The sequence below is a fragment of the Corvus moneduloides genome, chromosome Z, assembly GCF_009650955.1.
Source record: "Corvus moneduloides isolate bCorMon1 chromosome Z, bCorMon1.pri, whole genome shotgun sequence".
In the NCBI taxonomy this organism is placed as follows: domain Eukaryota; kingdom Metazoa; phylum Chordata; class Aves; order Passeriformes; family Corvidae; genus Corvus; species Corvus moneduloides.
In genome coordinates this window covers 64,403,099-64,669,838 of record NC_045511.1, presented here as the reverse complement: position 1 = coordinate 64,669,838, position 266,740 = coordinate 64,403,099, and the positions used below count along the sequence as shown (strand labels likewise).

Here is a 266,740-nt window from a genome sequence, read left to right as displayed (position 1 = left end):
CCAGTGAACTAAAAGGTGGTTGGACAGAAGTTGCTCATGTACCTTGAAAATTACCACTTTTTGTTGCCAGATTCAAAATTTAAACACTTCTGAAAAAAGAACTGGTGTCATATGCAGGAATTTCTACTGTAATTTTTTATGTTGAGAATGGTAATGGAAGAAAGACTATTCCAATGAATTACTTTTTTTTTTTTAATACTAGATTTATAATGCTTTAAGTTTTTTATTTTCAACAGAGCTACATTGCCATCCCTCAGAACTTTTCCAAAATACGGAATCTTATGGTTTGAATATTTCTTATAAAGTCCTAATTAGCCTGTCTAGTAATTTCATACATTGCCCATTTTTTCTTTAAGTCCATTTCAGAAGTTGTTTGCATTTCCAAATGGTTTTCAGATACATTCTGCCATTTGTAGCATATCTGAAGGGTACCATAAGGCATTCCTGTCAGCCATGTTGTGCAGAACACAATAGCTATGGATCTTATGAAACAGTACGAAGACAATCCAAAATACTAAATAACACGTGTGAGAGTAATCAAACTGATTCAGACTGTGGGTACCTCTAATCCAGTATACTTACTGGTCCAGACAGTATAAGTTAATGCCTAGACAAGTGCAATAAGAAGCATAAATGCATTCTACTTGTTTAACTTTGCCACCTTTTGGCCATTTTCAGCTGAGTGATTTTCTGAATCCTACATGATTAATTTTTTTTATATACATCAGAGGATCTTTTCCAAGAGCTTCTGTAGTCACCCCTTAAACTCATGTATAAGCTTTGCATTTGCAAAATCTTTTGTCAAGAAATTCCAACTGTGTGGCAGCTGTTATATGATGAAACAAGCCCTTTTGCTTTCTCAGAAGTCTAGTCCCATTGATTTCTATGGTTTTAATTGTCAAGAATGCTCATGATGTGGGGGAAAAAGGTGAAGGAGATATGTATAGATGCTGATGTTAAAGGATAGGCAATTTAGGCGGATCTAGAGACTGCAGTGTCCAATTGCTTGCCAGGCATGGTTCTTTTGGATACTGTAGTAAATATACAGAAGACTAAACAATTCTACTTAACTAAGTTAGTTAGTTATTACTTACCTTTTGGGTAAATAGTAGGACATATATCAATGTTACTCTTCCGTTATCTTATAGCCATAGCAAGTCATTCACTTGTCTCTTGAGTATTTCTACTTAGCTCCCTTATGAAGTGAATGTCTCCTCTTACTTGGTGATCTGCATACCTGTACTCCAGCTATATGTGGTACATGTTCTCCAAAGGCCTACTAGTATTCTGGGGTTTGTATAGGGTTAGGTGAAGTTGTCTTGGTCCATAGATTCAGTCCCTTGGAGTTTGCATGAACAGTATATGGGGTTTTTTATGTTGATTTCTCTTCTTCAGTTAGCATCCTGGAATGTCATAGAATCACAGTCCTAAAATAGTTTGGGTTGGAAGGGACCTTTAAAGGTCATCCAGTGCAACCCCCCTGCAATGAGCAGGGACATCTCCAATTATATCGGGTTGCTCAGATCCCTGTCCAATCTGACCTTGAATGGTTCCAGGGGCATCCACCACCTCTCTGGGAAACCTGTCAGTGTTTTAACACCCTCATTGTAAAATACTTCTTCCAAATACCTAGTCTGTATCTACCCTTTTTAAGCTTAAAACCATTACCCCATCCTATTGCTACAGGCCCTACTAAAAGGTCTGTGTTAATCTTTCTTTTAAGTCCCCTTTATAAGTACTGGAAGCACACAGTAAGATTTCCTGAGAGCCTTTTCTTCTCCAGTATGTTCAACCCCAAATCTCTCAGCCTCTCCTTATGGCAGAGGTGCTCCAGCCCTAAGCCTTGTGGCCCTCCTGTGGACCTGCTCCAACAGGTCCATGTCTTTCCTGTACCAAGGGTTTCAGAGCTGGATGCAGTACTTCACATGGAGTCTCACTAGAGCAGAGTAAAGGGGACAGCTACCTCCCTTGTTATTCATTCAGGTACATCAGCATTTGTCTATCAATCTGTAGCAGACAGTTGAGGAACTGAGACTCCTTTTCCTCTGCCAACTCAACTACCTGTGCAGTCTGTGTGTTTGACCTTGGGGATCGGAACAGATGGCCTCACTGCTTTGCTGGGCAGGAGGCTCAGGTGTGCGCACACTCCAGGGTTGCCTAGGCCCTCTGTTATACTGCTATGCTGCTCTGCAAGTCCTGGGTTCTGATGAGGATAAGTTGGTATCTTTTCCACATAGAGAATACTTAATTTTCTTAAATTATATTTTATCCTCGCTGCTGGTCCTCTCATCAGTGGCTGATGAGACATCACTGGTAGACCAGCAATTTGGTGTCTTCCTTGCAGTATGAGCTCCCTGTCCACTTTTACAAGAAGTGCACTTTCCTGGATTCCCTGTAGGTTCCCATGTGGTACCCTGTTGATAATTCCGAGACGCAAGTCACGGGTGTCGCTGTTGTCCCCAGGGATGGAAAGAATCACCACACAGAATTCAAGTCCAGGATAGAATGGAATTATTTAATTAATTACCACCTCGTTTATGTAACTTGATTCGCAATAGAGAAATGACATTATTGGCTGCTTGACCATACACCTCCCAGAGTGATTGGCTGAATGCTACGATGCCTATTTCAAAATATTTTCTTCAGTGAACCAAAACAAGACCATGCAGGTGCAAGATAGAGAGTTAGTTTACCAAACCGTCTTTCACTGTTTCTCAGCTAAAGCATGAGAAAGGAAAACTTCACAAAATGCTTCAGCAGCTGGAAAATTCCTCTGCTCCCGCTTTTTAGCATCCACACATGGGCAGTACTATCATTTGCAGGAATGAAGAAGGGGCAAGATTGCAAGAACTGATCATAAAGGCTGATCATAAAGAGCATGTGTAAAACTGATGACACCTGGCCTTTTATGTGCGTGAAAAGCACTGCAGGGTGTGCTGTACGTACTGAGCTTTCTCCTCCTACCTCTGTGCTTGCCATACACTGGTGGACTTAAGTGGGTGCAGCCTGATCACTGAGTTGACGCTCTTGCGTCTGCATTAGCAAATGAAACATGTTATGTGCACTCATGGAATGCACCTTCCATTGGTTACATTGGAAAGTGTTTTGAAAAGCTGTATGTAGTTTGTATGTACCAAGATGGCATCACGAAGGGAATCAAAGCACAGTGACTGAGAACAATGGTTTTGCCTTGACAGTGTATGAGCTTTGGTATGAACTGAAGCACGGTAGTAGCACGTCCATGGATAATTCAGAAGCTTGACATGTTAATCAGTATTTTCAGTATAATTAGGAATTATAAAAAGGGAGGGTGTTATGACCTTTTTATGAAGAAGGAGTAGGGAAGTACAAGAGTACAAGAATGTGATTAGCACAAGTAGAGAGAAAATTAGAAAGGCAAAAGCTCATCTAGAACTCAATCTGGCCACTGCTGTGAAGGATAAAAAACTTTGTAAATACATCAACAAATAGAAGACCAAGGAAAATCTCCATCCTTTATTGGGCATGGAGCAGAACATTGTCACCAAGGATGAAGAAAAGGCTGAGATCGTAATGTCTTCTTTGCCTCAGTCTTTAACAGTAAGACTGTTATCTTCAGGGCAACCAGCCCCCTGAGCTGGGATACAGGGAGCAGAATAGATCTCCTGCAATACACAGTGAAGTACTAAGCCATTGAGACACTCAGAAGTCTATGAGATTGGATGGGATTCATTCAAGGGTACTGAGGGAGCTGTTGGAAGAATTCACCAAGAAAAGCTCCACCAGTCCTGGCTAACTGGGAGGGTTCCAGACCTGGAGGCTGGCCAATTGATGCTCATCCATAAAAAGGGTCGGAAGGAGGATCTGAGGAACTACAGGCTGGTCAGTCTGACCTCAGTGCTGGGGAGGGTCATGGAACAGATTATATTGATTGTGATCACTCAGCATGTACAGGACAACCAGGGGATCAGGCCCAGTCAGCAGGGATTTAGGAAAGGTGGGTCCTACTTGGTCAACTCAATCTCCTTTTATGACCAGGTGACTTGCCTAATGGATGAGGGAAGAGCTGTGGATATTGTCTACCTGAACTTCAGCAAAGCCTTTGATATTGTCTCCCATGGCATTTTTCTGGAAAAGCCGGCAGCCCTTGTCTTGGACTGGTACACTGTTCACTGGGTTAAGATCTGTCTGTATGGCCAGGCCTAGAGAGTGGTGGTGGATGGAGTTACGTCCAGCTGGTGGCCGGTCACCAGCAGTGTTCCCCAGGGCTCAGTACTGGGGCCAGTTCTGTTTAGTATCTTCATCAATGACCTGTACAAGGGTGTCAAGTGTATCCTTGCTAAGTTTTTGAACAACACAAAGTTGGGTGGGACTGTTGATCTGCTGGAGAGTAGGAAGGTTTTGCAGAGGGATCTGGACAGGCTGGATCAATGGGCCAAGGTTTCCAGGTCCTGCCCTTGGGTCACAACAACCCCAGGCAGTACCACAGGCTGGGGTAGAGTGGCTGCAAAGCTGCCCACAGGAAAAGGACCTGGGGGTGCTGGTGCCAGCAGCTGAACATGAGCCAGGGTGTGCCCAGGTGGCCAAGAAGGCCAATGGCATCCTGGCCTGTACCAGCAACAGTGTGGCCAGCAGGACCAGGGGAGGGATTGTCCCCCTGCACTCAGCCAGTTCTGGGCCCATCGCTGCAAGAAGGACATGGAGGTGCTGGAGGGTGTCCAGAGAAGGGCAGTGGAGCTGATGAAGGGTCTGTAACACCAGTCCTATGAGGAGCAGCTGATGGAGTTGAGGTTGTTTAAGCTGGAGAAAAGGAGGCTCAGGGGAACCTTATCACTCTCTACAGCTGTCTGAAAGGAAGGTGTAGCCAGGTGGGGGTTGGCCTCTTCTCCCAGGCAACAGGTGACAGGACAAGAGGAAATGGCCTCATGCTGTGCCAGGGGAGGTTCAGGTTGGACATCAGGAGGTCTTTCTTCTCTGAAGGGGTTGTTAAGCACTGGAAACGGGCTGTCCAGAGAGGTGGTAGAATTACCATTCCTTCAGGGTTTCACGAAATTACTGGATGTGGCACTAAGTGCTATGGTTGAGTTGACAGGTAGTGATAGGTCAAAGGTTGGACCTTATGATCCTAGAAATCTTTTCTAACCTAATGGTTCTGTGCTCATTTGATTTAAAGTTGCCTAGAGTTTGGCTACACTGTGTTTTTAATAAACAAGAATCATATACAGAAGTGTAATTATTTTTAAAATTATATTGAGATATGTTCCTAGAGCACCTTTACCTGTATAATGAGTAAAAATAAGACATTTATTGTTCTTCAGTATCTGATACTACAAGTAAAAGACATTTACTAGGCATATATTATGCCACATTGTATCTGAAATAGAGAAATACAGATTTGTTTGGTTGCCAAGCAAAATCTGAGATTATAGAAGCCACTGAGAATCCGTATTTCTTTTCAGAAAATTACAAAAATTTTTAGCCCTAATCCTGAAAGAAATTCGTTTGATTATAGAATTCAGGGGTTTTAGTTCTTTAACCAGAGTTGGGATAGTCTGTGGTGATGCGATACCTTTATAGTACTTTTATATAAGTTTTCTGTACCCCAATGGTTCATCCCTACCTTCCCCACTCCTATTCCCAGTTGGCTTCCCCCAGACCCAAGCCTCTCCCCCGGTGCTCCCTACATGGTTGTTCTCCTCCCCTTGTTCTAGCTCTTTCCCTATCAATCACCCAAACCCCTCCTGTTGTTCTCGAAGGTCCAGTGTCCATCATCTGAAACCTCCCAATTTACCCTTATGTGGTCCCATCAATCCCCCGAGACCCTACCCCTCTAGATACCTCCCCCCTTGGAAATCCCCTAAACCTCGATGCCCCATTGGGGCATGTGATCCCTTTCCCTCCTCCGCTTGAGGCTATTGGCCCAAGGAAATGTCTATCCTCGTCCATATCCCTCCCTTAGAGATTTCTATTGGTCCCCAGTTAAGCCATCCCCATTGTACCACCTCCCTTTATAAGGGGTTCCCTGGAGCTGCTCGAGGCTTGTCTCCTGGGGGTTGCCTCCAATGGGTTTGGATTTTCCCGTGTGGCAAGCCTCCTTGCTACTTTTTATCCTCTCCCTTGTCGGGACTGCTGACAGCCACTGTGCCTGCAGCTTCAGCTCCCCTGGGCAGAGCTGAACTCCCGAGGAGCAGCTTTAAAGCCGAGAGCCTCCAGCTGCTCCCCACTCCTGTCGCACACCGCAGGGGCTAACCTGCGCAGTGGTCAGTGGCAGTCATTGCGACAATAGTCATTTAAACAATTGCTACGGAAGTAATTTTGCTCCAGCTTTTTAATGTCAGGGACTGGTGCCAAATCGATGACTTTTGTAGGCATGACAGTATCAGACATTTCTGAGTCTAAGCAGTTTTTACAGGCAACAGAGAAGTGAAGTGTTCAGCTGTCTGGCTGGCCACAGATGAGGCTTCAAAATTTCTTCTATGTACTCAAAGACAATGGCAGAAAAGTCTTTGGATGGATGGATGGATGGATGGATAGATCCTCAAGATCCTCTTGATCTGTTCTGATTAAATCAATCCACTTCAGACAATGACAAAGGATAAAGTAATTAATTGTCACTTTCCGTACTCTGGTGTCCGGCAGAGTTAGTACAAGTCCTTGCCTTCATCCCGTAACTGCTGTAAAGATCAAGTGAGCATTGTCCTTTCCAGAAAAACAACTTTCAGATACCTGAAGTAGTAAATGAATGCAACACACAGTACTGCTTGTGGGAACTCTACTGCCTATTCCATGAGTAGGTGATATTGCAGATGAAATTTAAGAATTCAGTAGAGACTTTCTCTAATACAAATACCCACCTGCAAGAACATATGCCTAGTAGATCTTAATTTAAATTCAGCATCCAATTATAAACCAAATCATTCACTTATTTACATAGATTTGGCTTCTTTGCTGAAGTCAAACTGGGATACTTCATCACTGGCTGGGCTAGAGTAGACCAATCTAGGGTCTTGTAGTAGGCTTGGCATTTGTAAGCAACAGCCTTTGTTTGTGATATAAGGCTTTGTATGTTGAGTCAGTGAGCCAAACACGTAGAATGTTATGAAAAACAAATTAGCAGTGGGGGTTGTGGAATACAGTCAAGGGCACTGTAGCCTTACAGTTCTGCACTACACTTTTTTACCCATTGCAGTGAGCCTAGGGAAAACATTTATTCAAGCCTCTTACGTACATTTTCATTTCTTTCCTAATTTGTACAATCAAATCTGTCAGATTCAAAACCTGTTACATACTAAAGCTTAAAATCTGTTGCTATTTTGGGATTTACTTTTTTTCTTTTTGGTAGCATCTAAAATTAAAATCATGTAAAAAGACTCAAAATGTGTACATCCCATTCCACATAGGCAAGAGTCCCATTTACTTGACTGTGGCTCTGTGAGGTTCTCCAGCTCATTTTCACAGTCTGTGATACCTCTCCTGGAGGCTGATCCTATAATGAAACTGCTGTCTGTGCGCATGGGTGGTGGCTGCAGGGCTGTGAAATGGAGGCAGACATGTCTGTCCCAGCAATAGTGGTCAAGCAAGTGCCCAAAAGGCCTGCCCCAGGAGGCTGATGGGGGGACCTGGGCTGCGCAACAAGCCTCCTGCTTGTTTAAAGCAGCAGGAGGCATGAAGAGCAGAGGTACTATTTGCAAGAGCTTCATAATCAGGGCAGGTGCAACTGCTGCCAGCAAGCCTGCTTCGTAACCTTGGTGCATCACTCAAGGGGTGAAAGAAGCTCCAGTTCTTTGAAAACCATGGGTGTGAAATCGTTCCTTGCTAAGAGCATCACATGAGCTTCCTCAGCAAGCTACATCGGGCTGCGCAGGACCATCTTATGGGTAACTGTGAGCCAGGGTAAACAGGGGCATCCTGTGAGTGCAGAGCTTCCTCACCAGGCTGCTGGTCACAGGATTGCCATGCAGGAGCATGGCATGGCAGCACAACAGGTAAGTCAACACAGGATACCATGTCCCCTGCAACAGCAACTAGGAAAGGCAAAGGCCAAGACTCAAGGCAAAACGTGAATGGTCAAAAACAGTGGCACAGGCTGCCATTAAAAGATAGGGGCAGAAACAAATTTTGGTTTTCATCCCTGTTCAGGCTAAACCCTCTTTTTTTTTCTTCAGGTGCTGTCGAGTTTTCTTAAGGCATGTGATATACAGAATGAAAGACTACAGATCTACTCCACATGCCCTTGTACTTTTTAAATACAGATTCAGATCCTGTTCTTTCTTGTTGAGAGAATATTGACAGTAGCACAGTGTGTCCAGTCTTTATTCCTGTGACTGTACTATGCTACCACTGGGTCTAACTGTGGTTCTAGCTCCAGAATTGTAGAAGCATCAAAGCTAGTTGGCACCTCTGGAGCACACACAGTCCCACTGCTGCCCAGTACAGGTCAGCCACAGCAGGTTGCTTAGGGCCATGTGTTCGATTAAGTTCAAGTATTTCTAGGGATGGAGACTTCACAGCTTCTCGGAGCAGCCTATTCACAACCACCCTCATTCAGCCTTCAATCAGTCACTCTCACAGTAAAAAACTTTCTTCTTATTTTTAAATGGAATTTCGCATATTTTGATTTTTGCTGTTTCTTCTGTCACTGAGAGAAGCCTGGCTCTGTCTTTACTCTGCTCACTGGATATTTATATACAGTAATAAGATCTCCCTGAGATTTCTCCAGACTAAAGGTGCACACAGCTCTCTCAGCCTTTCCTTCAGTGAGAGATGCTTCAAACTCTTTATCATTGTGACCCCTTGCTGGACTCACTCCAGTATGTTCATGTCTCACTTGTGCTGGAGAACTCAGGACTGCGCACAGCACTCCAGATGTCTCTCATCAGGGCTGAGCAGAGAGTGAGGATGAAATCTCCCTGGCAACACTCTTCCTAATGCAGACAAGGAGGCTGTTGACCTCTGCTGTAAATGCATGTTGCTGGCTCATGGTCTACTTGCCCTCCAGGACCTCCAGATGTTTTTTGGTCAAAGCTGCTTTCCAGCTGGTCAGTCCTCAGCCTGTGGTGGTGTGGAGAGTTATTTCCCTCCAAGTAGAGGACTTGGCATTTTCCCCTGATGTTTCTGTTCACTGATTTCTCCAGCCTGTTCAGATCTATCTGAATAGCAACACTCATTTCAGTTTTGTATCATATGCAAATTTTATAAGGTTGCACTCTTGTCCCACCACTCCTAGGCCCTTAATAAAGTTGTTAAACAATAGTTGGCTCAGTCTCAATCCCTGTAGCATACCAGTAGTGACCATCCCACACCAGCTGGTGTTTGTGCAAGTCACTATAGCCCTTTGAGTCTGGGATTGAGGTGAGGATGGTAAGTCTGTAGGTTTCTGAATCCTCCTTTGTGCCCTTCTTGAAGATGGGGATGGCATTTGCTTTTTTCCAGTCTTCGGGAATGTCATCCATTTGTAGTGACCTTTTGTACTAGCTTGAAAACAAACCAGTGGGAGGCACCAAGTCAGAATAACAATTTAATGGGGAAATTAAAGAAAAGGAAAAAAAATAAAACACTGGTTCAAACTGACAGAGTCAGGATACAACCTGACTCCCTGTTAGGCAGGGTGGTGGTAACAGTCCGATAAGATGGTGGCTGCAGTCCTCCTGAAGTGGTGGATGTGGTTCTGTTGAAGCGGTGATCCTGTAGAAAGGGTCTGCTCTTCCTCAGAAGGTCCAGTGGTGGCTGTGTAGCTCTTGTCCTCTGGGAATCCAGTGGAAAGGGTGTCTGTGGTGTTCAGAATCTCAGATTATATCCAGGATGGAATGCTTGGTTCCTCCTTCTGGGTGGAGCATCTCACAATGGGATGATGAGTCATGAGGCCATGTGTTGCTGGGCCCATTAAGCAGAAAATAGTGCGGAGGGAGTTATCCCCTAGTCATGCGGCGGGGCATTGATGGGCCATTAACAGAAAGATAGTCTGGAGGGAGGAGGCAAGGTGTTGGGGAAGATGAAACAGGAAAACCTTGTAAATATGATTGCCTGACAAAAGATTTTGGGAATATGAAAACTACAGGCAACATCGAAATGAAAGCCACTTTTGAAATACCAGGTCTTAGTTACTGAACAACTAGAAAACAATGGTATGGCCACTGAAGTAATCCCCTCTTGATGGAACAATACCCTCTGCTTGCAGGCAGGTCCAAGGGTCAGAGCAGACCCTACTAGCTCAGCAGAAGGGGTCCAAAGAGTAGTTTTTAGAAGTTAAGATGTAACACTTTATGGTAATATAAGAACTCTTATAGGCTGTATGTAAATGCTGTAGGATTTGTATCTTGTATTAGATTGGTTAGTGACAATTAGAATATTCAGTACAGAAGATGATTTATTGTATTGTAACCAGGACTTCAGACACTTCTTTTCTCTCTTCTATTCACTCCTTTCCTCTCTTCCACTTCCACTCTTGCTCTTACACCCTCTCTCTCTCTCTCACCTGCTTACTCTCTTGGGCCTGCTCAGAGCTGAGTCTGGCAGCTCTGAGCAGTGCCCCAATACCCACGCCTTTACAATAAACCGACTGTGTCCCAAGACCTGCCTATAGAGATCTCTCCGTCTCCGTCCCGACCGAACCCGTCCGAAACCTACACAAGGAAACACTGCCCCACTTGGTTTCAACAGCTCATGAGGATGGTAGTAGAATACACTGCAACCCAGGACACCTTCCAAAGATGCTTGAAAGTGGCCTCACAATGACAAGGGCCAGTTCTCTCAGCACTCATGTGTGCAAACTGTCAGGTCCTGTGGATGCATGAATATCCAGTCTATTTAAATGTTCTCTAACCTGCTCTTCCTCCACCAAGGATAAGTATTCCTTGCCCTGGCCTTGCTCCCTGGTCTTAGTGAACTGGGACTATTTTTATCTCTAAAGACTGAGGTGACAAAGGTATTGACTACTTCAGCCTTTCCCATGTCCCTTACTTCTAGATCCCTGACCATTCAGCAGTGAGCCCACATTTTCCCTTGTCTTCCTTTCCCCAACAGTATACCTGTAGAAAGCTTTCTTTTTCTCCCCACATCCCTCATCAGAGTCAACTTTCCTAACCCTTCATAAACCTCTCCCAACATTAGGATTTGCTTAGTAATCCTTAGCCATCAGGACCCAGCCATCTCATCACCCCTCCCAAGGCAGAGACCCACGCATCCCGACTGCTCGCTCACATAAAAGATGATGTCCCCTCCTCACCTTCCCAGCCTGTTCTTCCTGCAGACCCTGCATCTGCCCATTGCAGTTCTCCAGTTCTGTGACCTGTCCCAACATTCTCTCTGATCACCAAATTTTGTTTCAGGCCTTATAGTTATTGCATATTTGTGCTTTTAAGCACCAAGTAACTGTCGCTCTCATGATGACTAATGTATTTTCATAATCTTCGTGAATCACAGAAATCCTATTGCACTTGAGTATTTGGACCATATTTCACAAGAATCTAAATACAATATATGTGATAAAAGTGCACTCTTACTTTACATCACTCTTAAGAAAAGTCAAGAGTATATTTTCTGAATTTAGACATCCCTGATACAGAATTTCATGTAAGGTTTTAGATGAAATGCGTTTTAAAATGACCGTGATTAAGTGGATGTATCACAAATTAGAAGTTATTTCAAGTAACTGTAGCATGTTTTATCTTTTATTTTTGGCAAGGTGTAGGGGGAACAGTAAGATCTAGATTGTGCAAGTTGCTTACTGCCAAATTCAGTATCTATTCAAATACAATGTTATCATCCAAAGGAGTACAAAGACAGTTTTTGAAGACAGGAGAACAGAAACATGAAGAAGTGTGAAGATTTTTCCATGATCACACACTGAAGCAACAGAAAATCAAAAAATTTGGATCCTCATATTCTGCATCTTGGTAAGAATATTTTACTTCACCGGTACCTATACAATTATTACACAAGTTCATAAGGCACAACTTAAACCCAGGAATTTCATGACACTGTTATTATCTCTATGTCCATTCAGAGAGTACAATCTGTAAGTTGTGTTTGTTGGCTGCAGAGACACAAGAAACAATTTTAGCATGCAGTCCAAATAGTATGCATTCATAGTCTAGCTATGGACAGAGTGGAAGGAATTCGGCTAAAATGAGTGCTGGTCTTTGTCCAGGCAGTGGAAAGGGAGCTGTGGTGGAAGGGTAGGTATTTTTCAGTTCAATACCCACAAACATATTTGTTGCAAAAGTGAGTTTACAGTATCTACCAAAAGCAGAAGCTAGGGTCCTGGCTGCCCATGAAGCTCACAGGAAGATTTAGTTGCCGTAGGAGTGGTTCACTGTCTCTTATGAAGGCCAAAACCATCTAGCTTTCAGACTACCCACTGTTGACAGTGTTGTGCTCCTAAGCCTTTCATTCTGGTAGAGCAACAAGATAGAAACAACACAGAATCACAGAATCATCTAGTTTGGACAAGACTTCTAAGAGCATAAAGTCCAACCATTAAACTCCACTGTAAAGTTCACCATTAAACTTGTCCCTAAGTGCCACATCTATGCACCTTCTAAATCCCTCCAAAGCTGGTAAATCTACCATTCCCCTGGGCAACATGTTCCAATGCTTGGCCACTCTTTCTGTGAAGAAATTTTTCCTAATATCCAACCAAAACCTCCATTAGCACCCTTGAAGCCATTTCCTTTTGTCCTGTCACTTGTTACCTGGGAGAGGAGGGCCAACTCCCACTTTGCCACAAACTCCTTTCAGGCAGTTGTAAAGCGTGATAACATTTCCTCTGAGCCTCCTTTTCTCCAGGCTAAACAATCCCAGCTCCCTCAGCTGCTCCTCACAGGACTTGTGCTCCAGACCCTTCCCCAGATCCATTGTCCTTCCCTGGACATGCTCCAGCACCTCCGTGTCCTTCTTGCAGTGAGGGGCCCAGAACTGGACTTGAGGTGCAGGCTCACCAGCACCAAGTACAGGGGGACAATCCCTGTCATGGTCCTGCTGGCCATCCTGTGGGCAGCTTTGTGGCCACTCTGCCCCAGCCTGTGCTGCTGCCTGGGGTTGTTGTGACCCAAGGGCAGGACCTGGCACTGGGCCTTGTTGAACCTCACACCACTGGCCTTGGCCCATCGATCCAGCCTGTCCAGATCCCTCTGCAAAGCCTTCCTACTCTCCAGCAGATGAACACTCCCACCCAGTTTGGTGTCATTCATACAGTGCCAGAGAGTGCACTCGATTCCCCATCCAGATCATTAATAACAATATTAAGCAGAACTGGCCCCAGTACTGAGCCCTGGGGAACACCACTGGTCACTGGCCACCAGCTGGATGTAACTCCATCCACCACCACTCTCTGGGCCCAGCCATACAGCCAGTTTGCTTTCACAGTGTACAGTCTACCAATTCAAGCCAATTTCTCCAAGAGAATGCTGTTGGAAATGGTGGCAAAAGGTTTACTAAGTCCAGTTAGGTAGCACCCATATCCTTTCTCTCATCCAGCAAGCATGTCACTCCATCATATAAGGAGATTGGGTTGGCGTCATGATCCGCTAATGCAAGTGGGGGTCGTGATGGGTCGTTTATTGATCTCAGAGTGCAAAAGGACACAAGAGATTTCAGTTTTAATCAAAACAGTGCACCTTTATTAAGTGTCCACAACACAGTAATGCAATAGAGGAGAGAAAGAGAGAGAGAGAAAGAAAAACAAAGTAGAGAAGAAGAAAAAGAGGGGGGCAATAGCTACCAACGGATGAGACGAAGTCCTCGTGGTCTTCCGCCAATAGATTCGTCTTCTTTCCGTGGGGAGATCTCGATCTCAGTTATTTCAGAAAGTCCCTTTATAGTCCTTTTCAGAAGCAAAGAGCAACTGGCCAAGATGTGGGGAAATCTACAGCTGTTGTTATGGGGCCCGTTGCTTTGGGAAACAGGTACAGAACAGACGTACAGGACAGACGTACAGGACAGGTGTACAGGACAGGTCATTCCTTTCCGCTTCAGCGCAGTCCTTCCCGCCTGGGCAGCAAGAACAGCACAGTCCATTGCGACCTGCACTAATTTTCCTCAGGAATGCGTACCAGTTCCCAGTGGGCACACCCATAGGCAACACTTGGCAGACATCCCACCTCAGCCAGGCCAGGACTCCTGTGTTTAGCCTCTGTCCTCGGCAATGATCGTGAGGCAGATGAGGGATCTTCAGACCATCTCTTACAGTTGGTTAAGCAGCACCTGACTTTCACAAACTCCTACTTACTGGCTCTGATCCCCCTGGTTGCTCTGCAGCTGCCACATGATGAGACTCGGGATGATCTATTCCACAACCTTCCGTGGCACCAAGGTCAGGGTGACAGGCCTGTAGTTCCCTAGGTCTTCTTTCCAGCTCTTCTTATATATAGAAGTCACATTTGTCAAATTCCAGTCAGCTAGGACCTTCCTGGGTAGCCAGTACTGCCAATAAGTCACGGAAAACGGCTCAGCAAGCACTTCCACCAGCTCCCTTAGTACATCTGGTTGCATCCCATCTGGCCTCATAGACCTGCGTGTCTAAGTGGTGCAGCAAATCAGTGACTGTTTCCCCTCGGATTGTGTGAGCTTCATTCTGCTCCCCATCCCTGTCTTCCAGCTCAGGGGGCTGGGTACCCTCTGAACAACTTGTTCTGCCATTAAAGACTGAGGCAAAGGTGCCACCAAGTACCTCTGCCTTTTTCTCATCCTTTGTCACTATGTTTCCCATGGCATCCAATAAGGGATGGAGATTGTCCTAGCTTGCCTTTGTTGGGAATATATTTAGAGAAAATTTTTCCTTTGTCTTTTATGACAGTAGTCAGATCAAGTTCTAGTTGGGCTTTGGCCCTTCTAATTTTCTCCCTGTATAATTTCACGACATATTTGTAGTCCTCCTGAGTTGCACGCCCCTTCTTTCAAAAGGCTTAAACTCCTCTTTTTTTCTTGAGTTCCAGCTAAAGCTCCTTGTTCAGCCAGGCTGGTCTTCTTTCCTGGGACCTTGTCTTTTGGCACATGGGGACAGCCTGCTCCTATGCCTTTAAGATTTCCTTCTTGAAGAATGTCCAGCCTTCCTGGGTATCTCTGCCTTTCAGGACTGCCTCCCAAGGGTTTCTCTCAAGCACTGTCCTAAACAGGCTGAAGTCTGCCCTCTGGAATTCCAAGGTAGTTTTGCTGACCCCCCTTCTTTTCTCTCTGAGAACTGAAAACTGTCACTTTGTGATTGATGTGCTCAAGACAGCGAACCACCACATCACTCACCAGTCCTTCTCTGTTTACAAAAAACAGTTCCAGCAAATTCCTTCCCCAGATGGCTCACTCACCAGCTGTGTCAGGGTATTATTTGCCACATGTCCTGGGCTGTTGTATTTCCAGCAGACATTTGGTAAGTTGAAGTCCCTCACAAGAACAAGATCTAATGGTTGTGAGACTTTTCCCAGCTGCTTATAGAATATTTCATCAGGCTCTTCATCTTGGTTGTGTGGTCGGTAACAGAATCCCACCAGGATATCTGCTCTGTTGGCCTTTCCCCTGATTCTTACCCCAAACCTTCAACCCTATCATCATGATTATTAAGCTCTAGATAATCAAAACACTCCCTAGCACACAGGGTTACCTCACCTCCACCCTCGCTTATCCCTTCTGAAGAGTTCATAGCCTTCCATTGCAGCATTCCAGTCACAGGAATCATCCCACCATGATTCTGTGATGTTGACTATGTCATAGTATTCCTGCTGCACAGTGTCTTCCAGCTCCTCTCGTTTCTTGCCCATGCTGTGCGCATTGGTGTAGAAGCAGTTAATTTGGGATATTGATCCTGCCACCTTTTCAGGGGGAGAAGCTCTAATGCTTATGTCACCATTCTCAGGCACATCTGTGGTTTCTAACACATCAACAGCCCTCACATCTTTGCTGTTCCATGGTCTTCATCCGCTACCTCTACTGAGATGGCTGCGCAAGTGACCTCACTAGCACACCACCCCTCAGTGTCATGCTGCTCCCAGGCTTATCTCTAGCAGGCCCTTTCCTCTAGACTTTATCAATGAGTCCTGTTGGCTCCTGTGCAAGTTCCTTTTCCTCCTTTGAGACAGGTGTACCCCATCTGTTGCCAACAGGCCTGGTCTCATGTAAACCAACCCATGATCAAAGAACCTACAATTTTGCCAGTGACACCAAACTCAGAGCCAGATATTGGTCTGTGATCTTCCTGTTTCTTCTCTTATCCTTCCCTGCAAGTGGCAGGAGAGAGGACGACAAACACTACCTGTGCTCCCTGCAAGTGGCAGGAGAGAGGACGACAAACACTACCTGTGCTCCTGATCCCTTAACCTTAATCTCTCGTTTGCCCATGAACAGAGACCAGCAGAGCCATGAGGCTCCGATTCCCCCTACTCGCTGTTACACATTGTGTATTTGTGAGCAAAATCCTGGGAAGGGGAGAAAAAGCAACATGAAGGTACTTCTGCAAATCAGAATGAAGAGGCCTGTAGGAGGAGGGAGAGAATATGTCCTCAAACAACGCCAAAAAGCAGACAGGGAGAAGTAGTATTAGCAGCAGGTGAAGATTTTGACAGTAGGTGTTAAGTTCAAGAATAGTAAAAGAAGAAAATAAAACACCAAAATTTGTTATGTTCCAGGTTTTTTTGCCTACTGCAGATTGTTATCCTTCACCTCTTTTGATACATGGTGTCATTTTGCTGTGTTACCCCTAGTTGTAGGATACAGGCATTGCATGTTCCTTTTGATGCAGACAGGAAAGATGCTATGGTGATTGTAAATGATGGGGTGTTGGGTGTCCCTTTTGTATGTAAAGATTATAGCATAATAGGTGAACTACTGAGGCAGCTCCAATTTTAAAATTAAAGTTTGATTCTGGCATTTCTTGAATTCCAAGCATAACTTCACACAATTAATATTCTTTCAACCTGTTTTTTCTGTAGAGAATGTTAAAAGAATCAGCAGTAGAGACAATTCTGTCATGTATATGCACAGACAATTAGACTAAGTTTTAGAATACTCACAAGTGATTCTATGTAATTCTCTGTCTGCAAACTCAAAGAGCCAAGAGGATGCCTTCAAAAAAAGGTTTACTTGTTTATGCACTTTCAATAGTTGAAGGAATGGGATTCTAGAACAAAAGTATTGTAAAACTATATATTAATTTTAAGATGTACTTTCTTATAAATATAAGGTATTATGTTTTTAATACTAAAATGTTTTCTTGTTACAAGTTCTCACACAATAATGTTTCCTTTATAATTACTTTGGGTGTTTTATTTTGTTTTGGGGTTGGGGGCTTTTTGTTGTTGTTTTTATTTTTATTTCAGGGGTTTTTTTTGTGGGTTTGTTTTGGTTTTTTTAGTGGTTTCTGGTTTTTTTGTTGGGTTTTTTTTTTTTTGGTGAATTCCTAGGAGATCTCAGGATTATTGCAGTTCTATTCTTATTGCATATTTTTTATTTTTTTAATATAATATATGATGCAAAATCAATGGTATTCTATTGCATTCTTCCCTCAGTATATATTGCACTTTTCTTGTCTGGGTTCAAATAGACTTAATCAAAACATGAAAAGCAATTTCTCTGGTGCTGGCCCTTTTGATAAAGTCTCTAGGCTCCATGCTTATGAAATATATATAGTTATTAGTTTACTTAGCATGCTAGTTAATTTCAAAGTGTGATCTTTTCACTTTTTACCCCAAAAAAATCTTGTTTATGCTAATAATTAAAGTACAACCCTATCTGAAAAGTGACTACATAATATGGCACCTTTTTTATTAGACAAGGACTCTGTATATACAGTCAAGACAGATGAGATGTGAACCCTGAAGATCTCATAAGCAGTGTGAGAGACAGGAGAAGAACTAAATAAGAGAGGAGGAAAAACTAACTTCACAGGTGCATGTTAGCACTGTAGGACTTCCTGTCCTTCTACTGAGAGAAGAGCCCAGTTGGCCCAAAAGAAAAAAGGATTAAAGGAAGAGCCTGGGGTTTTGCAGTGTTTGCTTGTTTTTATGGTTCAATAGGAAACAAATAGCTTGGGAGCCAGCTTGGGATGCATTTAACTACTGCGGAAGATAGCCTGCCAGGCATTGACTTAATCCACTACTTTTTGACTTTCTGTTTGTATACGGGAATGTGTTTATGCCTTACCAGGAGACATTTTGACAATAGTAACCCAAATATAAGGTACTGCAGTGATAGGAAGGGCGAGGCTGAGTGGCATTCAAGAGCTAATTAGAAATAATTAAAAGCAGAAGAGGAAACTATCTGTGTGATACTGGGGGGCTAACAAGACGCACTGTGGATGGTAGCTTGCTGCTACCATTCTGGCTGCTAGTTTAGGGAAAGTGTCATTCTATTACTCCCCCCCTCCTTCATTGCCCCAGTAAGTCTTCCTGGCAGTGCCTGAAAGTTAAAAAGTTGCACTAAAATTTTGAATGCATAATGCAGCAAGTAGTGTCAATATTCTTTCTTTTCTATAAAATGGGTTTTTCTGAGCATACACATCCTTTTCTAATAAGTCATTGTTGGAAGGAAGCTAGCTCAGCACTTTTAGGAAGCCTCCCCAGGAGACTCTCTCTAAAGTCATTCTGAAATCTGAGAGTAGATTTTCAAATATAAGAAAATTTGAGTTCTTAGAGCAGTCCAAAGCAACCTAAGCATAAAACTGTCAAGCTTTCTGCACCAAGCTTCCATTGCATATGAAAATTTAAGAAAGGAAAACTGCCCTTCAGGACACAGGTGGTTTCTGTCAGTCCTGCCTCTGCTGTTTCTAAAACATTGAAAAGCTCACCCCTCTCCGCCCCAACTCGGATTGTAACTTCTCTGTGCACGTTAGGAAGGAAATACTGAATCTCGTTTTCTGGTTTTTTTAAATATTTGTATGGCTATAACCAGCACATATCAGTACTAGAAAAACACCAAGGAAGTGGTAAAGCTGAACACCAGTTAAAGCCATGCAAGCATTTTGAGCTATCATAGTTCAATTTTGGCAAGATGTCAGTTTCCCAAAAGAGCTGGACAAAGGAATACTGCCACAGTATCTGGGACCAGCACCATCAAAAAAGAGAGTAGGGAACAAATCAAAACAAGTAGGTTGCTAATGGCTCTTTCAGCCTCCAAAAATGGCTGTATAGATTCTACTGTGTCCCCTGCTGAGAGAAATTATAGGAAACTCCATCCTGACCTTTCCCATTTGTCAGGGCCAGAAGCTATGACACACTCACTGCCTGGTAGGTCAGTGTTTATACAGACCATCAGCCCACTCTTTGTCCCTATAGCCACATTTATAGGACCTAGATTCAAAAAATTATATGTCAGTCCTATGAGGTAAAAATAAGTGGCAGAATACTAAAAGACTTCCTAGCAAAACTATGTAGGAAGTACATAAACTTAAGTAGTCCTTATGCTGCTAGAACAATTTTATCTGGTTTTACCTTTGGAAAGCTAATGTAGGAACCAGTTAGAAGATTTCTACTACAGAAGAACATTAATATAGTAGTCATATTTCCACTTTCACAGGAGAAACAGCATGTCTCAAACAGCAGAGGAAAAAATGAAAGAAACAAATGGTAAGGGATTATTATTTCAGCCTTATCCCTATAGTGGCATTCATGGGTATTGGTTTAAAAAACTAATACTGCCAAACTAACCAACTGAAAATAACTAGTCACTACTTCCAGAGGAGACTGGGTTTGAAATTTTTAAGATTTTTAAAGAGACTATACTGGCTCAGCCTCTATTTACCTTGGCAAGTATTCTTCTTGAGTCCCATGTTCCCCAAAATGAAGTCGTGTTTAAAAGTCAAAATACAGCCTTAAATTCATGTGAGATATTTCCTATAGCTGCTGAAGGACAACTCCTTTAATCCCCAGCCATTACAAGACAAAGAACCTGCCTTTTCATCCTTCTAAACATGATTAGTCTCTTGCAACATTTTACACAGTCTTGCCTCTAATTACTTTGTAGTTTATTCTTTGTACTCCTGCATCTCATTTACTTACCTTCTCTTTACACTTTAGGGTTCCAGTGTACATTTTCCAACATCTCTTTTGCTTCTCATACTTTCTAAGCAGCATTTCACAGTGCCCTGTTCAAATCAACTATCCTCCCCATACACAGAATGAGAGCAAGTAGTCCTGGTAACCCTGGTCTTCATTAAAAAAAAAAAAAAAGCAAGCCATACAGAAAGCATTTTAGCATCAACTTAACTTCTAAGAATGCCTGTTTACTGAAAATTCAACTCTGCACTAACCTAGCACACCTAAGTGTGTGCTAAAATTCTCTGACTTGGGGCAAGCAATGCTTTGCTTTTAAGCTAGCAGAGCAATATCAGGGTATCAAAGCTCAAAGGCTGCTGCTGTAATGTATCAACTAAACTTGGAATAGTTTTTGTTAATTAATATATGTAACCTGCATGCAGGTTTTTTGCAGCCTGAATTTTCCATAACTGTACTAGCTTACATGACTTAATCAGAAAACAAACACTAATTTTAAAGAAAAAGTATTTATCCTGTTGACTTCAGCCCTGCTGAAAGTAATGGAAATGCATAGACTTTTGGGTGGGAAAAGTGGACTGCTGAGTATTACCACTTACATGCCAAAATATACAAGGTTTGGCACGACTGCTAACATAAATAAATTAACAAATAGAGATAATGTAGTCATTTCCTACAATGCGCTGGAAAAAGTTGGAACCTGTCCAGGTGAAAGCCATGTTCATTACAACAATAAAGATAAAGATATAGTTAATAATGATGATGATGATCATCATCATCATAGTAGCAATAATAATAGAATTTTAAGTTCAAGTCAAGATGGAACAAAGAAGCATTTAACCATTTCTCTTCAAAAATGATTACGTAAACTGCAGGATGACATAAATTATAGCATTTATATAGGCCAAAGGACAGCACTAAAACAGTTAAAATAGTTCAGAACAGAAAAGATTTACAAAATGCTTTCTACATACTAAAAGACTGTATAAATTTACATTGGCAGAAGCCCTGCTAGGGGTCACTAAAGTTTAAATGGTTACCTTAGCACTTGACCTGTGTAATCCATAACCAGCTGTTATGTGTAAAGGGAATGGCTCCCTCAGCTGAGCCTGACTTGGGGACCAACAGGCTGCTTTGGAGCCTGTTGTTCACTCACAGCTAGTTTAAATGCCATTAGCTTCCAAAAAATGAATTTTTGGAGTCACTGGAACAAAACTCTCTACTACAATTTGTACAGTTACTGCATTAATACTCAACCACAGTCCTTTCATAGCAGTCAAAAGAGTCCCTTTGACACAAAGACCTAAAAAAAGCCAAATCATGAGCAAGAGATGAGAGGTAGACAAAGCAAAATCAGCTAAAAGTGGGAACACTCTGATTTCAATACTCTACCAATACACAAATTTAATTAGATTTTTTTCCTTTCAATTTTAAATTATGGATGTTTACTCTTCTGTTCCTGTGGCAATAGAGGAGATGATATTAAATGACTGAAGGGTAAAGATGGGTAGAGACAGGTAGGAGAGATTTTAATACAACCAACAAAGCTTAGCACATCAGAGTTAAGCTTTCAATGAGGTTTCTCTCAGGTATTTCCATTTTTCTATAGTAGGGGCTTTGGTGCAGGCCTGAGAGAACAGTGATGAGAGGGATCAGATGAAGCTATAATTTACAGCCTTCATAATCTGTCTGCATTGGCCTCAAATGCACAGAAGGAGCTGAGAAACTTCCACTAGGCAGGCAAAACTCCTCCTTCAAGCAACTCCTACTGTTTCCCACTGGTGCTTGGAAACAGGAGGCCTTGAGCCCTGGTGCTCTTTGCCAGTCTCTGCAGCCTGTGTCTGATCTTTTCCAATTATTTCTGTGTTACAGTTAGTATTGAGTTTGTTGTGCTAGGAAACTGTTTGGCCACAGATGTGAAATCAGTAATGAAATAATTAGGAGAGACGTTATTTCATTTCCTTCAAAGTATTAAAATGAATTAGTTTAGTATTTGAGAGGAAAGGCCATGATTTGATATTAAAATGGAAAGTGGCAAATTAAGCTCTAGTTGTTACCAGCTAGCACTAGCTGACCTGTGCAGTCTTAGGTAGAGACCTGTGAGCTAGCTGGCATTTCATCCAGTGAGCTCACATTGCAGAACAGCTTCATGACAATACCGTCATTAATCCTGCAAGAATTCAGGCATGCGTATTGTAAAGAACGAGAATGGTCCCAAAACCCCAACTGTCTCAGCATTTCTTCATAGGGGATTTGCTCCAGCCCTCTGGTCACTTTTGTGGCCCTCTGGACTTATTCCAGTAGAAGTCCTATAGCTGGATGCAGCACTGTGGGTGGGGTCTCATGAGATCAGAGCAGAGGGGCAGAATCCCCTCCCTTGCCCTGCTGGGCATGCTGCTTTGGATGCAGCCTAGCACGTGGTTGACTCCCCGGGATGCAAGTGCACATTGCTCACTCATGCTGAACTTCTCATATACCAACACGCTCAAGTCCATCTCTACAGGGCTGCTCTCAGTCCATTATCATCCAGATTGTACCCATGTTTGGGATTGACCCAATGTAGGTGCAGGATTTTGCACTTGGCCTTACTGAGCTTCATACAACTCACACTGGCCCATTTCTTAAGCTTTTAAAAGTCCCTCTGGATGGCATTCCTTCTTTCTGGAGTATCAACTGCACCTAGAGTATCAACTAAGCTTGGCATTGTCTGCAAACTTGCAAAGGGTGCACTCAATCCCACATGCCAACAAAGATGTTAAATAATACTCAGTACGGATCGCTGAGGGACCTAAATGTAAAATGAGAGTTTCTTGTGCATTTAATATATTAAGACAGGTATCGTTTCTAAAAAATACTCTATAGAATAAGGAATAGGTAAATCTGGCTCTACTGTTGAAATCTGTTTGTTTAGCTGAAATCTGCTGTTGTACCTGTTTATCATGGTTTTTTTCTCACTTCTTCAAAAATCAGTGATCAAGATATTGAAATTTATTTTACACTTTTCTAATGGTTAAATCACCAAAGATACTGTGCAGTATATATAGAAGAAGTGATCTCAGAAAGAAGTGATCTTAGAACATACTTGTAGGTAATAGGATTTTAAAGAATTTCTGTGGCATTTTGGAGGATGTATATAAACAGAAGTACGATCTAAAACTGTTTTGAGAAGTTAACTAGTAGTTTTTTCATTAGTGTTAATTATTCCTAACTACATAAAAGGACTAGATGAAATCTGCTTAGGTGTTCATTAAACACATACCAACTGAAATGACCGAAACCTTTCAAAGATCATGCTCACAGTAAGTGAAGAAAACGCACATTATTATCTATCTTCTGCATAGGACATGAAGACTTAGAAAATCAAGGTAAAATACATTAGGAAAAACTTAATTCCTGACAAAAGTTAATAAATTAATTGCAGGTAAGGGGGAGAAGTATGGCTAAGGTTGGAATACACTATGCTTTTTATCGTGTGTAACTTCAAGCTAAAGAATGTTTCATTAAGAGTAAACGTTTTTTTTCCTCTCTGCCAAATATCTTTCTCTTTTTTTTTCAGTTTATGTCATGATCTCCACTCATGGTGATGCTGAAGAAAAGGTAAGAAGCCCCAGTGGATAGGAGATTCCATCTCTTTACCTTAAGTGACAGTATAGTAGTAAAATGTTTACTATAAAGTGGGATATAAGCAGATAAATATAGGGTAAGAAATTAGGCTTTTATATTAATGCATTAAAGCTAGACAATTAAAATGGAAATCTCATGGGACTGTTCCTTCTGCCCGTCCTTGCTGCTACCATGTGAGATTAGAATAAAATTTATCTGAAGTTTTTCAGCATGATGGTCTTGATCCCACATTACAGCATGATTTTGATATTACAATCCTACCATATTGAAAACTCTCACAGAAGGAAGGCAAATAAATCTGGTATTAAGGAGTATCACCCTTGTTTAACATATTTCTTGTTATAAAACTGAAACATTTCATTTACACATTTAAAATTGACTTTTGGCAAGGCAGCAGTTCTATAGAGGAGTCTTGGCTATTGAACAATAGTGAATAAAGGGCTCCACACTTTTCCCCATCTGCTTTTCCAAGTGTTAAAATAAAAATAACAACTCTGAATGGGAATGAAGTATTATTTTATACAACATTGCCTTGCAAAAACATTTTTGGTGTTGTTAATTTAAAATTTCTTGATCTGAAATCTCCTCAGTACTGATTACATCCTGCAAATTTTATTCTCTTGACATCAGTCTTTAGTAATAGAGATGTTAACTGACAGAAGCTTAAACACGTCCTGTGCCTTTGTATTATCACAGTGTAACAGAGGTGATTGGGCCATGTGCTCAAAAGATCTTGTTATCAACTGATGAGCAATGGTGCCAGGTCCAACCTCTTCCTGGCAGAAGAAACAGAGATACAGAAAAACACCCACCGTGTTCTTCTTCTAAATTGCTGCCAGTGTTTAGATTAGTAGTTGCAAGGCCATTACTTCAGGACTCTCCATTCACAGGGATACACACTTAACCAACAGACAAGCAATAAATTAAAATAAGTGTTACTTACAGATTATCCATATAAATTTAAGACTCAAAACTTGTTCCTGGTCAAGACAACACTTCGAGGCACTGACTTACCACCTTCAGTTTATTTAGTTGGTACTTTTCTGGTAACTAGCAGAGGGACCAAGATTAAATGAGGAAAATAAGTTACTTCTCAAAATTGTGCAACTCTTGGTGCATGTATGGAAACAAAAGCTTTTATCTCATGGGCTGGAAGGATTCATCAGCCATGTAACTACTGATCTTGATATTCAATTAAATCAGTGATGGCTAGAGACTCTTCACTGAAAGAGGCAAGGGCCCTGGCTCTGAGGCATTCATAAGAGAAGCTAAAACATAACATGATTAAAAAGACCTGTTAAGATTAGGACAATATAAAAACAATGCTCAGTAGTTGTGACAATGTACACGGAACTGTAGCTCAGGAGCATTTTTTTCTTTTCACCGAGGCAAGCTATAGGAAAAATTAAACAAAGCTATACAGTTTTCATTGTTGTTCCCACCTTCCGATCTTAACAAGGCCAGACAGAAATTTGGGATGGGGCATGTATTACTTCAAGACCTAACAGTCAGATGAATGGTTAAATGTCACTCTGAAGATAAATATATTAACCATGTACCTCTGCTGTCTATTGAATACTGAAGTGCCTTACTGTTCAGAGCTGCTTCCAAGCACCTCCTATTGTCACCTGGATGTGTATGTTAGGCCCTCATTAGAAGTGTCTTTCTTGGTTATTTTAGAAGTTATAAAATTAGAAAGGTATCAAGAGACTTGAGCCCAAAGGTACTGCACCTGTTACCAGTACAGGGAAATCAAATACCATTCTGTGCATATTTTGCTCACCCTAACCACAAAATAAACATCTCCTTGCATTTTGCCCTTTCCAAAAAACAAGAAAAAATCTTCAAGGATTTTGACAGACTATCTTTGTGCAGCATATCACCTGGATATATATGTGCTATCAGCCTCCCTGAGTTTATTCAGGCATATTGGAAAAAAGATTGGAAATTAGGATTGATGAAAAAGGCCATATGGAGATGCATAAAATCAGAAGATGACGTACGTTCTGTGTGCTTCGTAAATATCCAGAGGAGCTGATTTTACTGTGATATCTATGACTATCAGGGCAGCATGAACTCTTCATTCACAGCCAAAATTACTCATTTCAATATTAGTGTCTTGGTTTGTGGCCTGCCATGTGAAAAAAAATGAACCATAGTTACTCAGCAAAGTCAAATTTGAAGATGGTGGTCAGAGAACGTTCCTTGCCATACTTACTCAAGGCCTCAGAAATAAAGCAGACATTAAATTCTTCATATGAAATAAGCCAATGTTCATACATGTATCATAAATTCATATCCTGGTTATTCTTCACCTTATATAAGTGATTATCAGAATTTTTTATACTACATTCATTCTTTCAGTTAATCAGACTCATGAATCTCCCTTTTAAAATAAAGACAATGGATTGATCACAGCCCTCATATACACTGTACAACTTCAAGTTGAGAGATGAAGTAGAAATACTCTTTAGTAATAAATAGATGATCTGCATATTTATTTCACTGGAACAATAATGGAAGAAAAAACTGTCAGCCTGATTATCATCTGCAAGACTTACTTCATGTACCTCAGTGCTGAAGATGATGAAAATAGACATATTTACATTAGCATTACCATCAGCCAAAGTACGAATTGTAGGGTGTTTTACTGGAGTGAACAAGATGCTCTGGAGCAAAAGCATATCACTTTAAAATAATACCATTCATCATGACTGGGGAAGGTAAAAAAAAAAAAAATAAAAGAAGAAGAAATAAACAGCTTGTGCTGACAAACATTGTCAGTTCTGTGTTCTGTCTTCTACCGACTTGTGCACTTTGGTAACATGATGTAAAAGCTGCATTCTTGCATGTTCATGTTTTGTTCAAGTACCATCTGCCAGGGACTGGGAAAAGCTAACTGGGTGCCTGCAAATGCAATTTCTGCAGAGAAACTTCACTGTTGACTGCAGGAAAGGCAGCTCCACCTACTGACATTTCTGTCTGTCTGCTTTTTAAAGGGTGGAGGGATTACTTAGAAGTGGCCTCTACTGTCATTTCCCAGAGGAAATGCAGCTCCCAAAACACTGGGAACTAAGTTCTAACCTCTAAAGATAGAAGTCAACATTAGGGTCTATTTTCTCTCTTAGGATATCTCAATCATTCTGTAGATGCCGTTAGTTAAAACATGACTTTCTGAGAGTATGACATCTTACAAGGGCAGTACCTTAGCACATTTAAAATGAGATACCAATTTGACTTTACCCGTGATATGTCCTGAAATAGCTTAAGTCTATCTCTTCACTTTTGATCTCCTCATATTTTTATGTATTCCAGGTGCTCAAATATTTTTCTTTATAACCTGGAATATATTAGTTCTCAAAGGTCTTTCAAAGGATTTTTCAAGAAACTTGAAACTTTTGTCAGGTTTGTTTCTGATACAACATTGGTACATACTTGGTACATACCTACTTGGTACATCACGGGGTTTTTTTGAGAAAATACCAAATGCATGCTCAATGCCACTGAGGCAAATAACACTTGACTTGGATGGTATCAGGATTTGGAAGTGGATGACTCGCAAAACTTGCTCCATGACCTCACAAAGACTGCTTCTGACTGCTTTAGTACAAGTCAGAGAAACTGAAAGCACACCTTTCAAGTGGCCAGATGTGAAAAAGATGAAAATATCTGTTGTGCCCTGAACAGCCTAGACTGACTGCTGTAATGAGATGTTTGGGTGGAAATGTGAGTGAAGTGAGCTTGATCTGAATGCTAATGTAACCGTAAGTAGAGCTGACCTGATTTCTACTGACTGAGTGGATGGGAAATGAACTTACACAACCTTTATTCTGCTTTTTCTGGGGAGGGCAGATGTCAAATACACATGCATCCCAGATTCTTACAAAAATAAATTATTTTTAAAAATTCTAAATGGCACAATTTTGCCTCCAGATTTTGCAGAATTTTGAATAGTTTGACTTAATTCACTCACTTAGAAAAAGTAAACTTCTAAGTCAAAACAAGCTTGCCTTGCTGACTTTGTTGCCTGTGTACTCCCTTTCACTAATCCAGACTTTTTTTCCCAGTTTGATTCACATTTATGAAAGTGAAAATTAGGTAATCATAAACACTGGTCAGTCTCCTAACATATCCAGTAGATGGCTACTCACCTAAAAGCAACTTGTAGTGGTATATTGATCACAACTTGCAAGAGAACCTTGCTTGCTGCAGTGAAGACATGCAAAGGCAGAAACAACAGAGTACCTTAGTGGCAGATATGGTGGTGTAAGTATTAGCAGGAAAAAAAGTAGTGCCCAACTGTAAAAACTAATATGAGGTGTTTATCACTAGACTAGTGCCCAGTTCCATGCAGAAAAACACTGGTTTTCAGATTGAATCTATATTTAAATATCAAAATTGCAAACTGCTCTATAGCTTGAGGACAGGTGCCTGAGAGCTTCACTAGCAGCAGAAGATATTACTGAGTGATCAACTTCAGCCAATACCTGAGAAATGATGGCGTTATGACAGAGAAACTGACATTTCTCAGCTATGACAGAAAGCTACTTTGCCTGCATTTAGTGTTTCACTGGCAGTTAAGGAGCGCTAATTTTAACAGTGAAGAGGTAAATGTGCCAGCACTTCTACCAGAGAGGTAATCACAACCATTGTCAGGTTAGCATGCAAATGGTTCACCTAGGCTGCTGTTGAAAACAGAGTTTTGAAGAGAACTGTTTCTGAGCCTCAGAGACATAAGTTGTTTCCTCTCCAGAGGCACACAGCTCAAGCTGAAATAAACCAATTCTGCCTCAAAACCTGGAGTCCTAACTATTCTTTAACACAGGACTCCCATTTATCATGTCTGATATTTCTTGGCTGAGTAACTTTATGTGCATTATTTCATTATTATGCTGGAATACAACTTACTAAGTGCTCAGCAGAAGAGGAAATCATTATGGCCCAAGGTCAGAAGTATTTCAACAATATAAAATTAACCCTTAAAATTTCTTTGTTACCACTGCAGATGTGGTTCCATCTCTTTTCAAAGACACACATGTTGTAAATGTAAAGCTTAGGGAGCTATATATGACAGCTCTCAGAGGCAAAACAATTTGTTCCATTGTTTGTCAGGTGATTAAACACAAGCATGTTGAAACTCCTCTGTAATGAAGTTGTGCCACTTTGCAATAAATACATTCAATTAACTGAGTTAAGGTCTTCATTTTCAGAGGAGTAAGACAGCATTGGCTTTTTTCAACTTTTTAAAGCAGTTTCACAGGTGCAAAGCTGATATTCAGAATAATTTCAGAAAGGATCCAAGTCAAGAAACAAGGGAATAAATGAGGGTGCTAGAAAGGAAGACTGATGCCAGATAGGCAGATTACCAAAATGATGTAAAAACCACAGAGCTAGACATAAAATAAAAAAATTTTACTCCTTCCCAGAGAAGTTGTCTATGTAGAGTCTGCTAACACTACTGCTCAACAATATAGGGGTTTTGTATGTTTTATTAATATTTTTCACCAAGGCTTACCAAATTGTGTCACTAGTTTTTGATCAACATAGAAAAGCCTTCTGCAGATCTCTAAAAATCCCCTTCTATGGGAATAAAGGATATGGATATTAGCACATTTTCCAAGACACACTAATTTGTGAAAAATGAATACCCTCGTGTTTCTTTCTCATTTGGTTTCTGCCTCATATCTCTTCCAGTTCTTTATCCCTATCCTCTCTTGTGCAATCCTACTGTTCTATTTCCTCTTCTGTTTTGACAACTTGAATTTTGCTGTTGGCTTATGTTCTGTTATTATGAAGTCACAGTATGAGATAAGTTACTGTAGGTCCACTGAGCTCCAGAAGATTCTGCTCCAGTAGAAAATGCAGACCCCTTGCTAGGGACTGTAATGAAAATGAGGACAGTAGTCTATTGTCCACAGCAGTTTGATTTAACAACTTCAAAAAGGCTCAGGGTAGTACCTCATCACATCATTGACTGCTGAGAAATTCCTGAAACTGGTGGAAATTTAGGACGGGGAAAGAATGAAGACTACAAGACTCTTAGGTTTACCTTCTGTGAGCTATTTTATGGCATGTCAAGAAAGTGAGAGTATAAAAATTATTTCTGCATAGTTTTATAAAAATCCATTTTCTTCTGTTTTCTCCTCCCCTCTCCCCCCCATAAAAGATGTAAGATTTTATGGTTTTATTGTTTATATCTACTTTTCCAGGCCTCAGTTTCTTGAGGATCTTTACCAACAGCATGAAAATAATTTGTTCAATCTGAAATAATATTTGAAATACATTATAAAAAATCACACTCTAAAGTGTGTAACTTATCCTTGCTTAAATTCTTAATTGATTTTCTGTTTTGTTTCCCTGTTTTATTTTCCCATTTTGGCATGTAAGATTGTTGGTTGTTGCCATGGTAATTCTAATTTTTTTTTACTGTTATTGAAGCTTTTCAGAAGAGAAGCCCTTCTTTATGCACATTTTATTTCCTGTAGAACAAATGATCACACTGACTGCTATTCAAGTGTATAACGCAGCATCATCTTCAGCAGAGTGTTAGGCCTAGATGCCCAAATTCTTACCATAACGATCTCTTGTATACACTTCCTGAATGAAATCTGAGGTATGGCCTTTCTAATCTATCCACACAAATAAGAAATGTCTTTCAGGTCTCAGCTGCCATCCTAATTTTCAAATGTAATTATGTCAACTCTCTTTTATCTCTGAGCAAAGCAAAATGTTTTCACTTGCAGCTCTTTAGCATGCTAATACAAACATATTTTCACCAAACTGTGATTTTCATTACCTACCTGGGCCCTGCCACACTCTGGAAATTTCTCTCTCTTTCACCAACCATAAAATATTGATTTTCATTTTTATGTCTCCTTTTAGTCTTACCTCCCATGTTTTACTTCCTCATCCTCACGAATCCATCTCCTTCCTCTAATCTGTCCAGAGTATTAGTAGTCTTTGTTGCCTGTTATTTATACACACAAATAAACATTTTCACATACTTCCTCATGATCAGAAATAACTTTCACTATCTAAGGCTAAATAATCTCTATTGCAAGTGTAATGATAAAGCCAAGAACATCTTCAAAAACCTCTGTAGAATTGTTCTTTGTCAATCATAGTTTTAAAAATGCAATTAAATGTGTTTATTTATATTTTGGTGTCATTTCAGGCATCTAGTAACAGAAGGGAAACAGAACATCTAATGTGTTGTGATGGTGTCCACATTTTGCAATCTATAGTGCTTAGTCAAGCACAAGTATTATAGTTTTGAGTAATAAACATACACATATATGTAATTATATCTACAAATAACTGTATATATGGGTATGTATCTAAAATATATGTACCTCTCCACATATTTTTTTTAAAGCTATAATTTAAGTATAAATTTAATTTTTTTTACCTGAGGAGATGAAAAATATGGGAGGAAAGTGATCACTTTCTTAAACTTTTCTGTAGAAATACAGAGAACAGAGCAGGATTCCTAAACAGAAGAGTCTAGAAATTTCTTGAAAGGATGTGATAATTGCAGAAGTATAATAGCACCAGAAGGCATGCAGATGGCTTTGACAATACGCAACATTTTTTCCTTTATTCATTGTCTCAGAAAGGTGGAACAAAACCAGGGGAGTCTCAAGAAAGCTCCACGGGCTCAAGACCAAAGCAATACAGAAACCAGTTCTCTGTTTCTCTGCGAAGCTACACATTTGCTTGCCTGCAAACCTATGAGCACAGATTTATGTTTGCTCTTCTTCTTATCCCTATCAGACTAGTGCAGCTCCATTTCAGGGAACTGTCTACTTGGCTTTCACAGCCTCAGCTCTCACCTTGAATTAGCATTACCTCTGTGGTGCCACAGAAGCAAAATGGTGCTTGAGATCAGCCTGTGAGGGGAAGTGTGCTCAACTTCCCAGTGCGTGGTAGCTCAGCAAGAAAATTCAGGACTCGTCACTTCCCACTCTGAGAGCACAGAGCACAACAAATCTCTTTTTGTGGCATATTGAGGTTTTGCTGCACTATGACTCCTCTGATCTTGTTATCTTCTATTTGCGCTGTGGAAACACTCCATGGCCAGTTACTATATGGGCTGCTTTGGAATAGGAAATGATGAAGCTTTAACACCATTAGTCCCATTATTGTTCAACATGTTAGGATAATTCTTTTTAGATTCACAAAAGTTAACAAAGGGCTTTTCTAAATAGAGCTTGAATGTCTTAAAAATAAATTTGAGTCTTTAATGCTCTGTAATTATCTTGTCTATTATCTCATCTGCCACTTAATCTTTCATGCTTTCTCCTGATCCTTTAACTACATGGAGGGGTTGCCATTTAAAAAAAAAACAACATATCTCTTCAAACAAATTCTGGGCATTTTTTATTTTTTTTTCTCTTCCGAAGCTTCATAAAATTCACTTAAAGGAAATTAGTTTTGGGTCCTCATACAGAGATCACTGGCTTTTTAAACTTAAAAATAGTATCTAATTATGTGATTGCGTAAGAGTTGCTGAATTTAAAGCAAAAATATTTTTTTACTTGCCTAAAGCACAAAATGGTAATTCTATTTCTTTCCTGTGTTAAGTTGTATACAAAGTTTTTCTGCCCAGACATAGTAGCATTAAGGTGACTTTGGAAGGGGCCAATTTCTAGATTTTTCTGTGAAGTAAAGAACTTGTGCTGAGTCCCACACAGGATTAGATACATAGGCTCAACAACATTGACTCAGAGCCAACACACCATCCAAGAAATGTAACTTGGCTTCATGCTATGTTTTAATGCATTTTTCATCCATACTTTATAGAAGATAATCTGTAATCAGTGATAACTTCATCACAGCTGTTGTTAGGAGTGTAAGAGACCCAGTAATTGGTTCCTGCCTTATTTTGACAGGTTAATTTTGCAGAACAGAGTACCTAGGGAGGTGGTAGAGGGAAGAAGATTACCTTCTCGTTCCAGGGTACTGATGGCCAGAGATAGTGATTAAATGTATAGACAACTTATTCAACAATATCACAGTCTATGACCAGCACCACAGTAAAAAGTTTCATCTCTTGTTTGCCTGGAATTTATGCATTTCTTCAGGCAGAGGAGAGGGTGGGATCTCTCCCTGTCCCGCTGGCAGCACACCCAGTGCCCCCCAGGAGGCTCTTGGCCTTTTGGCCACAGGACACACCACCAGTGCCATTCGCAGGTTGATGTCCCCAGGCCCTTCCCTGCCAAGCTGAGATGGCTCCCACAGGAATGCAGCTCCGGGGCCTCACTGGCTGTGGGGACTCTCTGCCAGCAGGGCTGGGGACTCATGTGGGATGTGGGACAAGAGTCTGTGGGGCTGCCCCAACACTGCAAGAGGGGACTGTTGCAGAGCTTGTGGAAATGTTCAAGCCTGGTGCTGGTGTATCTGGGGAAAGGATTCAAAGTGGGGGACTGGGATGGGCCCAGTAAGACTGGGAGGTGGAGAGGGGTGAGAAGCCCATGTTTTGGCCCACGGCAGAGATATGCTTGGCTTGCATGGCAGTTTGCTTCCTGGGTGGCTTCCGAAGCCCCGGGATGCTTGGAGTTTAGAGCTTTGCTCTCCAAAAAACGCCAAGCTGAGGTGTGCAGGTCAGCAGATGGTCCCCAGCAGTATCTTTTGTGAAGCCTGAATCCAGCCCTCTCCTGCCTTCCAGCCATGGCCGTGGGGTTTGGGGCTGGAGGAGTTGGGCTGCTGCTGTACAGACGTGCAGAGGAAGGCTCAGAGGGCTCTGACAGGGGGATGACCGAATTCATTTGGGTGTGGAGGCACCAGGAGGGAGAGGGTTGTCAGCATGGCCTGTATCTGTGGACCTGGCTTTGCTTCAGGTCAGGCATCCTGGCTGATGGCCACAGGGCTTGGACAGCCATGCTCTGGTGCTTGGAGAGGGAAGGCTTGGGGAGTAAGAGTGAAAGGGGCTCTGTCGCAGCATTTATATAAAGTTCACAGCACATTCCAGACATTCTGCCCTGTTGTTTTCCTACATTGATGAGACAATGCTGGAAAGCATTGCCTGCAGTGGCTTTCTTTGATTTTGAGATAATCATGCTCTGAAAAGCTTCTGGATCTTTGTTCAGTGTCCACAAAGCCAATGATTTTCCAGCACCAGCACAACGAAGTGGAGAACCCCAGCCAGCAACTAAGTTCCGTGCAGCCACTTGCCGCCCCCTGTAGCATCAAAATTTTGTAGCATCAAAATTGGAAAGACAAGATTAAACCTTGGGTTTAAGAACACTTTAATAATTTAAAAAATAACAATACTATTATGACTAATAATAATAGTATTGAAAAAGAGAGACAAAGTAACACCTCCCCCTAATTAGTGTGTTCACATGCAATATACCAAGTGGTTTTGAGAGACGCGCACTCTGGAAAGCTGCTGGATATTCATTCCAAGTGCGTGAAGGCCGCAGGCCGCGCTCCCACAGGATGGCAGGTCCCCCGGCAGGGCCGGTCGAGCGCAGCCGATCAGGCAGAGGTGTCAGAGGTCCTCGGATCTCTCCCTCGGCCCTCCGCCGGCGGCCCCCTTCTCCCGGCAGCGGGATCGCTGCGGGGCCGGGGGCGCAGCTGGTAGCGCCAGTGCGGGGATGTGCCGCGCACCCTGGGCGCGGCCGCGGCGCTCTGCCGGCAGCCGGCCGGGCCGAGCACGTACTCCTGGTAGTCGTCGTCCGCCCGGACCGCGTGCAGGACGCGGCCGAAGCGCTGGCGGCAGAGCGGGCAGGCGGCGCGCACGGCAGCCCACTGCCGGATGCAGCCGAAGCAGAAGGTGTGCAGGCAGCTGTCCACGTGGGCCGCGTCGTCCACGTCGTCCAGGCAGATGGGGCACAGCCCGGCCGCCGCGGCGGAGCCGCTGTCCTGCAGAGCCTCCTCGGCACCGGGCGCCATGTGCTGCCGAGAGACGGGCGGAGTGCCGGAGCTTCTCTGGCGCCAGGAACCGGGCAGCAGAGGGGGCCCCAGGGCACGGAGGGGAGACAGGGGCCTCCCGAAGGGTCTCAATGCAGGGCAGAGAGGGGAGAGGAGACAGGGGTCTCCCGAAGGTCTCCCTGTGGGGCAGGGAGGGGAGACAGGGGCCTCCCGAAGGTCTCCCTGTGGGGCAGGGAGAGGAGACAGGGGCCTGCCGAAGGTCTCCCTGTGGGGCAGGGAGGGGAGACAGGGGCCTCCCGAAGGTCTCCCTGTGGGGCAGGGAGGGGAGACAGGGGCCTCCCGAAGGGTGTCCTTGTGGGGCAGGGAGGGGAGACAGGGGCCTCCCGAAGGTCTCTTTGTGGGGCAGGGAGGGGAGACAGGGGCCTCCCGAAGGTCTCCCTGTGGGGCAGGGAGGGGAGACAGGGGCCTCCCGAAGGTCTCCCTGTGGGGCAGGGAGGGCAGACAGGGGCCTCCCGAAGGTCTCCGTGCAGGTGACTGGAAAGTGGCCGACCGGCCCCTCAGCTGCCTCCAACAGGTGCCTCCCCACCTCCGCTCCCCCCAGGCACGCTGCCCCCCATTGCAGGAGAAACCCCCCTTCCACAGTGCTCCCGCCCGGGCAGTGGGACTCAGCTGGCACAGGGTACCTGCAGGAGGCGGTCGGGGAAGGAGGAAGTGGCTGGGAGCCCTCAGTGGTGCCGTGGGGCACTGCCAGTGCAGGGCCAGGGTGCTGCTGAAGCCCTCACACTGGGCCAAGCGTGCAGGTTCAGGAGCCTGTGGCACCCGGCCTGGTGAGCGCGACAAACATCCCAGAGGGGGAAAGCCCCCGCTCCACAGCTGTCAGACGTCTTTTGGTGGCCTTAAACCCCCCAGTTTGTCCTGTGGTGTGTCTGGTGCTGCTGTGCCTTCTCCAGGGAGAACTGTCCGAGCTCTCTCAGCTTTCCCTCATAGGACAGACACTCCAGTTCCTTCACCGTGTTTGTGGCCCTTCCCTGGGCTCTCGCCAGTAGCTCCTCATGTCTCCTGGGCTGGAGAGCCCAGAGTTGGGCACAGCACTCCAGGTGTGGCCTCACCAGGCAGGGGAGAGGGCGGGATCCCTCCCTGTCCGCCTGGCAGCGCTCCCAGTGACCCTGGCGGGGCACTGGGGCAGTCCTGCTGGCCCATGTTCTTCCTGGGCCTTTCTGGCCAAGCCACTGCTGGTTCATGGGGTTATTCCTGCCCAGGTGCAGTGTTTGGAGTCTCCTTTGTTACTGCGTGAGGTTCCTGTTGGCCCCTTTCTCCAGCCATTTAAATAAAATCGTTAAAAGAAAATTAGTTTTGAAAATTAAGTTTTGAAAAACACAAGTGATAAGGCAAAAGTAAGAATGTCTAGGTTAAAAGGTACAATCTCTTCCTACAGGGAGACCAGAGGAAAGAGGAACAAGAATGAAGAATTAAATTTTCACTCTTCTCGAAGAAAAAATAGTGAAGGGGTTTGGGATCCAGTTGTATTCTCTGCAAGGTGAAATGAAGCAATTGTACTAGTATGTCATTGCTCCTGACTCTGAGAGGCTTTCTCCACCTCACCTTTGGCCTTCAGAAAACACAGATATCTCTAAATTTGTTGTCTTGGTTTGCTCTGCTTTTTTTCTTAAAATCTAGGACATTACTTTTTCATTGATAAAAATTTTTAAAGTGAGGTTCAAACAAGAGATTGAGCCCCACCCATGAGATGTACCTTCAGTCTTCATATCCTCTTTTATCCTTTTGCAGGTCCAATTTATACAAATTAGTACTGATAAATGCAATGTACATCAGTGATGCTATAGCATCTGAGTCTTCTGTAGTCTATAGCCTGTAGTGAATTCTCAAACTAGTCTTACAGTCTCCCATATGTTTGTAGGTTTAAACTTCATGAAAACAAACCTGAATGATAGCAACTGACATTTAAAAGCATTGCTATATGTACTGAATGATTTATGCAGGCCTAAAGTTGAATCCAGATCTTTTTCTAAATCACAGAATCATAGAATCATAGAATGTTAAGGGTTGGAAGGGACCTTAAAGACCCTCTGGTCCCAACATCACTGCCATGGGCAGGGGCTCCTTCTGTTAGACCAGGTTGCTCAAGGCCTTATCCAACCTAAAAAATAAACATCTACCTGGAATATTGCTCTGCATCTCTGGAATAGTCTTTCTTCAGAAAAAAGTACCAAATTTCAAAGTTGATTTCTGAAAAGCGTTTAGATAATGTGTAGAAGTCACTGACTTAAAATTTGGCATGCATCACATGAAAACACATGCTCGATGATCTCTCACTGGTGGCTATAATAATGATGTCATAGAGGTACAAGACCATTTATTACCTGTATTCCAAGAATGTTGCATGTGGGTATTAAGGTGCCTTCTGCATGAGCAGTAAGCTCATCATAGGAAACTGTATCACTTGGCATATGCAAATTTACTGTATCTTTTTGGAATGACTTGCAACTGACTTTTGATTTTGTCCTGGAGCTGCAAGTAGAATGTTGCAGCTGACAATAAGGAAAAAAAAAAAATCATCATCGTCTTATCATGGTATCTCAAAATTCATTTATTTGCATTGCTTGTCTGTCTTGTCAGAACCTTGCTGTCATTTAGGTAGTATGTAAAAAAATTCCAGATACTTTAAGAAAGATATGAGAGGGAGCAAGCTTTAAAAAGAAGGAGAAGATGGGAAAACTCATGAAGTAATTTTGGGTACTAAAAGCAGCTACTGAAGCAAACTGCTAATTATTTTTTCAATAACATTTTCTTATCCTTTTTAAGTACTCTGTACAAGTTTTATACAGTCAATAGGGGAAACTGATATCAATAATAAGGGGCATTAGGGTAATAAATTAGGATGAAATATATCACAATAGTGAAAAGGAATCTTTCTTTGTTAGTTTAAAGGATAATCAATTACACTTGTAGCAAAAGTGGGGATTAATTATAAGTTGTATTTAATGTTTTAAAATGTTTGTAAACATTTTTTACAGTAGAGTGCATTGAAAGTAAGCATATTCCTGCAGGGGATTTCAACTCAATGCCGCAATATCGTATTACCACATGAGACAGCATGTTAAAATGAATGCACTCAAAAAATGAGTCTGCATGGTCTGCTTTTATTGTTCTAATTGAAAAAAAAATAAAAAGAGCCATAAAAATGGTTCCAATAAAAGGGATTTTTTTTCATGGAAGTTTTTTACAAAAGATTTTTTAAAAGACAGATTTTAGTCTGACAGTGTCCCTTTCAGTTTGTGAGATCAGGCAAAAAAACTTCTTACACCTACTCATCCTTCACACTGCCCTGAAGGCTGGCAATTGGTAAGATAAGTAGATCTCCATTTGCAAAAATAATGTTTTTCCCACTTTTGATTCTCCAGAAGTTTCAGAGAAAGCAATCATCTGTATGATTGAAATACTACATTCTACTTTTCTTCAAGAAGAGCACACTATAAAAGAAATTCAGGGAATGCTATTATTCTTTTCACAGTAGGCTACAAAGAAAAAAACTAAAACTGATCTACACAAGTCATATGAAGTAATACAAATAGCTTGTATCTTAGGCACATTTAATTCAATGAACCTACTGTCAAGTTACAATAAAAAACCTCTTTCTAGCTGTAAGAGAGGCCTAGCATCTATTCAGGGTAATGGCTGCCTTAGCAAGCAAAATGATTATATTAAATCCTCTTGCTAGAAGCATCAAGTAGTTTCTCAGAGAAACTCAACATAGCTTTTGGTTTGTGTAACAGTCTGTATAAAAGTCAGATCACAGTGTACTTGGTGCATGAAGAAAAGTTTTATGTGTGGACATAATACAGATACAAATCTAAACATATGTGTTTATTGTCAAGGATTACCCAGTCTTTAAGGTCTTATTTCATGGCATTGGGCTGCAATGCTTATCTAATGTAAATGTGGTGAAATATTTTGATGAGGACAGGAATGAGAACTGGTTGGATCCCTCTGTTTTTTCCTATGTCTGTATCTGGAAGCATGTTACATTTTTCCTACTGGTAGAGAAAAACTGCAAAGATCTGTATTTTCACGGATTTCATGGGATTCCTCAGGTGACCCAATACCTAACAATGTAAATTAATTATGCAGATTGCATATTCTCTGTGGTGTATCTGTATCCTAAACCACTGACCAGATAATAACACAGTTTTGTGTTTTGACTGAAATGTTACTTTCCTGAGGTCCTTATTTTCCCCTTTCATTATGTTAGTACCACAGCTAGCTATTAGGTCAGTGCTTTCAGTTACATAATGTACTGATTCAGGTTGAAAAAATGTGACAAGAGGTTTCTTCATCACCCGTATTTTGTTATTGATTTGTTCATCAGAATAGTGGCAGGGTTTTCTTGTAACACTTTGACACATAGTGTTGGATCACGTACTATACTCTAAAATGTCAAGTGACAGCCCAAGATATAAATATAGTATGACAGGCTGTCTTCGAATAGTCCCTCACAGCTGAAGGACACATGATGGTTAATCAAAGGTGGCAGATTAGCCTGTTAGAGAAACGTTTCTTTTATATTTGTAGCTGGATTCAGTGTTAATTTTTGATGCCATGGTTTTCTGAATCTGAAAATATTTTTGTCTAGAATAGAGACCAAAATGCTGTATTTTAATAAGTTTTGAAGAAATGCAAGATTTTTGTGTTCTCTAGAGCTTCCCTCCTTTAATTGGTGAACACCTAGAAGAAGGGTGCAAGGCAAGTCTAACTTTCTAAAAAAGGTGGGAAACTCATTGTCCTGACACTCCTTTCTGTGGTTCAGCAGAGTTAGAAGAGAATATGCTTTTGTCCTGCCATTTCGGGGATGGTCACTTTCCCAGCTCTGCCTGCATTCGTTCTCCTGAAAAGAGCTGCTGGGTAAGAGAAAACAGCATCTTCCAGGCTTTTTGCAGCATCTCTTAGAGCTGCAAGTGACCCTTCAACTTACCCAGATCCTGCTTTTCTAAACAAATTGATTAATCCCATGATTTTCCAAGAAATACTTTGTTTTCTGTAACATTTCTGAAATTCCTGGTGAGAAATAAATTTGTCTGGCTTTGTTAGACTGAAGTCTAAGATGATGGAGAAGAGAGAGATGGGGAATTTAAACCGTGTGTGAAACTCAGAATTGCCTGCAAAAATGTTACACCACACTAAGAAATTCTTCAGTCCATTTCATAGTTTGAATGTTATTGATAAATTTTATAATTGGTAAATAGAAGTGTTATGTCTAAACTCAGTGATTTAGTGCTTCCCCTTTCATTGGGTTGTAAAAATGTCCTTCCCTTCAGCTCTAAGTTTGCAGTTACCTTGTGTCTCCCACACATGTACTAGATTTCACTGCCAAAAGACCAGGAATGGTGGAGAAATGTCTACAGCTGGTCTGTATTGTACATATGTTGCTTACCTGTAATAAATTATTTATCTTAGCTATAAAACAGACATAACTTTTATGGATACATCTAGGTTAGACACTTTCTACTTTATATGCATTTCCATGATGAAATAACAGTTGTATGCAATTAAATAACAAATTTCAGCTTCTTTCTTTAAAACAATATTAAAAAATTAATGTTTCAGACATAGTGTAAAAAATTCCAAATGTTTTCTATGGCTGTTGTGAGGCAATGGCCTACATCACACTGTCCTTTTAAAGAGGAGTTTATATTGTATGTTATCTTAGTCATTGTAGGAATCAGTGTATTTAAAGAAGAAGAGATACAGTTCTATAACTCTACATCTCCCTTAACTATTCTCCAGAGGAATGTAGAGTCACTGAGTTTGTTTGATGAAGGACTTCCCATCATTAATACATGACTCCAAAAGGAAGAACTTAACACAGGCTTAGCACAGAGTGTTTGCAGAAAGAGCTGTTGTGGAAAGGAATGGTAGGAACCTTCTCAGTGCCCTAAGCAATGTGAGACACTGCAGAAAGTGTCTGGATTCTCCTTGTGATTGCTGTACCATTTAAAGATTCCTCTTCTGTAGGTCATAAAAGAAATACAGCATTTGTACAGTAAAATAATTTTCATCTGATAGTTTGACCCTTTTGTATTTTTGGTTTTTTTTTTTTTAAACGGATGCAGGAATATAATTCATTAGATTAAACCTGTTTAAGGTATTACACTGTCTTGTACATCTTTCAGGTCTGCTGCTAGCCCGGCTGCAGAAGAGCTATTTTCTTAGGCATGTCATAAAAGAATGTCCTTTTCATATCGCTTTTCTTTGTTTTTTTGATGACAGTGAGCACTGAACTATTCTTCCAAGTACATCTTGATTTATAATTTAAATGCAGTGCTTAGTTTATTCACCAGGGGTCATCAAAGGTCTGGATTTTCTTTGTCTACTGAGGTGAACTGATGACATTTCACAGCTTTCTTCAGGATTTTGCATTTGGAAATGTTCATGTACCCTCTTACAGCTCTATTGCTCAGTCTGTTGTAACTATAGAATGCGTTCTGAAGACTTATTTCAAGTATCTAAGACCACAGTGTTTGCTTTGGCATACAGTTTAGTTCAAGAGTCTTTTTTATGCAGCATTATTTTAGAAAATACATGACATAACATAACGTAACAGTTCTTGTCCCTTGCAAATATTTGCAAAAGCAAATACGGAATAAAGTGGCAAAACTTGCATTAGGTACAAATTTGGTCTTGCTCTGAATTCTGGACTGTTTTGACAGCAGACAAATCACTTTTCAGGTCTGACAGCATTATAATGTCTCACAAAAGCAGCAACAAGGAAGAAAGCAGATACACATTTGTCTAACGAAACACTTCTAGTAACTACTTTTCCAGCACTGGGTGAAACGTGTACTGCTGGAGATAAACAATGCAATGTAACGTCAGTATGACTCGTTATCTGTAGGCTTTTGTCACTAAAACACTACAGAAGAAGTACTTATTGTCCTGAATCAAACTTGTTGATGCTGAATTATCAGATCAAGTATGTTCTCTATCAGCTTCAGAGACTTTTGGACATAAACTGGAAACAGTTTAACTCACTTTACCCAGCACTTTAGGATCTACTTCCTAATCCAAGCCTGACAACAGAATCAGTGAGAGATAAGTTCTGGGTGGCAACAGCAAAACCAGCAGCTTCAGGTGCTCAGACTGAGTCTGAGGTGCTCTTCTTACTGTTTCTGCTAGTGAATAACGGCAGTTCCCTAACCCAAGATTTTGTTGCACAGAAAATTATTTCTAAGAGGCTGAGATAGTCAGGTAGTGTAATTAAAGCATGTGTATTAGAATGTTGCGTAGATAAACAATTCTGACAGACCAGCATTCAGACAGTAATAAATGTCCTGGCATTACTCTGTCATGCCTAAAAGTTCATTGTAACCTACTGTCTTCTCTAAACTTCATTATTGTTTGCTGCGGTAGGTGTATTTAGTGATCACCTCACTTCCATTAGACTAAATACCAGACCTGTGACACATGGATTTGTCTCTTTTCAGAGAACCTCTAAGTTCTCTGTAAAGTGTACCTTCCACCCAAGACATTAGCCACACTTCTAAAACATCCAGCTCTATGAGCAGTAAATCACTATTTCCTATAGTTTCTGTTTCGTGTTTGCGTTATTCTGTATCTTGGAATAGATGCACTCATATTAAAATTTGTCCTATAATGAGAAATTTTCTCTGTATGTTTTCAGTTTCTAAAGGCCAACTGCATTCACCCTGCATCCTGTCAGTAAGTCACTGGAGCACTGATTAATTTTCTCTTCTTTGCTCTATTTTATGTGCATCTGCAAGAGCTGTTATCATTGACACCTGTGTCATATTTGTCTAAAACTGACCAAAGGCATTCAAAAATGCTTAGGGGAGACTTGACTGACAAAAACATTTAGAGATAGCTAAGTTATAAAACATACTGTTGCCTTTACTCCCAGAAAAATACCCTAGGAAAGAGACATCTAACAGCCACACCATTGCCTTGAGAGAGATTTTTTTGTTCATCTTTTTTGCACTTGTGTGCTGTCATTTGTAACACTTTCATGACAATTACTATATAAATGTTTTCCACTTCAGGTTTTTTAAGTCCTTATCTGGGTCTTTATATATACTTTTGTCTACATATATGGCTAAAATCTTCACACGCTTTTATGATAAGAAGCTTGATAGGCAAAAAGAAATTATTGAAACAGTAAGAGAGTCATGTCTAATGGAATACTTAAAATATGGAAAAAAAACAACAAAAATATTCTTTCTTAGCACACTTTCCATATATTCTGTATATTCTGTAAGTTGCTTTATGACCTTTTTTGAAATCTCAAAAAGATTACATACTCTGACATACTCTGTTTTACCAGGAATACATATCTGATTTACCATCATGATGGTCATAATGGGCTGAAGGTAACCAGACAGAAAATGTACATATTTTGTCTGAGATTAATGCAGCAGTATTGATTTAGACCAGCTAATTAACCATTCTTAACTCAATAAGGGATTTGTAGGTCTGTACAATTAATATTAACTGGTTTTTTTCTGAAAAGCATCTATTTAATAGTCTAGGCCAGGAATAAGGAAGCTGAAGGAGAAAACAGCAGTGAGTGAATTGCCAACACTGATATACTTCTTTTTTGAGATGAATTTCAATGAAATTTTCCAACATATAATCCCTTTGTTGGAAGGACAATGAAAGATAATTTAAATTAAAAATTACAGATTGCCTGATTATAATTTAATCTGTTTTAGTATAAAATGTGTGTCATCAGAGGTATAAGCAAGAAAGTGTTCAGCAAATAGAGTCTCGGTGACTGAGTAGCATATAATGAAATACATTCAGTGTGTGTAAGGGCACCCTAAGAATTTCCAGTTTTCCCTGTCTGCTCTGACCTTTACCCGCGCTGAATTTCCCTCTTAGGCTTTATATATACATACACATATATGCATATCTCTATATGTATGTATACATGGCAACTATATATATGGTAGTAATACAGTCTTTTGCTCCCAAACAGGAAAGCACTAATTAATGTACATTTAATGCCTTTAATTGTCTAGAGTTTGTGGTCACCTTCTTTGATGCTGTTGACAGACAATTGCATCTTTATAAGCTTAAGTGTTTTCAACAGTAACACTGAGAGAAGACTAGTGAACTCTGCCAAAACCACACCCAGGAAAAAATGTTTTGCCAGCATTCTTTTACCTGGTTTTATCTCACAGATCTCAGGATTGTTACTGGTAACATTGAGAAAAGTGCTCAAGTGGTGTCAATACTCCTTATACACTTGTCAAGCAATTCTTCCTCTTGAGGGAAAAGAATAGCAAATAGATATCTGAAGCCTCTGATAGTTAACTTTTTGTAAGCAGGCCTTGCTCAGCTCACCTAGAAAAAGTAATCAGTTTACTTTTTTTGCAACTTTCACTTGTGGCAGTTGGGATAGGCAGAAGGCCATGAGCTGTTGGTGCATCTGCACTCATCTCAGATCTTTGCCTGTCTCATTTTATACTCTAAGAACTTCTACAGATAAGGAGCAGATAACGCACACATGCCAGGCTGCAGCATTAGACTCACCAAATTTACCATAGTGTCAGTCTTGAGCGAAACCAAAGCTGTATTTCATTGTTTAACAGGTATGTCTGTCCAACTTGGGCTGTGCTGACTCCTGTTGAACCTAAGAAAGCTTAAACTAACTTCTTTCACATACAGGCTGTGGAAAAACATTCTCAGAATCAGAAATATAATGGATGATACTCTTTCTCTGAGCCTAGTTGCACAATTTTCTTGACAGTCATTTTCAATTAACTATTCCCTTCTCACCTGTTTTTATGTTCAATTTAGTGAAGAATGGCAACTACTAGAAATAAATTTCTTTTAGCAAAGACAGAACATCATATTACTCTTTGGAACCATCTTTGAGATAAATAACTTGGAAAAACAAATTCGATTTCTGTCTGCGCCTCATAATTGTCTTAAACACTGTTAAGATCACCAAAGGGTTTCGCCCACTGTGGCAAAGTGTATAAAAGCTGTGATCACTGAAGCCCAAATATATATTCACAGGGAATATGCTTGGGTGTTCCCACATATACCTGAACATGTATGAACCCATTGAACTCTATGTTTTGTGGGACAACCCCACTACTAAGAAGACAAGAAGAAGAGGACCAACAGGACACCACTAGATCCACAGGGGTGGTGATTATCTTTCTGCTTAATCATAACACTGTCCAAGGAGGGAGGCAACAAGTCGAGGCAACACATCATTAACATAAGTATAGACATTGACAAAACGTTCCTAATTTACAAACACACATGTAATCTGGGTTTTAGCTGTGGAGGTAGGAGTGTGTGCTTGCTTTTTTGTTGCTGTGGGGTGTTTTGTTTCCTCACAGACAGCAGTTTATCTTTACTTGTCTTTCATTTATGAAACTGTAAAAGAGTCAAAAGTAGCACACTGGTTTGCTATCAGTGTTACCTATGAAATTGCAGCAATGGGATATGTTGCAGACTCCATTAAATATAGAGTGCAATAATGCTGAAGTTGACAATTTGAAGTATGAGAATGCACTTTACCATCCTTTGCCATCTTTGGAATAGATGTAATTGATTCAGTATTCACTTCTTTCTTCAATCTATTTGGAAGACTTCTTACAAGTTGAGTAACATTTATGTCCTCTCATAAATGTGTGTACTAGTATGTAATTCCCTGTGCACTCCCCAGAGTAAAAAATGTTTCTGTGCTGGAGACAGGAAGAAAAGTGAAAAGAAAAGTGTGATAGTAACAGTCAATAATACTTGCTATGATTCTATGACTCCTCCTGATTAAACAACTGTTACACCATACCTTCCCATGCCTTGCAGAAGCACAATACAACAATTGAAACTGCTCTGCAGAAAGCATAATGCTATTGTTTATATGCTTTTGCTTATTTTTTGTTTCATAAAGTTGTTATAACTTTCTTAGTTGAAGCTCCATTTAGACAGCAAATTTTATATTGATTTTAAGACTGTTATTGTCCTTGACTACCATTAAAAATGGCTTTAAATAATTTAGCTTTACTTTTCATAGAAGTGTGTTTTTCTGGTTTTTTGTTATTGTTGTTGTTTTGATTGGGGGGGGGGGCTGTTTTGGATGGTTTTGTTTTGTTTTTAACCTGGGGGAAACAACATAAGTGTAAGGACACAGCATAAAAACAGTCTCTAAATTAATTGCTGGAATTCTATGCAAATGTGTAGAAAAAATATGTGAGGGGGTTTCTTTGGACAAGCGTGGCAACCAGGTTAAGCAAAAGAGTAAGTTTACTTTTTAAAAGTAATTAACTTTATAGACTATTATCCCTGTAAATGGATGGATTATATGAGGAAAAGTTAAATTTGAAATTTATAGGAGGACAAACCAGATAAAATTAATTATCAGATGCAAGCAATAGCACTAGGAAGTGTGATAGCACAAAACAGTGAATAGTCGTTGTACTAATTCCCATTCACATTTTTTGCTGACTCTTACAAGAAAATCATCTTGGTTTTGTTTCGTTTTGGCTTTGTTTCCTCCTGTGTTATTTGTAGAAAAAATTGTAACATCCTCTGAAATACTTGTGAAATCTGTTCATTTTCCCCATTAAAAATCTATAACTTTGGCTTGAAAATTTCTTCTTAGGTTTTAAAGAAAGAGGAAGGCTGAGAAGATTTTTAGTGCTCCAACTTTGAATTTTGCTTTTGCTATCTATTTTCTGCATGACCTTTACTTGAAGTGCCATATAGTTGCCATCATTAAATGCTATACACTACTGAAATTCTATCAGCTGACACTAATAACCTGGCAAACATGCAGCAGCACATTTTCACATGAATTATATATCCTTACCATCTTTTCCAGATTACTTTTAAAATAAGGTGTTGAACTCTGACAAATCAAAAGGTTTCAAAATATGTTTAGAAGCAATTTTCTGAGGTATTTTCTATCAAAAGCATTTAGACATCTATCTGTTTCTTGAGTTAGCTTCTAGGCAGTAATGCACTTAGAATTGAAGATCAGTAGCTTATTCATAAAGTTGTAATTTAAGGTAATCATTGCAGTTGGTACATTTCCAACTTGTGCTGGTTTTTCCTCCCAAACGACTTCTTTGACTGATAGTTTACTGTTAAGGTATGGTAATTATGTTTCTTTGCTTTTAAGTAGCACTTCAATTAGAATCTCCTAGAGTTTCCACTGGATTTGCTTTTTTTTTAATAAACCATTATTTGTTCTGCTGTTTGCAGAACTTCAGAGTGCTTTGTTACTTGTTTAATAGCTATTGGAGTTTGCATTTTAAAACTCTATTAATCAGGGAACTCAAAATGTCTTTCCTAATTTGTTGTTTGTTACTACACCAAACTCTGTCTCAGCAAATTTTTCATTACAAATCAAATGTGAAAACTGAGAAGTGAGAGACTGGAATTTTTGTACCAAATGCTGCATTGAAGCTGATTGTGTTTCCTTTAAAAGTCCTTGCTATACCTGTATGTAAAGCCTTGACATTTTTAATTGGTTTTGACAGTATGTAGTAATATTCCAAGTTGTTCCAGGGATATGAAAAATTCAGAAGTTTGATAAAGGCTCTCACATGCTTTCTTCAAACCCAAGTATCTATGGTGAGAGACTTTTGCTGTTGAATGCTGTTATTGCTGAGTTGAAGGTGTTCTAGGTCAAAAGTCTAGCCTGCACTTCACCACAGCCACTTCCATTACTCAGTCTTAAAAAGTTTTCGTGGCACTACACTTATTAGAATTGAGTGATTTTCCTGTTCTTCTTCTTGTCAAAAGCTTTCACTTCCCTAATCTTGATCTTGAGCTTCCCCTTCAGCTTCCCCAGATCTTAACTTTCTAATTTTTCTTCCTTGTGACTGGAAATACTGCACTGGTTTGCTCTGCATATTTAAATTCTTTTACAAAAGGATCACAGGGTGCTTTGGGTTTTGTGGTTTTGGTTTGTTGTTGTTGGGGTTTTTGGTTTTGTGATTTGGGTTTTTTTTTGGGTTGGGTTGGTTTGGTTGGTTGGGGTTTTTTTACATTGAGCATTTACTATTACTTGAAAAATCTGTTTGTTGCTTTTTTGCAGGTCTTTCCACACTTCCCTGTTGCGGTGAATAGCACAAGCTTGTCCATTAAAAACTTGCTAAGCAAGATTTTACAACTTCACAGCCAAAACTTTCTGTAATGTCTCCAACACTAGGAATACGATTCACTGGTCTCCAATACACAAATATGCCTCCTGGAAACGTTTGATTCAGCAAACAAAGAGAAGACAAAAGAAAAGTTAGGAAAAAATTAAAAGTTATACAGTTGAAACAATGGAAAAAAATATGGTGAACTTCTGGACTATGAGATTAAAGATGAACACTTTCTATCTGGATTACTCACAACCAGGAGTCAAGCTTAAAGTTGTTCAGTGGGAGGATGCTGCTTGTTTGTCTGAAAACTGTCGCCCAGTTTTATTTCATGGAAGGGGAAGGAGCATCATACCATCCAGAGCTATAATTCACATAACCTGCCCCCCCCTCCAAGTCTTGGCATTTTTATCAGAGTGTGCTAGTGACATTGTTTGCATCTCCATGCAGAAGTTTGTACCTGTGTTTTCTGCCACCACTGCTTGCTTTTAGCTTACCCAACTAGAAAAGTCCCCACTTGGACATCCATTTCAGATTGCACTGGATCTATCCTGCCTTCTTTTGTACCATATGAGCCGATGGTTTGTTTTATTTTTTAAAGGAAAAAACTAGACGTTTTCCACTTACACCAAAAGGTAGAAGCACCTTCAGCCTCCACAGTTTTCAGGCAATTTGTATTCTGTCTGAAGTGCTTCACACATTAAATTGTGACATGCACTGCTGTATTTTGGCATCCTCACTGTAGATCAAACCACAGGGTGTGCAAGACATAAAATCATACCAGGAAAACCCTTTGAAAAAACTATCAATAAATACATCTTACATAAAAGTTGAAATTTTATTTCTTTCTCGTGTTTTTCTTCATATAAAGTCAACCACCACCAGAAAACGGCAGTATGTGGATCAGTAAAGGGCCTCTTGATTAATCATTGATGTACTATAACCTTCTGGCATCAGGTAAAAGATTCTGCATATCAAAGACGGGAGAAAATTTTATTTCATAGTTAGATGTATTCCAGTACTAAGTTATTTAGGAATTTTAAATCTTAGCATTAATCATACCTCTTTTTATTTTTCATTTGTGACGTTTCCTCAAAAATGGGGAAGTTTGTTGCTTTTAAAATCTCTTTCTCTTCTTTCCCAAATAAAAATATTGTCCTCTTCCCACAAGGAAATTGAGTAGTCTGGTATAATAACAAATTGCAAAGAGCAGGTATTAAAAGGTTTGAGAGAAGAGTGAAAGAGCAAAATATAAAAGTTTAATTTGAACATCCATTATTACACAAATTGTCTGTGATTTCAACAGTCTTGTTCTTTTGTTGGAAATTTTAAGTATGGGAAGGAGTTAAGATTTGGCTTTTGCACCAAAACAAAATCAGGAAGAATCACTTGTGGAAAATAGAGAACTGATACAATTACACTCAAGTGCTTTAAATTACTACACATTAAAGCATTGTAGATAGTATAGGAAATGAGTAGACAGAAACTAGCATTAGTGAAAAGCAATTGCAGTTAAACTAGACTGAGTTTAGGGCAGGATGTTGTCTTGGGGCTTCATCAGCTTAAGTTATGTTTATAGACAAATGGTAGTAAAGTACCTCAGAAGTTTCTGTGAGGATTTTGCCAGTGAAAAATTAATTTTTTCTCATTACAATTTTAATGATATCCTTCATGGTTGAGAAAAATATATGAAATATTCTTGGTCAACATTTGCAAAAATGTGCTCATAAATAGTTATAACTGTTCAAAAGCTACTACAGGGAAGAAAAATAATAGGCATTATTGTTTTGAGAGAATAGGATAAAATAAAAATCCGTAATTTCTTAGAAGTTTTTGAGTGGAGTCAGAATGCATAATGAGAAACTGAAATCTGGAGCCAGGTTTAGTACAGTTGATTCTGACTCAAAACAGACATAAATTTCAAGATAAAAAATATAATTTACTCATCAATTGTCATATTGGAGATTTCTATCTTTGCATTCTCTTCCGATTGCAGCCATCCTACAAACACATACAGCCAGTTTGCATTACTTTACAGTACAAACTGTACAAGAATACGGAACTAAATCTAAACAGCTCTTAGAAAAATCAGTAAATACTGCTTCAAGATGCATGACTCAAATATTCATCAGCATCTATGGCTCTTTTTAAATCACTCTTACAGAGATTTTGGCACAATCAGAACTCATCAGATTTGACTTTCGCATTTTGAAATACTTTAGTTGACAGTTTACAGTTAATGGATGGTAGACAAAGATGAAAGGTATGCAGTGCAAATAGTTTCTCTCAGCACTACCAAGAGAATTACTTAGACATGGCATTGTTATCATACACTGATCACAAACATGAGATTAATGGTTAACCATGGAGTGTATGAGTCATGAAGCTTTCTTCTGGTGCTTACTTCAGAAGGTATTTTCCATTGTGTACCATGTGAGAAGAAATATAAGGTAAGGGATTTCTAGCTAAGGATCTAATTTAAAAAACCAACAAACCAAACACAAAAAAGGACCGTCAAGGAATGTCTTTGCTTATGAGAATAAATTGTCTCAGCTGAATTTAAGAAGACATAATCACATCAGTCCAGACTTCACTGTAGTTTGACTGTGGAAATGAGACCATTTTATCCACACTCCAGCTCACTTTTAAAGACTGCTAAGCAATAAATTTCTCACTTCATTCACTTTTAGGTCACCTTATGCTGCCACATCTGTGGCAGATTTGCTTTGGGAAAGTAAAGAATGTGACATTGATGACAAATTTCTATGCATCTGCTTGCAAATAGTTTGTAGTTTCTTTATAGCCTGTCTTGCCACCCAGAATATCATAGAGAAGATCCTCAGAGCAAAATGTAACTGCTACCAGCTGTCTTAAAAACCAAAATTCATCTAAATATTTTTACAGTAGAGTGTTCTTTTGAGTTCCTTACAGTCAGGGCTCCAAGGGAATGGATCTGTACACAGTTCCCAGCACAGTCACTTTCTAAGGCTGAATGCCTGATTTTGACTCTGCCAGTACTGATTTATGTCAAGCTAGTTCCAGGAACTTCAGAGAAACTGCTGCGGAATTATAAGTGCCATCATTACACAAGTATATATCTGATCAGTAACAGCTTCCTACATAAAGGAAAAAAATCCTGTGAGCTCATTTTAAGATATCTCCTGAAGTTTGACTGTACTTTCCCTTGTACAGAAAACTGCTCTTTCAGTCTATCAGTACAAATAGGCACCATATTAATTTCCCAAATATTTTTATCAGTGCAACCTTTCAAATATGTGTAAAGCACACAGCACATTTCTGCTAAACATAAGCATTCTGTGTCTTCCCAATGTAAGCATAAAATTAATTCCATGGAAACAGAGTGATACTGCTTCAAAATCAGAGTAGCTTAGCTCAAAACCAGAACTATCAAACATAAAGAAAGGAAGCAAACAAAATTAGCATTGTCAAGCAGTAGGGCTGACGACTGAGACAATCAACAAATTTAGAAATATCACATACCAACTGAATGAGGTACATCAACAGTTGCAGGAGTGAGGGCACAGTTTCTTAGAATTCTATGACTCAGCAAGGTTATTTGAGTTGGCATTAAGATTGGATTTTTAAAACAATTTGTTTATTTTCACTTGTCTTGTGCAACTGCCACATGTGTTACCAGGGCTGTTGCTTTGAAACAGAAACCTTATCCTCTGTTTCGTTGATTTTTTTTTGTGCACATAATTTTTCTTGGTTTTATGTAAATTTAAAAATCCCCTGAATAGTAGAAGAAACACATGCTTGCAGTTGATCTGCTGCGTGAAACATGAGTCTTGCTAATTTCACGTTTTCCTTTTTGGTATTGAAATAACTCAGTGGCCAGTACCAGCTTTTGTTCTTTGTTGTGCATGCTTCTAAGTTGTTTTACGCAACAAAGAATCCCTTGAGCTCAAAAAGGCATTTTCCCTGACATTCTCAAGAATATTCTAGATACCCGTGATCCCAAGGGAACAGGCAGGTGTGGGGCCTAGATCTCTCAGCAAATGCAGAGCCTGGGCAGAACCTGCTGTTATTTTTATCAGCACTTTCCTCTTGCTGCAGACAGAGGGAGAGAAAAGGGATAAAGCCTCAAGGTTGTTTCACTCAACTCCTGCATTTTAGATAGCAGGTCTTATTGTCTCAACATGTTATTCCATAACAGAACTTACTTACCTTTGCTGAAAAGAAGTTATGCTCACCCACACCCCTGAGTTTTCCTCAGCTGCTAACCTTGTAGTACCATGACCAGCACTGAAAATGGCTTTGTTACTTTCAGATATGCTTGATGGTGATGACCTTGTAGAAAGACAGCAAGTCCAGGAGATAATCTGGGCAATGCATCTTTCCAATGTATCCTCACTTAGAAAATGCACACTCAGAAAGGAGAGGCTGGGGGGCAGGGGTGGTGGGGTGTTATCTTTGCTGAATTTGGTCTGGGGCATAGCTTGATTCTGCTTTTCAATTTTTTTTCAAGATATGCCATGCATTTATTTTAGGGGCCTATCACAATTATGTTATTCAAATAATTCATTAAGAATGTGACCCCTTGGAGAAGTGTGGTCAGGCAGCTTTTTTCACCATGTTGTTTCTGGAGTGCCCTTGCACCCCATTAGATTTTGTTATGTGCAAAGACGCATGTTTGAAATTTCCACGTATATTTTCCAGGATTAATTAACTGGAGGCTGTAAGGAGACTCAGAGAAGCAAAGAACCTCTCAATTCTTGCCTGTATGTTCTTGCAGCAACAAGCCTTTACACACTTACGCAGGTTAAATGATGCACAAACAGGTGACATACTTGTTAGCTGCCATTTTTCATCAAGTGCTCCATCTTCTTTGCTGAGAAGAGTGGGCCTATTTCTGGAGTGCATGAAATGTTGTTGTACTGAAAGCATATGTTATCCTAGACATCTCAGTAAATTATTAACATGCCATCATGTCAGGTGCTCTTTGTCCCCTTTTTCTCTCACTCAGTTCTGATAATTATTTGAAACTCAGCATTTAAGAATACTGTCTTTGTTAAATGCCTGTGGGATGAGGTAAGGCCATGAGATTAATTCCAACATTTTGCAGACCCACACATAGTTTAGCAAGTAGCAGCTTTGAGAGGGAAAAGAAGTAGATTACTCACTTTTTCTCTCTTCTTCACCAAACCCCAAGTGTATGAAATTTAGATGAGCTTTTAGTGTGGCACTCACTAGGCTTGATTTGGTATTCATGTTCATTACAGGCTTTCACACTACAGACTGTAGGAGAATCACTCCTGTTCAGTTCAAATGGGGCCTGAATTAAAGTTAACATTTCTGTGTCACTCTTTTATAGACTTTTCTATTATCTCCCACTTCAACAAAAAACTGGATGAGAAGATCACAGAGGTTCTTCCTGACTTTGGGGTGAGATTTTCTGTACTTCCCATGTAGGCACACTCGTCTTACAAATGAGTCTCAGGGTATTCAGTAAGTGCTACAGAAAGACCAAGGAAGACTGCATACCTGCTATCAGTTCTCTCTCAAAAAATGCGAGACAAAAAACAGAGGAATGAAAGAACAGGAACCAGTGAATGCAAAATTCTCCTCTGTGGTATAGTTTAGGCAGTTGGTTATGTCAGGGAAGACTGGATGTACAACTCTGCCATGCCAAAATGATAGTACTTGTGAACATGGCAAGTTGCTGCTAATAGGTACATATAGCAAAGTGCCATTGAGAATCTGCTCAAGGGTTTACATGGAATTGGAATAAGACTCTCAAGTGCAGTGCACATAAAATCAAGGTAAGACAACATTGGAAGGCAAAACCCCATGATTGTGAGGTTTTCCAGGTTATAAGCAACCTATGTCTTCCAGTAACTACTGATTTCTGTTTCTGATGATGCTCGCAATGGCTTTACCTAGACTGAAAATATGTAATTGATAGTCTTATAAATGCTACTGGCAACTACAACCCCAAATTTAGGTTAATGATGCATTCTCCTCCTGTTTTAGGAAACAACCTTGAGACCTTTGAGAAGAAAAAGCTTTTGTCAGCTCCTGTATGTCCTTTCTCTGTCTCTGTACATATATAGAGGTATATTGTACTATGCTGTACTGTTTTTATTTTTTCCTTCACATATCACATTTCCTTTAGTAATGTGTTTCCTGAACTTATCTCTGACTTATTTTTGCTTTTGAATCCAAACTTCAGTTCAAATTTAGACTTCTGTATGATTCTCAAGCAAGACATACAACATCAGTTTTCCTACTTACCTTTTTCTGCAAAGAGAAAGGGATAAATTTACCCTCATTCACATTTGTGAAGCCCCAAAATGACTTAAATGTTTTGTGTGATTTGTCAGGAAGACTTTCAACAAAAAAACAACAAAAGAGAAAAGATATCATAGAAAAGAGAACAACACATGGGAAAACATACTTTTTCCCTCTCCCTTCTTAGTACTGATTTTAGCATAAAAATATGCTAAAGCCACTAAACAGAAAGACGCAGCAGTAATGACAGGAAATACTAGACTGTATTAATTTGATGCAATATGTTGCATTAATTGGGAACCCTGCAATACTAGGTTTCTGCTCCAGTTTTTCTCTAGTACAGGCAGCCAGAACTACATCCAGTGCCTTTCGTGTTGTTCAATAACCATGCTCATCCCAAGTCCAGTGTAAAATGCAGCTGGCCAGCTTTCTGAGGATCCTTCCCATGGTGGGATTCTCAGGCAGCAGAGAGTCACCAAAACTACTGACCTTTGCAGAAAGCATATTTGGAATAGGTGCAGGCTGCGGTCAGATGTGGGCCACACTGGTCTCCAGTTGCTTCAGTGAACCTTTTGCCATCAGAGTGCTCCAGTTTGCATTACCAGGCTCAGCAGTGGTGATCCCTTTGTCTAAAGCAGCATGAAGATGTCTTTAAGCTATCACGTCCCCTAACGTCCTTGTTTATCTGCTAACAGCCTTCATTGTGTGTGATGACTTGTGAAAGGCCGTAATTCATACAGTGAAAGTAACAACTTCATCCATAAGGCATGAAAAACTGATCAGACAAGCATTCTGGCTTCTGCTTGTTCCTGTAAGGTAAATGTCCTATTAGAAGTCACATAGTGATGTGAAAGTAAAATGAAGGACAATGGGATTGGCATGATCAATTCTTTTTGTCCTTTGAGCTATTAAGCATAGCCTCATTTGACTGTCGTGTTAGGTTAAGGATCAAAGAAGAAAGTTTAAAGTAAATGCAATGAAGCTACTAGAAGTCCCTTTCAGCTAGATACAAACTTGCCCCGCCTTTACTCAAAGTAGGTTTGCTCAGCAGTGGTATAGCATGCAGTTTCTATGAAAAAGGCCCACCAAGATAAAAAGCCCAACTGCCAGCACAAACTCTGTACCTAACAGTGAAATAGGCTCCTGAGTACCTGAAACACACAGCTGCAAGTAGGGAAAAAATGTAGCAACAAGAGTACCACAGTGGATATGAGTGCCATTCTTTCCAGTTCAACCTTTAAGCAGCATTTCCGTTAGTTGGGTGAAGTCACCTTTTTGTAAATGTTAGTTCAGCTTTGGTTTGAGTACTTCTGATTGAGTAAATCTCCACAGTTCTGCTTTGTGCAGGTTCTATTTTAGCAGGTTTCCTAAAATTAGTTTAATAATTTTAATACAGTTTCCCTTCTGTACATATCTAGATGACAAAGCTGCTACTGTATTCAATGCTTTTTTGGACTGTCTTAACAAAGCCACAAAAGAGAAAATTGACACTGGAACTAGAAAATTTTACCAAGTATTTTTTGGCTTTTACAGAAGGGTTGGAAAAAAAAAAAAAGTATGATAGGAATGCAGCCTTCACTGATTTTAAACTTCCAGGGTAAAAACTTCCAATTTCTTTTAAGAACTGTTTTAACTCCTCATTGCATAAAAGTCAAATTGATCATGAATAAAAGTTTAGTGCAATAATGGTGCCATGTAACACTACTCCTCCTTCTCCCATGGATAAGCCAGCCCAGTATTACTGCTTTATTTTTTTCTCTAGGAACTTCCCTCATATACTACTAATTTAACTTCCATTAAAATAAAGTATCCTTCCTCTTCCTCCAGTCAAAGATAACTACAGCTTAATTACAACTGTGTGCTATGCAAAGTGGTGGGTGTAATCACAGTGCTGCCAGTCTAGTTATTAGGATTGTAAATATGGCAGCCACAGTTGCAGAGCCACTTTGGTTTTTATTTTTCCAACAGATTTTAGCCAGAATTTTCAGGGAATAAGGCCAGCTCACCCTTTCATGAGCTTAATCAACCTCACTCTGTCCATTCCTGGACTAGCTGAAGCTAGATGATTTACATGCAGCCAAGCTTGGAGTCTGCCCACTGATACATTTTTGATCAAAAGGGAAAAAAGTATAATATTGAGGAAATTGTTATATTTTCTTCTATCTGCCTAGATATATTTGTAATGTTTTATCCTGTGTACCTAGCTGCAACCATGCATAACGTTTGCATTTTTTAGTTATAACAAAGGCATGTTGGAACGTTTAACTAGACACATAGAAAGGTGCTCTTTGTTACAGTTCACTGAACTAACCCATCTCATTTGTGAATCATTAATGATACTGACTGCTGGGTAAATTTACTTTGGTTGTAAATCTATAAATGGCATGGGAAGATGTGGTAGAATGATTTTTCATACTTAACTTTTAAATGAGAACATTATAGTTTCAAGGAAGGTAAAGGAGAATATAAATTAACATATTGGAAGGAGACATAGCAACCCTAAAAGAGCTAACATTTTTCATTCTGTAAGATTAATTTTACCATTATGTTTCTTGTAGTTTATTACAGTAAGTGAGTATACACAGTCATGCACAAGTTGTCCACTTTAAGACTGTCCATTATGGGACAAAATTATTAAAACTGCTTCTCAAGGAGTAACAGTGGGTAACAGAAAGAGTCTGAAAATCAGGGAATTCAAAACACATGTGATGTTACTTGGAGTTATAAAGTGATCCGAGGTAGGAAACAGCAAGTTTGAATGTGAAACATTTTCTTGAGGATCATGGCAAGAATTTTACTGAGGATCATGGTCTAGGAAAATGGTCAGTTTTGTTTTCATATATATGTTTTCACTCTTATCTTCAAATATAAGGTATTGTGTAATTAGATGCAGTAAATACAAGTAGATACATATTCAGAGTGGAAGAATTATGTTTCTTTTTTTCCCTCTTATTGAAGGCGATTGGTGCACATAAAGCTTTATTGAAGTGTTTTCCATTAGGGCAGAGCTGGTATAAATTCACAAATACAGTGGGCTTTGGCACAGCTACATGGGAGATTTCATAGCTATAAGTACATACAAGCAATGAATTAACACTATCTCTCCCACTCCCCAAATTTTCATCTTGGGAGAATTTCTGATGTTTCAAAATGGGATTTTGTTCTGAAAACCCTGAACACCAACACTTTATCAAATAAAAAGTTTAGACAACTTTCATTCAGAAATTATGTTCTTTGGAGGAATATATTTGTCACATAATTTCTTTACTATTTCTTTACACTTGACTATTTTGCTGTAGGAGAGTTTGCAGGACATCATGTAACACTGGTCCAGCTCAAGCACACAGGAAAAGGCACATGGCTTTGAGGTATTTTGAGCCATGTTACTCTCCACTGCATATGGAACTTGAATACTTCTTTCATACTTCTCATTTTAAAAGCTCTTTGTTAAAAAAGAAAATTGAATTTTGAAACACTTGAATTCAGCAACTCTCAGTTCTTCATGGAAGCTTATAGAATTCACTAACAGTATTTCCTAAACCATGGAGCCAGTTTCCTACATTAAATTAAAATGCAGTGTAAATAAGATTGCACCAGGCAAAGTTTATTTTTAGCAAAACTCTACAAGATCATATATGTAAGTGTCAGTGACTGTAGGCTTAGTAGTTTTTTTCTGCTCATGGTTGACACAGAGCCAACCATGTTAATAATTTCATAGTAAGATCAGCTAGGACCATTATTTCCAAAGGTCTCTTTGCAACCCTGCAGCAGGATTTTTCTGCACTTAATTATTTTATTAGATTGTATTGTGTCCTTTGATTTCTAGTCCAATATGTGGGTGTGGTATCTCCTGTTGGATTCTTAGGATGTGTTTTGGATGTGAGCATGCATCAACTTCTGCCTCTATCTTTTGTTTTTATTTTGACTAATGCAGAGTTTAAAAAAATGCTCTCTTCCTTACATTAAGTGCTCTGAAATAGCTTAATTGCTTGAGTATGTTAGAAACAATAACCAGACAAAAAAGCAAAACGCCTTGATATGTTGTACTGTCAAATCACATGACCAAAGAAACCCATAAAAATTAAAAATTATCACAGCACAAAAATGTAATTAAATAATCTTCTTTTATTTATGTCTCCACCCAAGGTGTAAACACACACCGCAGCATTCATTTATCTCTACAAATCTCTAGCTTCACCATAATAATAATAATAATTAAATCCAGACTTAAAACTCTGAGCCAAGTGGGTTTGAGAAATCTCTGAGGGGTTTTTTTCCTAGTTCTGTTTCTAATTATATGAATCCATAAAAATACAAGTAGTTTTATGGTGAAGGACAAGAGCTGGAGCAGTTTAACGGCATCTGACAATAATATGTTCTACAGGTAACGTAATGGAGTTATAATTTTCCAGTTTTATTTTGTACCATGCAAATACACCTTTCATTTTTACCTGTTACATAAAATAGAATGTTATGAAACAGAACAAAAATAACTTATGATTGTATGAAAAACAACTGTAACAAATCACAAAATTACACATACTAGTAGAGCAAAAGATGTAACTAATTCTTTTTAATTTTTTTTCGTGACATGCAACAGACATTTCTTTAGAGCAAGATATATCAGCCAGATATACAGTATGGCAAATTAAGATCATATGTATATATGTAAGCATGTATAAATATGTAGATTAATCTGTAAGGTTTAGGAAAAACATAATCCCACTTTCTCTCCTCACCAAAGTGCGTTGTGTAAAAAATATTACACAAGATGCTGCTTTCTGTACAGATGCTGCTTTCTGTACAGAACAAAAGGATTTCTTTTTCTTAAATAAAAACTCACTCAGCTAATTTTAAATTGTGGTCTTTTGCTTTACCTGCTTCAAGGAAATATATATATATATATATATATAAAGCCCCAAACCAAGAACAAGATTTCATACAAACAATAAAAAAGTGCTGTTTTAAAAAATCTGCTATAAAATTACACAGGGAAAACAGGGAATAAACAGTTAAAATGTAATCTTCATACTCATTCACACCTTTTCAAGAAAAGCTGAAAACAAAATACAGTGTGACAGATGGCCTCAGCACTGCAACGCTTCAGCATCTGGTAGTAGTAAGCCACAATGCCTATATGGTTTTGTGTACACATATATAGAAAGGGAGATCCAGATACACACGTGCACCCTCATACACTTCCACTTGTACACATGCACTTTGAAATTGTATTTTAAACTCCAGTGTAGAACCATTTCTAATGCAGATATAAATAGACAACTGAGTTGGGAAACAGATGAATTGTATAAAAGAATCATTGTAAATAATTTCTTTTGAATATTGTTTAATGTCCACAGTCTAAAATAACTTAATCTCTTATATATGAATCCCTTTAGAAAGTTAAAAATACAGCAAGTAGAATAACAACACAAAAATCACTGAGGCACAAGTATTTGCAAATAACTTGGTTACACAGATAACCCACAAAACTGTATTTTCTCAAGCACCATTTTTCATTGTGACAAGCAGAATTCCCTATTTAAATATCCAATACATATGAGATACAATGGGGCTTTTTATGCAATTGCCCTCAGTGATTAAATTTATGCCCCGAAGTCAGTCCAACTCCAAAGAGAATAATGAAATAATAGTGAAGAATCCTTTTTGTCTCTGAATGAGAAGTAAACAAAGGCATGCCTTTTTACAGACTGGTAGCCTACATGCATATGCTTGATTTGACTGTACTCTAGGTCCTTCTTTTTAGGATTAAGGCTCATGGAAAGCTGTAAATATATATATATATATATATTATATTTATGTGAAAGAATTAATTAATGACTTGCAAAACTTTCCTTTTTAAATGTAACTGATGAACCCCCAAATTAAAAATGCCCTTTTTGAATTCAGTACTCCCATTTTCCCTTTGGTCAGCATGTTTCAGAATGTATAATCCCCCAACTCTATGGAATAACTTTCAGATACTAGAAAAAAATATTTCAAAAGGTTTAAAAGTCAAGGTGTTACAAATCTGAAGACAGCAACAATATTTCAATTTTGTAAACAGCAGTGGACAAATTCTGGACAATCATGTGGTTAAAAGAATTTTGAAGGATTTCTATATAAAAAAGTGTATAGGTGCATGCGTATGTACATGCATATGTCCACACATAGTCTGATCCTGGCCTTGCTGACTTTGGTGGAACAAAACACAATTCCACACATTTGAAACTGAAGTGTTCAGTGTGACTAATTATTCCTACTGAACCAAGTTACGCTTGTGCAGTGACCACTGAATGGGCTTTAAGATAGCACAAAATAAAACTTTATTAAAAGGTAAAACTTGCAGTCAATGCACATTAATGCAAAAGGACTGTCTTTCTGATTGCACATGTGAGGGATGCCTGGTGTCATTTAACCCAATGCAAATCACATACTGTAACATCTAGGCCTCTCAGTGCAAGCTGGAGCAGAGGGACACATGCACTTGCGATGTGAGAAGCAGAATAAAAGGGGGAAGAACTTAGCACAGAATTAGTTGTATTTTAGTCACATTACTTCTCATTGTACTTCATTTATGTGCATGGTTTATCCATATATTCTATGTATCGGATGAAAATGTCTCCATTAAATATTTAAGCACGTGACTGCATGTGAGAATATACCTCATGAATACAAACCTTGAAAGATTGCCAGTGTTCACAAACATCTGGACATAAATTCATCTATTCCACATAAGGGCAGATTAAATTATGAATTTGAGCCAAATTGGACTGAACAACTCTAAAAAGTTTGCCAGGGGAAAAAAAAAAAAGCTTGTATAAACATTTTTTTTAAAGTTTATCTTTTTAGAAGAGTGATTCCAGAAGCATAGTTATAGTCCAGCCTGCAAGAATGAACTTCAAATTTCTGTCCTTACTCTATCAGGTCATGAGAATATTAAGATGCACACTACACAGTAAGAAGTCCACAAAATGGATGAACAGGAATTAAAACCTAAAAGCTGAGTCTTACTAATGTAAGAGTTGTTCTCAAGGTATACAGGATCACGTGATGACATCTCCACTGCAGAATACTGGTTTTAACTCATAACCTTGTATGTTTCATGAAGGACAACCTCATTTGCTTGCATCCTGGACTAAATTTGAGGACCTCGAGCCTGACATTTAGCAGAAAAATCAAAACCACCAAACCAGTCCAGTTTTACCTCTCTAAGTAACCAGAGGAAACATAGTACCCTTAAGAGTAGTTCTTCTTTCTGAAAATGTGTTACGGAAAAAGGTCAGGACAACCAAAATTTATTGCATCAGTACAGATAGCTTTTAAAAAAAAGTGTGGAATTTAAGGAAGAATCTTTCCTACAAAATATTTTAAACCTTCCTGCAGAATCCTATAGCACATACAGCAACAATGCTCTACAATCTAATTAAAAAGCAACTGAAAGTTAAAATGCATTTATTCTCTGGCAGGTGTGCTAAATAGAGACAAAATCTACATAACTTTTTGTGTATTTAACCTTTCTTATTCATGCTTATAGCATTGGGTCAGATGAATATTGGCAAAATAGTAATAGCCATATTGAATGGGTTAAAATGCAGAGGAAAGGAAAGGACACCTAACCTGAGGCCTGTAAAAAATCCGGTACCAACAACCTTTGATCCAAAAAGAATCCACACCAATGCCTCCAACAGGTAGTGCCAACATGTATGTCTAATTTCTCTCCCTTTTGGATACTGCTGTGTGGTTAACTTTGGAACTGTCACATGCAAACAGATTGTACAAAAGCTGTATGCCTTTGAAATGTTTGTAGTATACTCTGGTTTTACTTATTTTTCTTTTTTGAAAAAGGAACTTTCTAAAGCTGTTCTTCTGTAAGTACACCCATTCAGCTTGAAAGGATTACAGCCAACAACCAGTTTTCTTATTTGGCCTCTGAATTCCCTTTGAGAAATTAAAAAGAAGAAATAATAAAAAAGTATAGTTGCTGTACCACAGATGAGAAGAAAAGAAACAATTGCTAAGGTTTTGGCAAAGCTTGCTTTCTCCAAACAGTCTCTTTTCTCAGTTGTCTGCTTGATTAAATGAAGAATGCTTGGTAATTGCTATTTTCCTCTCCATTACGTATGTATATCTAGTCATATCCCCATACATACATGGCAGTTCCATGGAGAGAAAAAAATTTGTAGGGAAATACCAGAAGGGCAAGATGAAACAGAATCAAGTTCTTGTAACTAGATACATTACTTTAGCCTTCAGTGTATACAGAAGAAAGCTGGCTGGAACAACGATCCACTGCATTTACTTGTAGGAAACTGCTGTCCTCTGGCATGCTGCAAGCTGAATCACCAAAGATACCTACAGACCCTGCTGGAAAGTCATACACTAGGAAAAAAAACAAAATAAAACAAAACAAAAAAACCCCAGTTAACAAGTAGGATAACTATATAATGAAGTATGTCCTAATACTTCTGCATAGAACTGGAAATGGTTTTAAATGAAATACACAAATAAAATAAATAAGCCAACATATGTATGAAATTAATTACATAAGTTACTGCTTACCAAGGGAGGAATTTTCAGTTCTGTCAGAATCAAGTCTGAAGCAGAGCAGATTTCATTGCAACTAACACCTCCCCATTTAATGGGTGTTAAAATCGTGATAATTTTAAAAACAAACCTCACGATTCTTTAACAAATTTCATCATATTGAACACAGGATGGAAGACAACAAAATATTGTAGAATGTATTTGTTGTAAAATAGACCCTGGCACAGAAATTACTACCTTTTAGAAGTGGCAGTAGTAAGCACAAAGAGTAACTGTTTTCGGACACACTCCCATCTCTTGGATAACACGTTTACATACTGTGAGATGCCTCTTTGAAATAACAGGTGCACTGGCTTTGCAATACACTACTGAAGGAGCAAGACATAAAAGGGACTTCAAAGCACAATAAGTGGATTCATCCTGTGTGGAAGGACAGTAAAAGACCTGCGCATTACTTGTGCCCTAAGATTAGGCTCACTGTCTTGTGCTGATCCTTTGCACAGAGATAACTTTCACCCTTCCAGAGCAGCATGCAAGCCCCTTCAGTACTGTTCATCTAGGCACAGACTAAGTTAAGTGCACACAGATGAGTTTGCAGTTTTTGTCATGGAAACATGAAAAAATGAAATTCAAGACTGATAGAAACCAAACACGCACAAAGCAAAACCAGTGGTTTGAATCATCTCAGGTCCCTGCCACAATATGTGCAGTGGAGTGGAGTGGCTGCACAAACATCACAGAGGGCTCAATGGACTGTATTTCAAAGCAAATACATGAGCCAGAGATTGTCTGAGCCCCACAGGCTAGAACCTTAAGAAGCCTTCACCAGTGTGAAGACTGCACACAGGCCAGTTGTTACTGTCACCTGTGGTGACTGCCTGCCTCCCAACACCAACCTCTCCACGAAGGTCTGAAAGCTATCTCCTCTTTGTGAAGAGTCAAATCTGTCATGACATGTCCCACTGTCTTGGGGTGACCTTATGATGTGTATCCCATATCGCTGCCTATGCCCAGAAATTAATTTTTGTGCCTTTCTATGCCTCTAAACTGAGCCTGAAAGGGGGAAGGAAAAAACTGAGCAAAACTTTCTCAAAGCAGTTTGCAGCTCGTTCAAGGTTACAAAAAGATAGCAGGTTTTTTTTTTTCCCTAGCTGGGGCAGGGGAGGGAGGAAGCACCCGGCTTGTTTTTTTTCCAGTCAGTTTTTGGCCAGTTTTTTTCTTCTTGTTCTCTGGAGAGAGACTGAGAGTTGGACTTTGGATTTCCTTCTCTGGAATTCCGGATTTTTCCCCTTTTCTACTGGACTGCCTGATTGCTGTAACATCAGAGCACATCGGGAGGACTTTCCACCGGGCACAGAGGGCCTGGCCCCGGCCCAAGCCCCAGCTCCGAGGAGACCAAAGGGAGGACTCGAACACTTTCCCAGGTTTTTTCCTCTACCGCGAAAGATTTTACCATCTAACATTGTTTTCCTTCCCATGTGTTTGTTAAATAAATAGTTTTATCTTCTTCACTTTCCTTCGAGGAAAATTTATTTTTTCCCGAACCTGGTGGGGGAGGGGTGGTTGTGCCTTCTCTCAGAGGATATATTTCTAAATTTGCCCAAACTGGAACAAATTTAGTGGCGCCCAACTGTGTGGCTCGAAGGAAAGTGAAAAAACTTGTGCTAATTACATTTTGGGTTGAATTTACTTATTCTGTGTTGGAGTAAAGTAGTCACCATGCTGGTTGAGTTCATAATGTCTCTCTGGCTCGATGTACTCATGTCTTTCTGGTCCTTAGGCTTCATTGAGGTACTAGTGCTTTTTTGGTCCCTAGGGTTGTTTACCTATCCACAACTTGCTCCAATCTTGTCCCTGGTATGTAAATTTTACAGAGAAGGGAGACGAACCAGGATTTCTATTTTGCTGTGCTCGGTGATAATGATTTATAAGAAGTTGATAGAGGTACAAGCAGCTGTTCGAGGTGTGTATGATAAGTGGTTTCTCCGTCCTAACCCCAGTCCTAGCTTCAGTAGCCTGTTTTGGGAATTTATTAGTAATTGTACCCAGATTGTTAGAGGAGGAGGAGATGGGGTTTCCCTTCCCTTTAAATTTGATAGGTTATCTTTTGAGAATGTTCAGTATCCCCTTGATGTTAAAGAGACCACCCTCCTGGTATTTAATCTGGTAATCTTCCTCCATGTAATTCATAGCTTGTCTAGAATGAGAGCTCAGATTTCCAGGGTGACTGCTGAGACACCTGACCCAGAGGTGGAACATCTTGAGTGGTGTGGGGAATGGGAGGACATCGGCCAAACCCTAAAGAAATTCTCTGACCCGATAGTTTGGGATTTCCCATCTGAACAAATTCAGAAACCAGCTGAGGTGGGAAAATATCTGAAAGAGAAATACAATGACAATTCTAATGAGAACAAGCTCCTTGCAATATGTTGGGCTTTGGCATATGCCTATCGCACACTGCAGCAGCAAGTAAAGGTAGAGAGGCAGGAAGATAAATCAGCAAAGCCTGCAGATACCCCAGTCACTCAGGCTGCAGATAAACCAGACAGCAAGCCCAAACCAGATGGAAAGTCTAAGCCATTGACAGTGGCTCCTGTCACGAGGAAAAAGCACACAACCAAAACTGATCGCCCAGTGAAAGATGATGATGATGCAGGGGAAGGAACCTCAAAACCACCAACGGACTCAGGCACAGAAACCATTACTGAGTCCATGTCCATAAAGGACCTTCACAGCCTAAGAAAGGATTACACCCGACGGTCCGATGAATCCATAATAAGTTGGATGGTCCGTATTTGGGATGCTGCAGGTGATGATGTGATGCTGGACGGTGCTGAAGCGAGGCATTTGGGATCCCTGTCACATGATCCAGTGATCGACCAAGAGATGAAAAGGGAGGCTAACTCTACCAGTCTCTGGAGGCGAGTTTTGACAGGCGTGATGGAAAGATATATGTGCGGAGATGATCTCTACATGCAGCAAACCCAGTGGAAGACCATAGAACAAGGGATCCAGCGCCTGAGAGAACTAGGGGTGGTAGAGGTTGTCTTCACAAATGACCCAGGATTGAGAAGTCCAGACCGGGCCAGAGTTATTCCATACATGTGGCGAAAACTCATACATCTTGGGCCACCAGAATATGCTTCTGCTTTAGCAATAATGAAACCGGACTACGGTGCGAATGAGACCGTGCGGGATATGGCAGTGAAGCTCAGAGCATATGCAGACTCTGTGCATGGCCCAACACATGCAAGAATTGCAGCTGTGGAAACACGTATGCAGAAAATTGAAGATGAAATGAAGAAGAATCACCAGGAGATTAAAGAGTGCCTTCTCCGCGGACGTTCCCCAGAGAGAAGGTACATCCCACGAAGTGAGCTGTGGAATTTCCTGTGTGACAGTGGGGAAAACATGAGGAAGTGGGGTGGACAACCCACGTCTGCTCTGGCAGCACGAGTGAGTGAATTGAAGGAGCGCAAGTCTCAGAAAGGAGGATCTACCAAAAAGGAAGTAGCTCCAGTTGCCTGTAGCCAAACTGCTGGAAATGATGGAAAAGACGATGGCATGTCCAATTCCCATGAAGGAACCTCTAAGGTGCAGGCCCAGGGAAAGAAGGATAACCAGGCATAGAGGGGCCCTGCCTCTAGCCAGGTAGAGGCCAGGGAAAACCGTGTTTTTTGGACTGTGTGGATTCGTTGGCCTGGTACATCAGAACCACAAAAATATGATGCCTTGGTTGACACTGGTGCGCAGTGTACAATAATTCCATCGCAGCATGTGGGGGTAGAATCTGTTTCTATCTCTGGTGTAACAGGTGGATCACAAGATTTGACCTTGGTGGAAGCCGAGGTGAGCCTGACTGGAAATGAGTGGAAGAGACATCTCATTGTGACTGGCCCAGAGGCCCCGTGCATTTTGGGCATAGACTTCCTCCGGAACGGGTATTTTAGAGACCCAAAGGGACTCAGGTGGGCTTTTGGAATAGCTGCTGTGGAGACAGAGGGCATTAAGCAATTGAATGCTTTGCCTGGGCTATCAGAGAACCCGTCTGCAGTCGGCCTTCTGAAGGTGGAAGAACAAAGAGTACCAATTGCTACCTCGACAGTGCATCGCCGACAGTACCGGACAACTCGAGATGCTGTGATTCCCATCCACAAGATGATCCGTGAGCTGGAGAGTCAAGGGGTGGTCAGCAAGACCCACTCACCCTTCAACAGCCCCATTTGGCCTGTGCGCAAGTCTGACGGGGAATGGAGATTGACTGTGGACTATCGTGCCCTGAATGAAGTGACTCCACCGCTGAGCGCTGCTGTGCCAGACATGTTGGAGCTCCAGTACGAGCTGGAGTCCAAAGCAGCGAAGTGGTACGCCACTATTGACATTGCCAATGCATTCTTCTCCATTCCTCTGGCAGCAGAATGCAGGCCTCAGTTTGCCTTCACCTGGAGGGGCGTGCAGTACACCTGGAACCGACTGCCCCAGGGGTGGAAGCATAGCCCCACCATCTGCCATGGACTGATCCAGACTGCACTAGAAAAAGGTGAGGCTCCAGAACATTTGCAGTACATTGATGACATCATTGTGTGGGGGAACACCGCAACAGAAGTGTTTGAGAAAGGAGAGAAAGTTATCCGGATTCTCCTGGAAGCTGGTTTCGCCATCAAGAAGAGCAAAGTCAAGGGACCTGCCCGAGAGATCCAGTTCCTGGGAGTGAAATGGCAAGATGGACGGCGTCAGATTCCCACTGAGGTCATCAATAAGATCACAGCAATGTCTCCACCAACCAACAAGAAGGAAACACAAGCTTTCCTAGGCGCTATAGGTTTCTGGAGGATGCACATTCCTGAGTACAGCCAGATTGTGAGTCCTCTTTACCTGGTTACCCGCAAGAAGAACGATTTCCATTGGGGCCCTGAACAGCAACAAGCTTTTGCCCAGATCAAGCAGGAAATCGCTCATGCGGTAGCCCTTGGCCCAGTCAGGACAGGACCCGAAGTGAAGAACGTGCTCTACTCTGCAGCCGGGAGCCATGGCCTGTCCTGGAGCCTTTGGCAGAAGGTGTCCGGTGAGACTCGAGGTCGACCACTGGGATTTTGGAGCCGAAGCTACAGAGGGTCTGAGGCCAACTACACCCCAACAGAGAAGGAAATCTTGGCAGCCTATGAAGGAATCCAAGCCGTCTCAGAGGTAATTGGCACTGAGGCACAACTCCTCCTGGCACCCCGACTACCAGTGCTAGGGTGGATGTTCAAAGCAGAGGTTCCCTCTACCCACCATGCCACCAATGCCACATGGAGCAAATGGATTGCTCTCATCACACAGCGCGCCCGTATCGGAAAACTGAATCGCCCTGGGATTTTGGAAATAATTACAAACTGGCCTGAAGGTGAAAACTTTGGTCTCACTGATGAAGAAGAACAAGTGACACACGCTGAAGAAGCTCCACCGTACAACCAACTGCCATCAGAAGACACACGCTACGCTCTTTTCACCGACGGTTCTTGTCGCATCGTAGGGATGAAACGAAAGTGGAAAGCAGCCGTATGGAGTCCCACACGACGGGTTGCAGAAGCTACTGAAGGAGAAGGGGGATCAAGCCAACTCGCTGAACTCAAAGCTGTTCAACTAGCCCTGGACATTGCTGAAAGGGAGAAGTGGCCAAAGCTCTACCTCTACACTGATTCATGGATGGTAGCCAATGCTCTGTGGGGATGGTTAGAAAAGTGGGAAAAAGCTAATTGGCAGCGTAGGGGAAAACCAATCTGGGCTGCTGAAGAGTGGAAAGACATCGCTGCCCGAGTAAGAAAGCTGGTTGTGAAAGTCCGCCACGTAGATGCCCATGTCCCCAAGAGTAGGGCTAATGAAGAACACCAAAACAACAAGCAGGTAGATCAGGCTGCAAAGATAGAAGTGTCACAGGTAGACTTGGACTGGAAACACAAGGGAGAGTTGTTTCTAGCTCGATGGGCCCATGATGCCTCAGGCCATCAGGGCAGAGATGCCACCTATAAGTGGGCACGAGACCGAGGGGTGGATCTAACCATGGACAGTATCTCCCAGGTTATCCATGATTGTGAGACATGCGCTGCGATCAAGCAGGCCAAGCGGGTGAAGCCTCTGTGGTATGGTGGGCGATGGTCCAAATACAAGTACGGGGAGGCCTGGCAGATTGATTACATCACACTGCCTCAAACCCGCCAAGGCAAGCGCTATGTGCTCACAATGGTAGAAGCCACCACTGGATGGCTGGAGGCCTACCCTGTGCCTCATGCTACTGCCCGGAACACCATCCTGGGCCTGGAAAAGCAAGTCCTTTGGAGGCATGGCACCCCTGAGAGAATTGAATCTGACAATGGGACTCATTTTAAGAATAGCCTTATTAACACCTGGGCTAGAGAACATGGCATAGAGTGGGTGTACCACATCCCTTACCATGCACCAGCAGCAGGCAAAGTGGAACGGTGCAATGGATTGTTGAAAACCACTTTGAAGGCACTAGGTGGGGGAACTTTCAAAAACTGGGAACAGCATCTAGCAAAAGCCACCTGGTTAGTTAACACCCGAGGTTCCACCAATAGAGCTGGTCCAGCCCAATCTGAATCCCTGCATACAACAGATGGAGATAAGGTCCCAGTAGTGCATGTCAGAGGTCTATTAGGAAAGACTGTGTGGATAAATTCTGCCTCGAGTACAGACAAACCCATCCGTGGGGTTGTCTTTGCTCAGGGACCTGGTTGCACATGGTGGGTAATGCAGAAAGATGGAACAACACGTTGTGTACCACAGGGAGATCTGATTGTTGTGTGACAACCACCTGTAGTGTGAAATGCCAGTATACCCCTGCTTGCTGATTATCACTGTCACTGTTCATATATAGCTGTGTATATATATATATATATATATATATATGTATTAATGTGTGTGTAAAATTGGAATATCTTAGTTTGGGCATTGAGCCAACAATATGGGATAAGGGGTGGAATGTCTTGGGGTGACCTTATGATGTGTATCCCATATCGCTGCCTATGCCCAGAAATTAATTTTTGTGCCTTTCTATGCCTCTAAACTGAGCCTGAAAGGGGGAAGGAAAAAACTGAGCAAAACTTTCTCAAAGCAGTTTGCAGCTCGTTCAAGGTTACAAAAAGATAGCAGGTTTTTTTTTTTCCCTAGCTGGGGCAGGGGAGGGAGGAAGCACCCGGCTTGTTTTTTTTCCAGTCAGTTTTTGGCCAGTTTTTTTCTTCTTGTTCTCTGGAGAGAGACTGAGAGTTGGACTTTGGATTTCCTTCTCTGGAATTCCGGATTTTTCCCCTTTTCTACTGGACTGCCTGATTACTGTAACATCAGAGCACATCGGGAGGACTTTCCACCGGGCACAGAGGGCCTGGCCCCGGCCCAAGCCCCAGCTCCGAGGAGACCAAAGGGAGGACTCGAACACTTTCCCAGGTTTTTTCCTCTACCGCGAAAGATTTTACCATCTAACATTGTTTTCCTTCCCATGTGTTTGTTAAATAAATAGTTTTATCTTCTTCACTTTCCTTCGAGGAAAATTTATTTTTTCCCGAACCTGGTGGGGGAGGGGTGGTTGTGCCTTCTCTCAGAGGATATATTTCTAAATTTGCCCAAACTGGAACACCCACCCAAATACACAGCTCAAGAACATCTGCCAAAGTTCACAAACTGTACACAGTTATCCACGGAATCACCAGCTGTTATTTACCTTTGATACCAGAATGACCTGAAAAACTTCGATGGAAAATGCCAAGCCCTGCCTGGCCCACTGATGTGGGAGCTAAGCAGTCTTCAACAGGAGGAACCATACTGCAAGAAACACTGTCTTGTATGTTCTTCTGAGTGTCAGCATAATGTGGAGGGCAGAAAGTCTGAAGCTGCCCATAAAAACCTAGAATGAGAAGAAGGCAGTAAGTAAGAGCTGGACAGAGATACAAAGGATAGTATGTACAACCATGGCCATGAGAATGATAAAAACTTCAACTGCCCTACCACCAGGTCTTCAATAATTTTAAACAAATAAAGCAGTATTGATATGATACTCCCTAAAACTTCCTCATGTTGCTACTAATTTCAAACACAATCTGCTACATGGACGTCCTGATTCCACCATGACCTGTGAGAGGCCCTGACTGGCTAGAACCTGAAAGTTTTCAGGAAATTCCTCCCTCTACTGTGTAATCCTTTGTTTGAACTGGTACTCTTCAGAGTCACACTGTGCATCTGCCTGAAAAATCTAAGAAAATGCTAAGTTCAAAATAAAATAAGATTACCCAAATAAAGTCTGAATAAAATCCACAGGTCTATCACTGATGCCAAGACAGCTGGCTGATAGCATGGTCATGCAGAGAGACGCTGAGCAAAAATTTTTTATGATGGAAAAAGAGCACAGAAAAGTAATGTAACTTTCCTTGATACAAGTCCTTTGCACAATTCAGTGTAAGTTACCCATCTTTTAAAATAGAGAGCTGTAACAAGAAATAAGCATATGTAGTTCTCTTCCCCTCAGTTATTTAGCACTATTCTAAATGTCTTGTGTGTATCTGCAGTGTGTCAAGCCAAGGTGTAGAGGTCTTAGAACTGGAGCTCAACATCACACAGCAAAATCTCCTAACTTGGTGTCTTTGTTCACATGTGCCATGGCCAAGATAATCTGCAATAGAGCTGAATGTAGGATAACAAGAAACCATATCCAATACAGGCAGTAGATCCTGACCATACTTGAGGTATCTGTTAGGGAACTAACTGTAGCATCAGTTGTCTGTGTTTTCACGCAGCTAATAAAGTTCCAGCAACTGAATGTTTCAGCTGCAACTCTGATTAAACTGTTTAAAACACACACATGCACAAGACTACATCCGTTGTGTTTCTTTGAATCAGTACACTACAGCCAAGATTCATGATGTCAAGGCAAAGAACAAACAGCTACTTTGATGACATGACAGCATTACTTCCTTAGGAAAGTGAAATATTTTTGAATATGATAAAACAGCTGTAAGCTGTAAAAATTGCTTCTAAAAGCAAAAAGTTCTTGTTTTTAATCACATAAGGAGCCTTGTCCTGAGAGATGATAGGCATCTAAAAAAGCCATAGCAGTTGTGGTCCAGGTACATTTGTAATAGCATCCTTATCCTACTGAACTGTTGTGGACAAAGATTTCATTACAGATATGTAATGAATGACTACCACAATTATAATTTCCATAGGGTGGGAAGTTTCTGACGGATATCTATTTCCTACTCAGTCATCTCTCTGCCTGTCACAAGAAATAGAGAGTATTTTCTCAAGAAAATCATTGTAATTGCCATTCAGAAATATATGCCATGCATGAGTAGCCTTTGCTGCTATGGCATGAAAAAATTCCAGCTGACTTCAGTCTGAAATCCTTCAAGATAGTGTTTCTTTGTGGTATATTTCTGCTTGTCCATTAGGCAAATTACACAAACACCAAGTAATCATGTAGTGCCATCTGACTGTGAAGAAAAAAAGGAAAAGAAAAAGTAAGAGAGAGTTCTAAGTCCCATACTATACTAAGAGACTGATTTGCAAATGTGAAAAGAATATAAGTGTTTCTGTTTATTAAAATCTTATTATTCATAATTTAAAGATAGCTGTTACTAGTAGAGCTGTCTGTATAGCGGCATAATATAACTAATTCATATCAGCTAACAATTTTTTTAAAGAAATGACAATTTTTCTTTTTTTTTAAATGAATACTTTGGATGATTTTTTACATTTCTTTCATTACTCAGACAACTCTAGTCATCAGCTAACTCACAAACACATGTGACCAGAGCTACAGACACAATTTTAAAGGACAACCAGATTGTTAGTGCAAAAATGTTCACAGTATCAGACACATACAAAGCAAGTCAGCTATGCCCATGCCCAAAAAAGTTTTGCTTTATACTACAAGCACAATAAATTTTCTCACTGTGAAGAGGGAACTTCTGTTGCTGTTCTTTTCTTTCATACCTTGCACATCTTTTCTGGCTTGTCTCAGAGCAAGCAGTACCTTATTCTTGCAGGTGCCTGTGTACTGTAGATGCCTGTCTCTTCAGACACCTCTCCTGAGAGTAGTTTTTCATGGTTGAAAAGAATCACCAGTACAATGCAGGTGCTGGGCCAATTTTTGCAGACTGCCAGCACCTGTACTTGTCTTCTGTCTACAAACATGTGTTGATATACAACAGCATCTAGCGGGGAAGTTGTCATTCCAGTCTCCAGGTCAGGGTAGTTTCAGATTTGCTGAATGATAATCCAATAAAAGATACTACAATCTAATAAAAGGAAAAGATGAGCTTCACTTCTACAGCTCAGTGAGGCGTCTAACATCATCACTGCCAAACATTCCATGCAGCAAAGGATGTGGTGAATTTCACAAGAGCAAGAAAAGGGAATATTTAGTCGATTATGTAATATTAACTGAGGCAATAGAAAGCTCTCTCTGACATTACTGTGTAGTTGAAAATCACTCAGAACAAATAATGAAACTTGAACTGTAGACAATGTTGTTCCAAGAAAAAGACGTTTCACAGTAAAAGTAACTATGAGATACAAGAAGGCTGTCAGTCTTGGATCTCATACATCATTTCTCTCTAAAGGATAGTACTCCAAGATCACTATGATCTTTTAGGATGCTCAGGCTTTCAGAAACTGAGTCTTTTTAGAACTTGTTTTCTTCAAAAAGCTTTTGGGCAATGAAACTCTTTCTTCCTTGATAGAGCCAATTTAAATGGAACTGACAAGTTTAAGACGACATACAGAGGTAAATTGTCACCACTGTCTGGTAGCAGAATGAGCTGGGGTGGTTATAGTTACAGCACTTTAAACCTTGAAAAGGCAGGTTATGAACTGCAGGAGATAGAAATTAACAGAACCTCCCACAGCCCTTTCTTTTATACAAAGTAGTATAGTCTGGAGATAACTCCATGGTGTTTTTCTGCATTGTGATGGTGTGACAAAGGAAGACGGCAATCTTTGTATTGCTACTGGGAAAACATGAACTCTTGAAACATCTGCTGTCGAGAGAGAAAGTTTAGGTAAGCCTTTAAGGCACACAGGACAACACTTCCAGTGTAGCATACAGGATGAGACAGCTGTGCTTAAGGTGGAGGGAGTGCATTCCGACAAAATACCTTGTACAATAGGTTACATGATCTTTGAAAAAATATTTAATGCCCACATTGTGGGTATTGAATTGCACTGTATTATATCTTTCAATACTAAAAAAATAAATAAATAATTAAAGTTCAGTCTACATTGTCTTCATACGGGTTTTAAGTGCCAAGATCTTTAGAATTTGAACTTTGAGTTATCTATGTGCATGTAATTCCTGTCAGCAGTGTCTATTTCAACACAGGCTTTCCTACGAGAGTGAGGCAGACACAGTAATGCTAACGTGGGACTAAGTATGGTACGGGTTTAAGGTCCAAGCTCTTGAAGTCAGCCATTTTTTGATCTCAGAAGATAGTATTAAACTGCATCTTAAATTTGGATGTGTAGTAGGGCTTCAATTCGAATACGGCATTCACTCAAATGACAGTCTCTACTGGGTCTTGTTCTTATAAAGAATGATTACCCACATCTTCTGTCCTTTTAAATCCTCTGTGGACCGTAGGAGAAGGAGATGGGAATGTAGTGGCATTGTTGTGGCCTGCCCTAAACGGAAGATGCCCAAGGAGACATGAAAGTTGCTGCACAGCCCGGTGCAAGTCCTGTGTGGAGGACAGTTAATCCAGGGTGATTTGTGAGCCCCTGGGAGGCAGGATTCTTTAGAAAGTGTTCTACTTTGAAGCAAGTGGTTGTGATCCCAGCTTCTAAGATTCCTAAAACTCTTACCACCATGAGAAGAAGAAGGTGTTAAAGCCATTTGTGTAACTGAAAGACAATTTTTGTTCCAGGAAGGAAGACATGTCTCAATGCCTTTCCATCCAGAAGATGAGTTCTTGCCTTTCCAGAAGATGAGTTCTTTCCAAATGTTCAGCAAAATATGGAACAGAGTAAAATGTTTTGTACTGTGGAAACAGAAGGGCTAACCTGATCCCTTCACGCCCTGCACTAGGAATTTACTGGACCTGTTCTGCCATCTTTTCGACTATGTCATATGACAGTGAACTGTACATTAATAAATTTCACCTTGTACTCCATTGGCCATACATTATTAGTGAAACTTCTATCAGAGAATATAGAAAACCAATAAAAACTGCTTACATCCATTGGTAAATTTCATGTTCTTCTAGTACTAATCAGTGCTGTAAGGAATTACTACTTTCTGGAAGAAAACCATCAGACTCAGATCCTGCTCCTGTGTGGTCTAGCATGATATGAAGAATGTAACAGGATTGGCACTTTCCTTGCTCTCCTTCACATTTATGAACTCAGGGAGATGCCCGTTTCCTCTCTTTGCCTAGAGAGACTGCTTTCATCAGTGGAAGAAAAGAAAAGAAGCCTTGCTTTTCCCAAGGTGTTTCCTATGATATCTAAAATGATAATTCTCAGGAAGCCTGATCAATAAGCAGAATCCTAAGACCTTTAAAAAGAAGTCCAGTCTGCTATGTACCTTGTGTCTATAAATACGGCAAACCATATATTTAAACAGTTGAGAGGAAACAGCAATACTGCTGTCAACACACTCCTGAAATGTTAAGGTAATTAGCATTCAGTCTCCATACCAGCTAGGAAAAACAAACAAACAGAACAACCCACAAGCTGTTAATTTTCTTCTTGGCTACAGAAGAAATATACTGGATTGAAGAGAGAGGTCTTGTAGAAGCTGATTACACTGTACAAATGGGAACACAGCTGCAAGAGTCTTCCATGCTTACAGAAGAGTTCTCCATCTCCCCACAAGCACAAGGGAGAAAAATACCCTACCTCTTGAAAACCTGGTTAACACTTACGTGCTACATCAGAAGGGATTAGGAGTGTAACATTAGAAAATTAAAAGCCATCATAAAATTTTTTTGCCATTCTGTTTCAAGAACAGCACTGAAAATCAGTCTGAAGAGAAACCTTCAACTCCATACCGGGATGAATAACAACTAGCTAAGGTAAAGAATTTTAAGGAAGTCTGAAGGCAGAGTTCTGGAGGCTACTTCCCAGGGTCTTTCAAATGGAAAAGTGCCTTAAAAATATCAGTGCCAGTCCCTGAAGCACTTAGTTTGAAGACAAGCAATAGCAACAAACAACTAACACCAGTGATGAAGATTCTTCCTTCTTACCCTGGATGTGAAGGGCATTTGGCTGAAAAGAAGGGCTTTCTGCAGGCTGGTATGTCTTCAGAGGCATTCCTGCAGGCTGTGGAAGCTGAGGAGGTTGTGGAGTCTGTCTCTGCATCACGGGGTGTTGAATGGACATCCTCTGGGGGCTAATGTGATGAGGAGAAGGAGCTGGAGCAACAAACCTAAAAGTTCAAAGCCACAAAACAGAAAAAACTCTAAGAAATAGGAGCTAAAGATTGTTTTTACTTTATTTAGATCACGTTAGTTGTTTGCATAGATACAGACTTCCAAAACAGCAGTGTGCAGCCCAAACAGAGATAACACTTTTTTAAATGGTGACTATCATTAGGTTTGACAACTGGGAAATTAGCAGGCTGATTTGCCCCTTATCATGGAAAACTACTTTTAACCCATTCCTTCTGTGGGTGTGTCTAAGTCTTAATTGGAGGAGATACCTGATTTTGGAGGCACTGCCAGCTGTTCATTGTAAGGCTTTGTATCGGCTTTATCTATCAATAAATAGCTGTACATCACTGACAGTAAGGGGTCAGTTCAGGTCATTGGTCACTGAGGGGTTAGATATGAGGTTCAGGTCCAGGTTTCAGGCTTTATAAATCTTTGCATGTTACACAGAGCTATTTGAAAATAAACAATCTGATGTCAATATAATGCAGGTAAGGGCAAGTGTTAAATTGCTTCCAGAATCTGACCACATCAAAATGTTAATCTGGACTCAAAGTATAAACTTACAAGCCTGGCAGAGGAGAGAATGCTTGAGAACAAGCCTGGTGGTGCAGCTGCCACAGAGGTTCATCACTTCAGTGGTATGTTTTGCACAGCTCTGTCACTACTGGCACTACAAGGATACACACTACTTTTGAAGATTTTACATGTAGTTTTATGGGATTTTTTACTTTTTTTTTTCTGTATTTCCTTAAAACTGCATACCTCAAAGTACATTACAGATAGGTCATGTGATCTTTTTTGTGGACAGACAGCTAAGGTTGTAAGAGCTCCTGTTTGTGCCCCAAACTGCCGACTAGACTGATGGGATCTGGTTAATTACTGAAAGCTCAGGAATGGCTCTCGGCCACTTTTTCATCAATGAGAGGAGAGCTGGAACCATTCTCAAACACCAAAAAAGAACATGATATTTTTGCAAGAGGAGGAGCCTAAAGTGATGTGGTATTCCTGTTGCAGATCAGCCTATGTCTCCACCACTAAAAATAAGCTGCAAGTCTGCTGAGAAGGAATATCTTTCTCTGTGTGCTCAGTGGCTACTGCTAGGAGGGGTCAGTGCCTGCTGTTAACACAGTCTACCGGTGTTCTAAAGTGTGGATCTGGTCCCTGTTGTCTTGAGACTGGACCTCAATATACTAGATGACTTTTTTTTAACGTAATAAAAAGCATGTTTTTCCTGAAGAAGTGTAATGAAGTTTTTATCACACCCTGAATACAACAGAAGGTGCAACTGCAGTAGCAGCTCTATGGAACACCTCTGGGCAGGGTCATCATGCAGGTTATAACTGTATTTAAATCCAAGTCATTTGAGATCTTTTATGCTGCAGCTAAAAATCTGTACGTGCCACACGTTACCTATGTGTTTTTGACTTAATTTGAAAAGTATTTACTACATTGCTGGTGACCATAATCTACATTTGGAGTGCAACAAGTGTCAAGATGAACTCTGGATGATGTACTGCCTATTCAGTTTTCTGTGAGAAGCACATTTTTAAGCATATTAGGTAGGGTTTGGATTGGTCCTGGTGCTGATGTGATATTAAATTCATAAACATATATTACTTCAGAAATGCTATATGGATGGAGGAAATAAAGATGTCACTACTGAGCCATTGAGTCTTTAATGTGTCAAATATTTCATTTTTCCAGACTACTGATGCAGAGTAGACTGAAAGACATACCAGGGTGGAAGAGAAGAAAGCATTCATGTATTTCACAATAACACTAGAGAACAAATTTTTTTAGAAAGAGAAATCAGTAGTTATATTGTGATAAAAATATCAGAGATTTTTAAAAAGTGCTATAACTACCTGGTTAATATGTCTCCTGAGCAATAACTGGAGTTAGTTTTTTGTACAGAAATCACATAGACTGTTATCTTGTGCCAGAGATTGAGAGCCATGCACAGACAGCCTTTAAATACTGTCATTATTTTAAAAATCATGAGATATCATCCTTTGTGTTTTCAAGATTAATTTGTGAAAATTAATTGCTGAAAAATTATCTTAACCAGTAGCTACTAAAAGGGAAAAAATCCTTTTCAAAACTCAAGTTGGAAAGCAGAGTTGTACAGATTTTACATTTGATTTACCATCTAAACAACTTCCCCGGAGTAATAATGCACTATATTGTGCAGCCAAACAGGACTCTTTTATAGTAGACATAAGTGGTCTTTATGATGATTTATAAATCAGTTTATGAAACCCTGGCTCACCCATATCCATGACTGTAGTTATCTACTTTTTCTTTCCTTCTGCTCAACGAAAGAGAAACTTGTGCTTGCCCCAGCCTAGTTTGGTCTCTGAACAAATCTCATTATGTTCCTGGGAGAACAGCTAATATAATCTTATTCTTGAAACACTTGGGACCAGCTTGTGACCACTTGGAAACTGCAATCAAGAGCTGTGGTCAAGCCCAGGTGTCAATTCAATCAGGAACTAGCCAGATTTGCAGAAAGTTGCCCTTTTCTATGCCTGATGGGTGTAAAATCTGAGCAGGAATCTTTCTGGAGCCGTTAAGAAACTACTTTCTCTTCCAACAATAGCTGTGAAAAAATGTCCTGCTGGGAAATGATTAGATTTGGTAGTAAGCAAGATAGATGACGAAGTTACCAAAGCTTACCTGTTTTGATGAGATTAGTTAAAACGCCACATACAAAGTGGGTTTGTTAATAACCAGGACTGGTCATGACTACATGGAAAAAGAGATTTTATTCTAGCATTTCTTTACTGGAGCTGGCCCAGTCAACATTCACTACAACTACATGCACAACCTAAGCAATATGTGGAAAAGGAAGGGAAGAGGAAATCTAAGAGTAATAATATGCAGTATAAATAGTGCATTTATATAGTACTAATAACCACTAATTTAGTTTATTTTATCATGGTTGGCCACCTGCAAATAGGTTCTGGGTGCAGTGGGGAAACAAACTCTTATGTCTCTGTAGCAAGGACATACATAAGATGTTTCTTCACCAAGTGCTTTGCAACTCCTCAATTCATTTCACTGCAACCAAGTATGTTTTAAAAATATATTGAAAGAAAGGGAACTGTACCTGCATATAAAAGACATAATTTACCTACCATTAATCCATGCAACACTATGGCACTAAATGCTACTAAAATTAAATATTTGAGACAGGAACTATGTAACTATGTTGCATGTAGTTCCATCTTCATTCTTACTCTTTTTTCTCAACTTTGCACTGTAAATTAAAGCCTATGTCACCATTTAAACAAAATTAATCCTTATGGTTGCTATAGATACATTTCTGAAGTGGAAATTGAACATTAAAGCTGAGAACTTTGGTATTTTTTTTTCTTCTGAGGCCACAGTTTTCTTTGAACAACTTGTAAACACAATTTATTGGGTTGTTGCTCTCTGAGTCCTTTTTACTGGGCTGCATTAGTTTGGGAACATAGACAGATGTTATGCAGCTCACACGGCAAGGTGATCAGGCTTTCAGCTTGCTGAGCTGAAGGTTTGGCTGGACAAAGGACTGAACTACAAGCTCCCTGTAACAGGTTGCTGTCTCCAACAGTGTCCTGTACAGTGCTGCACTTTCTGACAATGATAAATGAGGAACAATCTACGATCATTCCTTCTTGAATGCCTTTCTATTTCTAGGCAAATCCACAACATCTGGGATGATGTCTCCATTCTCTGTTGTGTCATTTTTCTGTGAACTCACATTCTGGGTAGCTCCACACTTTATGCTGTGCGTCAGTGACTTTACAGATGCTCAATCCCCTGTCAGTGAGGGAAATGTTCTGTTGTAACACAGCATTCTGAAGCCCAGCATATTGCACTGTAAGTTAGTCTGGCTAGCTATCAGTGACAATCAAATAATCACGCTTTAAAAACACATTTAAGGAAAGCACATCTTTTGCCAAGAACAAATTTCAAAAAATCCTGTGTTTTCCCCAAAGTTACAAATATATGCATTTGACCAAAATAACAAAAGACTAATTTTTTACCTCTCCAATGATTTCTCTGCTGCAAGTTTTTTTTGTTTTAAGGGAATGCAATCTTCTTGCAATAACAGAAATATTTTGGGCAACAAAACCAAAATCTAGCCAAAAGAAGGGATGAAGGAAGAAAGAATGGGCCCTCTGACCAGCACCTCATCTTCTCTTTGATGAGAAGATGAAAGGAAAATTTGAAGTGGAATTTAAAGTGGAATTTAAGGAAGAAACCTGTGAGTAGGAACCTCAAGATACAGACTCCCTGGAAGCAGACTATGTAACTTTTTATAAAATCTCTCAGCATTTTCTGCACCTATATTGTATTAGAGAATTAAGTTTCTTGCAAATGTGTAGAAGAGGAAAAAAATGCCTTTGGAAAAAAAAAGAAGAAGTGTGAGAAAAATTCCAAACTTTGCTAGGTTTGCTCTGAAAGGAGGTTGTAGCCAGGAGGGATTCAGTCTCTACTCCCAAGTAACAAGCAATAGGACATCCTCAAGTTGTGCCAGAAAAGGGTTAAATTGAATAATAGGAAAAATTTCTTCACAGAAGGGGTGGGCAGGCATTGGACCAGACTACCCAGGGAAGTGGTGGAGTCACCATCCCTGAAGGTATTTAAAAGACGTGTAGATGAGGTGCTTGGGTACATGGCTTAGTGGTGGCCTTGGCACTATTAGATTAACAGTTGGACTTGATGATCTTAAGGGTCTTTTCCAGCCTAAACTATTCTGTCATTCTGCAACTTTGTAGCTCAGGTTCAGGGTTAGCATGACTGACACCTCCAACTCAAGCATTTGTCATTTATATGTGTTGTTTGCTCACTAAAAAGACCACATGATTAGCAGTCAATCCTCTGAAGTGTCCCATGCCTGGATAGAAGTTAATGTACCTATTTCAAAACCACACTGTAAACCAAAGACCTTCTTTGAGGCAGCCCTTTGTATGCTACATACGAGGGGCTTTATAACTTGTGAGGGTTGGGTGTCTTGGCTTCTTGGTTACAACTACTCAGAGGCTTTTGCTTCTCGAAGTCTGGCTTGAAGTTACTCATTATTTTTCAGTGAAATCATAAAGGGAATATAACCACACACTCAAGCAAAAAGAAGCACTGTTGCAGAACTTATCATAGCATAATGATGCTGCTAAACTGAACAGTTTGGCTCTAAGTTCTTCTTGTCAGCCATACACAGTCTCTAGAAATTCCTGTGAAGCAGGGATGCATCATGCTTCAGGGACATACTGCTAGCTCTGGTTCACAGGAGAGTAAAAAACCCCCTGGAACACCAAGTCCATGAAAAATTTTGTTCTGGTCTCACATTAACAAGCTAGTTCTTGCTCAAAAGCAAGATGTATATTTGGATAATTCATTAAATAAAGAATTTAAAAATATTAATTTCAAGAATTTAGCACCATCAATTTTGGGCCACTGAGCTGCATATGTTAACTATGCCATATAAACCCATAATTTTTGATCTGAGTTTTAATTAGATTGTTCTTTCAGCTTATCTGTATGCTCATGCCTTCTTGTATTACAGAAGTGCGTGAAAAGGAAGTGAAGTACGTATTCTCTTTTATAGATATGCTTTCAGGTACACATTTGGTACCTTCATTGAATAGCTGCAGTATTTCATATTAGTGGAGCACTCAAAGTTAGTATCAAAGAGCTGGCACAAACAACATGTAGATCTGCACTTTTATTATTTATGTTCTCTCCTTTGATAAATGAAGTTGTTTCTTAGATCCAAATTCTCTAACTGATTTGCACTATGTGTTCACAGAGTTTTGTACACATAATGAATGCAGTGTAAGATGTGTTCTGTGTTTGGCTCAGTTTCTCACATTAATAAGGCTTAATCAAGTCCACACTTTCCCTCACACGACCTAAAGGAGAAAGACACAGAAGAAATCCTCCCATTATTTCTCTATCCCATGGTATCTGGAGGTGTAGAGAAAGTGCTTATTTCCTTCTGCTTCTGTCTCTCATAAACCTGAGTCTGCTGTCCAAAAAGTGGCACAGGTTTGGCCCCCAGGGTCATCAAAGCAGCCAGGCCAGTTTGGATCAGCTTTGGTCCAACAAACACAGACTTCTGCTGGAGCAAGTGGTGGTCAGCCCATCCTAGCTCTGAAATGACCCCAGGCATGCACAGTGTGTCAGGAACCACACAGCACAGAACCACACAACCACAGAACCATAGAATAGTTTTGGTTGGAAGGGACCTTCAAAAGTCATCTAGTCCAACCCTTACTAGCATGGGGGGGGTGGGGGTGGGGCGGGGAGGGGAACAAATCCTCTACTTGCACCCTTAAATCCTGCAGTCCTCTCAACAATGACGCTGGAATAAACAGGATGACTCACATCTTTCAAAGACACTATCTCTGCCATTTTCTCTACTGAAGGTTTGTTCAGTTCACATTTTCACAGCTATCATCACACCCATGAAGTGGCATGGACAGCCTACTCACAGGGCCCCATGGCGAGTGTACTGTATTAGATTCTGCCTTAGTTCTTCTTCTAAAAATTTCCCTTAATTTTTACTCTATGTGTAGTAGTGAAACCAACACTGCTCTTCCTTTTCTGAATTTAAATTGCCATTTGTCACACTACCTAAATGAAGACACTGAAACTTTTTTTTTTAATCCAAAGCAGCTCCATGTATGTGAATTAGCACTTAAAGCCTTTTTAGAGAGAGTGTATACACTTAACACATGAGAAAGGAGTATACCATGTTAGCTTTTTACTATTCTGTAGAGTACTCTATTATCTGGACATCTGAAATGCCTTCCATGAACTGAATTAAGTCTCACTCTAAGCACATCTGCTATGGTTCTACAGCAGTAGAACCTCAGAAATGGGCTAATAAGAAGATCATTGTCTTTTATAATGACATTTATACCTGTAACAACTATTAATGTATCCCTGCCTGTCACCTCATGCTCTGGCAATTGCTGGCTATGGATGTTAGATAGAACATTGCACGAAGAGAAAGCTGTACAGGGACAGAAAAGCCTCTGTGTCAGGCAAGAGAGCATGGACAGTCCCAGAGGGAGTGCACAGAGGGCCAGAGCCAGCACAAGGGAAAAGACCAGGATCGTGGGGGCAGGAGTGGGGAGGAAGTACTGAACAAGTAAGTGAGCTCCAGTGATCATGAGGCAGTCAGCTCCATCTCAGACTGATGTACAAAAAGCTCAGCAACTTCCAGTGGCTCCAGAACTGGCTGAATTCACATGTGAAGTCTGAAATAAAATTGTACTTTCACCTGTAGTTAATTTCCTGAGACATCATGTTCTTCTATCTTCCTGATACAAGGCAGAGTGAATATTGCTTTCATCCAAAGAAATTATGCTCATTTAACAGTAATTGAAATCTAGTGAATGTTGTTTTCAAGTTTATAATTGGAGATTTTGTACTCTTCAAATTACTGCCATATCTGTCACTCAAGGAAATGAAATACTTTGAAACACATTAGTGAAACACAGCAATTTATCATTTAGAGAGCACTGAAAAAGAATTTTACAAGATCATGTGTAAGTATCCATGAGCATATAGTAAGAGTTTAGTATTTTGTGTAATGACTTCTTGACTTTTCCACTAGAAACCTATTTACTTAGGCCTCTTCAGACTTGTGATTTGGTAGACACGGGGTTCAATGAGCTATAGATTTGCACATCTGTAGTACCATACACTACCTAAGTCATTGGAAAGATTGCTGAAAATAATTTAGGGAATGTCTAAAGATGAAAATCAAGACATGTCTAAGCAATCGGTTTTTATGTCACTGAAATATCTAAAATAATAGAATTTACAATACTTAACCAGCATATAATAAAATATACATAACTGTCATAAAATAAATCCTGACTAGAAATCAAACTAAAACTAGTGAAATAAAAATTTGCTTATTATCTATTGGTCTTAATAAAATAGCAATTAAAAAAAAAAAAAAAAGGCATGTTCCTGCAGAAATATTTCGTATTGAGAGAATACTGACAGAGTATGACTCTTCTCTCACAAGTAAACAAAAACATGAATCTCAGGGCCCCCATTCTGTAAGGGATGGCTGTGGTCATCTGAAGTTGAGTGTGGCGGCTAGTACCACTTTCCTCGCTTGGGCCATTTGTGGGGATCAAGAAGGGACTGGAGGAAGTCTCTGAAATGGAGATGGATGGAAAGTCTCCCTCCCAGGCTGCAATAACGTTGTCCCTTTTACCTCTCCTTCCCCTGATAAACCCCTACCCAGAGCAGTTGCTTGGCCAGTCCTGCCACCAGTGCCTTTCTGAACACCAACAATTGTATTTCCCCTGTCCTGGCAGGTCTGAAGGCAGTCCTGCCTCATGCTCAAGCTGGGAAACACAGGGTCTTACCTCTCTGAGTCTGCAGCTGCGAGAAGAGGTATCTGGGGAGGATGCAGAGGACTACCCTGTATGTTATGTCCTGGGGAGGAGTGGCTGCCAGGGTGGGACAAGGACACTGTTCCACTTCGATTTATCTGTGTGCTGGGGATCACAGCTGCTGAAAGTAAAAGAGAGAAGTAATGCTCATCAGGCAGGAAACAACACTGATAACTGACCAAACAACAACAATATTGGTAACTGACCAAACACTACCATGCACCTGTCAAGCTGTACTGCCAACTCTTAGCAACTAAGAAAATGAAGGGGTTTCTGAAGTGTTGTTTTCCATACAAAGGGAAAAAGAAAACACACATGAAAATAAGTAAGTATTCTTTGCTGCTTCCAAATGACACTTCTGTAAAACCAGGCACAAATGATCACAGCCATACTCCATGTCTTGGAATTTTTTGTCTGAATAAGGCTGAAAATCTGCCATACATTTCTATTGTAGAAGAGGTGTCAAATACTTCCTAAGATATGTATTTTTAGAACTAGTGAACAGAAAGAATGCTTTCTACATTTTTGCCTCAGCTGTAAAAATCACAAATTTCTTGAAGAACATTGCTATCATTGGCCCAGATTCCTCAGTAATACATACAAAAATTTCAAACCATCTTTAACAGCTTAATAATTTTCTCAGAGTTTTCTCATGTATTCTTTCCAATAAGGAAAGGTTCCAGATGACTAAACAAAAAGCAATACAGGACTTTGTCCAAATGTCCTATTTAGCTGATTCCAAATCCTGTAACCTTGTTTTCTTGTAACCCTTTTTTTTAAAAAAAAGTTTAATCAGACAAATTAAAATGTTTGTATCTCTGAAAATCCAGTTTCCCACCTATTTCTACTGACATCTGTGTCAAGTAGCTTATGTTGATGTTGATTGGCAGACAAATACATGCTCTTTAATATGTTATGAACCCAGAGAATTAGATGAGTTAGATAGGCTGTCTAAAAGATAAAAATGATGCCTCCTGTTTGTCTGGCATATCTTCCAGTCTCTTTTAAAAAAAGTATTGTTCAGGCCTAGTTTACAGAATAGAATTCTACCTATAAAAATTACATTATGCTAGTGAATATGTTGGAGCTAATGATTTGAGTTTCTTGATAAAATCCTAGAATTTAAACCAGTTCCCCAGGGGGCACTGTCACCAGTAAAACATCTTTCTAGGCTAAAACATGTGCATGGATGCAGCAATCCTAGCAGAAGAAAGACTGCATTAGAGGTAGCCTCACCACAGATCAGTCTTCAAGAAAATGATTTCACAGGTCATCATTTTCTCATTCACAGGTGTGACTGTTGCTACAGAAGATCAAAAAGGTGAAAACTCATCTCATCTCCCAACTCCTCATCTTATTTCTGGAAAGACTCTATTAATCCTTACAAGTCCACCTTTGTGACACACTGGATATTCACTAAGGTAAAGCAGATTGAAGAAAAGGCTCAGGACTCTAATTATGCTGTAGCCTCATTAATGAGCAGTCCTGGACATGTTTCAGCTGGTGGAAATGATAGTGCAAGATGACAGACAGGAAACCACTTTGTGAGTAAAAACATCCAATATAGATGCTGTAGAGGTAACGTCAAAGTTTAGGGGAAGTTGACACTGGTGGTCAAAGCTGGAGGAGTGGAGGCTGAACTTGGTTCCAGGCTCTGCTGTTTGCTACTTTGTGTATGGACAAGAGCCTCCTAATCATAACCCAAGTGACGACAGGCATCTGACAGTAGAAGACATCCCAGACCTTAAAGAGGAACAGAGGAGGCAGATCCCACAGAAAGATGAGGCATCACTTAAGGTAGCAGAGTAACTCACAAAGAAAGGGCTGAGGGGCATTTCCCTACTAAGACAAGGGAATTGGTTTTTTCCACTCTGCTTATGCACTTCAAAAGTTATTTTTTCCACATCTGTCTCTCAGGGTAGCATCAAGACAAGTGCAGAAGGAAAAACCAAAGGAATGAACTTTTGAAATTCTTATTTTATCTTACATGCAGCACAGAACAAAATACTGGAAAAAAATCAACTACACATTCTGACAGAAAAAGCAGAGAGACTATTTAATAAATTACTGCAAAGGAAAACCCCGATTGTCTAAATAAAAAGAGACTATTTAAATTATTCCTTGGCAAAATAGGGTAACTTGCATTTTACCATGACAAAAACTAATAAAACTATGTAAAAACATACAATGGCTTAGTTTACCAGTACTGTGATCTTTGCATTTAAAATTAACCTCTTCAGGATCAGGAGTAAAAAGGCTGGATTATGATGGGTCTTCAGCACAAGGTAGCACGAGTTATTCTTCCTGACATAGCTGTTGTCTGCCACAACCATGATTAGTATTCCAGGCAAGTATTTTCTAAATCATGCTTGCACATTTTCTAGCTGGTTCAGGCTGTGGTAGCACAGGTTCCCACAGCACTGACTAAGACCTGGGGATTCTGTCTCTGGGAAAAGGTTATCTGTAGCCAAGCACAGGCAGCCACTGACAACATTCTGGCTAGGTTTCCCAACAGTACTTTATTTTTCTGTTTCTGATGAAGAGACCATACACAGTGTAAAGTAAGAGCTAACTATGACAGGGACTAGAGGACCAGCTAGGATATTTAAGGATAAAAGTGCATATGTATTAGCTGCAAAAATGTATTCCTTTACTCAGGGTGTGTTAAATGCTCACAGCATGCCAGAAGAGTGCATCTGGGCTCCCGTTATGCTTTGTAATGAAGTCTCCAAATGCAGCACTACAAATGACAATGTGGGAGACCAGGGAACATCTACTGGCAGTGCAACACAACTTTTGTCAGTGAAGCTTCTTTCAAGGCACTGTGTTAATAAAGGCACCTCCATGGGCACCCAGTGACATGAAATCACAATACTAGCAGCTTCTGCCTGGCAAAAATGCAATTACTAAAACTTTCCAGCGTAGACACGGCACTGGTCCAGCCTACTACCTGAATGTTGTAAATAACACCTGAAGGGCAACATTGTCAGGCATTAGCAGTGTACAGATGTATGGCAGTCAAAAAATATTGTCAGTGACAGGTTACTTCACTGGCAAAGACTAATAGAAAACTTTGGACACTATTTTAGAAACTGCTAGAAAACTTGACCACTTATTCTTGGGAGCTCTGTGTTTGGCAAGTTTTCCTAGTGGGTTGGCTGTTACATGTGATTTACTCGATCAAAGTGTTGGTGGTAAATATCTTCACAAGGTAATGTCTTTTCAGTCCTGATCCCCTTAAATACCTGATTCAAGGGGCATGAAACTGAACAAATGTTCATGACAACCAGCATGCAATATAGCACTCCATGTATGTCCACACACAAAGATGTAGAATTAAGCATTAGTTTTAAGTGGGTTTTAAAGAAAAAAAAAAAAAAAAGAGGTTTAGATTAGATGTTAGGAAGAAATTCTTTACTGTGAGGGTGGTGAGGCACTGGAACAGGTTGCCCAGAGAAGTTGTGGATGCCCCATCCCTGGAAGCGCTCAAGGCTAGTCTGGGTGGGGCCCTTAGCAACCCGGTCCAGTGGAAGGTGTCCCTGCTCATGGCAGAGGAGTTGGAACCAGATGATCCTTAAGAATTCTTCCAATACAAACCATTCTATGATTCTATCATTCTATGATTACTTAACAAAAAGGTTACTACAAAGAAGGTTTTTCTCTCTATCAATACAAAATAAACTAACACCTTTAAAGAAGTTTTAAACAGATTCAGATATTCTGAAAAAAAAACAAAAAAACAAAAAAACTTCAATCTAATAAAAACCAAGGAATTGTGAATGGTGTTCCTCTGCATCCCTTAAAAAGTACAAGCTATGACATTATTTACAAGATGGATACAGCTAATTAGTCCTGACTGCGAACCTCAGATTGGGGGACAGGCACAAAATTTCAGCCAAAGAGGAGAAGGAGTCATGTTTTCTTTTCTGGAGTTTCATCTTATATCCATTTATCAGCATGTAAGAATTTTCCATGAGAATATTTCTGAAAACAATTCTCTATGAGAAGTTAAATTCACATGTATCCTCACAATGCATAGGAATAAATTAGGTGGTTGCAAGAGAAGAAGATGATTCTGAATAAGGTTTCTTTAAAAAAAAAAAAAAAAGCCAAAAAGTAGCATTTAAAATGTTACAGAATCTAAGGCCTAAAAAAAGTTATTTTTCAAACAAGTCAGAAACCTGTAATTTCATGGAACCTATTTAAATGCATAAGAATAACACCCTCTCCTTTGCAAATTACCAACAATGCTCTAATTGGAGAGCAACTTGGACTTATTGCCATCAAATCAGCCCTCTTAAAAACAATTTCTGCCACCAAAATACTTGTCTGATTATTGACAGTATGAGTTTGGAGTAGGGCTGAGAGTTCTTACCATGTGGAGTAAGAGAGTGAAGGTTTAATTTTGTAGGTCAGTTAGTTACAACATACATACAGTTGCAAGGTTGTGGTTTTTTAATTATTAAATATAGCCTTCTATTTCTGCAAGGAATATTTATGAGGTGCTTGACAACAACTGATATACTACTGCACAGAAGGAAAATAATGAAATGCTTTTTGCAGTTGGGAGCATCACTTGTATATTTTCTCCTCTTTCACTTCCCCTAGGAAGCTCACACTTCCCTACAGGATTTTGTAGCCAGGTATATGTGGATATATGGTGTGCTGAGTTGTACGTGGTAAGCCCAGCAAGTGAAAACCCTATTGTGTGTTTTACCTTTATCCTCAGCTCATCTGTAAATCTGAAGTCTCCAGAGTGCATGAAACTCAAGAAGCCATCATGCATTAAGAAGTACAGTAGAAGGCAAAATTGCATTTTAAAGAAAACAAATCTGTCTCCAAAGCTGGTCTGTCACATGGACCATCTGCGCTGACGGCCTCTCTATCTCTTTTCAGGTATTTTGCAAGCAGATCAGAGATACTGGAAAACATTAAAGTACTGAAGCAATAAAGCAGTGTCTAGACTAGTATTTTAAGCCATTCCTGAAATGGCATCTTTAGATCACATCCCTGCCTTCCACTTTCTTCTCTTTTAGTGGATTGCAGTTTCTGAAGTTCAGTCTCATCACGATGAATGGAACTATAAATGGTGCAAGTGGCCGTATTGCCTACAATGTTGTAGCAATCCATAGGTAAATGTTCCTAAAAGAGTGAACCCAAAAATTACATCAATTTTTGGAAAACCATTAAGTTGTCTCAAAATAGAAATTATAAACTCGTAAAACTGGTAAATTAAAGGGCAAGTCTGAGGGGAAGTAAACTATCCTCCTTAAACTAAGATAGTGTTATTAACACATTTTGCCCCCTGTAATGCATGTATGGTCCTACCCGGGACTACAGCACATTTAGCAGGAGTTCTAGATGTGTATGCAATACTTAAATTCAGCCCGAAAGGTGACAACAGACATCCTCTTTGTTATTGGTAGTCCTACATTACTGCTCCTTTTGCATCCATTCCCTATGCAGCAAATACAATTCTGTTTTTCACAGCAAGGGCCATTCATGTGTCAGTTTTTCCTTCTCATTCTTCTATTTTTCTTACAGGAATGAGCTGTAACTATTTTCCAAGGCTGTCACCCTTAACAAACTACTTTTTTAAAAAAAAAAAAACCAGACCACTTTTTTTGAAAAATACAGACTGCTTTTTTCTCAGACATCTCTTAGGGAGTTTTACTCACTAGGACAATTGCTTTAATAAAATTCTTTCATTATTCCTGAATGTGTCCTTCTCCTCTACCTGCCTGTTGTACCTACCTACTTTCTTAACATTACCTTAGATACAAACTCCTGGGGGATTGGATTTTTTTCTTATTGTGTGCACAGAGCACCCAGCTTGGTACTATTTCAGTGGGGAAAAAAACCAAAGAAAGGTGTTACTTAAGCAAAGCACAGCCAGTCATACACATAGAAGTAGTTAGATTGAAGTTTCACAATACAGCATAAGACATTATTTTAAAAATACTTAGAATTCAAAGAAGTTCTGTAACTTTCCTGATACAATTTTAAAATTTCAACTTACAAAGAAAATCATGCAGTTGACAAGCTTTAGAAAGATCTTCTTGCTCTGGAGCAGAGCTGAGTGTGATATTCAGTACCTGCTTATAAATGAATTACACATTCTGGCTTATCGTTAAATATGAAATGGTCAAGTTTTATCCAATCAGCACAGTAAAAAGATGGGGTTTTTTCCTGCTGCATTATTTATGATTCTTCCAGTTTTAGTGACTCTAGATTGCTCTGTACAAAGTAAGTTCATACTATTTCACAGTAGAAAAAACATAATCCCCATGTTCTTATTATGAATGCATCACTCACATCTTCATTATGTGAACTGAATAAACCCAAAAGCCTAGGTATAGTTCAAAATTAAAACCTAGATGCTATCACAATGCTTAGCCCTTAGTCTGTCCGCTTGCTTTAGACCCGTAAGTGTAATTTTGTGTCATTTTTAAGCAAACGATCTGTCATGCTCCTTCACTGTATTAGTAAGATTATACTCAGTTTGGATTTCTTCTATGAAGTCATAAAGACTACAAGATAAGAAAAAACATTTTTGGAGACTTAACTTCAAGTAATAGATAAATAATAAAAAAGATTGTTGTATTTCGTTTAAATGTGTCTGTGTTTATAGATTCTGTATTTTAACAGTACTGAGAAACTGTACAGTGGTCACTACAGGTGTTCCACTATGTAAGTGAAAATGGAATTTTGCATCTAAACATATACTTTTGACATTTCTTACTTATTTCTAATACTTTGCTTTCAAATATTTATTCTGTAGATTTCTTCTACAGGAAATAAAACCTATCTTTGCTTGAAATGTGCATCAACATAAGCCAAGTCACTTTCAAGTAGGAAAAGTTTGATTTGACATCACTGGAAGAATGAAGATCTACTCTGCCTTCTACTTTAAAAGTAGCACAGAGACATTTCAGCTAATATGCTGTCTCAAACAGTACCCAGTAAAAATAATTTATTTAATTTTTCAGAAGTCTCCAAGCTGTTAATTATATTTACAAAAAAAAAAATTGTTTCCAGAGAATTTTGTAGGGCAGCTTCTCTGAGGCAGGACACTTATGCTTTTGTGTATTTTACTTTTCTGTCTGTGGGACATGAATAATTTTCATGTTGCCCTTTCAGTAAAATAATTCCCTGCCTGTTGGAGGGAATGTATTCACATAGTATATTATTGTGTAGCAGCCCTGTGAGTAGTTAATGAAACAATTAATTTCAGATGGGTTTGGTGGTTGTCAAAATGGAGTGACACGGATTGATCTATACCTGACATAGTACCCTCAGTTAACTGGTATGAAACAACACAAGTGAATAAAACTACAAGAAATTTGCCAAGTTACAGACAGCTGGGAACACATGTAAGAGAAAACAGATTATTCCTTACACAGAAATTAATGCTGATAAGAGTACGTTGATTAATTACCATAAAAATCAATTTACCATAAAAAAATGTCATACAACAGGAAGCAATGCCAGGAAAGAAACTACCAAAATAAATTATTATACCAAAGAATGTTCATAGTTAGCAGTGCTGCAAACATCAGGTACTGAAAGACAAGGCATGAATGAGACTACAGAAAGTAATGTCTCAGTCTCAGAAGTTGTCTGTGAGACATCATGACTGCAGACAATTGCCAGCTAAGGGCTGGCTGGAAGAAACAGCTTTACCCAGCTTGTCCTGGGCAGCAGGTTGTTCAAGCCACTGTCAGCCTGTGTTTGACTGACCCAGCAGACAGATCTGGACACTTAATCACAGCCTGGAAGCTAGAGAGGAGTGCTTAAAAAATTGCTGTGGAAATCTCCTGTGAGAATATCCTCAGTTTCTGAAAATCTGGTCACAGCTCATCTGGCACACTGTCCCATCCCAGCTTCCATTCTGTCTAGGAACTTGAAAAAAAGTGAAAAGCTGAGTCTTTATTATCTCTCAGTTTTGCATGTTACACTTGGTAAAACCATTAAATAATTTTTTTAAAATCCCAACATTCCTCCCTATCCAACTCCCTCTCAATGAACAACGTAAAATAAGCAACTATAACCAGTGACATGTTCCTAGAGGTTCTCTGGCCAAAATCATATCTCTAAGATATGAAATTTCCCTTTTCTTTCACATAGCAAATGTCACACTCACTCTGTACTCAGACTAAGGCATTTAAAAGTTAACAGCATACAAGTAATAGCAACTACTTAATAAACTAGAATACAATCAGTCACAGCTTTAAATGTCCTGATTTTTGTCATATAAACCTACATCATCACCAACTATTGTACAACTCAGCCTTGACAAACATATGAAATAGAATTGATAGCTCTACAAGCCTCTCAGTAAAATAAAACCACTTATTGAAGTGGCTACTTCATATAATGTAATTTTCGTTACTGCAGATAACATCAATGAAGCCAATTCATTCACTTCCTACATGTGGTTCTCACTTAAAAGTTGAAGTGATAAAAGATGTAATGCGTTCTGCCTGAAAGTTAAAAACAGATGTCCTCACAACTATTAAAATACTGCATTAAAAATGTTAACATCCTGCCCATTGTGAATATCCTACCCATCTCCCTCTTGAGCTTTGAGATTTATTATCATTCATAACTTACCAATTGTTTCAAATTTATTTGAAATGTGAACAACAATTGTACAATTGTAGGCAGGTATGACAAAGGTATTTTAGTAGGAAAATCTCAGATATTTAACTGAAACAATACAATAGGATTATTACATTTATAGTATAAATGTGTTTATTGTATATTTATAGTCAAAATATGTGAGCTCATAATGAAGCATTTCAGTTCCTTAATGTAGATCAATTGAAAACCTGATATGTGATCCACAAATAAGGCAGAGGAAAAACAGTGTGATTTTAAATGAAGCTTAATGTGTTCAAGATGTCTACAAGGAATGGTAGAAGTGAATTGGTAGCAGAATCAAATGCCTATAGAGCAAAAACATCCCTCTATGTTGCATTAGGTCTTTTCATGGATATGTATGATTTGTCCAAAAAACTTATAAAAACATGTTTAAAATCTTTTTTTATATTACTTTTCATATTCTAGCCTTCTTACGAGATAGATACGGATTTAAGAGTACATTCTACTCTGCAAAATTATTCCTAATATTAAGCAAGCAATAATACAGCAGTTTTTTATCTGTCTTATTCTATACCTGGGTAAATATCACAAGCAGGCCCTGGGGAATGTCCCATGGTATTATCTACAGCATCATGTGGTGACAGGGCTGGCTGGAGGGGCTGGATTGCAAGGCAGTCATTCAGGATGTCCTGGCCAAGCTCCGAGCTTGATCGCAACTGAAAAACAAGAGAGAAAAAAAGGGAAATTATAACAAAAGATGGACATAGACAAAAGAAAGGGAAAGTAAGGGAAAATCCTTAAGACAGTGAAAAATTATAATGAAGAAACGTTGAGGTTAGAGAAAAAATGGAGCACAATCAGAAATCTTCTCTTTTAAATCCTGATTAATACCATCCTTTCATTCCAGCAGGCATTTTTTGAATCAGGGCAATAAAACACTTCCAGATGCTTAACAAGACTGTACTGAGGAAAAGGACTACTTGTACAGGTAGGATCCTGGACAGACGGACTTCAGTTTGCTCTCTTGTCACACACTGCAAAAGAGAAGAGTGTCCTAGTTAATGGGCTTGGAGATTTATCAGATGTCTGACATTGCTTATGTCAGAAGAGGGGTACTATAATTGTATTTTCATGCTGGTTTAGTGTCCTGAGCTGCCCCACTGCAGGACCAGAAGAGCAAAGGTGCCCGTAACACTGAAAAGGAGGGACTGGGAACAAGCAGCCAGGAGTGGTAATATACAGGCAAGTCACAACGGAAATGGGACCACTTCCTACGGACCAAAGTTGTCTTGAGACCCCATTCTTAAACAGACTAGGACTACATCTGCTTCACATTACAGCAGAACTGTGAGTGCTCTGTAACTGCCAGTAATCCTAGCTGCATGCATGGCCACCTGCCTGGTACCTGATCCATCAACAGCAAGTCTGTTAATCTGGCTCATCACCAGAAAATTCTCTCTACAAACAATTAATAAACAAATTCATAACAAGAATTTTCCTTTGGATGAAACTGGATGGAGAGTCTCAATGTGAGGCTGCAATAAAACACAGTAAAAAAATACAATTAAAAAAAAATCCCAACACCAAAATAAGGAAAAGGGATAAAGTCTGCTGCAGTACCCTAACAAGGATGACATAGTTGTAATGCCAAACTGCACCCTGAGGTTTAGGACAGGTTATGGATGCTGCTGCAGGCTGCTGGGACTGATGCCTATCCTGATTTGCTGCCTGATGTTAATGTTATATATAACAAAAATTTGCCTGTTCCTTAAAGCCATTTTGGTGTATTCATTTAAAAGCCTGAAAAAGGAAGGTCTGTGTTTACAAGCACATGGGCCACTGCAGTGGCTGAGATGCCCATAAATACCCTGTCCTATCATCCAGGTTCATGCAGCATGATGGAAAGAACCCTGACCTAGTGCACTTGGGTGTGCTGCACTTTCCCAAGAAGCAAATCTCACAGAGGCAGCTGAGCCTTCTCCTCTCTTGTTTGGTGCCATGGGGGGTGAGCAGGTAACAGTTAACTAGAACATAACCTCTAAAAAACTCTTAAGGGGAGGAAGAGGAACAACAAAACTAATTTCTGCACATCCTATACTCAGAAATGAGTCACAGAATGGTTTGAATTTGAAGGAACCAAGTTCCAACACCCCTGCCACAGGCAGAGACACCTTCTACTAGATCAGGCTGCTCAGAGCCCCATCCACCCTGGCCTAGAACTCCCCAGGGATGGGACAAATGAAGAAAGAAGAGTAAGAGGAAATTATTTGAGATGCAACCATAAAAAGACCCTTAGCCACAAGATGATCCTTGTGCCAGAAAATACTGATAAACATTCAAATTACTTTTGATAATACGCACTGGTGTAAAACCATGGCAACTGAGTGGAGAGTTGGTCTTACACATCATAAGCACCTGACCCTGTAGCTGGAGATACTACATAGCTTGTGACACCTATGCACACACTGTGCATGCTGCAGGTGATTCCTTCTCTTAAAAACTTGGACAGTCATTACTAAGCCCCAAGGTACACTACTTCTCCGGGGCATGCTTGTTATTCTAGAATTGTAGGGAGAGATAGAATGGATAGGGAAAAGGGAGAAGGGGAGAAATACCCTGACAGATGGTTTTGTTATCCATATTTGCAATCTGTTATAAGTACAAATGTTTCTTCCAGTTTGGCACATGTCATTGTCTGCTATTACCCAGTAATTGTGCTAGGTTTGCTGCTATCACTAGTAACATGGCTTTTTCATGAAACTAAGTGCTTGTGAAATTAAATGTCAAATATATCCTCATTCAAATTCTTACAGTTACGTTATTATTAAGCATTATGTGAATTTAAATTTCTATGGAATCTAAAATGAATATAATATGAAAAATCTGACTTCTATAGAAGAATCAGGATTCTATCACACAGAATACACAATCACAGAAGTTGCCCGTGTAAAGTTGACTGTGTGGTTTTTTTTAAGAAATGGACCAATTTTCTGTATCAGATGGCACCCATGGATAAAATGGTGAGAAAAACAAGAAAAGGAGAGCTAAGTATTTATGCATTAGTTACAAGAATTAAATAAATCTTGTAAAATAAAATAGGCAACCATCTATTTTACAGATTTTTCTATTTTGCACTGTTCAGGAATCTTGCATTCATAAATCCTTTGCTATTTAGAACAAACCTATCCTGACAATCTGTGCTGGCATAAATTTTCTGGCTTTTCAATGCTTATAAAAATGAAGAAAACCTAGGATCATCAACAAAAAACCAAAAACAGAGCAAGAAACACTGTGAGACAGCTGTGATGTGATTTCTGAGGGTAGTTCTTATTTCATGCATTGGCTGTTGTCAATTAGGATTTACAACCACAAGGGCTAGAAACAGATATGTTGTAAACTTACAAATGCATACATACATGCAAATGTATGTATTACAATATGCATTATTATATGTATATAATGTGTAATTTTAGAATGACAAGATATGTATTTAATGTACATATGATGAAATATCCTGAGCAAGAGGTGGGTATTCCACTGACTTGTGCAACAGCAGATGCACCCTGCTAATTCAAATTGCCACTGAAAATACTAGCACAGGCCTTCCATATTAACTCTCCCCAGATAACAGATGCTGGGAAAAATTTTATCATTCCCTGCTGCAGGGTATGCATGTGATTTGCTCTTTTAAGAGTAATTACTGTGGTACCACTGGCAAGAGGAGAGCAAGGGCTAGAGGAGCCTTCCCTACCCTACTCCTTGAACAGCAGGACCAGAAATGGGTAAATTTCCTGTAGCAGAGCCAGCCATTAAATGACAGCTGCTTCCCAAACTACACACTACTGGAAAACTCCATTTCCAACCATTACTGTTTTCTCTTGACAGAGGCAGTAGCAACGATTTCTTTGGTTATTGGTCCTCCTTCCTCTGCCATTTAAAGCTCATCTTCCCTCCAGTGTTTTCCCAGCTCTTTTCTCCATAAGGAGGCACAAACTGTGGCATTTTTGGAACAAAATAGAGGGCAAAACACAGATTCTGGTTCAAATACTGTTGATCAAGGCATTTCTTTTTCCTGTAAAGGCATTGAGAGTAAAACCCCACTCTATCTCAGTCAAGTATTTTTACATATTTCACAAAAACTTGTAATTAAAAGTTTTCACTGAAACCAACTTGCATTTTGACAAATGCAGGGAAATCAGAGCTATGACTTTTCTTTAGTATGTCAGGAAACACAGAACAGACAATGAAAAGACAGTTGATCTTAAAACCAAGCAAAAACCATGAACCGTTCTCTGCAACCCTAGGATTTTATCTTCAGTTAAAAAAGCCATAAAAGAGAAATAATAATTGACCAGATATAACTGCTGCTGTCTATTTCTTGCTCTGTTCTAACAATACCACTTTTCTTTTCCAGCCTGGACTGTAGCCTTATCATTCAACTGCAAAAGAAAGTTGACGCTCTTTGACATCTACATGAATCCTATCCCAGCACAGATCTCCCAGCACTGTGACTGAAATGTGTCACTTCCCCATGATCATCTTGCTTCTCTCATGATCACTCAGCTGAGCACCAGTACAATCATGCTGGGACTGAAAACTTGGCAATCTGTTTTTAAGAAATGTATGGTAATGAAGTTACCTCACTGAATGGTGAAATGAATAACTGACAATTCTACCATGCTGAGCACAGCCATTTTCTGTGTGCTGTAATATAAACTAAATTTATGGCTGACCAAAGTTCAAATTAACAAGCAATTGCTCTGCTCACTTAAAACTTTTCTGTATTTGATATTTGTTCCAAATAATAGTTTTTGAATTTATTAACTCAATTTTATGGTAATACTTGTGAAGTTTCGTATTTGGAAAAACAGAACCATTTCCACTGGTGGAATGTGGCAGTTTTTTCTAATATACAAAACAATCTGTCAGTCATGATTTACAACTGTTTTACTTCTGTGACTTTCAGAACAATGGATGGAAATTCTACTCCTGTACATTTTGCATATGAATAAATAATTACCCAAGATTAAATGAAACAAGCAGAAGTAATTAGAAGGGAGTAAGATTCTTATTCCTCAGTTTTCAATTTCATTATACTTGAGTTCAAAAGCAGAGGCATGCTGTTGATTTGATGAGTGACATAATTCCGGAGAAAATGTCTCCTTACAAGAAAAGATCCTTTTTTTCATGTTTCTCTCACCCGTGTGTGTTTTATCTGAGATCTGCATGTTTTTGTACCACCTGGCTAGTTTCTTCAGCATTGCTGCTGTATAACAGAAGTCAGACACCATCAAGGAAAACTTACAATAGTTGTGTTTATGAATACACTTCATAAGAAAAGAAGCAGTATAGTTTGAGAAATCCTAAGCCACACAGAATAGTTCAGTAACTTCAAAACCTGCCTATACGTATTCAGATTAACTTGATTAATTCTTCACCAAAGTCCAGAACTCCTTCAGTCATTCAAACATGCCAGTTATCAAATCATAGTATTTTAAATCTTGCTTACATAAACATGCGCTTAATGGATTATATATGCATGCTGTGCACCTAGTAGAGTATTTACATATGTGAGACATTAGTGATAGTCTATTTATTTTATGCAAGTTAGATATGTGTCTGCCATGTCTAAAACCAGCAAAAAACCCCTAAATACTGCTATGTTTCATTGACAGGAATTGTTTTACACTAACTGTGATAGCTCTATAGATGTGGTTTTGTTTTGCATATAAAGACAAGGAGGAATTTCTGCTATTCACATGGTCTTTGAATTAAGCTTACTAAGAAATACTTGTCAAATACAAAGTCAGTAGTTTTTACTCATTTTTATTGTCTGTAATTTAAGCTGGCATTGGGAGAGTGAAGCACACCCTGTCTACACAGAGCCACATATTGTACTAGCTTTTCTGAAGGAGTAGCCAGAATTTAATATTTACTCATACAGTTAGAGTAAAATTATGTCCTGTGAGTATCATGACATTGAGAGTACATAGATGTCCCCACTAGAAAATTACAAGTTCACTGTGAAGTGATGCTGTAAGACAGTATTTACTCATATTACAGTTTTGCTTGCTAGATACAGTTCACCCTTTAACTCACAAAGATCAGCTTCAAGGTCCAGTGCTTTCTTGCACAGTACGAAACCTTTCTCTCAACAGAAAATGACACAGAATCAATAAAAATTGTCCTAATTCTTGCTTCCAAAGGCTTCAGACTTCTTGGGGCAAAGAAGCAATGCAGACAGAAGGGATCCCTCTACCTTTTGTTTTCAGTGAGTCATCTGTGCAGGACTTCTAGAAAGAAATGTTCTGCTAATTGTCTACCACAGCTTTCACATATGTGTGCGTGCATGTGTGTGTGTGAGTGTGCTACTTTTCCTTGCTTTTACATTCTATTTCAATTAAACCCTTGGCCAGAAAAACAATAAAAATCAAGTTAAACTAGCCTATCTGCACAGTAGTAATGTTAGGTTTTATGCAGGAAATAGTTACTTTTGTTACTCTCAAAGTTTTGCTATATTGAACATTTAAGTTCAATACAAAAATGGTTTCCATCTTAATGTTCTAGCACAAATCAGGAAAACATACTAAAAAGCATCTTGCATTAAAAATCAAAAGGACTTGGAACCTACACGATTAGATAACTTTGGCAAATTTCAAGTTGAGAAGAAATTCTGATTTTAAAGCAATACTACAAGAGGAAAACATGGTTGAATTAAGACTGACAACACTAAAATTAATTCTACTCTTATTATATATAGAAAAGAGAGTTTTCTTTTGATTGGTATTATTCTAATTTGAGGAATATTTTGGATTATATCATCACTAAAATGATACAGACACCAAGAACACCACTTTAAGGGGAAAAATTGCAGCTGGGCCAGATCTGAAAGGAAACTTTGAATACCAAAATCCAACTGAGAATCTTAATTTAAAGAAGGGAAGTACAGTTTGAGAGAGTGCAGTGGCCTTTTTCTAAAATAAACAAAAAAGCCACAGTTCTGCTGAAAATTGATTATTATTTTGCTTCACACAACTAAAAAGCACCCATACAGATGTTTGCACACACACACACATATTACTTCTCTGACAGGTCCCATATCAGATTGTATCAAATCTGAAATGTTATATAAATTATACCTATGACCCTTTCTATTTCATCCTCTTTTTCAGGCAGTTCCAAGAGGCTTGTAGCTGATTGTTGTGTGAACATCAGTCTAACAGCTGACCTGTTCATATTCAAAAAGCAGGAAAAAACCTACTGTTTCATGCCAGAGGGATTTGGGGATATAGCTATTATATGATACTGCTAAGCATCAGTTTTTCCAAGTAAGTGCAGAATTATTTGCTTTCTCTTTCCAAAAATACATCTGTTTGGCAAATTTTCACTTCATGAGAGGAAAATTGTGTAAAATAAACATATACTTATCCACCAGGTGCTTCATTTAACACAAACATATTTTTCTCCCCATCACAAATCACCAAAAATTGCCATGAAAATCTGTAGATAATGTCAGCAATTGTTAGTATACAGAAAGAAAGGTTCTCATATTTTTTTTTCTTTTTTTTTTAAACTGAAGCATCCTTTATATAACATTGGCCTGCACTTTAAATATTTGATTTTGTATTTATCTCCACCAGAACCTAAGTGCATGCATGTACCAGGTCATACATGGAAATACTCTGTTCAAAATAATATCTTGATTAGAGCCTAGGACTAGAACTGAAAAAACTCTACCATTCAACTATCATGAGATCAAAAGGATTAGCCTTCATGCATATGATTTTTACTTTTGTAAAGATTCCTCTGGAAATCCCTGTACATTTTCATTCACTGTCTGTGAGTTGTCCGTTTAGTGTGCTACATGGCATGATACTGACATCAGCCAGATAGGAACTTTCTAACACAGTTTTGAGTATTAGAGAGCAGGCATTCTTTAGTGCAGCGTGCTGGTCACTCAGGGGATCCTTCCTCCAATTGTGTGTCCTGAGCATTGGGTGAACAGTGTTTATCATACACACTGATCACACATTCATTAGCTATCCCCCCTTACTAGCTGTTTATATATTAATTTAGTTGACATAGCTGCACCCCTGATTAGAACTCCTTATAGGTTCTTTGGTGGTTTTCAATGTCCCGTGTCCTTTTTATGTGGCTTGATCCCTGCTTTTGAGTAAGTGCAATATTGTTGTTTTGCATAACTTCTGCTTTGTCAGCAGAGCTGAGCTGGCATCCTGCTTGTGTTTTGCATGGCTTCTGTTTGCCTGAACTGCATCCTTCATCTATTTCTCCAAGGCTGTGCTGTTCTGTTCTACTCTCCTTATCAGAGTAAAATGCTGTTCTGCTCTACTGTCCTTATCAGGTGAGATGATAATGTGAAGTGCTGGCTAGGTTGGCACTGCTGACTTTCCAAGTTTCTACTGCCTCTGATTTACTGTTGAGCATTACTGTGTCAGGTTGGGGTTTCTGTTGTTCTTAAAGCCATAATTCAGCTTACAGAGCAGTCTCATAAGCAGCTGTGCCAGAGAAAGGGCAGAGTTCTGCATCACAGGGAGGAAAGAAATGGGCAGATGAAGGTCCTCCTCAAATGGGCACTGCCAGTGAGGCCAGTATATCACTGCTTCAGGAGCACTGCTGAGGACTCCAAAATCAGTACTTGCCAGTGCAGCTGCCCACACCCATATCCAACAATGTGAAATTGCAGAGGACGTCTCAGTCTGGAACAGGAACATTCATTGAGGACAGTACTAAAGACTCGAAGGGTATTTATGCTGGTGTCAGGGTGCTGAATTGCAACCTCTTTGGCATCCTGTGCACAGTTTATAACTTGCTTGCTCAGACCCTGGTGATGCTTAAGGGGCATAATGAACTGGACAGTGCATTTAAAGCCCAGGCTGAAGAGTGACAGGCTAATGAGAATCACAGAATTATAAAAACATAGAATAATTTAGGTTGAAAAACACCAGTATGGTCACCAAGTCCAAGTATACACCTACCACTGCCAAGTCCACCCACAGATTCTCTCAACCAGGCCGTCAAAAGAAAGACTCCTTCTCTATCAAGACCATGTTCATGCATATGCTGTGGCACAGAAGTGAAGACAAAGAAATAGAGAAAAGGGTATTGTTTGATATCAAAACTGGACCCAAAAAACATGATATGCTATGAGCATGCACTGACAGCTGTTTACAGAATTTTGAGACAATCTGGACTTATTTTTTTGCCATGGGTGTAAATATAACGAGGGTGACAGCACTTGTTCTTTCTTTCTTGCACATTTTTCAGCACATCACACTGCCAGAGTACAAGCTCAGGACAGAAACCAAGTGCAGGAAGGAATCATCATATGGAATAACAATGTTAACGAGTAAGTAAAATGAATCAACAATCTTCTGGTTATAAAAACTGCCACAGCAGTCAGAATACTATGAAAATCACTGGGGTATTTCAACTTTTCCTTCTCCCTGGTGAGCAAAGTACTAAATGTAGCGCTGGCAAAGCATAACCCCCACAATGGAGCTTCCATGAGAGGCATGTGCATCCCACCACAGCACACATCACTGCTGCTGCAGCAGCTGGCGCAGGGACAGGGCAGTCAGCCACACCAAAGCTACACTGCTTTCAGAGTCTGCTTTCCTGTTTCTCACTGGCAACACTCAAAAGAACTCATCATTCCTAGTCTCAAAAGTTTTCCAACAAATTGTATGATTAAATTCCTTAAACACTGCTGCCCATTCCTAATCCGTTTTTGCAAACTTCCCTTTCACGAAAAATTGCTGAACACCATGGTGTCTGATTTATATTTCATTCTGAAGACAGGAAGTACAGGGATTAAAGTTGAGGATTAAAACACTTACTCTTTACTGCATTTTCTTCTGCAGAATAGTTTCTTAGTTGCCATGGGCACTGCTCACTGACCCCTCGCCCCTGAATGCACTTCTTTTTGCATCGGTGACATTTTTAAAGTGGATTCCATAGAGAACAAATGAGGGAAAATATCCTTATTTTCAACTACTCTCAAAGCAAGAAAATAGATTGGCTTCTCTTTCAACCCATTCTCTCCCTTTTGCAATTTAAACAGTGAAATCTGAACCAAGAGTCTGGATAAGGTCAAGCAAAAACTGAAAGATGCAGAAGCAGCTTATCTCATATGGTAGTATGTTCGCTCCCCGTGTGGAAGGTATTCTCAAACAGAGCAGTTGCTCCAGATTAATATAGTCACATAATGGAGACTGTCACTGGTAATTAGCTTAGTGCCTGAATGACCTTCTGAAACACCAATGGTGTAATGCTCTAACCCTCCTTGGCTCCCTCCTTTCTCATCAGTTGAACCTTCTGAGCAGGAAAAAAAAATTAATTTCTTTCATGTAAGAAACACAACAAGCACTGTGTTTCTTGAGTTGCAAAGAAAGCTTAGTTCAAATACTGAAAAAGAAAGGAAATGAAAGAAAAAACTGGAAACCCATCATGACATTAACACATAAAAGATACCAGCTAAAAAAATCCCCAGACACTATTTTCTTCTCATGTTATTCACAAAATCTAAAGGCGGGTATAAAACTTTGGTTTTTCTAGAATTTTTAAACAAACTGGTAGCTTCATCAGTTGTGTGATAAAATCAATATGTAGTCACAATAAAAAGCCTGTTTCTACTGTACTGTAAAGCAATTAAAAAATGAACGATCAAGAAGTGTAAAGCTGTGTAAGAGGCAAGAGGTCTGTATTATTTTGCTGAGGGAATAATATATTTGCTGACATAACCCACAAAATAGACATCCAGACAATTTCTCAAAACTTTATAGAAATTTCCATGTTCACCTTTTGAAAATACCTGTATGCCTTAGTTCCAGAGAAATTTTGTTCAATAGGTTAATATTACGACTTTAAGCAATAGGGTTTTTTCGTATTTCTTGTTTTCATTGTAAGGTGGAAAGGTTTATATATCATAACTTCAGGTTGGGCTGAGAAGTGTTTGAAATCATCCCTATGGGGGCGATGATTGACAAAAAACTCCGCATGAGCTGGTAATGTGCACTCACAGCCCAGAAAGCCAAACGTGTCCTGGGCTGCATCCAAAGCAGCATGGGCAGCAGGGCCAGGGAGGGGATTCTGCCCCTCTGCTCTGCTCTGCTGAGACCCCACCTGCAGTGCTGCATCCAGCTCTGGGGTCCCAGCACAGGAAGGAGGTGTATTGGATTGAGTCCAGAGGAGGCCACAAAGTTCATCAGAGGACTGGAGCCCCTCCCCTACAAGAACAGACTGAGGAAGCTGGGACTGTTCAGCCTGCAGAAGAGAAGGTTGCATGGAGACCTCACAGCAACCTTCCAGTATCTGAAGGAGGCCTGCAGGGAAGCTGGAGAGGGACCCTTTTTCAGGAACTGTATTGACAGGACAAGGGTGACTGGCTTAAAACTGAAAGAGAGTAGGTTTAAATTAAATGTCAGGAAGAAATTCTTTACTGTGAGGGTGGTGAAACACTAGAACAGGCTGCCCAGAGAAGTTGTGGATGCCCCATCCCTGGAAGTGTTCAAGGCTGGATGGGGCTTTGAGCAACCTGGTCTAGAGGGAGGGGTCCCTACCCCTTGCACGGGCATTGAAATTAGGTCTTCTTTAAGGCTCCTTCCAAGCCAAATCATTATATATTCTATATACCTTATAGATTACAGGGCTCTAAGAGAGAAAAGGTGAACTGTTATAAAATGAATTTAAAAACACTAGGCTTCAGAAGAATTCAGTTATTAAGATCTGCCTCTAAAGGTGAGGATTTTGTACCTCCTTTTTGCTAAAATGGGGGTTGCACAGTGGGAGAAGAGGAATACCTGCAGGACCTTTATAAGCAAGGTTGCTTCTGTAAAGCCCCCTCAGTTCAGACGGGAATCCTCATCAAGTTCAGCAGAGGCCACTCTGCAAGGCAATGCCAGTAATTGCTTTGGCCAGACAATTTATAGCCTTATCCCATCGTTTTCAATGTGCTCCACACCTAGTGTGGACTGTCTGCTCTACTACTAGCCTCTACTACAGTCTGAAGAGTGGATATGGCTGAGGTGTCATACTGCTTGCTTCATCTCAGCAGTGCAGTCTATCACCATTTTTCTCATCATGATCAGGAAAAGCATTATGAAAACCTACCATTGTTAGCTGATCAGTTTTGGAAGAGCAATAAATGCAATGGGGAAGGGATCATGCATTAATAGGAGCAAGATCAGAGAAATTCTGATTGCCTTCTGTCCTTTATTCCTGCACAGCAAAATAAAAGCTGAAAAAACCTCCTTCCAGTCAGATGTCACAGGAAGAAATGATAGAAGCATCCATTGTCATTGGGATAACATTTTGCTAACTTCCCAAAAGTGACTGTTCAGCCATCATTTTACAGCTGACCAATCTGTGTGAAAAAGGAAGATTACTGGACAGAAATAAATCAATCTAGAAGCCATGCACATACCCCTTATCTCTTTTGGTCTCATCACTCCATCTATTCCTTAGTGATTTGGTACATGCACCATACAAACTACAATTTAAAAAAATCTCCATAATGTCTAGATAATTTTTAGAAATATCCTTTGGGCTGCCTTTTCTAAAGCTATGCCTCTATGATATTTGATTTCTGGCAGAGACAGTACAAAAATTTTTGTCTCAGAAAAAAACCAGAAGAATAAACATAATTCCTGTGTTAAGCTAAGACTAAATAGTAACCTAGGAGTGTCACTGATGCATCTGCTGAGGTGTTAACCTATCTGATCAGCTGAATCCTTGTATGGGTTCCTCAAGACCCATTTGAATGGTCTAAGACGGTGCAGGTTTACAGAACAGACAGCTTTTAGAGGCAATTGTCAGGTAAGCATTCAATATCTCAAAGCTTGTCTAAATAATATATCTGACGTATAAATAATTTAAATGAAAAGAACAAAGATGTGATCTGGTCACTGTTAGAACTGCCAAGGAATCAAAGGCTGGTGAGATGAAAGAGGAAATTATTTGGTATAAATCATCCTCCAATTCAAAGTCCAGACTTGGACTTTTGCATTCCCTTTAGCTGATCTTGTTTATGTCAACTGTTCAAATTTTCTCTTCCTTTTTTTCATAAAGATGGAGCTATCTTCATCTATTTCACTTTCTTTTAATTAACTAGAAACAATCTTTCAAATCTTCGTGGGGTTTGGGTTTTTTTGGCAGGACACATTGGCTTAAAGAACTATTATATATGACAACAGCTATTCACTGGTATAGATAAAATTAAAACTATCTAAAAGCATAGCCACTGCATTGTTCCAATGATAAGGTCAATGTTACTGAACTGATCTTGTCTTTGCCAAACAGCTGCACAAAATTAGAGCAATCTTTTGTCCTTTTTAAATTGTCTCTCATCTATTTGAAAATGCACTTTTTTAAAAGAGAAAACCTTTAAGAAAGGCAATGCACATTGCAGATATTCATGACAACATCTACACAAAGCCAGTGGAGAGTCCATTCCATTCCGTTCACAGTGGGAACTGCACTGCAGTATTTGAAAGTGAATTAAATATTTTCTTTAGATTCACAAATACAGATTTCTTCAGCATGACTGCTACAGAAATAGCAAATTACTTTTCATGGTATACTTACATGGAAAAGACAATGATCTCATACTTGTACAAGGCTGAGTGCTAGGTTACACAACAAATGGATCTTCATGAAGAGCATAATGGTGGTATTGACCTTCTATACAAGTTTCAAACTGGGTCTCTCTTACGAAGAATGCTGAGAGTTGGGCCTGTTCGCCTTGAGAAGAGATGACACAGGGGACCCCATCAATACCTGTAAGTGTCTGAAGGGAGGGTGTCAGAGAATGGACCAGGCTCTACTCAGTGGTGCCAGGCAACAGGACAAGAGGCAATGGGCAGAAACTGACACACAGGAAATTCCACCTGAATATGAGCAAGAACTTCTTTACTGTGTGGGTGACCAGGCACTGGAACAGATTGACCCGAGAGGCTGTGGAGTCTCCCTCACTGGGGATGTTCAAGAACTGTCTGACACAGTCCTGTGCCGTGTGCCCTGGGATGACCCAGACCAGGGAGGCTGAACCAGATGACCCACTGTGATCCCTTCCAACCTGACCCATTCCTGTGGTTATGTGTTCTAATAGCACAGGATCTGGATTGTGTTAGTGATATGATATGGACATGATAATGAGTAGAATGATGCGAATGGAACAGAACAACATTTCACTCTTATCAAGGGCAGTAGAACAGAACAGCACAGCCTTGGAGAAATAGATAAAGGATGTAACTTAGGCAAACAGAAGCCAAGCAAAACACAAGCAGGATGCCAGCTCAGCTCTGCAAGGCTGACAAAGCAGAAGTTATGCAAAACAATGATATTGCACTTACTCAAAAGTGGGGGTCAAGGAACAGCCACCTAAAAATGACAAGGGACATTGAAGACAAACCCCAAGGAACCTATAAGGATATCTGATAAGGGGTGAGACCATGTAAAAGAAAGTAAAACATATACACCAAGTAAGGGTCAATAGCTAATGAACATGTGATTATTTTTGTATGATAAAGACTCTGTTTACCTGATGCTTGGATTCGATTGGAGACAGGATCCTCTGAGTGACCAGCACGCTGCAGTAAGGAATCCCTGCTCTCTAATACCCAAAACTATGTTAGAATGTTTCTATCTGGCTGAGATGTTCCACAATTGCATTTTCATTTTCAACTTCAATAAAAAGAATTATGAACTAAAAGAGCTATGGATTCTTGATTTTGAATACAGTACCATCAGTTCACAGATGAAAGACATTTGTGGTTTACTGAAATCAAAAAAGTGTAGCCAACTGAAAATAAGCTTACTTGTCTAGCCAACTTACAGAAAAAATCTTTTAAGTTTTCCTGTCAAAGCTGAAATGAGAACAAGATTAAAAAGAGAATACATTTCAAAAGTAATTGTAGTTGAGGGGCATGTTGTACATTAACATTCCTCTCAGCATCACTATAATCTCTCATTTTGGGTACTGTCTAGTTCTCTTTCACTGACTTCCTGGCTTAGAAGAAACTCCATCTATCTTCCCAATGGGAAGATGAAATCCTGGCAGAGTCAGCAATTTTTCTTTTTTAAAATAAGATAATAAACACTGCTTTTTATTCCACCAAAATAATTTAAGATTATGGACTTCTACCTAAAGTATTTTACTAAAGATTTTCAGCATCTGTTCACAGATATTTACATGGTCTTTGTGTACTTGTTTGCCCTCATTTTTATCAAGAATTTTTCAAATTACACAAAGATGATGGAAGTAGGCATGACTATCTTTACTCTCTCATGGCTCTGCTTTCCTTCGAAGAGTAAATGAAATTTTATTGTACTATCCATTAAATTGCTTTCATTAAATGCATTTGTGCTGGAATCTTCTTGGTATACAGGATTTCATCTCATTACCTGGAGAGATTCCCAGTTAAATGTATTTAGTGAATAACTACGGAAGGGGAACAGTGACTGCATTATGGATTTGCAGGAAAAGCATTTTTGCCTTACATGGTAAGTCATAGACCTATATCAACAGAAGTTGCTTAAAATAATTGAGAGATGGAAATTTACCTATATCCCATTGCATAATCTGGCCCTATCTTAGAGATCCAAGGAAAGAGTCAAATACTTTGAAGAAACATCTACAGAATCCGGGCTGAAGACTCAATGTCAACATCAGCACAGCAAGTAGCTGATTCTACTCCTATGAATACACTTCATCCTGCTATTTAAGTCTGTGCAACATCAAAGACACATTTGCAGGTACAGTCTTGGAGAGCTAGCAACCTAAGACGCCACAACAATGTCACTTGGTATGCAGGGGGAGGTGAAAAGGAGGATTAAAACCAGTCAGGCACGATATATTAAAGGAATCCATGACTAACGGGGTGTGACAGCAAAGGGTTTCATTCTCTGTAACAGAATAGATCCCTACGGCTGGAAGTTATTAGTCCACTGTGTCTTTATCACCTTGGAATTTTTATGGTTATTTTTGATGAATTCACATTTTCGTAATTACCTTTTTGACATTAAGCCAATTTTCACTTTTAATTAAATCCATAAATAACCTTAATTCTTCAATAAAAGGGTTTTTGTTCTTATTTTTTGTTATTATTACTGTCAGAAAATATTTCAAATACCAAAGCATAATATTAGTTAGTAATTATAACTTCTCAAAGGTCCAGCAACAAACTATGTTGTACCTTGTAAACATTATGCAAACTTTATCTGTGTTTTAAGTATCTGGCTTGATAGAAGCCACAATTTTTCTTTTGTTTTTGTAGAAGTTTGGCATATTTCTCCTTATATATATTAATATATCCCAAGTGACCAGTGAGCATAAATAAATCCTTATCAAAGAGGGATGAAAAAAATGGATAATTTTAAGTCTAGAGTGTGCTCAGAGAGAGTGAAGTGAGGAGTAAAAAGGGCCAAGTTTAAACTGTTTGGCACAAAGAGGAAATTAAAAATGAGCAAAATCAAAGAGTGATTGAAATGCAAGAAGGAAAATCTGACATAGTAGTGCAACATGAGAAAACAACAGAAGCAGTAACATGTTATTTCACCTTCAATGACAGTAACTCTACAGCAGAACTTTAATTACTATATTAAGGTCCATTATGCCAATTTTAATTGAGACATCACACAACTTCTCAGAACGCAATGTGCTGACCATGCTTGTAGGAGATGGTGTCTGGACGGCCAAGTTGCACTTCTGGGACAGGCAGGACAAGGCTCACAGACCTCATTTGGCAGTCCTGCCTCTGGGCAGCATTCATAGGAACAAGGGAGCCAAAGAACTACTTACTAAGGTGAAAATGAATGCTCACTTACTTAATCTCTGATACAGGAGTGGACACACCTAAGTTTAATGGAAATCCCTCATGAACACTGTAGGTCAGTTCCTACTGCCATGTCCTGCTTCAACAAACCACTGAATAAAAACTTACTCTTCCAGTTTTTATACTGCAGCTTTAAATACTGCCACTCAATGCTTCCAGTGCTGCACAAGTGATTTTCTTGCTACTTTCTGTGAATGGCTGTGCATTTAATTTTAAAACTTCTAAACTATGACTTGTTCAACATGGGGTTGACATCTCAAAGGTTTATCTGTCCCTCCCTTCATGCATGTTTCCATTTTATCAGAACCAGTTTCCTTTAAAATGAAAGCTTAGACTTTCAAACTCAATAATCTAAATAATCTAATGAAATAGTGCCAGTGATTAATATGAGCTATGATGAAAAACGCTCCCCCCCCAAAAAAATCATTCCCTTAGGTCACAACTCAGCTCTTTAGAGATGCACTTATAAACAGTTGATGACTCATGGACTTGATATCCACAGGGAATCAGCATTGTGAAATATCTTGGTGTTGGAAGTATCTGGAATATGGAAATATAATTCAGAGCTTAATCTCACATACTGCCCTCATCCTTCCATCTGAGACTGGCCAGTGTTTTGTAATATTGTGTATTTACCAAGTGGCAGAATTTGAAACCAAGCACTTCTGTTGGCAAAAATTATTTTTATTTGCCTTGTTATGTACACTTAGTGATTAACAATCACATCAAAAAACATAAATCTTTAAATCAGGTAGCCTCATTAAGTCAAAGTTGAAATTATCTATATATGAACCACATTTAAATATAATTTGCTGGTTTTTCTAATTCACAGTCTGAAATCAACCCAAGTACTTGAAGATGCATTGAAACATCTAATACTATAACACTGATTTCTTCTCATAAGATTTACACCAGTCAAGACAGTAGAAAAATTACCTTTTTCCTGACTTGTTGATCTTTGGGAGAATGGGCTTTCACATGCTTTCGTAGGGAACTTGGATCTGTGTACCGCTTAGTACATCCTGGAATCTGACATGCATAAGGTTTCTAAATCAAAAAGAAAAAGGATAAAGATGCTGTTTTATCACAAATTATTTTAACTCAGGAGAATCCTTTTTGAGCCTTGGGATGCTGCAAACCACACTAGTACAGAACAAAAATGTACATTATTACAAGCAGAGTGCTGGCAATTTGTTAGAGGGGGAAAGGATGAAGTAAAGCTTTTAAGGAAGACAAACAAAAGGAAAGCTTTCATTACAGCACCTTTCATTGTTACCTTTTTTTTCTAATCAGTACAATGAATATTGCTGGATATACTTACAATTCTTCCACCCTCAGAGCAATCTTTGACTTAATCAGAAATTACAGTCTTTAGTGAATCAGGTAAAGAAACTGCAGTAAAGGCCCAGAAAGACTGTTTAGGATTATAGAAGGATCTGCTTCAGAAAAAGAGAACAAGAATAAGTGTTAGTTTACTATATTACAAAGAAGGCAAGCAAAAACCAAACCAAGTATTGAATATTAAAGTTTCAAAAGTATAACATTAAAAAAAAAAAAAAAAGGCATTTTAATGTGAAGTACCAACCAACTGCTTCAGCTCACATTTTCTAATAATACTTCATTTTAGAAAAATACCAGTCTTGTCATATCTTTATAGTTTTCTTAAAGGAAAGCCCAATAAATCTAACTCATATAAATACCTCATCTTGAGTGTTCTAATCTGTCTGTCTTCCCTGAAGATTTGTAGGTTCACAATACAAAGTATTAAATGAACATTAGGTCAAACTGTTTCCTGAAATTAGCTATTTTGCAATTTATCCACTTATGTTTCACACAGCATTTCTGAAAACACCTTGTACAAATAATTAACTTGCCAGCTGTAGTATCAGCTATTCAAAATCGATAATTTATTTTTTAAACATCCATTTAACTCAAATGGCATTGTTTTAATTGTATTTCTGAACTCCTGCCCTTTGGAAACCGTCTCTGTGAAAACATGATCTTTTGTTCTGAAACAGTTTTTCAAACAAATCTCAGCTGTGACTCAAATTTAAAGCAACAATCTGTTAGCATGAAAATTTTTAGATTAACAAAATTATTCTACCTCTCTTGACTTTCTGGTACATGTCCTAGCCTTAAGTTTTTGTCAAAGAAAAGGACTTATTATCGCAGATGGCTTCAGTTTCCCTAAATATCAACTAAGTGGAAGAAAGCTACTGCCTCTACCTGCAGCAAAGACCATGGAACTGTGGTCTTCTCATCAACTAGTTTGGTCCATCTTCTTGCATGCTTAGATTACTGGGTCACTTTTGAAGCAGCTTCAACAGCCTCATCAGACCTATCTCTTATGGGCTACCTGCTGTCACCAAGCTGGAGGAAAGGATCAGATGGTCTATTGTACAGGGGACTGCAATGGGACTTCTGTGTCCTTACAGTGTCCAGGTGTGTCCTCTGGTGCTTGGCGCGGTCACTGGAGTTGCTGAAAGATTTCTGGCAGCCAGGGTGCTGGCAAAGGTACGGCTTTTCACCCGTATGGCTCCTTAAGTGAATCTTGAGATTTTCTAGTCTGGAAAAGGCTTTCTTGCAACCCTCAAACTAGAAAAGAGAAAGAAATTATTTGAAAGGAAAGCACACACAGTAAACTGCAACAGCAAACACCGAACAGGAGAGTAAAAGGGCATGCAGAGATCTCCAGCCTGCTATGGCTGGGTAGCTCCGCAGGGCCTGGCTTGGGTGTTGCTGCAGGGTTCAAACTATTTAGAGTGTAAAAATGTACCTATCCTCCCTGCACATGGCTGAATTAGGAGAGCATGTCCTAGATTTTGCAGATGGCACACTGAGACCCAAAGGGACCAACCAGGTGAGAATGCAGCACCTGTCTGGTTAACACAGCACCAGCTGATTCTCCCCCCTGTAGCATGCCAAGAGCAAAACACTCACTGTGAGGTTCCCGAGACCTCTGCTAACCATCCCTATATCAGCTCCAGGCTTCTCTGGATAATGGCAACTGACCCTAACTGAGGCATCTCTTAGTACCAGCCCAACCTACAGAGCAATAGCAAAGGCATGCATGGAAGTATCAGTCTGCTCTGCCTGGCTAATGGTGATGCAAAAAGTAAAATGACTTCTGAAATATATTTTTACCTTTCTACCATGAGTAAATGTATGAAGCACTAAAAATACTGTAAGCCTGTCAAAATAGGATGTAATTCCTATGGGAAACCAATAACCATGTGGCACAGTACTTCTGTACTTAATCAAGTACTGCATCTGTGGAGAAATCTATGTTTATAGGAACAGAAAACAAGATTTTCATCATCGTGTTCTCATAGTATACTGTAACCTAAGGGAAAGTAAAAGGTCCATTCTATTTGACACCAGCATTTTTATATGCACTTGATTTCAATTAGACTTAAATACTTATGACTATCAGAAGGGCAGGCTTTTTAAAATTCTATCAGTCAGGATCAATTAATCTCATTAGTTTCAGCTGCTGCATATCCCACTATGCAAAGCCACTATCTAAAGCTTCTGATGCATAACATGCTAGTTTGCAGTTCTTGCATACTTGCAAAAGTAATTATTCTGTAGCGGAGATATCAAACATTTCTAAAGCTAACACAAAAATTTCCATCATTTTGCTACCTATTAATTACCTGTTAATTTTATTCACTTGAGAAGAAACAGGCCATTTTTCACCAGTGTCAGAATAACACAACTAAATTTTATTATATATTATGCAGCAATATGTTTACAAAAGCACAGATAGGAAAAACTGACATAATTCTGATCATAATTGGCATGCCTTTCTTATAAATCAGTAACTTCCTCAAAAAAAGAGAAAAAATATACAAAATTTGTATCACTTAATTTTAAGACCATCTGTCTTTTGGATTACTGCAAAAAAGAATTACAAGTTCAAAGAATAAAGTATAAATCACACTACCTATAAACCATCAATATTAAAATTAAGATTAAGAAACTAAAGTTTGATAAAGAGGATGAACCACCCCGCTATACCATAACTGTGATTTATCTTTCCCACATATTCATTTCAGAAAATGTCTCAACCCAGGAAACTTTTTATTTCTATTCCATCCCTTTATACAAAGTGAACCAGTGCTTTTCAGATGATCTCCTTTGATTTCAGATTATCCAGATTGACCACTGAACATTAATTTGTGCTTGTATAAATAGTGTTGCCTTTATGTTTACAGACCTTTAGCATGCATACAAAACATTGTTGCAAGTGTAAAAATATTTATACTCTTAAGGATATATTTTTAGAAAATATTACAGAAAAAAAAAAAATACACCAATACACCTTACAAGTGTCTTGATAAAAATATCACATTTCTCTAGGAAAAAGTAAAGAGTGGAGAAAGCATAAAAACATGGAAGCTAAAAACTGATACAAGAAATTAATCACAAAAATGATAGAATTATAGAATGGTTTGGGTTGGAAGGGATCTTAAAGATCATTTTGTTCCAACCCCCCTGCTATGGTAGGGACAACCGCTAGAACAAGTTGCTCAGTGCTCCATCCAGCCTTGGCTCGAACACTTCCAGGGATGAGGGATCTACAACTTTTCTGGCCAACCTGTTCCTGTGCCTCACCATCCTCACAATAATGAATTTCTTCCTAACATCTAATATAAATGTACTCTTTCAGTTTTAAGCTTTCAAAAAAATGACCTTCAAAAAGCAAAATAATTCAAGAGCACCTATGTTAAAATTAGAAAGAAGTCTACTGATAGCCCATCTTATACAAACAAGTTATTCTTTTGTAACAACTTCATAAAAGAAAAACCATTTTTTCTAATGACTATGACTATGCTGTACATAAGTATAATTGTAGTACCTCAAGAAGCCATTGATTTTATAGGGTAAAACTCAGATCAATGAACAAGCTGTAGAAGCATGGCTCTGTTTTGTTTATTTTTCAGGTTATTAAACTTTGAATCTTCAAGCATGCAAATGAACTTAAACATGTAAATGACTTTTTTTATGGTTGTAAAATTACTATTAATTTTAAATGGGCAAAAATGCTTAAGTAAGCAGAACTGGGGAGTGTAAACATAAAAATTTAAGAATTGTTATTTCTGAAGACTTCTGCATTGCTGAGTATAAATTGGAAGAAAAGATAGTTCTCTCTTCCCTCCACAGCCTTAAATTACTGTCTGGTATTTTCACAAGGCAATATATAGTTGTGTATTGCTGAAAAGGTCATTCTAGCAAAACAGAGTCTACAAGCCTGTATTATTAAAAAGACCACCTTTACTCAACAGTTAATGAACGTTTCCTCTATAAATCAAATTTCTTGAAGCCTTGGAAATCTCTGATTCTTAAGATAAAAGGAATGAAAAGATACTCTTTTCAACAACACAGCATACATTCTATCCTCATAAACAGCTTTCAGTGGAAGTATCGCAGACAAGACAGGATTACTTCTGGGGGGGAAAAGTCAGGGAGTTGATAGCTGCATTTTGAAATGGAACTCAAGTTTTCTAAGATATTAACTGTTGTAGTCACTTTAAGTATATGGCATACATTTAGCATTCTGAATCTGTTTAACAGCCCTAAACATATGCCTGATTAAACAGGGTTTTTTGCAAGTATTATGTGGAATTAATTGTGCAATGTTTTCCTAAACTGCAATACAGAAATCACATTACTGAGCTTTTATTTTTACTACTGCATGCAAATTGAAACCATTAAGTAGCTCATACAGAAAATTTCCCCTCTGTACTTCCCAAAGTTATTTTTAAAACACATTCATGTTTACTTTCTCCTTTTATAAGGCCAGTTATGAAAAGCAAGAAACAATATATTTACAGGGAAAGGTAAAGCACGTCAACAGAAAGAAAAAGCAGTGTTTTGACTTTAAAATATTAATGTTCTCATGAATGCACTGTTCATCCTTACTTATGCAGCAATGACGTTCAGTATACCAGCAACCCTCCTGTAAAATGACAATATAATCTCATAGGTTATGTAAAATAATCTGTTCAACATCCAAAGCCCTGCTGGATGCACCATGCATTTCTGAGCCCTGACTGGAATTCAACGGCCACCTTCACTATAAAATACATTTAGACTCTTAAACAATAGAACAGCATGGTAATATCTGTGTGAATACTTCAGTATCAGTAGCAGATAATCAGTGGCCAAGTGACTAAGAAATTAGTCAGTTTTCTCTGCAAAAGGAACTGCTCTGATTATCTCAGTTGATCACCAGTATAGCAAGGACTGAAGAACTTGTTCTGGCAGACATCTGTCTGAGCTCTGCCCATTCACTGAAAAGTATGTAGTCTTCATTTTAAAAGTCAGTCAGCCCAACTTCTTCTTTATCCCCTATCTAATATAATCTGGTATTAAATATATTCACATTTTCCTGTCTGAATTTGTTTTCCTTTTGCACCCAGTGTCATTTTTTTCTTTTGTCATTTTTCTGCTGTATTAACATTATAAGCAATGTAAAAGGTAACTTTTGATTCTAGGTATTTTCTGTTATCAAGTCATGCAACCTTCTCCCAAATTATTTATACATATCAAAATTATTTGCTTTTTCACTATATACAATGCTTTCTCAGACTTACTTTGACATTGATTCCAAATCCCCCCAAAATGAAATTAAATACTTTTAGAAATACTGACACCTGAACAGTATTTGATTTTACAGAAATGTTCAATTGAGTATACAACACACTGTTACTATCTTCAAGTTTGGGATTTTAGTATCTTTTTTCATCTGAACCAATTATACAGCGATCCACAAATATTTTTAAGCATCACTGTATGTGGCAAAGGATCTTCTTTTATTTTTTGAAGTGTGAAGGATAAGCATTTCCCTTCTCCATTGTCATGTGTGAGGAAATATTTATGTGATATTATAACAAATACGTTTCATTACATGTTCCTCATCTGGCCTATCTCTAAGTTTACTGGGAGAGGTGTGGTTTTCCTTTTTAAATTTGACTTTGCTAAACATTAGCCTGCCTATAACCATTAAATTGAAGCATCTGACTTTCTGTGTACAAGAGCTAGCTATTGTCCACACAAAATCTCCATAACAAACCTAGATATTTTACTGACAGAATACATTCATTCTTCAATAAAACTGAATACATGTCTCAGGCAAGAAACAGACTGAGAGCCCCTCAAAAGGCTCTGATATAGGGAGACACATGAGCTGCATCCAAATGACCTCAGAAAGTTAGATATGGCATGTGCTTGATGGAAAGGTGAAGAACTCTTCAAATCTCTGCCAATCTGACTTGGGGGAAATCAACCCAACCCTAAGCACACACAGAGGACATATTAACCAGGTGGTTCAAATGCATACCCAGAGTTTCAAAATACCAGCTTGTTTGGCTTAGTAACCTATTCACTCATGGGGAACCTCTGATGATGCAAAATGAGAAGAAAAATGTGCACCCAGAAGCTAAGATACGTATCAGAGGGGAGAAATTCCTCACTGATTTTAAAAGGTCAACAAGATAAGAAACTTTACCCTAGCAAAAATACTTTCCATGAAAAACAATAAGAAAATAACCAACATCTCTACCTTCCATGCCTTTTCTTCATTAAGCACAGTGGATGCCAGAGTGGTCCAAGGATACATGGCATCATGACTGTGGGACTGGGCTTTCCCCACTGCATCCACACAGGTAAGACAACCAGCAGTTTCACAGATATACAGTTCAAATCAGACCTGGCTCTTTTTTTTGCCAGCCAATGCATGGCAAACCCACATTAATCTATGACTGATTGCACATGACCACATAGACACATGTACTAAAAACTCCTCACACAATGTAATTTGGTCCCCTTCTGACTGCTTCTGTATTCACCTGGGATACAAAATACATGATCAGTGTTTCAGTGGTAGTCTTATCAATGTTAGGTATTCAGGTAATATGAATCAAACTCCCTTTTTCACTTATTTCAGGATCATCCTAGCCTTCTTTAAGTCATAGCATTTTACTGAGGGTTTTGATTACAGTTGGTACTACTAAATTCCCACTCAGACTTTTTTCTAGGCATAATTTCTCATATTGTAATCATAAGCTGTATGTCTTCCTTCCTGCTTACATTTCTTTGCATTTGGCTGATTTACTATGTACCTTTTCATAATTTAATAATCCAGCAAAACTAATGAGATCATCTCTGTCAGTGGGATACTCTCGGTATTTGTAGCTCTTCTAGTCCCTGTTAAATGTATGAAGTTTAACTACTTAGGACCACTATTCTGGGAACAAGTGAAGCACTCTTCATCTACTATGTACTCTTCAAATGGAATTTAATACAAAAAACTTAAAATCATTTTAGGTTGGAAAAGACTCTTCAGATCACTGACTCCAACCATTACCCCAGCACTGCCAAGTCCACCACTAAACCATCTCACCAAGCACCACATCTACAGGTCTTTTTAATGCCTCCAGGGATGGTGATTCTGCCACTTATGTGAGCAGCTTCTCCCAGTGCTTGACAACTCTTTCAGTGAAGAATTTTTTGCTAATATCCAAACCAATCCTTCCCTGGCACAACTTGGAAGTTATTTCCTTCCATCCTAACACCTGTTACATGGAAGAAGAGAAGAATACCTGCCCCCCCAGAGCACTGTACCAACTCATGTAATGTATTGTTCCACACCCATTTACAACAGCGAATTACTGTTGGAGATTGGCATGACAAGCTGCTTGACTTGCCTACTTTCATAATATTCATAAACTGACCATAAGTATGACAAGTAAAAGTTTTAAATCTTTAACTTTTAAGGAATATATCTGAATAAAAACATAAACCATTCCTAGACCTTAGAAAATGCTGTAATTCATTAATATGTATGTGCAAATGGAAGAAACGGTATCCCTAAGAACAGGAAAAAATAAATGTAGAGTAACATATACATAAGGTCCCAAACCAAATCTTTGAATTATTCAATAGCCATGCAGCATTTTCTAAGATTTATTAGCAGATAAAAGGAACATTAATTATTTAACACTGTCCATCTGTCAATTAATTTTGAATGCTTTGAGATGCTGACCAGGTAGGTTCTTCTGTGTCAGCACCTAGGCAGGTGGTATGACAAGGACAAGGTATCTCTCCACAGCTTTGTATTTACCACACAAACAGAAGTAAAAGCTGCTTCTTTTATGGCTTTCAAACAAGAACAATGCATTTCAAGCATTAATTAATAGTCTTTTAACCATTTTCCTTCCTCAACAGTATTACCAGGGTGCTTCTCTGCAAAAGAAGTGTTTTCAAAAAATTGAGAGTAAGACCTCATATGAAAACCTTTTAAATAGCTTTTTATACCCCCAGACTCTCCAGCCTGGCAATCTTGTGAATGACACATAATTAGTGTCAGACATCATTCAAACTGCTGACATCAGGTGCTCACTGACAAGGAGGCTGCAGCCACAGCTGAGATTTAAAGGCCCAGGTTCATCTAGTGCAAAGTAAGTGCTGTGCTTTTAACCCTTGAAGTGTTTAAATGGGGGAAAATGTAGCATTCAGAGCAGCACTTTACTTTAGTGCCTATCTGAACAGAACATATTTTCTAATGTGGTGGCTGAATGCTTTGGTGAATGCACTGAGCTTATGTAAGGCCATATATTTTCCTCAAAACTGTGCAATGGCTGGCATTTATTTTTGCTTTTATAGTTAGGCTTATGAAATTATACAATGTCTGGGAATTTATTGTTCCAGTAAATAATGACAGATTATGTTTATATGTGTTACATTGATTATAGCAGATACTTGTTTGCCCAGTTTTTCAATGACAAACTGGCCCAGAGGTAATTAGCCTCTTTTGCTTTCCTCTTAAAAAAAAGAAGGTTCCCTTCACTGCAATATCCTCACTTTGTGTTTTTCTGGTAGATTCCTTAAAATTTTATGATCCAGCATGCATAAATGTAAATGCAAACAAAAGATAATTACAGACCATGGCAAAATCTAAAGTAAATTATTATTTAGCCTCTTTGTACTTCCTAGTTTATGTTAAAAGGCTTATTATACTCAATAGATAGAGAGTAAAGTTCATATTATTAGTCAGATGTAAGACTTAATAGGACTAGTCAGTGCTTATAGCTATAAGGTTCACATTTTAAGAGCTTTTGATTAAGCAGCACATAATGCTTTTTTTGTTTGCGTGTAGGGATTGAACAAGACTAATAGACTATATCCTAACCTGATTTCAGTTTTCCGATACATCCATCTCTTTGGGTATTTTTAAGTAAGAAGAGATACATGCTGCTATACAGGCAATGAAATCAATGGAAAAGAGGGTATATTAATACAGACCAAAAATCTACACATTGGTTCACATGGGAAACTGAATCAGGCTACTTTTTCAGACAGATGCACATGAGAGGCTAGTTTCTTGCATTCTCTTTGAATAATTGTCACTTTTTTGGTCACACTGTACACACTTGACCGTTCCTGTATATAGACAGATTACTTGAGTGTCTCAGTAAGATTTATTTTTAATCTCCTTTCCAGGGAGGTCAGTATTCTGATGTCAGTTCTGATAAGACAGTGGACTAAGGATGGCATGTAATCGCAGTAAAAGTAGGAGACTTAAGTAACTGTCCTCACCTACCACAGTATTTCATTGTGAAAACTCTCTTTACAGATGGCTTTTATTCCTGTGTTTTTGATAAATGTAGCATGCTCTTTTTTTCCTTTTCATATCAGATCTCCAGAATTCTTCATACTTTTCATGTTCTAGAGATCTGCAGCACAATGTAACCTTATTTTCTAGGTAGCACCATGCCTAAGGACACAAATATCTCAGTTGAAACTAAGCACAGTGCAATGAATGTTACTCGTCCCTGAAATAATGGTGTCAAGAGATTCATTCACCATGGAAATGTCTCTTGTTTTCATCAGTCTTAGTAAGCATGGCCATTTCAGCCTCACAAGCTATTTCTGTTGCTGTAGAGAAGGTAAATATTATGACAACTCCCTTCAAAAGGAGCTATTACCGAATACATCAGCTGCTACTGATTCAAAAACCATATGGTATGGAAACTATTAGGGGGAAAATGAACATTTTGGGAATTCTTTCTTTGCTTCCTTTTGGAAGATGGTGCTTGCAAATTCTTTTTTTCTTCTGATTTTACTCCTTTCTTTCTCTTCCTCTTTGGCTTTTCTAAAAGGTTGTCTTTGATCCTCATGTAACTGAGGCCATAATCTGTAATCATGCAGCTTTTTTCTCCTAGAAATTGTTCACTGTTAAGGCAGCTACTATTATTGTAAGCCCCAGAGAAGTCCTATGCATTTGAATATGTTTTCCTTCTTGTAGACATGCAAGAACTAAACAACCTTTTGTCAAGTAAAAAACCAGTTGTTTCCTTGCAGGTATTTAAAAAAATACATGCAGGAATACCATCTTCAAAAAAATGAAAACATGTAACTACATCTCACTTATGTAGTTCTGTTTTCTACAGGATTTCGTGCCAGACATGCACTATAAATTGAGGTAATAGTCTTTCAAATATGGAAATGATATAGTGTAAATCACATTCTCACTGGGAAGATTCTGTTGTTTTAGATTTTGCTCTTTCTGAATTTCACAAAGGTCTAAAATCTGATATCTATTACACTAGGTAAAAACGGAATAAATAACCAGGAAAGCTCTGAACCCATAGCTGAGCTGCAAAAGAAACTTCCTCACCATACTCCATGTCAACATTATCATTCATGATTCATTGTATTTTCTATAAATAGTAACTTTGTACAAATATCTATTTCTATCATAGAAATAAGAGTATTCCATTCCATCCTGTCCTATCCTATTTATAAACATGGAAATTGGGACTGAAAAAGTGGAAGAAACATGCATGCTGCTCTACAAACACTAACAAAGTATTTATTCTTACAGTTATTTGAAAATATTAACACTTGATTGCCATTTTTCACAGATACAAGGATATTACAGACAGGAAAGCACTAAGACAGTTCTCAGTAAACTCTTACTTATGGTGCATAGCTCACAGTTGATACTGTAAAACTTTCAGCATGGTGTTTTACAAATCTGGATATGAGGTTCTTTTTATTCCCAGTAAATGTACACAAGGCCAGCTGCTATCTGGCACAGGACCTCTTGGTAAACCCCATTTCTTATTTAAAAAGTCAAACTTCAATTTTCTTAGAGTTTTTTTGTTGGTTTTTTTTTTTGTTTATTTTGGGGTTTTTTAATTAAAAAAGCTGTTAGATAACTGTCAAGAGCAAAATGGGCAGTAAGAGATCCATTTGATAGTTCCCGAGTGCAGCATTTGGACTCAAATGCAAACATGCCAAGATACAGTACATTTCTACAAATACTAACTTTGTGTCCAAAGAAATGATGTACTTATGTTATCCTGGAAAAAAAAAAGTTTGACTGGCTCCGAATTTGACAGACTGACACTGATGTTACTTAAAGGGCCCGGTTAAAGTAGTTTTATTAAAGCAAAAGTGTAAGGCATAATTTAATGGGTTACTTGTTTACAATAGGCAGTGGTCAGCTTGAAGTGCCTGAGACAAAAAGCACAATGCATACCGAAAGAGGCATCATTAGTGGACAGTATTATGCTTGGTCAAACCTGGACTTGAATTTAGAAGTTTAAATTGCACTTGGAAAATGCAAGAACAATATACTGAAAAGGCAATTCTCTTAATTTTAATACAATATTTACATACCTGTTGCACTATTTTCTTCTGCCAAATTGGCTCAATCATATGTAACCTCTAACATAAACACATTTTTTACACATATAAGTAGAATACCTTGAAAATAGCAAGATTAAACTGTGCCAGTATGTATTGGTTTGAGAAGTACCTTTTTCAAAGTATGCTCTTTCATAGGGATACACAGAAACATACTGTTTGATTTCAAGGACCAAAAAGTCTGATATTCTCCATTATGCAACAACAGCCTCATTCTCCATTATGGAACAACAACCTCATCAGGGGACAGAATTTTTTGCAAATTTCATATGACAGAATTGATTTGACTCTTTTCCCTCAGAGAGGTAATGTTTCTAGAATGTTTCTTATGGAATTAATAAGTTCAGGCTATTCAATCCATGGGGTGTATTCATGGTCCACTCAGTTCATAATGGAGAAAAGACTGTTTCTATTACACTCTGGCAGAATCTCTGCCAGTAATAATGATTTATAACAAATGTGGAGTGGTGACCAAAACTTTGTAGGTATTATTTCAAAAAAATTTTTGCACTGCTTTTTAGTAGCTTTTTTCTTAAAATACAACACGTGCATCTCTATAGTTATGGCCGCCTAGTATACTTCTATACATAGCTATAAAAATTACTTGGCTACTCTCTAACTATATTACTAACTTCAGATTTCCATCTTTTTGGAAAATAGATATGATGCATACTGATTTTTTCCTATCTCTGTTTCATAATACTTACTCTCTACCATGATAATGCCATCTCACTGATATTCATGAGAAATTTAATCCTGATAATTGTATGTAAGAAGCAAACAAGAGTATACTACCTTGCGATACTTTTAACTATGTGGATGCAAGTAAAGCATACAGAAGTTACATTCAAGGCTATATACAGCAGTAAATATTCAACATTTTCTAATACTTGAAGTGGCTAATTTGGGGTTACAGTTGTAACACACTCACTTGAACAGTCTGAAGCATATTTAATCAAAATATGCTCTGTAATACCTAAAAGCCACCCCACAGACCCCAAAGCTAAGTAACTAGAAATTAAAGAAAATTAATATCTTAATGTTTATTTTCTGAATTCCAGAACTTCTTAAAACAACTCAATTACTTTTGAATCATTGGTGCTTTATTGAAAAGTATTCAGATTAGTATCTATGGCTACTGAAAAAATCTGGACCAGAAAATTCCCCAAAATCTACTATTCAGCAAAAACTTAAGCAAATTAAAATGGGGCAAAGGTGAATTCTTAAACAACCTTAGCATGGCTGCATTACTGCCAGTCCATACTATAACCGTTCTGTCATAATAACCAGGTCCCAGTTCTGCATTACTTCAATATGCCCCACTTTCACTTGAGAATTTGGAATATGTTAGAAATGTAGAATTACAAGTAGTTTCCTAATCCTTAGGTCATAAGCCAAGATAATTACAATGCCTCAACTCATAATGTTGCTGGCTGAACTGCAGCTCTGCAGCACATTTTAGGGCATGAGCAGCAGGATTCTGCTGAATTAGTCTAAAAATCATACCAGGAACTTGCTTCTGCACTCTAATTTGTAATAGGTAATTTAAGATAAGCAACCAAAAGATTAGAGTGAAATGTATTTGAGCTGTTTAGCAATGTAGCCTTACTTCTTATTCTCTCTTTGTCCCGTTAAAGGGAAATCAATAATACAATTCAGCATTTAAAATCCCCACTTTCTCCTGTTCTGAGCCGAGCTACTTACACAGCTGTCTTTTCATGGCAAAACACAGAACACTCACTTCACAATTTGATAGAGACAGATTGCAAAAAAGAACAGTTGTGGAAAACAAGGCAAAAGTGCTTGCATTTTAATCAGTGGGAGTCCATCACAATAGCAAACAGCCAAGGAGGTTTATTTCTTACCCCACAAGTAAACCACAGAAAAATTTCCAGCAACATTCAAAATGCACTTCCCAGCCCAGTAACTGTTTTCTATTCTTGACTGCTTAACACTCTCAGCCTTTTTTTCAATTAGAGCCTGTTTGTTTAATTAGTTAAAAATAAAACCCAAAAATCAAAAAAACCAGGCAAGAAAGAAAGAAAGAAAGAAAAAAAGCTTTAAGAAAAGGATTAAGCCCTGTATTTTATGGAGAAAGAACATAAATTAGAAATTCTTTTCGAATCTGGGGTATGCATTATTTAATCTTCTGCCCTGCTGGGAAGTGTAATAAGAATAAAGGCAGAAAGAAGCTTTCTTGCTTCATTGAATTTGTTCAGTGGAAGATATGCTTTTGACTATCTGCAACTAAATCTCAAAATTCATGATGACTAAGACAATACTCCCACATGTTATAAGCCTGTGGATTAAAAAGAGAGCAAGGAGATCTTACAGAAACCCATCTGGTGAGCAAGCTCTCCAGATTCAATAGGGCAAGACAGAAGGTCATGTGAAGCAAACAAGCCATCACTGTGAGAAGATGGTGACAAGACTTCATGTACTGGAAATGCAGTTCTTCAGTGTCATGTGGCTTCTTAAGCAAAATAATTTTCAAAATAATCTACAGATCTGACTGATGGGTGTGAGTTGGAGATAAGAAAACCAATGGAAGCGGCTAAAGATTGGAAAGGTAGAAGTGTTGGTTACTGTTTCTTTGCAGTAGCATTTACTAAAATCTAAATATTATGCTTTGAATTTAAAATTAAAACAAAGATAATTTGACGAAAAAGATAGAAGTCAAAAGGAATGCTAAAAGTAGATATAGGCACCATCTTCCTTTCAGGATAGCAAATCCTCTTGCCTGTACGTGCCTTGTCAAATTGAGAAAGATTTTTGCTGAGATCCCATGACAGTAAAAACAGCCGAAAAAAGAAAAGAGAAACCCTTAGAAGTTATTTCCCTCCTTTTGGTGCAGTGTATCCAAGTGCAAAGAATCAGTGTGTACATCCAACAGGAAAGCAAACAAAGCTGCTGTTCCTCCTCTCCCTCCTCCCTCTCAACACCAGAAAAAAACATAGTAAGGAAGCAGCATGAACTCCAGGTAATGGCTAGGATTTAGCCTTCTGACACCCCATTTAATGCCAGCTAAGGTCATCCCTTGGTTCCAACAACTTGAGTACACACTGCATCACCTGCAATTCAATTTACATGCACCAGAACATCTTGCCTCTTGCAGACATGCCTCACACCAGATAGAAGAACACATATGGTGTTAGCAGAAATCACAGTATGAAGGCAGTCGGGGATGTATTGCAGGCAAGGCCTGGCTGGAGTAGGACCATGAGCCTTGGCTGGGCCACGGCTGCAGTCAGGACAAATGGCAGTCACTTCACGCAGACTGCCCCCAGTGAGTTAAGGCTGATGCCTGAGATAACAATGTGATGTGCAATCTGGGAGCACAAATATTTGGGTTAGACCTTGGCTTGGAAGGAGGCAGGGCCTTATCTAAATTGACAGATGTGTCTGGTTACCAGGGATGGGACTCAGGGTTCAAAGCAAGGCTGAGCACACAGAACACAATCAGAAGGACCAGGCAAGGCTTGGAGTTGGACTGTGCCCTGTAGAGCTGCTGGCACACACTTGCTGCTTGTAAAACTGTGGTTAGGGCACAATATGTTTTTTTCTAAAGAGCTCAGCAGCCAAGAGCTCCTGGCTCAGGAAAATGCCAATGCCACTATTTTCTGACTCACTACAGGGTCGTTATTTCTTCTGCCACACAGATGATACAAAAAGGTTCAAGATTCAAAAAACAGAAGATAAGGTAGTGCAAAACCTATGTGGATCCCTGCACTCGTTTAAGTCACACACGTAACAGAGGATTTTGTCCTGTCTACTGAGATGCTGCCTTATGCAAACAAAAACCTTATAACAAAAGGCCTGCAGTGAAGGGACTGTGAGAGATAAATGCAAAACAGTTCCCTCGGGTGAGCTTCTCAACAATGAAAAATTTAATACAGGAAAAGTTGAGGAATAAGCTAATAAAGACACTGTGGTGTTGAATATTTTTTTATTTTCCATTTTTGAATAAAGTTAAATCATTCATACAATATTACATCAAACAACCAACCTTTAAAACACTGAAGACCTCCTAACTAGTAATGCAAGCATGTTGGTATTTCATATCACGCATATCTTAAATCTGCGTTGAACCTTTTAACCTTTTTCTTTCCCTGGGGCTCCTGAGAAAAGTAGCATGGCAGTGACTCACAAAAAGAATTCCTGTCTAATTTAGGATTAAATCAGGTTCTCTGCTATGCTCATCATCCAATGTATCTAGGAATGCATTTCTTCCCCTCACTTATAAGTAGATGAGCCTCTTATACACCTTACACAGAAGTGGTTCTCACCATGCAACTGAGGTTTCAGTTACGATAAAGCTTAGGTGATCATTAGAGAACAAGAGCAAGAAAGAGTAAATACAGGCATCAGTAATAAATGTAGGGTGTCAGCGGAATAATAACAAGCCTTGATAAATGTAATGATTTTGTTCCTCTCCTGTAATGATTTTGTTCCTATCATTAAATAGATCATTTTCTAGGGAAGCCTTGACGGGTTTACAGACTCTACAGAAGCAAAACACTTTGGGAATAAATCCAAAGCTAGGATGAGAGAAGCTAGTCTAAAACACACAGGGCCAGGCAGAAAAATGAGATGCACAAAATAGGGACAGGCAGAAAAATAAGATCAGTACCCATGGCATATTACTAAGATAAATACATACATCCTTTCTCAAGTGATGTGTTCAATGAGTGAGTTACCAGACTTAATTTATTTAAGTGGTATATCTGGCACCACAACTGGTTATGGAATACCTAGAGGATATATTAGATAATAGCAAGTTAGTGACTGTGCCTAATTTTTATTGCTTGTCAGTACAGCCAAAGAGAACAAAAAACCCAAATACCTGCAGATTCAGAGGCACAGGGCATGAGCTGTGCAATTTTCTGAGAGCAAGGATAAAAAAGCTTTGAATTTCATCAAAGGAAAATAAAAGGATGACTCAGTAAATAACTATGCTTGTGAAGTTAAGGATTTTTTTTTCTCCTCTCTTTGGTGGACATTGCATTCTTCTTAGTATATATTTCGCCAGGGCAACTTAACATTTACCTCATTCTCTGTGAATCATTACAGCATTCAGTAGTCTTTGAAATTAATCTTTTCCCACTGTGAAAGCCTGTCTTAGAGAAGCTACAACAGATATCTGAGCTATTTTTGCTCTGTTGGACAAAGTCATTGTTCTTGGTTTTTCCTAATTGACAACACAAACTTTATTTTCTATTTTAATTGTTTGTACCGTTAACACAAAGCCAGATGATAAAAATACAGATAAAAGCACAACACAAGCACTAATTGAGAATGAATAGCATCAGAAGTTTACATGGAAAGAGAAGACTAACTCTGAGCCCAGATTATGCTCATTTCCTAATCAAGTGCAATGCTAAAAGTGCATGTTGATGTATGCCACAAAATCAGTTGAAAACACGGCAGAAGTGCTTTATTGCACTTCACCTATTTGGAGTTTCTGTTTCAAAATAACTTTATGTTTATACTGCTATGGAAAAGGTTACCATCTGCTAGACAGATGTCCAAAGGCAGGGTAAAAAAATCTGGTATCTATATTACAAAAATATTAAGTGGATTAATGAATCTGATAGGCATTTGTAATTAATACCTTCATTAATAGAGAGGCTAGATTATTTTCAGGTCACAACCACACAAGTAGAGTGTGTGGGAAGGAGGGAATGATGAGTGAGGGGAAAACTAGCATGGTTTTAGAGTTCTGGAAGAGTCAAGAAACTGAAGTGAACGGGCAGGCTCAGGACGGATCATGCTGGACTAAGCGCTTACTGACTCCAGTCACACCAGCAGTACTGTGAAAAACATCTCTGATGTCTCTATTCTGTTCTTCCCTTTCTATCTTATATACTAATAAAGCATTAAAACCAGAATGGTTTATCTTTGAAGATCAATTGAGTTTCAGACCTTGGAAGTAACTCAAAGAGGGTGTACTGCACTGGCAACTTGTATGGCCCCTAGAAAATTGACCATTTGCAGAAAAAGTGAGGGTTTAATTAATTTGCTTTCAACATTGTTACTCACGGGGAGAACTAGACCCCAGCAATGAAGAAGAGGGTTGGTGATGATGATATTGCTGGCAAGAAGATGGCAATATGGATTTTTTTTTTTTCTGAATTAGTGTTTACTTATAAGAAGGCTGCAGATCTGATCTGCTAGCAGTGACATTTTGATGCTTATTAACAGCATACACTGTAATTACAAAAACAACACACACTATGAGATGCTGATGTTGAGGCTACATCCCTATAATGGTTGTATTCTCTTTAGAAAAAGATATGTATAGATCAAACACTTCACACTTTCCATTAACTGCATGCCAGCTGTTACTTTGTTACTTACACTACTTTATTACTTCACTTCGGTTGCTTTGTCCTACAGTCTGAAGACCCAGGGAAAGTCTGAATAAATCTTTTGCATTTAGCTACATCAACATACATATACACATACTTACCTGAAACATTGCAAGACACTATTGTCCATAAAAGTCTAAAGGCTCTTATGAAGATTTCTCTTTGATTTCTACAATGTACAGCATGAAAACTGTTTGAAAGGCTGTTGTTTCCTTCACTTTCCTGATATCCCACCAAAGCAAACTGAATTGATTGAAACACAGCCCACTGATGCTTTTGTATCACATTAGAAGCTAATGGCAACCTTCCACCTCTTTTGTTGAATGGTGTAATTGGCCCCAGAGAGGATCTGGGATTTGAACATGTTTCTTGTTTGGCTGAGGTAACCAATTATTCTGCAGTTGCTATCAAGGCTGCAGACTTTTCTTCATTGGGGTCATTAAGCTTGTCAAAACTAATTTGTCACCACAACTGCTGACCCTCATTGCCTCTGACAGCAGCACAAGTGTCAAACTAAAGAGGCCTTTGCATTACAAGAAAGCAAATGACTGATCAGAGCCCACCAAGCATCCTGACCATATGCCACAGCATGCCCTTCTGACACCAGGAGAGGTGGAAACAGTACCAACTAAATTACATGAGGTCACAAACAACATCACTAATCATTCTGTACAATAAGTAAACAAAGCCTCAAACAGCTAAAGGGAAAGAACACTTGAAGGCAGTGTATGACCTACACGGATGATAGTGAATCATTGGGTTGCTTTCTTTCTAGTTAAGAAGATGATGCAAGTCACTTAGTCTGAAACAAAACTCTGTGAATGAAGTTACCAGCTGACTCAGGCCATATTTTTGGAAAGTTGATAAGAAACAGCAGCTGGCAGTAGCGCACTTTGAGCCGAATCCAGCAGATCATTACTGGATAATCCTCTCTATATCCTTGGCCACCCAAGTGACATCTGAATCAGGCCAGTGGCAGATTCCTTATCTGATGTAATACTAGCCACTAAGTGCTTAATATCACACCACATTTACTACAGTGGGGTAAAATTTGTCTTAAAACCATCTGCATATACCTAGAATTTGCTTCACTGAAAGTACAAGATGTAAGAGCCTTATAATGGAGTTAATCCCTTCTAATTATCCATATCGCTTTATTTTGGTGGCAAATAATTCATAACCCTCTCCTTCACTCTTGTGATTATATTGAGTTTAACAAGGTAACTTGGAATTAGCACCATGCCCTCAGTTGCTTTAGGGCATTTGACAGGAGAAGAGAAATAAATGAGAAGTTTCAGAGGAACATTTTCTCTCAGCACATTCCTAAATATTCAAGGCATCAGTTCACGAAGGGCCTTCATCCCCAATACCATAAGAGCTCCTTCTTGGTTCAGTTGAGATGACTTGTACTGCCACAAGCTCATCCCATAAATAAATCTTTGCAGTATCAGGACCTTCACCTGTATGCTGCCCTATAGTACAAGAAAAGTTCTGTAAATACAGTAACAGCAAGATGTGTTCAGTTTTCCCCCTAGAAGCCTTCAAATTCTGTCACCTTTTCTCCATACTTTTTGTAAAGCAGTTATTTTTCTAAGTCTTTGGGAAGATATCTTTTTAATGAAAGTAGGCATATGCAATGATGCTCAGCAAACAGGATCCAGTCTTAAGAGACAATGACTGTTGTTGGATGTCTATGTGAAATACACTTATTTAAACAAGGCTCAGTGACTTAATGGTTCATCAGCAATGTAATGACTTTGAACATCGCTGTTCCCATTTAAGAAAGGAAAACAAAAGAAGAGGAGGAAAAGGGACAAAGAAGAAAAAAAAAAGAGTAGAGCTGCATAGGATCCCAGGATCTTGTTGAGTTCTAATGATGTCATTCAGCATTTAATCTCTGGTGACAAGAAGACTTTTTTTTCTCCTTTCAGCAAGAAAGCAAATTCAACATTAACAAAGACCTGTATCTGAAGCCAAGATTGGATGTGAATCTTAAGCTGTTCCTAGCCTTCTCTATTTGTTCCCCCCAGACATAAAGAGTAGCCACAATCAAAAAGTTATACTTAAAAAAGCCACATAATTATTTTGAGCTTACTTTTAATTTATATTTGAGATAGGGTTGTACAAAAGGACTATTACATCCACTGGCAAAAAAAAAAAAATTACAATGGTCATTGTGGTATGAAGAGTTGGGGAAATGACAAATATTGCAACTTGCCAAGCATCACAGATGGAAGTTTTTAAAATATGCACATTCCTTGATTGGCATGTTTTATTGTTAAAATCAGGCAGGGGTGAATCAATCTGAATAGGGGGGAGGGAAAATAAGACTAGGGAAAGAAATGTGACACTCTTCATATATCCTAACTGCTGATCACTTCTGGAGTGAGGTACTCCTCATGGAAAACAAATTACATTATTTCTTGATGTTTTTATTTCATGGAACAGCGTTGATGTTAAGAGTTAGTATATGCAGAGAAAGGGGAAAAAATTGTTTTTTCCTTTCATTTACCTTAATGGTTAGCATTCACACAAAGCCAGATGAACTCTTGCTCTCATGTGTTGTACATCAAAATTTTACAGGGTCAGAGTGTTGAATGGGCCAAGTAAATATGCAAACCCAGTACTCCTAGTTTACATCAGGAAAGTTTAATTTAGAATTTTTTACGGTTTTCCACTAGCAGCCTGAAGCAGTAAAAGTTCAAGGCAAAAATAACAGCTAAATGCATATGACCAGTTCCACAAAGGTTCTAAGTTGTGAAAGCAGCTCCTTAAGTTGGAAAGTGGCTTCTTTTTTTTTTTTTTAAGGATTTCCACCAAAAGGAATAGGAAAATAAACCCATTATATATAGTTTTTATTCTCTGAAAAACAAAGAAGTATACCCACCAAATGCAGATTATTACCATACTAAGTGCAGTGTACCTCATGTCACCAACAGGTGTCAGGGAACAACCATAGGTGTCAGAAAGAAAAGGAAGAGATGGTACCATGCAAAAGTACACAATAAGCCACTCACATATCAATAATCCTCTGTCATCTTCTCATAATTCCCTTAATGTGCCTAGAACACGTAACTGTTCCAGGAACCAACAAGAAGGAATTAGCATTGTTCAGATCACTGTTACAATTTCAACCAGAAATCTGTGACCCTTGACTCCTGAAGGTACACTGAGAAAAGTACAGCAGCAATGAAAAACTGCATTTTGATAGTAGCTCTTCAGACCAGTCATTCATCCCAGAACTAGATTTATCAGGTTAAAATTCAAGGTCAGGTCGCTATACCTAACTTCTGCAGTATAGAAACACTATGTCTATTCATGGGAATAAAGCACATTTTTCAGTGTAAAAGTTAGAGACTCCAACAAAACTATCCCCTTAACTGCTATATGGATCTGGCTTCTATCAGAAATCATGCTTTATAAACCTTAGAATAGACAGAAGCTGACTAAAACTGTGAAGTTGTGAAAGACAGCACGGTACAGCTACATGTAAAGACTGGGAGTTAGGTTCCCAAGTATTGTTTCTAGTCAAGTTTAAAACACATCTCTATTCAGTCTGAGCATTCTGCAAATCTACATATTTTAGCACAGTTTTATAAATAACTGATTTCAAACTGACATGCATTACTCTCCAGGGAAAACACACTTTAGTGTATTCCTAAATATTTGTGCTGTTCATACAAGAACATGAATAATTTTAAGTAATAAAACACAGCTTGTGTACCCAACCAGAATACAAAAAAGATTTTGAGTAAAGAGCTCAAGGAAAAACGTTAGGATCAGTATGTGAACATAAGTTAAGAGTTGTGAGACACTACTGGTCTCTTTTAAGCTGAGAATTTCAGAAGTGAGAAACTAATATGAATAAGATTTAAAAGTACTTGTAGAAGAAGTGGCATTTTGCATCCATTTTAATTACATATAAATATGTACATAAGTGCAGCAACATCAAGAATCAAACCTAAGGAAAATTATCTAATATTCGTTATTACAAAATACATCTAAGACTGAAATGTGCTATAGGAATGAGCTGTTCCATGAATATGAAAAAACAGATGCACTTACAAGCCATTCTATATTTAGCTATATTATATATAACTAAACCTGCATTTTTCAGATTATCAGTAATTTAGTAGTTACCTGCATTGGAAAATGATTAAAGATCTTGGTGAAAAATTTGTCATTAAAGAGATGCTGTTTACAACTCCAGGGCATGTTGTGGTAGGACAAGCGGGAATGGCTAGGGTAGGTTTAGATTAGGTATTAGGAGAAATACTTTGCTGTGAGGGTGGTGAGACACTGGAACAGGGTTGTCCAGAGAAGGTGTGTTTGCACTTTCCCTGGCAATGTTCAAGGCCAGGTTGGATACAGTTTTGAGCAACCTGGTCCAGTGAAAGATGTTCCTGTTTATGGCAGGGGGACTGAAACTAGATGGTCGTCAAGATCCCTTCCAACACAAAGCATTCTATGACTATGAAACCAACTGCCCAGAACTTTGAATCAAAAATATACTTTGCTAGTTAATTTAACACAGTAATTTTAACATTGTTCTCACTTGATTGATATATATGGACCAAGTCAGCAAGATAAGATAGCTTATCTGTATTGGTGCCAGCCAAAGCTGACTCCAACTTTAACTGTTCAGTGCTCCCAAATGGTTTCCTAATTGCTCCACCAACACTTCTGATGGAAGTGATGATGTTGCAGTGCTCCTTCATCCAAAAAGTCAAGTAGGTTAGTTTCTATCATTAGTATTTTAGCAAGAAGCCTTAATAAATATGTACATGACCAGGGAAAACTTATTCTATTATGCAACTTTCAAAGCCAGCAAAACACAGGAAGAATAAATGCCAGCAGAAACCAGCTACTGGGAGAAGCTTTGTATTGTGTCATTACACTGTCCACAAAACACAGTTTTTATGGTTGTGCCTGAGTAGTCTGGATTTTTTTTCAGTGGTATTCATTTTTTCTAATTGTTAATACTCATATTACAAAGGAATACAAATTTGTTCCTCAGTACCTTGGAGTCACATGTTTTACAATAATCTGTCTGCTCATAAAAACCTCCATGGAGCCTTCTGAAGCAAATGACAAGGTCAGAAGAGCTCTTCATCAACTTTTTGGTGGGTGTGAATTTATGGCTTCATACACAGGCATCTTAGAATGTCAGGTATCTTTCTACAGATGATAACAAAGAAAAGGAGCAAAAGTGAGGGAGGATGAGAAATCTGTAAATTTTCCTTCCAGGGAAACTCTAAGATTCCTCCTCAGATTTCAGTGTAAATTGTTACATTTTCACTCATCCAAATACAAAGTAGAATTTCTCAAAAATAATTTAAAAAAAAAGTCAGCAGAGAAATTCCAACTCACTCAAAACTGGACTCTGGCATGAGCAATGCAGTGAAATGTTTACAAGGATCCTCTTCTCTAGACCTCCTAGTCTACCTAGTCACAGACAGTGACAGTTCTAGGTTTTTGTGTTGTTTCTGCTGGTTAAGCAGTGATAGTTCACCTGCATACTAGTTTGCATGACTTAACAATGTTTTGTGTCAAAGCTCAGTTAAATTTTTGACTTGGTTGTGTCCTGTGCTTTGATATAAAAAAAAAAATACTCCACCATGAGTTATACAGGTAGTGTATGCAGACAGATCAGTTGGTACTTGCCAGCTGTAAATCTTGAGCTCTTGACAAATGACACATGCATGATAGAGTTTTGAAAAGCAGGTCTTCAGCATTTAAAGCTGAGCAAAAACAAGAGTGATGAAGTCCAATTTAGGAGTTCTTTGAATATTTCTTCTTACTGGACATCCCAGTTTCACAACATAATTCCTCCAGCAGCAGCAGAAGTGACAATTTCAATATCTAGGCCCCGGTGCAGGAGCACTGCCTGTTGCTCCTGTAGGATTAGGATTCAACCCCAGTCTCCATGTTCAGTCCAACAGCCACAGTGCCCACTGATCTCTGCTGTTCCAGTACCCCTCCCTTCCAGTGAAGGAGGTAGACTAATAAACTTCTAACCTGTGTAAATAGAAATTAATGTACTAATATGAACTGGGTTTCCAGTTGTGTCTCACAGTATCCACATCTCATTACTATTTTCAACTTTAATTGTATTAATTTCCACTTTAAATTTAAAATGGTTTTGGTGATCAACATGATTAAGATTCATCAAACTGGCACTACATGTTGAAATTCAATGCTTTTACCACAGGTTTTCATGTTTGATAATCAGCATTTCCCTCTCTTGCTTTCTTTAACAGCCAGCAAGCCAACTTTTATTTTGATTTTCTTCTACTTTAAATGCAAAGAGAATGCTGTTAAGGTAACTTGAAAATATTCATAATTTTGTCCTCCAGTAAAATATTAAACACAACCAATGCTCTGGCACTAAAGAGCAGAAAAAAACAATTAAGCAAGATCCCAAAGGAGGATCCTTTGGAAGAAGTGTAGAAAGAGAAACAAATAAATTTCAATCAGAGTTTGCACTTCCTGGCATGTATTTTATCTACCTGTGATAGAAAACAAAATCTAAAACAATTCGCAGAGAATTTAGGACAAGATTTTTATAAGACTGCAAGAAACCAGACTTTTTTTTTCATATATGGAAAGCTGGAGTGCTGACTGCAGGTGAATGAGTTCTTGGAAGCTCAGTTTATGGGACTTTAATATGTCTGACATTAATAAAGCCCAAGGGCATAAATAACCAAATAATCTAATTTACTGAAACAATTTCACCTTGCCTAGAGTAAATTAATTGCAGTCTCTTTACTTGAAAAATTAAGTGTATATTTGTCCAGTCTTTTCAATGGCAAAAGACAACTGGAAAATCATGACTAAAACAAGCTACATAAACTTTTCAAAAACAGAATTATAATAACTTACACGTCTTATTTTCCTCAAATTACATTGTGTTACAAACAAGAGAACAAAGACTCATAAGAATTTTCTAATTACAGCTATCTAGACCACAGAGCTGGATTACAAATCACTGTTTTCTCCCTCTAATGAGAAAGCAATGGGGTATTTAATTGAAGCAAGGTCCCACTAACAGGAAAGGATTATGCACTCTTGATCAGCTATATTTCAACTATTAAAGTCACTACCTTAAAGATGATTCTAAATGGGAAAAGATACAGCATTGTGCAGACAAAACTCAGCTAAAACTCAACAAGTTAGTGCTGCTGATGGCAGACATGTAGTCTTGTCCCTCCAAATAATACTCTTAGTTTTTCTTGTCCACCACTATCTTTATGATCCCCTACAGATGCACAGAGTTTGTTTCTGAAAACAGCTTCTTCCAAGGTCTACAGCTGTGCATACTCAGATCATTAACAGATGGATGAGTTTTGTAAAATCTCTCTCACTTTTCAGCCTGATTTGGCTGGGCAGTTTCTAGAAAAGCACAATTTCTTTAAAAACGAACTGTGAAATCTCTCATTACAGTTATGCGGCACTGCTGGAAAAAAACAGCAAATGGCATTCCTGTTAGTTGCTGCAAAATACTCCATGTGAAGTAAGTTATTTAGACATGAAATATGGGTACAATAATTTATGGCCAATACTTAGAGTGACAGGTACAGCCAGCCAGAGTCGAGCAGACCTTACAATGTCTCACTCTCCTTTTAGACTCAATGCAGCAGCACCAAGTGCAACACCTAGCACAGAAGAAGGTCGCTTCTCCAGTTTTCTCTTGAAAATCCCACAAAATGTGGACAGTAACAGGTTTATAACAACACAGAATGTATTCCTCTTTTCAAACTATTTTGGAGGCAACATTTCATTTCTTTTCCTTCCCTCCCCCTCCCTCCCATGCTGGAATAGCCTACCATAGGATTTCACCTGGTTTATTTAAATATACTTGGTTGCCTTTTTTCTCCAAGTGGTGATCAATTACTACCAAAATTCCCAGCTGTGGAGAGTGTTGGTGTATTTTTTGGAAAAGTAAAGCAAAGACTAAGGAAACTTCTCTTAAAACCAATACAAAGACACTGTCAAAACCCATTATATGCTTATTTCCAGGGCCACTGGTTCAGCTTGAACCAAAACCTGTAAATTTTAATCTTGATTCTAAAAATTCTTTGGGCTGATTTCAAGAAAAGCATGAATGTGTTTAATTTTTTGCTAAAGATGCAATAAATGTTATTTTTAATCTGGACTATTGTGAAAGCAACAATTCAAAAAATGTATTTTTTGCTACTAAAACATATTTTAAATTGTTTTATCTTACTTCATACAGAAAGTTTTAAAACTTCTTATTTTACATTTAATTCTTGGAGTGTTTGGAATTTTTTTAATTACCTCACCATCTCATTTCTCATGACAGAAGAAATTGAGCTGAACCCTCTCAGTCTTCAAAGGACAAAGAGCAGACAGATGCCCAAGAATAAGAGGGGACAACGAACTCATGAGCTGATAAAGAGGAATACCATGATAATGAACCAGAATGGAAGGAGGCTGAAAACATCACCATTCTCCCACCTGTTGCAGAAAAAGCTGACCATGGAGGTAAGAAACCTCCTCCAAGGCTAGACAGGGTGCTTGCAGCCATGTGAACAATATTTTTTTTAGGAATAAGCATCTTCCTTATCTGTATGCATTGTATTTTCTACATAAGTGGAAATGCCTGCCATTGCTGAGAACTTCACACATTGTGCATACATCTCAAGAAAGTTTGCAGCACTTGTGGAAGCAGACCTAGGAAATAAAAAAGCCCCACAGCTTTCTGTGGACTTTTAGACTTCTTTTTTGCAGCGACGGAAATCAGGAGTTGAAACAGCTTACCAGAACTACCACACCTTTGGCAGGGAAAAATTGTGCACAACATCAGGATACCTTTGACTCACCTCTGTCTGCTTCAATCTGGTTCAATATTGTGATGTGGCTGTCTGGGTACTGGCAGTAAAGGATGCTTTTCTGAACAGTTCAGCTTTTGGAGAGTAACAAAAAAGAACAGCCTTGATAATAACCCTGCTCTTTGCTGTGAGCACTATGTTCAGTTATTTCACTGTTTCACTGCCCAGAGAAATTTTCGTTCCTTTCTCAGAAATCATGGCCTACTGCTGAGTTTCATTCAAACCCTGTAAAATCCAAGGACACAGAAATCTTGGTAAATGCATACTAACAGCTGACATCTTTCAAATTATCAAAATTACTCTCACAATGAAGTTCTCCTGTGTCTTGGGCACAATATCTGAACAATAAACACACACAGAAAATCAGAGTTGAAGATGCAAGTTCTTAGGTAATTATCATTAGTCAAAAGTAAACAAAATGTGAATAATTGGAAGTTCAAAATTATAAACAATGTTAGTTCACAAAACATGCACTAAAACCTAAAAAATTCAGAGTTGAGGTGACAACCAGCAAAGTAATTTGAAATAGATACAAGTAAGAGTAAAATTTACTGAATGTGAACTCACACAACTAAACACCCAAGAAATCTATAGAACACAGATATGTGCTGAGAGGTACATTGTTGTATTTAAGCGAAAAAGAAATATTTCGAGAATACATAAGATGTCACAGATTTCTCTGAGGAGCAACTCTCTAGACCCTTCCCCAGCTCCACTGCCCTTCTCTGGTCTTGCTCCAGCACCTCAGTGTCTTTCTTGGAGTAAAAGGCCAGAACTGAACACAGGATTCAAGGTGCAGCCTCACCAGTGCCAAGTACAGGGGGACAATCCCTGCCCTGGTCCTGCTGGCCACACTGTTGCTGGTACAGGCCAGGATGCCATTGGCCTTCTTGGCCACCTGGGCACACCCTGGCTCATGTTCAGCTGCTGGCACCAGCACGCCCAGGTCCTTTTCCTGTGGGCAGCTTTGCAGCCCCTCTGCCCCAGCCTGTGGCACTGCCTGGGGTTGTTGTGGACCGCCAGGACCCGGCACTGGGCCTTGTTGAACCTCACACAATTGGCCTCAGCCCATGATCCAGCCAGCCCAGATCCCTCTGCAGAGCCTTCCTGCCCTCCAGGAGATCAAAAATCCCATTCAACTTACTGTCATCTGTGAGCATACTGAAGATACTCTCAATACCCCCATCCAGATCATCAAGAAACACATTAAACAGAACTGGCCACAATACTGAGCCCTGGGGAGCCCTGCTATTGACTGGCTGCCAACTGGATACAGCACATTCACCCCCACTCTCCTGCCCCAGCCACCCAGCCAGTTTTAATCTCAGACTGCACCTTGTCCAAGGCATAGGCTGCCTGGTTTTCCAGGAGAATGCCATGGGAGATGGTGTCAAAGGCTTTGCTGAAGTCGAAGTAGACAATATCTACAGCCTTTCCCTCACCCATTAGGCGGGTCTTGTGGGGTATTCAGGGTCTTGTAGGAGCTTCATGGATACAAAGAATCTAGGATGAAGCTAAACTGAAATCAGTTTAGCCTATTCAACATCACAACACAAATTTTCTTCAAGTTATCAGTTATATAAAAGAACATAATCTTGCTAAATGTTTAAATTTTATAGTAAGATGCTTCCATAACAATGTATTTTTGACTTCTGGCATATATTATGCATGTAAGCTTAGGGAAATTAATGAGGACATCTTATTTAATAGCAGTTTAATTCTCACCTCAGCTCTCAGTGAAAAATGAGGGTCACTGCTTTAACAGGATAGAATAACAGTATTATTTAGACCCATAATCATAACATAATTTGTACTTGATATGAATAAATAGAAGGGCTCTGTAAAAGACTGTGGTGTGTGTGTGCCCCAACCCCACCAGTTCAGTAAAAAATATTTCTTAATTCATGTTCTATAATCAAGGCTATTGAAAATGGGCTCATGGAAAAAGTACTATTGACTCTATCTTCTGTCTGAATCAGTACAGACCGTCTGGCTCTTTTGTTCTCTTTTTTCTTGCTTGCTTTCTTTCAGAATGTTATTCTCACTTCCCTGTAGCTGGTTTCCAACAACTCAGCTAATTAAATACCACAATGGTGACAGTGAATTTCAATAAGTACTACATGATTACCCCATGGACTCTTGCCAGCTTCCTAGCTCAGCCTTCAGAGAAGTTCTCGCTGTACAGCAAGTTCATCATGTTTCTGCATATACTGCCCATTGGCTCAGTAAAACATGAGTTGGCATTGTACTTCATGCTGTTAAGAGGAGAGTAACTAATTGCCCCTGTAAGTACTTGCCATAAAGAAAATAAACAATAAAGGGGGCGGCATACCTAACAAAAAATACCACTGTTGCAAAGATATCAATGTTATGATTTTCAGTTAATGGAAAAGCTTCAGTGTGGGGACAAGCTAAAGATAAAATCAAAGAATGTAAAGGAGAAACAATGTAGGTAAAGATGGGAAGAATGGAGGAAGCTTTTGATTTATGGGCAGGGCAGACAAAACCCAGGGAAAATGCTCTATGAAAAAGGATCTTTTAGTGGTTCCAGCAGATGCTTCTATCAGGTTGAGTATTTGCAAGCAACAGTTTTCTGAACTAGATTTGTTTAAATTGTTTTCTAAACTGAATTTGAAGAAAAGCTGTTACCCAGCTTTGTGTCCCCAAGTGATGACATATGTCTACTGCAGAGATGGGTTTAGATGACAAAACTGAGGCAAAGACAACCCTGTCTGAGCCATGGTTTATTCCCAGTGGTCAACACTGAGGTGGAAAACCTAGGGAATACTTACCTCAAGACCCTGCAGCCCCCTGATATCACACTTCTAAGTTTGAAGCTCAGGGAAGTGTTCACATCCAAGACTTTGAATACTTCACAGATACACCCAATGGATATGCTGCCTAAAGTTTTTGAGTGGGATCTGGTGTTCAACAGTACTACTTGGGAACACATCCACAAATCTTTTAAATATCAGAAAAACAGGAATTTAAGAAGATAGAATAATCATGAAAACAGAAACATCCCACTTCCAATTTCTTGGTCAGATTTCTGGGCATATTTATGAAGCTTAAACCCACAAAACCTACTAAAAACAAAACCTACTACAATTAAGGATAAATTATCCTCAAGTTTTTATAAACTGATATAGGCTCTTATGCCATCAGCAGAATCATATGTATGAGTAAGGAATAGCCACAACTTTAAAATCCATAAACTAGATTCTCAGGAAAGTAAGCATTCCTGCGGGGATCTGTTAATCCATTGCTTTTCCTATTTCACATGTTCCCCCTGTTCCCTGCCCTAGCCCTGGACACTCCCTCGGTTTCTCCCTATTTGCTCCCGTACCCCAACCCCGCCCAGGGACCGCCCCTGGCAAAAGCACCCCTCACCCAGACCTCCTTGTGTCTCTACCTCTGATCAGCGGGGGGGAAAGGTGGGATTAAAGCCATCTCAAACGCTCAGGAGAGACTCTTCTCTACCTTCTTTACCACCACTGCCTTGTAACACTGCTGGCTGCCAGAGCCAGATCGTGGGGCTGTCTGAAATGGACTCTGGGATGAGACTGCTCGCATGCCCTAGGAAACCCTCGCTGAGCTCTCAGGCAGCAGCAGCCTGCTGGGCAGAGTCCAGCGGTTACAACACATTGCGATTTCCAGGACTAAAAGGATCTGACTAAGGTCTAGATTTTAAAGTAATTTTAAAGCTGAACAAATGAGATTTTAATCCTTAAAATTCTTTCTTCTTTGCACTGCAACTAAACAATGTTCCTCTGAGTTGTTTCTTGGAATGGAAATAGAACTCTGAACAGCTTCTCTAAATAAATACCTGAGGAGTTACAGGATGAATTCTTTTATATGCTCTGCTCATGAGCATCTTGTTACACAGATTCTGTATAATCCTTTAAATTACTATTCAGAGAGAGCTCCCATGCTCCTCATCAGACTAAATTAGTTCTTTTAGTGGCACCCCTGCCATGAAACATTCACTCATGTTCCTTGTTGTGATTGTCATACTTTTAAAAGCAGCTTGCTAAGTTGCAGCTTTTCTTTCTAACATACTGGACATGAAAGCAACAGGTTTATTTACAGCGTGCTGTCCAAAATACACAATAGATACCGGAAGTAATGTGTCATGCAGACCTTATCAAATCAGAGTAATGTTCTCACTGTATATTCTTCCAAATAACTTCTCAGGATGTTTTGGATAAACTTGATATAAAGATACATCTTACTGTTATATGTTAGTGTTTTATGTTAATACCAAGTTCTTGGGGGAAAAAGAGCATTTTTACCCTTTGGTCAGGATATATAGACTCCAGGAGAGGATAAATACAACCAGCTTCTGCAGTCATGCTCAGTAGAAAAAGCTTCATAGGCTTCCAGTGTATTTCCTGGGTCATTAGGAGGATAGGATACATCATGAATGAGTTTTCATTTTAATATAATTCTGACTATAACTGAGACAGAGTGAAAGAGAAACACTATGGTTTTGGTTTTTGGCATATTTTTGAAGCACTCGTGGAAAAAGAGGGTCAGTATAAACCCAGCTTAGGGTGAAAACAGTCCACATGAATGGAGTACTGTCCTCATGGATGGAAAAAGTCAGTGATACAGGTCTAACTTTGGTACAAACATCCTACACTTGGACACTGTGATTAGCAGAATCAGCCCTGGAATAAGAACAGAGTCCACATTTAGTCATTCTCAAAATACCATGTGTGAGAACAGCTTTCCATTTGGTATCCATGAAGAATCAGCATTTAAACAATTCTGTTTTGTTCAGTACCCTGCTTTCTAAATTAGTAATACTAGGCTCATGTAAAAAAGTTAATCTTTATTTCAACTGCAATATAACTGGTTTGGTTTATTTGGGTTTTTTTTTAAGTTACTCTGAATTTTCCTCTGTGAGTTCATTAGTACTTTACAGAATAGCACACTTTAATTCGTTTGTTTTGTTGAAGAATTATTGTATTTACTTACAGAAAAGAACATGACATTCCAAAATGCACTCTTTCCCATAATTTGTTCTGCCTCTAGCAGCATGTGTAAGACTACTCTGAATTTTGATACAGCTGCATATATAACAAAGTAAGAATGTTTACTAGACAATTAAAAAAAAGGCTAACATAATTATTACAGACCACTTCCAGAAGCATCTCAATTTTCCATTTGTTCTTGCAGTGAAATGTTTAAATGTTTGTAAGATGACATGTTCTTTCACACTAATAGGTTAATTGCATTCTTCTTTTTCAGTGTCCATTTATACAAAATAAAGACAATCTTTGCATTTGCCTTGGTGGGCCTCTCCTTCTACTCATGGTATAAAACCCATTCAGGAAATAATAATAATTAAAGAAAAAAACAAAAACTTTCTCCAAGCAACTGAGGAATTTCTTTTCTGGAAGGACTTTGTTGATGGCACATTATATGTGTAAGTGGGAAGTACTGTAAGCATCAGATTTGGATTCACATCACCATTAGCATCCCAAGAATCTTTCCAGTAGCCATCTAAAGCTAAGAATACTTTAGTCCAAACACTAACCTGCTTCAGTGCCAAAAGCTGAAATATGTAGCTTTTCCTTTCAACTCCTATGCTGAGGGTGCCCTTGTGTATCATATCTTTAATGTGTATAAAATTTTAAAACAGCAACTGCATTCTTCAGCTGAATTTTATTCATTCAACAAACACAGAAATCAACACTTTATTCATCATAAAGAAAGAGAAAAACTAAAGATTATATTTATGGAATGACATTGAGAGGTCTAATGTCTTTGGTTCAAGTGTGTAATTGGTTTGCAACTGCCAGACTTACAAATGTGTAACTCTGTGCTTAAAAGGAAAAAGTATTTCAATTACAAGCATAATATGTAAACTGAAGTGAATAATGCAATTAATTTCCATAGTTAAGGTTATTGCTAAAATATCTTTGATCATATCTCAGGCTAGAATAAAAATTTTATACAATTTTATCATCAATCCGTAGATTTTATTTAGCTCATAAAATTGAGGAAAATTACTTCATGGGAAAAAGAAGTAATTCTTCAAGGCCTTGTAATAATTTAAGCAGGAGACATTAGAATAGCTATTGTGCTAAAGACAAGTGTTCAGTGTGAGCACAGGAGTATGGGTTGTGGAGTGAACAGCACAGCAGAAAAAATTTATTGCCCATACACGCAGAACAGTAGAGTGTAAGTTGCCAAGATGTTCCATCCAGGTTTTATTTTTTTTCCCCCTCACCTTCTCTCAGTACCTCAGATAATACTTCATGTGTCTGTGATCACTACAGCTTCCCCTCTTATCTACTTACTCTGCCTCACCTCTTCAGCCCTTCCTAAACTCCAGCTCTCTCCTGGGACCTGCCCCGTGCCCCTGGTGGGAAAAACAGCAGCCTATGACATAGCAAGGTTGGAATAAAGGGCACTGATTGGACAGGGTGTCTCCACCAATCTGAACGAATGCATTATAACTGCATTTCCCTTAACAGAAGTAATAATTTAGGCTCCTCCTGGAGCCCAAATCAATTTTCACACAAGCTACAGGAACTTCAGATGTGCTTCAGGACAGACCCTCTGTTTCCTCTCTGTTTCTCTTTATGAACAGAAACTGCAATAGTGAAGCTTTTCCTCTATCAAAGAGGAGAGAGCAGGAAACCAAAAAAAAAAGAAAAGATGAGAGAGCAAGGATTAAAAGTTTAGTCTACTGTTAGATTCATGAAAGTTTACTTCATATATGTATCAGAAATTTCACTTTTTATCAGATTTCCTATATTTGTGCTGCATACATCTCAAAACCACTTGGGTTATCTGCAGTCTACAGATCTTTATCCCGTGTATCAAGACCAGAAAATTATAAACTGAAACAGGCATATCTTTCATAAAGCTATCCAATTGTGGTTTAAAAACTCTGTGTTTCTTGGAAGATAGAATGGTCATTGACTAAGTATTTCATCACACCTTTATCCTCACAGTCACATTAACAAGTCATTTAGGATTAGCTTCCGTAAGTCCAGCTAACCCAGATGACATTTTTACTTTGTCAGCTAGATTTTGCTTGCTGAGTTATCCCAAATATCCATTCATATGGATAACTCCAGGATGTGATCTTGCAACATTTTAATGTTCTTTCCAGCTGCGGCCTTTCAATCTCTTTTTCTCTCTGTGAAAAAGTCATATTCTTTGCCTCATTCTCTCCACCACAAGGATTGTTTTCAGAAATGTGTATTTCACAAGCATTTTCTTCCAGGCTCTGTTGAAGTTCTCTGTCATTATAATGAGTGGCGTATTAGATTTTTTTCTGTCAGGGTTGGCCTGGAAAAGCTGCTCTATATAGTTCTTCATAATCTCTATATGAAGAACTCTTCTTCAATACTTCATTCCTTAGCTAAAGCTAACACAGACCTTGCATATTGTCTAGGTTGTGCTGATCATTCACTGGTCTTTCTGGACTCTAGGAGTGAGGCTTTTCAAATGGTTCATGTCTACTTGAACTGCAGTGTTTGACTGAAGAGATTATCACTAGACCAAGAATAAGTTAACGATAGTATCCCCATTTTATACAGACAGTACTACCACCTACAAATCCCTGTCCCGAAAGTCTCATTTCCAGCAGAACAAAATTACTTAATGATATTCAGCTTGAGGAGCAATATTGTATTCTTTCTTTTTCCCTGACAAATCTGTTACTCGGACAAGGTCATTAGGCTCCTACATGGTTCATTATTACTGCCTAATTACAGTCCCTTATTTTAGTTCTTAATCAAAACCAAAACCAAACCAACCAACCAACCAAAAAAAAAAAAAAGATAGCTTTGTATTCTGATCTTGATTACTCAAGTTCTGAATCACCAAAAGCTTTCAGAAAGAACAATCACAACATCTATACACTCATAAGTGTCCTCTCATAAGGGATACTGGGGTCAGATATAAACTAAAACCAGCACGAGCAATTGCTCTTTAGAATGAAGCTGAGCCTTTAATAATAGAGCAGATATTTGAGAACAAGGATGATGTCATGAACACATCTTTGCTCAGTTGAAAGAATCCAAATTATTTCTTCAGTTGTCTGGCTGTAGTCCTTATTTACACAGACTGACTCACCGATGAAGGAATTTGGGGAGGGAGGAAGCACTTGAGTCACGCAGCCTCATCCATAGAGCTACTCACTGTATTTTCCTGAAATCTCAGCTCAACTGTATTTACATATTTCTGGTGATAACCTCTACTGCCTCCTTGTCTGTCTAGTCTGCTAGCACATTATTCATGCCATAAGGATGTTTCCTACCTCAACATCTAATGTCTGACTAAATCCAGAGTTGACCAAGTACATGAGTCAAGTTCTCTATTTTCACTTAGTGTCAAAGCATACCCATACAGTGTCAATTACTAGCCTGTTTTAGGACACCATACATTTTCAGTGAATTTTTCTTTTGCTTTTAAGAAAGAGTTTTTGAAATTAAAAACTCAGATGCTTTGGTAGGGACATTAAAGATCATACATTAAAGATTATCTACTTCCAATCCCCCCCCTTCCACTGGATCCGGTTGCTCAGAGCCCCATCCAACCCGGACTTGAACGCTTCCAGGGATGGGGCATCTACAGCTTCTCTGGGCACCCAGTTGCAGTGCCTAACCACCCTCACAGTAAAGAATTTCTTCTTAACATCTAATTAAACTTACTCTCAGTTTGAAGCTATTCATCCTTGTCCTGTCACTACATGCCACTGTAGAAAGTCTGTCTCCACGTTTCCTGTAGGCTCCCTTATGGTACTGGAAGTCCACAGTTAGGTCACCCCAAAGCCTTCTCTTTTTCAGACTGAACAGTCTGAACTCCTTCAGCCTTTCCTCATAGGAGAGGTGCTCCAATCCCTCCAGTATTCTGGGTGTCCCTCCTCTGGACTCTCTCTAACAGTTCCATGTCCTTCCTGTGCTGGGACCCCAGAGCTGGATGTAGCCCTTCAGGTGGGGTCTCAGCAGAGCAGAGCAGAGGGGTGGAATCCCCTCCCTGGCCCTGCTGCCCACGCTGCTTTGGATGCAGCCCAGGACACGTTTGGCTTTCTGGGCTGTGAGTGCCCATGGCTGGGTCATGTCCAGCCTCTCACCCACCAGCATCTCCAAGTCCTTCTGGGCAGGGCTGCTCTGATCTGTTCATCCCCAGCCTGTGCTGATACTGGGGACTGCCCTGACCCAAGTGCAGCATCTTGCACTTGGCCTTGTTAAAACACATGAAATTTCCACAGATTCACTTCATGAGCTTGTCCAGGTCCTTCTGGATGGCATCCCATCCTTCAGGTGTGTCAACTGCGCCACTCAGCTTGGTGTCATCTGCAAATTTGCTGAGGGTGCACTCAATCCCTCTATGTCATTAATGAAGACATCAAATACCTCTGGTCCAAGTATGGACCCTTGAGGGACACCACTTATCCCTGATATCCATCAGGAGTCTGTGCCTTTGACCACTACGCTCTGGATGCCATCATCCAACCGATTTCTTATCCATCTAACAGTCTGCTTATCAAATCCCAGTCTCTCCAGTTTAAGGGAGAAGGATGTTGTGGGGGACCATGTCAAAGGCTTTACAGAAGTCCAGATAAATGACAGCTGTAGCCCTTCCCTTGTCCACTGATGTGGTCAGTCCATCACAGAAGGGCACTGAATTGGTCAGGTAGGACCTGCCCTTGGTGCAGCTGTGCTGCCTTGTCCTGAATCACCTCCTTGTGCCTTAGCACAGCTTCTGGGAGGGTCTGTTCCATGATCTTCCCAGGCACAGAGTGAAGACTGACAGGGCAGTAGTTCCCTTAGACAAAGAAAACCTTCTTTAGACAACAAAATGGCATTTGATTGGCAAACTATTTTTTCTGTATAAATATGTCCATGTCTGTTCCTTCTGACATGACTACAAGGATATGTGAGACTGGAGTGGATGTCCCTTGTTGTGTTTCAGCATAAGGGAATGTGATGATGCATAGTTTTAAATCTTCAGAAATTTAGGAATAGGGGCGTTTTGTTTGGCGTGTGTTTGTAGGTTAGTTTTATGTTGTTTTGGATTTTTTGGGATTTTTTGGTTGGTTGGTTGGTTTGGTTTGGGGTTTTTGGTTTTGTTTATTTTGTTGGTTTTTTCTTTTTTTAATTTTACCTAAGCATACAATCTGAAAGTGTATAAAACCCCATTTTTTCATCTTTCTTAGCCTTGGTTCTCCCTGATCAAACACAGGTGCCACCTGCAAGCCCTGAAAAAATGAAAAGTGACTGCAGCTGAAGTCCAGCACTGAGACTGTATAGAATTGACTGCAAGATTTAAAGTCTCATTTTCTACCCTGCAGTCCTCATATACAGTAATATTTTGTTCCTGACTGCATTATGAGTGTGGCTAAAATTGTGCTATTGGAGGCTTGATCCAGGTACTTTTCATGTGTTACAATAATACACCATGAGAAGAAAAGAGATATTGAACCTGCAGCGGACTGCTGCTGAGTAGCACCTATCCTTTATGGCAAACAGCTCACAGCTGAAATCAGTACATCATGATTCAGTGAAGTAAGGGTCCGTACTCAGCACCCCTAAACACAATTCTCTATAATCCATGGGTACACTTAGCTCAGGAGACAACTCATCTCCTCTATAACAGCTGGAAAACTCTACCTGTGAGATTCAAATAAACTGCAATTTTTATGTATTCAAAGATCAAAAGGCCATATATTAAACATTAGAACCTCAAATATATTACAACAGTAATTTGAAGATCAAGAAGTTAAGATGTAAATTTGCAGAGAATTAAATAATTACTTGCTCCAATATCAATTCCAAAGAGAGCTCAAGCTCAGATACAGGAATTTTTAAAGGTTAAAGAAAAATGACAGTGGAAATTGAAGTCATAGCAGATCATAGATTAAAGAATAGCAACTGCAGGGAACTGCAGATCTTCAAGATGACCTCATTAGATTAGTCCAGACCTAAAGGCATACATAGAAAAGAGGTTATAGCAAATGCTAACAAAGTTAGTTTAGAAAAATCGTAGGGCTGGGAAGAATTTTATTAAAAAAAAAAAAAAAACAGAAAGAAAGAAAGAAAGAAAAAGCATGACTGAAGCAGTCATTGAGCTGTAATTCAAAAATCTTGAGTGGGCAATAATGCCTAGCAAAGGCATCAGATCCAGAATATCACACAGGCTACTTGCTATAATGTCTATAAACTCTGAGCGTTTAGAGCAGTTCAAGGAAAGTATTGTTATCCCACAAACAGTACTACACATACGCAGGCTTGCTAACTGCGCTTTTCCTATCTTAAATGTTTTCCAGTTTGCGTTATCCAAGCTCTGTAAGTTCTTCATAAAGCTTAGAAAAACCACTTTTTAGGGATTTGGCTGAAATCTGCACTGTATCTTTGTCTCACCTGTGTCTCATTTATGCCAATAATTTTGAGAAACTTAATATATATACGCACACACACCCCCGCCATGCACACTGCCTTGTTCCTTACATTAATATGCAAGGTGTAAGGTTAGACAGCCACAAATAAAAATAAAGTGCGTTACCTCATAGTCAGCCCTGAAAAATTTTGCCCTTAGAATGCACAGGTTTTAACATAATAGACAAATACAACAGATATGCAGCAAGATGGAGGTTTTCATGCAAGTGCCATATACCCCAGTAACTGACCCTGTGCAGCATCTGGGAAGCCTGGCTGCACCCCAAGGACACCTCAGCAGTTCCCAGAGCCACCACCCAGGCATGGGGATGTGGTGACAGGGTCATGGGAGGGGGCACAGCCTCCCCTGTGCTGCCTCAGCCTGTGATTACAGGCTTGATGTCCCTCTTCAGCAGCCTTGCCAGCAACACAGAGCAGCACTGGCGTCCCTGAAGTGAATCACACACTCAAAACACCCAACTTCTATTTTCTGCTGCTTGGATAGTTTTGCCTTTTCCAAAAAAATCAAATCTCAAATGAGACCTGCATCCTCTAAAACAACAAGAAGCCCCAGGGCACCCCAGAACAGCACAGCTTGCCCAGGCTTTGGCGGGGAGGCTGCACGATGCTGCCTCTCTCGGCCTCCTCTCTGAACCATGCTTCCCAGCAGGAACCTGAATATAGCTTTCAGGTACAGGCTGGGCAAAATTTCTGCTGTGTGGGTGGGTAAATGGGTGACCTCTTCACAAAGCAAACTCTAAAATGCGGGCTAACTATAGTCAGGTACATTTTGGTTTAAAACAACCATTGATAGGAAAATAGAAAAGGCTAGTTCAGAAAGGATGTTCTCTTTTTCATGTTTCAGTCTTGTATGCTGAACATGTTTTGAACATTGCTGCTGTATCTCCTGCTTCAATCAGGCTGGTCAGGATAACTGCAAAAAAAAACAATCAGGCAAGGACAGCTAACCCAAACAAATTTTTCACAAGAATAAGCAGGTCTGACTAAATATGCACATGGAAACTCCTATTTTTCCAGTTGTATATACACTGTTTCCATATCCTCATGCAGTATTTTCTTATTTTTAGTTTAAAACTATCATCTATAAAATTATTATACATGTAAATAAGAATACTAAGAGAAATGTTTAAAACTTTAAAAACAATTCAATTTACTGAATTTCAAATCTTTCAGCTAAGCTTTAGGTGCAGCTGTTCAGCAAAAACATAATCTTTTTTGTGTAAGGAGTATGTACTCTTGGCTTCTGAGTTATATTTCCACGTCATACCTAAAAACTTTGGCTAAACTGTATAAGCTCTGTCACCTCAGCCACAAATTGTGAGCAGGCTAATCATACCTACTGTGCTGCTGTAGGTTATGTCTGGCAGAGACCATGACTAAGAAGACAGTTCTGGTCTGGAAAGTCAACAGGAGGGATCAAAGAGCAGACAGACAGCCCCCCTTCCTGACTTAAGTACAGGCCCGTACCCTGACAGAGGTGTGGACTGGAACACCAGTTTAACTACTGACTATATCTGGCGAAGACGGGGATGTGAGAAGCATACCCTGAGCCAGATCTCCCTGCCCAAATCTAGTTTCCAGGAGGAGTGCTCTAAAGCCGTGGCTTTGTTGTGCCCAGACTCCCAGCACTTTTTTCCATGTGTGCAAACTCTCCTAAGGAAAAACAAATGTCAGGATCCCTGAGCTTGGCAAGATTGCGGTCACTTAAGGATTGCAAAACAGGTAAAATAGTAGGTGCTACAGAAATCAGAATCAGGGACTGAAAAAGTAAGTATTCACTAGAACACCACCAAAAACCTTTGAGAAAAACCTTAAGAATGTTCTGTCCTGATGAGAAAACAAATTTCACATAAAAAAAGGAAAGCAATGCTGCGTGTCACTCTTACATAACACCTCTCTTCAATTCTGGAACTTAAGTCTGAACCGGCAAATTTTATTTCTCTGTTTACTTGTGGGACAGAGCTCATGAAGCATGAAGACTTGTTAGACTTTTGATAGACATAAGGAAATACTCAACCTCTAGAACCTATGGATCTAATACAAAGCTCAGAGTGATTTTCCAGAATCCTAGAGAAGGTGCAAAAGATAAAATTAATGCACTGCAGGTCCAGGACAAGACAAGTTTGGAGTTAGATGTAAATTTCTACATCATCCTGTAAGTCATACTTTGTAACTAGTCTCCGTCCATTTATCTTAGTTTTAATGAACATCTCATCAAATATCTACTGTTCAGCTCCATGCAAGTAGGTAGTAAATTACTGGTTTGTACTTTTTGCTTTAGTATCTTATGTAAGATATATATAAGATACTAAATTAAGTCAAACTAAATGTATTTGTAAAGCTAACCAGAATACAAAAGTAAACTGTTACCCCATAAACAGCTGAATACAGGCCTCAGTTCAAGAGTTATGGCCATCTAGGTCTTGCTTTCAGCCACCCCTTGAATTATGGGAAAATTCAAGGTGCAGTTGGGACAAAAGTCTGGGATCATACTGTTTTCACAGGGAACAAGGAGAATCTCCCATTTAACCTAAAGGGCACAGCTGTGCAGCCATCAAACTGCAAACTGCTATTTTGCTCAGCCAAGGGTGCGCCAGCATCTGTGCTCGCCACTGGGCTTAAAAAGGGACTGACCTCAGCCTGTGCTATGGCACCCCTGTGCATAGCAGGAGGCTGCCAGACACAATCACTCTAGTATCTCCTTCCTGTGTCTTCTTAGGAAGGACTCCCTTCCTCCTTCTCGTCTGGTACTCTCACCTGGCCCCTTGTTACCTGTCGCTCCAGCACAGCCTCTCTCCAATTGCACTGGCCAGAATATGGCTAAGACAAAAGCATGGGCCTGTGCTTTGCTGCTGTTCACAGGTTACATCCTCAGAAACCAGTTCCCTGTTACCAGACCTGTAACTGTTCACCCTGAAATTCAGGAAAAAAAGCTTTTAATTAGCATGTCATTTTACCCCTTGATACAAAACATATTAAATAAAGACTGCTTTTTGCAGCTTGTTTTTTCAGTGCTCAAAGGATTAAACACAGGGAAGGTGGATGACCAAATTAAGCCTTCCTAAATAAATCTGTGCTTATGTATTCTTCAAAGAGACAGCTAAATGCAGACAGAAGATGATAATATGGGCTTGCAGCACTCCTCCCTTATACTGCAGCCCCCAATTTAAGCATGGACCATCCTTCCTGAGAATTATGTGCTTCTGTGCATACTTTAAAACTCCCACACAAGGCTGTTCTATATCATTCTTTTCTTACTAAGTGAAACACTGAAGAATACTGCCACTCGTTATTTGTCATATTCTTTGAGGTTTTAGATGACTACAACTTTGTTCAAAGCCATTACAATCTCATCACCAGATGGCAGATGGTCACATAACACAGCCACCACACAAACACTTACACTGGAAGGATTGATTAAGTCTCTGTGGTGAACAATGAAGCTCGGGAAATTTTCTGATGGATCATCTGCAGCTACAGTTCTCAACAAGCAACATTTCTATTGTTGAAGAAAAAGCACACACAAGCTTGCTCTTACAATCATGTTATCTAGTCTTGAGTGCTGAGGAGGATACAGACAAGAGCTTTTTCTCACTCTTCAGGAAATACTGCGCCATTCAAAAATCTTTCTCTGAGTGTTTCAAAGTCCCATACTCTCTTAGTAGAACTTTGTGTGCCTGAGAGAAATACATTAGCCTAGGCAATAAAAAAAATCATACTATCTTTGAATGATTACTATTTGTCATGCATTTTACTTGCAATAATATGACCATCTGCCATAAAGACTGTAAATCATACAGAGTAGTGCATTTAATCAATTAAAAATAATAAGATCTCCATGTTTTTCCTTCACAGAAAGAGTCATTAGCTGAGTCTGTCTGAGACAACATAATTGGATATTGAAAGCACAGGTCAAAAGTCAGAATCTTATCAACCCTAGCCTTGCAAACAAAATATTATTGGATATTGAGGAAGTCACTTAGTATTAAATTCAACCAGGGACATAAATACCTTAACAATTACAATGCTAAGTTTTGGACTTCTTGTGTTGCATGCAGGGCACAGGGAAAAAAAGTGAGCCAAAGGAAGCCACTATCATCATATTTTCCATCAGACTCATACACAAATATGATTGGTATTTCCCAAAAATGCCTGCTTGGTTGAGTCCTCAAGGAACAGACAGAAGGACAACTATTTTATGACCTGACTGGGAATCAAGAATGAAAACTGTGCTGAGTCACTCAGCTCTGTGAACACCAAATATTTGCACACATTGTCACCCAGAACTGCAGGTGCCCGTGGGACTTCAAGGTCAAGAAATTGCATGTTTATGGACTTGCCCAAAGCCAGTAGTTTACTAAGGAATTTCAGGACTGTGGTGTCGGCACAGACACAGGGTTTCTTCTTCTGGGTCTGACCCTGTCTCTGTAACAAATGAAGACCTGCTCTCTAACAATGGTCTCTGCCTCTGAGTAAATGCTTCATAGCTGCACTGGAAGGTTACACAGCATTTCCAATCCATAAAAGAGAAGCACCTTCCACCCTACCTTTTCCTGCATTACAGTACTTAAATTTGACATTTCAGGAGTCAGGCTTAGGAGTTAACTCTCTGGTTATTGAATTACACAATGACAGACAAAAGATAAACCCAGTCCTGTGAATGAGGTATTAATTATTCTTATATTAAAATTGAAGAAGTTATGTATAAATTAAACTGCACATACTTTCCACACAGAGAAATGGTGAGAGGCATACAAAACCCCAAAACTTTCAGATGCTGACCAGTTTGCATAGACAAACAGCAAAAGATTAAAATATGCTTAGACAAAGTAATACAAGAATAGCTTAACTGCACTGTTTCCCCAATTACAAGCAACTACCCAGCTGTTTCTACCTAAAGTAAAAATTCCTATTTCTACAACAAATTTTCTTCCAGATGTGTTCTTCCATGCCTGTATGTCCTTTCACTGGAGCTAAAAATGTCAGTAGACACAAAAAGTATACAAAGATACAAGACTACAGAAGTTGTTCAAATTAATGAACATCTCCTGCAATTTAGAAGGATGCAGCACTTGCAGAGAATAGTTTGCACATAGCTTTTAACAGAGGTTTCTGTGTTTACATGTAGAGAGAAAACCTTTTACATCTGAATAAATTACAGTAATTAAAAACTCTGTTACAGTCAACTTATAAAAGACGACTCTGAAAAAATCCTAAACTAAACCTTTGGGAACCTATAACCATCCCCCCTGCCGCCCCCCCCCCCCCCCCCCCACATACACACTTGCAAAAGTCATATATATTAAAGAATTAAAAAAGAATTAAATTATATGTGAAAAATGGCAATTTACAACCAACCTATCAGAAATTTTTCAAGAGAGGAAAATTACTTATAAATTAGTATTTTTTCTAAATTAGTTAATGTTCTAAAAAACCTATTTGGTTTCTGCATTTATTTTATTATAGAATATCTGTCTTGGGTAAAAATCTTAATTTTCTTTATTTGAAGATTTCAATCTCAACGTTTTAACTTTTAGCTTCATTACTGTAGGCTAATTTTCCTTTCAAATGAATATTTTATCTCCTCTCACTTCCTTTTCACATTTTTACTTTACTTTTTCTTCTTTCACATTTCTAAGACAGGAAATACACGTTAAGTCAGAAATGTTCTTGTAGAACAAGCCAAAATAAGTATCTTGTGATTCACTGCAGCTATTGGTCCCTTTTCCACACTAGAAAGGAAATGGACCATCAGGCCCTGACTCTGAGAAGCTGCATATTTACCCAGTTCTGCAGGAGCTCATGCCTTTTAAGGAGGCAAGCCCCCATTCAGTTGCCACTAGTAAGTATCAAACCAACTGGTCAGTGCGGGTTGCATGTTCCCTTTGTGACCCCCTCTGCAGACTGAGTCAGAATCCAAGAATGAGCTTTATGATGAGCTGTTAAGACTCACATTATGCCTCATCTTTCCCCAGATTAGCCCTTGTTGCAAGTGATGGCAGCCCTCAGAAAAGCATAAATGCTGTTCTGAGACTTCCAGCACTCTAAATCTGATGTTCCAATTAGTAAGAAACAAGTTTTAAAAGCTGGCAGCAGCCGCAATTTAATAATCGCACCATCAGCTAACAAGGACCAAGAAAAGATAGGAGACAAAATCCATGCCTGACTATTTTCATCCCATCTTGAATGGGAATTCTGTTAGAAGAGCAAGGGTCTAGAATAGAAAAATCACATGTTAAGGACTCTTTTCCCCTTAGCTGTTCCTTTGCTAAAAGGCTGAAGCATCAGCAGCGAGAAATTACAAGAGTCTGAGTAGTGTGTGGACAGTGCAAGAGCAGTGTCCAGTGAATAGGTACTTTTTATCATGCTCACAGAAAACTATAGCAACAAGTGACCTCAAAAAGATAATGATTTATGGCAGCCAGCATCTCCTCTACCCATCTTTTTCTGGAAAAAGTTAGCAGAGACACTGTAGATGAGATATCCCATCCAGTGACTGTTTTAGGATCAGATGAACCGCCCCTTTAGAAATGTTTGTCTGCCTGTGTGTCTCCCTGCACAGAATCTGAAGAGCCTAGACAGCTTCCTGAAGAGAGTCAAATCCCACCAACGGAGTGCAGGTATCAGGGCAAGAACAACTATCAATAGCTTATATGACAGATCCCACAACCTCATGGCACTTTTTATCCATATCTCTGTAATAAAAGATCTCTGTTTGCTAACAACTGCACAGAAAAAGTTACACAGGCAAATAAATATGATAAACAGGTTTGAAAACATACTCCTAGTCAGGCTGTTTCTAGGAAAGATTCATCTGCTAACAGTGATCCAAAAGGACCTTCCAAGATCACTCACTGTACTTTTTTTAGTTGCTTTGGAGAAAGGCCAAAGTGTACATATTTCTATAGCCTAGGAAAACTATCAGTATTGTTTCTACACATGATGTTGCTATTCACAATATATTTTGATATATTTTAAGTTTATTTGAAATTTGCCTGATACATTACAAATATATTCAAACTTGAGACAGTGTCTGAAACCTAAATAAACTAGTAAGAAAAATCAACATGGTAGAAGGCCCTGTGGATTACTTTCAACTCACACAGGGAAAAAAATGTATAGTCCCTTAATGCCTACTACCTTCTGGTAGTAGTTCTGGTACTACCTCTGGTAATACAGAATTCAGCGAACATTAGAAAAAAATACTCTGTTTACTTTGTGATTCATGGTTTCAAATATATTTCAGGCAAGCACAAAGACATATAGACAAATGTTACTTTTATAACATCTGAGCAGTCCTGCTGAGACAGACTTTTGTGAAGATATCCCTCACTTACTCCTGAGGAAATGAAAGAGAAATCGGACTTAGGCACTTTTACAAGCCACAGAATTGATTTTACAAACTTGATTATACTTTCCATTGCTGCTGACAGGCTGTACATTCCTGTGTGCACTTGAAAACAGAACAAGTTCCGCTTCACTTTAAACAGAAATACACAATGTTAATATACCAGGAGCCTGGCAGGCACAGCACTCACTCTGACTGGTTACCACACAATTAAGCCCAACAGCTAACTGGCTTCTTGCTAAATCCAGCCTGCTTTCCAGCAACACTAACCACGTTTTATGGAATCTGGGGAAGTGGAAGCCTGTAACTACTGGTGCTCAGATCCCTGGCTAAAAACAGTAGCAGCTGGAACATCACTCTACTTATAGGACTGTGGGACTAGAGAAGAGCCTTTAGAAGTATTCTTGGCTTCCCAAATCTGAAAGTGAGACTCAAAGTGAGATTTAATAAATCATGTAGATAAAGAGATGTTTCATAATCTAATTATACATAAGAGTATATTCTGTTGAAGTGATTAATATGGTATCTTCCATTTTTGACATTCCGTAAATATTATTCCTTCCGTGATTGTTTCTCTTGAAGTTCGAAAGAGAGTTACACAGCTTGTTACCAAGCAATAAAGATTACTTTTGTCAACACTCACAGAAACCTCTAATTACATGAGTCAATGAAGGTTTACAACTAAATAAACTGTTAGGAGAACTGGAAAAAGTTGTTATGGAACAGATAATGTCTGACGAAAAGTGTGATGCCCAGCCATTTACTCATGTCTTACATGAAGCATCTATTTACAAAGGAAATAATGATGGAACATAAAAGTGATGAGATCCTAACAGAATTAATTTCTTTGGGTACATTCATCAAAGTAATAACATTGTATTGAACAGACTTTAAAAAATCTTTTTTGAAAAAGGCATCCCTTGAGTTTTCACAAAACAAAAGGCATATTCTGATCAGAAAGAAATGCCCTTTTGCGCACACAAATAAATTCTTTTCTGCTCCATAAACTGTTCATTCTACTGTTATGTTTTTACTGCTCTTGTGAGACCCTGCCTGGAGTACCGTGTCCAGTTCTGGGGCCCTCAGCACAAGAAAGATGTTGACCTGTTGGAGTGAGTCCAGAAGAGGCAACAAAGCTGACAGAAGTATGGAACACCTCTCCTGTAAGGACAGGTCGAGACAGCTGGAACTCTTTAGCCTGGAGAAGAGAAGGCTTTAAGGAGACCTTTTAGCATCTTCCAGTACTCAAAGGGAGCCTACAGGAAAGCTGGGCAGGGACTTTTTACAAGGCACATAGTGACAGGACAAGGGGCAATGACGTCAAATTGAAAGAGAGTAGTTTTAGAGTAGATACTGGGAAGAAATTCTGTAAATGAGGGTGGTGAAGCACTGGAACGGGTTGCCCAGAGAGGCTGCGGGTTCCCCATTCCTGGGAGTGTTCAAGATCAGGCTGGATGGGGCTCTGAGCAGTCTGGTCTAGTTAGAAGTTCCTTGTCCATGGCAGAGGGTTTGAAACCAGATGGTCTTTAAGGTCCCTTCCAACCCAAATCATTCTAGGATTCCATGCTTAACCAGTGTGTTTTAGTATCATTAGTTTGGACCTTGAGAACCAGATATGGCATTTAGCTTCAACAAAAAAGATTTACTTTAATGGCAGAAATAACTTAAGAAGTATTTCCTGACAACTGGTACTATGTTTTGAAATACCAGGACCTTTGTCCTCATTCAGGGGACATAATAACCATTTCTTTTAAAAAAACCAACAAACCATCCTTAGAGAAAACAGAAATTCCATCATGGAAAATCAGAAACAGAGACTCTAAAAGACTATTTTTCACAATACTAGATATATTCCAACCACTGATGAATTTTATCATATTTACTTTACTGCCTTCTCATGCTTGAACTAGCTTCCATTAGAAGGAATGAGGGTCATTCCTTCTCTGGCACATTCATTATTCATTTCTATGAGATGTGATTGTAAAACCATTTCATCTGATCAATCCAAAGACTACACTGGTTTCCTCAAGGGCTTTAAGCTGGGAAAGTTCGGTTAGCTTCAGAAAAACTTATCTTTTTATTAATTCATGTTCATTCTTCCTTTTCCACTCCTTCTGCTTCTATTTTTCTCTTTTCAGCAAAGAAAAGGACTAAATTTCTTTCAGATACAGTAGAGAGTTATAAAATTCTCAATTAAAAGAAGTCCAAAACGTATTTAAGGGCTGAATGTTGCTGGGATATATTATCTACAAATGTGCAAGGGGAAGCAGTCTGACCTGCTGCTGGGTTCTTTAGCTGCTGGAGAGTACTACGCGTCACACCTAGTCTGAGCTAGCAAAGAATGAGGTGGGAAGTAGGAAAACTGAACTAACTACAGTTGAGATATGCTTCACTGTAAGCCAGGGGCATACAAAAAACAAGTTTAGATGGGCTACACAGTATACTAGATGCCACATTAACACAGTGATTGCTCCTAGCACTACCAGAATAAAGGTATTTCCATGCAGAAAATCATGCAATATTACCCAGAGTCACTGTTGATTTCTGGCACTCAGCTTCACTAATCTCAAATTACCCCCACTTCCAGGGGGCAAGGGAATGATCCAATGATTCAAAAATGCTTCTTAGAAGATGTTTTAGTTAGGTACTGAAAACCCAGGGCAGACCAAGCCATACGTATTTCTTGTCCTTCCTACAATGCCAGCAAAAGGGTAAAACATGACAATAGGCTTTGCCAAGGGAAGATCAGCACTCTGCAGCATCCTGATCTCTTATCCAAGAGAGAAACCCTGGTTCCTGTCTTAGAAATCAGAATGTGCCCCAGATGCATCCTAGACTGAAATCACAGGAAATCGAAGTGCTGCAGAGTTGGGGCAGGACTGGCTGATGCAGATGGGATAACTACAGTTTTTTGGTTTTAAGAGCGGCACTAGCATGTCAAACCATAAATCCTCATGCTATTGTATTGTGATTAATTTATCCTCAAAAATTTTCAAGCAGAAATGTTGCTACTCAAAAGGTTATTGTATTCATGCCACTGAAACAATTTTCAGAATAATTAGTATTTTCTGATTTTTCAGAATGTCTTTTGTGAATATCTTTAAAATTTATAGTAGAAATAGTTAATTAATCTTCAAAGAAAACAGTCAATTTCTACTATATAAGTCCTATTTATTTAGAGGATTATCCATGGATGCAACAAACACTTTACTATATGCTTTACTCACATGCCTCAATGTCCTGAGTAGAGCTGCTTCTCTGAATCTGAACCATGGAAAAATACTTATCTATTTGCACACGAACAAGCACATAATTATTTCTGCTTCTATCTTTTTGACTCATTGCAGAAGGCCCACAAAAAGCCAACAGTGGAACAGAAACCTCCCCTTATGCAAAGGTTATATTTTTCTCCCTGGTATTGATAAAAAGAAGACACCCTCTAAGATACAAAAAGCAAAATACAGGACATATATGTAGTAACTGAATAGAAGAGAGTAATAGGATGCATATCTATGTTGGTATGTTTAATTACATAGAAAGTTGAAAAAGAGTAATAAGTACACAATCAAACAGACAAAAAGAACAACTAGTTTTTTTGATAAAAATTTTGCAATGCTTCAGCTAATAAGACTCATCAATGGAAATTATCATGTTCTTTTATAAAATCACAGAATGGTTGATTTGGAAGGGACCTTTGAAGATCATCTAGTTCATCCCACTTCCATGAGCATAGACATATTCCACTACATCAGGTTGCTCAAAAGCCCCATCCAAGCCAGCACTGAACACTTCCAGGGATGAGAAAGACAATCCTTCTAGGTAAGGAAGATCTTTTGGGAAAAGAAAGTAACCTTCTTTCAAGGTCTGACTCCACTCTGACCCCTTTTAATACTCACAGTATTTTCTCCCTTGTATATTACCTATTCCTCTGTATCTTTCTAGGTGGGTTTGGGTTTCTGTTTGGTTGGTTGGTTTTTGTTCGGGGGGGGGGGGTTGGGGGTGGTGGTGTTTGTTTTGGTTTGCTTTGGTTTTTTTTTGGTTGGTTGGTTGGCTTGGTTGAGTTGTTTTGGTTTTTTTTGAAGATGAGGCAGCTGTACATAACAGCCAGTACCTCTGCTTGCAGTATTGAATATTAAAGAAGCTAACTACACACGTTGACTTGACCTTTATTTGAAATTCCTTGGTTAAATATGAAATAAATTTTAATGTCTGTCTTCTCATAGTTTTAATGTCTCTCTAGCATTTTCAAGCACCAAACATAGTTTTGTTCTACCTCTTCAAACATATACTAAGACTTAAATGTTTACAGAAAGCATTCAGTATTGATGTTAGAAAGCAAAGGGGAAATAAATCTAAATAATCCTGGAAATATAGATTTCCCCCCCGATTTCCAAGTTCACTTTAGAAGTTAAAGCATAAATTCTACTTTTTAAAGGGTAGAACTCCACATGGCATACTTTTTATTCTTTATTTGCTACTAAATATTGACTTACAACAGTGGAAATATGCCAGAACAAAGATGTGGAAGTGTCAGAGCTCACTTTCCCACAGCAGGATTTGTTGATGTTACTTCTGCCATTGTTGCAGGTTAGCACTGAAAATGCCCCTGCTTTGCTGATGGTACACAAAGAAGGTGGCTGTGAGTTCTCCTTTCACAGTCCAAGAGGATATAAAAAGGGACAGAAAAATTTACCTACATTCTGCTTCATGATACCAGTTGTACAGAAAGAGTTTGAAATGTGTAAGCATCAGTCGCATTACTGGATCAAATACATCTGTGGTGCTTATGGATGCAAATATCATGGAAGCCACAGATAAAGCAGTTGGCAAGTGAAATGGTAGTGGAGGAGAACACAAGTAGAGAACTACAATATATGCTCAATGGATACAGCTAACATCTTCAGAAACAGAAGGGGACTGATACAGGGAACATTACCAAGAAACCATAGCGCTAATTAGGCTCCATGCTGATCCAGCCAACTCACGGGCAGGCTGTGAGTACAGCCTGTACAGGAACCAAAAACCACTTACAGGATGCTAAGGCAAAGCTGAAAAAGACCCTGTCCTTCAGAAAGATCCCATCTCCTGTCGTGGTGCAGATCAACCTTCTACAAGAACAATGAACATCACATTAGAGTTTTGACCCTATGTCATAGGTTAGCAAGCATAGTCCCGGAAGGGATGTCCTTGCTAAGGGGTGCTTACAGTTTCCTCTGGGAACTGATAGAACCTATCAGCTGGCCAGTTTGAATATGGACAATTCTCTAAGCCACTTAAAATTGTGACCACCTCTGTGATCCACATTTAAGAATAGGCAAACTCCCCCTCCAAGCTCTCTCTCGTTTCCGGCACTGGCACAGGTGGCTGCGGGCCCCGTGTGGGGGCCAGCGGGCCCGGCCAGGCCCTGCTTGGGCCAGGCCGGGCCGGGCCACGGCCATCCTGGAGCCGATGGACCTGTTCCAGCCGTGGAACCCCCCCCACTGCCTTGCCGTGGGCAGCCGGAGCGGCTCGGCTCTCCCCCCTCTCCACTGCGATAAGAAAAATTCAACATTCCAGCTGCAAAGCTGCAAGGCCGAGGTGAGATTAACCCTTTTTATTGCCGTGAAGAGCTGAAAACCTGAGGGAAGAGAGAGAGGAGATGCTTAAAGCTGAAATTCTGTTGTGAAGCTATGATATATCAGAGTACCCATTGTAATTTCATGAAGATATGGGGGGTGGAGTGTTCAACTCGTAAGCAAAAGCACCTGCACTGAGATAGGCAGATGCTGAAGCAGCTGTAATTTCATGAGAAGTTTGGACAGGGAGAGATGAACCAGATGAGGACTTTTGCTCCAAATGGGAAAGGAGAAAACCTCAGTTCCTAGAGATGCTCCCAGAGATAGTCCTAAAGATGAAGATGATGAAGACCCTTTGCTCCCAGGGAAGGAGAAGGGCCTCTGTTTTTGTTTCTGAACGGCTCAACCTTAAAATTGTACCCCAAAAACCTTCAAGAGTGGACCCTTGAAAGCAGTTGTGGGAAAAGCTGCAAGTCGGGGGAAGGGACTCACATGCGGGCAGAGAGACTCCTCTTCCTAAATGGACTGAACAATATTTGGAAGTGGGCAGCTGTCTCGTTGTGATAATGTTTTCATAGCATGAGCAAGAAGAGACTTCTCTTTCTAAATGGACTGAACAAGGTTATTATGGAAGTGGTAAACAGACTGAACATCTTAAGGGTTGTCTTTTCACATTGTCAGTGGGAGAAGGGAGGAAGGTGGGGGGAGGAGGAGAGTTCTGAAGGTGGTATAATTTTTTTTCCCTCTTTTAGGTCTGTTAATAAACTTCTTTATATTCTTTCAAGTTTGGTGCCTGCTTTGCATTTCTCCTAATTCTTATCTCACAGCAGATAAACAGTAATGAGTATTTTGGACCAAACCACTACACCCTATTTGTCATTCCTATGACAAATCTCACTAAGCTACATATCCTGTATAAATCTCTTACGAGAAAACTCTTTACAGCAGATAGAAAAACAATGTGGTATCTTTGACACATTTTACAAGTCCACCTCAGGATCAGTTAGCTTTTTCTTTAACATTTAAAATCTATAATAAACATTTTAAAATTATTTTATTGTTTCAGAGGTCAAAGCATTTTAAAACTACCAGATTTCAACTTCACCTAACAGCTAATGATAAAACATTGTTAAATCATGCTTAAAAAGAAGATATTTAGAGAGATGTTACAATATTTTCAGGAGAATACCATTGTAAGTAAGGAGAATCCGACTTAATATCCATGGTGACAGATTATGGAAAACTGTTATCCCTCCTGAATAACTGAAACACTCTTCTTAATTACAGACTGTAGCCCACACATTTCATTTAATTGAAGCTTTCTAACTGCTTGATATTTTAATTTCTTCAGGTAAATTTATTTTATATCTCTATTTGAGCAAGAATGAGAGGTGTTTTTCTATAGCTACATCATACAGGACTAATAATACAATGCAATACTTACTGTTTGGTCTTAAATTCTTGTAAGTATTTACTTGCTGTTTAAAGGACACCAAGCTTACTACTTAATTTGGTTGATTTAGTAGCAGAAAAGCATTAATCTAATGCTTAAAAGCTGAAACTATACAAATAAAAATCAGTAAAAGGGCACATTTAAAAAATTTAATTTTAATTAATCATGCAAACGAGTTGCTAGCGTAACTACTGATTCCTCCTTCCTGAGGTTTTCAAGATTAAATGTCTTTCCGTAATGGATACTTCATTTATTCATAAATTAGTAGTTCAAAGTTTAACTACATAAAATATAAAAGTCCCCGTTACTGGGCTAATTATTTAACAGACAAACAGCATCTCAAAATAAAGTCCCTCTCATCAAAAGAAGAGATATGTCTCTTTTGTCCTGTGGTCTTTAAAATATTTTGTTTACTCATTTGAGAGTCTGCCCTATTGCTTCACACACGCGAATCATGCCCATGTCACAGAGACAGTACTTACTCAGAACTCAGCGCGTTAGCAGCACATCAGCTGAACTATTGATCTCACTAAAAATCCTTGTTTCTGAACCTTTTTCAGGTTTCACTGAATGTTAACAGTAACAGATCTATTCAAGGCATGGTAAAGATTTACAGTCTTCCTTGTGCACTTAAGGAGAGAAATAATTTCAAATATTGGGGAAATATAAAGAGTATATATTTTCAGATTGTTATGCTCTTATGCTGTCAGATGAGATGTTAAAGTGAGGATTTTTAGACTATTATAGCATACTATCCACTCAGCATTCTGGAAATGTAACTCAGCTTGATCCCTTTAGGAAAAAAAATTAGTCATTAAGGAATAAGATTCAACAGTCATATGTTTGCTGAGTTCAGGCATTCCTCCTTTCTCCCCACTTTGTGGTACAATTGCAGACATTAATCTTAATGCTGTTGCCAATTTAAATAAGACCTTTAGAAGAAAGTAGGTATTAGCAAAAAAATGTGCTAAAAGCACACAGGTTCTCAGTTTATCTGGGTTTAATTTCATGTCTTCACACACACTGCAAATTCTCCAGTGCTGTTTATGGTCTTGGGAATCTGTGATTACATGTGCATCTCTGCTGATGACAGACAACAGACACCAAAGTTTCTGTTCCTTGGCTTCCTCCTCACAGAACTGATCCAGCACTCTATCAGCTGGGTTAGAGCTGATTTCTTCTCAGTAGCTGTTACATTGCTGTGTTTTGGGTACAGAATGACAATGGTGTTGATATCACACTAATGTTTTGGTTTTTTCCTAAGTTGTGTTTATCTTAAATCAATGAATTTTTTTCCTTTTCTTGTGCTCCACCAGTGAGGAGGCGAGCAAAAGCAACTGTGAGGGAGCACAGCTGGGACAAGTGGCCGGAACTGACCAAAGGGATATTCCACACCACGGAACATGATGCCCAGTATATAAACTGGGGGGGAGTTACCTGGAAGGGGCTGATCTGGGTTCAGGAAGGGGTGTCTGGCAGCGGTGAGTGGGGAATGAGCAATTTCATCGTGCATCACTTGTTTTTTCCCTTTTCATTATCATTATTATAATTTAGCATTACTACTGTGTTTACTTTCTTTTCAATTATTAAACTGCTCTTATCTTAACACGCAAGTTTTGCTTCAATTCTCCTCCCTTTCCACTGGGGTGGAGGGAGGGAGATGAAGGACTGAGCGAGTGGTTCTGCAGTGTTTTATCTCCAGCTGGCTTAAAACCAGGACAAGCACTAATCCAGATATCAGTAGAAGTGAAAAAAAGAATACTGTAGCAAATAGTTACAAGGAGCTTTTTTGTTTGGTTGCACATTTTTTTTGTTTTAATAGCAGTTGCCAATTGATACTGTCCAAGATCCCTCCTACAGTGGGGAATCCCCAGCCAAAGCAACATTGCAGACCCATTGTCCTGTCATCACGTCTAAAAAACCGCCTTCAAGCTGAGAAAACTGACTCAAAAGCAGCTCATGAGACTGAAGAGGAAAAGCTGTTCAAGGATCTAGTCCAGGTTATTTCATTAAAATGTCTGAAAATGTTCCCATATATATAGGCTAAAAAAATCATGTTTAAATATAGCATGGTCTCAAAAATAGCATAGGGCTACATAAAATGTCACCAGATGGCACTATTAACATAGTGTTCAAGCTCTTTCAAGCACGCAAGCAAGCTCTTACCTTCAAGGCAGTGTATCTTGGTTTTTGTTCTTGTTTTGATTGTGAGGTACACAAAAGAAGTCTTTGCAGATAAAGGACTCTTGCTACAGTATGGGGGATAAAACCCCTCACAGAGAGTTAAGCAGTAACAAAGAGACAGAGTAGGACTCCTGGGTGTAAATTTTATACTGTTTATAGCTCATTCAAGGGAGTTGTACTTGCAAGACTTTCCTGAGCTTACAGGGGACCACAGATCTCTTTTCTGAATTTTTCTTTCCACTGGGAAGACTGCTGCCTTCAGACCCCAAGCAGCAGCTGCGACAGCAGGGCTCAACTACCTTGTATGCAGTGCAGTTGTAATGTCATTTCTTTACTGGTATGAATAAAACTTTGAAGTTTTATTCAAAATATTTTCCTCCCCTGTCTCCTAGGAGAGACCACATTCTATTCACTTGGAATATAAAATTCTAAGAATGACAGAGAAGATGGTGTATGCTAAAACTCATCTATTTTTACCCAAGTTTTGCAGTGATGTGAGGTGTACAGTGAACTTTCCCTTGAAGTGTCATAATGTGGTGCTGCCTGGTATTTAGCCAATCTAAGTACTTAAAAAATCTGGAAGAGATTCTGAAAAATTATATGTCCTGCTCTTTGCATCACTTGCATAATGAGTTTATTCTGTTTTTGCAGATGGAAAATTATGGAGCCAAACATGTCCAACTGAATGGTGTAATGACAATATTTCAGAGAACTCAAGATTTTTGTCTTAAGCAATGTTCGTTCCTGTCTTAATATTTCATAACACTGAGTCATAAACACTGAGGAGGAAAACAGTAATGAATACTGGGTACTTCTCCTCACCTCTTACATATCTTTGCATAGCAGAGTCCTCAGAAATATACTCCTGAGATACCAAGTTTTGAACATAATTTTTAAAAATCTAGACTACTATCATTACTACATACAGTAATGAAGACCTCCCATATCTCTATGGAACACCAGTGACTAGTCTCCTAAAAACCACCATGAAACAGTAACAGCTTACCACCTGAGACTGAGTGGTTGTTCTACATGCTTCAGGTTAATTACAAAAATCCCAGATCTTCTGAAAAACCTCTCAAAGAATGTGCTGGGGAGTATAATGAGTAACTCTTTGCATTAGAAAGATTCACAGAACTTTGATCACTGTCCCAGGAAGCATCAGGTCACAATGAACTATACAAGCTGATTAGGGTCAACTATCATCATTCTACATGTCCGCATTGCTGCTGTCAATTGCCCAGTCAACCACAGCAAAAAATACTCAGTAATAACCATTCATATCTGATGTGCTAACTAGGAGTTTAGCTACTTAATTTGTATAGAAGTAATTGTGAGGCTTTTCATCTATCAATGTAATTCCGTAGAAAATTTAATCAAGCCATACCGTCTTCATAAAAGAGACTGTAATGATTTGCATGTTAGTGGTTCATTTTGTTGCTGGTTTCAAAACTCGTATCTCAAAGTTATTAGAAAAAATTCTGTATTTTAAAAGTCTGAGTCAACAGCCATGAGCATTTTAAATTATAGGACTCAGTACTTCTATTTTGTGACCTTCTTTTCCATTCCATAGTCAGCCCTGGAGTTTAATTACTGAGAATGAATTAAACAAATTAAACATTAAAAAACCCCTGCGGCTACACATCTTATCCTTCTCCCTCCATTAAAATGGTCCAGTATTTGTATTATGTTCAGTATTGTACTTACAGTATACATACTGTATACATCTCAGAATACACAAACATGTACGCAAACATTCTGAAAAGGAATAAGGCACATGACCTGTAGGGCTCCTTCACTCTCCCCTAACTGATCACTTAAGAGATGGGAAACCACTGCAGCAAAGCATGATTCTCATTCTGAGTAACTGAGGCCAAGGTGGAAGCTATATTTTGGCACGGAACTTAAGAGCCTCTCAGGAAGTTCTTTTCTCTGTCAGCACATTATCTGTCCCAAGCAGGCAGTCAATTACACAATGCCACGTGTCAGTGGTTCTTTTTTGATCAGGAACAGTTGATTTAGGAACAGTTCAACCTAAATAAAATAACCAAGATACATCTGGCCACTTCTGTTCTTCCATAAATCAATACTCCAGGACATGAAAGGCAAGACTGAGAAGCTGACAGAGTAGCCTGGAACAACCAGGATACTCCTCGTAGGAAACAGCAGAGAGCCTCACTGTCTGCTCAGTCCTCATCCCTGCACCAGTATTCTGTATCAGATAAAAATCACTAGTCCTTAGTGTTCTGTTCTAGCTACTGCTTTTTAGCCATTTACTCATGGACTGCTTAGGTTTCCACTCTAGCCCAAATCCAGGTTTTTAGCCCAGGTTCCTCTGACTGCTGCTTTGAGCCAATGGATGCCAGATGCTCTTGACAAAGTTTTTGACAGAGTGCCTTTCTTCACCTCTTTGATCTGGACCATAATTTACCTGATTGTGGCACTCAGCTCTACCCTTGATCATTGCCTAGGTCTGGCCATTAGAACTGACCATACCTATTGTCAACAGAAATTTCTCTGACACTTCAGTTATTTGAACTTTAGGGACAAGATGAAAGGTACACTACTATTTTATTTCTTTAACTGGAAAAATGCACTTTTGTTTTGTCACACCTGTACTCAAAAACACCTGAGTTAACCCTATCTAATCTGAATAAACACTGACTATAAGTACAATGACAAATGTTCTTGATGTATCTACTTGGGAATGCATGAAAGAAGATTCTGTTTCTAGCTGTATTCTGCTTTCTTCTGTATTCTGACATATTTTATTAGGTGCATTTGATGTCTGTGTAGATAAGCACCACTGTGAAGACCTTTAAAGTGCAAAATAAAGCCAATTATATTTTAGAAGCATATGCAGTCTGATTTATAAGATATGTGGATGTCAGTTTGGTAAAACATAGAGCATAAAAAGAAACAGATCACTAAAAATGGGAGTTGCATCTCACTGCAAACAGAATTCTTATGCATCATTCAGCTGCAGAAAGATCTAAGATTTTGGAGCAAAAACATATTCAGTGACACTTACCCTGAAATAATTATAAGAACGTGGTTTTCAACACATGGAAATTTCTGGGGCAAAAGAGTGCAGGAATTTTATGTCTTTTCTTAAGAACTATACTTTTAACCTGATGGGTCTTATTTTTTTTTCCCCTGTGAAGTGCTTAGAACTGTTTAATAGTTCACTGTTTGCAATGGACAAGTCACTCTGTTGTTAACAGATGCCTTTCCTTTAGGGTACCAGACGTCTCACGCAACTGCTGCTAAAAACCTTTCCAACTGGGATAACATAGGGACAACAAACTGTTCATTTTTAACCTGTTTAAAGTAAGACAGCTAAAATCTGCAACTTACAGCCCACCCTTGGGGTGCTCAGTCCCATTTCAAGTAAAGAGCTTTTTAAACTTAGCTGCTGTTCACTGGAGCCAAGGAACACAGTCTCCATTCAGCATCTTACAGCAAGGAGCTACTCATTGCATGGCATGCAGCTTGGAGACTTCGGATTGTTCATTTACCTAACTGTGAATTCCTATTTGTGAGTCAGAACTGTTCAGCTTGAAAGCCGCTGTAATTAAGCTGACATGCCATTCAGTGACCTTGGCATAATCCTAATGAGATCTAAGTCACAGACAACAATTACTGAAAAAATAGAGGTACAGTTCAAACAAAGGAGAAAGTACTAACATTTTCCATGAGCAAGATCAATGTACTTTACAGCAGAGAAACATAATAAACTGCTTTATCAGCTAAGTCTCTTTAGCCACCACAAAAAGTGGCTTGTACCTGGACAGCGCATCTGGCAACAGAATCAGGCAAACAAGTTACTCTAGGAGATTAATTGACTGCAAACTAAGGCCTTTAATAGTGTTTCTTTCAGCAGACAAAACACAATGCAGGCATGCCTTTTAAAAAAGTCAGCAATCAATACTACTCCAGAGTCAGCCAGGTTTTGTAGTTACTGTTCTACACTGCAGGTGAGGAAAACCCTCTTACGCGTTTTGTTGTCATTTCCATTGATGGTCTCCCGCTTGAAGTGAGAAATCAGTTTTCATCTCTCTTTGAGAGGTTATCAGCCCTTGAAACAGAGGTATTTTCTTCTACTTACAACTAAATTAAAAATGCATTTTAAAAGAAGGTTAACATTTGATCGTTTTTACAGAAATGCTAAAAGCATCCACGTTTAAGAGTGCTATTATATTGTAGATGACAGGCGTTCAATTAACAGAAGATATATCTTAATAAAATGAAGAGCTGTTAAGCAGATACTCCAGAACTAGTATAGAAATCATATATATGTTAAGCAGTAACAGCCATTTTTATTAGAAAAAGTCGAATGACAGGACAGCATATGCTGATTTGTTACTCTGGCTTCATTTAAAATGTACAACTCCCACTACCAGTTGGAATTTCAATGCAAGTTTAGCCAGATGAGACTCTTGTTTAAAGCCATAGCAGAGTCAGCTTTAGCTATTCTTACAGAGTAAGAAGTACTTCTGATTGATTTCTGTTCAAATATTTCTGAATCACCCAAATTTCTCAAAAGAAATCTTATCTATGAAAGGATTAGTCTTGCAACTTAGCTGTTTGTAGTGGTCCAAACTTGTGTTACTTTGCAATATACCTCTAACAATCTAATTCATATTCTGCCATGCATATGTCAGATGGTGTAATTCCTCATAAGAGATGAGAAAGAAACTTGTGATCCTCCCTAAGATGTGGGTGTTCTGATACATCTCCACTTAAACCAAAGGGCATCCACACTAAGGCTATAATATTTTTATTACCACAAACCATGAAGATCATACACTTGTCAAGTAGCCAAGACTGAGTTACTTAATTTCCTGCTCTAACAGGCAGCAAAGGGTGCCAGCATGTTTTACACAAGAGATATTCTATGAAGAGCTATTCATAACAAACAAAATTTGGGCTTTCAGAAAAATGCAGTTCTCAAAAACCAAAATGTCTATTTATATACACTACATGAAGCAGAACTAATCAAAACTTATTTTAAAGAGCTTCTTTACATGAGAACACAATTTGCAACTACCTCTGGACTCAGGGAAAGCCAGTGAGGAAAAACTTCACATTTCCTGGGATGGATCCCCTGGGACGTAGGTGTATGCTACGTGTTCATCGTGTTCATCTAACCCACCTGCATGCTTATCAGGATGCATCTCATTAACCTTCCTAAAATAATGAAACAATGGCGTGATAAAATCCACCTGACCTCCTGAATACAGCCAGTAAGTTGTTCCAGGTGATAATGACATTTTTCCAAAGAGGTCAGCTTCAAGGACAGTAGGACAGGTATTTCTCTGTGAAGTGCTCAATGCCCCACAGAAAATACAGTATAAACACCCTGGTGCATCTTTGATGTAAGGAAAGTGGTCAAGCTCTTTGCTGCTTCCCTACCCTTCCCTCTAATTTCTCACATCAGTCACAAAGCTCTTATACATGATCAAACACTTGATTTATTATAAGATTCATTCTTTGCACCCTAAGGACCAAAGTATAAATTTGATTGTTTCCAGGTCACAACTAACTAGGAAAAAGTACTTCCAATTTTCAACAATTGCTTTTCTTCTATCAATTATAATATGCTTCAAAATTTTTCTCACCGAAATATGCAGCTAATCACATACATGGATCAAAAAATGATGCATACCTTCTTTGCATCCGTGTTCGCTGACAAGACCAGCTCTTAGGAATCTCTGACCCAGGAAACCACAGTAAGGAATTTTGCAAGGGAAATTTTCTCCTGGTCAAGGAGGACTGGATTAGAAAACACCTAGGTAAAGCTAACATCCACAGGTCCAGGGGCCCTAATGGAATGCATCCATGAACTCTGAGAGAGCTGGCAGACACCAATGTTGGGCTGCTCATGATCTCTCTGAAAGGTCGTAGAAATCAGGAGTGGTGCCTGAGGACTGGAAGAAAGCAATTGTCATTCCAGTCTCCAAAGCAAAGGTAAATCATGCATGACCAACCTGATTGCCTCTACAATGAAAGAAGTGTATGGATGGATGAGGGAAGAACAATGGATATTGTCTACCTTGACTTTAGCAAAGATTTCAACACTGTCTCTCACAACATCCTCATAGACAAACTCAGGAACTGTGGACTGGGTGAGTGGACAGTGAGGTGGATTGAGAACTGGCTGAACAGCAGATCCCTGAGAGTCATAGTGACTGTCACAGGGTCTAGTTGGAGGCCTGTCTCTAGTGGTGGCCCCCAGAGTTCAATACTGGTCCAGTATTGTTTAACTTAGTCATCAATGACTGTTAAGGAGGGGCAGATACCTCCTCAGCGAGTTCACTGACGACACAAAGCTGGGAGGAGTGGCCGATACCCCAGAGGGCTGTGCGGACCTTCAGAAGGGCCTTGACAGGGTGGAGAGATAGACAGAGAAGAACCTTCTGAAATGCAACAAAGGCAAGTGCAGAGTCCTGCATGTGGGGGAGAATAACCCTGGGCACCGCAACAGGCTGGGGGCTGATCTGCTGGGAAGCAGCTCTGTGGGGAAAGACTTTGGGGCCCTGGTGGACAACAAGCTGTCCATGAGCCAGCAGTGTGTCCTTGAGGCCAGGAAGGCCAATGGTGTCCTGGAGGGCATTAGGAAGAGCATTGCCAGCAGGGTGAGGGAGGTGATCCTGCCCCTCTACTCAGCCCTGGGGAGGCCACATCTGGAGTGCTGTGTCCAGTTCTGGGCTCTGCAGTACAGGGGAGACATGGAGGTCCTGGAGCAGGTCCTTAGGAGGGGAATGAAGATAATTAAGGGACTGGACCACCTCTTACAAGGAAAGACTGGGATAGCTGGGTCTGTTTAGCCTTGAGAAGAGATGAATGACAGGAGATCTCTCATTAATGTGTTTATGTATTTGAAGGGAGAGTGTCAAGAGGATGGAGCCAGGCTCTTCTGAGTGGTACTGAGCAATAGGACAAGAGGCAATGGGTAGAAACTGATATACAGGAAGTTCCACCTGAACATGAGGAAGAACTTGGTTTCTGTGCAGTGACTGAGCACTGGAACAGATTGCCTGGAGAGGCTGTGGAGTCTCCCTCATGGGGGATATTCAAGAATGTCTGGGCACACTCCTGCACCATATGCTCTGGGATGACCCTGCTTGAGCAGGGAGGTTGGACCAAATGACCCACTGAGGTTCCTTTCAACTTGACCTGTTCTCTGATTCTGTGAACTACAAGTGTTTTAAAGTCCAGGCTTACTGAAACCTACACAGAATGTTTTAAAATTCTGACAGTTTCTTCTCCTACACAGACAATAGGTACACTTGAAAGCCAACAAGGTACTAACACTTCACAAGTTACTACTTAGTAATTATTGTGTACTATATGTATATAACCAGTCTACTCCAAATGGGAACTAAAATGCATGTCTGAACTCAGCAGCTGTAACAGACTAAGTTTTCAGAAACTATTGTTTACCATGGCTTTGCACAAGGCCAGTAACATGCAAAGCTCTGGTAATACAATCATTTGAAACTGAATGCCCATACCGGTAGATTAGCCCATCTTCTCAGACTACAAAACCTTGCACATAATTCTATCAGCAAATGAAGAAAACTGTAATACTTTTCCTAACTCAAGAAATTGTTCTTCAGATTTTCACATCAACAAGCTTGAATGACCAAAAGCTGCTAGCAGACCTGATATGACCAGAACCAGAAGACAGAACCTCAGAACAGAGCATTTTATCTTACCCTTCAGGCAGATATAGATGAAGATAATAAAAGAAGATAAATTATTAATAAATAAATGTGCCTGTTCCTTAACAGGGACAGACATGTTCCATTTAGTATTTTATCTTTCCAAAAATATATGTGTCTTTTCTATCCAGGTTGAATATTTCCCTGTGCAGCTTTAAATAACACATTTAAATTATTTTCTTCCTCTGCATCTATTTTTGAAATGGTGACTGGGGAAGAGGGTGTGACAGCAACGACACAATGTTTTATGAGATCATGACCTTGGGAAAAATTAAATTACTGTGAATTTATAGAATGGATAATTATTTTTCTGTGACCCAAGTCAAAACACTTTTCTTTGTAAAGATTTTAATCAACTTTAGAAGAAAAGGCTACCTCTTAGTAAAATAGGTCCCCATTTCATTTAGAGAAATTGCATTTTGCCTACACGTTTAACTTCAGAAGTAAAGTTACTTAACCTGCACAGTTCAGTTTCTGGGAAGTCTACTGACCAGGCAAGCCAAAATACTCTATAAGTTAATGCAAAGAACCCCCAGTACCACTCAAAAATTGAAGAGTTCAAGCTATTTAATTCAGCCCCCTCTTTCCACACAAAGGGATTTTTAAAAATAGGGTTTGGTTTTGTTTAGTTTTTGTCAGGGCTTTTTTTAAAAAAGCCTTTCAATAAAAATGAAAACTGATGGAATACACAGCATCGTAAGGTGTATCTACCAAACTCACAGCAGTAAGTTGGATTCTAAAACATCAACAGAATATATCTTGCATCTTCCCTAGAGTCATTCTAGAGGTAGAACAAAATAACTGTGTTTTGATTTCCTTCACAACTTTAGAGATGACGCTGTTTGTACGGCTCACCAGTACACCGAGGGAGGCTCTCAGGACTGCTAACATTGTCCCTATAGGTCTTAAACAGACCGAAGTGAGCTGACTCTGCCTGAGCTCTGAGCTTGCTGGATACATGCCAGAATAGATCCAAATACCACATACCCATGATTAGCGTTGGGGCCTGCTTCCGCTACACAGAATTGCACAAAGACTGAAGAATCTTTGCAACTAGAATAAAAGTGACTGAATCCTGTATATAAAGGCTAAAAATGGAGAAAAAAGGGTAAATTATAAGTACGCATAAGACAAAAATGCCTCAAATTTGTGTTTTGTTTTCATCACACATGATGTAAAGCCTGGTAGCCTAATTTTCTCCTCTTCCTTGTGACGTGTCAGTTAAACTACTCAACCCTGTCCTTCCATTGCTTCCTATGGAGAAACAAGTAGCCAGCTGCAAGAAATACCACATGCAAGCACCAGGTTATCTAAGAGGACATGCCACAGCATATGTTTTCAGTCTCTGCCACCAGCAGAGTCTTTTGCAGAAATGTTCAACCTCCCTACACCCCTAGACATGATCTCTGTATATACACCTGAGACATGACTCCCCCATTGCCTCTGAATGGAATATGCAGCTGCCTCACCCTGCTGCAACATTGTTCTGCATTCTCTGAGCCACTAAAGGCCTCATGCTTCTCAGTTATATTACACACACTACTGAAGAAAAAACCACTGTCTCAAGGTAAGGCCTGAGAGATGGATAACCTACTAGTCATTTACTGGGACTAGAAATAGAGCATCATTTGGTCTTACTCTCTTTCCTTTATAAAGATTGTGTTTTTACTGCAACAAGTTCTCATAGCTACTTACCATTACCAAAGCAGTTCATTTCCATCTTTTGTTCCTCTTTAGATACTCCTAATATCCTTGACATAAAATTGTATCAGAACTTCACAGCCATGTAAGTCTTCAAGGCCTGGATGAACACCTCCATATAAGCAAGCTAGAATTCTCCTTATTCAGGTCACTTTGTCTTCTCAGTCTCCCTCAGGTTCAAAGAGTGGCCAGATGTACCACTTCCTTGCTGACCAGATACTATTTTTGCCTGATGGTAACAGGGTCTGTCACACCAGCAAAATACAGCATGAAATAGCAAAATGTTAACATTTTAACCTTAATTCAGCTGCAAAAGCTATGCTGATTGATTCAGTGACCCATCTCTTCTTTCCTAATGGAAAAAAATAGAGTACCCAGCTTCTTTTACAATGACAAAAGTATAAGAACTGAAGTTAGTAAACACAACCTGCTATGATGAGTTTATTTCTGCTGTCTTCTAAGCCTTACAAAGACTGTCTAAAAGCTTTTCACTGTAGATAGCTGAATGATGGGAGATGAGTGTCCAAAGAGGCCATTACCATTTTTCAAGATCTGTGATGATTCAGACTCAGTATTCAAGGCTAGTGTTGCATTCAGTGGCCCTTCAGCTACTATAACAATCAGAACTAGAACTAGCAAACCTCTTCCTTCAGAGAAAAGCTCAGCTCTCACAAATTCACATGATAGACTTTTGAGAAACTTCTCAGCAGGTCAACAATCCTTCAGATGGCTTGCTTTTAATTTGGAACCAAACTCTCCACTGACTCACTGAAATGCCATGTTCCCCAATGCAGGCTTCACAAAGATTCATTTAACTAACAGTCTGAGTTTAAATGCAGAGATGGCGCATATTTTCAGTCGCTGTGCTATCAATTACAATGATTTCTACAGTATTGTATACTGAGTATGAGTATGATTTGCTCAATCTGTATGTCTCCTTGACAATATATGTGATACTGGACCTGCTTCACTGGTGCAGACGTAAAATCAGTGCCACAACTTAGCAGCTCACATTGTTAATTTTTTAATTTAATAATTGGATTCAGACCACATTTATCCAGTCATTCAGAACTCAAGAGTCCTTGTGACACAGTCAAAGCTGAGCAACCTTGTTTCTCAACAGTGGCTCATTTTTGAAAATGCGGTCCCAATAACTTCAGCAGTCTCAACATAAATATTCTCTAATTCAGTTTATGCTTATCCCACTCCTTTAAACAAACAAATCAGACCTCATGTTCATGCCATCTACCAACTTCTGTAACAGATTAGCATCAAATACCTAAAACAAAGTTGGACAAGTATGTCTGAATCACTTGGAAACTTTAAGATCACAGGACTGAAACTTTGTCATACCAATTATGTAAAGCCACTGGAAAGAAATCCATGCATTTTTGCAAGCAGGCAAAGCAGGCTTTTCATAGAACAAAAGGAGCCTTGTATTTTTCTGTTATGCGACAACTCCTAATTAAAATCAATGATTTTTTATTGTTGGCCCAGATAAGCTTGTTTGCATAGCTGCCACTTCTTAAAACAGAAATCTGAATGTTATTAGGAAAAGACATCCATTGACAGTACAGCAGGCCTTGAAGAAAAGTGGCATTGCTTGATGTTAACACCTGATTAACCTTGGAGGCAGTTCTGCAAATGTTAAACAGTACAGAATATAGTAAAGAGCAAAAGAAATTTAATTTTGTTCGAACGTATTTATAGAATTGTACCAAGAGTACCCGTAAAGGCATGCTGTGGTCTTTTCCTTGAGCTTGTGCCAGTTGATGACCAGTAGAAAGCATTCAAAGAGGGAGAAAAGAGGTAGCAGGAAATTATCTGTAACCACTCTCTGTATCAAGCATACTGTTTCATGGACAGCTGAGTAACATTACATTTCAACATTTCATGCAGAAACAACTCGTAAAAAAAATTTCTTACCACAGTGACATTTCTCTAAAATGATTCACTTGTGATCTTGAACTTTGTAACTATGAGAGTTAATTCTCAAGAGCTAAGTACTAATGGAATAAAATTGCTAAATATTCAAAAAAACAATGGTGAGAAAATATCAAACCTAAATTGAAACAGTCTTTAACTGACAGGAAAAATAAGCATTCTGAGTGGATAAAATTGGTATCAGAAAACAATCACCAGGTGGCTATAGCAACGTTTAGCAAACCCTGATGCATTTAACAGACCAGTTAAATGTGCAGTTCTAGACACAGCAGTCACAGCATCCTCACTAGCTCCTCTTTCTGAATTTCCTTTTCTTAATTAGTCCAGCACTCCACACAGACACAGACTGCACCTTCTCAGTGATTAGCTCTAAAACGACCACGCTGTTTGCATGCACCCTGTTCAGAAAGGGTGGTTCAGCAGTTATTCAAACCCTGTTAACCCAAGATGAACAGCAGCCGTGTTTCTGTGACAGAGCACTCAACGCACTGGCTATATTTGGCAATATCCTTGTTCAAGGTGCCTATTTCAACCACTTATAGGGAGAGTCTACTACAATCATGTTCTGAACAATGCTTAATCCTTATCCAGTCCAAGTTCTTTGGAAACCTACCCTACAAGTATGTATCTGTAAAAGCAAACAAGATTTTAGCATCTGCAAAATGCTACCCCAGCTAACTGGGACTATAATGACAATAAAACAGAATAGCTTCAGGGATCAGAGTGAATCAAGATGAATCTTGTCTTCTCAGTGTTTGGATTACTGTGCTTGAGGCTCAGGAGAGACCTTGCTGCTCTCTACAACTTGCAAAAGGAAGCTGTAATGAAATGGGGGTTGTTCTCTTCTCCCAGGTGCTGGGTAAACAGTTGGACTCTTGTGATCTGAAAGGCTTTTTCCAAACTAAATGGTTCTGTGATTCCAGACATATCATAAATCAATGGAATCACTGAACTGTGCGTGATTCTGCCTGGATGAATCTCACTCAAGCCTACACGACTATTGGTTTGCAACCTACCTTTTAAAACAGAACCAGTCCCTTCTCTTGAGTCCTTTAAGCACTAAGTCAGAAATAATATCTTATACTAAATCTGAATACTGAAAAAAATGCCAAAGAATACCTCAGGATGTACAAATGCTTCAGCATACATTCGCATTTAGCTTTCAACATATTTAAACATACGTAGTGCAAAACACTAAACATATTTAGTGCAAAAAATGTGGCATTTTTCCATTTCCTAACTACTCAGTACAAATAATCCAATGATTGTTCTAAGAGCTTAATGCTCAACACTCATTTTGAAAGCCTATGTTCACAGATATACCCTTAGACTTAGATGTCTGGGAAGTTTTCCACAGAACACCAGAAACGTTAATTAAACCCCTAATCCTTAGGAAATCAGTGTCAATCACCTGAATAAAGCCGACAGCATGTTTACTTTGGCTTAAAACTGTATTTCCTTTCTGAAGGAGTAACATTGCAACAGAATAGCAAAATCTATTAACTAGTTCCCTCTACTTCCCTCTTTCTTTAAAACAAAATCTTGTTTTATGGGAAAGGTCTGTTTCTGTTGTACCTGTATCATAACTTGTATTTTCTGTTTTCTCATCAGTTAGCCTTTTCTATCACTAAATGGAAAGTTTCAAAGTGTACTGACTCTGCTCCTGATAGAGGTCCAGTCACCAACCAAACAGGGATACTGAAAATGCATAGTAAAATCAGCAGAAAAGAGCTGAAGTTATCTAAAAAGATTTCATTACTTGGAGAGTAATCCAATCATCGCACAAATAGTCTCCAAACCATCAACAGTAAGATTAGCCCCATAACCCCCACCCTCTCAGATTTGAATTCAAGTAATTTTCTAGTTTAAAACCTAAGTTTAATAAACAAACAAAAACCCAAAACACAAATACAAAACCAACTGACCAAATACCCAACACCAGAATACCCTCCAAATTTCTTGCAGGCGAAATTTTAACAGATGTTTTAGGATTCCTTACTTCAAATAGAAGAAATTTAAGAGTGCTTCATTTTTTAAGTTTACCATTTATTTATAGTTTGGTATAGCAATGAAAAGTATCTAAAATATATTTTATTACATTTATGATGCTGGGAAATAAAAATAAAATATCTTTTTTGTGCCAATCCACAAGCACAAAGAGGTAATAAGTTAGAAACCTTTCCACACAAACATAAGTATCTGTGCAATTAAGAATGTTCACTTTTATTTTGGGATAATTCACATTCATGTTCTGGATTACTGTGAAACTAAAAATACGCCTGTTTGCAAAATTTCGTTAAAGTTCTGTTTTAAATTTTTCAATTATCTAAGTCAAAAATAAGCTATTCAAATACTTAAAAACAAATTATCCATTAGAAGAAAAATAATAAAATTAGATGTTTCATAAGTGTTTTACTCTGTAACATAAAATATGGCTCTCTGGCTATCATTTTTCACTATCATCAGTTCTACACCTGCATGTAGAAAGGAGCTTGCTCTGCATTTTTTGAATGCATTAAGAGATGTTCCGATATTGAGGGTCAGTACCCCAGGTACCATAGGCCCTCTTGTACTCACTGTACTCAAGGGGAAGCTGTGCATCTTCAGCAGCCAAAGAAAAAGCACCTATCCGTACATTTTGAACTACGGACACTATATATTTCATGCCCAAAGGATAGTATTGAAAGAGCAATAGTATTGCTGAGAGGCAAAATTCATTAGTTTGGACTAGATGTGACCACATGAGCTTGAGCGGTTCGTGGAGGCACACCCAGAATTCGTAATTTGTTTTTTCTTTAAACAGCTAAGACATCATAATCATGACCAGAAGATTACTAATATTGCACAAACTTGTGAGAGCTAGGAAGGCTTGGCTTTATAGCTGAAAACTAAAACGCAACTTTCTTTATCCATACACCATGACATAGTCTAATTAATCATAGATCTCTGCTTTTTCCATGGTATTTCTGTTTCAGTTTGCTTACTCAGTTAGTGAAAAAATTGGCAACAGGCAACTGTAAATTTGGCTCTTTCTAATTTTCAGCAACTTGACTCAACAATTGAATTACCATTTTTGTGACATTGTTTAAGAAAAAGTGCTCAAATGCTGCTTTAGCACAGTGAAAAAGTCTTCTGCGAGCATAGAAGCAAAAAAAAAAATCAAAAATTTTTATAGTTTCTATTTTATCAAGACTTTAGTGCAATATAGGATGTGATAAAAATCTTTTCCTATCCAGAAAAATGGCATGTACTGTAAATAAAATATTTGCGCATGCCATATGTAAGACACCATATGAAGATACAATGCTAAAACCTGAAGATGGTAAAAACCTCCCAATCATTTTTACAGAATGTATTTCTGGTTTTAATCAAAATTTCAATGTGAACACCATTTTCCAAGGACATATTCTTCAAATAGCACACATACACACATCCATCTAAATACTCATGCTCACCCAAGGAAGCTTGCTTGTGTCTCAAAAAAAAGAAAAAAAGCATTAGACAAGTGTTTTAAGTTTCATGGGGTTTTTTCACATACCTTCTGTTTTACATGCTTTGCAGACTGATGAGTTGTGGGATAATTTCAGGTATTTAGCAGATGTTAAATGAATGTTGCTTTGAATCTGACAGGAATCCTAGCAATTTTATTGGTTTATATCACATCAAACAGCTGCACTAAAAAAAGTGTGGTCGTGTAGTACTATCAATACTAATACAAAAGGCACTGGGCTGAAGCATAGCTCAGAATTTACAGAAAGAAACAAGACTGATTTCAGTTTCAAAAGGGGAAGCATTCCTAGTGCATCTGAATGAAACTGTTAAGTGTGAGCTTGGAATTCATCTCTAACAACATGATGTTGCTGCTTACACCAGAATAAATATGTTAAGCTTAATGCTTGCATAGAAGGACAATAAGGCTAATTAAATACCTCTTGTTGCAGCTGAACTTAAAAAGTAAAAATGTTCATTATAAAAGAAGGGAACCTGAGTAGAAAATAAGCTCACAGGTAGAGACAAAGAGAACAGGTCAGCACATGCCAGTTGCTACTGTGAAGTTTCAACAGCTACTGGGAATTCTGCCTTTTTCAAATCCAAATGAAATCTGTGGAAGCCTCAAATGCCACTGTGAAGTAACTGCTGGCAAGCATTACAGATTATATCTCAACTGTTGTTGTACTTACTACTTGCATTTCAATATGAATTTTCATTCACATTTTTTCCTATTTGACTTATTCCTACAAAGTACAAACTAATGCACAGATTAATAGATACATTTGAACATGCTGTACCCACTTCATATAAAGTTTAGGAGCAGACACTAAATATGTATTAGTAGGTCATGAATAGCTTAAACCACTAAACCAGGTCACTGAAAAGAAGAATGCTTCCCAGGTGATGTAAATCGGAATAGAACATGAAAGATGTTTAATGAACAGTAAAGGAGCCCAATGCATTTTAACAGCTATTTAAAGAATTGTTATTCCAAACAAATCAACTTCTTGAATGCAGGTTCTCTTCAACTTCACAGATTTCTGTTCAATAAAGCAAGGCCAAACATAGTCACTTGCTTTGGTAAAAGAAAATGCAGGACTCCATAAAATTCATGCTTTTTAAAATTAAAGGGTTTTTTTGGTAGTTGTCTAGAACAAGAACCAGTCTTCTTAAAACAGACAGGAATCAAAAAAAAACACTATTATTTTTCATTACATGGAGAAGGTAAATGAAATCAAACTGTTAAAACCTAATCTGCAGCTTCAGTAGCAAATTCCGTTAAAGATGGAAAAAAAGAGCCCAATTCACAGAAAAACAACAGTATGGAATAAATCTATCAGGATTGGTATGCAATTATTTTCCACTTTGCCCTAGTTACCTCACTACGGAAGGAACAAATGCATTCTGAGTTTTTGACCTTAAGAACACTTGTCTTTAAGTTTGGATCTGATTATCCTGATTGTCAGATGTTTTTATGTGCTGATACTCGATTACTAATCACCCTTCAACACTTTCATCTTCCAGAATCAGAGAAGACAGCTCATCCAGAACGAGCAGGAACTAAAGAGTAGAGTATTGCTTGCAGCTTTAGCTTATTGCCCCAAATTTTTGTTACATAGATAAATAGATACTAATTCAGATGCAGCAAAACAAATGCTGAGGTCACTTGGCTCTGATTTTAACTATAAGAATGGTTCTGATTTTAACCATAAGCATATCAAGTACTGCAGTCCTAGCTGTTCTGCAAGTCTCTTCTGAATGTTATTATTTCATCATCACAGAATAATAATAGAGAAGAATAGAATTATGTTGCAAAGTTAAGCTTATGCAGTTGTGTATCTGATTTCACATTATCTCTACTATTGTTACAACAATACAACTTAGAAGTAACCTTCACCTTAAAAATAACTGAAACCTTGTAAAGCTCGTTGATGTAAAGCTCACTGACATACCACAGCAATCCACTGGGACACACAGCACAGTATATAATAATACACTTTCAATACGTAGCAGTACAGAGATAAGCAACACTGACAAAAAACCATACTGACATGCTAAGTATATTGACTAGCACCCACTGCAATTCATGCTCAATGAGAAGATTGTCTCATGCAAACTGTTAGGAACCACGAACACACGCAGTGTTTACGCTATGATTAGTGTGTGATGGTACTAAGGGGACTGGTGTAACTGCCTGCCTTTGCTAATGTAATCTATCAAGACGTCCTTGTCTTGATAGATTACATTATGATAGTTCCTCCCAATGACTTACTACTTCTGCTACATTCTTCACAGTAAATCTGGTTCATTAATATAATAGATGTGTATTTGGCATTTTTCCTTCCGTCTTCCTGCTTGGTGTACTGGACTCCCTCTTACTAGTCTGCAAACTGCAGTGGACATAGAGATTATTACTTTATAACAATTTTAGAGAAAGAGGCATGCTACACCTAGAACCAGAAAATAAATTATAAAAAGACCCTAGATGGACAAATAAAGATTATATATGGATTGGTTTGATTTTGCACTTAAAAGAACACATTCATAGATTGGTGAAGAGTTTCCGATTTCTTTTGCATAATTTTTTGTTAATTAGGAAATCATTCTCCATTATCATCTTGCCCAAAATGTTCTCCCAAATGTTCTCTCCTCACTTAAGATCTCTGTTTAAAACCATACATGGCATGGATATGATTGCAAATTTCACTGCTTGATGAAAAAGGTATGATGTTTGACTAAAGTAAATTTTCTAAATATATCCAGAGACCATGCTGCTGGACATTAGAAAGCCAAATACATTTTTCCACATTCACACCATTTGTGAAATGGTAAAGAAATAAAGCAGCAAGTTATTTCACTCAAACGATGCTAAAGAATGTCACTTCTGTTTTCTCATCCCAAGAAAGCAGGCCTATGTTCCAGATTTACACTCACATTATGAGGGTTATCATATCACCCTCAGTATTTCTACATTTCATTACAATTCTTAACATGAAAGGAAGATAAGTATGTGCTGCTTCTGATATGCAAACTTCCTGGTGCTGTCCAGCAATGCTTGCTTAAGCTCAGTAAAATTAATCACAATTCAATGTTTAAAAAGCGATCACTCTTTGAGAAGCTGCTACAGACACCTCTTATTTTTTGGTGACACAGCAGGATTTGGCATGCACTTCCGTTTTGGTTTAGTAATCTCAAAAACTTTATCATATGAAATACCTTATCCACTTACACATTCTTTATCATCAGTGAATGATGATTCCTTCAAAAGCTAAGGACTCCTCAAGGAGGTTTTATAATCAGGAGGTCACTGTAAACACCCTTTCTGAACAAGGGGGGAAGGGAGTTTAGAGTGTTACCAACTCAATGTTTTCCAATGTTTTCCCTAGTATTACAGGATCCTTCATCATAATTCTTCTATTAGAAAGACCCTGGGTACTTGGATTTAGTCTTTTTTTCAGTGTTCTTCCATTGTTCCTGACATCTTTCTTCATCCTGTTGTCTGTCCATACTCATCCGCTGATGTCTGCCTCCATATCTTATAATTATATGTGATACTCCCTTGAAAACTCACTTTCTTGACTCATAATAATTCTCTTTTTTTTGCTTCATTCTCTCTCTTCCAAAAAAGGTGATGAGAAATCCTTAAGGAGGAATGAAAATTAATGGTAAACCCTGACCCAATATATCTGGAGAGCAGAAAAATAATATTATGGAATTTAAAACAATATTCAGGGAACAGAGAGCCTGAGTTAAGGCTCTGGTGTGACAAAAGGGAAGGATAAAAAACCTTTCTAGTGTCATGACACAATCTCTACCAGGTCCTTTAAATTCAGGAGAGAAATCTGGAAAGATATGCACTCTATCCTGAAGAACACTAGCCCTGTGAAGAAACAAAAGTGAAAGAAAGAAACCTTTTCTATTTACTGTACAAGCAAACATCTACATCATGCTAAAAAACTGTACTACAAGGCATACACTGATATAGACTCCAAGCACCAATTTATATTTCACAGCATGTAAATGCATTTTTTTTAATCAGTGTTTATTCCTAGAAATTATATGTTCGTCATTTTGTTAGTGTATGCTGGGGACTCAAAACTCAGATCTGGTGAGACTGCTTTCTGATGACACTAAATAAGCACTTAGTAAGGTTAAGCTTATTGTCGTCCAAAATACAGACCATATGTGAGGCAATTGAAAAATCTGAATTACAGAGATAATAGATGGTGCACTGGAGACTAAGCATAAACTGATTCTTAACAGCCAGACTATTAACCCATGTGACTACCTATGTGCTAGCTTGACCTGCAGTGACCCTAAGAAAAATAGGAAGAAAAACATAACTTTGGGGATTGAATCCTCACTGCTAGAATCTGTGAACAGAAAAATTAGTATGGGATTTGTTCTTAATGTATTCATGGAAACAGGTAAGTGGGTTTGTTTTTTGTTAGTAGTAGAAGAAACAACTGCCTTAAAAATGTCCAGTTCTTCTCTTGTTTCTTGTGGTAATATTATGCAAGGTCTTGAAAATTCCTAAAGTCAAAAAGGTGTAACATGATGCAAGAATATTTCAGGATAAATGGTGACATTTATTCTGCAGCACTTTTCCTGCGTGTATCCTTCATGCAAGTACTTAAGTACTGATTGTGCTCCAGTTTTGCTTCATGAAGGTTTACCATATCACTTGTTGCAGTCTACAGTAGAAGTTTATAAATGTAGAAAATAGAACATTTTGTCTAATCTTATCTGTTGGCATATATCAAAATAAAGAACACCTTTCCTTTCTATGTAGGTGGGAAGATGGAAGTCTTTCATTCTCACAGAGTAGTTTAAAAAGCACACCATTAAATAGGAGAACCAAAGGCAGAATTACAACTTCACCACATTTTCTTAAGTAATAGAGATCCTTTAGTTGGTAAGAAAGACAGAACTCAGACTTACTGTGCATTTGTTCGGCTTCTCTCCTGAGTGGACTCTCATGTGAATCAGCAGTTTGTAACGGGCATTAAATGGCTTGAACCTTCGAGGGCATCCTGCCCAGAAACAGGTGAAGTCCTCTCCCTTCCTCTGGTCTATGTGGATCTTCTCTATGTGCCGCACAAGCTCCTCTTGATGGTCGTACAGCTTCCCGCAGTCAACCCAGCAGCAGCCATGCTTGCCATTGAAATCATCCAGCTCGCCACCTTCCTCCAGCAGGGTGCCTGGGGCAGATGGCAGCACCTGCAGCGGGTGGACATGGCTGGGCAGGCTGTGCGGCTGCCGGTGCTGGTGAGCGTGGTACGGCGGGGGTGGCTCTTGTGGAGGAGCTGGTGGCAGCAGCAGGGGTGGAAGAGGCATGTCAGCAGTAGGGCCTGAGAAGTCATCCAGCTGTTCATTTTTCAGGGTGTCCACTGCCTGGCTGTCCAAAGGTGGCACGCCCTGCTGGATCACCATGTTATTTGTGGCAGCCATCTGCAAGCTGGCTTGTTCCAGCTGTTGCATCTGCTGATACTCACCAGCCCCGTTTTCAGCATACCCTGGAAAGCTGACATTGCCATTCGCCATGTGGAGGCCTTTCTGGGCTGCTGGAACTGAGAAATTTTGGGGTATACAGCTTCCTCTCACTCCCAAAAAATGTCCACAGACCTCAGGCTGTGGGGAGATGTTTGCTGGCGATACCCTGGAGCTGTTGATGTAGGCCACCAGAGAAGTTGGGGATGTACGGATGATTGTATTGAACTCGATCCCAATGCCGTCAGACAGAGGAGACACAGAAAGTGCTCTCTTTTTGGGCCAGGATGATTGAGACCAGACTGAGGACTGGCAAGGACTAGAGTAAGGGGAATGCTTATTTTCCATGCCATATAAGTAGGATGATAATGAGTTACCGGACACAGGTGTTTCAGGCAAAAAATTTAGTAAGTCCCCCAACTCACTGCCATTTTGTAAACCATGGTCAGGAAGAACAGAAGAAAGTGTCCTGTACCTGTGTGACCACTCTTGTTGAACACTCAAAGAGGAGTGACCTTCTGGCAAGCTTAATGTCGTAGAGGCCAGAGACTCACAAGACAAGAGTGACCTGAAATAAAGGCACAGTAAAGTAAGCAGTTAGACAATTCAGAAGTAGCTCTTTTACCTCCACACACACACTTGAAATTAAGGAAAGGCTACATGTGAGGAAAGGTCTCCCTAATACTAGGTAATCAAGTTTAGCACACTCTGTTCATGTACCAGTAGTTACACAAAGGCAATATACATGTAAAAAGGTCACTTAGGAAACCAACTTCAAAACTTCAAGATTTTGAAGAAGTGTTGCTGTAAAGATTCTTCATACACCACTGCAGAAATTAATGCACTTCTTCTCATCAGTTGTGGTATAAATAGGTTTGGACTTCTGAAGCCAAGGCATTATGTTCCTGCCTTATATGAAACTCACATTGATTTGAGTCATCCATTGTTTGTGCTTGAAAAGAACAGGAAGAAAACTGATTTATAGAGAATAAATATTCAATCTGAATGACTTTGTCACTTGTAATGCATACAAATATTACAAATACTTCCCTAAAGGAGTTTTATATATTAAGTTTATAAATATAGATAATATCTAACTTTACAAAACAAACAAAATAAATGAGTAATGTAGGAGAACTGGTTGAAGGGGTTTTTTAGCTTTGATTTGAAGATGTATCTGCCTCCAAGTCAGCAGTAAAAATTCTTCACAGAAGCGTAATCTTGCTGTTATCATTCATTTTTCACAGAGATATTATGAAAGTTCTTTATGCTGCAAAGATTCTTCGGGTAGCTTAAAAACCCCCAACATATAGGCCCTTAAAAGTATTGTTTTCCACAGGAAGGTATTGAAAGGAAATAAAAGGACATCAGGGGCCCTGATTCATGGGTACAAATGCTGGCTAAAGGTCAAGTGGATTTATTTCTTTGTTTCCAGTTCACGCCCAGGCAGACTTGGATTTCCTGCCAGCTAGTGGTGCTATCAGTACATAAATTTCTATGTTTAAGGCGTTCTAACAATAGGAAGAATCGGGTATGCAGCTAGATAAACCCGACCAGCTCACAGAAGCCTCTACATCTTATGTTTTGAGCATTAATTCTTGAGTTTATTATTTTCACAACACAGTTTTGAAGAAGCACAGAATTTCAATGACTGATCAAGGACACAGGAGGGGAAGCTTGGCACAAGCTGAGAGGGAGAGGAAGTAGTTTGCAGGTGCTGCATCTGTAAGATAGCTCACAAGCAGGGAAAATGTAGCTTAAAAGAACAGCAAGCCTTGCTCTGGTGACTAGTGGGAGAGACAGTTAAATGCTCCTTTGCACAAGATACTTGCTTTGTAATGCGTCGTTGATCTGCTGTATCAGGATAAGAAACATCCTGTTCTGATTCTGTGTCAGTGCAGGGTACTGTCATGGACCTTATGTTACTCCACTAGGGTTTAAACGGCACTTGCAAAACAGAGCACTGACAAAAAGCACAGTTAGCATGCTGACTACCATTTGCATTGAGAGAAGCGAGAAAAATGAGACTGACAGGTCAGTCTTGTATATGATTTAGATCTAAAGGGATGACTGTTTGTGAAAAATTTGATTTAGGCTGCTGGGTCTGTTTTCAATGGGCTTTGTTAAAGCACAGTTCATTATAGAGCGATTAAATCATGCTAGTATGCTGTGACCCCAAATACAGATCCACAGTTTTCAACAGAGCAAGACAAGTAAGCCAGGTTTGACTTCTCCGGGTTATGCTGTATATATCCATACCTAGAAAATATAAGGAGAGGATGGGGGTGTTTTGCTAGATTGTTTCTTTAAATTTTTATTTTCTCTTTTATGAATAAAGAGAAAGAAATTGTGCATCGATAAAAAGTCTATTTTTGTACTGACAAGAATTTTAATCAGATGCATAGTAGGACCAGTGTCATACAAAAAGCTACTAATGCCTAACACAAAGGGACATATCCATCAGTGAATCTGAAGAAAAACTGTCTTTTAAAAGTCTCATAATAGGACAAAAATAAAAAGCTGGCCCAGAATTCCAAGTATAAAATAAGTAAGAGCCAGATATTCTGAAGAAGCTTGGTTCCCACTTCAGCATCTAAATTCAAAAATAATAAAGATTCCAGCTCCCAAAGAAATGAAGATTTATTTAAACTTCAGCCAACACTGTGACTAAGTAAGTAATTTTCTGGTGGAGGGAAAATAAATACGCCTAATATGAAAATGAAGGACCAGATCTATCAGAGTGCCAGACTCTCAGATGGTATTAACTGACACATCTGCTTTATTGTAAGCTAAACCACCTTGAGTTTGGACCAGATCTTTCATTATCATTTACAAGAGATTACTTGCAATTACACTATATTCTCCCTCTTTGTACAGAGGCCACAATGTCAGATATAATCCAGAATCTTAAACATAAACACGGAAGAGTGAAAACTATGGGTTTTTTCTCTCTTCATGGTCTTCCATTTACTAGCTAAGAACCCTTTGCTCTTTCCCAGGTCCTTTTTTGTCTAAGCAAATAGCAGTATTACATCTGGTTTCAAGCAACACAACTGAATACTCCAAGAAAGTTCTGCAGAAACTCAAAAAAGATGGGGAAGGTTTTATCCCCCATGGTCTATACACCAGAATGTGATGCTATCTGTAGCAAAACTCTCATTTTGCCAACTGTTTTCTTTCTTCCAACAGTAAAAATCAAGAAAATTCCCTCTGGCTTTGGTAAATTCAGCAAATAATCTGTTTTGGATTGAGCTGCCAGAACACAGTTCGTAGTGCTGAGAGATCAAATCCAGAGAAGGCACTCTGCGCAGGAAGAATCAGTCAATTTCATTTAGGCAAAAGCAGTTTACAGCTGAAGAAATTTAATCAAAAAATAAAACAAAAGCTCAAAACCCAACAACAAATAACCACCCCCCCAAAAAACCACAAACAAACAAACAAAACCCCAAACTGTTTTGACAACCTGTGAGTTAAAAATCTGAGTTTAAACTTGTTTTGTCCTACAAAACAGATAATTTGAGGTCAAGATTGCTGAAACGGACACTCTTTGTGTGACAAACTTATTTTATAACACCTTCATTGATAAATCATTAAAAGATACTCTAGGGACACCACAGCCTTGGTTCTGCCAGAGTTTCAGCTTCTGTTTGCCCTTAGTAAATGTTTCTTTGAAATAAAACAAAAACTGTATAACTGAGTACTGACACAGTACATCCAACCACATATTCAGTGTTTGGAACCATACAGGCACCCCTAAAACTTAAATAACAATTATATAATTATATTTTTCTAGCATCAATTTTATTCAATCTGAAAGGCATGTCTTTGGATTTGTCATTTGTCATCATCCTAGCACTGAATGGTTTTTGCTGACATGTTAACATAGGAAGCATAATTAATTTTGTAAATTTTCACAGGGGAGGGAGTCTTCTCAATTGAAGTGACAGAAACGTTAAAAATTATCCCAAGAGTAAAGCAAGGTTTTCTTCCAGCTGTACAAAACAAACTTTAATTATTTCAAGAATGTTCCTTGGCTTGTAATAAAGCAACATAGCAAAACGTAAACTGCTTTGAGAATAAAGACTCTTGTGGTCTTTTATAAATCAGAAACTACATTTCAACTCAGTAGGCAACGGGGAATGTAGATTCCAAAATAACACACTAGAATGTTTTCTCCTTGTATGCTTAACATCCAGGGATGTGCCTAATGTATTTGTAGGGTGTTTGTCAAAAACCTGTTTTCCTCTAACTCATGTTTGTTGACAATACTCATAGTCATAATCTCAAAACTTATTTAAGCATTTAAAATTAATTAATAAGTATTTATCTGTGGGGTAGTGATACAAAAGGGCAACATTCACAGGAAGAGGTCATAGTTTTCTTTAGCTTCTCAACAGAACTAGGAAAATTAACACGTTGTCAGAGACAATTGATCTGATCAACTTTATTATGTAAACAAACCATTTGAAAGCAAAAGTACTTGATGAGGAGAGCAAAACATGTCAGAGCACTTACATTTTTTTGTCTGTCCTTAGAGTTATTTGACAGGCACCAACATGGCACTCTTAGCACTATGTAGATGTAACATGTGGACTATTTCTACTTTCATCCTCTGTAACATTTCCTATACCTAGTACAAAAATCTAGTTCATGACTATAAAACAGCATTTATCTAATAAAAAAGTCCTACCATCCACAGATTTTGTGTGGCCGAATTTCACCCATTATTTGAATGATCCAAACAGTATAATTATAGCTGATCTGAATTAAATTGCATGGAATTCAGCTTCCTGTAGCATAACAGAGAATGATTTTCTGATTTTAATAATCAGAAATGTCACATTTTAATCACAGAAGAATTAAACCCCCTCCTTTTAAAGTACTGAAGATAAAAAGGCAATTGAGCACCTTGTATCTGACAGAGAAGCGCTCTGGCTGGAAGCATCCATAGACCTCTGTAAGCTAGGGCTGATCTGGTTGCATGCTGCTGAAAGCTGATTTGCCAAAGGTGAAAGAGGTCCCAGCTGTTGAACTGTCATGGGATTGCTGGCGACTACTGTATTGTTGCCGCTGCCTTTTCCAATGGACTTGTGCTTGCATCCATAACCAAGACCTCCTAAAATAAACAAAGCAGGTTACTATTTATCTCTCATGAAGCTGTGATGAGGCACAGAACTCACATCACTTTGCAGAGTCCAGAAAGTAATGGGAATCCTAAGATGAGAGCAAAACAGGGGACCTACACAAGAATTTTGCAAGCTTCTTTGCAGAACATAAAAAGCAGTAATTCTACAGGGGAATTAGTAGATTCTACATGTGTAAAACATGTGCTGACATACATAAACTAACGACCAGACATGATGGAAAAACATCAGAAAAAACACCAGGTAAAACAGCAGCCCTCAGCTGAGGGACAGCTCTCTGTGAAGAAGACAGGAAGAGAGAACCCAAGGCGGCTGCCAGAACACCGCCATAACCCGAGCTCCACAGCTCCAAGCCATTGCAAGCCCTTCCATCATTCCTACCACCAGCCATGCAAAAAGCAAGGACACCACCAATATGCACACAGACTGCAGTGCTGGCTGCATAGTTTCACCAGCAGGAGAGAGTTACAGCTTGGAACCCAGCATTCCTCTGAGGGCTAGGTAGAGGAATCTGAGCTGAATCAAAACTGAGAAGCATTCTGGACTTTCTTTAAATGCCACAGTCTGCTCTTAATCACTGCTGCCATGACTCAAACTGATGGCTATACACAGTAGTGCCAAAGGCAGCTGGCCATTGGGACATACCATCAAAACGCCCAGTGTACCTTGTGTTGTGAGTTAGGTCACAGGAGGTGGTTTACAAGATTGCCTCCATCAAAACACATTTAGAGCAGAAAGTTAAAATGCAGGTCATAATATGGAAGTTGTTGGACATCTAGCAAAATCTCATCACAGCTGGAAATTAATAATTAGACAATTCACATTTCTAACTGCTTCCCTGTGTTCAGAATACTCCACAAAGCAGGATAGCAACATCAGGACAAGCAGTGAAAAGTGTTTCAATGTAAACTATTTTCCTAAACTAAATCTACTTTTGACATGGTTGTACAGCTCATAGAAGTTTTTCTCCAGGTTCTTCAGATGGGTTGTGGACTGCAGGAAGAAGTACATTAAGGCATTTATGGCCCTCCCAGTCAAAGGAGGAAAACCCAAATCCTTCAATCCCCTCTAGATCAAATAGTTCCAAGGACAAACATATAAAGAGAATTCCTTATTCTGCACTCAACTCCACTGTGGACACCAGAACAAAGCATTTAAGCTCTTGTAGGATTACTGTCTGTTCCCACTACAGATGTTTAATTAAATCAAAAGAAAAAGAAAGGCATTTTAATTTCTTTCCTGTGAAGCAGGAACATTCATATTTTCAACGCACTAAAACTGAATCAGTGTGCTACTCAGCAGTTGGTTTCATAATGTTACAGAGAATTAAATTGTAACCAGTAGCAAATATTAGGCAAAAAATGTAAATTGCCTCTGATAATAACATGAACACTCCTCCTCTTAGCAAAAAGCTGGATGGGGTGAAATAAAAAATTTACAAGCCCCATTCACACTATAAAAAACACATAATATGCCTATATGTGTGTGTGTATCATAAATGTTCAGTTAGCTATTTTTCAGGAAAGTGTCTTTAGTATGTAGAACCAAAGACATTCTGCACCAAATGATATAAAAGAGAAGCATGCTATAACAATGTAGGAAATCCCACTGGGTTTGACACTGAAATACAGTTGTGATGCTTCCAGAGTGTGTGTATATATATATATAAATCTTGGTAAGACATAAACCTACTATTTAGCATTGAGAAAATGTGCCAAATATATACTGATCCTTTCCTGGATGACACCCTTCACTTAAAAGCCACTTTTAACAAATTTCAGCACTAACAATAGTATCTACTTTATCATATCAGGAAATCAAGGACTGCACATTTGCCAGATTTCCACTAGGGAAAGGCCATAGGTCATCTCAAATAACAATCTGCAATGACACAGTGAAATTGCTATTTATTCATGGTTAAACCTGAGCTGCTTGGAACTTATATGTCAGAAAAAAGCAAATCCTAGCAGCAAAACCAGAAAAGAGCGTACTGTTAAACACAGAAAATTGCATCCTCAGTGCATCCTGGTTTCCTTTTCTAAGGGTCTGCTAATATTACAGGGTCTGCTAATATTTTCTCTGTATAAACAGTACCTCAGGCATGCCAACAGCAGGTAAGACCATTTGTTGTGTTATGGTAAGGATGATGGCCAAACATGGCCTGGCTGCTAGCCACTGAAAGGAAAACATGAGAAATTAAGTATTTTGGAGAGACTGTATTACTGGAATGATAAACAAAAGTAATGCAAAACTCTAGTCCTCATGAACATTTGCCTGAACATTTCTCTGATGTGGAAACAGAAGCAAAAGGTTTTGTTCTTTTTACCATTGACAAACATTTGCTGTTATGAGGAAAAATAACAATTCTTCCACTTAAAAGAAGGCAGGGGAGATTATCACGGAAGAATACATCATCAGCTCCCACCACTTAAAGAGACTGCGAAGTAAAAGACTGCTGCTATGAGAAGCAAAGTCATAAAATTTCATCAACTGCTTCATATAGGCATAAATGTGTCAAAAGACCATCATTAATACCTTGTTTGTGCCCTGCAGGTCACTGAACAGTATCAATTTGATCTGAATCAGGCAGCAGCATACAATCCCACATACGTTGAACTAAGTCTGAGCACAAGATGAGAAGCTTATGCTGACTTCAAGACCACTACAAAAGTACAGACCACATCTGATCCAGCATAAAGTTAAACAGGTGCAACATGGACATCTCACCTGTTATGAGCCTGCGGCTAAAAGGCAAGCTGCCTTGAATGTGTGTTCAGAAGCTCTGAAAAAATGTGAACTGTCAGAATAACTATGTCCAAAATCAGCATTTGACATCATATATACCCGATGTGCCAGAGGAGCCCTCAGTCCAGGTTTCCTGTATCATTGTCCCAAAGCCTGAAAATTTCAAGACAGTGAAAGGACAACGAGAAAATCCTTTGTGCCTTGAATCCACATCAGCTGAGATAAATGGGAAACCCTGTGGAGGATATCAGTGAGTTTTAAATGACACTGGAGATTCTAAGAAAAATATGTGAAGCTAATATTTTAAATAAGCAAGAGAAGTAATTTCTTTTCTTTTATACTAGGATATAAATTGGGAGACAGTCCAATAAAGGCAACAACAACTGCGGAGGTGGAATCAGTCCTGCAGTAGCTCACAGTAAGAGTTACAGCTGAATAGAGCAGGTCCTTTATTCCAAATAAACATATTAACACATAAACCAAAGCTGCTCCTTATCAATAAATAACAATAATAATTAACAAGTTAAAACAGTGAAAATATTTTATGGAAATATTTTAATCCATTCACTTCCTCATTCATTAGCCTGCCTATTTTGCCTGTTCATTTTCTATAGCTGGTTAATAGCTAAGCTTCACTCAACCTTGAAATGCAAAATTATTTCACTGTAATCTTCTGAAGAACATTCAAAGAATGCAGAAAAATACAACTACTTTAGATACACAGAATTTTAGATAAGATTTTTCTTAATTATATAATTCTCTTACTTTTTGGAGGCAGAGTATGATACGAGCTTAGTTTCATTTAAAAACCATTTTCTTTCATCAGATATTGATTGAAAACCAACCAATTCCTTTGTCTACTTCTCCATGTCAAGAGCAGTAATTTGTTAATTCTGCCAAGTAACTCAGGTTAAAAAATGAAACTACTTCACCAAACCTTTGAAATTGTAAATCATGTTTCCCATATATAAATCACAGTCAACAAAAACATATAAAAGCAAAACCAGTTTTAATTGTTAGGTGTTCTGAAACACACTACATACATACCTAATGCATAACACCAGATCAAATTCAAACATCTCTTTGATTAATCAATTTTGTGGTTACTGAACTAATCACTATGAAACAAAGCAACTAAAGTGATCTGAAAACCTGTCCCTTGTTACTGCTAGAGTAACAGGTAGAAATAAAAGAGTTGCAACAAAGGAGAAAAAGTTAATTTCCCTAAGGGATTTTCTGTGTCCACATACACAAAAAATGTACACATTAAGAGCTTTGGAAGTGGATGGTTTCAATGTTTCCCTTCTATTGGGCTTCCAGTCTTGTTCGTGTGGACTCTCTATTTACCAAAATGGGGAGAAAAGGGCACAAACAAAAAAGCATACTGTTAGACAATAAATACTGAAGAGGACAGAGACCAAAGGACTAAGGCAGACTCTGTGAATGTATTCCTCTTATAGATTAAAGGCACCAAGGCTTTTTGAAAACACATTTGGCCTTTTTTCACAACACATTTAATCTTCCGGATGTTGCAGCCCCCAGCTACCACACACATTTTTTCTCTGTGTGTCTCCGTATCTGCCGGGGTTGTTGATACCCTTTTTGGAGGGGTGGGCTTCATAGTAGCTGGTAACTGAACAAACTCAAATGTTTGCATAGAAGACTTGCTTCCTGATGGTAATATCTCAGTACCTCTCACCTTGAGCCTGTCAAAGTTTTCAAGCTTCCCCTGTAGCAATTTTAGTCATATTATTAATGACTGCTAGAGAGCTAGCTCTTGTCCCTTTGTCCTTAAACTAAACAGCTAGATTTCTATTGTTTCTGCAGCCATCTAAGAGGCACTACTGCACAACTATGTAGACAGAGACACTAGCTGCAGGGCAGTGGATATCAGACCCCTTTGAATTTTCTTTAAGTGTGTTAAACTGGAGCTTCAAAGGGGAGCAAACATATATTAAAAAAGGCAGTGTAGGGGGAATATTGTCATTTGCCTCTCATGACCATATGATCAGACAAAATCTTTGCAATTTGGAAATCTGGGCTTCTTCTAATTGGCATCATACCCTGAAGTCCAAATCTTTTTGGAAGACCTTGAGGTTTCTAGGTGAACTACACAAAAATTCAGTCACAAGTACAGTAGGTATGAGCTTTTTTTATGGCATTCAAGCTGGAGTTTTTCAGAGTACAAGTAAATTATTAAACTATCACTCGAAAAGTTGCTGAATTATCATTCCTGTTACAAGTCTTACAAAATATTGTAGTTTCTCAACTGCACTACACCACACAGATACTACATGATAGTGAAACAGTGATTCTTAGCATTTATTATCTTTAAAAACAAAACAAAAAAAAATCAAGGATTTGTAGTTAGAAAATTTTGAAATTAAGATCCTAAAAGCTCAGTTTTTAACGTCATGGTTATGATCATAGCTTACGGTTTTCTTAACACAAGTAGCAATGACTTTTTAGTGACAAATTTTCTTCAAATCCTCTGGAAGTGTCCAACCTGAACACCAAGTTAGACCATTAATCTGACTAGTGTTGTATATACCCATGTTCTTAACTGTTTACAGAGACTTAATCTTTACAATCAATAAAAATAGTCTCAGGAAAATACACTAAACAGAATTATATGATGGCATGGTATTAAGAGAAAGTACTGTGTATGCACTTTAAATATTCTTCATACTTTGAATCTTGTAAAGGCAGTTTTTTCAGAATCAGAGTGTGCTTGATAAATTAACTTGCACTAATTTCCAATGCTCTTTGCAATCATTGTATGAAGTAATCAAGCATGTACTTGCAGCAACTCTACTGTGAGACAAGAGACTGACAAAGCACAATGAAAAACAATGTCTCCCTTCAACTGGAACCAAGGTAAAAAATTATCCAGAACCGACCAGTAAAAACAATACCTCACAGGCGATTAACTTAGCTGGTTTAGAGCAGACAGCAATGAGATCACCTACTTCTATGGAACACTTTAACCACTAAATTTAAACGAATGAAAACAGTGGTCTTGTAATGACTAAACTAAGACTATATTATAAAAGAGTCAGGTTCAGGAAACTTCCAGGAAAGAATAGAGACAGTAAAACAAAGATTTTCAATTAGATCTACAGACATCTGTAATATCTCTTACTAATTTTGAATCCAGTTTATTTATATCAGGAAGATCCATCACTTATTAAAAAGTTATTTTGAAAGCTACTTTGTTTTCTTATTTTGCATAAAACATAAGAAGTTATCAGTTAACTAGTGCACACAAAAGTTAATGTTTAACTGAACTAAAATATAAGTGTTTTAGCTGCAATGGGTAACTCCCTATTTGTTATCAGTAACATTAGATGACTTCAGCTTTTGTCCTTATTAGGATAATATGGTATGTGCTCTTCTATTGCAGAAAACTTACAGCTTTACACCTCTGGTTTGCACTATTACTTCTCCACAGTATTACTAACCAGTTTCTATTTACAAAACTTAGCCTGACCATTTAGTTTGTATTTCTGAAATATTAACACATTGTGCAAGCCTCATAATCAAATAACTGGGATAAAACAAGAAAAACTCCACTAGCAGTGCAATATATTAATCTAATGGTGAATAATATCAGGTGAAAAAAACCCAACAAGTTTCATGTTTTAAGTTTCAGTACTGGCCAGCTTCTTAAAATACCACTACAGTACAGACAGAGAGAAAAATATTATTACAGTCAAAATGTAACTTTACAGATATTTGAAAGAACATAAGATAATTGTATTGGAATTAGAGATAATACCTTCCAGCTCCAGTGCCACTGGGCAGTTACTGCCTGAATCTGACCTAAATAAACACACATATATCAGCATGTGTGTGAGAGCACACACTACAATTTCACTTATATGTGGCATTACTTGGGAAGCAGATAAAAAAATAATATTGGTAAAACTTCCTCCTATATTATGAATTATAGGAATCAAATGAAATCAATAGGGAAGCACTTTTCCCAGTGTTTAAACAGTGTTGCAGTCATCTGCAAAATAAGTGAATTGATTCCAGCAATTTTGTTGGAATACTTCTTTGTTGATACCATCTGATTGCAATGCAGCCACCTATGGAGGGGCAGTAAGAAAACATTCTAGAAAAATTAATTCTCTGTACTGTGTAACACTTCACCTGCCACAACAACTTCTAGCACTGTTCAACCTTCACTGCACATCTGTGCTTTTCTTCATGTCAGAAATACATTCTTGGAATATTTTCCATTAATTCCTGATTTTTTTTTTCCTCAGTTTTAATTAAAACATGCTCAGATAACTTGTTATCTGAATGTTCTTAGTGTTTTTGAACATACCACATCGGAGCTTTGCTATCTGTAACTCTGGGCACATGTAGATCCATTACTCTAAAGACCTTATCATTCCACGTATCAAAGCAAATCAGCACAGCAATGTACCCTCTGTTCAGATAGTAGTTTCTGATTTCTTGCTGTGTTCACTGGACTGCTATCTTCCTTGTGGCACACCTTATACACGCTTCTCCTGTCAGCCTGCCTGCATGGGCAGTGATGGGAAGAACAAGACCCCTTCCTCCAGGCCCCAGGCAAAGGGAAGATCTTCTGTCTCCTTTACCCACTTAGAAACGGGGATGCAGCAGAGCACCAAGAGTAAGGCGACAGATTCTCAGCAGATTAAGGCAGCCTTAACTCCAGTGCTCTGTGACAACATCCTCCAACTAAAACCTGCCACCATCTGTGCAGGAGTCCTGAGCAGAGGAGAGAGGAGCAAGAAGACTGCTTTCTACCTCCAGCATGGGGCAGGTCTCAGTCTTTGCCGCATAATACATCACTGACAGACTGTACTGGACATCATGATGCAGCAATAGCATGAGTTCAGCAAAAAAAGCATGCAATAAAGATGTTGTTTAATGTTAAACTCTAATCCCATGTGAGGCTCCTTTTCTAAATCTTTACAGATATTACAAAGGCATTTGACTGCTGTTTCTCAGAAAAGCATCCTTCCTCCTTTACGAGACCAAAACATACCAGGAGCAGAAAAAAAAAAAAAAGATAAATGCCAACCTGTTGAATAGTTGTATCCGTTTAAAACTGGTGACAAATGTTAACATGGAAAGAACTTCAGAAACTGCAGTATGGAAGCAAGAATCTAAGTAACTTGCAGTCACATTCAGTATGTTTTTGTTTCCCAGATAAAGTCAATTGTTCAAGGACACTATGACATAATTTTTCAAACAGTGTTGTCCCTGAGTTTATGAGCAGTACATTTTTTTCTTTCCTCACACTAAAAACAAGATACTGTTTAAGGTTGCTCCTCCTAAAAGATAAGAATGTTATTACAGTTGTCAGTTTAACCAGGCAGAAATAACAAGCATACAGCCCACATAACATACATATTCTAAGAGGCTTTATACTCAGTTAATTAGTTTAACTATTGCTTTCATGGTTCATTTAAAACTTTTATGCTTCATTAAATATCAGTATATTTTATCACCTCAGAAAAACTTCTCTGTAAAAAGACAATTGTCTTTTCAAGTGATAATCTTGTTAACTAATATATACATTTCAAGCATGTCTATCAGACACCGGCAAAGTCTGAATTGCTACAGTAGCACTATCTCAAGCCATTATGCACATTTCTTTCCACACACAATGGAAATTTTTTTTTTTTTTTTTTTTTTTTTTTGCTGAAACAAAAGTACTTTGTCAAGGAAAAGAAAATTATTTTGACACAGGTTATTTTCATCATTTAAAAAGTTCCCACAGTGATCTTTTGCTTTTCCACCTTCACAACAACTAGCTCAAACATACCCTGGATTCAGTAACTGTAAATATATTGCCAAAAGTCCTTAATTCATAAAGTCAGAAAATCATGTCCTTAAGGAAGCATAAAAATCAATTAAACTAATAGTTACAATTATGTAGAACCCAAAAGCCAAGTGCAATTCATAAAACAAACTCATGTGGTTACCAGATCATCTGTCCTACAGAAAGGTTTACTTACTTATGCATAGTATGAATTTTCTCAATTCAGAAGATAGGAGTACATCAGAGCTATTTGGAAGAACATTTTCTAGACTGAGAAATTAGTCCTTACAAGTCCACCAGCATGATTACCACAAATTCACTCGAAATTTTCACTACTATCTTCACATGCAACCATTCTATGAAATATACGGCCAATAAGTAATAATAGAATGACTGTAGTTCTTATTACTGCAACTGACTTTTAGAGGAGGCCACTATCAGCATCTTCATGGTTCAAACAAAACTTTCTACTTGTCTTGCCACCTTAGCTCTTCATATCAATGAGAGGCAAACCCTGGGAAAATTATACAAACAGCCAGAAGTATTTAAAATCTGTATTGGCACTACATGCTTCCACTCCTCTCAAAGCTTTAGACATTTTTCTTTCAATTTTATTCTTTATTCGTTATTCTTTTCATCAGCCCAAGGCATACTAATTAATCCCAGTCTTTTTTTTATTAATTCCCAGGTCTTTTGTTGTCCTTACCAAAAAGAAAAAAACAAAAAAGAAAGCTTGTTTCATCTTTTTAAAGTGAGTCCATCTACCTTCCACAAAGCCAGGCTAATAAGAGGGAGGATTAAGGCCAATTGAATGGCTTAGGTCCCTGAATACCAGTCCTGCTCCTGCCCTTAGCCGTCATCCTTGCCAAAATTGATTTACAGAGAATGACGTCTTAACCACAGCTATTACTTTGCGAAGAGGAGGCTGCCGTGTTGGCAGGGCTTGGCAGCCAAAGTTGGCTACTGACTAAGGTCTGAGGTAAAGACACAGGAAACCACAGTGGTATCCCAATGCAATGGTGTCTGTGAGGGCCATCTGAAGAGCGGAAAGAAGTGCTCACAGACAAAGGCATAAAAAAGGCAAGTGTTTGCGTGCTCTGTTGAGCTGAGCACCTTTGTTAAAGGGTAGAAACCCACACAAATGTCCTGATGGACACTGAAATCTTTTTAAGAAGTTGGTCAACCCAACAGCATATCTCTCCTCCATACCTCTAAAAAATTCAAGTGGTAACCATCTTTACATTAGTTTGAGAGAGAGAATGTGCTAAATAGGTAAGAGTAAAATATTCAAAATGGATCATGTGATTTTTGAGGACATCATCCCAGTGAATTTCAGTGAAGTTAAATTCACAAGTATGTAAGTAATTTTTTACAAACAGAACCTGGCTTTATGAGCTGCTATGGTAATTTTTCAAACTTCTGTCATATGCAAGTGTTCATGTATTTTTTCATACAATTTAGTGTGTACTATTTTATTATTCTGTTGTGATTTTCATTAAATTGTAAGGATTTGATTCCCTGCAATGCAGGGACTGCAACTCCCTGAAGTCAATGTGAATGGGATATAAATCTCTTACAGTCAGATGTCATTGTATTCCAATAACTCTGAAGTCTACACTCTATTCTACAGTTCATGAAATTTTATGTTAGAAAACGTGTTTGAAGTATACTGCATGCTAAAAATGCAAAGCAAAGTCCATTCCACTTCCAAAAGGCTAAACCAGGCTAACAGAAAAGACTTAAAGTCCTTATAATTGAAGAAAAGACAATAACCAAAACAATTGTTATAGTATTTTACCTTTTATATGACTAGCTTCTCTTCCTCAAGCAACATTCAAGAATCAAGTCTGCATGGGCAGGCTGAGTGAAGAAAGAGTATGTTTGCAGTCTGGTTTTGAGAGAGTTTTCAGTGAGTGCCCAGATGTCAGTTGCTGGCTGACAGATGCCCACCCAGCTGGTCTCTCCCCCTGTGCCCACTATAGCACAGATAGCACAGGAGAAGAAAAGATGGGAAAAGCTCCTGAGTCAAGATAAGGACAGTTTAATAAAAAAGGCAAAAACATCATGCAGAAGCAAAGCAAAATAAGAAATGTATTCACTACTTTCCATCAGCAGGCAGGTGTCCAGCCACTTCCTCAGTCCAGGCAGCAGTTGCTCAGTAAGATGAATGCCATCACCAGAAATGCCCCCTACATCCTCCTCCTTTCCCTCAGCTTTCATGACTGAGCACATCATACAATATGGAACATCCCTTTGGTCAGCTGGGGTCAGCTGTCTGGGTTGTGTTCCCTCCCAGCCTCTTGCACACCAAATTAACAACTCATAAACAGGTAACTGTAAAGTCTGAACTTTTCGTGACTACATTTTGATCTCCTCCTCGTTTTCTACTCGTCTAATCCTGTTATGGTCATGACAAATTTTTTAAGGAGACAGCCACCTTGTCTTTCAAAAGGCTGCAGCTAAGGGACAGGAAAAAGCCATCAATATTTCAAATGTTATCCATGGGCTAAAGAAGGGTGCTTCACGGAACATACTATGCAATCTTGTTCCCAGTCTTATTCAACTTGTTTATCAACAATATGGACAAAGGGATCAAATGCACCCTCAGCAAGTTTGTTGATGATACAAAATCGAGGGAAATGGCTGATACACCTGAAGGCTGTCCTGCCATCCCGTGGGACCATGATAGGTTGAGAACTGGGCACGGAGAATGAACAACAAAGGCAAGTGTAGGGTTCTGCACCGGGGAAGGAATAACCCCAAGTACCAGTAACAGGCTGGAGGCTAACCTGCTGGGAAGCAGCTCTGCAGAGATGGACCAGGATATCTGAGTGACAATCACAAGCTGACCATGAACCACCAGTACCCTTGCAGCCAGGAGGGCCAACCGTATCCTGGGGTGCATTAGGAAGAGCATTGCCAGCTGGTGCCATCACAGGGAGGTGATCCTGTCCCTCTACTCAGCCTTAGTGAGGCCACATCTGGAGTGCTGTGCCCAGTTCTGTGCTCATCAGGACAAGAGAGACACAGAGCTGGTCAGTACAAGAGAGACAAGAAGAGGGTCCAGCAGGGGCAACAAAGACCATGGGGGGACTGGAACATCCCACTTATGAGGAGAGACTGCAGGAGCTGGGCCTGTTTAGTCTGGAGAAGAAAAGATAGAGGGGATCTCATCAATACATATAAATATCTCAAAGGCAGGTGCCAAGAGGATGGTGTCAGACTCTTTTCAGTGGTGCACACGACAGGATGAGAAGCAATGGCCATAAACTAAAACACGAGAAGTTCCATCTCAACATGAGGGTGGCTGAGCACTAGACCAGGCTGCCCAGCGAGGTTGTGGAGTCTCCCACTCTGGAGATGTTCAAAACTCACCTGGACATGTTTCTGTGTAACTTGCTCTGAGTGACCCTGCCTTGTCAGGGAGATTGGACTAAATTATCTCCCAAGATCCCTTCCAAGCCTAAAAATTCTGTGATTCTGTGTTCTTTGTGATATTAGTTTGAAAAAGTACAATGTGGTTGGCCAAATGGATAAACAACCCAACAACCTGACCATGTGCAGTGATGTAAATCCTTGGGAATAGGCTATCTCACATCAGTAAAGGTGTGGAAATTCTTCATTTATGGGACTGGATCACAGCTGTGATCAGAATAAACCTATACATTTCAACTAAATCATATAAATCTCAATAACCACACCCAAATTTCTATTTTAAAGAAACAATAAAAGTCGCTTATTGGAAGCATTTTTGTTAGGACCATAACTTAGCCCCTGGTTTCTAGTTTACAAGTCTTTAAAAATAATTTCTTTCTCTATGAATTTTTTAAAAGAAAGAAATCTTGGTCAAGTTATAACATGCTAGGTTGTCACAAAGGAAAAAATGAGATTATTATCATTATGTTCAATGTTCAAATCCCTTGCAAAAGATTCCAATATCTAATTTAAGAGACTCATTTTAGAGATCTGTGGGTAAAGAACTATTCAAATCATTCAGTTTGACCATTAATGAACTTATAGGTTAGTATACGGTGAAGGAATTCACAAGAGCAATCATGTGGAAAGAAACTGCTCACGACTACTATTTGTTCTTGTTTTGCAGCACTTTTTTTTTTAGTCCAATCAATGTGGATTCCTTTCTGGTTTGACATACTACAAAGCTTTTTAAGTCTCCTCAGAGACTAAGGAATTCACAACCTTTCTTGAACCAGAACCCCCAAAACTGAATATACAAAGAAATGCAAAATAAAGGTCACCAAAAATATCATTGTTATTGTTTGCACAGAATCGATGTCCTGATGTTTGCTATATGACTGTACAAAAGTAAGTGAATTGCTGGAGCTCTTGAAAGGGGATTTTTATTAGTCAAAAATAGGAATGTATTTTGCTTGTATTCTTGAATACTCCCAAATCTACTTATAAATCAATACCACCCAATAAAAGACAAATTTACTTTCATAAAAATCAACTGTGAGGAAAAAAGTTAAAGATCACACTATATATATTTTTCCCCACATTAAAACCCTAAGTTGTAAACATATCTTCTGCTAAAAATACATAGTTTTACATGTTTTTTCCCTTGATGTTTTCGCTGAGTTACTTATTACACATAAAATGAGTGATAGAAGGCATTGCATGCCTCAAATGGTATTAGTGACTTGACATTCATCAACATTTTTTAACCACAGAGCCGTCTGTAAATGTACTCATGTGCATTTTCTTTTCACAGTCAAGCCACGACAGACTGGCAAGGGTACTGAGAAGACCCTGCTTGCCTTCCACCTCAACACCAAGGACACTGATCTCATGTTTATCAGCTGGCAATATAAGAATACCAAGATCAGGGTGTTTCAGCTACCCTCTGTAGTGCAAGAATCCAACTAGATGTTACCATGATGTCTACAACAGCAGGGAACTTGCTCAGTGCAGCTCCCAACCTACAGCTACCCATTACACCTGCACCACACTCAGTCCCCACCTCTACTTCCGCAAATGTAAAGCGAGATTTTCAAAAAGTGCCAGCAAACCTTCTAATTCACCACATTAACATCTCAGGATCAGACGAAGTGTAACCATTTCTGAAGGCTTGAAAACAAGCAGTACCAGACTAACATAGCTATTCTTCTCTTAGGGGCCAGTAACAGGACAATGCACACTCCAAGGCTGACCCTACAGTGTTGGTCTAGAAAAAGGCAGACAATAGTGACGAAAGAGTAAAGAAAAGAAAGTAAATCAGAACTGCATCTGCCTAGTAAAACCTGTGAACTCTGAGGCGCGATACTTCCCAGGTCTCTCCTTCAGGAAGAACAGCTTTTCAAAACTTCTCAAGTAACCTGAATCTCATTTACACAGATTTGGTCCTTGGTGTTCCACTTGGCTTGTAGCAGGGCAATTAGCAGCATAGTCCCTTTGTCCAGCTGGCAGAATTATACTATGCTTAAGTAAACATGGGTCATATACACTTTGTTCTCCCTCTTCCTCCCACAGGTATCCCTTCCCACACTTTCAGCTCTGACACACAATTTCAATTAGTATCGGTTTTACCAAAAGTCAAAGTAAAGAAATCCGCATCAACAAAACATATTACCTTCTGGTGCAAGAAGACTTCAGTCATTCACATGGCAGACATTTCACACTGCAGCTATACCTGCTCTGTATGTATGCCTTTCTGTAGCTGTATATAAAGTGTGTATTTTTAACACTAGGACATTGCTGCTTATCACGAGTGCTGTCACAGTAGCTCTTCATCGCTCTATAAAGGAATTGGACACTGAGAGGGGATTTGAGCACTGCTTCAAAAAGACTAAAAATAGAAGTTAGCAATGATGGGGAAATAACTAGAGCGCAAGGATGAAGATAGACTGGAAACAAAACCACAGTCAGAGAGTTGGAAAGCAAAAGTTACACTTTCTATGGCCCTCCACCTTATTTGATTTCACTGCTCTGTTAAAGGTCCACCTGTCCAAAGGTGCTTCTGACATGCACTATCAGTTTGGGGAAATGACAAGTACTACCCTGAGTCTTTACTGAGTTATCATGCCTGTCAAAAGCACCAATTTAGAGTTTATACTACTCACCATTGCCAGGAATTCAGCTTCCACATTCAATTACAGGCTTAATGCAAAGAATCAAGTTGTAAAATTTTGAACAGGACTCAGCAGCATGTTGAAAATGTTTATCAGCATTCATAGACTGGGTCCATTTCAGACCAAAAGACACATACAGAAGGCAAGTGACAGGTACTGGAGAGGTATGGTCACAGGCAATGCACAGCTATTAAGACACTGCCGTAATTTGCAGCTGTACATTTTTTGTGTGATAACCGTCATAGATTTTGGCAGAGTATTAGCAACAACTCAGAGCACCTTGAACAGGAATTGCTAGTAAGAAGGCAGCAAAACTGTAGTTAAGGGAAAGAAATTGCAGTTTTCCACAATAGGTAACAGACATGATCACAATGCAGGTATTTCCCTTCTTGTGCAGTAGGCTGGGGGTTTTTTTCATGTAAGGGGGAAAACAAGGCATCATGTCCTAATGCAATATAAAAAAGGCAGATGACGTGGTTTTTTGCTTCGGTGGTGAGAGTATTATCACAAACACTGAGAAGTAATCAGTGGCCACTATTTTTCTGGTCACAAGTTAGACAGCTACACTGCTTGATTCACTTGTACGTAGGAATAAAGGACATCTGCATCTTTTGAATTTTGAATTTGTGCTGCATTAATAATGAGCATGCAAATTTAGGATAAGTACATAAACTACTATATAAATAGATAATAAGCAGAAATACTTAGAATATTTAGAATAGAAAATAATTAGAATACTCACCAGGAAAATGGATGAGAATAGACTCTAAGAAGCAAACCTTAAACCTTACACTGCATTAGCAGCAGCAACTGACTAATTTCAATCAAGTCACCTGAACTTCAGACTGCACCCTTCACAACCAAGTATAAATGACTGAAAATATTGACGCTCAGTGTTTTCTTTCAATAATTCAAAACATTTTAAAAGATGTTTGTAGTCAGAAAATCAGACGCTTTGTTATTTCTTTAACAGTTTGTTTTTCCTTTTCTAGAACAATTCAAGGCTTTCGGAAAGTTTACAAAAGACAGCTAGACAAAAAGATCCTATATACCCTTTCAAAGATACTATTAATCTGTAAGTGATTTATCTTTGGCAGTTTGTAATCCAAACTCAATTGGCTTTCTTTTAACACTATTTTACCATATTAATTTCCAAAAAATCTGTTCTTTGTGGAATTCCATACTACAGGATTTAATGAAAATGAAATAAATAAACCAGTTAAAACGTATAGAATCAATATAAAATTTTCTTCTATACATTCAACACTTCTGAAGAAACAGCCAGTATAAGCATAGTTTTCTATTAGATTCTATAGAACTCCAGCATTTTCTAATAAAACTTCTATCACTCCTCCACAAATGCTAAAAATAAATTGCTCCAGCAACCTTTCATTCAAAGTTTCAACTTCACCTTTTGGCAAGAAGTTGTTACAATCTGAAAGAAATTGTCTTTCCACCTGCACAGAGCTACCACCTCTCTCAATGGAAGAGGTTAATTTTAAAAATCTCTAGATTAAAAAAGAAACTACTGATGGAGACAGGGAACATTTCTGCAGTATTAGCTGATAACAAAAATGTAAAAATGCCTGTTTTCATGGCCAACAGAAGACACAGCTGTGTAGAAAGAACCTCCCAGATCGTATTTTCAGAACTCTCTGAGAGAGCAGTGGGACTTACCTTCCCACTCTCAAGGCCCCATGGATAGCCATATTTTCTCCTCACTACACTTTTTCTAGTACCATAGTCATTGATGTTCACAACAGTTTTCTACAGAATGCACACAAAGATCCTTTTCCTCATACTAGGAGGAAGATGTGTACACTGCGTTTTAGGTTTGAAGGCTTCAGTCATTTGTCTTTCAAAGAAAATAGAAGAAAAAAAATTTTTCTCCTTAAAAATGATAGTGCACAGTGATAAGAAAATCCACAAGTCTAAATAAGTCTTTTGAATATTAAGACCAATGCTATAAAAACAGATTTACAAACCCCACAGAAGAACTGAAGCTAATCACAAGCTAAACTTGAATCAAGAGTAATGTTGGTAAGTAATTATACATGTATTTGAATTACACTTTCTAACTCCAATCCTGCTTGCCCTATGTATACCGGGGTTTTCATCTCCTGAGGTCCACATGATGATCCTTTACTTCCATTAGCCCTTAACCTTATATAGTGTAGTATTTAGGAGGCAACAGGTTTTCAGCATCTGTTTCCTGTATCAGATAATATTTACATCTGTCAAAGGCAAAATTTAAAATCAGTATCTATTTAGATTTACTTTTCATATTAGACTCTTCACTGGACTTGGGGGGGTTGTTTTTTTCCCACACAAGTGGAAGAGAGAATTCATGCAAGCCACAAGTTTCAGTTTCTCCACCTCACAAAATTACAACTCACTGTACTTGCTCTTTGTAGCTAGTTTTCCTTTCCCATCACTGCTGCTGACACACCTGGAAGAAGCTGAGCTGTAGGAAGGTAAGAGTGCCAAGAAGATACAAATGAGAAGACAGAGTTACCTGAGGTACAGGATGAAGCTCCAAGGCACATGCTGCACAAGCGTGCTGGTTTCTAGAAATGCTGGTTGATAGAGCAGTCATAGAGGGAAAGGAGACAGAATTGTGATGCTGGGGTCACCAGCACTTACCCACATCCCAACTGATAGGGACCAGTGGCCTTTGGTAATCATCACACAGAAGACTCTGTGGAAAAGGCATGGGTGAATAGTTTTCCAGTAGCTAACTAGACACGTGGTCTGACTCCTTTGTTTCTCAAGTATTTCCTTGGGCAGACTCAAAGCTGCTGCACATTTCAAACACCCAGTAAGTTTAACATCCTAGTGAGATATCAACCCTACCTAATTTCTGCACAAGACTGTCATGAGGCCAATAAAAGTTATAAAGCATTCAGCAGTTTCCATATTTAGCAAGAAAATTATTTTTCTTTTGTGAGAAAGGAATTCAAAGCAGACATAGGAAAAAAATTTTTAATTAATAGATTTGGTCTTATACAAGTTTCTAGATGGAGTTAGCAATTTAACTGTTAATTACACAAAGCCATTTTGTGAAACAAATTATTTCAACGCCCATTCAAGTTAAGAGTAATAGATTCACCAAAAATTGACAGTTTTACTGGGATTTGAATACTGCCCAGATTTTGTGATTACAAATGAATGAATGGCTGTGAAAACATAAATCTAAATAAAATTAATTTCCTCATTTCTTTTCTCTATCCATTAATTTTTAAAATCCATTCAATGAACCAAAAAAAATTCATTATGACTTCCCTATTCCTTCTTCCATCTTGACAGCAAAACAAGTGCAGTTAAATAACAATTCTATGCAACCAATCCAGATGCCAGAAACAATATTCCCATCACATGAACCCAGTAATTTCAGAGACAAATACTCTGTTCTCTTATGAACACACATGATGCATTAAAAAATATATTACTTTTCACATGGAACTAAGATGTGTAACCACATTTCACACCAAAAAAGGGAAGTAGCTGAGACAGTACGTGCAAGATGGGAAAGATACACAGTAAGAAGTCAATACAGAAAGCCACTTCTGGTGGTGCAGCAAATCTAACAAGAATCCCAGCATAGTTTAAACAGGTGACACCCACCAGCCTTGCACCTCTCTGGACAAAGAGTCAGGGAGCAGCATTAACAATCCCACTGCTCATGGGTTGGCCATGGAGGACACACCGTGACCAACTTATCTTCCATCAGGTCTTGAGATCCCAAGATGAGCAGCATTTCTCTTATATTACTAAAATTTTTTTAAGCATTTCCTCCTATTTGAAAGTCAACTAATTTTATAGCTACTTGCTTATGCAAATAAATATCCAAGCAGCCATGTTCTAGTGCCAAAAACATCAGAACACTCACAGGAAACAGCTGATTGTGTTAGAAGATATATTTTACTAATTAATTGACATCAATGCTGGGTCAGTAGTTTTTTTACAAACAACATTTATTTGTAAATATTGATTGACAGGCCAATTATAGTTTTGTTAACTGGAACTTGACAGCCAGCTGCAGATTTATTAACAAATGTTCCAAAAATAGTATACAACAAATGCAAGTTCGATCTAGGTCAAATATTGTACAACTGAACTCTGAAATAAGCCATTAAAAATGGCTCAGTAGGAAATAACAAGCATGTTAAAGTGTATGTTATACAATTAAGAACTGTATTTACCTGCCAAAGTGACATGTCAGCAATGATGATGACTGCCTGTCATAATATACTGGTATTTGAATAAAGCATGAATTATGAATTTATTCTGGGTTTTCCCAAGTGCCATTTTATTATCTATTTTCTTTTTAACTTTCTACGTAAAAATTACTAAACCACATCTAGAGATTTCCCTTTCCTTCTTTAAACTTGGTGCTCAAAACATTACTTGGGATGTTTCCAAAACGTTCATAGTAAAACTCTTGGTAATCCCAAGGCCTTTACACTGGCCAAATCTCACTCATCTCAGAAACAGACAGACTAACTGTATTGCTTAACTGTAAAGTAAAGGTAACTTTTTTTAGTGCAAAAGCCAGAATATAACACTAGTTGAAAGTACTCAAGTAACATAAAAAAAAAAAAGGCAAAATAATCAAAAGAGACATTCAGGTGAAATATAGAGAAACATTTTTCATCATAACCCCAAGATTTGAGGATACTGAAAAGTAGACAGGAAACTTTTTCATTTCTGTACATCCATCTTCAGTCCAGTCAGTACTAAATACCACCTTAACAGAAAAACCAGTACAATTTCATATGTTCATATGAAATCATCACTCTTGGTGTTCATAACCAACAAAACCGGAATAAATTATAATATTAATAACATAATCCAGCCAAAATATTGCCTCTCTGAAGGGGAATTCAATATCTTTTTGGAACCTTTTTTTGGAAATTACACTATAATATTTCTTCTTTCTTAAAGAAACAAACATTCCCAACATGCTTTCAAGGTCTTCTATCACACAGCTCCTGAAAATGCAAAGAAGCTGGGACACCTTGACCCGAGCAGTATGTTCCTGATTGCATGGAGCAGTATGTTCCTTTTAGAAGGGGCAGCATCAAGGTCACCCCTGGAGAAGAGAGGAGCTGCTGGGCAGCTTTTGGCAGCTGCTGGGCTAGTGGAGGGAGACAGGGCTGGAGAGACTACAGGGTACAACACAGTGCCAGAATGGAGCAGAAGCACGGCTGTGGGTGGACAGAAAGTCACATCTCAGGGGAATAGGCGCAAAGACTTTGCAAAGGACTGGAAAGGACCATGCCTCACTGCACCCAAACCCCTGCACTGGCTGCCAGCAAGGACTCCATATATAAAGACCATAGGGCCTTTATGAATAAACATTTTGATTTCTCTTCTTACTGCTTGTACTCTTTTTTATGTTAGCTCTAGTTAACATCTAGCTCTAGTCTCTTCCCTAGTTATGTTAGCTATCCTACTTTTTATAACAGGTTAATTTAGAGAACTTACATAAGGCTTGGCATATCTGTTTTATAAAGGCCAACCAGCATTCTCCATCAGCATTAACAGCTGTTACCTCCACTTGCAGCTGAAGAACTGGATCAGACATCGCATGGAAATTCCATTTCCAAAATCAAAAAAGTACTATTCAGTAGAGCTAAACCACTTACGGACCACTGACACAGAAAGCAAATCTGCCAAATTTAATGATTTTCGTTTTTAGTATTATCTTTGATCAATAGGAAAAGGAGAGAATATTTTGGGGTAAAAGTGACTTTGAAGCTTACCACTTCCAGTTGGCATTTGCCATTTTCAATTTGCAAGCTCTTAATAGTGGTTTTTTAGCCACATCGCAAATTTTAATCTACTGGTGCTTTTTAATATACTAGTTTTAATCTACTGTTGAATATTTTAGTAAATAATTCTTCAAATCTCAATTCTGTAAAGGATTTTTTCTAAATACAAGGTAGGAATCACCTAAAAAATTTGTAAAAGCAGAAAGACTTGGATTTTCCTGCAGATGGTAGCAGTTCCATGAAACTTCAGGGAAAGAGCATTATCCCACTGCTCTGCTGCAGACCCAAATATAGCTTCTTTAGTGGGAGAGAGATTTTAATCTGATGGATTTTATTTCCCTGCAGATGAGATACAGACCAGATAGCAGTGGCCAAGCACATTCTCTCTTTTTTATTTTCTTTTTGTTTGTTTGATTTGAGGGGGAAAAAAGGAGCAGACATTGCAAGGAAGTAAAAATGGAAAAGCATGTGATTACCAGGTACTGCATCCACTCACAATTGTTTAAATATATTTTCTGCTTCCTATTTATCTCCAATAAAATTTACTAAATTTTAAGTCTTAATTTCATTAAAAAATAACCAAGGTAGAGTCAGACAAAGCAACCTTTTCTGGACACAAAGGAATGCCTTCTGAAAGAAAATAACATTTTACCCTACCAGGCTGCCCTCAAAGCCACAGAATCATTCTGACAATGCAGATAAATCACACAAATGTACAAAGAAATCCCTTACTAGAGCCCAAATATTAATTTCTGGGTACACCCTGATTTCAACCGGAATTTGGCTGGAGCCAGACTTGTTACCATTTCAGGGGACTAAATTTTTAGGCTTTTGAACATATTTGCAAGCAGCAAGTGCAGTGGGAAAGCCAGAAGCTTCCTCACTATTTCACACAGCTACCATGGGTCAGCCAGGACACCAATACTTCTCACAGGCTGAAGTTCAACCACGCCAAGCACCAACAGCAGGCTCGTGCCCTGAAGATGTTCCTTGGACGTTATGGGCCTACCATGTGAACACCTGACTGTCATATCAAAATTCTTTCCAGGAATTTTGCAAGGGAAATATTATGCAGCAACTGCTTCTTTGTAATAATGAAAGCTGGGGAAGGTACGTCTCTTCTATTGACCTCTCAGCTTGGTACTGTCCTCAGCAAAAAATGCGAGACTCAGGGTTAAACACAAAAACTTGAGGAGGTGGTGGTCCCTGCTCATTAATGCATAATAATCCACTATAGACAGGCTCTCCTCTCATTAACATTTGAAACCTCTAGCAAAGTGTCCTGGTTTAACTCCAGCCAGCAACTAAACCCCCACACAGCCACACTATTAATGTGTCAAATGGTTAGACTAAATAGGGATAGACTTCTCTAAAAAGCCCAGGAAAAGCCACTTAAACTATTGATTATATCAAACACATAGTGTCTGTAGAACTGACTGCATGAAATCTCAACGAAATGAGATTTTTATCTCAAGTCCCATGTCATGTATTTAGAGCTGCAGCTGGAGAATATTGCCTGAATATGCGGTTTGTTTGCTTGGTTCTTTTTTTTCACAAGGGCCTATGTATTCAGCTGTACCCTCTATCACAAGACTGAGGGAGAGGGCTCACAGAAGGAAAAAGCGCATTCCCTAGTCCTGCCTCAGGCCCTCCTACATTTCATGTGAGATGTCTTCTTTACATCCCCTTCTGGGGAAACTTCTGGTCCCCCACATTCTGGGGAGACTATAGAGCTGATTTCCAACTTCTGAAAAAATTCAACAGCTAATCAGCTTCAGCAGCACATGTAGCCCTCTGACACCTAAATAATTCTAAATCTCTCTAGAACCAATGTCTATGAAAACACTGAAGGCCATGCTTATCACAAGCAGAATTTGACAAACATTGGTACAAAATGGCAGTATTTGACTTAGGCCCATAAATATGATAGTTAAACACATACCTTCCTCTCTGTATTCCCTGCCTAGTGCCCCTTCTACTGCACTCAATGCATATTGAGCTGGTATCTCAAGTCTGCTGAAAAAATGGTGTACACTTTTACCACTAGCAGCGAAAGATACACTCCGCTAGTTGAAGTTTAAGGTAAAATGCCAGAAAACACCTCAGTGGCCTGAGATGAAATTTAACCTGGAAGGTAGGTATAAGAGGAACAGAAACATAGACAAAGGGGCACGTGCAAGGTGTTTATAACCCAGTTAGAAACAGGTCAGGTACATATTAAGACAGTTAATTGTCCAAGTAAAGCCAAAGTTCAAACATGGAACCATGGTCCTTTAAAAAAGTAGTATTTTTTGCCCCAGCTTCCCTGAACTCTGAGAAAGCACTAATTACAAAATTCAGCTTTGGAAAGACTAGGCGTAAGTAAAATAGAAAAGAAAAAAATCTCATTGGTGCAGACAATTCCTGATTTCTTCAGACCATTCCCAGTTTTATTTACAGACAACTTGTAGAATCATAGAATCACAGCATGTTTCAACTTGGAATGGACCCGTACGAATTATCGACTTCAACTCCCTGCTCCTTGCAGGAGTACTCCATGCATTTACAGCTGTGCAAGAACCCTGAAAGTAAATGAAAGACCATTTTGCGTTTTATGTTCAGAATAGATGTCAGAAGAGCAGCTTCTCTTCTCATTGCTTTCTGTGGGTGAGGGGTATGAGAGAGCAGCTAAACCAAAGCAAACAGTGGGTTTGCTTTCTGTTCAGCGCCATCTAACAGGTCTACAGCAGCAGGAACCAAATAAAGAAACGCATTACCATGGTGAAGATCATGTTACAGCATTGCTGGGAAAGGCAATATACTTCTGGAAGAACACAATAGAAATATGCCAAAATGCCAAATCCAACTGCAAAATTTAGTATTTGCACACTTCTATGCTGAAGTACAGGACAGCTTTTTGGTAGCCCGCTCCTCTATGAAAAGGCATAGACAACCTATTCCCTCTCTATAGGTGCACATGCAGGTCTAAAATTTATTTTGTGTTTGACATCAATAAATTGTGCTTTATATGGGGATCTCAAATCACTTTATGAATGCAAAAATAACGTTTCAAAAAACTGCCAACAAAAAGAACAGAGGCACAGGAAATTTATGTGACTTACCCATATTCATACCAAAATAGTGAAATCTTAATTCACCCAGAGGAGTAGGTAGCCTCAATACCATTTTCAAGAATTTTCAGGTACAAAACTTCCAGAACTTTCATACTTCAACCAGATTTTTACTAAAATTTCCCCTATAAAAATGTGGCTGAAACATACATCTCTCTTTATGAAAACAGATTTTGTTAGTGCCATCTCCTGGTGATAAAACAAAACTGAAAAATCGTAAACTAGAGTTGATGATTCTCAGAGTAAAGTGAAAATACAACACTTCGATCAGGTTTTGTTTTCTTGTTTTTAATGGCTTGACCTGAGGCATCAAATTTTCCTCTCTGCAAACTTGGAGGATACAAAAGTCATTGGCCAGTTTTAGGATGACATAAATAAGCATCAGTGACAATGGAGGAAAACCACAAGCTGTCATCATAGTGAAAACAGGTGTCATAAAGCTATTGATAAATACACCCCATCCTCTCCATTGGGTTTGCCCCAGTCAGAAAGAATAATATTTGGTTTAGGAAAATTAAAGAAATATGAGCCTTACTTAAACCAGCACCTTCACTATACTGCATTTTGGATGGCTGCCATTAATTTTAAATCTCACTGTCCAGGTCCACAAAGTGGAGGGTAAAGGGTATACGACTCGGTATGAGAGAAGTTAAAATACACTCTTAACACAGAATGGGTAACTGTTGGCAATATGCCTATTACTCTTGAGTGGATTTACAGTTCTTGTGTAAAGTAGCCCCTTTTTGGCATTAAGCCTAATACTCTTCAGGGCATTTTTCTAAGTTGCCTGGGCCTTTATAACACATAGTCCAACATGCATTTTGGCATCACCAGCTTTTTTTATTTTCTTCAACATTTTGTTCTTAAACGTAATTCTGAATCCTAAGGTAAAGATTGTAAAAGTACAGAGTCAATGTAAATCATTGCCTTCCATCTGTCATTTCCGTTTAAGAGTTGCCCAGACATCATTTATGTTCAGGAGTTGAACCATGCCTGAAATATGAAAGATACAGGAAAAAATAAATAAGCCTGAAATAAGCACTCCAAAGGAGTGTTTTGCAACAGGAACCTATGCACTACCTTTTAAATAAAAGTTAAGTAAACTTCTTGCACGTTCTAGGAGAGGCATACCAACAGCAACAGCGAACCTGCTCAAGCCCAACCAAGACTGCTGGTCATCCAGCCCCTAAAACTAATTGCAGATTTAAGCTCAAGGAGTCTCATGTTCACAGCTGTGCCATTTGGGAAAGTCCTAGACAAGAGAAAAGAATCCACCAAGGCCCATCCTTATTATCTTCAGAATGAATTTCTCCGAACAGCTGCCAGAGCTGCAAGTAATTATTTTCTTGCCTTGATGGATTCTGTGTTTTTTTTTTCAAGCACATCAAGGCCACCAAAAGACATGCAAAGCTGAAAAATGTGTCACGCTGGATAAAACTAAGATCATTATCACTTACTTTGTTATACTTAAACATCATCAATAACCAGGCTTTAAAACTGCCTGGTTATTGATTATAGAAAACAACTGAACAAAGAAAGTGAGTTTGAGTAAAGCTTTCTGCATAAGGAACTGCACAGAATACTGATGAATGTCTTTTTTTTCAGACTCCGCCAACTGACACATAAAAAACAAAAGTACTAGAGAGCAAAATAAGTATGTTAAAGAGATTTCAAGTGTGGCTCAAGCTGCTTACTGATTAACACTGCAGCATATAACACTGCTCACAGACCTGCGTGGTTATTGTTCAAAAGTGAAACAAGGCTCTTTTGGCAACTGGAGAGAAATTATCCTCCCTGACCAAGTTCACAGTTCTCACACAGCTTAGCAGCACTGGAGCTGTTTCTTCTTCCATAGTCTCTGGGGGGAAAATCAAATCAAATCAAATCAAATCAAATCAAATCAAATCCCAAGTCTGTCACCTATTTCCAGGATAAGGAAGAGCCTTAATGATTTCTAACAGAAAACAAGCTCATCTTACATGCAAACAAATGAGCCAATTGACTCATTTTACCAGAAAAAAAATTACAATCACATTTGCAAGAAAACAAAAAATAAAATACACAATTGTCTTTCACGTCAATGAATAGGCGACACTGCAGGAACTTCAGAAATAGAAGATGACAGCTGTCTTTTCAGTGCCTGGAAGAGGACAACAAAGGGGGTCCATGACTATCTGCACAAGTTTCTGTGTTTCTTATTGAAGTGCCCCATCTGGGGGGCTGATGTCCAGATTTGCTTCCTCAAGTTCCATTTCAAGTATATTTATGTCAAGTCTTCACAACTGTTACACAGTCCTCATCACACACCCACATGCTGACTGCACTGATTCCAGTAGACCAGTCAAGGTAGAACAATAGGCCAGACTGGTTTCAATTGACTTGAATTCCCCCCACATGTAGTGTCACCTGCTCCAGGGAGAACGAGGGATGTATGGAGATGGCTAAGGCACTCATGACTGTGAGCCACTCACAATTACTGAAAATCCTGCCAGACACACCAGCTCAGTAAGACCAAACACCAGGCTGACAGGTTGCCTCTCCCCTCCCCCTGTACGTTGGACCTCTCCACCAGGTTATGAGCGCAGTGGCTGGAGGTGCTGCAGCTGCAGCGATGTGACTAACAGCACGTCAGCAGGGCATTTTGCTCGCAGTAAAAATTCTCCATCAGCCAAATCCAGGCTGCTTTAAGACTACAATATATCGTATTGATGCTCTTAAACTTTGAATGAATAGTCATAGGCATGTTAAGTATGACCTCGGTGGTTCAGATCAAGGATCTAACTCCTCCAGCAGCATCCTCACTCCCATAGCGTTCACCAATAATGCCAGGGGAAAAATAGAAAGTGAGCTCCCTAATTATTCCCAGAGCTACCTCCTGCAACTACCTACACCAGCAGGGGTATGTTTATCTTTAATACTTCTCAATGAACTTCAAAAACATCTTTTCATTGACTGAGTATGAGAACCAAGTAGAAGTGTTGAACATACTAATGCTTTCAGAAAGTATGTGCTGTTTTCAGAAAGATTTGGGATTGTTATTACAATGTGAGACATGAGAACACTCAAGGTATGCCTGAATGTGGTCCAGCTCACACTCACAAGTCCACTGTCTGCACATAGGAATGAAGCAGTAAGAATAGCTACTAGACTTTCTAGAAAACAAAATTACTATTCAGATGTGCATAAAGTGCAGATATGCTGGTACTAAATCCTCAAATATGTAACTTTTGGACATCACGACACTAGATTACTGTTCTATTTTGAACTGTTTGAAATTTACACACCTTAAAATAAATTACGTTCTTATTAGAACATTCAGTAAAAAGCTGGCTTTTAAAAATTGTATTATTTTTCATAACAAAACTTCTGCCAAAAGAGCTGCATTGATGAGAGATGTCGAAGACCAGTGCTGATATCTGAAGTCCACATGTATCTTAGGAATATCACACTGTTTATACATAATGTTCCCTAATGCCAGCCTTCAGCTGAATTTTCTATTTACTGTCCCACAAAAGAGTGGACTATATTACATATGTGCAAGTTAATCAGGCTGAGAAGGACAGGCAGAAATGACAGCATCTAGGAACAGAGCAATCAGGCACAGCAGATAAAAATCCCATTTCAAAATCTACAAACCAGGGACACCAAACTGGCTGATGTTCTCTTCACCTTCCCATGCTGCTCTGCCACATATACTGTAGGTGGATTAGCTATTATGCAGGGCAATTTTAAAGATCCCAGTATGGATTCTCAGTTTTCAGACATATAATTTTGAAGACAGCAAGAATCAGGCTCTACTTGTAGAGAAAGAGAGATAGAAAAGTTCCTCCAAAACTATCATGTGGAGAGTCCACACCTCTTTTCGCTGTATATGCTGTGGGTTACACCCACCATCTCCAGCACTTCGAGCACCAGATCAGTGATCTCAGAGGTCACGCAATGAATATGTATATGCATTACCACTGGTCTGACTCAGCAGAGCACTCAACGTGCAGTTAACTTTCAACTAGCTCTGGAATGGTACTGGTTTCAAGTTTGCAAGCCTTGTGAAAGAGGGATGAACTTCCTAAATTTTCAAAGGGAAGTAGTAAAGAAAAACAGCAAATGGAGAGAAGCAACACACTTGGAATAAAATGGGAAATCTGTCTCCTTTTCTCCACTTTCACTTGGATAGTAACCCAAGCCATTTTCTATTTAACTTATTTAATCTTAAACCATTTAATTCATTTCTGTCCATTAAATTCTCATGTCTACGTACATTAAATTTTGAAAATATGATAAAAAAACTCCTCCAAAGGAACATCCTCATCTCCAGCGTGATCAGAGTCAAGAAGTATTGCAAACTTAAATGTTCCATTTTGACTTTTAAGACCCAAGAGCAAACAGTCAAGAACTTTCTCATCTGATGCACAAGCACTTACTCACAGAGAACCAGACTCCAAATTTTGTGAGAATTATGCATCATTAATTTCTACAGCATAAACAGTGATTTCAAGAAATTAATTGCAAATCTATAGTTAAGACAAAGCACTCCACAGCATGTCTAGCCTAGACACCTTAAAAAAGCATGACTATTGCTGCTTTCATCAGTAAGCAGCTGTTAGTCACCAGTGGAAAGGTGTGTTCATGCATCCAAGGAGTATTCCTGATAGCACTGACAAAATTGTGGTGCCATAGAACATAAAATTAGTCTCTGGATTTGTTGAGTCAAAAGGTTAGGTTAGCAAAGCAAAGATACACTGTTTATAAAGAATCATAGGACAACTCAGTGATTCTGAGCAACTGCTGTGTAATACAAAGTCCCTGAGCATAATCAAATTATGAATTTCTTTCATGGAAAATATCAAGACATCTTGTTGCAGTGTCTCTTCCTTTGTAGGAAAAGAGTGGTAAAGAACCGACTGGCTTCCGTTTACTTAAACCAATACCATCTAGATATGTGCCATTGGAAAAAAAATACTATTGCTGATGGCAGTAGAAAAATGAATATTACTTTCACCTCTGCATGGGGAAAAAGTATCTGAAAATTCTTGCTGTTTTAGCTTTAAAAACTGTGGGACTTGTAATAAAGGGTTCTCTTTTGTAACCACTAGTTATTTGGACTTTCGGGCAAGGGTGTGAATAGGACTGTCAATGACGCTTCTCTGAGGAGCTATCCCTCCTCCAAGTGCAGGCTGGCAGACAAGTTTCCAGTAACTGGTATTGGGGTGCTGCTATTTGAAGATGGGCAGGGTGTTCCTGCATGAATTCTGATAGGTGAGGTCTGCTGTCCATGGATGATCCTAGGTCCATGAAGAATACTTGCTGTCTGATGGCTCATACTGTATGACCTCCCATTCCTTTTTAAGAAGTTAATGTAATCAAAGTGTGTTTTTACAGACCCACAGCTATTACTGATATCAATCCAAAGTCAGTAAGAAATCTACTGTGTATTATGCCTGTTTAAAAAAATACATAAACAGAAATAAATTATATTGTAGTAAGTAATAGATGAAAGACGACTGTACATGACTACTGACTTTGTGACTTTACTGGTTACAAGGAACAAAGTACAAGCTCTATATGGTCTCTCAGGAAGAAAAAACAAAGCCAAGCAATGACTTGAGCTCTAACATGAAGAAAACCTTTTTTTCCGTTCTCCACTCCTCAAAAAGCTGAAGTTTCAATAAGGTCGACTGCCTTCATATTATCTAAATCAGCCATGACATTAAGTGAATGCTGAGCAAATACAATAAGGCAGCCAGGATTGAAAGGACCCTCTGATAGGGAGTTGTCATTAGAATGAACTCAGCTACTGCACTTTTTTCTGCCATCTCCTCAGTCTATGCTGAAAAGCACATGCAGTAGGGGACCACCATGCAGATACTGACAAAACAGGAAAAATTGCAGTACACGTTCTAAAGGATATACATACAACAACATGAAGAGAAAACACCAAAACCACAGAAAAGACTCTGTGGTTCCTCAAACTCTGTGGCACTTCACAGAGAAGTACTGGAAGAAAGCACAGCACAGAAGCATTCATAAACACAACTGCAATCACTTCAAAACAAGATGCTTATAAGCCTATAGATATGCCATAATTGAAATGTAATCACATAGTAGTAAATCCTCAAGGACATCTTTCCAATTATACCAGTAATTTTTGAACTCTGACTTTTCATCACTTATGTTTTCCTATTATTTAATCTTACAAGACAAGACTGGTAAAGGGTTTGAGAGATCATCTCAGCCACAACCTACCCCAAGGCAGAATCTACTAGATCTGAACATTTCCTGATATAAAAAAGATTTTTAGGCAAAAGCTGCACTTGTCAGTGTAACTCGCTGGGCTAAGATATCATACAGATGGAGTATAACTTTAGCCCTAATTCAGCTGAACAGCTCAGGCCCAATTTTCATCACTAGGTTCATCTGTTTAACATTAAGCACATGTTTAAGCAGTTTGTTCAATCACAGACTCGGTGCCTAATTAACTTGTTCAGACAAACAAATTAAGCTGATAGAAACAATACTGAAGTATGGCTTCAATCATGGTTTTCATTCATACAGGCATTAAGGTTTTAATGAAGTGTTATGGTCTTGTTGCAGCAAAATGCTGAACGGTAACTTTATCTTCAGCACAAAATTTTCAACACTGAAGCCAGTAAGATTTTAACCAGTACATTCATGACTGACTTCATGAAACCTTCATACTTACACCTTTGCTTACTATGATTCTGCAGTCTCCATTTTCTCCATCTGTGAACTGTCAAAAAGCACAAAGCATCCCTGTTTATTTCACAAAACTGCATTCACAGCACACTTCTAGACCGAAAGTCATCTAAATGTCTACAAAGACATCTATGCATAGTTATTCACACACAGTTTCCATTTAAAACTCACTAAAAATGAAAGGCCTAAGCATGATATCTTCAAAGGCAAGGGTAAAACTCCTAACTAAGAGAGATATGCCTTAACCACACTTAAATGGTCATAAAAGTCTTATTCTACATACTATTTTTTATTGTTACATTTTTATGTTGCAGGAATAAAAATTGTAAAGTACACCAATAAAAATAAGTATTTCTTATTTTCATGCCTGGGTGAAACATAAATCACTCTCTCCAATTCAACCAAGGACAGGGAGAGCTGAATGTTTTTAAATTCTCAGAGTTTATTTTAAAAGCAGAAAGTCCTTTGCCTTAACACAGGTGATTAGGTCTTCAGAAAAGGACATACTAAAAAAAAAAAAAAGGCATATTTTGCTGGCAAGGGTTTATACCATGTCACTATAAACTGGCCACAAATAAAAATCATTCTTCCCTATAATTCTTGTCTGCAATTCTAACTGCATTAGAAAAGTACAAATATAATCAAGAAAAGATTTTAACATGATGAATGAATTACCTTTACTCAACAAAAGCACCTTTAGTTTAATCAACAGAATTTTTCTACACAGGTTACACAGACCTACAAACCCTATAAACTGAGGTCAATATACAGCCTGTGTTGTTAATATGCTGGTGTCCCTTGCTATTCTTCTCTAGTAATATTATATCTTACAAGGAATGACAGTGTTCTATACTATCGTCTTTTCTCATTAGCTTCTGCTGTGGTTTTTACCCTTGAAGAAAGGCCTCTGGACCCTTAATTTCTTTCCTCATGTTAGCAAACTCTTTTTTGAACCAATTGACCTGCAAGTAGAAACAAACCAAACTTTTCTATGAGAGTAGAAACATGTTAAGTCATTCTTCTACATTTTCGTCCTCTAGTCTCCTTTCTGATTCTGTTTATGAAAATGTATAACATTGCATTGACATGCAAATGAGTATTTTCTTTCTTTAAAATATTAAACACCTTGGAGAGTGTAAGCCTTCCCATCTTAAAAATTATTATTTTGTGGTATTTTAGTATCAATTTCCATTAAGAAATCAGGACCTTCTCATATTAGTGGCCAAGCTGAATCAGATCAAAACATCAGATTATCTAGAGGTGCATTAAAGCATGCATAACTAATTAAATGCCAATTGGACATGAATTCTGTTCTAAAAGTCTAACTAACTTTTGCATCAGATCCATAAATAGCTACCCATAATAGAAAAAGCCCATACATTTCTAATCAAAGTGATCTTGGAAATTGTGGGAATACAGCACCAAATCCAATTACTTATTTAGAAATAAGTTTTGCAGTGCTCAGCAGGGTTGACGCTTAATGCTTCAAGTTAAAACACACAAAAATCCCCCCAAAAACAAACAAACAAACCCCAGAAATAATAATATCCTGAAACTGAATCGCTGTATGAACAAATTCTTTTGTTCTACCAGAGGAACAGAAGCACTTTCTATCTTTTAATGCACTATTTCTGTCCATCAGTAAGATACTGTAGTTACCTTTTTGTGCTCCCACAGATGTCAAAAGAACACTTATGTCTCTTTTCTCCTAAGCAGACCTTACTCAAAGCTCTATGACTCTGCATCAATAATATTATGACAACATAAGTGCTCAAAATCCATAGCAATGATTCATAAATTCAATTTCATTAAAATAAAATTTAAATTCAAGCTGAACTGAAGCCTTGGAAAATCCAAACATGAATACTTCAGAAAGCAAAAAAAAAAAAAAAAAAATTTCACAAATCTATGTCTGTAGTACAGTACACTATATACTCTACTTTTACAGTGCAGTTTTGAAAAGTAATCGGAGTTGGCTTACTGCTTCACCCACAAATGAAGAGGTAAAATACTTCTAAATTTCAACAAAAGCTAAATTACTCCACTGCAGAGATCAGTTTAAGGAATTGTAGTAAATCCAGCTCAGGAGATGCTTTCACAAAAGTACTTATCAGATGCTGGCACTTTGCACATAGGGTAGCAAGCACTGTCCCAAAGGAGAAGACTGAAAGACAAGGGACTGAACCATACCTCCTTCCTATTCTTCCACTGGAGACATCTCACCTCTACAACAGCTACCAGACACCACAGAAAGCAAACACAAACCATAACCCCCTCCTCTGGGACTGTGTGTTCCAAGACTATGAGTGCCTTCCCTTATCCCAAACATGATGACGGACAACCAAGCCTCTCACCATGTCCCCCTCCACAATTTCCTTGGCACAATTCCAGGAAAAAATTTACTTCCTACCAGGGCTGAGCAACCACATGGCCACCTAAAGGGTCTGCCTACCCTAAAAGCTCTATTCTCCCTTGTCAGCCCTTCCATCTTCACGTGGCCATGGTATTTGGAGCATTACCTCTCAGTGGCACCACAGTGAAATACTCAGAAGTATTGACATCACACCCCTGATGAGCCAGTCTGGGTGGACAGACTGTGATGGAGAGAGGCAAGAAACAGGCACCAAAAGCTGTAGGGATGCTTCACCTTAGCCTTACTGACTCCTGAGGTTTTTGTGTCTCACAACTGCTTGTGAGAAAGACACACCCTAATATAAGTGTAAGCTGCCATGCATTTTCTAAATAGAGCACACATGCATAGGAAGTATTACAGCTTTTGTACGGTTATCTGGCTTTAGCTCACAGACCAGAGCATAGTAATAAATTCTCCTTGAAAAGGAAAATCACATAGAAATTTAACTAGGAAAGAAATAATAACTGAGAGCTTGAAATTAGGCTTGGAACAATAGGTACATTAAGCATCCCAATTGCAATAAAGGAAGACAATGTGCTTTCAAAACTGAGGCTAAAAAACAAGCTTTTGTCTCAATTTATATAGAATTTCTTCCTCACCCTCCACATCTGCCAGCATCTCAGAACTCATGTACTACTGAGAATAAGAAATACATCATATTAGCATCCGCTGTTTTGGTCATTTGTATCCATTTCTTGACAGCTGTATTCTTGAACTACCACAGGGGGCTTCATTCCAAACTGCACTACTCCGATAATACCACATTTTTCTAAGGCCCAGGTCGTCAGCCAAGGAAAACTAGAAAAGGTCACACAATCTGAAAGTTTTGCATTCTCAAGTATCACCAGAATGCCCTCTTGATACAGCATGAACAAGCAAGGCAAATGATAGCTAAAGATCTTCCACAGCACTTGAGGCAACCAGCCCCCAAACATGATTGAGTTTCTCAGAGCTAGTATAATGAAATCTACTAATTACTTATTACTTGCATCACTATAATTCCTAGGAAGATTAGTCACAGAAAGGAATGCCTTTGTGTGAGGGACTGTACAAACACAGAGCAGAACAGTCATTGATACTGCTGCAACTGCCATCGAAAGCGCAGCCATTATCACTGGACAGGATGATGTATATCCTAGTGTAGTTACTGTTTTTGCCATTCTGCCCGAGAAACCTTCTCAATTTTATTATGTTAATTAAGATCTCCTAAGCTTCTTCTCTATCAGGACCTTAAGTATCAGGGCTGTGCTAACTCCCTGTTTTGTTGCTCCAAAAGAACAGCATGAGCTTTCCAGGAGCAAAGTTATTCTCATCAGGGCTAGCTACAAACTTCAGACAAGATGCTTGAAGAACCTAAAAAGTACAAATTGGCAGCACTGAGTATCGGCGTGTGAGGCAGGCTTTCTGACATGCCATCAGTGGCCACAGCATCCTTACTTAGCAAACAAAGGTTCCTGCAAACCCTGATTCGTGCACCTTTTACTCTCAATGCCACTTGTTCACTTTGCCTGTAATGGCTTTGGAGTTTCCAGAAGTGCAGGCACAATTCCTGATGCTGCAGTGTCAGCAATGGTGAGATCTTCAGTCCATGCAACACATAGGAAACCACCAACAATATCCCCATGTGAGCCGATGGCAAGGCGGAGGCAGAGACATGGGGCCATTGGACACCTGCTCTGCCCTGGTGCCCCCACTATGACCACCACTCGTGGTGGGGCAGTGCAGGAGGCTACCATACACTGCCCGGTTGATGGCCCGGGGGACAGCTACCGCCACCCTTATCACAACCACGGCTCACCCCACAGACCTCGCAGCCAAAGCATGAGCAGCTTCAACCGGGGCCAAAAGCGAATAAGACAGGAGGGCACAGCTAAAAGCCATGAATTGCGAAACTTTCAAGTTTAAGAGGCTGGAGTTGCTAGCAACATACAGCCTAGCAGATGAACAGAGCTGTCACCTCACCAAGCTCGACACGACTGGTCTCTTGCGCCCGCGGACAGTCTCTGGATGAGAGGAAGCCCCGGGCGGGACACTGCCCGGCATCAGAGCCACGAGCCTCCGCGCGGCAGCCCCGCGGGATGCACATCACTCCGGCCGGCACCCCCGGCCGCTCCCGGCTTCCCGCCCGCGCCGCTCCGCAGCCTCCCTCCGCGGGTACCTATCTCCGGTTATTCACCAGTGGGATGACAAATCTCCCGGGCGTGTGTCTGTCCCGTCCTTCCAGACAGCGCTGCGTCCCCATCTCGGCGGCGGACCGGCCGGCGAGGTGAGTAACCGCGAACTGACGGCACCACAAGAGCGTTTGTTTTGCTTTCCCCTCTCCTCCGCCCTCCCCGCGCTGACACGGAGGCCGTGAGCCGCCGATTCACCCTCTCCCCGCCGGGGCTGGCGGCGCGGGGCTGGGGGCAGCTCCGGCGAGCGGGGCAGCGGAGGGGCTGGGCCGCGCCGCACGCCCCCGGGCGCGGGCAGGCGCGGCGGGGCGCGGAGCCGCCGCGGGGCTCGGGAAACTCACCTCCCGGCTGCCCCGCCGGCAGCGCAGCTCCCGCCGAGCGCGGCCGCCCGTGCCCCGCTGTCATGTGCCCGCCGCCCCGCCGTTAACCCTTCCCGCGGCCCGGGCTGTCCCCGCCGAGCCGCGCCTGCTCCGCCGCGCGGGGGGAGCGGCGTCCCGCCGGCAGCGGCCCCGCCGCGCCCCCTGCTCCGAGGGACGCGTGGGTGCGGAGGGACACGGCTGTGTAGGGGCCGGGGAACCCGGCGGTCGCGCAGGTGGTGGAGGGGGGCTTAGTGGGGTGGCCGTGTAGGGGCTGGAAGATGCCGAGGGGGAGGCTGGCGGGGGACTGCATAGGCGCTGGAGGAGATGGGTGTACGCCGGGGTGCCACGGGGGCCGGAGAGGTTTGCAGTAGGGGAGGGGGGGCGGTGTTTGTATCTGTGTGTAACGGGACCGGAGGAGGTGCGGGGCTGCACCAGTTCTGAAGGAGGAATGTTTAGAAGCTCTAAAGGTTGCAGGCTCCCTGGAGGATAGTGTGGGGGTACACACGGGCTTTATGGGGAATGCGTGGGGGATTGCACGGAGGCTGTGAGAGGGCCTGGATGGGACCTGTCTGGGAGGTGTACCAGAAGATGTAATGGTAGGGCAAGGTAGCAGGTAAACCAGAGGAACAGGACCTTGGAAGTGGGAAAGAGGATGAAGGGGCTTAATACCTGGTGGCACTTTTCCACCGGGTGTAGAAAGCTGCGACATGCCTGCAGGAGCCTTTCTCAATTAGATGGAGATCTGACTTCAAAATACCATAGGACTAGCAATGTGATAAAGTTGGAAGTATCCACTCGGAGCAAAAGCACAAGGATATTGTGGCCCAAGGCTGAAGATCAGCTCTTGCAAAAACAGCTGCAGGCGAGAGGTAAATGCCATGAAGAGCACCCATTGCTCTGGAAAAGGCTCCTACACATGCAGGATATGGCCCAACAATTGAAACACATTGGTTCTTTCAGTTTGAGTCAGTTTTATTCCCCTCTGCTGTAACTCGGGAATTGAGGGTGTAAATGAGCTGAAGCTGGAGGAGAATGAACCAGCTGAAAAGCCAGGCTCAGAGAGCAGAAAACTGCCCTATCACTCTACCAGCATGAGCATGCAGATCTTCTGGCAGGGTGCCCTATCAGCAGGGGAGTTTCCCAGCAAGGGAGCCCACTAGCATGTATGGGCAATTGAAGAGTGCAGCAGGTGAGGGCCTTTCATGCCAAGCATGGCCAGGCCAGCTTTTAAAATTTTTTTTAATCCCAGTTCTCCAAGAATGAGAATGGCACTGTGGTAGTCCTTATTGCTTCTTCCAAGGAGAAGGGGAGCCTGTATCCCTGTTGTGCTGCAAGAGCTGTTTGGAGGAGAGTTGAGGAGGAGGGATGTGTTTTGGTGTGTCCACATCACTGGGTTCCTCAAGGTTAGCCTTAATCCTTAGCTGAACAAACTCCTCTGAGCTAAAGGTCCTTTGTCATTCATTCATATTGCATCCAATTTATGTGACTGTGAAGTTTGTAAGAAGTCAATATTGTGTTCTTTGCATACCTGGAAAATATAGCAGAGATATTGAGGCTTCAGTCTTTCTTTTAAGGTTTGTTGCTTTCCAGTGTTTTGGGGTTTTTTCTAAGTGTATGGACCCTTAGGGATTGAGATACTTGTAAATAAATTTACTATTCATAGCACATTTAAAACAAATATTTGTAAGCTGTGTCTCTCTTTAAAAATCATATTAAAAGAACTGATAACTGAAGGGGTCTTTTCCACATGAAAGCAGAAGATTTACTTGTGAGCTCAATGAGATTTTTGTTTACTGTCTCTTTACTGGTGCTATATGCCAGAATTTTCTATGCAATTATCATTTAATTGAAAGTCATCACTAAAAAGTTCAAGGATTATCCCCTAACTGACATGATAGCCGTGGTAAGGATAGTGGAAGACTCACACTGAAAATGAGTAATACAAACAACAAGAAAAGGCGTATACAATGAAAGGGTTTATTGTCATTCAAATCTACCTAATAAATGGTGAGTTTGCTTAAAATAAATTGCTTTAAATAAACCCTGACAACATCAGAAACCAAATCTAACCACCGTTAAAAAGATCTATTTGCTCTATCGAGTTATTTCTACATATGGAAAGTAAATTGCCTCAGTTTTTCAACTGAAAAGAAGTGATGGATCCTATCAATGTACCAGCTTGAGAAACACATGGTCTAAAACGCTAAGTAAAGGCAGCCTCTACACGCAGGATAAGGGGTTTTGTTGTCATGGGCAAAGCCTGCTGAGAAGTCCTGAGCATGAAGTAAGGAAGACAATCAACACCTCATATTTACAAAGTTAACATTAGAAACTAAATAGAATTCTTATTTTTTGATGTGCTGAAATAACAAGAAAAGTTTATGTAAAATAAGCCAGGTGAGACTAGTAAGTGCATCCACTTACTAGTTTTCTTAGTGGGTAACAAAAATGCATGTTCATATCTGTCATACACCGTTGCATATTCATACCCATCAATATGGACCTGTACTCATTCCTCACATAAAGCACACATCCCAATTGTGAAAAGGCCTTCAGAAAACTACTACTTTTTATTTTCTCTATTGCAAATTTTATCCCTTCTATGTAAAAGCATGTATCTAATGGAGCTAGTGGATTCCAAAATTCAATAAATGTATCTGAATCTGTGAACTTGTTCTGCCACCCATCCAAGACCTGAGGGTAAAAATTGATATTTGTCACTTCAGTCTCAAATTTTCTTAGTTCAGTAAAATCTTTTAGTTACTGCTCAAGGAAATGTATAGTTACATGCTATGTGAGGGTACAGTGCACCTTTGAATTAAACCTTCAGTTTACAAACTGTCAAACACCAGAAGCATTTTTCAATTTTTTTTTTTTTTAAAGAAAAAAATGAGCCCTTTCACTTCTTTTTCTCTTTCCCAAGGCCTGTTGGAATAACGCAGTATCCGCCAGTCCTTGCAAAGTCTCTTCCTAGCCTGATTCTTGTATTATGCCATTGGGTTTGTTGTCCTAGAGTTTTACTCCCAGGTGTGCAGGAAAAGACACATGCTCATCTAAATCCTCGTCTCCTTTGTCCCAGGGAAAGACCATCTTTATAAGCGAGCCCTGACAGGAGATGGTCAGTGACTAAAGATTCTGAAAAGGGCTCATTTAATGGGGAGAAAGAAATTGAATGAAGATGAGATTATTTATTCTGTTTACTGGTATATTTGGAGGCCTTTTTGAGAGAGGAAATGACTCTCTTGGCATTGAAGCATAATTTATAGAAACTCAGATTATTTTTTTCAGGGTCCAGAGGAAAACTGTTGTAGCAGAGGGAACAGAGAATAAGGAATGTGACAACCCAAAGATACAGCTGGTTTTAGTTTTTCTTATCTCTTTCTTCTGTGTACTGGTAGCAGCAGAACTGAGTTTTAGGGAAAAGATACTATGTAGCAGGACTGTTAGACAAATTAATTTTGTTGCATTTCTGTAGCAAAACTAAAAAAATATTTGACCCAAACACCTTCGAACTTGGGGCAGTCAGTTTAATGGGAGCGCAGGATACCTTTGAAAACAAAAAATCTCAAGAGTACCTAGAATACAATGATAATTGGTTAGAGAACACTAATTGAATTAGGAGGTCTTGTCTCTTGATGCCTCAGACATACTGATTTGAACACAAGTTTGAACATTCATTTCTCAGATGCAAACAGATATGCAGTAGCTTTTTCAAAAAAATTTTTTTAGTGGCAACAGTTAAAAAAAAATTCTTGCTAACTAGCACTCTTGGTCTAATTCTATAATTTTACCTCAGATTTTCCATTTCATATCTATTCTGTTTTCACAGTTGCTGTGTAAATGAGAACAATTTTTTTGGTAGTTACAGTGATATGACAAAAAATAAAGACAGTCACTGAATTCCATCTCAAATAACATAATGTATAATAGAAATCTTTTACTGACACAAGTATATTAAAATATCATCAAATTGGGTTTTCCTGGTTTAGGTGCAAAAGCAAGACTTGCACCTCTCCCATCTTAGCTTAGACTGACTCCCTAGCAAGGGGGAGCTCTTCAAGGGGGCTGTTTGCCATCATCCATGGTCCAGCATCTCAGGGCTGATACCTCTGTTTAGTAGAAAAAATAGGGGATTATGGGCGTAAGTTCTGGGGTCTGATCAATTTTCTCCATCTTTCCAATCACAGGTCACAGGTTGCATTTACCTGCTCCTCACAAGAGATCAAGGAGGGCTGTCTGATACTGTCATGACATAGCAGGGCCACAAAGCTTTTTTCTGCGTAATTCAGTTTCCCATTTCCATATCCACAATTCACAAATATTACTTTTGTAGTGCGTTTTACTTGCTACACAGAGGATGGGGTAATATATTTCTCCTCCACACTGTAAGAAACCAACACTATAAAGAGCATATTGCTAAGATCTCCAAAGCTCCTTACAGCATCTAGATACCCTTATAACAAATCAGTTCCTCTCCTTGCAGCTCCACCAACTCACCCTTCATTGTGAATTGACGAGATGTATAAAGCGTGTTCCATTCCCACTCTTACATGTAAGTGGTCAGGTAGAAAGAAATCTGTCTGTGGAATAAATATGAAAAAAATATATGCATTCTATTTACCTCCCCAAAGAAATTGAGTTTGATTCTCCAGCATTCTTATACAGACAAAGCTGGTGCTGGTAGACAGGATTAATTTATTTAAACTGTAGTCTAGTTTTGTATGGTATGAACACACATGCAGAACCTTTGCAGAAGAATGCAGTCACTATGACAGTATGTGATGATACCATGTACCTTTAGGATCAGAAAATAAAATTATTAGATGAAAGTTAATTGCAAGGGAGTTCTACATTCCTACAATGCACCTGAAGAAGGTGGAACTGAGACTGATGAGTAGAATAAGTTTTCCAACTCGCATAAATTAATCAGTGAAAAGACATAATATCAGCAGTGGAGTTTAGCTAGGACAGTCATATACCAATACTTAACTGACACTTTTTCTACATATTTCATACAATCGGGTTCAGGTCACAAAGTGGGAATATCATGTACATCGACAATTAGGCGAAGAGAACAGAGGGACCACATTTGCTTGGGAACCTCTGTCTTCGTGCCTGAACTGCATTTGAAGTCAAATTGAGTTTGATGTGGACCAAAGTATTCTAAATCAAACATGTCTAATTTCCATTGAGAGACTATAAGGGATTTCAGGCTACCATGACATCCATTTCCCAATATCCACTGATGAATGGCATTGCTAGAAATAGCATTATAGGTAGGATGCTAACTGAGGGCAAAGTAAGAAAAAAAGAAGGAAATTTCCCACAGTCCACTTAGAAACCTTAGAAGAAAATGCTGCAATAAAGTGGAACTGCTGTTTGTCCTACAGTAAGATCTTCTGATATTAATAATGATTTCTTTTGTAGGCCCCAGCAATTTTAGATTGAACAGCAGATAAGTACAATGTTGAAACTCACTTTTCTTGTTTGGGAGAGTAAGCATTTTATTAATCACTTCAGTGGTATGCACATACCACTGCAATTTTTCTCCTACTCTTGTTTCTGTGCCTACTCACCTCAACAATGATTTTTAATGTTAAATTTTACTTCATACCCTGTAATAAATACTGTCATGTGTGTAGTTAGCTTTCTTCTTTATAGTACCTTTGGACTTCTACCAAAGAAACTAATAGTTCAGAAAATACTGGTGGAAAACACACTAAAAAGTAGGTTCTTGATCAACCAGATATTGAACAATTCACCCCAAACATGGCTATCTCCAGCAGCCAGTGTGCCTCTTCCCAAAGAAAGAGTTCTGGGGGAGGCACATGGATGAAGTTATGGTGCTGCATGTATAGTATTGCCATGGGAAGCCCATTGCCTGGAAAGAGGCAACAGTTGTCTCCATGAAGCCCAAGTAAAAGGTGTCTTGACTTTGTACTCTCTCCTATGTCCTTAAGAAAATCATCCACACTCCCTTCTTTTCATTGTTTTAGTGTATTTCCATTATGGGGAGATGTGCAATTTAAGAAGAACATGCGAACAATTTTATGCTACTCTTTTTTTGTTCAATTTTACATGCAATTCATTCTGATAGAAATCTGACTTTTTCCTAGGATCATATATTTTACTGTTAGAATTTATTTCTTATGTTTTCTGCTTCTGCATTGTTGAATATGCTCCCTAAAACAGTGTTTCTCTACTTGGAATTAGGACTCCTATAGCCTCTACTGAAGTTAAATCAAAGTGCAGATACATGGCTGGTCACACAGTACTCTCAAAATTTTGTGTTTAGACATATGTAAGAAATAAGAGAGTTGTCTATATGCTAGCCAAGTGTCAAAATATTGACTTACCTGACTTTGTTCTCACAACAGTATTCACTCATATGCCCAGCCTAGTTCACATAACTGTATCAACATATCTTCACATTTAATTAGCTCTGTAAGAACTACAGGGAAATAGCGGATTGGAAACTCATCTCCTGAGTCTTGCCTTGAATTTATGTAAAGCAATGCTAACAACTTCTCCCTTTTTATCCATTTGTAAAGTGCATGAAAACAGCCATGATGATCTATGTAATACTACAGTCTTTACTAAATACCATTGGAGTTTGTTATTCTAAGCTGCATGAGTCTACATTGCACAAAAAAACCCTTACAACTGTTGCCAATTCCCTATTATACTACTCTGCTCTAGTTTAAAGAACCCTAAACAGAAAAGAGTAAAACCAAGTCACAGGTTCCACTCTTTCTGGGGATACGATGTGTCTCAGGAATGATCAAAAATCCACAAGTGCACCTAAGTTCATTAATAAGCTGTATTTTACTTATTGTTATACTACTCAAAATTCTACTCTATGGTATGCCTATGCACTTCACTAATTTCCGTGAGCCTGGCAATACTTATCCATAAGCAAAAGCAATTTAGGTACATTTCTATCTATTTCCTTCACATTGCTAAAAACACATTCTGATCCTCCCAAAATGTTAGTTTTTTATATTCTTAATTAATTTTTTAAGGACACTTAAAGCTCTCTTTTAAAATCTCTTAATTAAAAGCAACTTACTTCTGTGCTCTGTAACTGAAGGGGTTTACAGTTCCACAAAAATCTCTGGCATTTATGGATTTAAATGGAGCTGACTCAAAAAAATCACACTGTCAGTAAAATTCTACAATATAAGGATTAGACAAGCAAATCCAGTGAGCTTTAGCTGTAGAAGAAAAATCTTCCAAGGTTTCCAGAGAAGTTCTCTAATACTTAATGAGATCTCCTTCCTTTCCTTTTCCAGCTTCCTGATTACACCTCTAATGAAGACTGAGTCCTGACTTCCAGCAATACTTATAAATTATTTCTTGTGTAGCTGAATTCAGACTGCTTGTTGTTGCTGGGTTAGATTCAAAGTGTCATACGTGCTAATATGGTTCTTTTTTTTTCTGACAACTCTGACAACATAAAATGTTGTCATGCATAAAATGTCTCCATGCATAACATGGGGATACATAAAGTGTGGAAAAACCTGACCACAGAGAAACAGGAAAATTAAATACAATCAACCTTTATAAAATATTGTGTCATTGTTTTCTTTCTTGTTGACATCCAAGAACTTTGGCATCACCTATTTTTTCAAGAGACACCATATCTCTAGAGAAGATATATGTATACACATATGCAACTCAAGAATCCAATCAAAAGTAATCATATCAATGTCTAATGAAAGCCTATACCCATTAAAATACAACAATACTGCCTGCTAGTAATGACTGTCAATACTTATGAACATTTTTGTTGCATTGACCCCTTTTTTTTTTTCTGGAATTTTCACAGCACTGCATGTTACTATTAAAGGGAAAGATTTCAAAGACTTGAATTGGTTTGATTTCAATAGAGAAAGATAAAAAAACTTTAAAATTAAACAAGTTTTAAGTGATTAGCTGGACTGCAGACATGGGTTTTGGTATCTCACAAGGTAGAGACACTAGGAAAGAAGGAATATACAAAAAGAAATGCTGTCTGGCTCGAAAGCATGGGTAGACAGAAGGACTTTCCCCAAGCTAATGATTTTTCAGAGCATATGCCTTTGTGTATTGGCACAAATGAAACCTGATCTCTAAAGTAGATGCTGATTAACTTTCATTGCTGCACCATTAATACATTCAGAGGTGCTTCTCGGCTTTGATGTTACAGTGCCTGGGAGAGGGTAAACTGCAGACTGCCTCTTCAGTCAGCTTCTCTCCTGTGGCAGGCGTATTTATACTGTTTGGAGTGCCTCATTCCATGGAATATATTTGCCCTGCCAGGACTGGCCTATTGGCCCTGATATACTGTGAAAGAGAGAAGAGTAAGAAAAGGGCACCCAAACATGAGAAAGAGGTACTGGGTCTTATTTACTGAGAGCTTGACATCACATTTTTCTACTCGGATCTTGCTGGGCTCCTCAAAACCTGTACTTTGAAAGACCACAAGCACCTCAGGTCTTAACAGAATAGAATTTTACTGTCCTTTCTGCTCTGGGTGATGTTTTTTGATGTTGGCCAACTATTAACATTCCTTGGTGAATCTTTTCATTTCAGCCTAAACTAATAAATCAGTAATATAAATAGCAGGGGGAAAAAAACCAGCCACCTCTGTCTTTAATTGCCTGTTATAATCACAAGTTGTATGATCATTTCTGTTACATGGCATAATAGGACCATTAGGTGATTTTTTTACGTTTTTATGATTATTCAGCTCAAGACAGAGCAGCTATTATAACACAGTTTCACTCTCAGAATAATCTGTTTCTTACTATACTCCTTCACTGTTTTAGCAACAAAGGATGCTGATAGCTTTACTCAAGTAAGAGTCATAAAGTGGATATATTCAAGCATGGCTGACTCCTGAGTCACCTTTTCTTATTATCAAGTGTCTGTATTCAAGTATCCTTTTTCAATATTCTGCATTTCACTATGCATACAGGGCTTTTTACATACTCTAAAGCAAACTTTAAAATCCTCTGTGGTGTTTATTATCTACAAAATATAGAATCATACCATGGTTATGGCTAGAAGGGACATTTAAAGATAATGATGACTCACTACAGGGGCATCCTTCACTAGATCAGGGTGTGAAACCTGACCTTGGACACTTCCAGTCACGGGACAGCCACAACTTACCTGAGCAACCTGTTCCAGTGTCTCACCACCCTCATTGTAAAACGTTTAATCCTTGTATCCAAGAAAATCTACCCTCTTTCAGTTTAAAACCATTGCCTCCTCTCCCCATCATGGGGAAGTTGACTGCGATGAGGTTTCCCCTCAGTCTCCTCTGCTCCAGGCTGAACAGACCAAGTGCCCTCAGCTGCTCCTCCTATGGCTTCCCCTCCAGACCCTTCACCATCCTCATGGCCCTCCTTCGGACACTCTCCAATAGCTTTGTATCTCTCTTATCCTGTGGCACCCAAAACTGCCCCAGCACTGGAGGTGAGGCTGCCCCAGAGCAGAGCAGAGCGGGACAATCCCCTCCCTTGCCTGGCTGTCGATGCTGTGCCTGATGCCCCCAGGACACAGGTGGCCCTCCTGGCTGCCAGGGCACTGCTGACTCATGTTCAACTTGTCATCAACCAAGACTGCCCCAGGTCCCTTTCTGTGGCACTACTTTCCAGTCTGTACACACATCCAAGGTTGCCCCATCCCAGGTGCAGATGCTCTAATGCCATGGAAAAACACAGGACACACAGTCACTCCAAGCACTGGCTGCAGAGCCCCACTGCAGCCAAAGCTGGAACTTCCTTAAGTTCATGAATCAAGGTCTAAATAAAACACTTTGAGGTCCTATACCAGCTGTGAGCCTGCATGTTCTCCTTTAGTATAAACTTTGCAAATACTAATGTAGGATATAGGCAGAAGCATGAACTGGGCTTTTTTCCTAAAGCTTATTTCAGTGGTTTGGAAACCATGTTCCTAAAACAGTGTCAGGGGAAAAGAATCAATATGTCTTCTTTCACCACTTGCACTCCGACACTGTAGATAAACACTCGAACAGTCATCCAGAAAAAGAAACCTTTTATTCAATATAATCACATCGCCGTTAAATGAGGGTTAGCATCTAAGATAACTTTTCCCTAAATGCAGTCTGAGGTTCAATCCTAGTGTTGAAACTGGTTTTTCAAAGGTACTATTAGCTTTTTTCTAATTTGAAAAGCTTTATTTCACCTCTCTTCAATATTAACAAACCGTAAAAAGCTTTCACCAAAATTCATAGAAACAATGTCACAGACATCTGTGAAATTGCAAATCTACTTAAGGTAGGAGAAAATCAGAAGTCCAAGAACTGCAAGTTTTATTCTAAGTTAGAGTTCAGTGTCCATCTTTGAAAGACAAAATGAGCTGGAGTCCTAATTTTTTCCTTTTCCTGGCTCAGAGATATTAAGTCAAAACACAATGTTTACTAATGTCTTTCTCTCAAAGTTACACTGAATCTCTCTGTGAAGGATACATGACATTTTTATTTGTCACTGTGCAAACAGGTGAGAGATGTAAATAAATACTTGTTCATAGACAAAGACACTTCAGCCTGCATTCAGTGTTAGCATGATAATACTGCAAACCAGCGCTGCAGTTGTCGCAGAAGTGGGTTTGCAGTGACCTCTGTAGGACAGACCTGAGACAGGGTCTCTTCATGATCCAGACTCACTTTTTGTGAATCCATAGTTATATCGGACACTGCTGCAGCTTCAACATAATCACGGTGCAGATTTTCTGCCTACTCATACTAAGATAAGAAATTGTGGGTCTTCAGCCCCTGATACCCAAAATGCCTGACAGTTCTGCTGTGGCGGTGTGGTAGTGACCTCCCCACTAGTCCCTTTAGCCTTTAGACATGTTAGTACCATTTGTGAATGTCAATATGATTAAGTTCTGAAAAGTAATTTCTGTGAAACCACCCATTTTGCTAGATTTCAAGGTTTATGGTATACAGAGATCCCCCAGGTAACCAGACTCTGGCTCACCTATCATAAGGAGAGACAACAACCAACTACTAAATGTTCAATTCAGTGTGACTATTGGAATTATTTCTTGAGTAACTTTGCTGCAAGACAGGGACAGTTTGTGCAGCATTTTGATCTCTGGCCTCTTTTAACAGAGCAACATTATCTACCTGTTCCTTCAGGAAAAAGTCAATGGGGAAAAAGCAAAAGGTGAAAACATTGAGTTACGGCTTCACGGACTTCCAATCCCAGCCCAAGTTTCTGAATCAAAGAGGCAAAATCGATTCCAATATGTGTTGTTAAGCAAAATCTCTTTTGCTAGCTCAAGTTTCACGCTACTCACTTATCCAGGAAAACTGCAGTAAATTATTACTTTTCATTACTACCCTATACAGGCCTCAGGACTAATCACCAATTTACAGGAAAACCAGGGGATCAGGCCTAGCCATCAAGAGTTTGTGAAATGCACGTCTTGCTTGACCAACCCGATCCCTTCTATGACCAGGTGACAACCTTAGAGGATGAGGAAAAGGCTGTGGATATCTCTACTTGAACTTTAGTAAAGCCTTTGACACTGTTTCCCACAACATTCTTCTGGAGAAACTCTCTGCTCATGGCTTAGACAGACACACTGTTCACAGGGTAAAAACCTGTCTGTATGGCCAGGCCCAGAGAGTGGTGGTGGATGGAGTTACATCCAGCTGGTGGCCGGTCACCAGCAGTGTTCCCCAGGGCTCAGTACTGGGGCCAGTTCTGTTTAATGTCTTTATGGATGACCTGGATGAGGGGATTGAGTGCACCAGTCAGTTTGCAGATAACACCAAGTTGGGTGGGAGTGTTGACCTGCTGGAGGGTAGGAGGGCTCTGCAGAAGGATCTGGACAGGCTGGATCATGGGCTGAGGCCAATTGTGTGAGGTTCAACAAGGCCCAGTGCCGGGTCCTGCCCTTGGGTCACAACAACCCCAGGCAGTGCCACAGGCTGGGGCAGAGTGGCTGCAAAGCTGCCCACAGGAAAAGGACCTGGGGGTGCTGGTGCCAGCAGCTGAACATGAGCCAGGGTGTGCCCAGGTGGCCAAGAAGGCCAATGGCATCCTGGCCTGTACCAGCAACAGCATGGCCAGCAGGACCAGGGCAGGGATTGTCCCCCTGTACTCAGCACTGGTGAGGCCACACCTCAAATTCTGTGTTCAGTTCTGGGCCTTTTACTCCAAGAAGGACTTTGAGATGCTGGAGCATGTCCAGAGAAGGTAACAGAGCTGTGTAGGTTCCAGAGTACATCCTGTGAGGAACAGCTAAGGGAGTTGGGGTTGTTTAGACTGGAGAAAAAAGTCTCAGGGGAGACAGACTCACTTTGAACAGCTACCTGAAAGGCTGTGGAGAAATGATGATCAGTCTCTTCTTCCAGGCAGTTAACAATAGGAGAAGGGGAATGGTCTCAAGTTGTGCCAAGGAAGGTCCAGGTTGGATATTAGGAAAAATTTTTTCACTGGCAGAGTGGTTAAGCATTGGAACAGGCTGCCCAGTGAGTGGTGGAGTCACTATCCTTGGAAGCATTCAGAAAACAAGTAGATGTGGCACTTCGTGCTGTAGTTTGGTGGGCATGGTGGTATTTGATCAATGCTTGGGCTTGAAGATCTTGAATATCTTTTCCAACCTAAGTTATTCTGTAACTTTGTTACCTGGGAAACAGTATTGCAGCAAAGAAACCCAGCAAAATGCTTGGCTATACTGGTAAAGGCAGATACAGCAGATCCAGGGAAGTTATCCTTTCCCTTTTAATGATCAGCCCTTGTGAGGTGGCTATGAATTGCTGGGTCCAGTTTTGGATTCCAAATAAAATAGGGAAGAGACTTGTATATTGGGTTAGGTTCAGCAGAGCCCCCCATCCTTCTGTCAACCTGGAAAAAGGGATAGGAGATTTGGGGAGATCTGTTGCTTCTCCAACTTCATAGAATGATAGAATATTTTGTGTTGGAAGGGACCTTTTCAGGCCATCTACTCCAACTCCCCAGCAATAAGCAGAGACATTTTCACCTAGATCAGGTTGCTTAGAGCCCCATCCAATCTGAACTTGAATGTTTCCGGGGATGAGGCATGCACAAGGTCTCTGGCAACCTGTTCCATTGTTTTAACACCTCATTGTAAAAAATGTTTTCTTTACATCTAGTCTGAATCTACCCTTTTATTTTAAACGTGCTACCTTTTGCCCTATTGCTTCAGGCCCTCCAAAAAAAGTCTGTGTTAATCTTCCTTATAAGCCCCGTTAAGTATTGAAAGGCTGCAAATAAGGTCACCCCAAAGTCTTCTTTTCACCAAGCTGAGACCCAGCCCTTAGTCTTTCCTCATAGGAGAGGTGCTCCAGCCTCTATGTGGTTCCAGATCATCTTTGTGCCCTTCTCTGGACCACCCCAACAAATCCTTGTCCTTCCCATGCTGGGACCCCAGAGCTGGATGCAGCACTGCAGGTGGGGTCTCAGCAGAGCAGAGCAGAGGGGCAGAATCCCCTCCCTGGCCCTGCTGCCCACGCTGCTTTGGATGCAGCCCAGGACACGTTTGGCTTTCTGGGCTGTGAGTGCCCATGGCTGGGTCATGTCCAGCCTCTCACCCACCAGCACCCCCAAGTCCTTCTGGGCAGGGCTGCTCTGATCTATTCATCCTCAGCCTGTGCTGATACATGCGGTTGCCCAAGTTGTACTTGGTCTTGTTAAACCTCATGAGATTCCCATGGATCCACTTCTTGAGCTTTTCCAGGTCCCTCTGGATGGCATCCCATTCTTCAGGTGTGTCAACTGCACCACTCAGGTTGGTGTTACCTGCAAACTTCCTGAGGGTGCTTGATCCTTTTGTCTGTATCATAGATGAAGATAGTAAACAAAACCAGCCCCAACATGGACTTCTGAGGGACACTGTTTATCACTGATTTCCAGCCAGACATTGATCTGTTGACCACTACTCTCCGGATGCTGCCATGCAGCCTTGTCCGCTGAACAGCCCACCCATCGAATCCCTCTCTCTCCAATTTAGAGAGAAGGATGTTGTGGGGAACTGTTACAAAGGCTTTACAGAAGTCCAAATAAATATCATCTTTATCCCTTCCTTTCACACTGATCTGGTGCCTCCATCATAGATGGCCACTTGGCTGGTCAGGCAAGACTTGCCCTTGGTGAAGCTGTGCTGGCTATCTTGAATCCTCCATGTGCCATAGCACCTTCTCTAGGTAGATCTGTGCTATGCTCTACTCAGGCACAGAGCAGAGGACTCCTCAGGGTCCTCATTTCTATCCTTTTAAAGGATGGGTACCATGTTTCCTTTTCCACTCACCTCTGGGATGTATCTCATCAGGTTCTTTAGGCTTACGTGTGTCCAGGTTTCTCAAGTAGTCCCAAACCTGATCTTCTCTTAGAGTGGGAGGACTTTGCTCCCCATCCACTCCAGAGGTGTGGGAACAGATTGCCAGTGAAGACTGGGGAAAAAGCTATTGAGCACCTCAGCCTTCCCCTCCCTCATCTGTTGTTATGTCTGCCAGGTTTTTTCATCAGGGAGTTACACTTTCTCTGACCTTCAAATTCCTCATGGGAGGATACGGGGAAGGTAGAGACAAATTCTATTCAGAAGTGCACAGACTAGAAGCTCAGACTAGAAGTATTAAAATGTTATTTACAGGGAGGTTTTAGAATCTGTCTGCCTGTTCAAGGCTGTGATTAACTTGCTGTCATTGACCGTGATGATGGACAGAGTGATCTCCAGAGGTGCTGATGAGGCTCAGCCACTTGTGATTCTTTGAATTATCTTCTGCACAAGACTGTGCCAAGGAACTCAGCACTGAATTTTTTTATTTGCTGCTGTTTAGCTCAAACTAACAAAGAGCAGTAACTACTTGGCTCCTAAGTCTAGAGTCTCAGAACAAAAGTATTCCACTGACAAGTACCATGTGTCTCATGATTTTAAATTGCAAAAACTTCAGAGAGCAGTACAAATTCTAACTCTATAGATGACTAAGAGAAAAATGTTGTATATTTCTTCCAACTGAAATTACCATAAGCAAGCACTCAATTTCCATTAAGATACCATCAGGATAAAATTAACTGAGAAACTGGTATTGAACTGAGACATCTATTTCAAACTTGTCTTTACTTCAAACGATACTTATCTTGAAAGATAAGTCATGTCAGTGCTGAAAAAAACCCACAGTTCATAGGTGTATTTAAGTGCTTTCTGTGTGGAGATCACATCAATTAATGGCAATGCAGGTGGTGAAAGGATGTTCTCTACTTACAGATAAAGAGCCTGACTGAGCCTGGATGTATTTACAGCCTCTCTCAACAATCTTAAGGTTAATAGTGCAGTCTTTGCCTTGAGTGGTATCAACGAGAAGCACTTAAGCAGTTACCTGGAAGATCAGTGGGAACAGAAAAAGGTGTTTTCTTGCACCAGCACTTATCTCACAAGTTCACATCATCATGCTACACAAAATATGTTTCTATTACCATAGAATATTGAGTCATCCTCTTACCAAACCAGGAACAGGGAACACTCCAGAAAGAAACACTTCCTATACCTTGTGTGCCTGAATCTTGTTAGAGAAGACCATGTATCTGTTTTTGACTCAAACCCTGTCTCAATAACTCCACAGACAATCAGTAGCACAGTACATCCAACAACCTGGATTTCATAGCCTATCATGTTTTCCTTTGTGCCCAGTTAGGCATTACTGACACAACTCAAAGACTTGTATCATCCGTACAACTCCAACCTCCTAATCAGCCATCAAAGCAGCAGCCCACAATGTCATTCACTGAACATAGTCTGTTTGCATGGCTTGTGCTGCATGAACATAGTTGCTTCATGCCATTTTGTTCCTCTCCAGCTCCTATATAAGACAAGAGAGGTCCAGTTCCTAGCCAAAGTACATTCCTGTCTACTCTCCCATTGGAAGCAGATGCTGCACCCAACTGCACCACTGCTGAGCAGGCAATAAACTCTTCACACAGCTGTAGCTCACCTACATGGAGACCTCTAGACCAGTCAAATAATAGGGCTTTTTATCTGAATAAAACGCAAGCACATGCCTCCTCATAGTTTCTCACTAGTCAGGACTTCACAGACAAGGGCTGACCGGTGGAGAAGGGTGTCCCAGGTTGTGTTTGAAAAAAGTGTCTCAGGAACAGCCAAGCTGTGGATGACAAGGATGTGATAAGAGTGAAATAGAGGTAGGACAATGTGCCATAAAACAACATGCCCTGTATGGCACACAGTATGCTGTGTATGGCATGACTAGATCAGGAAGACTTTAGGAGCTTCAAATGTGAACACCAATTTCAATATAAAGTGTTCTCACTAGGCTGGAAGTATGATTTGAAAAAAATGTATGTAGAGAAAAAAGGTTATTTGTGCAGGGCCATAACCTCAATATCTGTAAAGTGCATTAATATAATAATTATAAGAAGTGGAATTTAGAAATCCAGTCATTTTCACAAGTATTCCTTCAGTTTGTTTCACCACTGATTCTTACAAGCCATTCCTCTCAGAGCTGCCCCTTTTACTTCTTTGAAAGTAAAATGTGCTCCTATCAGTGAAGTTACAGAACAGGTCAAGAGTTTCCTGAGAAAATAGTTTGGATCTCTGAGCATAGTTTTTCCCATTAGTGCAACAACTGATCCACTAATATATTATTCTACCAGAGCTCATACACAAAAATATGAAGGCACTACATTTTCTTCCTTAGGCATTCAAGTAACCTTCAGGTGGGAACACTTCACAAAGAGCTTAGAGTTATCGTGGTGTCTGAGACTGGGCAATGCTTTACTTAGAGTTCCCTCTGTGGAATAACCATTCACCTGATCCTGCAGCAGTTTTTCACATTTGTTTCACATCCTCCTTTCTGAGTCATTGCTTACAACCCTGAAAAAAACCAGAAGCCCTGTTTTGGCAAGTATCTGAACCCTGTTCCTGTATCATATCTATGCCCTGATCATATTTATATCATATATCTGTAGTTGTTTCAAAATAGTGTTTTCACAGAAAGTGCTTCAAGCTACCTGTGAGACTGCAGTAAAATCTTCTCTAGATGCTGATAACTTTTCTTGAGCATCATCATTCCCAGACACAGACTTACACTTAATGGTCATTTTCATAGCAGATCTGCATGAAAATCTTTGTACCTTGTCAAAAATTTAATATAAAACTTTCTGTAACTTGCATTAAATTGTTTTTTTGTAGTGGGGTTTTTTGTTTGTTTGTTAGTTTCAATTTTGTATGGAAGCCCTGCACTGACTTTATGGCTGTAAGTCTAGGCTGTCTTTGTGTGAAGGGGTTAGAGGTGATGATAACTTACCTTTACACAGAAACTGAGCTACACCTTAGATGTGGTCTGAAGGAGGATCCTTGCATGGACAAATAGTGATAGCATGCAGTGGCAGAAGTTTGAGATATGTAATATGGGAAAGATATTTCTGGCAAGTGAAACAGTTCCTTGATAACAGTAGGATGTTCAGCCTGAAGACACATTTATACTTCAGCAGCTACTTTGACATTTGTTATGTTTCCATAAGAAATCTCTTGTTTGGTTTTAATTTGTTGCAGGAGCTGTAACGTCTTGGAGGATCTTTGCTGCAAAGATGAGGAGTTGCCAGAGGAAGTGATCAGGCTGCACAGCATAAGGGAAGAAGAAAGGGAGACAGACAGGATGTTCTCTGAGACTCAACAGCTTGAAAAGCCACCAGCCCCATCTGCAGCTGAGAAGCTGGCAGTGTTCACCCCTAATGTGAAGGTATGTGTAACCTCTGGAGAATGGAAGAGTTGGAAGCAGGTGCCTTATAGCACAAAGAGGAAGGCTCTTATCTCAGCTAAAGGCTTGCAGCTGCATTATAGGTTCAGTATCCTCAAAGCTGAGTTGGAGCTTCATGCGCCTTCAAGCAAACTATCTGGTCCACCTGACCCTAAACGGTGCAATTTCCACCAGGAGGAAACAGTGATTAATTGCAATGGGTGACTCTTTGCTGCAGGGGACAGAAGCAATCATCTGTTGACCTGACATATCAATTAGAGAGGTTTGCTGCCTGCCAGGGTTCTCTGTCCAGGATAATGTGTAGGGACTGCAGAAGCTTGTCTGATTCATTGACTAATATCCCTGCTGATCTTCCATGAGAAAGGAAATGATACTGCTAAGGAAAACTTGGGCTCTTTGGGCCAGAGAGTGTTCTCAGTCCCGCTGGTGAAAGGGAAAGAACCTGCATGTACATACAGAAGACTAAAGGACCAGATGAGGTGCATCCCAGAACCCTGAGGAAATTGCGTGATGTACTTGCCAAGCCACTCTCCATGATATTTGAAAACTGATGGCAATCAGGTGAGGTCCCCGGTGACTGGAAAAAGGAAAACACCATACTCATCTTTTAAAAGAGTAGAAGGGAGGACCTTGAGAACTACCAATCTGTCAGCCTTCCCTCTGTGCCTGGGAAGATCACTGGAAGATCCTCCCAGAAGCTGTGCTAAGGCACACGTAGGACAGGGCGGTGGTTTGGGACAGCCAGCACAGCTGCACCATGGGCAGGTCCTGCCTGACCAATTCAGTGCCCTTCTACAATGGGGTGACTGCATTAGTGGGCAAGAGAAGGGTTACAGATGTCATTTATCTGGACTTCTGTAAAGCCTTTGACATGGTCTCCTACAACATCCTTCTCTCTTAAATTGGAGAGAGAGGGATTCAATGGGTGGACTGTTAGATGGATAAGAAATTGGTTGGATGATGGCATCCAGAGGGTAGTGGTCAATGGCTCAGAGTCCCAATGGACATCAGGGACAAGTGGTGTCGCTCAAGGGTCTGCACTGGGACCAGTGTTATTTAATATCTTCATTAGAGTTAAACAGAGGGATCAAGTGCACTCTCAGCAAGTTTGCAGATAACACCAACCTGAGTGGTGCAGTTATCAGACCTGAAGAAAGCCTTCCAGAGGCACCTGGAAAAGCTTGAGAAGTGGGTCTGTGGTGATCTCGTGTGTTTTAACAAGGCCATGTGCAAGGTGCTGCACTTGGGTCGGGGCAGTCCCCAGTATCAGCACAGGCTGGGGATGAACAGATCAGAGCAGGCCTGCCCAGAAGGACTTGGGGGTGCTGGTGGGTGAGAGGCTGGACATGACCCAGCCATGGGCACTCACAGCCCAGAAAGCCAAACGTGTCCTGGGCTGCATCCAAAGCAGCGTGGGCAGCAGGGCCAGGGAGGGGATTCTGCCCCTCTGCTCTGCTCTGCTGAGACCCCACCTGCAGTGCTGCATCCAGCTCTGGGGTCCCAGCACAGGAAGGACATGGAACTGTTGGATTGAGTCCAGAGGAGGGGCACCCAGAATATTGGAGGGATTGGAGCACCTCTCCTATGAGGAAAGACTGAGAGAATTGGATTTATTCAGCCTGAAAAAGAGAAGGCTTTGGGGTGACCTAACTGTGGCCTTCCAGTACCATAAGGGAGCCTACAGGAAATGTGGAGAGGGACTTCGTACAAGAGCATGTAGTGCCAAGACAAGGGGGAATGGCTTCAAACTGAAAGAGAGTAGGTTTGGATTAGATATCAGGAAATATTCTTTATTGTGGGCGTGGTGAGACACTGGAACAGGTTGCCCAGAGAATTTGTGAATGTCCTGGAAGTGTCCCAGGCCAGATTGGATGGGGGTCTGAGCAATCTGATCTAGTGGAAGGTGTCCCTCCCCACAGCAGGGGGGGTTGAAACTAGATGATGTTTAAGGCTCCTTCAACTCAAACCGTTCTGTGTTCCATGATTCTATGACAAGGAAAACACTGTATAGAATGTTATAGAATACATATATAGGTATGCCTTCTTTGCCTCAGTCTTTACTAGCAATCCCATCCTTCAGAAAACCCAGAGACACATGAAAAATGTGGAGAAAGGAAAATACATGCTTGGTGGAAGAGGATTAGGTCAGGGAACACTTAAGCAATCTGAACATACCAGAGCCCTGTGGGGATACGAGTGCTGAGTTAACTGGCCCATACCACTGGGAGACCATTCTCAATAATCTTCAGTAGATGTTGAAGAGACTGGAGAGTGTCTCTGTTGCTGCTTGTTCCAAGCTTCCCTTCCCCCTTCCCAAGACAAGCCAGGACTTGCCTCTGCCATGTGCTCTGAACCCCTTTGTTCCAAGCGCGGGCAAAGCCAAATGTAACTCAGACTCTTCAGCAGTGTCTGACTGGCCGGTCACCCCGGGTCTGCCCCCAGTCCTCCCCTTTCCCCTTCTCCGAATAAAAGAGAGGACCAAGGCGGGGCCCGCCCTCTTTTGGCTTTGCAACTCTTTCTGCGAGCATCTGTGTACTTCTGTTTCTTTTGAAAGCTTCTAGTTGTGGGAAATAGGCAAGCTAAGAGCTGTATTTCTCCCTCTTTGCTTCTGCTGGTGGTATTAGATTTGCAGCTCCTATTGGCCGCTTTTAGAGCTACTGAATGCTGGATTGCCCGTGCTACCTCTCTAGGCTGCACGAGGCTTTCTAAGGCATTGAGCTATTAGCCTAGCCAGTAAAAAGCTGTGTGTATTTCCACGTCTCTTGTGAGAAAGGACTGAGATGGGTTCAGCCCAAGAAAAAGAACTCATCCATACATAAAAACGCCCAAAGAGAGAGTGCAACAAAGAGAGCCACACTCTTCAGAGGGGCTCAGTGACAGGAACAGAGGCAGTGGGCACAGACTGAAACACAGGCTGTGCTCTCTGAACAATAGGAAACTTTTTTTTCTGTGAGGGTTGCTGGGCACTGGCACATGTTGCCCATACAGTTTGTTGAGTCTCCCTCATTGGAGATCTGCAAAAGCCATCTGGACACAGTCATGGGCAACCAGCTTCAGGTGGCTCTGCTGCAGCAGGGGGTTAGACCACAGGATCTCCAGAGGTGCCTTCCAAACTCAGTCATTCTATAATTCTGTGTTTCATAAAGCCTATCATTTGTATATCTCACTAAAAGAAATGACAAATAACTTCGAATTCTTTTTCAAATTTTGATCTTACATAGTGATAAGTTGCCTAATGCTCCTGCTGAAAATGTCTCTAAAGTGGTGAAATACTAGTAGTAACTAGGGTAAATCTTTTTAGCCAGTTTGAAGTGTTACATGAGAGAGCAGAATTAGGCAGTTAATGACCTTATCAGATGTTTTTGCCATTGCTTTCAATGCAGTTTTAGATATGAGTCTCTGAGACCTTATTTTGTAATTTACTCCTGCTATCAGACCTAGACCAGATTGTTCAAAACATGGGCAGTTCAGACATTTAGTATTCTACACACAAACTCTAAGACATGAAATCCCTGCTTTTTCTAACTTTTTTTTTCTTGTGATCATCTAAAAGCTCTTGTGCAAATGTGTATCTTACTCCTTCTGGTATTCCCAGAGTAGGGTGAGGTACTTTTTCATCATACTGTTACTATATAGCATAGCCATCTTACGGCAATAGAATTTCAGCCCTAGATGCACCATTGCTTTTCTTAATGTTGTGATGCTCCTGGTACCAGTGCAGACTGCTGATTTCCACCAAAACTGATCACTTGCATTGTTTTTGCTGTGGGTGCTTGGGCTGTGCCTTGGAAGGGGAATTTCCAATGTCTTCGTCATTAAGGTTTCAGCACCTAACTGAAATCCAAGACTACATTGATGTCACTGGCATTAAAGTTCATTGCTAAGTGTAACACATATGTGGGACTCTTACAAACCCTTCTCAAAACCACTTTTTTTGCCCTTATATAAAGCAGTTCACAGGGGCAGATATCCTTGGCCAGCATTCATGGGAGCTGTACCTTTACTACCTGTTTCCTTTCCTAGCTCTGCAACATACCCCTCTCTTAAAAAAAAACATATAGAGTGCCAGGGAAAATTACAACAACATAAAAGCCTCAACCATATTTCTTGCAGGGGCAGATAAAACTATCCATGTCACTATGACTATGCTAGGCAGCAACAAAATTATTTCACTTGAAAATTTGGCCTACTACTTGCCACATGGTAACAGTTTCTTCCTTGTAAATGATCAGGATAAGGCATTTTGGTTTAAAAGGGCAAATAAAACTGTCAGATTTTTACAGGATTCATCAGTTGTTTTCTTTGTACTGTGCTAATACTGATAGTTCTTATTTAATAGTGGATTTTCACTGTAACTTTGGGAATGACAAAACATCCATGTAATATTGTTGTAGTCAGAGGACATACGAGAGGGGAGACTTAGGACAGTGACATTTGCAGTCCCCTTTATCTCAGAGTTACATACACACTTCCCCATCTGTCCCATTGCTTTATTAACCAGCCCTCTACAGCAAGAAGAGTTTAGTCTTTTCCAGAAGGAATCATTAACTTTCTGGTACAGACTAATTACAGTTATAACTGGTTGGATTTTGTTTTCTCCTTTCTGGGGCTAGAGTGAGATTTCTTTTGACATTTAACTTAGGCTAGTTTGATTTTATTAAAATATTTAGTATCTCTTCAGCCTGAAGCTATACGCTGCACTTTTATCTATTGCAGGACTCCATCACTCAGCAGTGAGCAAGTCTGCAGAGTAAGGATGGCAAAAGCAACAGGTGCTATTTACCTTGACTAAAATTACCACAAGATGTCACCAGTGTCAAATATAAGAAAGTTCAAAAAATATTTCAGAGGCTTATTATTCAGGAAGTGTTTGCAAAGCTGATTTACAAAATACACGTCCTATAAAAATCACCACTGTTGCAAAAATTTGTCCAGTTAAAGCAAGAATTTTTATAATACAAGTAACTGGTGGTACACCAATCTTTTAGATCGGTTTAAACAAGGATTTAGTTTGTAGTTGTTGCTTGCATCTAAACCAGTTTCTTGGGTTTGATTTTGAACTTTTAACACTTTTTAAAGTATGGGATCAAAGATAAATACTGAAATATTGAGATAGATGTTCTCTGAGTAGCCAATATTTTTCCTGAACATTGTGTGTTGTGTGGTTTTTCAGTGAATTAATTTCTTTTACGTTGGCTATGTGCAAGATTCTAAGTTAGGAGGATTTCCAGGATAATTTTGTACTTGGAAAGACTTTCTCTTTTTTTTTTAGTTTTCTTCAGAGTATTATGGTGATTTGTTTTAAGGTTTTTTTTACATTATGTGTGCTATGTTTGGAGACACTGCTTGACATCTTGCCTTTTAAATAGTTTGCATCAGCACAGTTTAATACATTATCCCTCTAATCTGCTGTTGTTTTATATCTACATTGTGTTAGTAAAAAGAAGACATAATGAAGATGTAAGGTTGTGATAGCTCAAGATGTTAGCTCAAAATTGTACCCATTTGTTTCAGCTACAGGGTTGTTAGTTAAGAAGTGTAATCACCATCTTAGCGATGTCATTTTAGTGACAGACATCTCCATTTATCATTGTTTTCATACAAAAATAGGGAAAGTAGGGTAACTTGAACCCAGATAGATAAGGAACTGGACCCTGTCCAGAGCACTGATTCATCATATGATTGAAGGGAGGGGATTCCTATTCTACCAGTATCTTCACAAAGCAAAACCAATAAAGCTGCCAGGAATGCAAATATTGCTTTTCTACATTGACTCTAAACTCCTTTTCTTTCATACTTTAACCATATCCAGTCACAGTTCTCTCAATAAACCTCAGTCTTTTCGTACTCCTCCCTCTAGAGGGTTTTTATTCTCATTGTTCTCTTTCAAAAGCACTTTACAAAGCACGTTGTGATGGAGCTATGCACTTTTTTCCATGAAAACTGTTCTCAAAAGACACTTGAACACTGTAGCTCAAACAGAGCTTCAACCACACACATCTCTGACACCAAGAGAGGATGTCCCTGCCCTGCCATTTGTGTGACATGATTTTAAAATTCGTTGTTATCATATGATTGTGTTGATCCTCAAATGTAGTGGTTAAGCCTTGATATATTTGTCCTAATTTTATAGTTATGTGAACCACTTACAGAAGATGATCAAAGGCCAAAAGCCAGAGAAGCTTCACTGAAATAGGAATCAGAAATACAGTGTCTGAAAAAATTAGGAGCCTACAGAACCAGCAATCTTAATATCTACCTGGAGATCCCACATGTAGTACATGACTGGCAAGAAAAAGTAATACAGATTATGGATGTGTGGAATGTGAGCTTCAGCACGAGGGAGATGCACTGGAGCACCCATGTGGCCCTTTCTGTCTCACACTTCTGGGGCTCAGGAAGCTCCTAAGGTGCTCACTATACATCCCAGAGCTGACACACTGTGGGTGCAGAGAAAGCTTGGGCACTTCTGCTCTGCTTCTACCTTGTTTTCCTCATTTGCCTTTGAATGCAATTGTCAATTGAATAGTAAAGTTCAGGTGTCCAGTTACCTATTTCACATGTCAGGGGGAACAGGTTGGTGGGCTACTGCCCCGTGATTCCGCTGTCCTCTGTTGGCAAGGTGTCCTGGGTTGCAGTGTATTCTATTACCATCCTCATGCGCTGTTGAAACAAGGTGGGGCAGGGTTTCCTTGCCTTCTTCCCCCAGACTATCTTTCTGTTAATGGCCCATCAATGCCCTGCCACATGACTCAGGGATAACTCCCTCCAGACTGTCTTCTGTTAATGAGCCTAATCAACATTTGGCCTCATGACTCATCATCCCATTGTGAGATGCTCCACCCAGAGGGAGGAACCAAGCATTCCATCCTGGATATAATCTGAGATTCTGAACACCAGAGACAACCTTTCCACTGGATTCCCAGAGGACAGGAGCTACCCAGCCACCACTGGACCTTCTGAGGAAGAGCAGACCCTTTCTACAGGACCACTGCTTCAGGGCTGCAGCCACCATTCTACTGGACTGTTACCACCACCCTGACTAACAGGGAGTCAGGTTGTATCCTGACCCTGTCAGTTTAATCCAGTGTTTTCTGCCTTTATTTTTTTTCTTTTATTTCCCTATTAAATTGTTATTCTGACTTGGTGTCTCCCACTAGTTTGTTTTCAAACTAGTACACAATGAAATGAGACCATGTTGGAGCAAACATCATTTCCTATGCAAGTCTCTGTCAGAAATGCTTGGAAGAAAAGCATCTGCTCACTGGTCTGCCAGAGGACAGCTGTAAGCTGAGGGCCCAGCATCCTCACAGTAAAAAAGTATTTCCTCATGTCCAGAGGGAATCTCCTGTATTTCAGTATGTGAAAGAAGCACAAATAGGGAGGCAGACTAGTGGTGCCAGCTGTTCTTTGCAGCAGTGCCAAAGGACACCCAATAGCCATGATTGCTGTGTCTCCTTCCTTTGTTTTCTGGAGAAAAGATATGTGACAGTGGGAGAAACAAGGTACCCACAGCCATCCCAGCAACTGTAAAACAGCCCCAGACATTGGGCTGGCTGCCTGTTGCAGGCTTCATAGCCAAAATGGGTGCAGTCATGACACCAGGCCTACCATGAAACACATGTATGAATGATTGAGTCACAAAATGAGTGAAAAGTACTTTTTGAATGTGATTTATTTTCTGCTTTCAACACCTGTTGTGACATCATGGCAGTACAAATATAAAGGCTCTTTCTTCTCCCCCTCTCCCAGTCAACTTCCCAAGCTGGGAGAAATCGGGGTTTGAGTCTGGGGACTTCTAAGTCACCTGCAGCAGTACTCTCCATTTCATATCTACCTCCAATTCTGCTTCAAAGATATGCTCTATAATAAATACTTGAGACAAGGAGTGCAAATTCTCTTAACTCATAGCACAGTTTCTTTCAAAGCATCCTCTCTGTCCATAGTCCTAGAAAAAAGCCACAATGTTTCTTCATCAGTCCCATGCTAAGTGAAGGCGTTAAGACACTTCTCTGTTCATACTGCCTGTGGATATCTGGCACCAGCATCTTAAAACTGCTCATTTGAAGATGTGTCCCTGTCCCAAATGGGTAAACCAGATTCTACGACAGCCAGGGACTTGTAGCAAACTGTACAGGTTCAGTCTAGAGTATTTCCTGTCTTTCCAAATGTAATACTAGATTTCTCAGCAATAAATGATGTGCAAAAAAAAGAGGAACAAAAGGGCCAAAAATCCCTTTTATACATTTGCGATACAAACATTGTTTGTTTCAGGTGCTGCTATTGTGATCTACTTTCAGGGTATGTCAAGCTATTATTACAGGAGAAACAGGAAGAGACACATATAATCAAAAACAGATTAAACAAAAATGAACACCCCATCTCCCCTGACGAGTAACATTGTCACTTTCCCTGTTCAGCAGTGCAGTACTGCATACACCTGTCTGAACAGAAATGTAGGCTGGACTAAACAGTCCCTTCTGGGAAAATGACCTGAGACCACCAGTCTGGTGGTGCAATACCAAGACTGGATCAATCTTTTCATGTGTTTATTCTGGGTTAAGTGTACAAGCAAGTACTTGGAAAATATCTCAGTTATCCCTGCAGCAAACATTTCTCAGTCAGTGACCAGTTTTTCCTAATGAGGCTGTTTATCCTTTCCATCTTTAGCTGTGCATTGTGGCAGGAAACTGTTGCGCCACCTTCTGGGCAGCACCCAGTCAGCCACTGCAATTTATTATAAAACTGCTGCCGCTGGGGAGCTTAAAATGCTAATTTCTTTATGAAGATTGTTATTCACTTCTTTTTACTGTGTGCTCCATGAAAAGCGTTCATTCTCATAAAGGTCACCATCAACTTCATCGCAGCGAGTAAGAAGGGTTGTGTGGCCTTCAGAGGAATCACAACATGGGTTTGGTAGAGGTTGAGTTCCAGCTTTGTAACAAACTCTGGGACTAGGCAAGTGCCTTTGCAGGACAAAATGATGTAAGTGAGCCCTAGGCAAACTGCAGATAATTTCCATAGAGTCTGAGGGTCCCCAGGTAGTAGTAGTACATCTTAGTGTCTTATACCAAAGCTATTCCTCTTCCTTTCCATCAGATGGGCAGGAAAGGCAGTAGCTTACTGCTGGGAGACAATAAGCTCTACAATGCAGGCAGACCAGAAGTAGGCGTTTCACATACCCCCTATATTCCTCAAGGGAATTCCCTCGGTCATATCTGACCTTTCATCTCACAACTTTCACTTAAGACATAACACCCCATTTATTTCAGGTTAAAAAAAGACTCTGTAAAAGACCCTGGAAAAGTGAAATGCAGATAGTGTACTAGTCTTTGAGGCTGTACACCATTAAGTGGCAGTACAGCCTTTTATTATAATAATTTGAGAAAGCACATTTTTTCTTACATACATCAAGCTTGTATAAAATTCTACTTAAAAGACCAGTTATACAACAAACCTTTTTGAAAAACAACTGTCTAAACAAGAGTTGGCTTTTTTTTTTCCCCAGCCTTCAGGCACTGTTTTGTACTGGTGTGACATTACACAGAGCTACAAAAACCAAAGTGTGTTAGGTCATAGTATCAAGACTTCAAAAGCCAGGAAATAACTAAATTCAGGTTGGTGTCAACTGGCAGCTGTTTCTGGAAAACAGCAACGGAAAGTTTGAGACCAGGTGCTTTGTTGATGCCAGGCTGCTCAAACGCAGCTTCCAACAGTGATGAGTAAATGCATTGAGCCAAACAGACTTGTCACCCACTCTAACTCCTTCCTATCATACACTGATTATATGCAGAGTTAAATCTTAGTGATTTTTTAATAATACATGAGAAAATACAGCAGTGCTGTAATTTGGAGGGCTGTCTTTTCCAAGTTGAAATATGAATATTATGAATAAAAAGTTCTGGGGTACAGAACACATGACTAAGTGTTTTGCTGTTGCCGTGTTTTGAGCTAATCAACACAAAGATAAATAATTTAGTAAACTCTCACGTTCCAGACAGGGTTGTACTACAATCAGTGATAAACATATCTCCAAAGATATTGATACAAATATTTGAAAGCAGTGTTAGTGACACAGTGCAGCATGTTGTTCTTTTGTTTTCTCACTGAAGGCAGGTCCCACATGTCCTTTTGGAGTGACATGCAGGACCAGTTCTGCAACACAGTGCTGTAATACAGAAAACACAACAGAATCCTCCATCAAAAGGGTTTTGATGGTAAATCTTAGGCAATCAGAAGTCAAAAAATGCCCTGAATATAGGTATCTATATGTCCTGCTTCACTTTGCTGTGGATGTCCACACCAACAAAAAGGACCCCATCTACACTGACTGAAGGCACAAAATTACTTAGGTTTTTTTCCCCTGGCTGCAGCCTCCTTTCAAATCCCACGCACTCCTCCAAGAATGTGGGTGTGGAAGTGTCCCAATGTGCAAATATGTTGTACATTTTTCAGTGCACCATGTGCAGTAATCCACAATGAGCCACTTCAACAAGCAAGCAAACCTTGACAGAGTTACCTTTCTCTTATTTTTCTAATATAGCCATTTGCGTTTGTAGATATTCTGAGAGTTGTGGCTACAATGTAGGAACAGTTACTCACCATTTAAAATCACAGTATATACCACTGGCTTTGTGGCCCCCCATAAAGATAAATTTTAGTTTTAGCAGAACTCTGTGGATTATTAACTGCATTTTTTCACACTGAACAGCACACAAAACATCCTAGCGTTAAAAAGTTGCTAAGTCTTCAGACCTATGCTTAGCTTTAATACAAAAGTTTGAAAGAACAATCAGCACCCCCTGCTGTTTTCTGTTCCCAGAAATGACAGTCATGCCTGGGAAAGCCCTTCAGAACTATTCAGCAATTATGTCTCCTCCCATTTTTGTATTTGGTTTGGAAACGAGCACAGGGGAGGCAGACTAGCCAAAACTAACACTATATTGCAAATGTGGGCTTCATACAAACCCTCTTCATTCACACCTATCTCAAGAGAACTGTATGTAATACCACCTAATTTGCTCTTTGCACCGCCAAACTATAATGGAAGGCTACTTTCCAATGAATTGTGACAGTAGGAAGTGTATACAAAATTGGAGTTTGCTTTCAAATAGTAATACTGCTTGATTGTTGTCTGCTGCAGAAGAAACTAGGAAGAACTAGGCAGGATTCCTCACATGCTTCTTGTCTACATCACTGGAAGAGGCAAACGCATCCAAACATTTCAGACCAGGCTTTGCACACAGTATTTGCTAGTTTGGTTTTAAAATCTGAGTTTTTTTCTCTCTGCAGGTCCACTTCATTGGAGGTGACAGGCAAGAGGACACTTTAGGTCTAGCTGTAGTACTGTACAATTTTTCTGCTTTGATTACCCAGTAAAATGGGTCCCCTAATAGCTATCTAGAAGTAGAGGAATGCTAATGACAGGGATGAATTATCTCTGCAATTCAGTTTTCCAACAGTTGTTTCATCTGCTTATTTAGAAGGACGGACCTCTATCCTGAGAATATAGCTAAAATGACAAGGACATGCTCAGAATCTCAGTATCTAGGCATCTAAATAAAGTAAATCTGCAAATTTGTAAACATTCCAGGTGTGCAGCTATACTTGTCTGCTCCTTCTGTGTCTACCTCATTTTGTTGAAAAGTTGTCCTTGCCATATGAAGCCTTAAGAATTTGAAGGGCACTGTGCTAGTAGACTGGGAAGTCTTAACTTCTGAAACTTCAAAATGCTTTTGTGCCGACAGGCCTTTCAGAGAAGATGACGCAGGCTGTTTCCCAGCAACTCTTTCTTGAGGAGTTCCCCATCTAGACTGCTGGCTGTATGCAGGATGTCCTAGTAGAGAAGAAGGGATGGACACATTAAACCACCATAGAAAGGATCTTTGCCAGCCCTGTGTTGTGAAAGCAAATTCTGTCTTTTTAAAGGACAGTATGTTGGGAGCACTGTTCTTTCCACAAAGGCACACTTAACTTCCTCTGCTCTTGGTGCAAATCAAACACGTAAGAGCCTGTTTGAATACAAGGCTGAGCATAAAATTGTTTGACTGGTGATGTCAGTGCAGACTAGTCACTGTGACAGCAAGCCCTTATTAAGAAGCATAACAACTCTAATCAGTGAAAAATATTTTCAGTTCCTACACCAAATATTCAGAAAAATCTAATCATTGCTTTAAAAATTATGGCTCGTGACTCTCTTACATCTTAACACTGCTATATTTAAAATGGTCCATTCTGAAAAAGATACAAATTTATCATACACAGTCAATGTTTGCATGTTCTTAATAGCCTGGGTTTAATTCACAGCATGTATGTAATCACTGTTAGATAAAAGAAAAAAATAATACAAGTTTAAATAATTCAACATTAAACTACTGACAACAAATCTGGAATACAGTGCTTACCCAACTTATTGAATTCTAAATCTAGTAAATGGCTGCTAACTTGATTTTTGTTATGTGGTATTACATTCTTTCCTTTTGTATTCTCACAGTATTCATTTCACTTCATTTGTTTTATTTCCTTATACAGTCTTATCACCTTTCATGATTACTTCATCACCCACCACCTTACAGCCCAGCACATACTCAGTGCAAACTCTCACTTAACAGCAAACCATTCCTCTGCTGTCTTTGCATTGGGATGTTATGTGGTCATCATCTTTCCAGCTCAGAAAAAACAGGTTTTCCACCCTTCACTTTACAATTCTTCTGAAGTTGCATCAAGAGTTATACTCTGTGCATCACGCCCAGTTATTCAGTCTGTACTTTAAGAAAATCCCCACCTAAACAGCTTTGCACGAAACTAGAAGTATTGTTTCCTGCCTCTCTGCCCTGCATATGATTTAGAGATGTTGATGATTTAATCTTATTTAAATGATAATAACATGAATTATAATGAACACTCCATACATAAAAGAAAAATTTATGAGACAAAATTGTTTTGCAAGGCAGGACAGAGGCAACATATGATGAAGCAGAACTCTACTGACCATTACTTTTGCAAACTACCCACAGAACTCTATTTACTTTACTGAAAAACATTTAAAATATAAGTTTCTATAAATTAGGGTTCTGCATGTTTATACTGAAAAAGGGGTTTTGAATGTCTAAGTGGTTTGAGTTGATAATTTCAGCCAAAATAATTGTTACTTAATAAAAAAGAGGGGAAGCCATAAGGAGTAGCTGAACTTGTTCTGTTCAATATGGAGGAGACTGAAGGGAGACCTCACTGCAGTTTCAACTTCCTCATGAGGGGAAGAGCAGGGGCAGGCACTGATCTGTTCTCTGTGACAGGACTGGTTACAGGACCCAAGGGAATGGCCTGAAGTCGTGTCAGGGGAGGTTTAGGCTGAGTATCAGGAAAAGGTTTTTTACCCAGAGGGTGGTTGGGCACTGGAACAGGCTCCTCAGGGAAGTGGTCACAGCACCAGCCTGACAGAGTTCAAGAAGTTTGGACAATGATCTCAGGCACATGGTGTGACTCTTGGGGTGTCCTGTGCAAGGCCAAGAGTGGGATTTGATGATCCTTGTGGATATCTTCCAGCTCAGGACATTCTGTGATTCTGTGAAAAGAAAAAATCATCCCAAAGTCAAGGAAAATGTTCAAGGTGCTTGGAGAAAAAAATTAACCCAATTCTAGGATCATACTAATTACCCTCTCTAAAGGTAAACCACTAGGGTGATGCCACATACCAAGGAGTCTCCTCTTAATAGCATAAACCAAAGAAAATAAGAGGATGCAATGAATACATTAAAAACCAAAAAATTCAATTATTTGAATAACTAATTAAGTCTCTTTCTTATGGATATGTATTGTACATTGTTTCCTCAGCAGGGTTTTTATGTTTTCTGTCTAATATGACTTGCAGAAATTTTGTATCTTGAGACTGTCTTTGCATGTAACTAGTGATTCTCAAGGTGCAAAAGTCATCCCAAAAAGAGAGGGAAACAAACGGACACATGGGCACACACAAACACATTCACAGGCAAGAATGCAAGATCAGATAAGCCTCATCCTCTAGGAAACCAAAAATGTTCTGATGATAAGCTCCACAGAAGCTCTTTCAAATAAATTAAACACATGAACTTTTCTAACCTGATTTGATCAAAAACTAGTCCACTTGTCATCTGATAACTGTTTAGTAGCCTCCAGCCCATTGCTAATGAATGGTGACCTATAATAGTATCCTGTAAACAACAACAGCACAGAAAACAGAAAATTAATGCAGTGTAAACTCAGATCCCCTTTGTCCCAACACATCAGGCAGCACAGGGTTGCTTGCATTGGTTGATGTATGCTTTTTTGTTGTAGATGGAGGGCTTCAGTTCCCACATCCATCTGCCTTGTATCTGCCATGAGAACTGGTGCAGAATAAAATAAAAGCCTGCATTCATTGTTGAGCAAAATGAACTGCTCACCATCTAAATAGTATCTGATCAGAAGCAGATAGAAAGAATGAACAGCAACATATGAGAAGCAAAGGGAGAAAAGATGTTCCTACTTCCATGATTTTCTCTCTTCCATTCTTTGCATTAGTACTTCCTAGTGTGTCAGAATAAAACTTTGTCCTTGCACTGCTCTGGTACACGTAGAAAGTCCCTGTGACCATAGACATTGCATATCTATGCTTTTAAAGTTGCACTTTCAAAAATGAGCTCTGCTAGACAAAACATTACATTCTTATTTAGACTGCCTCAACATGTCTCCTTCTATCTGTATTCTCATGTTGTTGTCTTCAACACCAGCAGATCATTGCTGGCACAAGTGCAATTACCTTATTAATTTTCAAAGACAACATATATCATGGCAAAACTCCCCTAGTTTCAGATTTTTCTACTGAGAAGCCAGGTCATTATCAAAATGTGTTGCTATGGATGAGACCAAATTAGGATTTTAAAAAAACACAAAAAAAAGCAAACCTAGCAGTCAACCAAGCAACCAACCAAGACCTTTACCAAAACCAAAAAAGATGACAAGTTAAAAACAAGACAATAGAAACAAGAGACTAGAAGGTAAAGCAACTGCATGCTTAAGGGCAGGAGGGAGTTCACAGGAATGGGAGGCAAATTTATTTCCATGATGCTTCTGGCACTGACCATTACTAGAGACAGGATATGAGCCTAAATGGACCTCAGCTCTGATCCAGAATGGTGATACCTGTGTTTTAACACAACCACTGATAGATGGATGCAGGAGAGAATTTATTTCTACCTAAGGAATGAAACAACACACAGCAGACTAATCACTAAACCATGGCCAGGGAGGTGATCGCTATAATGATGCATTTAGAACAAGAAGGAAAACAACAGCCCTAATGAATATGGGTGGGTGACCACACCACCTGGGAACAGAGAATTTATTTTCCCACATATGTGATCCCTTACAAAATCTTGATGAGATGAGAGCTGCTGAGCAGGGAAGAAACCAATGTGTGCAAGCATCAAGTTTTTATGCAGGGTAAGAGATAAAAATAATTTGTACCTTTTGAGACCCAAGAGCCATCACAAACAAGTACTTTAAAAGTTCAGCAGGGAAATCTAACCATAGAATCATTAATTTTACATATTAGATGGGTGTACTTGCTTCACGGAGGTCAAAAGGAATTTTGCTACATGATGAAAATTTTAAATGTTCTTGCATTTGAAGGCTGAAAGAAAAACATTTATTTAATTTACTCATTCTCCATATGAAAAAAAATCAGAAGCTTAGCAGCCCAGATTCTCAGCTACATCAGAAAAAAACCCCAGCAGTACAGGTCCTAAAAGTAGAAGTAATTTCTATGTTCAGCTAATAGTAGACCACTCTGAACAAAGCCAGAGGTGTATACAAATTCGGACAGAGACATCAGGCACGAAGTTTCAGCAGAAAGCAGTAACTGGCCCTCCCATGCACTCCAAAACGGAGCATGAAGATTGGCATGCGACCTGCTAAGTCTCTCTCATGATAGATGATCTGTGTACATTAGGAGGTCCTCTCATGGCTGAGTTCAAGATCAGAATGTGCATTGAAGGCAGAATAATTGGCCGCAACAGATTTCTCTTTCGATGCTGTTATAACCTTCAATAAATGAATGGATAGCCATGGTATTTACATGTAAGGGCGTACTTGGCATTACTGGAGACTTTTTACCAACAGGTTAGACAGACTTGCCAATAGCCATGGCAACTGTAGCTAGAAAAGGGAAGTGGATTAAATTTCTCAGAGTCTCTTCCTATTTTATCATGTTCTGCGAACTTCTTGAAACCATTTAACACTGTGGTTGTTACACTGTAGTTGTAGTTGAATTTGTCATGCTCTGCTGCCCTGACAATAATAAATACTTTCTAATATTAACTTAATTAGACCAATTTGTTTCAAGTTGCATTCTGTTTTCAACACATTGGAGTAAATTAAGACCTTTCTAGGCTGTGAGAGTGCAGGGAATTTGGAATGTGCCACATAAATGACTTGCCCAATGCAGTTTGCTACTCCATATTTGCCATTATACAGTGAGCATGACCCAGAGTTTCTGGTTTCAGATGCATGCTCACTATCCTCAGGACAACAGGACTATAGCAAAGATAAGAATTTGACTGCAGGGAAGCATGCTTTTGAACATTTACTGTGTTTCTGTATGCGGTATAAGGGATCATACTGTAAAACAAACATTTGTTCTGAACATAATAAATTAAAATTCTGCCTCTTTAAAAATATTGAAATTAGGTTCTGTCAAGAATTGAAATGAAAATTTTAAGTAGCTAGTTCTTTGCATAGTGAAATGCTGAAAGTGTGATTCAAAACCTACAGGTAACTTATGTTCTTCAGTAGATCTGTAGAGACATGTGTTTGCGATCAGCCCTGCATCCCAGACACGGTTCTAAAGGCTGTCTCCATAGAGAGGGATGTCTGCTTTGACTCCGGGTTCTATCCTGCAGAGTGCAGCTGCCACTGAGCCAGGGAGGCATTGCTTCGGCCTGTGAACGAGCAGCAGACCAAGCTGCACTGCAGGAGACACAGGTCATCCAGAGGTGGCTTTGGCACATACAAGTGATGGTAGGTGTCAGGACTCTGCACTCCGATTCCCTTCAGACAATGCATCAAAATAATGACATTCATGCTAATGTCATATCCACTTGAAATAAGAAAATTTCTTACTTTTTAAATTTACAATATCTTGATCAATAGTTTTGCACACAAAATTAACACTTACAGACACTTCCTCTCACTTTGTCAAAAATCTAATGATAATTAAAGCGTTCTAAAGGAAAACACCTAGAGAGCTCTATTTCCCGATTCAAGTATGTTTTCATTTACAGAGGCCTACTAGACATTGACTTCAGACAAAATCAACAGAACAATCTTTAAAAACAAACAAAAAAGGACTTGAAAATTACTATATTGTTGTAAATTGTTCTGTGGCTTTAAAAGCAGAAAATTAGAAGAAAAAAAAGTCTAACACACTTTCAAGGAATGGAACTATCTGAGTGTGCTGCAACTAAATGGTTCTAAATTGTCTGATACTGATCTGAAAAGCAGAGGAAGAAGCTGGGATACTTCTGTTTTTGTTAAGAATGAGCAATACATTCCTATTTTAAAAAATCTGTGACACAGAATCATGGAATCATAGACTGATTTGGGTTGTAAGCAGCATTAAAGATCATTGAGTTCCATCCCTGCCATGGCCAGGCATCATTCACTAGACCAGGCTGCTCGGAGACCCATCCAAGCTGGTCTTCAACACTTTCAGGGACAGGGCATTCACAGCTTCCCTGGGCAACCTCACCACACTCACAGTTAAGAATTTCTTAATATTGTGTAATCTAAACCTTCTCTCTGTCATTTTAACACCATCAGCCCTTGCTCTATCATTACATGCCCTTGTAAAAAGTCTCTTTTCAGGTTTATGTAGACCCTCTTTAGGTACTAGAAGGCTCCCTGGAGACTTCTCTGCTCCAGCCTGAACAGTCACACTTTAATCCTGTCTTTACAGGAGGAGAGGTGCTCTGATCATCTTTGTGGCCCTCCCCTGGACCTGCTCCAACAGGTTGATGTCTTCTTATGTTGTGGCCCCAGAGTTGGATACAGTACTACAGTTGGGGCTCTCACAAGAGCTTGAGCAGGGAGATTGGACCAGATGACCTCCTGTGGTGCCTTCCAGCCTGACCCATTCTGTGATTCTGTAATATATTGTGGCACCCAAAACTGCCCCCAGCACTGGCACTGAGGCCGCCCCAGAGCAGAGCAGAGCGGGACAATCCCCTCCTCCCTTGCCTGGCTGGTGATGCTGTGCCTGATGCCCCCCAGGACACAGGTGGCCCTCCTGGCTGCCAGGGCACTGCTGACTCATGTTCAGCTTGCCACAGACCAGGAGCCCCAGGTCTCTTTCTGCAGCATTGCTTTCCAGCATCTCAATCCCCAGTCCATCCATACTTTCCTTCCCAAGTTCAGAATCCAAGACTTGCTCTTGTTGCTCAACCCAACTTCATCCAGTTGGTGATTGCCCAGCCCTTTAAATTGTCAAGATCCCTGTCTTTAAGGGAGTCAACAGCTCCTCCCATTTTTATATCATCTGCAAACCTAGATAGTATCCTTCCAGTCCTGCCTCTAAGTCATTAATGAAGATGTTGAAGAGCACTGGCCCTAAGGAGGAGCCTTCTGGAACCCCACCAGTGACAGATCACCAGCCTGATCCCACCCCATTCACTGTAACCCTTTGTGCTCAGCCCATCAGCCAGTTGCTCACCCATTGCATGATGTGTTTATCCAGCTGTGTGCTGGACATTTTGTCCAGAAGGATCCTGTGAGAGGCAACATTAAAATCTCTACTGAAATCCAAAAAGATTATGTTGACTGGCTTCCCTTATTCTACTAGGTGGGTACCATTGTTGTAAAAGGAATTTTTTTTAAACGGAACTCTCCCCTCATGAATCCATGTTGATTGTGACCAATGACTGCATTGCCTTTCAGGTTTTTTTCAATAAATCACTGAATAATCTTTTCCAAGATTTTACCAAAATAAACATCTTTCCTCCTTGCTTTGTCTTCACTATGTTCAAGCAACACTAAGGGACCTTGAGCACTGAATCACTTCATCAGTTTTGTCAACACCAAAGATTTTGTGTCCTCAAACTGGGTATATATGCAGAGGTCTAAGTCTGGTCCCACTGCAGACCATGCTGGTGTTTACAACATGATCTAAGCACAGGATGTATTTCCTTCTGCTCAGAATACACACCTCAGAAATCTGAAACTATTAAGCAAATATTTTTGCACAATCTTCTGCAGTGAGGAAGGGTAAATATATTGTTATCTAGAGTTTTTTTCATTGTTTCGATGTGGAATTCAAAACTTCTGAAATAATTTAACTGGGGATTTAAATATTTGCAACATTGTTTCTTCTCATATAGGTAACCAACTCAACATAATGAATTAGAAATTAAAGAGTTGCTGCTGGTCTGGTATTCACCATGATGGAATTTTATTTAGTGGAAATATCAAAATAATCTGCATAGGATTTCTGAACTGGTTTTCCTGGAAATCCAGCTAAAAATACTTGATACGTGACACATTAGAGAAACAGCAAAGATGAAGATAACTGTATCTGTGGAAAAGAGGAGCCGTTGGTGGAAAACTCCCTTTCCAAGACTTGTGGTTTCCATACTGAAAATACTGTCTCAGTCTATGCACTCAATTTCCTCTCACAACACCTGACCCAGCAACAGGTAGGAGAATATATTTGTCACTCTCCATTGAGCACAGCTACCCCTTGTTTCTTTTTTCCTTCTCCTGAAGCACAGAGACATTTAAAATGCAGAGAATCATCCAGTAATCCTCATTCATCTAATGTGGTTACAGAAAGCCCAAGATACAATACAGAAGGTGGCAGACAAAGAATATGTATTCAAGTCTGGTGTTTCACAGTAAAGGTAAGATGACTTGGCTGTGCAATATTTGCCCTTCCTGCTGTTTTCTCTTCAACATCATACTGAAGCAATCATACGTACAATAAAATATTCAAATCCCTTCCCACTCCAAAGTTATCATTCACCTGGGTTAAGGGGATCAGAAAATCCAGCTAGGGCACTTCCCTCAGCATGTAAATTAAATTACAACCTTCAGACAAAGCAGCGTGTTGTAAAGCAATGAGTTCTTCTAAATGCTCCAGTGCAGAATAAGCCTGCCCACCACCCTGAAACATTACAGATGTCAGATAACAGCCAAATATCCATGAGAGAGTACTAGCTATTTTTCTACAGTAAAAGAGCCACAGTTCTGCCTTGACCTTATGGGATCCATTCAAAGGCAGCTGAGGGACACAGAGAGGAAACTGTACACTCCATTGCTTCCACACAACACACCTACCTGTGGCTTAGAAACAAATAGACTGAAGTTTGCCAAGTACTGACCTTTTCTTCGGCTTTCCAGTCCATGGAATTTTGATCGGTGCCTATAAATATAAGAAAAGTTTATCTCAAAGAAATACCTCTATAGTTGCAAAAGCAATAATAATTTATGTCAGCCTGAGTCAAAGTCAGCCATGCACACGAACCTCTGGTACAGTGTTTTCTTACAAGATTAAGAGTACTTGGCATGGAGAACTGAGCAGAGACTACTGCAGTGCCGGGGAAAAAGATTAATGTACATCCTCTGACCTTCAGAAAATACCTTAGTAAAGTCCAGCACATCTGGTTTGAGCTTTTTTTAAGCAAATTTGTTCCAATATTATTTTCTGTCAGATCATCAGCTCCTTTAAATGGCTCTCACCAGCTACTCATTGTACTTAAAGCATTTTACATCTAAACTAATGAGGTCATTCTTGCAACAAGCTTGTTCCATAATATGTATTTTTTTTAAATGCTGTGAAGATATTAAAATAAGTAACAGTAGCTAAAACTATATTCTGGAGACTTGTACGCTTGCTAAATTAGCATGTGTTTTTCCATTTTGATGGCCTGTCCAGCTTTTCTAGTTTTACTTAATCATCCAAGCTGAAACTGTATATGCCAGCTGCCTATCAAGGACCGGTAATTTCTCTTAATTTTGTGGACAAAATTTTATTGGAAGTGTTCTGTTATTTATAAGAACAGGGATAGGAAATACATTCCTTTACTGAAGTTCAAAATTCTAGCAATGTATCCATGAGAAACTTTGAAGTCCTCCTTAGACTGGGTAGAAAGTTAACATGTTGTGGGTAGAAGGCCATCAGAAGAGAGGACAGGTCACAAAAACAACTGTCAGTCTGTTTCCCAGTCCTGATGACACACAGTGGTGATGCAGGAGTTTCTCCCATCCTCACATCTACTGCTGAAGAGCTTAACCAAGCTGTAGGCACAGATTAGACCAGTACTCCAGTAGGAAAAGTAACCTTCCCTGCTTCAGTCCATCTTCTTAGGTTCCTCTTCCACTCCAAGAGACAGGTAATGCTCTCTTCCATAGTATGTAGAAGATGGCCAACAAAAAGAACAGGAAATAAATTCATCCGATAAATTAAAGCCTTTCTTAACACACACCAGTGCTCCCATGATACTCTTTCTGCTTTTTATGAATTACAACTGCAAATTCAGAAAAAGCCAAAGGAGGCTGCTGGTTTGGAAGAGGTGAGTGCTTGCAATGCCTATCTGAATGTTTGACTGAAAGCTCAGAGATAGCATCACATAATTCCCTGTGCCTCTGTGGATCTGCTTTTTCCTGTGCGCTCAGTGCTCTATTCCTGTGTAAGAAAATACCATGTGCCATTGTAATTAAAAGGTATGTGACAACATATATGTGGAAAATATATATGCAGAATCAAAGTCCAGTGAAAACTAATCCTGGAAGTTACTAGCCTTTTAAATTTGATTTAGCCACTGTAATAAGACTCTTGTCAGGTTGCATGGCATAACTATAATTGACAATTTTAGAAGTACACTATTTACTACATTTGAAGATAGAGATATGTAAACTAACTGAATCTGTAGAAACTGTGACTTTTCTTGTTAGTGAAAAGCCCACACATTTCTTTTATTATCCTACTTAAAAGCATAAGTAGCAGTAAAAAAAAAAGATCCTTTATCCCAGAACCACCCTTCCATATACTTCACAACACAGCGGTCTTTTAATTGTCATTCCTTTGCCTTATATACTCAGAGCCTGAATTCATGCCTGGATAAGCATGTTTTGCCACATCTTGTTTGTGAGGTATCCACTCTATGATACTAGCTGTTTAATGGTGTCCTATGAGACGATTGAGTTCAGGGATTTCTGTCTGAATCCTAATTATTTGTTAAACACTGTGTACGAATGTAAGTTTGTTTTCATAGCACAAGAATTCCTTACTAGATCACAGCATTCAGGGGAAAAAAAAAGAGCTTGCTTGTAATTTACTCACAGTTAATTAAGAGTTTATATATTTTGGTTCCTTCAGTTGTATGTGCCCAGAAATACATTTATTGTGTCCTTCCTGTATCTTTCTTTTGAAACACCTTATTCTTTTGCTTTATGCAGTTATACTTTACTGTCACTCTTCACTGAGTAAAAAACCATCTGGATGGCCAGGCCCAGTGAGTGGTGGTGAATGAAGTTAAATCCTGTTGACGTTTGGTCACAAGTGGGATTCTCCAGGGCTCAGTACTGGGGCCATGTCATAGGTTAGCAAGCATAGTCCCGGAAGGGATGTCCTTGCTAAGGGGTGCTTACAGCTCCTCTATGACCTGACAGAACCTATCAGCTGGCCAGTTTGAATATGGACAATTCTCTAAGCCACCTAAAGTTGTGACCACCTCTGTG

At 39.4% G+C, this 266,740-nt stretch overlaps 2 protein-coding genes and 1 long non-coding RNA gene across 5 annotated transcripts; 1 reads left to right on the top strand and 2 right to left on the bottom strand.

Annotated features, from left to right (window-relative positions):
* Window positions 1-48,479: 48,479 nt before the first annotated feature.
* Window positions 48,480-52,051, bottom strand: LOC116438617. The gene is made up of 3 exons (XR_004237843.1): window positions 51,092-52,051; window positions 48,653-48,774; window positions 48,480-48,557 (listed from the first exon to the last, which is right to left on the bottom strand). It is a non-coding gene; the product is annotated as an uncharacterized LOC116438617 (long non-coding RNA).
* A 5,898-nt stretch (window positions 52,052-57,949) lies between these two features.
* GLIS3 (GLIS family zinc finger 3) lies at window positions 57,950-225,958 on the bottom strand. Of its 3 annotated transcripts, none has more exons than XM_032096918.1 (10): window positions 225,883-225,958; window positions 190,826-191,033; window positions 185,369-186,485; window positions 112,097-112,258; window positions 110,600-110,710; window positions 93,388-93,529; window positions 84,183-84,330; window positions 75,619-75,800; window positions 70,104-70,286; window positions 57,950-62,221 (listed from the first exon to the last, which is right to left on the bottom strand). In XM_032096918.1, the coding sequence occupies exons 2-10, from the start codon at window positions 190,954-190,956 to the stop codon at window positions 62,085-62,087; spliced, it is 2,313 nt and encodes a 770-aa protein (XP_031952809.1). In that variant the 5' UTR covers window positions 190,957-191,033; window positions 225,883-225,958; the 3' UTR covers window positions 57,950-62,084. The 3 variants fall into 3 exon arrangements, with proteins under 3 accessions (XP_031952809.1, XP_031952807.1, XP_031952808.1); XM_032096916.1 differs by having other exon boundaries at window positions 225,865-225,947; XM_032096917.1 differs by having other exon boundaries at window positions 84,183-84,327; window positions 225,865-225,947.
* LOC116438279 lies at window positions 225,517-255,373 on the top strand. Its single transcript, XM_032097112.1, has 4 exons — window positions 225,517-225,972; window positions 243,790-243,976; window positions 250,704-250,736; window positions 255,287-255,373. Exons 1-4 carry the CDS (start codon window positions 225,647-225,649, stop codon window positions 255,371-255,373), a joined length of 633 nt encoding a protein of 210 aa, XP_031953003.1. The 5' UTR covers window positions 225,517-225,646.
* Window positions 255,374-266,740: the final 11,367 nt, after the last annotated feature.

Coding starts and splice junctions, on each gene's coding strand:
- LOC116438279 (XM_032097112.1), top strand. CDS start 225,647: ATGAACAGAGCTGTCACCTCACCAAGCTCGACACGACTGGTCTCTTGC. Junction 225,973..243,789: donor GCGGCGGACCGGCCGGCGAG/GTGAGTAACCGC, acceptor AATTTGTTGCAG/GAGCTGTAACGTCTTGGAGG. Junction 250,737..255,286: donor TAATGGCCCATCAATGCCCT/GCCACATGACTC, acceptor TTCTCTCTGCAG/GTCCACTTCATTGGAGGTGA.
- GLIS3 (XM_032096918.1), bottom strand. CDS start 190,956: ATGACAGTTCAACAGCTGGGACCTCTTTCACCTTTGGCAAATCAGCTT. Junction 186,486..190,825: donor GCTTCTCTGTCAGATACAAG/GTGCTCAATTGC, acceptor CCTTTATTTCAG/GTCACTCTTGTCTTGTGAGT. Junction 84,331..93,387: donor TGCTTGTGATATTTACCCAG/GTATAGAATAAG, acceptor TTTTACTTTCAG/CAGCTGTGATCCCCAGCACA.